The following is a 288358-nucleotide window of genomic DNA, read 5'->3' as shown; positions in this document are numbered from 1 at the left end:
TCCACACTTAACAGCTAGCTGAGCAGGGTGGGGTCACAAGGAGAGTTGCAGCTGTCAGTCATTGCATCCGAGTGGCTAAGAAGGATGTGATATACAATTACATGGGTTCAGCCTTGATTAATCTTTATTAGAACCCTGGGAATCCAAAATATAGGAATAAGCCTGTAGCCAAGTGGAAAGTTCCACATCAACAGAAATGTGTTGACTGAGGCTACTTATATTGTATACTGCAGGTCACAGAACAGAAGGCAATGCGCATTGTTCAGAGTGACAAAAAGATCAGCCCCTTTGAGCTGGCAGTGTCGAGGGCTCTAAGTGGGATTTCTGGCAAATTGTTCAAAAAGTCAAGATGAACCAACAGGGATGCAGTCTATTGCAAGTTGAGCGGAACGGTCTGCTGTGAACCCAGTTTTGAGAAGGCAGCCATCCAGGTAGAAAACATCAGGATGCCCGACCTCCTGAGATGCACTGCAGCCACAATCACTACCTTCGTGCAGACTTGAGGAGCTGTGCCAAACCAAATAAGAAAACCATTGTTGGACCCGGCCCTTTAGGCAGGTTCACCCCAAGACTTTTTGCTTTTTCCTAGCATGTTTCTATGACCTGGTGTTTGTGATTTTAGGCCTCTGCGCACATTTTCACTGTGGTACAGTGTAAAGTGCTTGAGCTCTCTTTGTATGTGTGGTGAGTGACCTACCCTCCCATAGGAATGAATGGGGAATATGTATGCCCATGGTAGTTCCTGATGTATGGGGAGTGCAGGGGCGAGTTTGATATGTACGAACTTGTGAGATTGAATGCTGTGTAATGATATATGCGGCATGACTGTGTCTAGTCTAGAAGTGCCACTTTTAGAGGTTGGCATATTTGTGTAATTTGTGTCTGGCGTGTGATTGGCAGGTGACCCTGGTCCAGGAGTGCCTGGGCCTGCTTGTGGATTGTGTCTGGTTTGAGGGTGACAGGAGCTGGAATGCCCCAGGAGGTTGTCTGAGTCAGCCCGTGGATGAAAGGCTGCATCTGCTGCCAGGGAAGTGGGAGGTGATGGCACCTGGGAGTGACTAGGGCTGTGCCTGCCTGACCACAATGCTGGCTCCACCTCCCGCTGGGCGACTGTCACCTCTGTCCCTGACACTGAAGAGTTCCCTAAAACCAGTTCTAGCTGGTTCTCACACTGCCTGCACAAAGACTTCAAAGACTTTTCTCTGTATAAGAAGGGGCTGTGTCCCCTTTCAATTTGTTCTTGTTTTTGACTTGAATCCTGCGTGCTGCTGCTTGGGCCCAGGGGAATCCCCGGGCCCTGCTCAGCCCCTGGACACCTGATGGACTTTCCCTGGGGACCCTTGCCTGTGGTCCCCTGCTGCAGACTTCTGGGAACTTTCTCTTGCTTTTGCCAAGGCTTGTCATAGCCTAAGATGCCTGGAAGGACCTGCTACATCCCCTGAAGAACTTCTGAGGACCCTTCTTGCTATAGGGGTCATTTCTAGGGGCCTGTGAGTGCTGCCAGTGCCCCCAGCGCGATGGAAGCGCTTTATTTTGTCCCAAAAGCGCTTGATAGCGCTTTTTGCTGAAATCCGAGTGTGTCGCCGTCACGCATTTTGCGTGAGGTTTGGCAGGTGCCTACCCTGCGACTTTGCCCGGTTATTTACTTATTTTACGAGTGCCCACCTCACTTCTTTATTTTATTTGAAATTAGAGGTTGCCCACCCCTCGCTACGGACCCCGTGCGATCACCGCCGCTGCCCCGGGCCGAGAGGAAGCAGCCGCCGACGTCACTGAACGGCCGCGCTGGGATTGGCCCAGCTGGCAGGGACTCCTCCCGCGTCACTGGAAAGGAGCCCCATGATTGGCTGCCGGGCTTGAAGATGTTTCCCCAGGCAACATCTTCAAGCCCGGGAAAAGAGGAGGAAGGTGGCGCGAGCTTCCGCGGGGGCTTCCATGTCGAGAGGAGAGCCCCGTGGTGATGTCCCAAAGCCCCGGGTCCCAGGAGGGGGCCCGGGTGAAGCTGTAAAGGCGGCAGAGGCCGCCAATGGCCGGGCGGGGCTCCCGGAGTCCAGAGAAGCCCCGCGCTGAGGGGAAGGTGCCGCCTCTGTGAGCCCCGCTGCCCATGACCGCCACCGGAGGAGTCGATGCAGCCGGTGAGTGTGGGAGGGCTGGAGGCTGAGAGGGAAGGTCAGAACGGCCCCGGATGGCAGCGGGCCGCTTCAACGCTGGTTAGAGCCTGAGAGGCTCAGCAAAGGCTGTATTATGTTTGGAGCCCCGAGGCTCCAGGGGCCATTTTTGATTACAAGCCCAGTGAAGCTCGAGGGCCATTTTGTGTTTAGAGCCACGGAGGCTCTAGGGGGCCATTTTGGATTTACGAGCCCAGCGAGGCTCGAGGGCCATATTAGTTAGAGGGGGCGTCGGGGCACATTGCCGGTGCCCGCCCGCTCCTGCCTGCGAGGGATCTGTTCAGAGCCTCGAGGGCCCCATGGGCCATATTGGTTTAAGAGCCTGTGTGGCTCCAACGGTTGACTATGCGCAGTTCGCTAGCAGTGGGCGCAGTTTGCTCCTGAGGGCTAGTGAGAGCCCTGCCGCAGTTCTGCTTCACAGCTGCCCAGCAATTAGTGGGCAGCTGCACCGTTTAGGTTTTGTGACTGGCGCTGCTTGGCAGCGCGCCCTGACATTCTGGACACAGGGCTCATAGTCCTTTTATTAGATGGTGGTTGGTATGTGATTTCTATGTTTTTAATAGTAATTGCCTACTGTGTGTTTTTGCGCTATTTAGTTGTGTTGGGGCACCTCTGAATGTTTTTAGGCATCATGTGTCTTCCTTTTCCCTGCGCTGCACCTCTGAATGTTTTTAGGCATCCTGTGTCTTCTTTTCCCTGTGCTGCACCTCTGAATGTTTTAGGCATCATGTGTCTTCTTGCGCTGCACCTCTGAATGTATTTTATTGCATCATGTGCTTTGTTCTGAACACCGCTGAATGTGTAGGTTTATGCATCATGTGTTTCCCTTGTCTTACACCTCTGAATGTTTTTAAGCATCATGTGTTTTCCTTTATTACTCCTCTGAATGTGTTTCATGCATCATGGGTAATGTGTTTTTGTTTATACCCCTAAATGTATTTTATTCTTAGGTGGTTGTTCTTTTTAGTACAGTTGGTCCTAGCGAGGTCCTGGTTCCTGTTATCAGTGGTTACTGGTTGTGTGCCATAGTTGCTAATTTGTGCTACTACAATTTTTATTCTTTATTATTTTTTGAATTCTAAAAGTGCTATTTCTGATTTTGACAGTGGCCCATGTGGCCTTGTCCTGTACATAATCCCTTGTGAATATTGCTCGTGCCAGTTGGCACCATGTATTTTGTGTGATTCTATCTGATGTGTTTTTACAATACAAAAGTTATTTTACAATAACCTTGTGTGGCGTTCCTTTTGTGGTGTGCCTAGTATGTTGTTGCTGTTGTGTGCTGGCGCAAATGCTTTACACATTGCCTCCGAGTTTAGCCTTACTGCTCGTGCCAAGCTACCAAGGGGGTGAGCAGGGGTTATCTTGGCGTGTGACTCCCTTGTCCTGACTAGAATGGTGGTTTCTGCCTAGCTTTGGCGTCAGCCTTAGCCAACCAGAAATAGCCAGTTCTAACAACCATAAACTGGTAATGTGTGGATCTTACCATTAAACGCAGGAACCACCTAAGAGTGTGCAGAACTGGCATGGGAGAATACATGTCATGCAAGTTGAAGGACAACATCCAGTCACTGACTTCCAGTGCTAAAAGAACCTGAGTTAGGGACACAATTTTGAACCTCCCTCGGAACCTGGAAGTACTGAGTATAGCACTCATGGCAAATTTCCTCCTCGGTCACCAGCTTCATTGCTCTCTTATGCAATAGTGCCAACTTTTCCTACTGTAGAATATGGAGTCTTCTGCCTGGTGGTAAGTTTGGGGTGGAGCCACGAAGGAGGGGGCTACTGGAATGATAGGCCACCCTCCATTTTTAAAATTCGAAGAATTCACTGGTCTAAATGTATAGTGTTCCAGGCCTGTAGAAAGGACAACATGTCATTCTATGGGCCTCCCGTTATGACAATGGCAACTAGGGTTGCTTTCGCTGTGGTGCAGGGTAAGGAGGATGAAACTCACGATGTTCTAACTTTGCCTGTCATTGGAAAATAATAAACCTGCACTTGAAGCCAGGAAACATTTTGTGCTGGCGGTAGTCTGTCTGGTGTCGCTGCAAACCTATGGAGCGAGTTGTGGCAAATTGTAGCCTGCTACCTTTTAATCTGTGTTAGGAAGAATCTGCCTGGTCTCCAAAGAGATTGCCACCATCAAAAGCAAGGTCCATTAAGGTTGCCTGCACATCTAAGAACCTCGAAAACCTCATCCATCTGTGGCACCTCAAGAACACAGGGGCACCCACTAAACGTGTAACAGTTAGCTGTGTCCATGCCTGCTTTTATGTGCCTGCAGGAACCCGGTCCATCCCTCACACCTTCATAGAGGTGCTCCCTGATGTGATGCAGGATATGCTCCATATCCCACAAACCTTGGGTACATCTACCCAGTTGATAAGCTGCATTTAGAGACTTTAAGACCAGGCTACCCGCAGAAAAAATATTTTACCACTGCTTTGAGCTTTTTAGATTCCTTGTCCGCTAGTGATGTTAGGAATGCACCTGAAACTTTCTAGGGGTAGAACAAGGGTAAGACCACAATGCTCTCTGGAGATGGGTGAACTGGAAGAAATAAGACATTTCCCTGGACCTGGTCAATATCTCCTGGCTAAGAGTTTGTTACCCACCGGAGCAGATGTAGACTTTCACCACAACGCTAACCAGGGTCCAAAAGTCCCTCATTGAATGGAAAAAGTGGCTCAGATGCTTAAACGGATGATTACTGCACCTCAAGGAAGTTATGCTTGTACTTTACCAAGAGTAGCTGTTATTCTAGCAGTTCTGCTACTTTGTGGACCAATGCACAAAAGGAAACCACCTCATGAGGTGAAGGCCCACAAGGGAACTTGATTTCAGTGTCATAGGAGGTGGCAAGACCACCTGCCTGTTGAAAAGCAAGAACATCAGCTATGTCTGAGGGCAGTAGAAGGTTGTTTTCTGCCTCCATGCCCTGTGGGAGAACCTGAGGTATGTCCAAAGGGCCAGAACTCAACACAATCAAGTTATGCAGGTTCATTACCTATTGAACTCGGGACTCCTTCCTATATTGTTGCTCCTCCAACAGGCACTGTATCTCTCTACTGGGCAGCCAGACTAATAGGTATTGGGGAAGAGGCTGATCTAGTGGATGCTATGGTGCCACAACAGGTATCGGGGAGGGGAGGTTTCTGTGGAGGCAGCACTGGCATTGGGGTTGTGTTGACTGTGGCTTCAGATGGCTATACAGGGGAGAAGGATGGCATCAGCATGGGGAAGAGTGGCACCAGTGGAACATGGGGTCCAATACTATCTGGCAATAACCCTGCGGCATGAACACAAATGGAATTACATACAATCCCATGGGGCCCCGCGGCACTCCAGAGGACATAGCTAACCGCTTAAATAGATCCATCATGCTCCTGAGGAACACTTCAGGATCTGCTCCTTCAGGTATGAACTCTGTCAGCGGAGCTGTGTGCTGAGGCTCTGTGGAAGGATAATAAAAGGACCCGGACCAGCACTGTGCTAGAAGGCTGGAATCATTATCAACTGAGGTTACTAAAAAAAATAAACCTCCACAGGAGGAGGGGGATCATTTACAGCGACCTACCGTTAGGTGATGAGTGGCACTGCTTATCCCGCTTGTTATGGTTTTTTTTTCACAACCAATTTTATTGAGCAAATGAGCAATAAAAACGTGGCACCCCAAAGGCCGGAGATCACCACAACGATATCAGTTCAATAAATCACATAGGTAGCAAATGTCCAAGCAGGTCTTAAGAATAGGCTCAGTATGAAAAACCCCCCCCAACCCACCCTACCCCCTATCCCCGACCCCCCCAACACCCAAACTCCCCCCCCCCCCATCCACACGTGTACACATACCAATAGAATAAAAGGTGCAGGTGCAGCGCGACTGGAGCGTCGCAGATTCGGGCCAACAATGTCTCTGCCATCAAATGTCCTCCTCTCGCTCCGCTGGGGGATCCAGTGACAGACCCCGGTAGTCGGCCCATCGCTTCCAAATTTTGTAGTGTTAGCGCGGGCAGCCCCTCGCCTCAAAGATCGGCCTTTCCAGGCCCATGAAGTAGTCCAGCCCAGCTTTCCACGCAGACAGGGGGGGGGGGGGGGGGCGCACCGCCTTCCAAGCCCGGGCCAGGTCCCGCTTGGGGACAACAAGCCCCAAAAGCAGCAGATGACGCTTATATATGTTCCCACCAATGCCCTCCATGACGTGCAATAATCCCAGCCGATGGGTGCGGGGAAGGTCCCAGCCCAGGACCTCGGACAGACAACTCCACACACCTCTCCAGAAACCAGACAGCCGACCACACGACCACACAGTATGTATCAGGGACCCAGGCACCGCCCGCCGCTTGTTATGTTTGCATTGTCTTTCCCTAGAAGAATTCAATGAGTGCCAGGAAGGGGAAGTTGATTTTAGCCAAAAAAGACACCAAACCTTTGATGTATAGCTTTGGGGTTTAAATATTGAAGCAGGAGATGCTCAGGCCCATGTCCTTCTCCATTGCTTTGGGGCGGATTCTGAGGCAGAGGTTGCACAATTGCATCATACTTGACCACGGCCACCATAATCAAGTGTGGGGTCAGTAATGGACACTTGTCTATCACAATGCCTGTGCAGTTTAAATCCTAACAGTTCAGGCAGTGGCATGTTGAGCACTCCACCGAATTTTGGACACTAAAATTGGGAAAGCAGGGGGCGTGGCCTAGCGGGCGAAGATGGTGGGCGCAGCTTGCTAGAGCTCCCACCGGCCCGACATTTATCAGAGTTATTTATCCTGGCTCCCGGACCCACACAACAGCACACTGGCCTGGACTTGGTGGCGGAAGGTGTGAGGTACCCTCCGGTGTGTCGGACGGAGTTCCTGTGCCACCTGGAGCTGAGAAAACTGCCGCAGCTCTTAGAGGCCTAGTCCCGGCGTGAGCAGCCGGGGCCTCAATTTTGGTGGTGCCGGTACGGGCGTCCCTGGAGCGGACCTTCGGTATTGGCCATTGGTGCCGCCTGGATCGGCTGGCTCGGCGCCGGAGCGGGGGGGTCAGAGACCTCACTACACCCCCCTGCCTCCTGAGCGGCTTTGCGAGAGACCGGGGCCTGGATTTTCGCGCTCCCCGGCCGCGAGTGGTGGGGCCCGGGGCCGGCCCGGACAGCAACCTGAGCAGCCCCGCTTGCAGTCTTGGGGCGACGCTGACGCATTGATTATGCTCCCGGCCCTGTGGCCGCCTGTAGGTCCTGCTGGAGGTGGCACCTGGATCCCGGTGGAGCTGTGGGACGGCGGCTGAGGTGTCGTGACGCAAGTTGTGAGTACCTTCGGCCCCAGTGTGTGTGAACATTAGACCCGGGGACAGGCGCGGGGCTCGAGCTGTGGCGTGTTGGGAATCCCCTTGTTGAGGAGCCTGGGAGCGGCTGACCACATCCGGTCAGGGACTTGACCCGGAGCCGAAGGGGCCTGGTGCCTGGGTCCCGGATTACATTGCTTTCCAGCTGTGAGTGGTGGGGCCTGAGCTGACCCAGACGCTCTGGAGCACTGGCTGGAGGGGTAGGAGACCCCTGGAACCCAGAGTGGACACCTGGGAAGGGACTAGTCAGCGACAGTACCGCGCACACGGAGTGGTGGGGCCGAGTGGGATTCCTGCCACCTCTCTTGATGCACTCTCGGAGCTGAGCCGTGGCCAGGGGCGCTCCGACTGTTGGTGGGGGACCACGTGGCGGACCTATTTACCCTGGGACTGAACCTTCATCGTGGGGACGTGGTCCTGCTGGATCCTGGTAGTCCTACTGCTCACTGTGAGGAGCCCTGCTGGCTGCTGGTGGGAGGCTGCCCCCTGGGTGACCCAGCCATGACCAGGGGCGGAGGAGGGAGCGGGTCCACCAAACAGGGGCCCATCGATAAATTTACCGGGCCTAGTGGAGGGCCTGGTGCCTCCGGGGGTGGCCAAAGTGCAGGACCCGATAATGCGGCATTGATGGCGGCGATTACCCAATCTGGGAACATGCTGGACGCTAAAACAGGAGCAGTGGGGGCTGATGTCACTTTGCTGCGACAGGATCTTCGCAATGCTGTGGCCCGCATCATGGAGGCAGAGACTAGGATCACAGGAGTGGAAGGCGATGTGGGGACACTGAAACAGAAGGTGGCGGCAATGGAAAGAATCCAAAAGGGCCTGGCGCTCCGGGTGGAGGATGCAGAAGGGCGGGCGCACAGAAACAACCTGCGCTTCGTGGGCTTTCCAGAGGATTGCGAAAAAGGACACATGGACCGCTTTTTGACACAATGGCTGGAGAGCTGGCTCCCCCCGGACGCCCGGTCAGGATGCTTTGTGGTAGAGCGCGCTCACAGAGCCCTGACGCAGAAGCCGCCTGCCGAAGAACGGCCTCGACCGGTCATAGCCAGAATATTGAATTTCCACGACAGGGACGTCATCCTACGGGAAGCAAGAGCCAAGGAGACACTCATGTTTGAAAGTCATAAAATCATGATTTTCCCTGACTATACTAAACTTGTGCAGCAGCAACGCCACTCCTTCATGGCAGCGAAAGCTAAGCTGCGTGGCCTGAAGATACAGTACTCCCTGCTTATCCGGCCCGTCTTCGAGTCATCTTTCAGTCGAAGACTCACTTTTTTGATACCCCGGAGGAGGTCTTCCCATGGACTGATGAGACAGAGCGCAGACGGCTATTGACGCCATGGGGGTCTCTGGGGAGCAGGCGGCCTTATTGTTAGCGGACATCGACAGGGCATTTGACTCGGTCAGCTGGACATACCCATTTGCTCTCCTGCCTCGCCTCAACCTAGGCCCGGTGTTCATCTCGTATATCAGAATGCTATACACAGATATAACTGCGCCCATGCGGGTGTCCGGGGCGATCTCTGAGAAGTTCTTCGGTTGGCCAGGGGACCCGGCAGCGGTGCCCATTGTCCCCTTATCTCTTTGCGTTGGCCATGGAGCCCCTGGCCTCTTGGGTGCGTATCGACGCGCAGCTTCGCGGCTTTGTATGGGGTAGGGGACTCTACAATAGAATTGCACTCTATGCGGATGATGTTCTCTTCTTCCTTACGGATCTTAACCGGTCCGGTCCCCGTATCTTGGAGATTATGCGCGTATTTGGTGAGGTGTCGGGGCTTTTTCTTAACCCGCGTAAGTCAACCCTCTGGGTGCTGGGCGGGGGAGCAGGTGTGTACCCCTGGGTGTCGGCCTTACAGGTGGCAGTTGGGGGATTGAAATATCTAGGAGTCTTCCTGTCCGAGTCCGCTGACATAGCATGGGAGCGCAACGTGTTGCCGATGTGGGAGAAGGTTCAGGCAGACATCAAGACGTGGTCCCGGATGCCTCTCACTATCTTTGGTAGGTCTGCGATCTTCAAAATGGTCGCACTCCCGCGCCTGTTGTACCAATTGCAGAATCACCCACATAGGATCGAGCCCCAGTGGTTTCGTCGGGTCAACTCCCAGTTGGGCCGTTCCCTGTGGGCTGGGGGCGCCGCCAGGGTGGCACTACGGGCATGTTTCTTGTCCACGTACTGTGGGGGTCTGGCCACATCGGATCTCTTGTCTTACTATTAGGCCTCCCACCTCTTGGTTCTTAACGAATGGTGGTATGGAGATAGAGGAGACCCCGCATACACCCTCGAGCGCTCGTTGATGGGAGACACCATGCTACACACACTGCTATACTCGGCCAAACAACGAGGGGGCTACCACGGGCCACACAGGTGGTCTTCATGATCTGGCGCCAAGTGCTGCGTCGCATGGGCTGGTGGGGTAGATTGACAGCGTAGACCCCACTGTGGAAGAACGGACTACTTCCCGCTTTGTCCTCGCTGACAGGGTTTGGGGGCTGGGATTCAATTGGAATCTCTTCACTTGGACACGTTCTGACCGGGGTCACTCAAGTCCTTCCAGGACCTTAGCACGGAATTCCATATGCCCTAGTCCCAATTCTTCAAGTACTTACAATTTCGCCACGCGCTTGCACCTAGTTTGGTTGGCTTGGAACAACTACCGGAGTTTAGTCCAGCAGAAGCAAAAATCTTCATGGGGGACCTTGGGGATAAAAAGGTGTCCCGAATCTATCAAATGCTAGTCACTCATTGTTCCGCTTCTTTACTCCCGTTGAAAGAAACCTGGGAAAAGGATGTTGGCCCTTTAGACGAGGATGACTGGAGGGAGGCCTTTGAGTCCCCACGTGGGGCTGCAATTGCAGTACGACTCCGATTAATTCAGTTTAAATATTTGCACAGGGCATACTATACCCGGGAGAGATTGTGGAAGGCGGGCCTGATTGCGTCCCCGGAGTGCCTGCGCTGTGGGACTGAGAGAGGAACGCTGTTGCACACGGTGTGGTCTTGTGTAGGTCTGACCCGGTTCTGGAATGGGGTTTGGAGCGGTTTGTCGGAGGTACTGGGATGGGATCTCCCCCGCACTCCCCGGCTGGGTCTTATACATGTTTTGGAGAATGTGGGTGGGAACATCTACAAGCGTCACCTTCTGCTGTTGAGCCTGGTGGTGGCTAAGCGGGACCTGGCGAGGGCTTGGAAGGGTGAACGGGCTCCTCCACTGGGGGCCTGGAAGGCAGGCCTCGACTACTTCATGGGGTTGGAGCGACCTGTCTTTGAGGCCAGAGGATGCCCCCAGAAACATTTTAAGATCTGGAAACGGTGGGCGGACTACAGGGGCCTGACTCTGGAACCTCCAGCAGCTCCGGATGATGGGTTGCCTACGGTAGAGGACCTCCAGGCCTAGGGTGGCACTCGACGATTGTTGTAATATGTTCAATTGCTGGGGCTTCTTGTGATCACATGCATCGGGTTAGGGTGGGATAAGGGGTGGGTAGTTGGGACATTGGGTAGTTGGGGTGGCTGGGGGGGGGGGAAGGAGGGGTATTTCCTTTAAATGATTCGGTTGTAAGAATGTCGAAATGTGCACAGGGCATACTATACCCGGGAGAGATTGTGGAAGGCGGGCCTGATTGCGTCCCCGGAGTGCTTGCGCTGTGGGACTGAGAGAGGAACGCTGTTGCACACGGTGTGGTCTTGTGTAGGTCTGACCCGGTTCTGGAATGGGGTTTGGAGCGGTTTGTCGGAGGTACTGGGATGGGATCTCCCCCGCACTCCCCGGCTGGGTCTTATACATGTTTTGGAGAATGTGGGTGGGAACATCTACAAGCGTCACCTTCTGCTGTTGAGCCTGGTGGTGGCTAAGCGGGACCTGGCGAGGGCTTGGAAGGGTGAACGGGCTCCTCCACTGGGGGCCTGGAAGGCAGGCCTTGACTACTTCATGGGGTTGGAGCGACCTGTCTTTGAGGCCAGATGATGCCCCCAGAAACATTTTAAGATCTGGAAACGGTGGGCGGACTACAGGGGCCTGACTCTGGAACCTCCAGCAGCTCCGGATGATGGGTTGCCTACGGTAGAGGACCTCCAGGCCTAGGGTGGCACTCGACGATTGTTGTAATATGTTCAATTGCTGGGGCTTCTTGTGATCACGTGCATCGGGTTAGGGTGGGATAAGGGGTGGGTAGTTGGGACATTGGGTAGTTGGGGTGGCTGGGGGGGGGGAAGGAGGGGTATTTCCTTTAAATGATTCGGTTGTAAGAATGTCGAAATGTGCCTTGCCATTTGACAGTACCCTCCTGATTGTGGAGAACTGTATTTATGCCTTGCCTAATCAATCAATAAAATCAGTTGTGAAAAGAAAAAAAATTCGGAAAGCAGAAAACACTGAAAGCATAAGTTCAGGGGGTGTTGAGAGGAGCTGCAAAAAGAACTAAAGACAGGGCGCCAAGGTGAGATCTTTTGTTCCGCAAATGACAGTGATATCGTTTCTGAAACAGACCACTATTTATAATTTCCCAATCAAATCTGGCATCTGAGATATTCAAGAGATGACGGGTCTACAGCTAGAAGTATGAAACAGAAATATTTGTTCCCCTCACCACTTAGGATCCCCAATGTCTGCATCGCCCTGAGCTACCTTGAGTGACGCCTTGGCCTAACTAGAGATGTGACACCCTAAGCACCCGCAGTCCCTCTCACAATTACCTTTACACACAGAGGAAGGACCACCTTCAAGGACTTCCGATGGTAGGAAGTCGTTATAGTAATGGGAGATCCCTTCAGAGGAAATCGACTGAGTCGCACCGTGGTGGAGGAGAGTGGCCTTTATGTTGGCCATATGGAAGAACAGTGCGTATTGGAATGCTGTGGAGGATCGCAAAGATAAGAGTCACAAACACATGAACTGATGTGGTCTCTACATACACTGTGGAACAAGGGATTGGTTGATCAACTTGCAATACAGAGCCTTAGTCAAAAGACAGAAGGTTTCTTTGCTCCTGCTAAGGGAAAAATGGGAATTCGACATTGAACGAACACTAAATGTTGTTATCGGATTTGTAAAGCACATGGCTGTACCAGCAATGGGCGCCCCAGCACTTGATCCACAAAATACCAGACCAAAGAAAGGGTCAGAGAGAGGATTATTCAGGGAAGAGTCAGGCCTTTAAGGCCTTCAAGGACCATGACAAGGAACAGTCTACCCACATAAGGTTTCCCGGGAATGCCCAAATCCAAAATATATTTAACATCCTACCCAAATCCTCCTTCTGATTAGTAAGAATTATCTGGGGGCATATCAGTTACGACTCAAATGTCAAGATATTTGTATGGATTTCTTACTTAAGGTGCTTTCCTTGTCCCACCCACTTCAGTCATTCTCATATGACTTGAAAAACAGCTGGGGTGGGGTTGTGAAAATCTGTCATTTATTTCCACGTGTAATAGGCATATTTTCTGCAAAATGTACTTACTACACAAATTGGGCTTGGCAATGGATCCATTTATTGGGTCATTCACTTGCATGAAAATTGTATTTGGCGTAGACCCGGAGGTACAAAACTTTATACAAAACACCTACACAATGTACTGGATAATCTGCAGGATCTTTTCTATGTGAGCCAGTTAAGTGTGTACAAAATGTACATAACAAGCTTAAGAAAAAACAGATTAAATAAAACCCCGTGATTTACACAAGATTACACAGATGGAAAAGAAAAATCCCAGGCCTTCTTGAAAACCACAGAAGACGTATGAATACCGCATAGTATTGATAGCGATACTCCGCTGCATTTTTTTAAATCTTATGTTTAACCTCCAATTCCAATATTTGGTACCCAGATGTTGAATTGTTGTTGAGTCCTTACCATGCAATATTGTCCCAATCTTTTTCGGGTCCAGTCGGGTTTCTTTATCAAAACTCATACCCCTGTTCTGGGTAGCTGTGGCACAGAGTAGTCAGGCTTAATCAAAAGGAATAAATGTATAGCATTCAGAAGTACAAAAAGAGTAAGTAAGTTACAGAACTAAATAAAAATCCAACACCAACTTAGAACAATAGGCTGTAAATTTATCTTTAAATAGACAACAAAATGAAAAAAATCTATTGAGGGAAACTGGAGGTATAATTTCTCACAGGCAAGCAAATCACTGTAGTTCACTTTAAATGGAATGCAACAAACTGTTGTAAATGACCCACTTAGGTCCAAGGAGACAGTTACAAGTTAGGTCTAAGAGTCAGGGACCTCCGTATTTTTTACTGCAGTTCAGCAAGGAAGTGTTCCTTATGCTGGGGATCCTGAAGAAATGCAGTGAAGATTATTGGCCCACCCTGGTATCCAGAAGCGTTGGCGGTCTTATCGGGCCTCAGGACCCAGTGCAGGTCCAGTCGCCCTGATCAACGGGTCTCCCGGTTAAAGAAGTCTCAGTGGTTCCTTACAGATAAGTAAACCTTTCTTTTTGGGCTGGAGGTTGGCGGTCTAGGTCACCAGCCCCCTCCATAAAGCCAGATGCAGAGCGGATCGCAGCGGGCGCACCAGCGGCGGGTCAAAGGCAAGCCTTTCCACGCCCTTCTGTCGCCAAGCGCCAGGACCCCTGCCAGTTTTGTGCCAGACCAAGTTCCAGGCTCTGAGTTAACCTACACTGACAGGGAACTATTGAATTTAAGGGGGAACTCACAACCTCGGTGCAACTCTCACGACTGGGCGAAGAGGCTCAGCTCTCAGGAAGACCCTTTCTCATGTAAATTGTGTAGGTATCAGAGCATAAGATCTGACCAAGAGCTGATTAACGCTAGCAGCTCTCTTCCATTCGGTCAACCCCACACCGCTATGAAAGCCACTACCTCTTACAAAGATATAAGACAGAATACAGGGCCAGCATGAAACAATTCCAGTCAAGATTGGAACGGTTTAATTGGCAATGGTAGATCCCAACCAAAACACGCAACTGAGATATGGGACTTGCTTACCTCGGAGAAACCGGGCCTAGGCTTTCTGACAGAAACATGGCTGAAGCCTAGCTCCACCCCTTCAATTACAATAGCACTCCCGGAGGGCTATAGGATTCAAAGACTAGACAGACAGTCTAAAGTGGGTGGCGGGATAGCCATAGTCTATATTGATAATGCTAAAGTCACCATATTTGAGCAAAGGTGTAATGACAAGATTGAAATCTTAATCTTCCGGAGAGATCTACTTCCACATTATAGCTGGAAGGGTGCTTTTGTTTATTGGCTCCCGGGTCCCCTGGCCGATTTTCCCTTCAGCTTGTAGAACTGATTGCACCTTATGTCATCTCTACAAAGAAGTTTTTCCTACTGGGAGATTTTAATGTACGTAGTGAGTGCCTGGACAATGCAGAGACGGCGTCTCTTCTAGCTGACCTCGCCGCAATAGACCTAACCAAAATCAATGATGGTCCAACGCAAGAAGCTGGGCATACACTGGACATTATGTTCTCTAAATCGTCCCACATTACATGCGAAGCCCCACGGCCACTTGGTTGGTCAGACCATGCATTCATTGATTTCCAAGTCCTGGGACCTAGAAGACAGATGACACTTGGCCCCAAACGCCTCTTTAGACAATCGCATAAAATCACCCGACGCTTTCTCAGATGTCTTTCCATCGTCATGGGACATTGAACCTGAAAACATCGAGGAGGGTCTAGCCCACTCTAATGATTTGGCTACATCTGCCATTGATCAGCTTGCCCTTTAAAAAAGTCTATCCAGTAAGCCTAGACAAGTTCAGGCGGCGAGGTTGACACCCGAGCTCCAAAATGGCAAATGCCACTGTAAAAACCTGGAAAGGCGATGGTGGTGTACCCATCACAGAGATGATAAAGAGAAATATAGGATCTCTCTCTCTCGGAGTATCTTAAAAATAGCACGGAATCCTTCATCGCCCAACAGCTAAACCAGGCAGGGAATGCCCCTGATGCTCTATTCCAGATCCTGAAATCCTTTTCTAGTCCCAAGGCTTGTTATCTGGAGGAAGCCCCAGCTCAAGCCCTCAGTGATACTATAGCAGAATATTTTATGCAGAAAAAATAATCTTATTCATAACAAGATTGTCACTGCGGACAGTTCACAGTTGGTCGACATGACCTACAACCCTCCTCCCTGCTTGAAGGGGCAATTGCTGGAGAACTTCCCCCCGACGCGTGAGGCAGTTGAATCCTTATTACACATTGTGAAGTCAGGATCGTCTCTCGATGTCATACCAACTAAAATCCCCTCCTCCCTGGCCAAACAACTTTCAGCTCACATTTGTTCCTTGCTTAATCTTTCACTGAAGGAGGGTCATATTCCACTTAAATGGAAGGTGGCACAAGTCATTCCAATTCATAAAAAACACAAAGGCCGCTATGGAAGATCTTTCTAACTTCCGACCAGTTGCCTTTCTACCACTCCTGAGCAAACTCTTGGAAAAATATATTAACAAACACCTTTCGGAACATGTTGAATCTTCAGGCAGCCTGGACGCATCGCAGTCAGGCTTTAGACCCAAGCATAGCACGGAGATGGCCCTGGTAGCTGTCATGGACAACATCAGGCTAGGATTAGATAGGGGCCAATCCACTCTCCTGGTGTTGTTAGATCTCTCAGCCGCATTCAACAAGGTCGACCAACAGATTCTGCTCAGGAGACCGGAGGAATCTGGAATTGGTGGAATGGCCATGCAATGGATGACAAGCTTCCTTTCCACCCTCTCTCTCAGACAGTCACCCTGGGACCTTTTCGATCTAAAACTAGGGAACTGACCAAGGGAGTGTCCGAGGGCTCATGTTTAAGCCCCACTCTGTTTAATTTGTATGTCGCTCCCTTTGCCAACCTCCTGAGGACCTATGGATTTATGCCAATATCATACGCGGATGACACCCACCCTCACCGCTCAGTCTACCTTCTCCGGCATGTTAGCAATTTCCCACTAGATGCGTAATAATCTTTTACAACTAAATGCCGTAAAGACGAGCTTATGCTCTTTGGAGAGGCTGCACTGTTGTGGTCACCGGAATGGTGGCCAGGGGAGCTGGGTAGCTCCCTTGCGCCTAAGACAGTAGTAAAAAATCTAGGGGTTTGCATCTAGCATGCCTTGCACAAGAAACCCATACTGTCGGCTCCTGCTTCCATGTGCTTAGTCTGCAGAGACAAGTCTTCCCTTTCCTTCCAGACGCCACACAAAAAAACTCTTATCCAGGCTCTGGTATTGAGCAGACTGGACTACTGCAATGCCTTGCTGGTCTCAGCTAATGAGTCATCGCTGGACCGTCTATAGGTAGTCCAGAATACAGCGACGCATTTGGTAGTAAATGCCCCTTACAAAACGGCCTCCGTTCCGCTTCTTCAACAGCTCAATTGGCTACCGGTGGAGAAACATATAAGGTTTGCTACATCGTCCAGAGGGCGGTGTATGGCAACGAACCAGTTTACCTCGCAGAGAAATGTAACCACTACATTCATTCTAGGGATCTCCGCTCTGGCTCCAAATCTCTTCTGGTGGTTCCTCGGGTCAAGAGGTCAAGGACTGGTGGGAAAGCTTACTCACATCTTGCTCCCCTTTATTGAAATCAGCTTCCCACCTCGCTGAGGCAATGCCCGGACCACCGTCAGTTTAGAAAGTCTCTGAAAACTGCTGTTGTAGAATCAAAACTGCGCCAGCCTTCTCCTGTGTGTCCGCAAGCACAGATACCCCTTCAGGGGTGATTCAGCGCTATACAAGCCCATAAATAAATCTAGTGTTGGGTCTAGAGCTGTGCAAGTTGTTTTTCTTCACATACTTTTGAGTCTCAAGACTGAGAAACTCCTCCTCTCGTTGATGCTGCACATGGGCATCGACTCCTTTATTTGATTTTATCCCTCAGGCAGGTGAGAAAGAGTTTAAGAAATGCGCAAGAAAAAATGATGACCATGCTAAATGTAAACTTCTCACATATGTAATGCAATGGCCATAGCAGTCTGGGGAGGAGGGAGGGTGCATGTGAATCTACAGCACCACATGCCACAAAAAGATGTTCTCAGGGTAAGTAACAATCAGTTATGCTCAGCATAGACTGTAAAGCAGTACCGCCTTAAAAGCGGTGGATAGTCTGTGGGAGTTGCAGTAGTTTTAAAAAGGGTGTGCAGCACTGCCTGATCTGCATTGGCTTGTTGGCGTGCTGAAAACAGCCACACAGTAGTGTTTGGTAAACGTGTGGGGGGGGGGGGTTAGACCATGCAGCTGCTTACAAATGTCAGCTATGGAAAAATTTCCTAAAAAGGCCAAAGTACCTCCCTTTTACTAGTGGCATGAACTCTGGGAGTAAAAGGTAACTGCCTTTTGGATTTAATGTAGGACATTTAAATCTGGGCTATCCCGGATTTTGATTAGGGTTGCCTTTATGCGGTGGAGAAAAGGCTACAAAGAGTTGCTTAGTTTTCCTGAAAGTTTTAGTTCTATGTAGAAAATGAGTGCTCTTTTTACACCTAGGTTATGAAGAGCTCTTTCCACTACAGAATTAATTAGGGGGAAAAACACAGGAAGCTCCAAGGATTGATTGAGGAGAAACTACCTTTGGTAGAAATTTAGGATTAGTATGAAAAACCAGCTTATCTTGATGCATTTGAAAGAATGGTTCCTCTAAGGTTAAAGCCTGGATCTCACTAGCACACCTAAGTGAGGTAATGGCAACTAAGATGCCACTTTCCATGAAAGAAAATGAAGGCAGCTTGAGTGAAGAGGCTCAAAAAGGGGACCCACAAGTCTGGTTAGAACAATGTTAAGGTTCCAGGAGGGTGTTGGAGGAACCAGAGGAATGACTACTTTTCAGACCTTCCATAAATGCCTTAATGACTGGGATTTTGAATTGTGAGATGCTATTTTGGATATGCAGCAATGGCAGCGTGTAAACTAATGGAAGTGCAGGCTAAAGAAGCCTTTTGTAAATGGAGTAGGTAGCAGATGTTTTGCACTGTGACTTTAATGGGATCAATTTGTTTAGGTTGCTAATAGCAAACAAAATGTTTCCATTTTGCAGCATAACATGCTCTAGTTGTGGGTTTGCGTGCTTGCTTGATAATGTTCATATATTCCTGTGGTAAGTTGCGATAGTCAAACTATCATCTCAGGAGTCAAACTGCTAAATTGAGAGTTTTAGCGTTCAGGTGTCTGATTTGTCCTGGACTCTGCGAAGGTCAGGCCTGTTGAGGAGCTTATCGTGTGGAACTACTGAAAGATCCATTAGTGTGGTGAACAAGGGCTGACGCACCCAAATGAGAGCTACCAGAATCATGGTGCGAGATTTGTCTGAGACTCTGAACCAGACACAGAATGAGAGGGAAAGGTGGAAAAGCTTGGGTAAATATCTCTGACGAACTCCTCCATAGTGCATTGCCCTTGGATAGTGGGTGTGGGTATCTTGAGGCAAAGTTTGGGAATTTCGGGGTTTTAGCGGTGGTGAAAAGAGGAAACACCCACCTTTGAAAGTAGGGAAAGAGGATTTGCGGGTGGAGTTCCAAATCGTGGGTCTGGTGCAGCATCCTGCTGAGCAGGTCTGCAAAATGGTTGGCTTGAGGCAGATACTCCGCCAAGAGATGAATGCGGTGGTGAAGAGTCCAGTTCCATATGGTCTGATACAGTTGAGAAGACCGGATCTGCTCCACGCTCCCATTTTTGCAGAGAATACATGGCTGTTATATTGTCTGGCGGACTAGGTCAACCTTGACAGGTGAGGAATGAAAGCCTTTAGTGCTAAGATCTCTGGAAGCTTCAATTAGGTGATGTGTAGGGATTTATGTTTGGCATCCCACACACCTTGCACTGTGAGGTCTTGTAGATGGGCGCCCCAACCATTCTCGGATGCATTTGTAGTGAGAGTGCGGTAAGGAACAGGGGGGGGGGGGGACAGAAAATGACGCCCCTGTAGCAGGTTGTTGATGTTCCACCATTGCACAGAACAGTGAACGCGGTGGTCTATCAACACTTGATTTCGAGGTGACCCAGTGATTGAGACCACTGGAAAACTAGAAATTCCAGTAAGGGACACATATGTAACCTGGTGGGGAACTAGGTCAATGCAAGAGGCCATCATTCCTAGCAGACACATCAGTCAGTACTGTTAGAGGTGTGTATGGCTGAAGTGTGGTTAAGTTAAGTGAAAGTTCTGAACTCAAGCGGGATTGGGATAGGCTAATCCTAACAGTGTTGAGGATTGTTCCTAAATAAGGTTGAATTTGGAGAGTTTGAAGGTGAGACGACAACGTTTATTGTAAACCCCAGTCTGTGAAGACTGTCAACTCTGTAGGTAGGTACTGGTTATGATATGTCAATTGTTAAGGTATGGGAATACGTGAATGTTTGGTCTTCCCAGATGTGCTGCAACTACTCCCAAACATTTTGTGAACACTTGAGGTGCTGTGGTCACCCCAAAGTATAACTTTGAAATGGTAATGTCTGCCTGCTATGACAAATCTGAGGTATTTGCGGTGTGCAGTGTGGATTGGTATATGGAAATATGTCTCCTTTAGATCCAGTGTTTCCATGAAGTCGCCCTGTTGGAGAAGTGGAATGTCATTCTGTAGAGTAACCATATGGATATGTTCTGATAGGACATACTGATTGAGGGATCAGAGATCCACGATTGGTCTAAGTGACCTGTCTTTTCGGGAATGAGAAAGTATGAAAATATACCCCTGATGCCTGCTGTTGAAGTGGGACAGACTCTATAGCTCCTTTGAGAAGGGCTTTGACTTCTTGTTTGAGAAGTGTCAGATGATCCTGTGAGTGAGGGGTGGTATGGTAATGAGCTCCAGACAATAGCTATGTTTGATAATGGCTTATGCGGTGATGGATTCCCAGGCTGAATAGAACGATTGTAGACTACCCCGACAGGTGTTGGGCCGTCATGGGTGGAGATGTGTTTAAGGATTGGGTAATCACAGCTTTACAGTGGTTGCTTCTGCCACTTCCCTTATTGCCTCTGCCTCTGAAAGAACCTAAAAAAAAAAAAAAAGGTCTTACTGTTGGCAGACGTCTGTGTTTTTATTGGGAGGTGTAGGTGTCTATGGCGGTAGATTTATATGGACCCCTGTAGCCTGTGCGATGAAAGGACCATCAAGGGGTTGTCATCTGTAATGTTCCCATAGCCTTTGCGGAGTTAGTATACTTTTTCATTTTATCAGGGGTAGTGTCTAATTGTGGGCCAAGAAGGTATTCTTTGTCTGAAAGCATATTTAGTATTGCCTGCTGCACCTATGGTTTGTACCCAGAGCACCTAAGCCATGCATGTAGTCCAAGTAGCACACTAGTATTGACACCCCTAGCAGCTGCATCACTCACATTTACTGCACATCGGATGGAGTTATTGGTAATGATCGGGCCTTCTGCGACAACTAGTAGTTGTACCCTTCTGTGGTGTTCTTCAGGGCAGTACTGTAAGAGTTCCTTCATCTCATCCCAACTGGCTCAGTCATAGCAGGCCACAAGAGCTTGGAAATTGGTAATATTCCAAAGATTAACTGCCTGAGCTGTGACTCTTTCCAGCGGCATCTATTCGCTTACTCTGCTTTTCAGAAGGCAGAGTGTCCCCAGTAGCGTGGCTGTTAGCTCTTTTATGATCTGTAGTAGGAACTATAGAGTCAGGGGGAACTTGATCCCCAATAACTAGTGGGTCAGAAGGAGCCACTTTGTATTTCTTGTCCACCCGCTAGATAATAACTTAGGCATGGACTAGCTCTTTAAACATATCCTCAACATGCCTCATGCCAGGTTGCATGGGTAGATACTGAGTGTCTGTGCGGAAGAGAGGGTGTCAAACAAAGTCCTTTCTAGGGACTGGGTAGCTCAACATTAAGGAAAGCAGCTGCCGTAGCAAATACTTGTTGAAAAGAAGTGGCATCTTCTGGGGGAGATGGACAGGCAGGATATAGATGTAAATGGTTAGGGGTAAGGAGATCAGCGCCATATGCATCCCAGGGGTCAGGATCCTCCCCAATCATCTGTACCTGGTGAACCTGGAGGTGAAGCATCAAGTGGGTCAGGTGGTTAGGAGGGGGCGTGTAGGACTGTTGGCTTTGTCCATCTTTTTCAACAGGGGGACAAGGCTGTCTGATGCCTTGCGGAACAACAGCTTCCTCTTTGGTAGCGGAGAAGCAAGTAGCTGTCCTGTACCTTCCTGGATCTGAATTTTACATTGTCTAATGCCCATTTTCTCAAGAATGGGCTCAATCGGACATATGAAATCCGATGAAGACAGAGGCTTTCAGATCTGTAACTTTTGGTACCAAGGCTTTCAGTGTATACCAGAATATTTTGCTGGGCCTCGAGGGAGATGTGGTTGGTTGCTGGTTCCATCCTGAAGGTCGATCTCAGTCAAAAGTGGTCAATTCAGAAGGCCTAGCTTTGGTATCAGTTTTTGGTACTGGGCCCAAGAGCTGGGCACCCAAACATTCTTTCAGATCAGACCATGGCCAGGGGTGGGGTTAAAAAACAATCCTAGAGTACCCTTCTCTGCTTGAATCCAAGATGGCTCAAGTCTTTTTCCCCTGTGTGGAGCTCTGGTCACATCCCTGGTGTGTAGCCAGTATAAGGAAAATGCTACTTACCAGTATGAATCTGTTCTTGGCATCTAGAGCTGTAGATTTGTATACTTATGCATAGATCGCCATCTGGTGTTGGGCTCGGATGTTTGCACTTTGTTTTTGTCTTGGAAGAAGTCTCTGTAGTCACGAGGTAGGAGACTCCTCTTTAGGATGATAGTGCACAGGGGCATCGACTCCATCTCCAGATTGTTTCGCCAGGGAGGGTTATGATGGAATTAGTAAGAAATAGAAAAGGATGGCCATGTGTAATGTATCCAAGTAAGAATACTGGAACAGATAAGAGGTATCCGGGGAGGTGGGTGGGCATAAAGGAATCTACAGCTCTACATGCCAAGAAGATGCATACTGGTAAGTAGCATTTTCCATTCAAAGCATATGAGCTGTAGATCGTATACTTATGCATAGACTATACAGCAGTTACCTCTTTAGCGGTGGCTACCTGTATCTGTTGCTGTGGTTGGAAAAAGGGTTCTTAGTACTGCCTGGCCAAAATTAGCTTGTTTTTTTACCTGCCCTTCTACACAATAGTGTTTTGTACATGTGTGTGGTGTAGACTAAGATGCTGGTTTGCAGAGGTCTTCTAGGGGAATGTTCCCTAAGAATGCCATGGATGCCACTAGTTTACATGTGGAGTGAGCTCTAGGGGGAATGGTTAATGTGCGTTTGGCTTTAGTGTAGCATATTTAGATGCATTTAACAATCCACCTTGCAATCCCTGTTTTTGAGATAGGATTGTCCTTATGAGGTGGGGAGAAAGCCACAAAAAGTTTAGACTTTCTAAAGGTTTTTGTTCTTTCAATGTAGTAAAGTATCACTCTTTTGAAGTCTAGCGTGTGAAGAGCTAGTTCTGCTACTGAGTCTGGTAGAGGGAAAAATAGGATTAGTTACTTACCTGTAATCCTAGTTCACTTCCAGGGGTATCCTCATCAAAGTCATAAGCATTACAATATTCCCGCCCATGCGCGGGACCCCGGAAACACTACATTATATGTGCCACACATATATATAATTATATATATATACAAATATATATATACAAATAAGCAACTGCAGCCTCATACACATCAGAGCTGAATCATGCTGCAAGTACTTCCCATCATAACATGGAAAAAACATGCATTAGAAATAGGGAAAAACAATAAAACCGGTTTTGAAACAGTTTTAATGCTCAGCAGACAGTAGAAAATCTCATAAAGGACTGAAAGCATAGCCAGCTCCCAGGCTGCATTGCAAACCACAGTCTAAAAAGACTCATAGCAACATAGAGATAAACTGGCACTGTGCCTTTAAGGCCCTCCTGACCCACAGCTTCCCATCATGCCTCAGGGGTGACAGTTGGGTCAGTTATTTGCGGAGACTGAATAAAGCCATGGCACAAAGAATGAACAATATTTCCACAAGGGAAAAATCCTTTGCCCGGGGAGGCGGTAGGGTTGCTTATGACTGATGAGGATACCCCTGGAAGAGAACTAGGATTACAGATAAGTATCTATTCCTTCTCTTCCAGGGGATCCTCATCAATAGTCATAGCATTAGAATAGAATAGCGAGCCTCACCTCATATCCCTGCGGGTAAAGGAGCAAAACAGTAATATAACCAATAAGCTTAGAAGACACTAAGCTTGAACAGATAGATGGCTATCCAAACAGATTCCTCAAGGAGGCTTGGCCTACATGAGTATCAGCCCTGGAATCTGATTCTAGGCAGTAATGCCTCGTAAAAGTATGAACCGATCTCCAGGTTGCAGCTTTGGAAATTTCTGACATTGGAACATCATGTAAGAAAGCCACTGTGGCCGCTTTCCCCTAGTGGAATGCACCCTAGGGGACAACAGTAAGGGCCTTTTCGCCAGTTGATAAGCTAAGTTAATTCAGGACACGATCCTTCTGGAAATAGATCTCTTAGCTGCTGGGAAGCCTGCTCTCATGGCGCCATAATTGACAAACAACTGATCCGTCTTTCTTATGCCCTTGGTACTCTAAGTAAAAATTAAGCACCCTTCTGAGATCCAAGGAATGCAGCGACCGCTCAGCTGGGGTCGCGGGGTTTGGGGGGGAAAAAAGATGGAATTGAAATGGACTGATTAACCACATCGCTGCTGTGGTTATTTTTGCCCTGTGCTGAAAATTGCCAATTTGCTGGTGTCATGACGAGCTCAGCTCGTCATCAGCACAGCTCAACTGTGCCTCATGACGAGCTGAGCTCGTCATGAGCATGGAAGGGGTTAATATAAAAATCAGACACAACCTTAGGGAGAAAAGACAGATGCGCCCTCAAGACCACTATTATGGTGGAAAACAGTGTAAGGCTCTTTCGTACACAGCGCTTGGATTTTGCTTACTCTGCGCGCTGATGTAATGGCTAAAAGAAAAGCAGCCTTCCAAGATAAGTGCTGCAAAGAGGCCCTGAGGATGGGCTCAAAAGGTGGGCCCATCAACTTAGATAACACCAGGTTCAACTCCCATGGAGGAGACTGGTTTCAAACAGGGGGATAAACCTTCTTCAGCCCCTGTAAGAACTCCTTGACCACCTGCATTTGGAAAAAAAGAGGGTTGGCTAGGTGACTTCCTGTACGCCGTAATGGCCGTCAAATGCACCCTGACAGAAGCGTACTTCAACCCAGATTTAGCTAAGTACAGATGATAAGGAAGAATAACATCCTCCTGCCCCTTCGTAGGATCGTAGTGATGCTCTCTACACCAAAGAAAGAACCTCTTTCACTTAAACGCATATGACGCTCATGGAGGGTCTCTTAGCCTCTTTTAAAATGTGCATGCAATCTGGAGGCAGGTTCAAATGTCCGTATTGCAAGACTTCAGAAGCCATGCTGTTCAGTTCAGCGAGGGAAGGCTGGGATGAAGAATACTCCCACCCATCTTGGTCAGTAGGTCCGGCCTGCAAGGTAGTCTCCTGTATGGAAGTACCGACAGATGAAGAAAGTCCGGGTACCACCACTGCAGTGGCCAGTTGGGAGCTATCGGAATCATCTTCATGTTGGATCTGATGAGCTTGGACACCACCTTCGGGATTCGAGGCAGAGGAGGAAAGGCGTGGGCAAATGTCCCTGACCCATCCATCAAAAGCGCACTCCCCTGGTCCATGGATGGTGGAATCTGGACGCGAAGGCGTGGCATTTTTTGTTTTCTTCGTCTGCTAACAAATATATTGCCGGGCGACCCCATCGATGGAAAAGGTCTGCCACCACCTCATCATTTAGCACCAAGTCTGGCTGATCTTCGAAGTGTCTGCTTAGTGCGCCTGCCTTGATATTTAGCTCTCCTGGAAGGTGCACTGCCACCACCGAAAGGTTCCGGGCTAGTAGCCAGTGCCAGATCGCCTGGGACTCCAGGGAGAGAGGGAGTGACCTTGTACCACCCTGTTTGTTTAGATAGAACATGGTGGTCGTGTTGTCGGTCTGGACCAGGATGGAGCTGGATTCGATGCCAGGTAGAAAAGCTTTTAGAGCAAGGTGAACTGCTTGCTGCTCCAGCATATTGATGTGTTAGGATTGTTCCTTTGCTGAATTCCGCCCTTGTATCTAAAGGCACCCCATGTGCGCCCCCCATCCTTGTAGCGATGCGTCGGTCACCACCGATTGTACCGAAGTGGCTGGTGAAAGGGAACTCCCACCAACAGATTCTGAAGCAGAGTCCACCATTTGATGGAGGATCTCCCTGCCTGGGAAAGACCGATCCGATCTTCCCAGCGACCGGTCAATTGATCCCACTGGTCCTCCAGTGTTTGCTGCAATGGGCGCATTCTCAGCCTGGCGTTGGGGATGAGAAAGATGCAGGAAGCCATGGATCCCAGCAGGGACGCCACCTGCCGGACTGTTGGATTCTGCGTCTGGAGTAGAATCCTGCACTTCTGCCGCATTGAAGAAAGTCTCTCCTCCGAAGCAAACGCTCTTCCCAAGTTTGTGTCCAGAACGGAGTCTAGGTAATGGATGGTCTGGGTGGGCTGTTGCACTGACTTTTCCATGTTGACATGGAGGCCGTGATTGTGTAACTGCTGCAGACAGACTTGGAAGTCGTTTGTTACTTGCAGAGGGGATGATCTTTTCAGAAGCCAGTCATCCAAGTATGGATAGACGAAGAGACCTTTTCTGTGCAGGAAGGCTGCCCCCACTGCCATGCACTTGGTGAAGACTCGTGGAGCTGACTTGAGCCCGAAGGGCAGGACTTTGTACTGGTAGTGTTTGTGGCCGACCACAAACCGTAGGTACTTGCAATGACGTAGTGCAATCTAAATATGGAAGTACGCATCCTGGAGGTCCACCAAACACATCCAATCTCCTACTTTTAGATGTGGACATATTTGGTGAAGGGCCAACATGCGAAACTTCTCCTTCACTATGACCTTGTTCAGAAATCGAAGGTCCAGGATAGGTCGGAACTCGTGCTCCTTATCTTTTTTGGGGACAAGAAAGTATCTGGAGTAAAACTCCTCTTCCTCTTTGAGAGGGAGGAACTTCTTCCATAGCCTGCTTTTGAAGAAGCGCTTTCACCTCCTTCCGCAGCAGCTTTAGTTGGTGAGGGCGAGATTTTTTCAGAGGTATGTCCTTTGGAAGCACACAGAAACGTAGTGTGTATCCATTGCGCAGTATATTCAGCACCAACGATCTTTTGTGATGCTACACCACTCTGCCAGATGTTGTGAAGCACTTCCTCCCACTGGAGCGGAAACGGCGTTAAAGGAAGCCACTGCTCATGACTTTCCTCCTGCCCTTGCTGTGGTAGAGGATTGTTGCTGGTGACCAACTTTACCTCTGTTGGACTTCCGTCCCTGAAACTGGGGCTTGCCCTGGTTCTTGTTTTGGGACCACTGAGGGGATTGAACCCTCTGCTGAGGCCCCTTGCGTTGGTTGGGTCTGAACCGACACTTGTACTCTTTCCTTTTCTCTAAGCCAACTGCCTTGAGTGTCCAGTTCGGTTTTCATCCTATTCATCTCCTCGTCTGCGTGCGTGCCGAAGAGAGAGGAACCAGAGAATGGAAGGTTCAAGATTCTCAGCTGCGCATCCGGTTTGAGGACTGCCAATCTCATGCAGGATGATCTCCTGGCGCATATTCCATGCGCGTAATAGTACGCTGATAGCACCTCGCAGTCCGCCGCTGTGCTAATCATCTGGTTTGCCACCAGAGATCCTTCGGTCACTATTTCGTCAAAGCCGTTTTGGCCCCCCTTTTTCAGCTTGGTCTTGAAGTGCTCCAAGGAATCCCATAACGCTCTGTCATGACAGCCTAACGCAGCCACGCTGGAAACCTTTAGGGTAGAAGCCGCAGAATTGCAGACCCTGCGACTCCATGAGTCCTGGGACCTGCTTTCTTTATCCGGTGGAACCGAAGAAGTAGCAGTGACAGCATGTGCTTTTCGTGCTGCGGCTTCTATAACCGAGTCTGCAGGGGGATCAGTCTTAACGAAGACCGGATCTGAGGCAGCTGGCTTGTATTTCTTTTGGATGTGAGCCGGCACCGCCTTAATGGTTGCTGGAGACAGGAAAGTGTCCATGACGGGGTCAAGAATCTCTGGAATCAAGGGAAGCAATGGTCGAGATTAAGTCTTCTGATGAAGTGTCTCGAAAATCACTGTTGTCGTGATTTGAGGAACAGACATCTCGATGTTGAGTTTGAGCCCCTCTGCAGAACCTCATGGTTGGTATTAATGTCATCTATTGGAGAGACCCTAGAGATAGGGCTGTCCGAGAGCATGGGGGAATAATCCCTCTTTGAGGAGGAGGTAGAGGAAGTGGATGGTGTTCTACTTCTGCGATGATCACTGTGCCTTCTTTCTCGTGATCTGACTGCGCGTTCCTCCCGCCTGGGGGAACGTGATCTATAGCGAGCATCTGCGTGGGCTCTGTCTGGGAGAGCTCTCACTGTCCACTTCTTCCACCAGTCTTTGAAGAGGTGACATGTGAACAGGACTGGCATACTCCTGCATTCGCCTCGTCGCCCCTGAATCCTGCCAGTAATGCAAGGGCAGTTGCCATCTTGGGGACAACCGAACAGCAGAAGGAGCCTCCTTTTGTCGTGAAGGAGACTTGTGGACATGGCTTCTAGCTTCCGGAGTGGCTGATCTTGAAGAAGCCTACCTGGAAGAGTGAGAAGACTAATGGTGTGAGGCGGACTCCGTAACCAGGACCACCGATCCCTCTCTGGATCTCACGGAGGCAGGTCTCGACATCTGGCGTGAGCCTCTCGCCGCCGAACAAGCACGCATTCTAGAAGTCCATCTTGGTTCCCGACTTCTCAGCGTCTGGGACAACGCTGCATGAATCTCCCGTCTGCTCGACGGCGCCAATGAGAAGCAGGTGAAGAATGCCGATGCCTCGACGTCAAACCGCGGTGTGAAGCAGACGGCGGAGGACTTCTCTCTCGACACCGGAGCAGTGTCCAATCTCGACGGCGGAGGGGTATGCGCCCTCGACGCCAAACTCCATAGAGACGGCGACAGATCTCATTCTAGACGCCGATCGCCACAGGACTCTTGGCTCTCGACGTCGATCGCTGATGGATCTGCGATGACTGAGGTGAACCTGCTCTCGACAGGGCCTTTACTCCTCGACACCGATCCTCGCCTGGTTGATGACAGCGGAGGTGTGATGCTCCTAGACGCCAATCATCGCCGGGTTGACGACGGCGGAGGGGTGGCGCTCCTCGACGCCGATCGTCGCCGGGTTGACGATGGCGAAGGGCTTTTGTCCCTCAACGCAGTCGTCGCTGGGTTGATGACGGCAGAGGATCACGAATCTTCGACGTCGACGACGTACCTGAATGACTTTCTTCTCGACGGCGAGCCCGCTGTCGAAGGTCTTTACTTGGATAAATGACCCACCGGTAGATCTTCTCAGCGCCGAGCACGACGCTGAAGTTGAAGGACAGGAGGTCTTGCTTCTAGATGGTGTTCTAGACCTCTTGGCGCCCTTCCTCAACGGAGACCTTCCTCTAGATAACTTATCTGCCAGGCCATAAAAGCGGATTCTTTCCCTGTCCTTCAGGGTTCTCCTGGACAGGGTTTGGCAGTGAGGACAGGTTTTAGGATCACGATCCTCAGGGAGACAAAGTATACAGACCTCATGCGAGTCAGTCTTGGCCTTCTTTTTACCACAAGAAGGGCAGGAGTTGAAAAGAGATGTCATTTTAAGATGTTCAAAATGCCCAAAACTGTCAAAAAAAGACAGTCCCTTACTTCAAGAGATGAAAAACGTCGAAGTAAGGTATTAAAGTTGTGAAAAGTGAAGAGAGTTTGACAAAAAGCCGGAAAGTACAACTGACCCAACTGTCACCCCTGAGGCATGATGGGAAGCTGGGGGTCAGGAGTGCCTTAAAGGCACGGTGTCAGTTTATCTCTATGTTGCTAGGAGTTAGCTTTTCAGTCTTTTTAGACTGGTTTGAAATGCAGCCTGGGAGGTGGCTATGCTTTGTCCTTTATGAGATTTTCTACTGTCTGCTGAGCATTAACCCCTTCCATGCTGGTGACGAACCCCAGCCGTCATGCACTACGGTGCTCGTGTGCTGATGACGGCTAGGGTTCGTCATGGCCCGCCCCTGTTCGTTTGTTTACCGCACGGGGGCGGAAACGGGCCAGCAGGGAAGGGGTTAAAACAGTTTCAAAACATGTTTTATTGTTGTTTTTCTCCTATTTCTAATGCATGTTTTTTCATGTTATGATGGGAAGTCCTTACAGCACGATTCAGCTCTGATGTGTATGAGGCTGCAGTTGCTTATTTGTGTGTGTGTGTGTGTGTGTGTGTGTGTGTATATATATATATATATATATATATATATATATATATAAATAATTATATGCAAAACACTTCCCAGTATTCACCGCACAGACTGATTCTGACCAGGACACGGACCACACGGCAAGATTTCCAAGTTTCAAAGTGCTTTTATTTTCCCATCCAAACAGACATATATAATTATATATATATGTGGGGCACATATATTGTAGGGTTTCCGGGGTCCTGCGCATGGGCGGGAATATTCTTACGCTTAGGACTATTGATGAGAATCCCCTGGAAGAGAACCAGGAGTTCTACAGACTGGTTTAGGTGGAAAGCAGACACTACTTTAGGTAGAAATTTTGGGTTAGTTAGTTAGGAGAAATGGTTCTTGTATGGTTAATGCCTGGAGTTCACTGACTCTTCTGAGAGAGGTGATCGCAACCAGGAAAGCTACTTTCCAGATGAGAAATTATAATTCGCATTTATGCAGAGGTTCAAATGGGGGACAGATGAGTTTGGTAAGGACCACATTTAAGTTCCATACTGAAGAGGGTGGAGCTCTAGGTGGAATGATTCTTTTAAGTCCGTCCATAAATGCTTTGATAGCTGGTACCCTAAACAAAGACAGGTGTTGTCTGTTTTAGAGATAGGCTGCTATTGCAGCAAGGTGTATTCTAATGGATGTGCATGCTAGATTACATTTTTGTAGATGCAAAGGTATCAATGTTTTGAATAGAAGCATCTAGTGGATTGATGTTATTTGTACAGTAAATTACAAATCTTTTCCATTTTGCAGCATAGCAAGCTCTAGTGGTGGGACACCTAGCCTCTTTAATGATGTTCATGCAGTCTGGCAGGAGATTGGTAAGATTTCAGGTGCCAGATCGCAAGGTTGAGTTGACTGGGATCTGGATGTCTTATTTCTCCATGGTTCTGAGAAGCTTGGGTGAGAGTCGTAGCTTTTGATGAGGAACTACTGATAGTTCGAAGAGGGCTGTGAATCATGGCTGTGGGGCCCATGTTGGAGCAATGAGGATCATTGTGAGGGAATGCTGTTCGAGCTTCTGAACCACTAGTGGAATGAGCGGAAGCGGCGAAAAACTAAGCAAATTTGCCTGACCAGTTCATCCATAGTGCATTGCCTTTGAACAATGGGTGTGGATACCTGGATGTGAAGCTTGGGAATTTTGCGTTTTGGTGAGTGGTGAACAGGTCTATTTCTGGGTGGCCCCACATTTGAAAGAATGGAAGTAGAACTTGAGGATGAAGTTCCCATTTGTGTATCTGCTGTCTCTGAAGACTGAGCAGATCTGCAATCTGATTGTGTACCACTGGGAGGTGTTCTACAAGGAGATCTATGTTTAGAGGAATGGCCCATCTCAATATGCTTTGAGCTAGGTGTGAGCTGCACAGAATGGGTTTCCCCCCAGTTTCTGTATACGATACATTGCGGTCATGTATGTACAGACCAGGACAGTTTTACCTACGAGGTGGAGTTGAAAAGATTTGAACACTAGGAAGATCGCCAACAATTCCAGGTAATTTATGTGGAATTGTTTTTGTTGAGGGATCCGCATGCCCTGAATGGTATGGGTTTGTAGAGGAGCTGCCCAGCCGGTGAGCGATGAGTGTTAGCACTATCTGTGGAACCGGGTCGAAGAATGGCCGCCCTTTGGAAAGGTTTTGTGTGTTCCACCACGGCAGAGATCGATGGGTATGATTGTCTACCAACACCAGATCTGTTAGCGGACCTTGATCCTGGTTCCACTGACGTGCCAAACACTCCAGTAAGGGACACATTTGAAGTCTTGCATAAGGGACAATGAAAATGCAGGAAGCCATCATACTGATTAGCTGCATGAACACACGAGCTGGGAGCGAGTGTTGAGGCTGAAATGTTATTAGAGCTTGTATGGTGTTTATCCTGACTAGGTTGGGGTATGCTAGAGCTTTTGAAGTGCCTATTGTAGCCCATAGATATTGTTGTATGCTGGACGGTTGGAGGTGAGATTTGGTGAGGATTACAGTGAATCCTTAGTCGTGAAGCAGTATTTTATTTGTGTGTGTTGCATACAGCTGCCGTATGACTTGGCTTTTATGAGTCAGTCGCCCAGATAAGGGAAGACCTGAATGTGCTGTCTTCGTAAGTGGACCGCAGCTACTGCGAGGCACTTGGTGAAGACTCTGGGTGCTGTAGTCTCCCCGAATGGGAGGACTTTGAATTGGTAGTGTTGACCGTCTACCACGTACCGGAGTTATTTCCTGTGAGCGGGGTGAATGGGAATGTGAAAGTAGGCATCCTTTAAATCTAGAGTGGAGAGAAAATCGTCTTGTTGAAGTCGTGGGAGCACCTGTTGGAGTGACCTTGTGGAAGTGATCAGATTGAATGTAGAAGTTTAGCGGTCTGACGTCCAATATGAGCCTGAGTGAGCAGTCCTTTTTTGGTATTAGGAAAGAGTGAGTAAACCCCTGTGCCTTGATGAGGCAAGGGGACTGGTTCTATTTATTATTTTATTTTTTATCCTCATGTTGCGGATGAAATTGTATGTGAGGCCGGGAGGCCGTGACTTCCATAATTTGTGCCTTCACTCTCATATTTATTACTGATCCGAAAACTGAGAGTTTCCCTTCGTTGGAATTTAGTCAGGCTTAGCACTCCTGCCTCCTTTGCCAAATTCAATAATTCTTTGTATACGAGGGAGAGAGCTAGCCTTCCTGGCTCCTCGACGGGAATGATTCCCGTCTGAATTATTGTCACCGCTATAATCATAGGATTTGTTATGTTTACATGGATTTATTAAGTACCTTGTATATTAAGTACAACATGGTTTTCCCAGATTTCCCAAAAATTTGATTTTTTTTAGGGCTTTCCTTTCCTATCTAATTTATGTGTTTTTATTATAGAGTTTAGCCGTTCTCCGTATGTTGGTGGTACTGGTTTAACCCACTTTAGACATATCTCCCTTCTAGCAAGTAATATTAGTACAAACAACAGATTTTCCTGTTTTCTTGCCAATTTCAACTTACTTAACTCCGCTTTGGTATAAATCCCAAAAATAATTAAAGATGTACTTACTTCTAGGTGTCTTCCTATAACCCGGCTTGTCATCTTACCCACTTCTTGCCAGAAGGAATCCAGGTGAGGGCAACCTTGGAACATGTGTAAATCTTCTGCCTTTTCAAGCCCACATTTGGGGCAGTGCTTTACACTGGATCCTTTAAATTTGGATAGCCTTTTGGGGGTCCAATATGCCCGATGTATTGTGAGTAGGTGATTTCTCTTTAGGCGAGCTGGTTTGATGGCTGACCAGCATTTTTCTGATGACCTCTGCCATAAGCCTTGAAGGTCCGTCTCTTCCATATCATTCTTCCATATTGTTTCTGGGATCAGAAAGTTCTCTTCACCTGTAGCTATTAGAGCCCAGTACAATTTTGATATTTCCTTCTTAACTGGAGTTGACTTCATCATTTCTTTCTCTAACTCTATACTGCCAGTTTTTTGGTCCGTTCGTGTACTTGCCCAACTTGTGAGTTGATAATATTTGAATTTTGACACCGTGGCGTTGGTAATTTCTGTTAAGTGCTCCCATGATTCTATTGCATTTTTTTCATCAGCTGGCCCCATTCTTTGATTCCAGCCGCTTTTATTGGTAGTGCCAAGGAGTCTTTGAGGCATTCTGGTGTCCCGGGAGAATCCCATATGGGGGCTATAGAACTATAATAGGGAATGTTTAAGGTACTTCTGATTTGATACCATAGTTTTGCTATGTTATTTAGAATCTTTAATTTTATCTTCTTAAAAAATTTCGGGTGGCCAAATTTAAATAAGAAATGGTCAGTCTTGTTACTCATTGTTTGAAGGAAATCTGGATAAAATTCATGTCTTTTTAATAGAAATCTCGAGTTTGTGAACTGAAAAGCCCTATAGTATTCTACCAGGTCCGGGCTTGCTATACCTCCTTGTTCTTCTTTCCTTCTTAGCTTGTGCCAGGCAATTCTTGACCCTTTTGATGCCCAAATGAAGCTCGCGAGTTCTCCCTGGATCTTTTTCAAAGAATCTCTTTTAAATTCCAATGGTATGGCATTGAACAGGTAAGTAAATTTAGGAAGTATTGTCATTTTTATCATATTCGTTCTTCCCAGGAAGCTTAAAGGTAGCCCGTCCCAGACTTTTAGAATTTTTTTGGTTTCAGAGGCAATTCTACTAAGATTTATCTGAGTTGTTTTTCTAGATCCTTTGTCAGCGTTATGCCCAGGTACTTTATATTTTCCTTGGAATATGGAATATTCTGATGTACGTTCCAGCTCATTGATTCTGTTTTGGATTCATTTATCAAATATCCAGATACTTTTCCAAATTCCGCAATCGTGTTGTTAATTGCAGCGGAAGAATTTTGATAGTTATCAGTAAAGATCATTAGATCGTCCGCGTATAACGCCACCTTGTTGGCCCAATCGCGGTATCTGAAAGGAGTTATTGACCCGTTGCTCCTGAGTGTATTCGCCAGTGGTTCAATGTACAAATTGAACAGCAACGGTGACAAGGGGCAACCCTGCCTCGTTCCTCTCTGTATATCAATATTATTTGTGAGAGCACCGTTGATTAAAATCTTTGCTGCTGGTTTTTAGGTTTTGCCTGGCGAAAAGATGCGCTCTGCGCATCTTTTTCGCGCAGGCGAAAACCTATTGAGATGTATACGGGAGACAGGAACGGCCTCCGTCTTTCATTGGCTAGCTCCATAAATGGAGGCTAGCCATTGGAAGACGGGCCTGTCTGTCAATGCGGGACCAGATTCGGGGGCGTTCCCGAGAATTTTTGGCTTTTGGCTACGTCACGCGACGTCAGCCAAAAGCCGGGAACGCCCCCAAATCTGTTCCGGCATTGCCGGCACCCGCCTTCCTGCTCCGGCCGTCTTCTGCGTCTCTCCTCCCCCTTTCCCGCCCCCTCCCGCTTGTTTCCTGATGCTGGTCCCTCCTAGAGCCCACTTCGCTCCAATCAGACCCCCCCTCGCTCCAATCAGACCCCCCCCTCGCTCCAATCAGACCCCCCCCCTCACCCACACAGCATTCTAAGAACCCATCCCTCCATTGGTGTGCTCGGTACTCTTTGGGTCTGCTTGGCACTACCCGGATCACTTTGCTTTCCCTGGGTTCACTTATCTGTTACCGTTCCCACTTGACCGGAGTGGGCGTCCCTAGAATTAATTAGGGGGCACTCATTGGGCCTGAGATGAAACTGGTGGTGACCCCAGTAAAGGGGGCATGGGGAGAGCTAAGCATGGGCAATGTATGCAGCTGCCCAGGGATCAGAGCACAGGTCGAAAACATGGGTCCCCTCTTGTGACATGCTACACTATCCACCTGCTCCTCCAGTGTCCCCTTCTCAATTCGATCACATCAAAGCACTACATCAGGGGTAGTAAGCTCTATATACATGTCCCCTTGCCTCCTACACCATTTCAACCTTTCAGCCATGCAGGGACCAATTTAGTACCAGGTAAGCATCACACATCTATTGAAATGGGGGTCGCAGTGTGTGGGGGGGGCTCGCAGTGTGTAGGGCTTGCAATGTGTGTGGGGGGGGGTCGCAGTGTGTGGGGGGCTCTGTGTGGGTGTGTGTGGAGGGCTCTGTGTGGGGGGGCTTTGTGTGGCTGTGTGTGTGGGGGGGTCTGTGTGGGTGTGTGGGGGGGGCTCTGTGTGTGTGTGTGTGGGGGGGGCTCTGTGTGTGTGTGTGGGGGGGGGCTCTGTGTGTGTTTGGTGGGGGGGCTCTCTGTGGGTGTTTGTGGGTGTCATTTGCGAGAGATAAAGCTAGTTGCATTGTAAATGACAATGCCATTTATTTAGGTTTTAAAAAAAAACATAAATAAAAATAATGTCAAGAGCAATGCCAACAGCTCTAACTTTAACAAAGGCAAAACCATTGCATTGTAAATGCTTGTTTGTATATCTCATAGATCAGGTGGCTGAAGCATTGCCCGAGATTGTATTTGGAGATGGCTTTATTTAAAAAGGACCAGTTAACTGTCGAATGCTTTTGCCGCGTCGTAAGTGATTATGGTAAGGGGGGTCTTTTCACAAATTGCCAAGTCTATTGTGGCAAAAAGTTCATGCGTTCTCATGAATTTGCCTACCCTTTATAAAGCCCTTTTGGTCGAGATGAATTAGATTTGGCATTACCCTCACCAGTCTCCCAGCAATAATCTGCATGAAAATTTTATAGTCGCAGTTTAGCAACGAGATAGGTCTGTAAGAGTCACTGACAGCAGGATTTTTCCCTGGTTTTAAGATGATACTAACTGTTGCGTCATTCCATGAGTCCGGGATCTTACTCTGTTCCTTGAAAATTGTATTTAAAAGCCTGGTTAATGGTGGAGCCAGGATATCACTCAAAGCAGAGTAGAGTTCATAGGGTATAGCATCAGGGCCAGCCGCCTTCCCTCTTTTCAACCTCTTTAGTGCTGCTTTCACTTCTTCAATTAATATTTCCGCATTTAGCTCTTCTTTTTCTTCCGATAATTTGGGGAGTATTAGGGGACCCAGATATAAATCAATTTGTTCTTCCAGGAGGTTTGAGTCTTCTTTATATAAAATTGAGAAGAAGTTCTCGAATTTTCATTATTATCGATTCATCTGAAGTTAAGTCACTCTGGTTGTTAAGCTGGATACTCGCAATTTTATTTCTGGTTTGTTCAGTTTTTGCTTTCCACGGCAGTAGTTTTCCGCAACCCTCTCCATACTCTTGGATTGCAAGGCTACTGGCTTCCCACTTCATCTTTACTTTGTTTTCTAAGTGGTCCTCCAGCTTTTCTCGTAATTTTCGCCTGTCTTCCTCCATTGTAGTTTTTTTTCCCGTATCAATATTCAAAGCTAAAACTAAAATACAAGTACAAGGAGTGTCCGGGAAACGCGGAAAAAATTAATAAATACAATAATAAACAATGGTAACAGTTAGAGAATTCTAAATACTATCATGGAACGTTAATGGGCTTAGAACAGTCAGTAGACGGAGAAGGATATTCGAATATCTAAAGGGAGTGGAGAATGAAGTGATTATTCTACAGGAAACACACCTCCTGAAATCAGAATGGGAACAAATAGTGAAAGGCCTTAGATGGGTAGACTCCTATGTATGTTCCAATCAAGACTGACACACGAAGGGCATTGCAATAATCTTTAAGAAGTCAGTTAATGCAAAAATTGAACATAAAATAGTGGACAGCAAAGGTAGATGGGCCCTTGTCAGGGCAAGAATACATACCATCTTCACCATAGTAGGATATTACGGGCCAAACATCGATGACCCAAATCCCCTACAAGGCTTATACGTAGAACTATTAGGATCAACAACCCCGATAATATTGGGGGGGCGATTACAATATTATTCTGGATCCTGAAGTGGACAGATCACCTCCCGGGAGACTCCCCAATTTACCAAGGATGAGAGAATGGTTAAATATCTATAAAAAATACCTGGGTTTGACAGACATGTGGAAGGAGAAAAAAAATAAGGGGTCCCCTTTCACTCACTATAACAAAAAATTGGGTCATAGATCCAGAATTAACTACTTCCTGATAAGCAAAAACTTGCATAGACAAGTTAAAAGTATAGATCACTTACCAGAGCACCTATCAGACCACTTGGCGGTACAACTCACCTTACAAACTATAATCAATAAACCTTAATCCAGGTGGACAATCGATCGTACCTTACTACTAGACCCCAAGGTACTAGAGGAGATAGGCATAACCCCAGCTAATTTTTTTGAAGACAATCGAGTAGGCACAACAGACCAAACTACTTGGGACACCTTTAAGGCAGTAATTAGAGGGAAATTAATTAGTATGAGTGCCTATAGAGCAAAACTAGCTAAACGTGAGATTGGTGATCTGGAAAATAACTAATTTATTAGGGGACTGGTTCTATTGCATGTTTTTGTAATAGAGAGAGAACCTCTTGTTTGGGAAGTGTCAGATGTTCTGAGGACATGGAACATGCTCTGGGAAGCAAATTTGGGGGGAGTAGATATGAGTTCCAGGCAATAACCATACTGGATAATTTGTCTTACCCACTTGTCTGTTGTGATTGAATTCCAGACGTCCCCCGACAAGTGTGGGATGATCAGGGGGAAGTAACTCTTTAGTGGTAGGAGAGTTACGGTTGTTGCCACGACCCCTTCCCCTACCCCTACCATGGGTGCCTCTGTAGCATCTGCGAAAGTATCCTTTGGAGGACGTTTGAGAGGGGCTTTTATAGGAAGAGGGATGTTCTGAACCAATGGTTTTGGAGCCAGCCCTGTAGAAGGAGTGGTGAAAAACGCCTCTCGAGGAAGGCAATTGTAAGGCTCCCATGACTTAGCAGTGTCAGTATCTTTTTTCATCTTTTCTAAAGATGTGTCGACTGAGGGTCCGAAAAGATGCTCTTGATCAAAGGGCTGATTAAGAATGGCAGATTGCACCTCCTGCTTGAATCCAGATATTCGCAGCAAAGCGTGCCTGGGCAACGCAATGCTGGTGTCAATGGCACGAGATGTGGTATCCGCCGCGTCGAGCGCACACTTTTGAGGTGTTTGTGATCAGTGTCCAGTCTTGTATAATGTTGTTGGCTTTTTGTTGTACTGGGCAGGAAGGTGTTGCATGAGCGGTTCAAGCTCGTCATAATGAGCACCGGTCGTACCTGGCCAATAAAGCTTGGGCATTGGCAATCCACTAATGATTTACAGCCTGTGATGCAATACATTTACCAGATGCGTCTAATAACTTGGACTCCTTATCAGGAGGAGGGGTGTCACCTGTACTCGGAGTTTGCCCTCTTTCGTGCATTAGACACCACAAGAATCCAAAGGGACGGGACCTTTAATTTAAACTGGGTCATTGGGAGCTGCCTTAAACTTACTCTATCCTGGTATTGAGAATCCTGGTTTTGACAGGGTCCTTAAAAACTTCTGGGGCATGTTTAAGCATGCCTTTTAACATTGGCAGGGTGTGCGTGAGTTTTTGAGGGTGCAAAAGATTTGAGCAAAAAATCTTCCTCTTAGGGATCAGAATGTAATTGTACCCCATGATATTGGGCAGCCCTATCAATTAGTTGCACAAACCCAATATGGTCATCTGCGGTGATGGCCTAGATGGATAAAGGTCCGGGTCATTATGTGGGTCGGGATCTGTGTTATAGTTATCCCAAGGGTCTACCTTGTGTGGGATGGTATGTGCATCATCATCATCCCCATCTGGATCTATATTCCTGCCCCCATAAGAATTATCATCTTCATCATCTAGTGTTTGAGATGAAAGAGAATGCTGTGGAGAAATTAAGAGATTTGGATCAGCTGGAGGAGGAGAAGGAGGTGGAGAGATGTTAGTACCAATCTCCTTTCGTTTCAAGGGTATTTCAGATCCTTCTGAAGTGTCCAGTTGCCTCTTTTCTTGGAGGCTTGGCAACGACTTTGCAAGTCTGTGGATCAATAAAAAGTTTTTTGTTTTGGATCTGAAAACTCAGGTACAGACTGTGGGTAAATTTTCCTTTTTCGGTGCCGAAGATTATGGCTCAGAATGTTTTTTGGACCGAGTGTCTGAGGTTTTCTGTGGGGTCTTGGACTCATTAGGTTTTGTTATAGGAGTATTGTGGCTCCGAGACTTTTTTCGGTTCAGAATATTTGTCCTTGGTATGTTTCGAGGCTGAGGGCGTCCGGGTTGAGGCGGTCTTCGGTGTAAACGAAGAAGGGCGGGACACTCAAATAGACTGTTGAGATGCAAATTCAACAATTCACTATTGATTTACTGTAAATTTGTATGATTAATATGTACTGCGATATCTGTGCAGAGTAGCAATAAGGATTAGTTACTTACCTGTAATCCTAGTTCTCTTCCAGGGGTATCCTCAAAGTCATAAGCATTAGAATATTCCCACCTATGCGCGGGACCCCAGAAACACTATATTATATGTGCCCCACATATATATATACCACCCATGTCATTCCCCTGCACCCTGGTTCCCAGCATCCATTATGCTGCATTCTGGGACATGCAGTCCTGCGCCACACCCGGGACTACTCACAGGTGCGTGGAGTTCATCACAGGGGCGGAGCTGGCTTGCACCAGCAAGCGTATTAATGAGGGACCTACTTACAGCATGAAATTTTACTCACGGGACGCTTTGGGTGCTGAGGAAGGCAGTCAATCTGCCGAAATGCATTCGCATGTATGCCAATAAACAAGCGTTTCCTACCTGTTCCTCCTGGGAATCTGTCTCCTTTTTTCGGGAAGGAGGTGTGTGCATCATATATATAAATATATATATAAATATAAGCAATTCCAGCCTAATAATAATAATAAAATAATAATGCAACATTTATAGAGCGCCTGGCTACACATAGAACAGTGTGTCCCCGCGCTAATCACTGATAAATTCAACAGAAGACCTGAGAGAACGGGATTATGAAATGGGGAAGAGGAGTGTTTTTAATTTCCTCCGGAATCCTATTTCGGATGGCTCCATCCTCATATTAAGTGGTAGAGCATTCCAGTATTTGGGGGCTAAGTGCCTAAATGAGCGTCAGCCCATTCTGGCCCTAAGAATACGAGGTGTTTTAAACAGCATCGCACCAGAAGATCTTAGATTGCGAGTAGGGCGATGTATGGCCAGGAGGTTCTTGAGGTAATCCGGACCTTTGTTCTGGGCTATGCGATGTGCGTAGCAGAGGGCTTTAAATTTAATACGCTCCCCGACGGGAAGCCAGTGGAGTTTAGCCAAGGCAGACTTTCCTGATGCTCTGCGCGGGAGGCCAAGTACTAAGCGTGCGGCAGCATTCTGCACGCATTGAAGTTGATGAAGTGCTTTTTGGCTTAGCCATAACAGCATCGCGTTGCCGTAATCAAGGTGAGGAGTCACTAAGGCGTGAACAATGGTTTTTCTGGCTACTGCAGGTAGGAGGTCTAAGACCTTACGAAGAACCTGGAGTAGGCCAAAGCATCTCCCTGTGACTTTATTAACGTGGATCTTGTACGAGAGGTCGGTGTCCAACATAACACCAAGGTTACGTACCGACTCCCTCGGAATGGGGGGGTCCCCAAGTTCACTGGGCCACCATAGCCTTGACCATGAAGATGTTGCTCTCCCGACCACCAACAACTCTGTCTTTTCGCCATTAAGGCGTAGGCAGTTGTCATTCATCCATACTGCCACTGCTGACATACAGTTCGAGAAGTTGATGGCATCTTGACTACGGTCGGGTGTGAGTTTAAACACCAACTGGGTGTCGTCAGCGTAGCTAACAATGTCCACCCCAAAAGCCTCCACCACGCGAGCCAGGGGTTCCATGTAGATGTTAAACAAGGTGGGGCTCAAACTTGAGCCCTGAGGAACCCCATGGCTTACCTTGCGTGGGGACGATCTGAAGGGAGGACAATGTAGCTGAAAGCTTCTATCGGCTAGATAAGACTTCAGCCAGGCTAGCTCTGACCCCGTCACCCCCATCTCCAACAGGCGAGACATCAGCGTGGAGTGCAGCACGGTGTCAAACGCTGCACTCAGATCTAATAAAACTAATGCTGCTGTCTCACCTTCATCCGCTATCTGCCTTATGCGCTCAGTGGAATATAGAACGGCTGACTCCGTCGAGTAGCCAGTTCTGAATCCAGATTGGGATGAGTGGAGATGGGTTTCTTCTTCTAGATGTTTCATAAGCTGTTTATTAGCAATTTTCTCCACAATCTTTGCACAGAAGGGAAGAAGGGAGATGGGGCGAAGGTTTTGCAGTTGTGAGATGGGGATGTTGGGTTTTTTCTTTAGGGGAATGACCTGGGCAGTCTTCCATGCTTCCAGTACATGACACTCTTGAAAGGACAGAGTGATCATGTGGCTAATATGGTCGATTAGCATGCTCTCCATAACACCTTTACACCGCGCCACTGGGCATGTGTCAGATGGAGATCCGGATTGTATGCTTTTGACAATACCTAGAAGTTAGTTTCTTTCTGATGTTGTAAAGCATGATAGCCGCGATTTGTGTGTGGAAACTGCTACATTAGTCCCAGGACTGGTTGGCAGGTTGTTGCTAGCTGTAAAGGTGTCATGAATTTTGTCCACCTTATCCACAAAATAATCGGCTACAAGATCGCATAACTCTAGAGTAGACGTCTTGAGCCTCAAGCCTGGATGGGGTCGTGAGTTCTCTGTAGATACCAAAAAGTTCTTTGGTGGGGTTGTCTGCTGATTCGATTCTATTTTTAAAATAGATGCCCTTTTCTGACCTTAATAGTTTGTGGTATTTTTATATCTCTATTTTATAATCTTCTTTGAGTTCAGGGGCATAATTTAGCCTCCACCTCCGCTCTAGCGTTTTACATTTGGCTTTAGCCAATCTAAGTTTTTCAGAGAACCATGAAGCTGTTTTGGATTGCCTGGTCGGGGGTTTAGACACCTATGGTGCTACTTCATCCAAAGCCTTGGCCATCCAATTCTCATAACTGTTGCAATAATAATCACCAGAGCTGAATCATGCTGTAAAGAATTTCCACCATACATGAATAACATGCGTTAGAAACATGAGAAACAAAAACAAAGTTTGTTTAGAAACTGTTTTAACGCTCAGAAAGCAGTAGAAATTCTCACAAAACACTGAAAGCATAGAAAGCTCCAAGGTTGCATTGCAAATACACAGTCTAAAAAGACACAAAAGCTAACCTGTAGCCCTATAGCAATAAACTGACTGCCTTTAACCCCTTCCAAGCTGATGACGAGCTGGGCTCGTCATGGTGTAGCCTCCTCGTACACTGATGACGAGCCCAGCTCGTCATAAAATAATGTCAAATAGCAATTCCCAGCACAGGAGGGGAATTGCCTTAGCAGCCATGGAGTTAAGGCACTCATGACCCCCAGCTTCCCATCATGCCTCAGGGGTGACAGGTCAGTTCTTTGCGGAGACTGAAAAAACCATGGAACAAAGAGGTTAACAATATCTCCAAATTAAAATAGTCCTTTGCCCAGGGAGGTGGGAGGGTTGCTTATGACTTTGATGAGGTTACCCCTGGAAGAGAACTAGGATTACAAGTAACTAACTAATCCTGCACTTCCAGGGGATCCTCATCAATAGTCATAAGCATTAGAATAGCGAGCCTCACCTCATTTCCCTGTGGGCAAATGAGAACACAGAAAAACGTGATCAGTAAGCTTAGAAAAAACCAAGCTAGGATAGAGGAAACCACTATCCGAAAAGATTCCTCAAGGAGGCCTGCCCTACTTGAGCATCAGCCATGGAATCAGATTCTGGGAGGTAGTGCCTTGTAAAAGTATGAACTGAATACCAGGTTGCAGCCTTGCAAATCTGACATAGGGACGTCATGTAAGAAAGCAACAGTGGCCGCTTTCCCCCTGGTGGAATGTGCCTTAGGAGGTAAAGACAAGGGCCTTTTCGCCAGCTGGTAAGCTAAGGTAATGCAGGACACAATCCATCTCGAAATGGATCTCTTAGCGGCTGGGAAGCCTGTTCTCATGGCGCCATAATTGACAAATAATTGATCAGTCTTCCTTATGCCCTTAGTACTTTCTAGGTAGAACTTAAGCACCCTCTTATGGTCTAAGGAATGCAGCGACCGCTCACCTGGGGTTGCTGGATTAGGGAAAAAGATGGCAGGGAAATGGACTGATTGATATGGAAATCAGACACCACCTTAGAGAGAAAAGAAGGATGCGCCCTCAAGACTACTCTGTAAGGCTCATTGGTACACAGTGCTTGGATCTCGCTTACTCTGCACGCTGATGTAATGGCTACCAGAAAAGCGGCCTTCCAGGACAAATGCTGCAAGGAAGCTCTGTGGATTGGCTCAAAAGGAGGGCCCATCAACTTTGATAATACCAGGTTCAACTCCCATGGAGAAGGGTTTCGAACAGGGGGATACACTTTTTTCAACCCCTGTAAGAAGTCCTTGACCACCTGCATGTGGAAAAAGGAGGGCTGACTAGGCGACTTCCTGTACGCCGTAATGGCAGATAAATGCACCCAGATAGAAGCATACTTTAGACCCGATCTTGCTAGGTACAGAAGGTAAGGGAGTATGACATCCTCCTGCCCCTTCGTAGAATCAAAGTGATGTTCTCTACACCACAGGAAAAACCTCTTCCACTTAAAACGCGTAAGAAGTTCTTGTGGAGGGTCTTTTTGCTTCTTTCAAAATGTGCATGCAATCAGGAGGCAGTTTTAAATGTAAGTATTGCAGGACCTCAGGAGCCATGCTGTCAAGTTCAGTGAGGGAAGGTTGGGATGAAGAATCCTCCCTCCCATCTTGGTCAGCAGGTCCGGCCTGCAAGGTAGTCTCCTGTGTGGAAGTACAGACAGATGAAGGTCTGGGTACCACCACTGCCGTGGCCAGTCTGGAGCTATCAGAATCATGGTCATGCTGTATCTGAGTATCTTGGACACCACCTTCGGGATCAGGGGCGGAGGAGGAAAGGCGTAGGCAAATGTCCCTGACCAGTCCATCAAAAGAGCATTCCCCCTTGTCCCTGGACGGTGGAATCTGGACGCGAAGGCGTGGCATTTCGGGTTTTCTTCGTCAGCGAATAAATCTATTTCTGGATGACCCCAACGATGGAAAAGGTCTGGCACCACCTGGTCGTGTAGCACCCAGTCTGGCTGATCTTCAAAGTGCCTGCTGAGTGCATCTGCCTTGACATTTAGCTCTCCTGGAAGATGCACCGCCACCACTGAGAGGTTCCGGGAGAGCAGCCAGTGCCAGATCGATTGGGACTCCAGGGAGAGAGGACACGACAGAGTACCACCCTGCTTGTTCAGGTAGAACAAGTGGTCGTAGTGTGGTCGGTCTGGACCAGGACCGAATTGGACTTGATTGCCGGCAGGAAAGCCTTTAGAGCCAGATGGACTGCTCGTAGCTCCAGCATATTGATGTGGTAGGTCTGTTCTTTTGCCGACCACCGTCCTTATATCTGAAGGCACCCCATGTGTGTCCCCCAGCCTTGTAGAGACGCGTCTGTCACCAACGATTGTACTGGTAGCGGCTGGTGAAAAGGGACTCCACCATCAGATTCCGCTGCCGAGTCCACCATGAGAGTGAGGATCTCACCGCCTGGGAGAGAGAGATATGATTCTCCCAGCAACCTGTTGACTGATCCCACTGGTCCTCTGCTGCAAAGGACGCATCCTCAGCCTGGCGTTGGGAGTGAGAAATATGCAGGATGCCATCGATCCAAGCAGGGATGCCACCTGCCGGACTGTCTGATTCTGTACCTGGAGCAGAAGCCTGCACCTCTGTCTCATGAAATACAGACTCTCCTCCGAAGGATACGCTCTTCCCACGCTTGTGTCCAGAACGGAGCAGAGGTAGTGGATGGACTTGGTGGGTTGCTGCACTGACTTCTCATGTTGACATGCAGCCCGAGGTCGTGCAGCTGTTGTATACAGAACTGGAAGTCGTGTCTCACTTGTAGTGGGGATGGACCTTACAGCAGCCAGTCATCCAAGTATGGATAGACGAAGAGACCTTTCCTGTGAAGAAAGGCTGGCACCATTGCCATGCATTTGGAGAAGACTGGCGGAGCCAACTTCAGACCAAAGGGCAGGACCTTGTATTGATAATGTTTGTGGATGACCACAAACCGCAGGTACTTACGATGACGTTTTGCAATGGAGATGTGGCAGTTCACATCTTGGAGGTCCACCGAACACATCCAATCCCCTACTTGTAGATGTGGACATATTTGGTGAAGGGACAACATGCAAAACTTCTCCTTCACTATGGCCTTGTTCAGAAGACAAAGGTCCAGGATTGGTCGAAACTTGCCCTCCTGATCCTTTTTGGGGACAAGAAAGTATCTGGAGTAAACTCCTCTTCTTCGAGAGGGCGGAACCTCCTCTATCGCTTGCTTTTGGAGAAGAGCTCTCACCTCTTTTTGAGGCAGCTTCAACTGATGAGGACAAGACTTTTTTGGCAGAATGTCCTTTGGAAGCGCACGGAAACGTAGCACATATCCATTGCGTAGTATATTCAGCACACAGCGAACTCCTGTGATAGCCCACTCTGCTAGATGTTGAGAAGCACTTCCTTCCACTGGAGTGGGCAACGGCGGAGGAAGCCACTGTTCATGACTTTCCTCCTCTCGCCGTGGTAAAAGGACTGCTGTTGGTGACCACCTCTACCTCTGTTGGACTTTCCTCCTCGAAACTGTGTCTTCCCCTGGTTCTTGCTCTGGTACCACTGTGGAATTTGAACCCTCTGTTGAGGCCCCTTGCGTTGTTTGGATTTGTAGCAGCGCTTAAATTCTCTCTTCTTCAACCCACCCGCCTTGACAGTGTCAAACTCTGTTTTCATCCTACTCATTTCTTCGTCAGCGTGCGTGCCGAAGAGAGAAGAGCCGGAGAACGTGAGGTTCAGGATTCTTTGCTGTGCATCTGGCTTCAGTCCTGTCAATCACAACCAGGACGATCTCCTGGCGCATATTCCATGGGTGTAAGAGTGCGCTGATAGCACCGCACCATCTGCCGCTGTGCTCATCATTTGGTTAGCCACCAAAGATCCCTCCATGACTATTTCAGCAAAATCCTTTTGGTCTTCCTTTGGGAGCTTGGTTTTGAAACGCCCCAAAGAGTCCTAGAGAGCTCCGTCATACCTGCCAAGCAACGCAGCCGCGCTGGAGACTTTAAGAGATCGAGCAGCAGAAGTGCAGGCCCTGCGACCCCACGAGTCCTGGGACCTGCTCTCTGTCTGGTGGGAGAGAAGAAGTGGCCGGAACAGTATGCGTCTTATTCGCTGCCGCCACAATGACAGAGTCTGCAGGAGGATCCGTCTTGACGAAGACCGGATACGAGGTAGCCGGCTTATATTTCTTCAAGAGGCGAGCCGGCACAGCTTTAATGGTTGCTGGAGTTAAAAAAGTTTCCATTACTGGGTCAAGGATCCCAGGAACCAATGGAAGCAGAGGTCGAGATGCTGTCTTCTGATGGAGTCTCGGAAATCACTGTTGTCGTGACTTGCGGGACAGACATCTCAATATTGTGCTTCTGTGCACCTCTCTACAGAACCTCATGGTAGGTGTTAATGTCATCTATGGGAGAGACCCTGGAAATCGGGCTGTCCGATAGTGTGGGGGAGTAATCCCTCCTGGAGGACCAGGAAGAGTAAGTCGAGGAAGTAGATGGTGTTCTCCTACTTATTCGGTGTGCACTACGCCTCCCTTCTCATAATCTGACTGTGCGTTCCTCACGTCTCGGAAAACGCGATCTGTAGTGCCTTCTCTTCGGAGGCCTCTCATGCCTGTGTCTATGAGAGCTCACTCTGTCCACTTCGTCCACCAGTCTATGAAGAGGAGACCTATGCACAGAACTGGCATACTCCTGCATTCGCCTTGTTGCCCCAGTGTCCTGCCAATTACTTAAGGGGAGTTGCCATCTTGGGGACAACTGAACTGCAGCAGGAGGTCTTGAAGAGGACTAGCGGACGTGGGTAGCAGGTTCCAGAGTGGCTGATCTTGCAGAAGCCCTGGAAGAATGAGAGGACGAATGGCGTGAGGCTGACTTAGTCACCAGGACCACTGATCCATCCCCAGACCTCACCGAGGACTGTCTCGACGTCGAACGTGCTCTCGATGTCGAACCTACAAGCACTCCAGACGCCGATCTAGGCTACTGTAGTCTTCGACAGACTAGTGCGAAGCAGGTGAGTGCTGTCTCTACGTCGACCGGCGAAGAGGCAGACAACGGGGGATTTCTCTCTCTTGATGCAGAGTGCCTTCTAGACGACGGCGGAGCTGTATCTACTCGACGTCGAAGGTCTGCGAGACGACGGAGGAGTTTTTCCCAGCCTCGACGCCGAACGCAGTCGAGACGACGACGGAGATCTCATCCTCAAAGGCGATCGTTGCCGAGTTGACGACGGCAGAGGGGTCCTTGTTCGACGTCGATCGCTGATGGGACTGCGATGACAGAAAAGAGCCTGCCCTAGACGCCAAACGTCTTGCTGACGCCAACGGAGGGTCTTTGCACCTCGAAGCTGACCGTCGCAGAGTTGACGGCGGAGGGGTTTTGTCCTAGACGCCGATCGTCGCCAGGTTGACGACGGCGGAGGGTCCCTGCTCCTCGACGTCGATAGTCGCCGGGTTGACGACGGCGGAGGGTCCCTGCTCCTCGACGCCGATCGTCGCCGGAGGAGTCTTGTCCCTCAACACAGATGGCTGAGGATCGAGTCGTCGACATACCTTTGACGGCAAGCCCGCTGTCGAGGGTCTTTTCTTCGATAAATGACCCACCTCAAGATCTTCTCTCAGAGCCGAGCCAGACGCTGAAGCAAAAGACGCGAGGACTCACTTCTAGATGATGTTTTAGCCTCTTGGAGTCCCTCCTTACTGGAGACCTCCCTCTAGATGACTTATCTGCCAGACCATAAAGGCAAATTCTTTCCCTGTCCTTCAAAGTTCTTCTGGACAGGTGCTGGCAGTGAGGGCAGGTCTTCGGATCATGATCTTCAGGGAGACAAAGAATACAGACTTCATGAGAGTCTGTTTTGGCCTTCTTTTTACCACAAGGGCAAGAATCAAAAAGAGATGGCATTTTAAGATGTTAAAAATGACCAAACCTGTCAAAAAAGACACTCATTTTTACAAATGAAAAACATCGATGTAAGGAATAAAAGTTGTCAAAAGTGAAAGATTTTCTTAAGAAATCAGAAAAAAAAAATGTGTTGCCAGGATCCGTCCTGAAGGAGCCGGAAAGAACAACGGACTAACTGTCACCCCTGAGGCATGATGGGAAGCTGGGGGTCATGAGTGCCTTAAAGGCACATTGTCAGTTTATTGCTATACAGCTACAGGTTAGCTTTTCAGTCTTTTTAGACTGCATTTGCAATGCAGCCTGGGAGCTTTCTATGCTTTCAGTGTTTTATGAGAATTTCTACTGCTTTCTGGGCATTAAAACAGTTTCTAAACAAACTTTGTTATTGTTTCTCATGTTTCTAATTCATTTTTATCATGTATGGTGGAAATACTCTACAGCATGATTCAGCTCTGGTGATTATGCTGCAATTGCGATATAGATATATAGTTTCCAGGGTCCCGCGCATGGGCGGAATATTCTAATGCTATGACTATTGATGAGGATCCCCTGGAAGAGAAAAATAAGAGCCCCCGGGCTCTTCCCCCCCCTCCAAAATACCAAACAAGGAGCTGGGATGTCATGGTGAAGCGGTCTGTGAAGGCAGAACAGTGATCCTTTTGGGATAACCATCAGATAGATGCCTAACAGGCTGTCATTATTACCTGCATCACTAGTTCAAAATAGTGGACCAGTTAGGCCCAGAAAAGCCACGAGATTGCAGTCACAGCGCCATTATTTAGGTCCAAACCAGATGGGGAAAAACAGACAATCCAGGGTGGAGTTTGTGCCCATGAGCACTGCATGGCAAAAGTATGCAACTGAAGTTTATCTACAGCCATACAAGCTACAAACAGATTACGAAAAACATGTATTCATTTGATACCAGCAAAGATGAAGGGAGCAGGTTTGCCATAATCAGACAATCTTGAAAAGATAGTTTGGTTAATTATCGGCCACAGATGGATTAGTTACTTACCTGTAATCCTAGTTCTCTTCCAGGGGTATCCTCAAAGTCATAAGCATTCGAATATTCCCGCCCATGCGCGGGACCCGGAAACACTATATTATATGTGATAGAGATATATATATATATATATATATATATATATATATATATATATACCCAAACCTTGCAGGGTTGCACCAATTGGAGGACGCCACTCGAGGAAAATGTTTTCACAATTTATTGGCAGCTTGCATGCAAAGAATTCAACAGGTACTCGCATCAAAGTTGTTTAACGCTGGACGCGTTTTGGGAGCCTTCTCCCTTCTGCAGCGTGTAATGGCAGGTAGTGTGAGCTAAGTTCGAACGTGCGCACCTCCATTAGTAGACCCGCCCCAGGGCGTGGTTACCAGCAAGGCATCCTGGCTCTTGTAGTGCGCCGTGACTTATATCCTCAGTGGGCAAGCTTCACAGTCCCAAATGTGCTCAGTGGATCCCATGTGGGTAGAGGCAGGGCACCTGCGGATCGATGCTCCGCTTTGTAGCTGTCAATTGAAAAAGGGCAAGCGTGTCCTGCAAACGCCTGTCCGCTCCTCAATCCCACCCCAACACTCATGTGTCAGATGGGAACCGCTGTCGTCAATCAGCGGTGGGCTTCACTCCACGACCGTGGCCAGCCGTAACATCTCCAAACCTTGCAGGGTTGCACCAATTGGAGGACGCCACTAGAGGAAAATGTTTTCACAATTTATTGGCAGCTTGCATGCAAAGAATTCAACAGGTACTCGCATCAAAGTTGTGTAACGCTGGACCACGGAAACACTATATTATATGTGCCCCATATATATATATATTATATATACATATATATATATACATATACACACATATATATACACATATATATACACACATATATATCTACATACACATATACATACAATTGCAGCCAAATAACATCAGAGCTGAAATATGCTGTGAAGAATTTCCACCATACATAAACAATAAGCATTAGAAACATGAGAAACACAAAAGATGGTTTAGAAATTGTTTTAATGCTCAGAAAGTAGCAATTCTCGTAACTCACTGAAAGCATAGAAAGCTCCCAGGCTGCATTGCAAACAGTCTAAAAAGACTGAACAGCTAACCTGTAGCAGCATAGCAATAAACTGACACCGTGCCTTTAAGGCACCCCTGACCCCCTGTATCCCATCATGCCTCAGGGGTGACAGTTAGGTCAGTTCTTTTCGGAGACTGAAAACAAACCCAGTAACAAATAGGTTAACAATATCTCCTTATTAAAGAGTATCCTTTGCCTGGGGAGGCGGGAGGGTTGCTTATGACTTTGATGAGGATACCCCTGGAAGAGAACTAGGATTACAGGTAAGTAACTAATCCTTCTCTTCCAGGGGATCCTCATCAATAGTCATAAGCATTAGAATAGAATAGCAAGCCTCTCCTCTTCCCTGCGGGCAAAGGAATGATAAGACAGAATTCTAATCACCAAGTCTGAGTAGACTATGGACTACCCAAACAGATTCCTCAAGGAGGCTTGCCCTACTTGAGTATCAGCCCTGGAATCAGATTCGAGACAGTAATGTCTCGTAAAAGTATGAACCGATTTCCAGGTTGCAGCCTTGCATATTTCTGACATTGGGATGTCATGCAAGAAAGCTACTGTAGCGGCTTTCCCTCTAGTGGGATGCGCTTTGGGAGAACCCAACAAGGGCTTGCCTACAAGCTGATAGGCCAATTTAATGCAAGAGACAATCCATCTGGCGATGGACCTCTTGGCCGCTAGAAAACCTGTCCGCATTGAACCATAGTTCACAAACAGTTGATTTGTTTTCCTAATCCCTTTAGTCCTTTCCAAATAGAACTTGAGAACTCTCTTAAGATGCAGCGCTCTTTTTTGCAGTAGAACTTTCACCTCTCTTCGGAGCAAACTTAGCTGGTGAGGGCAAGAGCTCTTTGGAGGAATGCTCTTCGGAGGAGCACGGAAACGAAGCCTGTATCCATTGCGCAGTATATTCAGCACCCACTGATCCTTTGTGATGCTGACCCACTCTGCCAGGTGTTGTGAAGCACTTCCTCCCACTGGAGTGGGTAACTGCGCCAGAGGAAGCCACTGCTCAGGCCTTTCCTCATCTTGTGGTGTTAGAGGATTGTTGATGACCTCTACCTCTGCCGGGTTTGCCTCAAAACTGGGATTTACCCTGGTTTTTACTTTGGGACCACTGAGGGGTTTGAACCCTCTGTTGAGCCCCTCTCCCCCAGTTGGTCTTGAAGCGGCGTTTGAATTCTTTTTTCTTTTCAAAACCCACCGCTTTCACTATCTAGTTCCGTCTTCATTCGGGTAATTTCTTTGTCAGCATGTTCCCCGAAGACAGCGGAACCCGAAAAGGGAAGATTAAGGATGCGATGCCGAGCATCCGGCTTCAGCCCTGTAAGGCGCAACCAGGCCGACCTCCTGGCACCTCCTGGCACAAACCCCATGTGAATAGGAATGCGCCGCAAGTACTGCACCATCCGCAGCCGTGCTTATCATCCGATTCGCCACCAGACATCCTTCTGTCACAGTCTCTTCAAAATCCTGCTGGTCTTCCTTTGGCAGTTTGGATTTGAACCTTTCCATGGAGTCCCGTAAGGCTGTCGTATCGACCCAGAAGCGCAGCCGCACTGGAAACCTTAAGAGTGGATGCAGCTGAATTGCAAACCTTGCGACCCCGGGAGTCTTGAGATTTGCTGTCCTTGTCTGGTGGGACTGAAGAGGAACCGGCAACTGCGTGCGTTTTCCTCGCCGCTGCCACAATTACAGAGTCTGCTGGAGGGTCATATTTTATAAAAACCGGGTCATAAGAGGCCAGTTTGTATTTCTTCTTGATGCGGGCTGGCACCGCTCTGATAGCCGCTGGAGTCAGGAAAACCTCTTTGACAGGATCCATAATCCCCAGGACTAAAGGCAGCAGTGGACGGGAGATAGCTTTTTTGTGTAAAGTCTCAAAAATGACTGAAATCTCAGGTTACAACGACAATGTTCAGCTTCAGTGCTCCTCTTTGCAGGACATCCAGATACGTGCCAATGTCATCCACTGGGGAGGATCTGGACGTAGGACTGTCCGTCAACGTTGGGGAGTAATCCCTCTTGGAAGATCTGGTAGAAGATGTAAATGAAGTAGACTGAGTTAGTCAACTTCTACGGTGAGCACTGTGCCTCCTCTCCCGCGATCTTTTTGAACGCTCCTTCCGTCTAGGAGAGTGAGATCTGACCCGATCTTCTGAACGAGGTCTTCTGGGAGATCGGGATCTTCTGGGAGATCTGGCTGGTGTTCTCACAGGTGATTTGCACCTGGGAGGACTACGCTTGTCCATCTCCTCTACCAGATTCTGAAGAGGAGACCTGTGTTGGGAGCTGGCATATTCTTGCATACGTTTGGTAGCCCCAGAATCTCGCCAATGGGCCAAAGACTTGTACCATCTAGGTGACAGTCTGACTTGCTCAGCCGAAGAATCCGGCCGACGCTCAGGAGATCTGCACACAGGACTTCTGGACTTTGAAGATGCAGTGGAGGAGCCAGACGACCGTGAAGAGGAATGGCGAGAAGCTGACTCAGTTACCATAATCACAGAGTTTCTTTCTGAATGCCTCGACGTCGAGCGTTCTTCTCTCGCCGCCTAACGTCTGTCTGGACGTCGAACAGCGATGTCCGGCCGTCGGAGCCCTCTCGACGTCGAACGACTATGTCCAGTCGTCGACGGAGGCTTCTCTCTCGACGTCGAACGGCGATGACCAGCCGTCGACGGAGTCTTCTGCCTCGACGTAGAGTGCCTGTGCGACGACGGCGGAGGGGTATTGGACACCCTACGCCGAGCGTCGACGAGACACTGACTGAGACTGCGTCCTCGACGCCGATCGACGAGTTACTGTCGATAGTGGAGGGGTCTTGGTCCTCGACGCCGAAGCCGCTTCTTGGACGACGGTGAAGTGACCTCCCTCGACGCCGATAGTCGCCTGGTAGACGACGGCGGAGGGTCCTTCGATCTAGACGCCGACCGTTGCCCGGTTGATGGCGGCAGTGTCACATCTCTCGACGCCGATCGTAGCCCGGTTGACGACGGCGGAGGGGATCTCGTCGACTGAATTGGATCCTTCGACGTTGTCGACGTACCTGTTCTTTTCGACGGCGAGCCCGCCATCGAGGGCTTTTTTGAAGCCAAACGATCCACCAGTGGTTCTTTCCTCAGCGCCAAGCCTGACGCTGAAGGAATGGAAGACCTGTGTTTATAAGGTGTTTTAGTCTTCCTGGAACCCTTCTTCCCCGGAGACCTTCCTCTGGATACCCTATGAGCCAGGCCATGGATGCGAATTCTCTCCCAGGCCATAGATGCGAATTCTCTCCCTGTCTTTGAGAGTTCTTCCTGACAGGTGCTCGCAGTGAGGACAGGTGCCTGGATCATGTTCTTCAGGCAGACACAGGATACAAACATCATGGTTGCCTGATTTTGCTTTGTTTAACACAAGAAGGACACTTATCAAAAAGTAAAGGCATTTTCAACTGAAAAAGCCCAGTAAACTGCCTTAAAAAGGCAGGTCCTTACTTGACAAGATGAAAAATGTCAAAGTAAGTGAAAAAGTTGTTTAAAGTGAAGTAATTTTCTGTCAGAAAACAGAAATTAGTGGAGCTGTGTAACCAGGATCCTTCCTGAAGGAGCCGGAAAGAACTGACCTGTCACCCCTGAGGCATGATGGGATACTGGGGGTCAGGGGTGCCTTAAAGGCACGGTGTCAGTTTATTGCTAGGCAGCTACAGGTTAGCTGTTCAGTCTTTTTAGACTGTTTGCAATGCAGCCTGGGAGCTTTCTATGCTTTCAGTGAGTTATGAGAATTTCTACTGCTTTCTGAGCATTAAAACAATTTCTAAACAATCTTTTAATGCTTATTATTTATGTATGGTGGAAATTCTTCACAGCATATTTCAGCTCTGATGTTATTTGGCTGCTATTGCATATATATATGTATATATATATGGGGCACATAATATAGTGTTTCCAGGGTCCCGCGTGTAGGAGAGTAGGGTCTGCAATCCTATGATCACCCAGATTTTTTTGCTTTTGTTTCACTGGTTTACGACTTTCTCTGGCTGTGGGCCTGCTAATCAGACCCACAGCCTGGCTGTTCTCTTTCTAAATTATGATATGTACCCTAGGTGCATTTACCAATTGGTACTGGGCCACCTTATCAGACCCTGTAACTCAGGGCATAGGTGCACCCAGGGCCGCCAGGGGCTGCAGCAGGTATTATGCCACCCCTGGCTGGCCTCCTAAATTTGACACAACTGGCTGCATGACAGCTGGGGCGAAGTCGTGTAATCACCATTTGCTTTAGGTGTAGTAGCTCTATATCTAACCATACAATGGACACCCGAGTTCCTATCAGTCACTCCTATGGCAGGCCTTGACAATCCTGAAGGCAGAGTGCGTGGGCTCGTGTGAACTAGGTTCTGGCCCGAGCCGAGCCCGGTTGCAGCTTGCGGATCAAAGACCCAATGGCTGTTCCATGATAACGCGTACCACATCGGTAACTTCGGTGTCGCGTTATCAAGACATGTCGAGTAAGGTGTCATACGAATCGAGATGCTACCCCCTCACCAATTCTGGCGACGAGGTTAGCATTCCGCCCTTCTAGAGGGACACGACATGTACGTAACTGTGAACCCCGGTTAAAGTTAACTAAAGCCTCAGCTCCACAAAATGGACGCTGCCACCACAGACACGAGTCTGACCTCCTGCTGCTGGGAGTCCTTCCAGCGAGGAGCGCTTGGACAAAGGGTTTCCTGTCAAGGGCGGTGTTCGCACCGTCCCAGACAGGGTTGTGTATTCTGGTTAGGTAGGGCTTTTGCGAGAAGGTGACTGCGGAGTGGCACCCCGGTGCTCACTACGCATCTGCCGGTCAGAACCAGTTCCAGGGGCGCCAGCCCTGGCCTGGGGAAAGTCCGGCAGGGGAGAGGGGTGTAACTACCCCCCTTCCTGGTCCCACCCTTAGGGCAGGACCTAGTCATGTACCCACCCCTTTCTTTAGAATAAAGGCCGGAGCGGGGACCCTTCCAAATTAGATCATCTTTGATTCAAGAACTACTTTCTACGAAAGGACATTCGAGACTCTTCTCAAGATTTCTCCCTTGTGACTAAGGAGTAGTCACCCTGCATCAGCCGGTACCATCTAAGAACTCTGCGGTTTGCTGCAAGTCCTTCCTCAAGGAATCCGACGGCCCAGCTCGACGAGAACCGGCTTCCCTGGCCCCTCTGACCTCTACCCACGTCATCAGCTCAGCTGTGATCTGTGGGTGCGACGAGACCTCGAGGGACCGGCCATCATCAAGACCTGCACGCTTTCTTAACCAGCACGACCATCGAAGTAATTCCCTGGTGAGTGCTCTGGGGTCCGAGAAGCCCCGACCCTGAGCCGCTCCAGCACCGAAGTGCAGTCTCCCAGCATCTCCACGATCTGCGTGGGGCCCTTCTGCTCGCTGCTCAACACGTTGTCCGGTCACTAGCCGCTGGCTTGTGCCCTCCTGTGACGACATCCGACAACCAACGCTGCTGGTCTGGTTGCTCCAGACTGGCCCTTGCTTCCATCTTTGAGAGAAGCACCCCGGACCCTCCTGGTCCCCTCAAGACGCCATTTTAGGCCCTCCACGTGGCCCTGAAATCTGCCAAGGCTTGTTGCCCCAATCCTGGGCCCAGCGACGCCGACAGCATCATCCTTCGTGGGACAGCTCGCACCTCCATCCGGGTCGCCGACAACGCCTCCTGGTCCGTGAGACTGCAGAGCCTAGCGTCGCTCACTCACCTAGTCGAGGTGACGGCCGACCGGTGCCCTCCTGGTGCCCTCTGACTACTGGCTAGTAGTACGAACTTGGTCCCCTCTGCTTTCAGGTATCAACGATCTCTGATCCAGGCTTGGATCTCTACGAACTATTCATCACTGGTCGCCGGCCAGCAACTCCTTTTCTTCCGGCTCCTGGCTCGTCAGCGAAGACCCCGACGCCTGTAAGACTTGTGCAGCCGCAGCCCTCGTGGCTAGGTAACTCGGCATTTCGGTGCCTGCATAGCCTCTTTACTCTAGGGTCCTGAGTCCCTCGCTTCCGACTTGCCTTATCGGGTCCGCCCGAGACCTCTAAACTTTCCGTGTCCTCGGACACTTGTTTTAACTGTGCACTTGAAGTATTTTCCTAAGAGATTTGGTTTGTGCTTAGTACCCTGTCCTCATAAAGAGTACAGGGCCGTTGTGAATCTTAATAAATATCCTGTTCATTTTCATAACACTTGTGTGGTGTCCTTTCACGGGGTGCTCAAGGGGTACATGTGTGGTAAACAGCTGGCTTAACACGCCCTCTCGAGTCTTTAGCCTTAGACTACTCGTATCCACGCTACTAGGATAGCTGGTCTATAGGTTGACTTACAACCAATCACCATAAGGGTCGTTTGGAACGATACATAGCGGTCGCTAGAATAGCGAGCGCTGCATATCGGGCCAACTTCTCACATTGGTGAGCAGCGGTTGGGATTTGAGCTTGCTGTTGTTTTACCACACGTATCCTAAGAATATCTTGTTGAAAGATCACATAAGTACTGTTAGGTACATATAACTAAAGCTTAGAATACTCTGAGTTCTACTGAACCAGCTGTTGCAGCTCCTCAAGGCTTAGCACACCTTGGCTGCAACTCTTAGCAAGGGATCAGTAGGTAAACACATAGTGTAGGTAGGTACATCACTTACACCACACTAGAAACAGTATGTCGGACAAAGGAGGAAACTCTGAGTCTCCCCTTGTGTCAGCTGGCCCTCCACAGGTCATCCCTTCAAGATATACTGTGCTGAGCTTCAAGGAGTTAAGACAGGTGTGTCACTCCAGGAAGATCAAGCAGGGGTCTAACCCCACAACTTCCTTTCTGATTGGTCTCTTGGAAACTTATGCCAGAAAAGCGGAGACCCTTCTTAGCTCTTCTAATCCAGAAGGAGACATGCCTCCCCTTGAGGGAACCAGAGACGATCCTGACCTCATCCACCTCTCAACTGAGACTGAAGATGTAGAGGATGATGAGAATGAGGATCCTCTGGGGATGAGGCAGATAAGGGACAGGTAGAAGTCGGTAGACTAAGCAGGTCCAACTTAAGCAAACATGACAGTGGTACTGGGGGACCCCTGGGGCCACTATCAGGTCAGCTTAACATTGGGAATGGACGAGCCAGATCTCTGTCAAGAGACTCTGGCAGATCCCTTCAAACCAATGGCTCTCACAACTCTTCTCAAAGAGGGATGACGTCCCCTCAGCGGAGAGTGTACGAACCTAAGGAAAGGGCAGCTAATCTAAGGATTGAAAGGGAAGAACTTGCCCTGGCCAAAGAAAGGCTTGCCTTTGCTAGAGAGCAACAGTTAAGTGGGGTAGTCCCCACTGGTGGCAGCATTGTACCTAGTAATAGGGAAAGGAGTTTTGATACAAAACACCTTGGTAAGATAGTGCCCCCCTTTAAACAAGGGGACGACATCCACAAATGGATTACTGCTTTGGAGAGGGCCTGCACTGTGCAAGGAGTTCCCCAGAGTCAGTGGGCAGCTATCTTGTGGCTCTCCTTTGAAGGTAAAGGAAGAGACAAGCTCCTCACCACAAGGGTAGAGGATGCTAATAATTACCACGTCTTGAAGAATACACTGGTTGAAGGGTTTGGCCTAACCACTGAGCAGTACAGGGTGCTGTTCAGGGATACCCAGAAAACGCAGTCTCAAGATTGGTCTGACTTTGTCGATTGTGCCACTAAGGCTTTTGAGGGCTGGTTGCTGGGCAGTAAGGTTACTGATTACCAAGGATTGTATAATTTGATGATGAGAGAACAAATTTTAAACAATTGTCAGAACCAGTTGTTGCATCAGCATCTTGTCGACTCGGATCTGACCTCTCCCCAAGAATTGGGAAAGAAGGCAGACAGGTGGGTTCGTACAAGAGTTAAACAGAACCAGGGCCAGAATCAAGGTGGTCAGAAGAAAGCAGACCAGAAGGGTAAAGATTCTAAGGGGGAACAAAATGACCAGAAGTCTTCGACAGGTCCCCAACAACCCAAAGAGGGTGGGGGTCAGGCTCCCCAAAAGAAGAAAGAAGGCAAATCTAAAAGGTGGTGCCAATACTGTAAAAGTAAAACTCGCTGGTTTAGTGAGTGCACCAAGAAAGGAGGAGGGCAGACTCCTGCCACTGCAGCCCCTAAGGCACCTGTGCCCCCTAGTACAGCCAGCAGTGGTAGTGCACCTCCCAAGGGGTTAGTAGGGTTAACCCTGGGTTCTGAGGGGTGTGACAACTTAGTTGGTACACTCACTCAGGCTGTCCTGGTCAGTACAGGGGATATGGATATGTCCCCTGACATAAGTCCCAATAGTTTGGGCAAATACAGACAGACCTTTCATAAATGGAAAAATGGCTCAGGCCTATAGGGACACTTGTGCCAGTGTCACCATGGTGACACCTAACTTTGTGGACCCTGGACAGATCATGCCAGGTACAGAATTCCTGGTGACAAATGCAAGCAATGTCACTACCAATCACAGTATGGCAATTGTAGCTTTCTCCTGGGGAGGGGTAACTGGCCAAAAGAAGGTTGTAGTTAGTTCAGACCTCCCAGTGGATTGTTTGTTGGGCAATGATTTGGAGTCATCACAATGGTCAGAAGTGGAGCACCGGACTCACATGGAAATGTTAGGTTTGCCAGCACATGTGTTCGCTGTGACCAGGTCACAGGTCAGGAAATGCCCCACTGAACAGGTGCTGGATCCTGGAACAACGGACCAGACACCTCCCAAGAAAAAGAGCGGTAGGGTTAAGGCTGCGCCTTCCCCCTTGCCCCAGGTCGTGGATCAAGTCTCAGAGGAGGCTGACCTACAGGAATTGAGGGAAACTGAGCCGAGAGAGTTCGAACTTGATCAAGTTGAATTCTTGGGTTCAGGGGGACCCTCAAGGGAAGACCTGGGGAAGGACCAGTTAGACTGCCCTTCTCTTGAACCCCTCAGACAGCAGGCTGCTGCTGAGGCTGCTGGGAACGCCACAGGTACCCACAAGGTATACTGGGAAGATGGACTCCTGTACACTGAGTCAAGAGACCCCAAGCCTGGCATGACCAGGAGGCTGGTTGTACCCTTGTCTCAGCGAGGTTTCCTACTTACCTTGGCCCACGAGATTCCCTTAGCAGGTCACTTAGGTCAGACGAAGACGTGGGACAGGCTTGTCTCACTTTCACTGGCCTCATATGAACGAAGATACCAAGGAGTTTTGCCGCTCCTGTGTCACTTGCCAAGCCAGTGGTAAGTCAGGTGGCACGACAAAGGCCCCCCTTATACCAATGCCTGTGGTGGGGGTGCCCTTTGAACGGGTGGGGATTGACATCGTCGGTCCCATGGAACCACCAACAGAGTCAGGGCACAAGTTTATACTGGTGGTAGTGGATCATGCCACCAGGTATCCTGAAGCTATTCCCCTTAGGACCACTACAGCACCTGTTGTGGCAAGAGCCCTAGTTGGAGTGTTCTCCAGAGTGGGCTTCCCTAAGGAGGTAGTCTCCGACAGAGGTGCAAACTTTATGTCGAGCTACTTAACTGCTATGTGGAAGGAATGTGGTGTCAACTACAAGTTCACTACACCCTATCATCCACAATGCAATGGGCTTGTTGAGAGATTCAACAGGACCCTAAAAGGGATGATTCATGGACTACCTGAAAAGCTTCGGCGTAGATGGGACGTCCTGATCCCCTGCCTTTTATTCGCTTACAGGGAAGTCCCACAGAAGGGGGTTGGCTACAGCCCTTTTGAACTTTTGTACGGGCATCCTGTGAGAGGACCCCTGTGTTTGGTGAAGGAAGGATGGGAGAGACCTCTCAAAAAGCCTGCAACCAACATAGTGGACTATGTGCTTGGCCTCCGCTCGCGGATGGCTGAATACATGGAGAAGGCATCCGAAAACCTTAAGGCCAGCCAAGAACTCCAAAAGCTTGGCATGACCAAAAGGCTGTCTTGACTGTTTACCAGCCCGGACAGAAGGTGTGGGTGTTGGAGCCAGTGGCCCCAGCAGCACTCAAGGACAAATGGTCCGGGCCCTACACCATCCTGGAGAAAAAGGGAGAGGTCACCTACCTGGTCGACCTGGGAACTCCCCGGAGCCCCCACAGGGTGCTTCATGTCAACAGGCTCAAGGCATATGTCGACAGGAAGGACATGAGTTTGCTCATGGCCCTAGATGAGGGACAGGAGGAGGAGAGTGACCCTCTCCCCGACCTGCTCACTCAGAATCCTGACGATGGATCGGTAGATGGTGTTGTCTTTTGTGGCAGCCTCTCCGAACATCAACAGAAAGACTGTAAACAGGTTCTTCAGTCTTTCAGACATATGTTCTCTCTAACACCCAGCCAGACCGATTGGTGCACCCATGAGGTTGACACTGGGGACAGCTTGCCCGTCAAGAGTAAAATCTACCGGCAGCCTGATCACGTTAGAGACTGCATCAAGAGTGAAGTGCAGGAGGAGCCAAGCCAGCAACCATGATGGCCGCCTGACTCCTCGGCTCCGCTGACCCGCCCGCTATCTGCCCGAAGCGCACCGGATCCTGTTGTCTATCCTGTTTAGAAGCAGGCGCTTCGGAACCGGGCTGAGCTTCCGACTTGAATGGTGTGCTCCCCGTCGGTCAGCTCGCAGTGGACCCGGAGCTCTGCCCTCGTCCTGTCCCTCCGTGGCGTGTGAGGGAACGGGTCTTTGTTCCTCGAAGCGGCTGCCCTTGGACTCTGCGACAACGAACGCCTGCAGCGGGAGGGACCGGCGGCTGGCGAGTTACTGTAGCAACAATTGTTGCAGTTTGCCGACCGGCCCTCTGCGCCTTCACGCTTGCTTTGGAGTTTGTAGCGGGCGCTACATTGTATCCTTCGCCTGACTCGGGATCGGCGCTGGACGAGTCCCCGTCCCTTGGCGCTGCGGTGGCCGCCATCTTACTGGACGCTCTGCACCTCGGCTCGCTGCTTCTGGAGAATTGCATGGGTAGCTCTCCATCGCATGGGCAGCTTCTAGCGGAAGCCGGGCAGCTGGGATCTGTTTTGCAGCGTTAACCCGTGAAAACTGCGCCCCTTCATAGCACTATCGGCTTTTATCGGGATGGGCCCCGGCGGACGCTCCAAAGGACGACAACTTGGCGACGCCCTCCGGGGACAAGACTCTGCTGCCGAGACACCCATTGTGCTTGCAGAGGTTTTCCATGCCCTACGCGACCTGCGATCATTTATTAGGGCGAGCGCCCGGGTCCTGGAGGACAGTCTGGATGCTGTGTTGCCCGGCGAGCCTTCGGACGATCGCACTGCTTGCTACCCCTCGCCAGCCCCGCTACACCCAGTGATCGGTGGTGGTGTCCTGTGTATCCTGCCGTGGGTTGCAACGCGGAACTCCCCAGATGAATCGGCTGCCGGGCCCCCCACCCTGGAGGTGCTGAGACATGTGGCATTGGATCCTACTCTTCGGCAGGGGGCTTCCTGTGGGTCGACCTGCTTTGTGCCCACCTTGGGGTCCCCCAGAGTGCCCCCCCCGCTCTGCCAGGCGATTGTTGCGTTGGCCCTGGCCAGTCGGCCTTCAGGTACTGTTGCTGGGTTTCCATCCTGACTGGATAGCTACTGACTGTTTGGCGCACCGTGGGACAGGTCTCCGTGTGGGGTTTTTGGCTTGGTGGTGGTCCCTACACTTGCGCCTCTCGTCTAAGATGGCCGCTGCCCACCCGGACTTCATTGTCGGGCTAGATCGACGGGGACAAGGATGACGTTGTCCTTATGTTTTCCATGTGGTCGGATGCTGTTATGGTTGACGGAACACTAGTATTGCTGGGTTGATGTATGCTATTACGGTGTCGGGTCGGAATCCGAGGAGGGGTGGCCATGGGTGGACACTTTGATTGTATGTTTCCTTTACCTGAGCCCTCCCCCGGTCTTTTGTGATTTCTTTTCTCTCTTTTCTTTCTTCTGCATTTCGGGTACTCTTTTTGGGGCGACAGGCACTCTGCTAGGGGGGGGTAGGCCGTAGCCTCTGCATGTGTGTAGGGTGGGTCGGGTGTTCTTATGTTTGTTTTTTGTTACTATGGGCCTTGGTTTTATTTCTCCTACTTTTATTCTTTCTCTCCTCCTTTTTAGGTTTCGCTGGGGGGCGGAGCCGTTAGGCTCCTCCTCCAGAGAAATCTGTAGTTTCTAGTATGGGTGACTTGAACACGCCCCTCTGCTTCATTGGCTAGCTCCATAAATGGAGGCTAGCCATTGGAACAGAGAGGCGTCCGTCAATGCCGGACCAGACACGGGGGCGTTCCCGAGATTCTTTGGCTTTTGCTGACGTCACGCGACGCCGGGAACGCCTCCGAATCCATCGACACGTGTTTGGTGCAGACTGAAGGTTTGTGAGCCTTCCCCGAGCAGAGCGCACTAAAATAACCTTTGTGCAGCTTCACCACCGCAACCCGGGATCAGTAAACCCCCGACGAAGGGCCCCGTACCTTGCCGGTACCAACGCGACCGAAAACGAGCCCGCTGCTCTCCGATTGGACGGGAGAGCCGAGCCCCCTCACCAAACGCCACGACGGGATTGGCCCGTGCGGCGCAGCGTCACCACTGTTGCCGTGTGGTGATTGGATTCCGGGGTTTGCAGTAATTTGGTACCCCCAGTGCTTCGTTGCACTTTATTCTTAATTGACGGGTGCCACCCCGATTATGGCGCCCTTTGCGAGTGCCCACCTCGCTTCACTGTTTACTTTTGGTCTCGAGGGTGTCCACCCCTCTTAAATGCCCGAGAATCACCGCCGCGGCCCGAGCGCCGCAAAACAGGAAGCCAGGCACTACGGTGCCTGACGCGGGGCGGGACTTCCGCATTTGGAGGGAAGTCCCGCCTGCCGCCGCGCACCGATTGGCTGCTCGCGGCCGCCGGGGAAAAATAAACAAACAGAGCGAGCCATTGACGGCCCGGTCCCGCTCTCCGTGTGGCGCTCCTTGTTAGAGCGGTTCCAGTGGCAGAGCAGAGCCCCCGTCCCCTGACATCTGAAGGCTGCTCCCGAGAGACGACGGGCTCTTCACACCGTACGCCACCACTGCTCTAGCAGAGGTATGTGCGTGGATTGTGGCCTCTGTCCGCGCCCCCCACACACTTGCCTGTCTTGTCCCCTCACCATTCCAGTGCCACCCTTCTGTGACGGAGCGTGGCCGCTGTGGCGCGTGACAGGTGTGCCCCGGCTGCTTCAGCGGGTCTGGGGTTTTGGCCAACTAGTTATTAGTTAAATATGTGGTGTGGCAAGCACTGAAGTTGTTGATCAGAAGGGACAGAGCAGGTGATCGGGTTATTCAGCAGGCGCTGGGGGGTCGATCAGAAGGACAGAGCGGGATCTGGCGGTTTGTCGTCAGGTGCTGCTGGGGTTATTGCAGTAAGGGCTGGTGATGATATTGTATCAGGTGGCGGTCAGTGCAACAGCATTTGGGTGCGCGTGGTAGGTCTGTGGCTTGGTGCTGCAAGCGCGGGTTTCCTGCAGTCGACTGCAGGTGGATACTGGCGGTGCTGATCCGTCCTGGTGCTCCTGCAGCAGGTGGTGTTATTTGTGGTGCTGCAGTCGCCGCTGTGATGAAGAGGTATAGTGGGTGCTTCCCCACGGGAACAGCAGGTGTGTGCACCTACACTTCTTTAGGGCTGGCGCCCAAGACCCGAGTATTTGCAGATGTTGCTACTTAGGGTCAGGGCTCCGAAACTTAGTCTTGGCCCTTGCACGGACAGTGCCCTGGCGGGGAAGAGATGTAGCGCCATACATTCCGATTCATTCACAGCATGGCTCGATCACACTTGTGCCACGTTCTTGGTGGCGTGAATGGCCGGAGTTGGGGGTGTCTGCAGGGGGGGTGAAAAAGAGTTGAGAGGGAATTAAGTGGGATAATCGGGTGTAAAACGGCACCTGCGGCAAGTAAAACTTATTAAAAGCAGATTCGTCTGAATCCTGAGTCCAGTGAGAGGGACTTCTCAGACCGCTTCCTGCGCCTCCCTGAAGACTGGCGCCCTGGGCCTGGGCCCAGCTCGCCCATGCCGTCGGTGGCATAGCACTAGCATTGCGGATCAGCATTGAACGCGGGCTGAGCAGTGCGGGCGCCGTAGAGTGACTGTGTAACATCACATGTGGGGCAGGTCCCTACGAGCAACGCCCAGACCCCCCTAGCAGTCACGCGTCTGTGCCTTGCACCCAGGCCTGATTAAGTCTAGCACCGGTAGCATTCGCTGCACCTCCGGATAACACCCAGTGACAATCCGGAGACAGCACCCCTCGAGCCAGCCCGTAGGATCCATGCCTGCGAGCCCACAGCGCCAAGAAACCTTTGAGAGCCGCGAGGTTCAATGTCAGAGCACCCGGACTAGGGTCCGCGGCTCCCACACCCCAATCACACCCGAGCATCCTAGAACCATAGTGTCCGCTCCGAGGTCCCTATGTGGCCCTTACAGCCATCACCAAGAACCGTAGTGGGAGCGCACTAAACCCTACTCACAGCTGCATTCTGACCACCCTCACACTTTCGTTGTATCCTCTCACCTAAACTGAGTACCCTAACCACACACCGGCGTTCAGTGCAAGTCTCGGGTCCCTCCGAGCCCCAGCAGAGCACCCTCTTTTACCAATTCTACTGCACACACATTACCACAGACTATTACTTCACATATCCTTGACCTTGGGTACCAAACCCCATCACCCAAACCCTTCATTCCTGGCTGCAGCTGACGTCACGCGTTCAATAACAGGGTAGCATGTTCTTCCCGCCCCCTTAGAGCGCCCTCACTGGTCCCCCTCCCCACCCCAAAGAAAAACACCCCTGCGGAATGTGAACCACGGCGACAGCTCTAATTACATGTAATAAATCAATGCTATTATTTTATATCCTATCATAAATAATCCGCCACCCTTTATCGGGGCAAGTGCCTTCGAAGCTCTCTCAGTGTGGGAACTATATGGAAAGCATGCTTTGTTGCCTATGTGTATGCATTATCACGCTCCGCGGAGCGGTCAATACTACTCTTGAAAATATCGCTGTTATAAGAAAAAAAATGTACATTCTCTTGATTCTACGATTCACATTCTCTGTGCAGAGCTCTGATGGTGTTCCTTTACAGGCGCGACTGCTTCTCTTCGGCGTGGCAAGGCACTTTGCACTCTGGCATTTTCCCCGTGTGAATGCCGGACTACAAGTCCCACAATGCATAGAAAATTACAGGAATGGGTGCGGTATTCGCACCTGGCCAGAGCCTCTGTGGACCGAGATCTGTGATTTATCCTGATCACGGTGGGGTCCCTTGGGGGGTGCTCTCACCGTTCCTTGGGACCGCCCCTTCCAGGAAATATTCCTCCCCTACGTTTCTGGGCCCCTTGCACCTGCTCGACAGACACATGGATGTGTCTGTGGGTCCCAGAGGGGATTGGCAGGTGTTGTTCGACACCGGGAGCTGCAGCACCCCCCTGGCCCCACCCTCATCATCCGGAAATATTATTCCGTATCCTCGCGCAAGGCTCTGCATCCGCCTCTGCATCGTGTTCACACTAGTGTTTTTTGAGCACCGCAGGCGCACGCGAACGCTTGGAAACATGCAGCAGGGCTTTAAGGTGCTGGACATGTCTGCCACATTCGGAGGCAAATGCACTTGGGCCTCTCCGCTCCGCTAGAGGCAGGCTGGACGTTGTGCCGATGTTTCCCTTTCTAGTTGTGTTTATTCGCATGCCTGATTTTTGAAGCGGGGTCAGCTGGAACGCTACAGATGAATAACATGGCGGCGGTTTCTGTCACGTTATTTAGCGGCAGAAAGGTAGCATAGCAGGTGCATCGTTCGGATACTTGAAGAAACTGATTGGTGCAGTGAACCGCTGGGGACGGTGTGGTCGCGGGCGTTTTATGGGCAGGATGGTGGATTCAGTGGGGGGTTATGGGGGATACCGTGTTTGTTTGGAGCCATGCTGTGGGTGGTTGCAGGTGGTGGTCGGGAGCATTCTGTGTGGGACGCCTGGCCCTGGAGCTTTTTGGAGATGGAATGTGTGTTTAGAGTGGGCATTGGGGATGTATAAGTAAATGTGGGCGAGTTAACAAATGAAAGGAAGAGCTCGACCAGAGCTGAACCAAGGGTCTGGCTCGGCTCTTAGATCCCGTGCACGAGCCGAGCCGAGCCCTGAAATATTATGCAAATCATGCAATAAACCACGTAAAATAAGATAACATTTGCTGGAATACCCAGCTAGACATGACTGTACTAAGGCACAAACAACAAGCGGGCATTCTTCTTAAAAGACTTAAGTCTTCCTTTATTAGACCATTATTGGAGATCTATGGGATGAAAGTTTTAGGCTCCGTCCTCTATGGTACCGAGCTGTGGGGGTTCTCAATTATTAAAATTATTAAATTATTAAAGAGCTAACATTATTGGAAAATGAATTTGAGGGAAAGCTACTCATGTTCCCCAAAGTACCCCTCTAGTTCCTCTGTTTTGGGATCTTGGTAAAATATCAGTGCAAGATTTGGCCATGCTGCGCCCAGTATTATACTGGCGCAGAATATGGACAACCGAGGAATTGTATCATTATGCTAGGGGACTCAAGGAAATTATAGAGAAAGATCGCTTTCACAAAATTAGCTGGCTGAAAGCAATTAAATCTCTTTTAGGGAGAATGAGGTTGACTGGCCTGTGGGATGACCCAACAAATGCTGTTTTCCCTTCTAAGGTAGAAATGAAGAGGATATATTGGGAGATGATCATCTCAGAGAAATGTGCAACGAGAGCCTCAACCCACCTTACAGAGCGCTTTCTTGAATTTAAGGCCTTCCCAGCACTGGAACCATATTGGGACGCAATCGAGAAACCATTAGATCGCAAGCTCTATTTTCAATTCAGGGTAGGTACCCTTCCCATTAGGTCATTTACCGCAAGGTGGGCAGGGATCAATGAGGACAAATGCCCTAAATGTAAGGATAAACAAGCATTTACAATGCAACGGTTTCGCCTTTGGAAAAGTTTGAGCTATTGGCATTGTAAATGACAATATTTGTATTTAGGTGTTGGTTTTGAAAACAGATACATAAATGGCATTGTCATTTACATTGCCAATAGCTCTAACTTTTCTAAAGGCGAAACCGTTGCATTGTAAATGCTTGTTCTCTGGGTCATTGGGTGGATTATTGTGGTGTGGGGGGTAAATGCCGACCGTAGTACTGCTTGCTTTAAAATGTCTCCTGTCCGATATTTCACGGTCAATTGCTTCGCTCATATTGTTTGCCTGATATTGATGCTGCTACTTGCCCACTTATGTCCTGGATGATCTATTTTGCCTCTGATCCTCTTTAGCTTCTTATATGGACATTTTAAAAACTTTAAAATTAAACCTCACTTCTCCTGAATCCCGGTGGCACGTATGACTCCAGTGTAACTCAGTTTTATCCTGTATTGTGCTCCATTGCTGCCGGGTCGTCGTATAGCTTGCTATTATGCTTGAGATGCTACCGAGGCCGGCCGGATGGTTGTAGGCCCGTAACTGTATGATTCTACATTGCAATAAAGGTTTTCAAAAATTTAAAAAAAAAAAAAAAGAGTGAAGTGCAGAAAATGTTGGAGATGGGAGTCATTGAACCCTCGGATAGCCCTTGGGCTAGTCCCGTAGTTCTAGTGCCGAAACCTCACACCCCGGGCGGTAAGAAAGAGATGAGGTTCTGCGTAGACTACAGGGGTCTCAATGCAGTCACTAAGACTGACGCCCACCCTATACCGAGGGCAGACGAGCTTATCGATAGATTGGCTTCGGCCAACTACCTAAGTACGTTTGACCTGACAGCTGGGTATTGGCAAATCAGGTTAGCTGAGGACGCCAAGCCTAAGACCGCATTTTCTACCCCTGGTGGGCATTATCAGTTCGTGGTGATGCCCTTTGGTCTGAAAAATGCACCTGCCACCTTCCAAAGGTTGGTGAATCAAGTCCTTACTGGGCTGGATGACTTCTGTGCAGCGTATCTAGATGATATTGCTGTCTTTAGCTCCACCTGGGAGGATTACCTGGTCCACCTGCGGAAAGCGTTAGAGGCTCTGCAAGCAGCAGGCCTCACTATCAAGGCCACCAAGTGCCAGATAGGGCAGACACAGGTTGTATACCTGGGCCACCTTGTAGGTGGAGGCCAGGTTCAGCCACTGGAGAGCTAAATACAGTCAATCAGGGACTGGGCTCCTCCAACCACCCAGACTCCGGTTCGAGCTTTCTTGGGCCTGACTGGATACTACCGAAAGTTTGTCAGGAACTATGGTTCCATTGTGACACCACTAAATGAACTGACAAGTAAGAAAATGCCAAAAAAGGTTCAGTGGACAGCGAGCTGTCAAAAAGCATTCGATGACCTAAAGCAGGCCATGTGCACGGCGCCTATCCTTAAGAGTCCAGACTACTCCAAGCCATTCATTGTCCAAACAGACGCTTCTGAGTTGGGTGTGGGAGCTGTTCTTTCTCAACTGAATTTTGATGGTCAAGACCAGCCCATTGCTTTTATAAGCAGAAGGCTGACCCCTAGAGAGAAGAATTGGTCAGCCATTGAGAGGGAGGCCTTTGCTGTGGTTTGGGCCCTGAAGAAGCTGAGGCCATACTTGTTTGGCACTCACTTCAAGATTCAGACCGACCATAAGCCCCTCTTGTGGCTAAATCAGATGAAGGGTGAAAACCCCAAACTGCTTAGGTGGTCCATTTCCCTACAGGGGATGGACTTTACAGTGGAACATAGACCTGGTACTGATCATGGCAATGCCGATGGGCTCTCCAGATATTTCCACTTAGAACAAGAAGACTCACCTGGTCAAGGTTAGCTTATTGTCCCGACGTTTGGGGGGGGGGGGTCATGTAGGAGAGTAGGGTCTGCAATCCTATGATCACCCAGATTTTTTTGCTTTTGTTTCACTGGTTTACGACTTTCTCTGGCTGTGGGCCTGCTAATCAGACCCACAGCCTGGCTGTTCTCTTTCTAAATTACGATATGTACCCTAGGTGCATTTACCAATTGGTACTGGGCCACCTTATCAGACCCTGTAACTCAGGGCATAGGTGCACCCAGGGCCGCCAGGGGCTGCAGCAGGTATTATGCCACCCCTGGCTGGCCTCCTAAATTTGACACAACTGGCTGCATGACAGCTGGGGCGAAGTCGTGTAATCACCCTTTGCTTTAGGTGTAGTAGCTCTATATCTAACCATACAATGGACACCCGAGTTCCTATCAGTCACTCCTATGGCAGGCCTTGACAATCCTGAAGGCAGTGCGTGGGCTCGTGTGAACTAGGTTCTGGCCCGAGCCGAGCCCGGTTGCAGCTTGCGGATCAAAGACCCAATGGCTGTTCCATGATAACGCGTACCACATCGGTAACTTCGGTGTCGCGTTATCAAGACATGTCGAGTAAGGTGTCATACGAATCGAGATGCTACCCCCTCACCAATTCTGGCGACGAGGTTAGCATTCCGCCCTTCTAGAGGGACACGACATGTACGTAACTGTGAACCCCGGTTAAAGTTAACTAAAGCCCCAGCTCCACAAAATGGACGCTGCCACCACAGACACGAGTCTGACCTCCTGCTGCTGGGAGTCCTTCCAGCGAGGAGCGCTTGGACAAAGGGTTTCCTGTCAAGGGCGGTGTTCGCACCGTCCCAGACAGGGTTGTGTATTCTGGGTAGGTAGGGCTTTTGCGAGAAGGTGACTGCGGAGTGGCACCCCGGTGCTCACTACGCATCTGCCGGTCAGAACCAGTTCCAGGGGCGCCAGCCCTGGCCTGGGGAAAGTCCGGCAGGGGAGAGGGGTGTAACTACCCCCCTTCCTGGTCCCACCCTTAGGGCAGGACCTAGTCATGTACCCACCCCTTTCTTTAGAATAAAGGCCGGAGCAGGGACCCTTCCAAATTAGATCTTTGAATCAAGAACTACTTTCTACGAAAGGACATTCAAGACTCTTCTCAAGATTTCTCCCTTGTGACTAAGGAGTAGTCACCCTGCATCAGCGGGTACCATCTAAGAACTCTGCGGTTTGCTGCAAGTCCTTCCTCAAGGAATCCGACGGCCCAGCTCGACGAGAACCGGCTTCCCTGGCCCCTCTGACCTCTACCCACGTCATCAGCTCAGCTGTGATCTGTGGGTGCGACGAGACCTCGAGGGACCGGCCATCATCAAAACCTGCACGCTTTCTTAACCAGCACGACCATCAAAGTAATTCCCTGGTGAGTGCTCTGGGGTCCGAGAAGCCCCGACCCTGAGCCGCTCCAGCACCGAAGTGCAGTCTCCCAGCATCTCCACGATCTGCGTGGGGCCCTTCTGCTCGCTGCTCAACACGTTGTCCGGTCACTAGCCGCTGGCTTGTGCCCTCCTGTGACGACATCCGACAACCAACGCTGCTGGTCTGGTTGCTCCAGACTGGCCCTTGCTTCCATCTTTGAGAGAAGCACCCCGGACCCTCCTGGTCCCCTCAAGACGCCATTTTAGGCCCTCCACGTGGCCCTGAAATCTGCCAAGGCTTGTTGCCCCAATCCTGGGCCCAGCGACGCCGACAGCATCATCCTTCGTGGGACAGCTCGCACCTCCATCCGGGTCGCCGACAACGCCTCCTGGTCCGTGAGACTGCAGAGCCTAGCGTCGCCCACTCACCTAGTCAAGGTGACGGCCGACCGGTGCCCTCCTGGTACCCTCTGACTACTGGCTAGTAGTACGAACTTGGTCCCCTCTGCTTTCAGGTATCAACGATCTCTGATCCAGGCTTGGCTCTCTACGAACTATTCATCACTGGTCGCCGGCCAGCAACTCCTTTTCTTCCGGCTCCTGGCTCGTCAGCGAAGACCCCGACGCCTGTAAGACTTGTGCAGCCGCAGCCCTCGTGGCTAGGTAACTCGGCATTTCGGTGCCTGCATAGCCTCTTTACTCTAGGGTCCTGAGTCCCTCGCTTCCGACTTGCCTTATCGGGTCCGCCCGAGACCTCTAAACTTTCCGTGTCCTCGGACACTTGTTTTAACTGTGCACTTGAAGTATTTTCCTAAGAGATTTGGTTTGTGCTTAGTACCCTGTCCTCATAAAGAGTACAGGGCTGTTGTGAATCTTAATAAATATCCTGTTTATTTTCATAACACTTGTGTGGTGTCCTTTCACGGGGTGTTCAAGGGGTACATGTGTGGTAAACAGCTGGCTTAACACGCCCTCTCGAGTCTTTAGCCTTAGACTGCTCGTATCCACGCTACTAGGATAGCTGGTCTATAGGTTGACTTACAACCAATCACCATAAGGGTCGTTTGGAACGATACATAGCGGTCGCTAGAATAGCGAGCGCTGCATATCGGGCCAACTTCTCACACCGCGCATGGGCGGGAATATTCTAATGCTTGACTATTGATGAGGATCCCCTGGAAGAGAACTAAAGTTTAAGTGATAGACGGACCTCAGGTTAAAGTGCTTACTTTTGAAAAACAATAGCAGTGCAGTATGGACAAGCCTAAATGGAAATCTGAGCCAAGAAACTAATACTCGAAACAACTCGGAATAAATTCCAAATCTTTATTGATGTGCAGTTATTTCATGTATGTATATATTTATACCAGCTTCATGCTTCTCGGATACTGGCAAACCAGTGGGAAGCTCAAGAAGTAGAAAGGGCAAGGGAACTGATGCATAAGGTTAGGGTGGGGAAAATATCTGAGGTCAGACTATGGCAGAGAAAGTCATTTATGTCAGTACAGAGCATGCCCTTAGAATGTCAGAACAGCATCTCACAAGATTTCACCGGAGCACCCCCTTGAGACGTCACCTAAGCACCCCTTGGGACGTTCTCAGAGCATCCTGCATGTTCCAGTTTAACAGGTGTGATCGTGGAGCCTCCCCTCTCCATTCTTCATAGTGGCAGCTTACAGGTAGGCATGTATTCAGCCTGCAGTCCCTTTCGATTGGAAGGCCTGCTTCTCCATTGCTCCATGTTTATGCATGGCCCGGCCCCCCAAAGCTGCTAGACAGTTTTCCAATCAGGTTCATAACCTTGGGGTTATTTTGGTACTTTGATATGTTTGCTGGATTCTGGGCCACATCCTGGAATGCTGCCATAACCTCTGGGTCCTGAAATGAAACAGCAAAAGTCAATAGAGGATTTCTCACTTTAGAGACCTGTTCAGGTGTTACATACCTCACCTCCTTCCCAGAATAAAAGATAATATAACTGATGAGGCCACCATATACACAAATCAACAGCACACTACAACAGACCGGATACATCAATCAAATTAACAGCATGCCAATACTATTGGTCGAGTATATAGTAATAAAGTTGTAGGTCCACAAACCTCAAGAAGCAGTTAGCTCAGAGCCACCCTTATCTGTACATACAGACCACAAGAGTCCACGCTAGACAGAGTTAGCACAAATTCATGCATACCTCACTAGGTCCCTATCTGTACCCCAAGTGTAAAAAACAGTCTCACAATGTCACCCAAAAGAACCATAGAAGTCGACAGCACTTACCTGCAGTGCTGCCATGATCTCTGGATCGCTAAAGAGCTCATTGAGTCCAGGCATGCCAGCCATCCCAGCCATCCCAGGCATTCCCCCCATTCCAGGCATTCCTCCCATTCCAGGCATTCCTCCCATTCCAGGTATTCCTCCAGGAAAACCACCTATAAATAGATGAAAAAATGAGTTTGTTTTAGACACCCAATTGAAGACATTGAGGTTGGTGACTCCAACAGTTTGGGTCTCCCACCATGCATTATCAAACAAGCTTGACAATAGCATACAAAACAAGTGCATCAACTGTAAATACCAAGCAGCACACCAGTCAAGTCCCTGTTAAGTGACAGGGATGCTGGCATGTACATCTCTCCTTTGGATGGAGAGAGAGAAATATTACTTACCTGTAACAATCTGACTGCAGCTTGCTGTGTTGCAGAACCACATGCTGTGCATGCTTCGGTCATCTAGTGTTGGTCCATGGAAGTTCCACATTATTTTTCTTCAAAGGGATTTCAGTTTTCAGGAGATATGCAATTTCGGCCCAAAATACACAAGTACACAGACTGAATTATAGATTGTGTTTAGGGTCTAAAGTGGACATAGATGTAGAGAATGGTAGTATTAAAAAGGTATGTACTGGTAGAGTGGAAAAGTATTACTTAACCAGTAAGCATCTTTTTGTAGATTCTATAGCTGTAGATTCACATCCTCTAAACTCCTGCCATCTAGTATTGTACTTTGATGTGCCCAAGTTGTTTTTCTTCAAAGAAGTCCGGAGACAAAATATGTGCTTGGATTCCTCCCTTAGGGGTGTCTAGGTCAGTAGCCAATGGGCTATTGACCTTAGACTGACAACACCTTTTGTGTGATAACCACACGTGGGGGAGTTGGCACAATCTCTAATCCGGATGGGAGAGTCCCTGCCATTTGCAAGATGGCGGGCACTGAAGAGTGGGCTTCACCTTGCCTCCCCCACCTGAGAGGTGGTGTTGGCAGAGGTAGGCACACCTTCGGGGCTCTGCTATTTTTTTCCGCCACTCTTCTCGCAGAAAAGGAGGGGAGACAGGAAGGGGGCCTGCTCTTGATAGCAGGAGAGGCTGGGGGTCACATTACAAAGGTGGTAAGGTCTTTGAAGTTCCTCTGCTACAGATGGCTCTTCCTGGCCTGGGGGAGGTGTGAACTTCAGCCCAGGAAAGGCTTGGTTTCTGGGCTCAGGGAGCGAAGGCTCCCACCCCAGGGGTCCAGAAACATGTCTTGTGGTGGCAGGCTGGTGTGTATGGTCGTTATTCAGAGGGCATCTCTAAAATGCCCTCAGAGTGCATTAGTCATTAAATCCCACACTGGCATTGGTGATGTTTAATGTGCTGTAAAGTTTGATATCAAACTTCCCTCTTTAGTAAAGCTATTATGGTGCTGTGGAGTTCAGAACGACAAACTCCAGCACCACATTACATTGTAAGTGCAGCAATGCCATTAAAAGTAGGTTTAAGAATTGGCCAAGACACTTTTAGGAAACAGGGCTCATGCACCTGTACCTCACCACTGGTATAGTGCATCCAGCTAGAGGAGTGGCTGACCTATGCCTGGGCAGTGGGTTGTAGGCGTGGCACACAGGGATGTGTGGCATGTCTACTCTTTGTTGTGCACCAAAATACGCAGCGTGCAATAGCCATGTGTGTGTAAAGGCAAGGCCTCTAAGGGTGGCACAAGTGCTGCAGCCCTTAAAGGCCTTCCCTGGCCACAGTGCCCTTGGTACCTATGGTACCTTTTACAAGTGACTGATATGTGGCCAGAGAGGTGTCAATTGGGGGTACAGGGTATAGTTTTGAGAAAGAACAGGTTCAGGGAATCTGATTTACTGTGCCCTGGGTCCCTGCCATTGTGCATCAGTAGTCTGCTACAAAGTGTCGGGGGGAGGGGGAACAGTTACAGCAACAGAAATGCAGCTTCCTACAGTGCACCCCCCCCCTTTTTTGTATATAGTACATAGCTGCTGTGTTGTCAGTATGGAAAAGAACAGCTTTACCTACTAGGTGAGTTTGAAAGGCTTTGAGCGCTAGAAACACTGCTAGATGATTTATATGGAAATGTTTGTGTTTAAGACTCCACAATCCTTGGATTGTGTGGTCCTGTAAGTGAGCCCCGCCCCCCCCCCCCCACCCACCAGTGAGCAATGAGTCTGCTGTTAGCACAGTCTGTGGATACATTTTGTGGGTTCCGCCACGGCAGAGAACGGTGGGTGCGGACGTCTACCAACACTAGATTGGTTAATCCACCCTGCGACTGGTTCCACTGACTTGCTAAGCATTCTTGTAGGGGGCGCATGTGAAGTCTTGCATGGGGTACGAGTATGATGGAAGACGCCATCTTTCCCGGAAGTTGCATGAAGACTTTGTTTGGTAATGAATGGTTGGGCTGAAACTTCGTAATAAGAGACAGAATACTATGAATTCAGACTGAATTTGGAGAGGCTAGAGCTTTTTGAGTGTTTATGGTGGCTCCCAAATACATTTGTGTGTTTGAAGGCTGCAGATGGGACTTCAGCCCATTCACAGTAAACCCTAGTTGGAACAGAAAGTGAATTGTGGCTTGTGTGTTGGAGACACTTTTGGTAAGTGCTGGCTTTTATGAGCGAGTCGTCCAGATTGGGGAAGATGTGGATATGCTATCTTCTCAGATGAGCAGAGACTACTGCCAGGCATTTTGTACACACTCTGGGAGCAGTGGCAACTCCAAATTGTAATACTTATAATTGGAAATCTTGACCCGCTATCATAAATCAGATATTTGCGATGAGCGGGGTGAGTTGGAATGTGAAAATATGCGTCCTTTAAGTCTAGGGTAGACAAAGGTCGCCTTGTTGTAAAAGTGGGAGCACTTGAAGTGTCCAAGTGGAAATGATCTGACAGCATGTAGAGGTTCAGTTCTCTGAGGTCCAAAATAGGTCTTCAAGAGCAGTCCTTTTTGGGAATTAGAAATTACAGGGAGTAAAAGCCTGATCCCGATATTGTAATGGTACCGGCTCTATGGCTCCTTTTATTAAGCGAGACTAGGCTTCCTGTTTGAGGCGGTGCAAATGTTCTGGGGACAGTTAGTGAGAACGAAGTGGAGTGTTTGGTGGTAAGCTCCAGGCAATAACCCAGGGCTTAATTTGTGCCGGTGCTTAGCACCAGCACTTCTATGACAGGGCCGGGTCTACACTCTGCATCTGCTGTACTGCGCGCACATCACATTTTTCAATAATTTAAAGTTACACTAGAGTGTCAGTCAGACTCATGCCACAGCGTTTTTTTTTGCATCGTAAAGCAATTGCATCTCCGAGGAGTCTTACTCACACTCTGATTCTCAGATTGACAATGTATATTGTTCATATATATATTATTAAACTGGGTCAGGTGTTCACTTCTGTGTTACATAATCTTGATTGATGGCGGCGCTGCATCGCACTGCGCACCACGGAGCCAGCCGCCTTAACCACTTGTTGCTGCTGGGGAGGGCCGCGGGCCGGAAGAGGACCCCGTGTTTGGGCGATTTTTGGGCTGGATTTTGGTGGATGGGGTAGGGGCTGTGCGGCAATGTGCACAGTTTCTTAAAATAAAGCCACGCCCCAGCATAACCACTGCTCAACAAGCAGCTCACTCACCAGGACCTGCAGTCATCGCAGCATTCAAGTCGGCCCCCGCCGCCTGGTTGAGCCGAGTATCAATCAGCCACACTGTGGAGTGTGTCTGGTTGCCAATTAAGCAGCAGAAGTAGCACCCGTCCCGTCCAGGCCCTAAGTAAGTTCCTAACGAGTCCGACCTTAGTTAAAAAAAACAATGCCGCCAATCATCCTCCCAATTGTCATTTTTCAATAGGGTGGGGCGGGGGCACCGGCCGCAGTACAGCCCTGCCGGTGTTAAGAAGAGGTATTACCTGTAACTGTATATGTTGACTGTTGTAAATATTGTAGAGAGAAAGCCAAGGCCCTGCCTGGCGTGTACAGCATTTAGCCGCTTTATTGTCCAAACCCTGGCATGCGCCCAGTAGAGGCGGCGGGCCACGCAGGAATTAGTTTCACAATTAAAGCACTTTTCTTTGTCTTGATTCATAACTTCTTCTCGGGCCGGCCTGTTCGTTCCCCACAAAATGCAGTTTAGTTTTAGTTTCTGGTGGTCTCTCACATGACTCAAGTCGACAACAAATGGCTGAGTCACCCACTAATATAATAATCTACAGCAACATTTTCTACATACAATTTCTTTAAAAGCTATTGGTTTCATTGACATGCAAAATAATCTACGTATAACATTTAAGATGTCACCTAATTTTTAGCAAGTACAAAACATATACCGAGTTGTCTTTATTTCTGTTTTCATTTCCTTTGATTTTCCTTATGCACATTCCATGTAAAGTCGACGTTTATATCAAATGCTTTTAGAACTATTTAGAGTGACAGGCAAAGATGTCAAAGCGAGAAGTTATGCCAGTGACATAGGTGGCCAAGCGGTCTCTCAAAATTAACTGATTTTACAGGTTCAGCTAGGCAAGTTGGCGGTGACTCACTGACAGTAAAAAACAGCCATCCAACTGCCCACTTTATGTAATGTAAATGTAATGTAATGTAATGTAACACAGGGCGGGCGAATATGCTTTTGGTTAGTCGTTGTGCAAATGTTTTACAGCATTACGATTTTGCAGTGTTGTGGAAATGTGCACCTGGGCAGTATAGATTTTTTCTGGAAATGCATACTCTGGGCTCCATACACGCAGGGATATATATTTTTTTTCTTGAAGTTGTTTTTGTTTTCACAATATGAACGATCAGATTGTTTAACACTATTCGTGCCACGATGCCTGCCAGCAGTGCTCTGTGATGCAGAACAAACTAGAGAAGTCCTGAAACAGGATGTGTGGAAGGTAAAACATTACCAAGTATCTAAGTTCCAGAGTCCCAGGGTCAGCAGGTCAGACTTCCTAAAGAGTTCTCATGCAAAAAAGGTAACGTGGCAAAGTACTGTTTCATGAAAAAGGAAAGGAACTGGGTGGGTTAACTGGGTACCGGCGCTGGACATGCTGCTCTGACCCGACATCACGTAACCCTTACCCTGCCTTGCCTGTCCTCCGACCACCTCTCTTCCTTCCAATCTATGTATGCGAGATAAGATTGCAAGTTACTCACTTTACTCACTCAGCCTCAGGCTCACAGTCAGAAAATCCAGTACTATGCTGGGCGGGTCGGGGACGGGCCGGGCCCAGGGTCTTATTAATAACACTCTGAGGAGTCTAACTGAGTCAATCCGAATTTCTGAGGACGGCCGCAGCGTCAAAAATCTTGAAAAATTATTTTTATTCTGATACTGCGTCAGTGTCGCGCTCACTCGCCCAAATGCTTGGCGGCATCCTGCTATGGGTGCCAGACAGTGTGGATTTTAGTTTTTAGCTAACACATCTCAATGCTAGGCCTTGTAAGCCAACAATGTCTTGCAACATTCTGAAAATGCAGACAAATGGCGACGTGACAACAAGGGTTTGGCCATCATGATGCTACAGTGCATTTATCTTGTTATATTCAAATGTGGGAGATGGATCACATTACTCAGACTCAGGTGGTGGCCATTAATTAGTCTGTACACCAGCCATTAATTAACTAGTCTGTACACCAGCCAGATCTTGCAGCAAGCGTCATCGCATCGCACATTCCAACTGTGGTGACAAACTACTTACGGCACAATGGCAGTCGAGTGAGTCGGACTACTGAGGGATTCAGGCTCTGACTCTGATTCTGGCTTTAAAGTTGAAACCGTTGTGCGCACCTGCAACCCATCACTCTAAAAAACCAAAAAACACTAATTGCAAGCATGCTGCTCACTGAAGCTGCTGCTGACTGAACATGACTGGATGAATGGAATATATAAGCAGCAACACTGGTGCAACAGTAATTCACTGTTCCTTTGGGTTTCTGTATGTATGACGATCCAGGAGTACAGGAGAATGCACTCCAAAGCTACGTTTCTTTGCATTTGAGCTCATAGCCTCTATTGACAACCTACAGGCAGGCCATATTCCAGTCCATGCTCACTCACTACTCACCCACACACTGCAGTTCTGGTGTCACGACTCACAAGAGAGACCTAAGGGGATAGGCAGATGCCATTAATGCAATCTAGCCTGTGCCTGAATTATTGAATAACTGAATTGAAAGCCTTGGGATGGGAAGGAAATTAATTATTATCTGTATCAGTCTACTGAACAGGTTTACTTTCCAGAATGGTGTTTCCACAAATCATAAGTTCACAGACATCCGCATCCGGGTCTTGTATTAAAAGATCAGTGCGAGGCCTATAGAGCAACAGATTGAGTTTCCTGCTTGCACTGCCTTGGAAGACCTTTAGCTCCAGTTTCTTTGATATGTATGTAGTATGTGTGTGCATGTATTATATATATATATATATATATATACACACACACACCTAATGAAAAGCGAGATGTTAAATAAACCGTTAGCCTTTTTTCCTACCTGTAAGTAGTTGCACACCTAATGAATGACCCCATAGTCTTAAAGGCTCTTTAAGCATGCGGAATGTCATGGCGTGTGCTTGTTTGTAATGTAATTGTGCCGTGCCTTAATATGTATTACATTTTATGTGCAAAAACAACTGACAGGAGTAGGTCAGCCTCGCAGTGTCCTCCATTAATTTAATTCTAAATTCAAAGCAATCTATATGGCGCATCACCTGAGCTGCAGCATTTGATTAAAACAGGCAGCCCCGTGGACTCTTTGTGCCACTGACTTTTGTGGCTCGTGCAGATTTATTTTTCCTAATAATTGTTTGCTTTAATTTATGGCAGAGGCCGACAGAGCTGCTGCAGTGAAGGGTCTCCTAAGGAAATACCTGTGGCCTAATGAAGTTTATTTATGCCTCTACCTTGTTCACTTCATTATTACTACCAGCAGCAGAAGCATGATAGTAAGAGGGGGGGTGAAGTGAACAATAACTTCAAAGAGGAAAGGGTAGGCAGCAGAGACAAAGGGAAAGAGGGGTGAACCCTGAGATCAAATACCAAGAGAGATGACACAGCAAGTTGAGGATGTGGGTGGGGCCAATAGAGTGGGTGGAGCCAGTGGAGGAAATGGGTGGAGCAGAAATAAAGTAGGTGGGGCCTCCAAAAAACATTTGAGCACCTGCACTTCATATTTTACAAATTAAGCACTGCAATAACCATGTTGGATAATTCCTAAAACCCATTTGTTAGTTATAGATTGCCAAATGGGGAGAAATTGTAGAAGACGTTCCCAGACAGGTGTTAAATGATCGGGGAAGGGTAGGTAATCACTGCTAGTTAGAGGAAGGAGAGTTACGGGGGTGTGGAACCATCTCCCCTACCCATGCCGTTTTCCTCTATATCCTCCTCTAAAGAAACCTTGTGGCGGAAGGTTGATTGCTGCCTTTACACGAGGAAACATTGATGTCTGAGGACATGATCTTAGACCAACGATAAAAGGAGAAACAAAAGGAGCCCCAGTTAGGAGACTGTAGAGCTCCCATAGACTTTGCTCCTTCAGTGTCTTTTTTCATTTTTTCTATTGCCTGATTAACTCAGACCTGAAAAGATGCTCTTTATCATACGGTGTGTTTAAAATGAAATGCTGGACTTCAGGTTTGAAACCGGAAATCCTTAACCAGACGGGTTTCCTGAGTAACACACTAGTGTTACTCTCTCGAGCTGCAGTGTCAGCAGCATCCAAGGCACTTCTAATATAGGAATTGGAAATGAGCTTTCCTTCTTGTACTAAATTGTGTGCTTTAGCTTTGTGCTACTCTGGGAGATTTGAGCAATTGCTCCATTTCATCCCAGTGCGCTCTATCACACCTGGTTAAGAGGGCCTGGGTGTGGTGATGCGCCAATGATTTGCCGCCTGGGCAACTATTCGTTTGCCAGAGGAGTCAATTTTGATTTCTTGTCCGGAGGGGGACATCCCCAGATGTTTGTGAATTAACCCATTTATGGGAATTAGAAACAACGAGTTAAGGGGTAACTGTCCCTTAATAAAGACTGGATCAGAGGTAGCAGGCTTATACTTTTGATCTATTCTGGAAGTCCGAATGAGAGCACGAACAGGGTCTTTGAAGAGGTTGTCAGTATGTCTCATCATGCTTTTGAGCATGAGGAGAGTGACTAGATCAGTGTGTACTACCAAAAGTTTCAAACAAAAAATCTTCTAGCGATTTTGTGTAGTTATATAACGTGATATTGTGCAGCTCTAGCAAGCAACTAAATATCCTACATTGTCGTCAGGAGGGAAAGACTTTGCAGGGTAAAGGATTGGGGCATTATCTGTAGGTGGATCAATAGCGTAGTCTAAGGATCTACAGGTAATTGAATATCCTCATCATGCTGTGAAGGTGGAGAATTAATTGGTGTGATAAGTAAATGTTCCAATACTTGAGAAGGTGGTGAAGGTGTAGGGGAATGTGGTGAAAGAGAAGGTTTTTTTTTCCTCTAAAGGAATCTTATTGTATGTTCTCTGACTCATGTTTGCGTTCATGAGGCAGTTTTGAAAGATTATGTCCTGTTTCAGGGTTGATGTACAGTTCCTTTTGTTTAGGATTCGATTTGGGGGGTGGTAAGTCTAGAATCTGATTCTGCAGCTTCGAAGGAGCATTTTTTGGTTTCAGCGCAGAGGATTTCGTTGCCGGACGAGAAGAACTTTCGGAGTGGAAGGTTTGGGCTCCAAAGCAGTTTTCGGCATCTAGGATTTTGGCTCTGAAGCAATCTTTGGCTTTGAGCTCCAAGGTTTCAGCTCAGTGCCGAACTTTGGCTGACTATCCCGAGCCGGAAGGCTTGACTATGGGTTTTGGTGGAGAGTCGGAAGGCAGGGCATCAAACAGTCATGGTGCCAACCTTGGTGCAGAGGTGGAACCGAAGCATTTTGCTTGGATTTCGGGGCAAAGGGGTATTTAGTACTCGCAGGACCTTGAACTTGCTGTAAGTCCTCCATCTCGGAGTCAGATTCAGGAATCGAAAAGAGCTGTTCTTCCTGCTAGTCTTCGGCCCCTTGTGCATCGAATTCTTCTTGCTGGAATCCTTCATCGAAGAGGTCGGACGTGTATGTGATGTTCTGGCTTTGCATTTTGCGACGTCAAGCCAGACGATTGCAGAGTTTTCTTGGATCGGAAGGATCTGCACGTGTCAAAGTCTTGTTTGTTGTGCTCTGGAGATCAGCACAAGTTGCACACTTTGTGTAAGTCTGTGCGTGGATTTTTTGTGAGGCACCAAGGGCAGAATTTGAATTGAGTTCGTTCCATAGACTACGAGGTGGACCAATGCGGTTAGGCCTGATTGACTTCCACGAGTTTTCTGACCAAATAGAAATTTTCTTTGACCGATGCGACAGGCGGAGAAGCATAAGTTACTTACCTGTAATCCTAGTTCTCTTCCAGGGGTATCCTCATCAAAGTCATAAGCACTGAATATTCCCGCACATGTGCGGGACCCCAGAAACAATATAAAAATATATGTAAAAAACACATTTCTCGCTCCAAATATATGCACATACATATATAATTTCTCACACCAATGCAGCCCCAAAACCAAAGCTAGACAATGTAAACACTTGTATATGCACAGCAATTAGGAAGGAAACAAAAAACACATTAGGTCAAATAGTCCTTGATCTTTGTGTTTTAATGAGTAAAAACACTCATATCCTGAAAATTGCTCATAAAAAGACATGGTCAGCCATAAGCTGCATTGAAAATTATTAACAGACTGAAAGCATTTTCAGCTAGAAAACTGGCACCGTGCCTTCAAGGCAGCCATGGCCCCAGGCTTCCCACCATGCCTCAGGGGTGACAGTTAGGTCAGTTCTTTGCATAACCTTGAAGTCAGGGCTAAACTACAAGTCAGATGTATATCTCTCATTTACCTGGGGATGCGGGTGGGTTGCTTATGACTTTGATGAGAATACCCCTGGAAGAGAACTAGGATTACAGGTAAGTAAGGGATCCAAGGGATCCTCATCAATAGTCATAAGCACTGAATAGAATAGCAAACCCATCAACCACCTGTAGGTAAATGAGAAGTACATGTTCCAACTTAAAAAGATCAACCATAACAGCCCAAAACTAGCTGTTAAACTGATTCCGCAAGGAGGCCTGGCCTACCTGGGTGTCTGTTCTCGTGTCAGAATCGAGACAGTAAAGACTGGTAAATGTATGGACGGATCTCCAGGTCGCCGCCTTACAGATCTCAGACATGGGTACATTGAGGAAAGCCGCAGTCGCAGCTCTCCCTCTGGTGGAATGCACTTTGGGAGAAAACCCCAGGGGCTTCTGCGCTAGCTGGTAAGTAAGTTTAATACATGAAACGATCCATCTTGAAATAGAACGTTTCGAGGCAGCATGACCCGTCCTGATCGATCCATAGTTAACAAAGAGATGATCAGAGTGACAAATGAACTTAGACCTATCTGGATAGAATTTTAAAACTCTTTTCAGGTCTAAAGAATGCAGAGTCCTCTCAGCTGGTTTAGAGGGATAGGGAAAGAAAGTGGGCAGAGAAATTGTCTGATTTACATGAAAATCAGACACCACTTTAGGCAGAAAATATGGATGAGTCCGTAGCACTACTATTCAAATGGAACACTGTATAGGGTTCAGAGGAACAGAGGGCTTGAATCTCGCTCACCCTGCGAGCTGACGTGATTGCCACCAAAAAAGCTGCTTTCCAGGAAAGATGTTGTAAAGTAGCTTTATGAATGGGTTCAAAAGGCAGACCCATTAGCTTCGATGCACCAGGTTCAACTCCCAGGGAGGAGAAGGACGACGCACTGGAGGGTACACTTTTTTCAACCCTTGCAGGAAGTCCTTAACAGATGGTAACTGGAAAAATAAGGTTTGAGAAGGGTACCGCCTATAAGCTGTTATAGCAGCTAGGTGCACCTTAATGGAATTCAACTTTAAACCTGCTTTAGCCAGATATTACAAATAAGGAAGAACTGCTTCTTCCTGACATTGCACAGGATTATGACCATTCTGTATACACCACATATCGAATCTCTTCAACTTGCATGCATACGAATGTCTTGTGGAGGGACGTCTTGCCTCTTTCAGGATGAACATGCAGTCCTCTGGCAACCCTAGATGGCCGTATTGTATGACCTCAGGAGCCATGCTGCCAAGCTCAGTGACGGAAGGTTGGGATGGTGGATCCTCCGGTTCATCTTGGACAAGATTCCGCCTGCATGGTAGCCTCTTGGGAGGAGTCACTGACAGGTTAGGCAGGTTCGTGTACCACCATTGCCTCGGCCAGTCTGGGGCGATGAGGATCATCGTTGTGCAGGAGTGTGTCAGCTTGCTCACCACCTTCGGAATCAACAGAAGGGGTGGAAAAGCGTACACAAATTCCCCTGACCAGTTGATCAAAAGAGCATTCCCTCTCGATCCTGGCCGGTAGAACCTGGAGGCGAAGTCTCAGCATTTGGTGTTTTGGTCGCCCGCGAACAGGTCTATGCTTGGACGACCCCAGGATTGAAAGAGCTCTTCTACTACGTCGTGGAGAACCCAGTCGTCGAAATGACGGCTTGGAGCGTCCGCCCTCACATTCTGCTCTCCTGGGAAGTAGACTGCTGTGATGGACAACTTGTGAGCCAGAAGCCAATGCCAGATCCGCTGTGCTTCCAACGACAGAGTATGTGAGCGTGTTCCCCCCCTGCTTGTTCAAGTAGTACATTGTGGTGGTGTTGTCCGTCTGTACTAGTATTGAAGCTTCTTGAATCGAGGGACGGAACGCTTTGAGAGCTAGGTGGACTGCTCAACTCAAGCATGTTGATGTGGTAGGTACTTACTTTGTGAGACCACAGACCTTGCACCTGTAGTTGACCCATGTGCCCTCCCCAGCCAAGAAGGGAAGCGTCCGTTATCAGTGTCTGTACAGTGGGAGGTTGATGGAACAGGACTCCCACCTGCATATTTTGCTTTTTGGTCCACCATGGAATGGGAGCTCGAGCTGCGTCTGAGATAGTGATGTGATCGTCCCAGCGAGCAGATTATTGGTCCCACTTGTCCTCCAGATCCTGCTGAAGAGGATGCATTCGAAGTCTGGCATTTGGGACCAGGAAGATGATTGACGCCATCGACCCTAGCAGGGAGGCAATCCTGCGCACTTTGAGCCTTGTTGCGAAGAACCAGCTGACATTTCAAAGTTATCGAAAACTGTCTCCTCCAAAGAAAACACTTTTCGTACCTCAGAGTCTAGCAGAGCTCCTAGGAAGTGAATCCTCTGGGTGGGCCGAGACTGATTTTCTGAAGTTAACATGTAGCCCTAGTCGCTGGCAGAGCTCTATGCAAGTCTGGAATTGACTTCTTACGCTGACTGGAGAAGGACCTTTCAACAGCCAATCGTCCAAGTATGGGTAAACGAAGACCCTCTTCGTCGTAGAGTGGCTGCTACCACTGCAACACACTTCGTGAACACCCGGGGAACAGACATCAAACCAAATGGCAGGACTTTGAACTGATAGTGGGAGGTCCCCACCCGGAACCGAAGAAATCTGTGACTGGGGCGTATCGGAACATGAAAGTAGGTATCTTGAAGGTCCAGCGAACCCATTCAATCTCCCCTCCTGAGATGTGGATATATTTGGTGCAGCGCCAACATGCAAAACCTTTCCTTTTTGACATGCAGATGGAGTGTTTGCAAGTCCAGAATGGGTCTGTATTCTGCCTTTTGGACCTTTTTTCGGACCAGAAAATATCGGGAGTACACTCCTTTTCCCCTTTGAGACACTGGCACTCTCTCGATGGTTGACTACGAGGAGAGTGGCGACTTCTTTTTTCAGAAGGAGCAATTGACGATTCAATGTTGCCATCGGCGGGGACTGGTGGAGGCAGAAGACTGAAACGAAGACCGTATCCATTCTTAAGTGTAGACAACTCCCATCTGTCTTTTGTGATGTTTTGCCACTCTTTTAAATGACCCGCCAGGCTTGCCCCCCCCCCCCCACCCCCCCCCCCCCACCCCCCCCCCCCCCCCCCCCCCCACTGGAGTGGTCCACGGCACTGGGGGAGGGAAAGACTCATTGCTCAGACTGGGCTTTGCCAGCATTGTTGCCCTGGCGTTAATTCCCTCCTCCTCTGGAATTACGCTTTCCTCTATATTGGGAGTTTTGCTGTCCCTGCTGGTCCTGACTCTTCTGCCAGTGAGGGGTTTGAACCCGCTGTTTTGAAGAGCCCTTGTTGTAGGAGCGGTATTTCTTTTTGAACTCTTTTTTTCTTCATAAGCCCTACCGCCGAGAGTGTCCAGCTCTGCTTTCATGCGCTGCATCTCCAAGTCAGTGTTCGCTCCAAACAACAAAGTAGGGTAAGTTCAATATGCGCGCCTGAGCTTCTGGTTTTAAAGCCGTTCGGGACAACCAGGACGATCTTCTTGCCGATATTCCATGGGCATATCCATCCGCCGCCAGGGTAGCCCCGTCCGCTGCGGCACTTCTAACCTGGTTGGAGACTTGACTGCCTTCCAGAAGGATTTCCTCAAAGTCTTTACGGTCTTCGAGAGAGTTTCTCTACAAACCGCTGTAGAGAATCCCACAGGGACCTATAGTAACACCCCAAAAGGGCTTCCACGTTGTAAACTTTGAGAAAAGATGCTGACTTACTACAGACTCCTCTCCCCCACGAGTCTTGTGTCTTGCTGTCCTTGTCCAGAGGTACAGTGGCAGAGGAGACTGCATTGGACTTCTTTGCTGCCGCGATAATTACTGAGTCCGGGGGCGGATCAGCTCTGAGAAACAGAGGGTGCTCCTCTGGAGATCTGTATTTCTTAAGGATCCTCGCCAGAGCCACTTTGATCGTTGCTGGGGTGAGGAATATCTCCATCACTGGATCTATAATCCCAGGCACCAACGGCAAAAGGGGTTTGGGTGCAGACCTGTGATGTCGGGTTTCAAAAATCACGGAGGTCTTGACCTGCTGAGTTGTTAGGGGAACTCCCAGTTTTAGAGCCCCTCTACCCAGTATGTCCTGAAAGGTAAAGATATCATCGATCGGAGAGATCCTTGATTGAGGGGAGTCTGTCAAAGTGGGCGAGTAGTCTCTATGGGAGCGTGTCGGAGAAAAAGAGGTAGGAGATCTTCGTTCTCTCCTTCTGCTCCTAGATCTTGATATACGCCTGCTGGATCGCACCCTGGAGCATGATCTTTCCTTACGGCAAACCGGGGAGCGTGATCTTTCTCTGGGCCTCACCGGAGTGCGTGACCGTTCTCTAGGCCTAGAGATCGGCTGCTGTATTCGAGACGCTGTCTCCTTGTCTGTAGCCCAGTGATGTATTGGTCTATACCATTGCAGTGAAAGTCTGAGGGCAGGCGACTTGTGTGGTGTCTCACTGGAGAGCGTGCAGGAGGTGTTACATCCTTTTGCCCATGTGGAGGTGTAGGAGAACGCCTTGATCCTTCTGCCCGATGTATAAATGATCACATCAGGACCGGAAGATGAGCCTGACGAGGAAGAACAGGCTCACAGGATAAGCCAGGGATCTTGTGGGACTGCGAGACCCACGATGCTCTGGTGTTCTCTTCCTCTTGGCAGCGTGACTGATGCTCAATGGAGAGCCCTGGTCACCTTCTGCAGCTGAAGCTGAACTTGAGGACCTCCGAGATGTAGGCCCATGACTCGAAGACGGAGCCAGCCGACTCAACGTCTGTGTGCTGCGCCACCTATGGCTGAGGCTGCGCCTAGGAATGGTGAACTTGTGGAGACTGCACTGGAGTCCCATGCCTCGACGTCGAACACCGGTGAGGTGACGTCGACGAAGGCCTTAGACGCCGAGCGCCGATCACTGGGTGCCAAAGGAGGATGCTTGGATGTGGGATGCCCCCTCGCCTGGACTGCGATGGATGTCAATACGTCGAGCGTAGATGTCCTGTCGACGACGGTGAATGCCTAGACGTCGAGAGTAGAAGGTGAGACGCCAACGGAGGGTGCCTCGACGTTTATCGCCTCGCGATGACGGAGGGTGCCTCGACGTCGAGCGTCGATGGGACGCAGACGGAGGATGCCTAGACGTCGATGATGGGACGCAGACGGAGGATGCCTCGACGTTGAACGCCGAGGACTAGCCGAGGACCGCGTCCTCCACCTTTTATGTCTCTTTGGAGACCTACCTCTCTCAGAAAGTCCATAAATTCTGATTCTTTCTCTGTCCTTCAGAGTTCTTCTTGTCAAGGACTTGCAGTGATCACAAGTTTCTGCAGAATAAGAGTCAGGGAGACAGAGGATACACACAGGATGTGTATCAGTCCTAGTCTTCTTCCCACAGGAAGGGCAGGAGTCAAAAAGCAAAGGAATTTTGACAAAAAAATTAACTTTTTTTGGGCTAAAAAGGTAGCACTATCTCTCTAAGACAAAATAACGTCGAGTGAATATAAAAATTGAAGAAAATCAAAGTATTTTTGACAGAAAGTCAAAAAAAGGTGGGAGCTGGTAAACCAGGGTCCTGACGGAAGGAGCCGGAAAGAACAACTGACCTAACTGTCACCCCTGAGGCATGATGGGAAGCCTGGGGTCATGGCTGCCTTAAAGGCAAGGTGCAAGTTTTCTATCTAAAAATGCTTTCAGTCAGTTATTACTTTTCAATGCAGCTTATGGCTGACAATGTCTTATGAGCAATTTTCAGGATTTATGAGTGTTGTTACTCATTAAAACACAAAGTTCAAGGACTATTTGACCTAATGTGTTGCATATACAAGTGTTTACATTGTCTAGCCTTGGTTTTGGGGCTGCATTGGTGTGAGAAAAATTATGTATGTATATTTGAAGCGAGATAAATGTGTTTACATATATATTTTTATATATTGGAATACGCTGGAGGGAGTCCCAGAGGGCACGGTCATAGCGTCCCAACAAAGCTGTGGCACTCGCAGCCTTCATAGAGGTCGCCGATGTACCGCACACCTTCCTTCCAGCCGAATCCATCCATCTAGACTCTGTCTGGGGGGACTGGGGATGATGGGGTGGTAGCATGCCGTTTGCGGGCCGCCGTCACGATCACAGAATCTGGAGGAGGTTCCACCCTTAGAAAAGCCGGATCAGAATCGGGAGCCCGGTACTTTTTCTGTAGTCAAGGGGGCCGCCTTAGTCACCGCCGGGGTGAGAAAAAGGTCCATGGCCGGTTCCTCCAGGCCCGGCACCAGTGGCAGTAGTGGACGAGACAGGTGTTTCTGGTGCAGTGTCTCGAAAATTATCGATGTCTTGGGCGTGGGCACCATCAAGGAGATGCCCAATTTTGCAGCGCCTCTTAACAGGACATCGTGAAAGGCCACCAGATCATCAACCGGCGACACCCTTGTGACCGGCGACCCCGACAAAGTCTGAGAGTAGTCCCTGGTCCTTGAGGACCTCGAATGAGAGCGAGACCTGTGCCTCCTATGGCGGCGTCTCGCCGCGTGGACGACCTGTTGCGTGACCGTTCCCTCCTCCTGGAGCAAACCAATCAAACACTAAAGAACGGTGATGGATTAAACCCAGATCTTTTGACTGGGTGTGAGTGTTTGATTGATTCAGATGCTCCGTCCATCACCACCCCCTTTTGTACCGCTTTTGGCCGCCATAAGTGTGGCAGGGTATGCTCAGACGGGAGTCCCTTGCTCACTTTGCCACTGGATTCAAGCAAGCCAGGCTGAAGACGGCTGGAATGCCAGAAACCGGTCCTCTGAAGCTGGGTTCCGGTCCAGGGAAGACATGGCTTGGCAGTTAGGGCTGGACTGTTCCCTGAGGCACCGGGTCAGACTGATTTGCATATAGCCATATCTGAACTGGGGTGGCAGAGCGGGCTAAAGAACGGTGATGGATTAAACCCAGATCTTTTGACTGGGTGTGAGTGTTTGATTCAGATGCTCCGTCCATTACCACCCCCTTTTGTACCACTGTAGCTAGACATTTGGTGAAGACGCGTGGAGCTGTTGTAACACCAAATGGTAGTACTTTGAACTGGTAGTGCTGTCCTTGTATGGTGAACCTGAGATACTTTCTGTGAGCAGGGTGTATTGGTATATGAAAGTATGCGTCCTTGAAGTCCAAAGTTGCTAGCAAGTCTCCCTTGCGAAGCAAAGGTAAGACTTGCTGGAGAGTGAGCATATGAAAATGCTCTGACAAAATGTACAGGTTGAGGGGCCTGAGGTCCAATATTGGTCTGAGAGACCCGTCCTTCTTTGGAATTAGGAAGTATAGGGAGTATACTCCTGTTCCCTGATGTTGTAGTGAGACTGGTTCTATGACCCCCTTTTGCAGCATACCAATGACCTCTTGCTGCAGTAGTGTTATATGTTCCTGTGACATTGGACGGTGCACTGGTGGTATGTTGGGTGGGGTTGAGGTGAGTTCTAGGCAATAGCCATGTTGGATAATTTACCTGACCCACTTGTCTGTTGTGATATTTAACCAGAGTGGTAGAAATAGTTGTAATCTTCTCCCGAACGGTGTTATATGGTCTGTGGGTAGTGTCAAGAAGTCACTGTTTGGTGTTAGTGGAGGATCTATATACATTGCCTCCACGACCCCTTGCTTTTGTGTTATTGCCCCTGTATCCACCCTTGTTGGTGTTTGTTGTACGTGGATTGCATGTTAGTTTTGTAGGTGGAGGATTCCTGTGATTTATTACTTCTGGCTCCTCTATAATTGGATCGACGAAAGGAGCCCCGGTGTTGTTGGGACTGGAGAGCTCCCATGGACTTAGCTGTGTCCGCATCCTGTTTCATTTTGTCCAGAATGGAGTCAACTGCTGGACCAAATATAAAGTCTGGGTTGATGGGCTGATTAAGAATAGTGGATTGGACTTCATTCTTAAAGCCTGATATGTGAAGCCATGCGTGGCGCCTTAGCAGTACGCTTGTATTGATGGATCTGGCAGCGGCGTCTAGGGCACATTTAATTGAGGCATTGGTGATGAGTTCTCCTTCTTGTATCAGTTCATCTGCCTGCTGTTTATAAGGGTCTGGTAAGTGTTGGAGAATTTCTTCTAAGCCGTCATAATGCGCCCGGTCATATCTGGCCAGCAAGGCCTGTGTATTGGCAATTCTCCCAAGAGTTTGCTGCTTGAGCTGCTAATCTTTTGCCTGATGCCTCAAAGATTTTTGACTCTGTCTGGAGGAGCAGCTTTTCCGGTAGTCTGGGAGCTAGCCTTCTTGCGTGCGTTGGACACCACTAGGGAGTCCAGGGGTAGCTGCCCTTTTATGTATGTAGGATCAATAGGTGCAGCCCTATATTTTTTTTCAATTCTAGGGTTAATGACCCGTGCCCTAGCAGTGTCTTTAAAAAGGTCATGTGAATGTTTTAAGACGCCCTTTAACATGGGGAGTGTTTTCACATGTCTCAGATGTTGTAAGTATATCAAAGAGAAAGTCTTCCTCAATGGCATCAGAGTGCATATCTACGTTATGGTAGGTAGCTGCTCTATCAAGTAAAGAATTAAAGGCCACAGTATCTTCAGTGGGTGATGGCTTAGTTGGGTAAACTGCTGGTTCTGTAATGGGCAGAGTCCCCTCATTATCTGGTTCTCCTCCTGCAACCCATGGCTGTAGGTTGGTGTCTCCAGTTGGGTTTTGTGGATAACCAAACCCTACATCTGCATCCTGATCTTCATCTGGGTTGTATTCAGGTGATGTTGGGGCATATGGGGTTGTAGGCATGGCTGGAGTGATTGGTTCAAAAAGGATAGGAGAGGTAGCACAGTCTCGTTTCTTTTTGAGTGGTATTCTAGGAAAGTCTGCTATTGGCAGAGGCCTTTTCTTTCTTGTGTACACAGTCACTTTGCCAGTTTCTGGGTCGATCTACAGCTTTGACTGGCCCTCTGTGGAGAGGTCTGGGTGAATAAGCTCTTCCTCCACAGTCCTTGCCTTTGTTTTGCCAGATTTTGGGTCTGTAGGCTTAACGGGTTCAACCGCTTTTGGTGGTTGGGTGGGTTTCTGATGTTTCGACACTTTCTGTTGGTTCAGCTGGCTTTAACCACCTTTTTCGGACAGAGCGGTTTGGTTGGTTCGACGGTGTCTTCGGTGCACGTTGTTTCGGCTCGGTGGCCTTTTTCGGTTCGAGGGGATTCGGCTCAACCGATTTGTTTTTGTCTACAGTAGGTTTTTTTTCTCGGTTCGAAGTCATTTTCGGAGACGTGCTCCGAGTATTGTTTTAAGTCTTGATCCGATTGTTCGTCACTACCTAGTTCTTCCTCGTCGAAGATGTTGTACGGTTCTGGCGCCGACCTCTGCATTTATTGCCTTGCTGCCTGTCGATTCCGGATAGTCTTTTCGATCGGAACTGGGCACAGGCAAGGCAAGGCAACTATCTTCCTTGTGATCCGGAGATAGGCATTTGTTGCACACGGGAAGCTTATCAGTGTGCAGGAACTTGGAGTTGCACTGCGGGCAGTATTTAAATGGACTTAGTTCCATCGACGGTCGGTCCATGTGGTGTCGAGAAGGTCTCACGGCCCGATTTGGCGACCGGAGTGCAATAGATGTTTCTGAAGTGTTTCGGTACAGAGCGCTAAACAATACCGACGGAACCGAAGGCCATTTGGCCTGTACAGAAGTTATTTGATTCCGAACTTGGAGTGTAGTAAAGTACATCCGAACCCAATGGCGGAAACAAACGTTCTGAGGAAGGAGAGGATGCCCATGAAGGAGGCACCACCCATCTCATGGTACTTCGAAGACTCTTCCAGGACAACAATGTGCAATCATCTGTACCCAACACTAGGCGGCGATCTATGCACAGATATGAATTCAGCAGCCCACATGCCTCGAACACTAAATTTTGGGGGGTTACAGGTAGGGCAAGGGAAGGGACCAATGGGTCCCTGTCCTGGGGTGAAAACACCCCTATCCTGCTCCTCTCCTGTGGGAGGGGAGCAGGAGCCTCTCTGATTAAGCCTCGTTTACTTCCCCATTGCCCATAGCAAGTCAGCAGGAGTCCAGCTCCCACAGCCGCGTGGCCTGCTTGCCAGCAGCCACCAACCGAAGGCCCCCTGCCTTTAATAGGATAACATTGGGCCTAACTAGCTCTGCACCTGGCTGCCCCTGTGCTGCTGAGGGTGCATCAACTGTACTTACCTTACTTTCTAAAAGTGGTAGCTTGGTCGATCAGTAAGGCAGTACCAGAGGACAGTGTAAAGCATTTGTTGCACACACTTAGTCAGCGAAAAGTTCACACACTCAAAGACTGAACTCCAGGATAATTGTTTATATATCAAGATATATAGTTATTTTATTTCTAGAACAAACAGGCATCAAAAAAATACTGCTCTCATTATGAGAGGCCTCAGATGAGTATTTTGCAGAAAGGCAATAAACTTTGGAAAGACAATAGGTACAGGGGTTGCAGTAGACAACATAATTTAGCATTGATCTCAATGGATTTCCTTATATAAACAGTTGATTACTTTGTAGATTACTTTGGTAATCCCAGGACTGGCTCCTAGGTTCAGGCCTGGGGTCTAAGCTGAAACCAGTTTGGCAAAAACGTTTTAGGTATTATAGTGATTTTTCAGGACTAAAAAGCGATTTTAAAAGTTCACACTTAGAAACTTTTCAACAGAAATCTGGCAATGTTATCCAATGGGAGAAAGTTCAGGTTGCAGTTGAAGTAAGATCTCGTTAATTTTGTAATCCAGTACTGGTCTCCTGGGGCCAGCACTGGGTCTCAACTCAAAATAAGTAATTAGGTTTCAGTATTTCGTATGACTTTTAGAATATTTCTAGTTTTCAAAAGTAGACAAGAAATTTCATAGATAAACAGACAATGGATTCCTTTGGAGAAAATACAAGTTACTAGTAAACCCGCTAGGGATTACTTTTGCGTTTCAGCACTGTGCTATAAGGTACAGTACTGGCTCGTCTCCTGATCACAGGTGAGTATTTCGAATTCAGATGATTTTATAGGAATATTTAAAGTTTTCGGAAGTAGTCACTTAAAAGATTTTTCGAGTCAAACCAGTCAATGTTATTCAATGGCAGGTACGCGAGTTACCGGTTTCCTGGCGAGTCTTCGACTGGTGAAGTTGTGGTTCTGGGCATAGACTCAGGGGTCCCCCAGGGTCAGGTAGGTACAGTTGGTTCACCCTCAGCGGCGCAGGGGCGGCCGGGGTCAAGAAGTAGTTCGGCCCAATTTTATCCAATGGGGACGCGGGGGGCGGGGCTCTGGTTGTTGGCTGCTGGCTAGCAGGCCACACAGCTGTGGGAGCTGGGCTTCTGGACAAAGGTGGCACAGCCAGCTGTGCTTGGGCGGCTGGGTGCAGGATGCTTTTGAGCTGTCGGGCACTCAATGTTATCCAATGGAAACGGTCAAAAGGGAACAAGGGCTGCAGGCTCGGGGGTGGAGACTCTCCAGGGACGACCAGCACATCGAGAGGTAAGTTGGGATCTTGGCGCACATGTAGGTACCCCAAAGTGAGGCACAGGGGGCTTTAGGGTGCAGGGGTGTCCTTGGGTGTCGGAAAAGCTTACCCTCAGCTGATCACATTTGGTGGGGGGGCCTGGTTCTGAGTCTGCAGGCGTTGTCTGGTTCGTCGAGGAGGGTCTTTGGGTACTGGACTTCGGGTTTCAGTCGGGGGGAGAGGAGGGGGGTTGTTGCAGCAGAGCCTCTGCTGATCGGAGTCCCACTCTTTAAGAGGGTCAAGGCAGGCAGGTACTCCGGGTGTCCCAAGGTTGCTGTCTGCAGGAGTCGCAGAGATTCAGGCAGGAGCAGGTTCCAGGATCGACGGGCTGGGGCCAAGTCAGTTGTTGTCTTCCTGTTAGCAGCGGGTCTTCTTGATCTTTCTTCTTGTGGTATCTGTATCTGAGGAAGGAAGGTTCAGGGAGTGCCTAAATACTGAGTTTAGGGGCGTTACAGGTAGGGCAAGGACAGGGGTGGGTACACCCCCTAGTCTGCTCCTCTCCTGTGGGAGGGGGGGCAGGAGCCTAGCTGGGATTGGGCAGGGCTCCCCATCTTCAAGATGGCCGGAGCATGGGGTCGTGCTTCACCTAGTCTCCCCCACCTGAGGGGTGGGGTTAGCATAGGCTGACACCCCCCCCCCTTCCTGACGTAGTTTTTCCCGCCAGAGTGGGGTCAGAACTGGTGGGGGCCAGTTCCTGGGTACAGCAAATTGTCTGGAGAAGCTCACATGCCTTTGAAGCTTCCCCCTGCCCATACTTGGGGAGGAGACCTAGCACCTCGCCCAGGATGTGCATTGTTGCAGGCCCAGGAGAGCAGGGGGGCTCTCCACCCAGGGGTCCAGCAACATGTCTGCTGTGTGGCAGCCTTTGCAGCCACTCAGCCCAGACGTGGATTGTAGGTTAGGTTTTCAGGGGACATCTCTAAGATGCCCTCTGGTGCACTTTACATTAAATCCTACACTGGCATCAGTGCGGGTTTAATGTGCTGAGAAGTTTGGTACCAAACTAGTCAGTCTTCAGTGTAGCCATTATGGTGCTGTGGAGTTCGTAATGACAATCTCCCAGCACCATATACTCTTAATGGCATCACTGCACTTAGTGTCCAGGAATGGCCCTGGGTACTTTAGCGGCACAGGGCTCATGCACCTGTGCCCACACCTCTGGCATAGGGCACCCAGCTAGAGGGGTGTTTAAAGTATGCCAGGGCAGTGGGTTCTGTGGGCATGGCACACAGGGATGTGTGCCATGTCAACTTTGTTTTAGTTCTGTTACTTAAGACACTCAGCCCGCAAAGGCAGGGTGTGGGTGTCAGAGTACATGAGGATGGCACAATAAGTGCTGCAGTCCTCAGGGGGTCTTCTCTGGTCACCATGCCTTGGGTACCATTTACTAGGGGCTGATAGGTGGCCAGGGATGCCAATTGGGTTTTAGTTTCAACACAGTTTAGGGAAGGAACACAGGCCCTGGGTACCTGCTTGGCAGGAATCCAGGGCACACTCAGTCAAAGCACATCAGCAGTTCAGAAAAAAAGTGGGGGCATACCAAGGCAAGAAAGATGGTACTTTCTCACAGTTGGTTAAATATGGTAGTTTGACCCTCTTGTTTAAACCCGGATATCCTCAGCCAGACATGTCTGCGTAAAAGGACACTGGTGTTTATCGCTCAGGAGGCTGTATCTGCGGCATATAGAGCACAGCGAATGGAGGTATTGGTTATTATATCTTCCTGTATAAGATCATGGGCTTAGGATTTATTTGTCTGGAAGGTGCTTTAGTAGGGTCTCTAGCTCTTCATAGTGCGCCCTATCGTATCTAGCTAGTAAAGCCTGTGTTTTGGCAATCCTCCATATGTTGTATGAGAGCAGAGGATGGGTTTGGGTTAATGGACAGGAAGATCTGGCGCCCAAGCGGTGCGATTCTGAGTGTGACTGTCTAGAACAGAAATTACAGTGCAAACAGGTCAGGGCAACAAACCCAGAAGCTAAACAACCCCTGCATAAGTGTGGGGCAAGCCCACACCAGACAGATAAGATCCAACTCCTGTGCACATGTTGCAGATTCAAAAGGTTCTGAGTCAGAACTCAAACATTTGCGACAATGTTCATGTGATCAATAAACAGAAACAGAGTCCAGTTTTGCGTGAAGGTAAGGTTTAGAATTCAATCCTCATCAGTACATTTAAGCAAGAACCAGCAGACACGTGTTTTGTCACACCGTGTATCTGATGTGATTCTTCAGGGCTGAATATGTCTTGTAAAGGAAGAGTGATCACAGTTACGGGGAGAATTCCAACCGGCTGCGATGGTTAAAAAGGTGGATAAAGGGTGCCGATATTGGTTCTCTGCAGGAGCGTATTGAATATGCTACTTACCAGTATGCATCTGTTCTTGGCATGTAGGGCTGCTGACATTCATATCTGTGCATAGATCGCCGCCTAGTGTTGGGTCCGGATGATTGCACATTGTTGTCCTGGAAGAGTCTTCGAAGTATCACGAGATAGGTGGCTCCTCCCCTGGACTACAGTGCGCATGGGCATCGACTCCATCCCCAGATTGTTTTTAGCCATTGTGTAGAGATGGAGTGAAATAGTGTAAATGATGTCCATGCTAATGATTGAATGCAAGAAAGTACCTGCAGCCGCTACAGGCGCCGGGGAGGAGGGCGGGCGATATGAATGTTAGCAGCCCTACATGCCAAGAACAGATGCATACTGGTAAGTAGCATTCAGTTCGAGGCATGTGGGCTGCTAAATTCATATCTGTGCATAGAATACATAGCAGTCCCTCCATTAACGGCGGCCGCCCGTGCCAGCTGCAGAAGTTTGAAAAAGAGTTTTAAGAACAGCCTGACCTACAGCTGCCTGCTGTTTGGAATGCACATCTACACAGTAGTATTTAGTAAAGGTGTGTGGTGTAATCCACGTGGCTGCTCTACAAATATCTTCCAAAGGCATATTACCTAGGAAAGCCATGGATGCCCCTAACTTGCGTGTGGAGTGGGCCCTGTGGGGGGACCGTTAAAGTGCGCTTAGCCTTGTGGTAGCAAATCTGAATACACTTAACGATCCACCTGGCTATTCCTGCCTTGGAAATGGGGTTGCCTTTGTGCTGGGCTGAGAAGGCAACAAATAGCTGTTGTGTCTTCCTAAAGCTTGTGGTCCTGTCAATGTAGTACAGTAATGCTCGTTTGACATCAAGCATGTGGAGCATTCTTTCTGCTACTGTTTCAGGGTTTTGAAAGAATGTGGGTAGTTCAATGGTTTGATTGACATGAAACTGCGACACCACCTTAGGGAGAAACTTAGGGTTAGTGCGCAGCACTACCCGGTTAGGATGAATTTGAATAAATGGCTCTTGTATTGTGAGCGCTTGTAGCTCACTAACACGCCGTAGCGACGTGATGGCAATGAGAAAAGCCACTTTCCATGTCAAGAACTGAATCTCACAGGAGTGTAGAGGCTCAAACGGTGGTCCCATTAACCTGGTGAGGACCACATTGAGGTTCCACACAGGAGCTGGTGGGGACCTGGGGGGGATGACTCGTTTCAGCCCTTCCAGGAATGCTTTGATGGCAGGCACCCTGAAAACTGAGAGGTGCTGCCTGTTGGAGATAAACCGCTATGGCGGATAAGTATCCGAATGGAAGCATACGCCAGATTACATTTGTAAAGATGCAACAAATAGCAGATGATATTAGGAATGGATGCAGCTAGCGGGTTGATATGATGTTCTGTACAGTAAATGACAAACCGCTTCCATTTTGCTGCATAGCAAGCTCTGGTTGTTGGCCTTCTCGCCTCCCGGATGATGTCCATGAATTCTGGGGGCAAATCAAGGTAGCCAAACTCTAAGACCTCAGGAGCCAGATCGCTAGGTTCAGCTGTTGCGGATCTGGGTGCTGAATGTCGCCATGGTTCTGCGTCAAGAGCTTGGGTGTGAGGCGCAGCCTTTGATGCGGTACAACGGAGAGTTCCAGAAACGTGGTGTACCATGGCTGCCGTGCCCACGTTGGAGCAACCAGGATGAGTGTCATAGAGTGTTGCAGCAGCTTCCGTGCCACCAGCGGTATGAGAGGTGCTGGGGGAAAAGCGTACGCAAATTTGCCTGACCAGCTCATCCATATCGCATTGCCCTGCGACTGTGGGAACCTGGCGGCGAAGCTTGGGCATTTTGCGTTCTCCCTTGTGGCAAACAAGTCTATCTCTGGATGACCCCACTGCTGGAAGTACGGGTGGAGTACTGATGGATGTAGCTCCCACTCGTGCATTTGGTGGCTGTACCTGCTGAGCAGATCCGCCATCTGATTATCCACGCCCGGGAGGTGTTCCGCCATGAGGAAGATGTTCCTCTGAATGGCCCACTTCCACATGCCCTGAGCCAGATGAGACAACTGTGGAGAGTGTGTGCCTCCCTGCTTTTGGATATAGTACATTGCCGTCATGTTGTCCGTCCGGATCAACACGACCTTGTTGCACAGATGTACTTTGAAGGACTTCAGTGCCTTGAAGATTGCCATCAGTTCTAAGTAGTTGATGTGCATCTTCTTCTGCTGTGTCGACCATAGCCCCTGCACTGTGTAGTGGAGTACATGCGCTCCCCAACCCTGGAGAGATGCGTCTGTTGTCAGGATAATTTGTGGCACAGGCTCCTGGAACGGTCGGCCCTTGCAAAGGTTGTGTGGAGTCCACCAATGCAGAGAGTTGTATGCCCGACCAGTCACCAACACTAGGTCTTTCAACAGCCCTTGAGCCCGAGTCCACTGGCGTGCCAAGCATTCCTGGAGCGGACGCATATGCAACCTCGCGTGCGGGACTATGAAGATGCAGGAGGCCATCATGCCTATCAACTGCATAAACACTCTCGCAGGGAGTGAGTGCTGCGGTCTGAACCTCCGTATCAGCGACTGGATGTTGATCCTCGCGGTGTTCGGCATTATTTATAGTCGCGCCCAAATACTGCCGCACATGGGCTGGCTGAAGGTGCGACTTTGGATAGTTGAGCGAAAACCCCAGGCGGGACATGTCTGCGGCGCACTGCTGTGCCGACTTGGCTTGAAAGAGCCAGTCGTCTAGGTAAGGGTAGACATGTATGTTTTGTCTCCTGAGGTGCGCCACCACCGTTGCCAGACACTTTGTGAACATTCTGGGAGCAGTGGTCACACCGAAGGGTAGGACCCTGAACTGGTAATGCTTGTTTAGAATGGTGAACCGGAGGTATTTTTTGTGGGATGGATGGAGTGGTACGTGAAAATAAGCATCCTTAAGGTCCAAGGTTGCCAGAAAGTCTCCCTGGTTTAACAGTGGAAGAACTTGCTGCAGAGTTAACATGTGGAAGTGTTCTGAAAGAATATACATGTTGAGGGGGCGTAGGTCCAGAATGGGTCTGAGTGAGCCGTCCTTCTTTGGGATTAAGAAGTACAGGGAGTAAACCCCTGTGCCTGGTTCCTCCAGTGGCACGAGCTCTATTGCGCCTTTTTGCAGCATCACAAGAACCTCTTGCTGCAATAAGTGCAAGTGCTCTGCCGACATAGGACGTTGTCTTTGGGGTATGTTGGGTGGAGTGGACGTTAACTCCAAACAATAGCCGAACTGGATAAGTTTCCTTACCCACCTGTCTGTGGTGATGGACTCCCAGACTGGCAGGAACTGCTGGAGTCTCCCCCCGATAGGTGTTGGATGGTCGGGGGGCAGTGACAGGAAGTCACTGTTTGTTGGCGGCAGAGGAACAGGAACTGTTGTTGCCTCTCCCCCTGCCCTTGGCGTGGTTTCCTCTGTAACCTCCTCTACCCTGTTTGGTGTATGAGGACTGTGCCCCACTTTTACTTAATTGCGCCTGTTGTGCCAAGTGTCCTCTGGTAACACCCCCCCCGAGTGCCTGAGCGACGAAAAGTGCTCCCTCTGTATTGCTGAGACTGAAGTGCACCCATGGATTTAGCCGTCTCAGTATCTTTTTTAATCTTCTTGAGGGTGGAGTCCACCTCAGGGCCAAACAGTCTGTCTGGATTAACGGGCTGGTTGAGGATAGTATCGGTATCTCTGGCTTGAACCCTGAGATGCGGAGCCATGCTTGACGGCATAACATCACACTAGTATTTATCGCTCTTGCTGCCGTATCCGCAACGTCGAGCGCACATCTAATTGCAGCGTTGGAGATGAGCTTGCCTTCTTGGATAAGCATCTCAGCTCCTTCTTTAAACTCATATGGAAGGTGTTGTAAAAGCTGCTCTAAGGTGTCATAGTGCGCCCTGTCGTATCTGACCAGCAGAGCTTGTGTGTTGGATATGCGCCAGATGTTTGCTGCCTGCGCTGCCACCCTTTTCCCCGATGCCTCCAGCACTTTAGACTCTTTGTCCGGGGGAGGAGCTTCACCTGTTTGTGAGTTCGTCCTTTTGCGAGCATTAGAGACCACCAAAGAGTCCAGAGGCAACTGGCCCCGTATGCAAGTTGGGTCCCCAGGTGCCGGCCTGTATTTCTTTTCTATTCTAGGGTTTACAACCTGAGCTCTCGTAGTTTCCTTGAAAATGTCTGTGGCATGCTTAAGAACACCCTTAAGCATAGGAAGTGTTTTTACGGTTCTCAGCAGCAGAGAAAGTGTCAAATAGAAAGTCAACGTCCACAGGGTCAGCATGCATTTCCACCTTATGGTTTGCAGCTGCCCTCTCAATTAAGGCATAGAACGCTGCAGAATCTTCTGTAGGAGAAGGCTTTGCGCCAAAAGCTTGTGGGTCATGGACAGCTTGTTGGTCCCCTTGATCACCTGAGGCTAACCACGAGTCCTGCTGCTCATCAGGGTCTGTGTTTTCGGGAAAAGTATACTCCTCGTCCTGATCACCTAGATCTCCATCTGAGCAAGTGGGTGAAGGCGATGGGCTCCTTGCAGGATGCAGAGGAATGCGCTCAACAAGTTCCGGCGTTTCTGGCGCTGGCCTTTTCTTTTTCAGAGGGATCACAAACGACTCCAAAGGCTGTGAAGTAATCTTCCTCTTATAGAGCGTCAATTTTCCTGTGTCGGCGTCGATATACTGTTCCGACTGCTCTTCCAATAAGGGTTGTCGACTCAAACTGCCACTCAGCTGAGTATGCCCTACCCCTTCTGAGTCCTTAGGCACCGACCGTGGTGCAAAGGCCTTTGGCACCACTTTGGGTGGTAGAGTAAAGAGGAGCGGCTTGGAGGTTTTCTTCGGTGCCGCTACCGGAGTAGGTACCGAGGGCGTCTTCGGCACCGACGTCAACTCTTTCTCCCGAATCCGTTTGAGGGAGTCAGCCACCTGCTTCGTAAAAGAAGCGGACGGTCTCGTCGACCCGACTGAGGACCTCGATCCACCCCCAGGGGGAAGACTGGAGCGTCGATGAATCCCTGTTCTTTGCTGGAGGCGCAGACGTAGTCTCGACAACTGCGCGTCCGCCACCAACCACAGCCCCATGCGTCGACGTCGATGGCTTCGGATCGGCGGACTTTCCCTTCGGCGTTGTGGCTCCAGACTTTGGCTTGGTGCCCTTTGCCGATTTGGCCTCGACGGCTGGTTTGCCTGTAGATGCGGTAGGCTTGACCGCTGACGGCTCGACGGCCGACTTCGACTCGACCACCTTAGTGGAGTGCTGGGCGACTGCCTTTGAGCTTGGCTCTTTGACCACCTTAGGCGCTTTAGCCTGTTCGACAGCCTTCTTAGGCTTCGAGGGCTCCGACATCGACACCGTCAATGGCGTCTTTGGTTTCGGCGCTGCGTCGGCCATTTTAGATTTAGTCGATCCCGAAGGTTTCACTTTCGGTTTCGATTTAGGCAATGGCGGCTCCGTAGAGGTGTCCGTAGCCGGGCCAGGAGGCGGGGCCGAGGAGCGAGGTGTAGGGTCGTGGGTAAGGCCTTGTGGCGATCCCGTGACCGGAGCATTTGTATGTTCGGGGCATAGCTCATCCTCCGAGCTATCTTCCACAGCCCCAAAAGGTTCTTCGTCGTCCCCTACCTCCTCGAAGTCTTTATAGAGGTCTTTGTCTTCTTCGTAGTCGGCCTCGACCTCCGCCGATGGAGGTGAAATCTGCAGGTGAAGTTCTTGTTCGCCTGCGTCGGGGGTGTCGAAGATGTCCACCGGTGCCGATCGCTGGGCCTGGAGGCGCGCCACGCGCCGAAGCTTGATCGTCTTCTTCGATCGAAACCTGGAACAGGCCATACAGCTGCCCTCGTCGTGGTCCGGCGATAAGCACTTGTTGCACACGGGGTGCACGTCGATGTGTGGGTACTTAGAACCACACACGGGGCAGTACTTGAAAGGACTCCGTTCCATTGTAGAATCGTCAGGGTCTTGCTGCGTCGACAGGGCCTCGATGACCGAAGAGTCACCCGACTCGACGAGCCGGAGTATACACGAGACCGAACGCGAACAATACCGACGAAGTAAGAAAAGCCTTTTGGCCTTTAAGAAGTTGTTTTATCGATTCCGAACAGGAGACGTCGAAATCACATCCGAACCCAATGGTGGAAAAAAACAATCTGGGGATGAGTCGATGCCCATGCTCACTGTAGTCCAGGGGAGGAGCCACCTATCTCGTGATACTTCGAAGACTCTTCCAGGACAACAATGTGCAATCATCCGGACCCAACACTAGGCGGCGATCTATGCAGAGATATTAATTTAGCAGCCCACATGCCTCAAACAAATCAGCATGGGGTACAAAGGACGGATGCGTCCCGAGTAGAAGCTGCGGGAATCTTCACTAAGGAGACTGTACGGTCCGTGTTGCGTGCTGCTCGAGGCGATCCAGGTAGCGGATAGGGTAGGGTCCCTTTATCCGCCTTTTTAACCATCGCAGCCTTTATCCGCCTTTTTAACCATCGCAGCCGGTTGGAATTCTCCCCGTAACTGCGATCACTCTTCCTTTACAAGACATATTCAGCCCTGAAGAATCACATCAGATACACGGTGTGACGAAACACGTGACGACTGGTTCTTGCTTAAATGTACTGATCAGGATTGAATGATTGAATTATGAATCTTAACTTCACGCAAAACTGGACTTTGATGTTGGTTTATTGTTCACATGAACATGGTCGCAAATGTTAGAGTTCCTACCTCAGAACCTTTTGACTCTGCAACGTGTGCACATAAGTTGGATTGTAATCCTCCATATGTTGGCTGCTTGTGACGTTCTTTTAGCAGATGCGTCCAATAGTTTTGACTCTTTAAGTGGTGGAGTATCACCTGATGTTTGAGAGTTTGCCCTTTTCCTGGCATTGGAAACTAGGGGATCTAATGGAAGCTGTCCTTTAACCCCTCCCCTGTTGATGACGGAACCGCTCCGTCATCAGCTATGGTTGGGCTGTGCTGATGACGAAGCGGTTCCGTCATGGCCCGGCCGCCGGGGCGCTGATTTCGCGCCTGCGCGGCGCGTTCTATTAGGCGGGCGGGGCCATGACAGAACCGCTCCGTCACGAGCGCTGCTCAACCGCGGCTGGTGACGGAGCGGTTCTGTCACCAGCATGCAGCTGCCCCACCCAGTTAGCGCTGCGGCAGAATAGCCGCCGCAGTGAAAGGGTTAATGTATGTAGGGTCAGCTGTGGCAGCCTTATACTTTCTCTATTCTAGGGTCACTACATCTTACTGGGTGTTTAAAGACTTATGGAGCCTGTTTAATTACCCCTTTTAGCATTGGTAGAATAGAGGTGGACCTTTGGGATGTTGTGAAAGTGTCCATGAGGAAGTCTTCCTCGATGGGGTCTGTATGCAAGTTTACCCTGTGGTATTGTGCAGCCCTATGTACTAGCTGGGTGAAACCTATAGTATGTTCTGGAGGGGATGGTCTAGATGGATAGACAACTTCCTGTGGTACACAAGAACATCTGGTGTGCCATTATTTTCCCATGTATCGACGTCAGTACTTACGACCCGTTGCGCTGGTGTGATGGCTTCGACATCGGACCTCGGCAGCACTGAAGGTGCATTCTTCCATCCGCTCCTGCTCTGGTACATCGATGCCTTCCTGGAAGATGTCGTCCAGTATCTATGTCTATGATAGAGCCATGCTTCTTCGAGCTAGCTGATCTCGGATTGCTTTCTTGGAGCGGAAAGGGGCACAATCCGGACAGTCTTTGGCCTCGTGTTGAGGTGAAAGGCAGATGTTACACACCTCATGCAGTTCAGCATGTGGAAACTTGGCTCCACATTGAGGACATTTTTTGAAGGGAGTCCTTTCCATGAGCCAGGTAGGCCTGATGGCGCAACTAGTCTTGCTTTGACGACTGGAACGAAGTAGAAGTTTGTGAAGATGCGCGTCGAGAGGGAAACGCGATCGAGACAATACCGAAGAATTGGGTAAGGATTGTGCGTCTAAAGTTAACTTGGTAACGATACCGAACTGGAAAGTGTGAAACACAGAGCCCGATGGCAGAAAAAAAAACAATCTGAAGATGGAGTCTATGCCCATGCACACTATTGTCCAAAGGAGGAGTCCCCTATCCTGTGACTTCCGAAGCCTTTCCAAGAGAATAAACTGCAAACATCCAGGCCCAACACCAGATGGCGATCTATGCATACTGTGTGATCTGCAGCTCATATGCCTCGAACATAATGTTATTGGTTTTGAGGTAAGTATTTGGTAGTGGGAGTCAAGGTTCTGGGGGTAGACTCAGGGGTACCTCAGAGTCAAGAATGCACTCTAGTTACACCCTCAGCAGCATTAGGGCAGCCGGGTGCTGAGGCCCAATGGGGGCCTCCGCTTGGTGGATGCTGGCAAGCAGGCCACTTGGTTGTGGGAGCAAAGCTCCTGGACTTTAGCTCATGGCAAATGGGGAAACAAAGAAGCACCAAAGGTGCACCCTCAGTGGCACTAGGGCAGCCGGGTGTGGTTTCGACATCAGACGCCTTGTTTGCAATGGGGATCCTCCAGTTTGCAAAGCCACTGCAGGCTTGGGAACAAATGTCTTCTGGGTGAGACCACCACTTCAAGAGATAAGTTGGGAAGTTAGGGTTTGGTTAGGCACAATCTGTTTAGGCACACAAGGCCGTGGGGCATCTAGTGCAGTGGTGCCTTTTGGGATCGGATCTTCTTACCAGCTCCTGGTCGCACCTTCTGGATTTAGGCTGTAGGTTTAAGGCAGGTCAGGGGTCACTGGATCTCGGATGAGTATTGTTGGGTGGGAGCTCCTTGTGGTGTTTTCCCGCTCAGGCCGTGGAGGGCGGGTGCAAAGTGGGGTGGATTTGCAGTGTCCAGCCAGAGCAGGAGGTTGCAGATGAACAAATCCGGTGTTCACGGGAGACAAAGTCTTTGTAGTTGACGGGGGGCAGGTCCTCCGGGGTTTTAGAGGTTGCAGGACACACCAGGATTTTGCAGGAGCAGGTTCGAGGGGAGAAAGGGTGGTAGGGCTGGGGCCAAGTTAGAGGGTGTCTTACTCTTGTTAGCTGCTGCACGGCTGTTTGGTCCTTATTGGGGAGGGTACACCCCCTATTATGCCACCCTTCAGTGGGAGGGGGCATGAGCCTGTCTCTGGTTGGCCAAGTCCCCCATCTTCAAGATGGCATGGACTGAGGTGAGTCACCTCGCCTCCCCCACCTGAGGGGTAGAGGTGGGCACATCTCTCTTCCTCACTTGTTTTTCCCGCTGGTTCTTCTGCTCAAAGTGAGGGTCAGAACCAGTGGGGACCAGTTGCTGAGAGCAGCAACTGGCCTGGGGAAGCTCACAAAGGCAGCAAGCCTTTGAAGCTTCCCCTTCGTGTACCCTGCCCAAGCTGGGGGAGGAGGCTTGGCACCTCGTTCCGGGATGTGCATTGTTTCAGGCACCATAGAGCAGCAGGCTCAACGCAGGGATCCAGAAACATGCATGGTGGTGGCAGCTGAAAGCAGCCACTGAGTGGTAGGTTAGTTTTCAGGGGGCCTCTCTAAGATGCCCTGTGTGCATTTTTTTATTAAATCCCACACTGGCATCAGTGTCTGTTTATTATGCTGAGAAGTTTGAAACCAAACTTCTCCGTTTTCAGTGTAGCCATTATGGTGCAGTGGAGTTCGTAAATGACAAAACTCCAAGTACCATATACTCTTAATGGCAGCTCTGCACTTACAATGTCTAAGAATGGACTTAGACACAGTAGGGATACAGGGCTCATGCACCTGTACCCTCACCACTGGTATAGTGCACTAAGCTAGAGGAGTAACTGATCTATGCCAGGGCAGTGGGTTGTAGGCATAGCACACAGGGATGTGTGCCATGTCGACTCTTCACTTTGTTCTGCTCCAAAACAATTAGCCGGCAACGGCAGAGTGCGAGTGTGAAGGTACAGTACCTCTAAGGGTGGCACAATAGGTGCTGCTGGCCTTAGAAGCTTCTCTGGTCACAGTGCCCTGGGTACCATTAACCAGGGGCTGACCTGTGGCCAGATATGCCAAGTGGATTTAGGCTTCAATGCAGTTTTAGGGAAAGAAAATAGGCCCAGGGTACCCGATTAGCAGGAGCTCAGGGCACACTCAAAGCACATCAGCAATTCAACAAAAAGTGGGGACAACCATGCAGAAAGGGGGCACTTTCTCACTATCACAAATTTTGGAATTTCCTCACAACTTCCTTAACAGAAAGTTGCAGGGAAGTGGCATCCTGGAAAAAGACCCAAATGTAGTATATCCAGAATCCTCACAACCAGCTCTGTTCAAAATCAATTTCTACAAGTAGTCTCCCATCAAGCTGTGTACCAACATTAAAATGGCTTTCTGGCACTACATATGTTCATACAAAAGTTAAACGCACCTGGGAATCCACCCCCGCCAAAGGGGTTACTACCTCCTGCCGCTCTCCGAGCCTCTTCCTCCTGCACACACACAAAAAAAATACCATTTTAATTTTATGAGTCGCTTTAGAAGCAGATCAAGACTGAGGAAAGATTTTTTTTTAAAAACAGCTGAAGCAGCAGCATTCACAAGTATCTATCGGCATCTGAAACAAATCTGTACACAAAGTATAGTACAAACAGGAAAAAAACCAGATTGGCACCATGGTCATATTGGGGAGGAGGGTAGCCAAAAAGGAGAGAAAAAAAGCAGAAACTAATAAAACAGGGAGAAAAGGAAGATGGGAAGGGGACTGAAATAATTAATGTACAAGCAGAAGGAAAGATGGAGTAGGAGGGAGAGCAATATTACAAAAGAGAATGGGGCAGGGTTTAAGACTGTAAAATGTAAGAACAAGCAAGCATTATAGAAAATAATTTAATAACGCAAAGTAGAAGCAAAGGGAGGGAACTGGATAAGGAGAAACTTTCCTCATCTAGACACCAAATTGTGCAGATTTAACCAAGCCACCCATTTTACCTCCACGCCACATAAAACACAGGATCCCAAAAAGCTTCGAGTAAGAATTCACAGCCTCAATGTCTCTACCAGTCCAGAAGACCAGAGGCAGAAATAAGCATTTTTCTGACAAATCACATGCATTTTATGTAGTCAACTGCTAGAGCATTTTGCCTAGGGCTCCCGGTTTTATGGTGTTTATTTTTTTTTTTACATTTCCATCTGTATATATGCCCATTTGCATAAGTTACTTACCTTCGGTAACAATAGATCTGTAAGAAACAGCAGTTAGTGTTAGATTCTTTACCTTAGAATACCCCCAGGCGTCAGACTGGATCCGGAAAGTTTTACGTAGCAGTACCCATGCACGTCCGTAGGCGTCGTCTGCGGCTCTGCGTTAGTCGTCGGCGTAGTAGTCGTGATCGCCGGGATGACCGAGTACTCAGAAGCCGCCCTCACGCGCTGACGTCAGTTCTGTACATAGCTTTCAGTGCCAGGAATGCAGAGCCATGATAGAAACAGACACTGGTGCCATGAAACTAGGGCCCTGAAAGGGATGTCCTTAACCCTAGATATTGGTTCGCAGAACGGGGAGGATGGGTGGGGCGGTAAGGAATCGAACACCATCAGTTTCTAACAGATATATAGTTACCGAAGGTAAGTAACTTGTGCATCTGCAAGAAACAGGCTAGTGTTAGATTCCTTACCTTAGAATAGATACCCCAGCAATATCAACACTGGTGGTGGGTCTGCGAACCAAGATCACACCAGAAAGTCCTGGAGAACGGAACGGCCGAAAAAGCAATCTTTTGGCTGTCCAGGCAGTAGTGCCGAGCAAACGTGTGCAGCGAGGCCCACGTAGGTGCCTGACAGATGTCCTACAAGGGGACTTCCCGACCCAGGGCAGTAGTAGCCGCCGTGGCCCGAGTGGAATCGGCGCGTAGCCCCACAGGAGGCTCCTTTTTCACCATTGAGTAGCAAGCCTTGATGCACAAGACTACCCACCGAGAGATGGTCCGCTTGTGCACCGCCCGTCCCTTCTTAGTGCCCACGTAACCAACAAAGATGGTAGTCTACCCGGAACTGGCGTGTGCGATCTAGATAGGAGAGCACGCGTGTGCTCTCCTATCGGTGGAGCCTCTCTTCGAGGTAGGCGGAAAGAAGGTGGGAAAGGTGATGGACTGCCCGATATGAAAGGCTGTAACCACCTTGGGCAGGAAAGTAGGACGAGTTCTCAGAACAACTTTGTCCGGATGGACAGAGGAACGAATAGTTTCTTACCTGTCTGTGTAGTTTTGCAGCTTGAAGATCTTTCTGGATTCACTATGCTGTGCATATTCCGCGGTCTTGTGGTTGGGTCCGGATTCGTAGTCTTTTATTTTTGTAGCCCAGGTGGGCGTCGGCATGCTTCCTGCGGAAGCTCCCACTCCTGGGCGCCATCTACGGATTCTTTTTTTCCGTGTTTCTTTCGTCTCCGAAGTGATGGCAATGTTCTATTTAGGTGAAACTTTTTAACCGCTTTGTACCTAAAGTCCTTTCTACTTCCCTTTTTTTTTTTTTTGACCACCTCTTCCCTCTCCAGCCTCATCTTTCTGGCGGAGGTGGGTGGGTTCGCTAGTGAATCCAGAAAGATCTTCAAGCTGCAAAACTACACCGACAGGTAAGAAACTATTCGTTTTGCAGCGTGAATCTTTCTGGATTCACTATGCTGTGCATAGATTTTGTAGCGGTTTCTCATTTCTGTGGCGGCTGGGTGGAAGATGAGCTTTGGTTTTTGAATATGTGCTGGAGCACCTTTTGTCCGACTTGTGCTTCCTTGTTCATCTGAACATCCATGCAGTAGTGCTTGGTGAACGTGTGCACTGAAGCCCATGTTGCCGCAAGGCATATGTCTTGTATGGGTGTGTTAGCCAGGAAGGCTATTGTAGCACCCTTTTTCCTAGTGGAGTGGGCACGTGCCCCCTCTGCTAGTTCTTGCCCTGCCCTTTTGTGGCAGAGTTCAATTGTTTGCGCGATCCATCGTGCAATAGTGTTTTTGGTTACTGCCTTTCCCATGTAACTGTTGGTGAATGACACAAAACTGTTTTGTCTTCCTGTGTCCCTTTGTCCTCTCAATGTAGTGCATGACCGTCCTTCTGGCGTCTAGAGTGTGTAGAGCCCGCTCTGCGCTAGTGGTTGGTTTTTGGAAAAAACTCGGTGTCTGTATGGACTGGTTCATGTGGAATTTGGACACCACCTTTGGCATGAAGTGTGGGTCGGTCCTCATCACAACCCTGTCATTGTGTATTTGTATGTAGGGTTTGTAGGAAGGTACATCCTGACTATGGTTGCCCCCAACTTTTTGCCCTGTGTTTTAGCTGGTTTTTGACATAGTCGACCTGGGATCCTGCCAATCAGGACCCCAGGCCTACTGCTCTCTTTAAAATGGATTCCATGTACCCTAGGTACATTTCCAATTGGGACTGGGCCACCTTATCAGACCCTGTAACTCAGGGCATAGGTGTACCCAGGGCCTACCAGGGGCTGAAGCATGTATTATGCCACCCCTGGCTGGCCTCCTAAATTTGACACAACTGGCTGCATGACAGCTGGGGCAAAGTCGTGTAATCACCCTTTGCTGTAGATATAGTATACCTATATCTAACCCTAAAATGGACACACAGATTCCTATCAGTCACTCCTATGGCAGGCCTTAACAATCCTGAAGGCAGAGTGCTTGGAATCGTGTGAGATGGTGCTCTGGCATGAGCTGAGCCTGTCTGCAGCTTGCGGAACCAAGTCCTAATAGCTGTTCCATGATATCGCATACCATATACTCTTAAGTGCATTATAATCCTCGCGGTTAAATGCTATCTTTGGTATTGCTTTATCAAAACATGTCGAGTAAGGTGTCATACGAATTGGAATACTAACCCCTCGCCAATTCTGGCGACGGGGTTAGCATTCAACCCTTCTAGAGGGACACGACATGTATGTAACTGTGAACCCCGGTTAAAGTTAAACGAAGCCTCAGCTCCACAAAATGGATGCTGCCACCACAGACACGAGGCTGACCCCCTGCAGCTGGGAGTCCTTCCAGCGAGGGGAGCCTGGACAAAGGGTTTCCTGTCAGGGGCGGTGCTAGCACCGTCCCAGACATGGTTTTGTGTATCCTGGGTAGGCAGGGCTTTTCAGGAAGGTGACTGCTGAGTGGCACCCCGGTGCTCACTACGCATAGGCCGGTCAGAACCAGTTCCAGGGGCACACCAGCCCCTGGCCTGGGGAAAGTCCGGCATGGCAGAGGGGTGTAACCACCCCCCCTCCTAGTCCCACCCATAGGCAGGACCTAGTCACCGGGTCAGCCCCCTTTTTTAGTATAAAGATGGGAGCGGGCCCCCTGTTCAAATTAGATCATCTTTGGAATCAAGACACGACTTTCTGCGAAAGGACATCAAGATTTCTTCTTCAAGATTCTCCCTTGTGGCTAAGGAGTAGTCACCCTGCATCCGCAGGCACCATCCTAAGAACACTGCGGTCTGCTGCAAGTCCTTCACGAATCAGACGACCCAGCTCGACGAGACCCGGCTTCCCTGGCACCTCTGACCTCTACTCCCCTCTACAGCAAAGCTGAGAACCGTGAGTGCGACGAGACCTCGAGGGACCGACGATAGCCAAGACTGCACGACTTCTTTGCAACAAGCCCACCGTGTGCTCCACTGGTGAGTGCTTAGGGGTCCGAGAAGCCCCAACCCTGAGCAGCTCCAGCACCGAAGATCAGCCCTCCAGCATCTCCACGATCTGCGTGGGGCCCTTCTGCTTTTGCGTGCTCACCGCGCTGTGTGGCTACTAGCCGGCTGGCTTGTGGCCTTCTTCACGACGCCCGACGACATCACTGCTGCTGGTCTGGTTGCTCCAGACTGGCCCTTGCTTCCTTCAAGAGAGGCACCCCGGACCCTCCTGGTCCACTCCAGACGCCATTTTGAGTCCACCGCGTGGGCTTGAATTTGCCATGGCTTTGTTGCCCAATCCTGGGTCCAGCGACGCCGACAGCTTCATCCATCGTGGGACAGCTCGCTCCTCCATCCTGGTCGCCAACAACGCCTCTTGGTCCGTGAGATCTGCGAACACAGCGTCACCCACTCACCTAGTCGAGGTGGCTACCATCCGGTGCCCTCCTGGTGCCCACTGACTACTGGCTAGTAGTCTCGAACTTGGTCCCCTCTGCTTTCAGGTGTCATCTTCCTTCGATCCAGGCTTGGATCCATCGAACTTTCTTCACTGGTCGCCTGCCAGCAACTTCTTTCTTCCAGGCTCCTGGTCCGTCTACGAGGATTCCCGACGTCTTTTGAGACCTATGCAGCTGCAGCCCCTGGGCTAGGTAACTTCGGCATTTCGGTGCCCCAGCATAGCCTCACTATCCAAGGGTCAGAATCCACTTTCGTTTTCCTCCTACCAGGTCGGGTTCGCCCGAGAACACTAACTTTGTCATTACTAGCTACCATAGACTTTGTCCCGCATCACGCGTGAGAGTGCACACTCTGCACCCGAGTCCCCTAGGCCTCCTAGAAGTAATCTGAAGATTCTATAGTCAAGTCCTAGCGATTCCTAAGCCTATTAGTACTGTACTTACCTGCTAGTAATTTCGCATTCCACTTTCAGAGTATATGGTTTTCCGTGCCCCTCGGGCATTTGTATATACTGTGCTAACTTAAGTATTTTTGTAAGAGTTTTGTTTTGTGCTTAGTACCCTGTCCTCATAAAGAGTACAGGGCTGTTGTGATTTTAATAAATACACTGTTTATTTTCATAACACTTGTGTGGTGTCCTTTCACTGGGTATTCAAGGGGTATATGTGTGGTAAACAGCTGGCTTAACACACCCTCTCGAGCCCTTTAGCCTTAGACTGCTCGTATCCATGCTACTAGGATAGCTGGTCTATAAGGTTGACTTACAACCAATCATCAATAAGGGTTGCTGGACTGATACATAGTGTTCACTAGAATAGTGAGCACTGCATATCAGGCCACCTTCTCACAGGGTTCCTGTAGCGTTAGTGCTTGAAGTTCGCTTACTCTGCGTAAGGACGTTATTGCAACCAGGAAAGCTGTTTTCATAGTTAGCATTTTTAGTGAAGCCTTGTGAAGTGGTTCAAAGGGCTCCTTCATGAGTTCCGTTAGGACTATGTTCAAGTTCCATGCCGGTGGCGGCACACCACCGGCATGGGTGGTGCGATCCTCTTCGCTCCTTCCAGGAACCTCTTCACAACCTGTGATGTGAAGAAACTCCTGCCCATCTCACCCCTTGTGTAGGCGACTATCGCTGCCAAGTGGACTCTCAAGGAGGACGAGCTGAGGTTATTTTCCAGTAAGTGCGTCAGGTATTTTACCACTGTGGAGTCATTCATTTTATTGTGAAGCCTTTCTTTCCTGCAACACATCGTGAATCTTTTCCACTTTGTCACATAGCACTTCCGTGTGCTGGGCCTTCGTGCCTCCCGAGGGACCCTGAGGGTGCTTTCTGGCAGTCCCAAATGTGCGAACTCTATGTCCTCAGGAGCCATGCCACTAGGCTCAGGCTCTCTGGCTCTGGATGCAGTACCTCTCCGTTGTGCATGGAGAGCAGGTCTTTTCTCCTGCCGAATCTGTGGGGTGCACTCTGTGTCATCTCCATGATCTGCGAGTACCATGTCTGCCTGGCCCACTGTGGCGCTACCAGTATCAGGGTCATGTTGCTCGCTCTGCACTTGCTCAGTACTCTGTGTATCAGTGGTATCGGGGGGGGAAAAGCGTAAGCAAATGTCCCGGACCAATCTATCCATAGGGCATTCCCAAGGAACCCCTCTTCGGGTTGTCTGGATGCAAAGTTTTAGCATTTTGCATTCTGGCGTGTTGCAAACCGGTCCACTGATGGCGTTCCCCACCTGTTGAACAACCACCTCGTCTCCTGTGCATTGAGCTCCCACTCATGGGATGCCGATGTCTGTCTGCTGAGCCAGTCTGCTTGAATGTTCTCCTTCCCTGGTAGGTGTATGGCTAGCAGGTCTATCCTGAGGGGGATGGCCCATCTCCATATCTCCTGCGCCAGTTTTGAAAGCGTGGTTGACTGTGTTCCACCCTGCTTGTTGATGTAGAACATCGCTGTGGTGTTGTCTGTCTGTAGTAACACCTTGTGCGTGTACAGTCTTGTTTGGAAGGCTTTCAGTGCAAGGAAGATTGTCTTCAATTCTAGGTAATTGAGGTGCTTTGTTGCATCTGTTGGTGTCCACAGTCCCCTCACTTTGAGTTCCTCCATGTGAGCGCCCCATCCCTTCAGGGATGCGTCTGTGGTGATGGTCACTGTTGGTGTTGGGGGCGTTCGAGGCTTTCCCCTTGTTATGTTCTCCATGGTCCACCAAGTCATCTCCTTCTGCACTGCATGCGTCACAACCACTAGATCCTCCCAACTGCCTGAAGCCTGTGACCATTGTTCCTGGAGCCATTCCTGGATGGGTCTCATGTGAAGTCGTACATTCGGTACCAGGTGGATGCATGATACCATCATCCCCAAGATCTTGCTCGCAGTCCTCACTGTCAGTTTGTCCCCTCCGGTAGAGGAGAGTTTCCCTCACCAGAGCCCTTGTTCTCTTCTCGCTGGGGAACACCTTGCCCTGTAAGGTGTTGATCTGTGCCCCCAGGAAGATCTTTACTCGTTCCGGCTCCATTGACGATTTCTTCCAATGGATGAGAACCCCAGGTTTATTAGCGTGCTCGTCACTGTATGTGCGTGTTGCTTGCATTTCTGGTACGAGTTTGCTTTCACTAACCAGTCGTCCAGGTAAGGGTATACGTGTATTCCCTGCCTTCGTAGGTGCGCTGTGACTGCCGCGAGGCACTTTGTGAAGACCCTCGGTGCTGATTTTAGCCCGAAGGCTAGTGTTGTGAACTGGTAGTGGCTTTCTCCGATTGTGAACCTGAGCGTATGCTTGTGCTTTACGTTCATTGGGATGTGCAGGTAGGCGTCCTTGAGGTCTATCGTGACCATGAAGTCTCTGATCTGCAATTGCGGTAGCACCTCCTGCAGGGAGGTCATTTTGAATTTTTGTGTTCTTCTGAATTTGTTCAGGAACTCCGGTCCAGAATGGGTCTCATTGTCTCGTCTACCTTCGGTACGAGGAAGTACGTTGAGTATATTCCCTTGTTTTTTCCTTGAAGGGAACCCGTTCTATGGCCTGCTTTTGTAGGAGTTATTTTGCTTCTTCCTAAAGCCGCTCTAGCTGTTCGTTTGCTAGTGGCTTTCTCTTTGGTTTCCTGCTTGTTGGCCTCCCTTCCAACTCTATGCAGTATCCGAATTGGATTATGTTGAGGATCCATTTGTCTGATGTGATTTCTCTCCATTCCTGGAGGTAGAATCTTAATCTTCCACCCACTGGTGTTAGGTGTCCAGTTAGTCTTGACCCCTTTGTACGTGCTGCCCCCTGGGATCTTTTCTGTGGGCGGGCACACGGATCTCTTTGAAGTCATTTAGAGGCGGGCTAATGGCCCACTCTTATGCTGTCCTCGTCCATTTCCTCTCCCTCGAAAGGACTAGCCTCTTGACTGGTACTGCCAGGACTGCTTCTGCTGACTCGGTTGCGTCTGCGAATCTGCCTGGTGCGGCTGTTGGAAAGCCTAATTTGATGTACCTGGCTGGTTTCCACCCCTTCCGCCGGGCCTCAGTGACTGGGTGCCCCTTTTGTTGCCTCTGAACTGCAATGCTCCCATGGATCTTGCAGTTTCATTGTCCTTCTTCAGTTGACTGAGTTTGTCATCAACTGTTGTTCTGAACAGCGTCTCGCCGTTGAACGGTGTGTTCAAGATGCTGTGTTGCACCTCTGGTTTGAAGCCCGAGATTCTGAGCCAGGCGTGTCTTCTTTCAGTGACACCCATCATCATGAGCATGCTGGAGGTGTCTGCTCCATCCAGGGCTGTCTTGAGGCAACAATTTGCCGCATTCTTACCGTCTTCCACCAGTTTCTCGGCCTTCTGTCTGGCCTCCTGGGGCAGGTCTTTCACCAGCCGTCCCAGCTCCTCCATGATCTGGTACATGTGCCTGTTTATGAGGGCATTGGAATTAGCCATGCGCCATTGGGTCGTGGCATTCCGTTCGATCCTTCTGCCCACTAGGTCCATCCTTTTGCTCTCCTTATCAGGAGGTGGTCCAGAAGTAGTGGGCACGTTAGCCCTCTTCCTTGCTGTGGCCGTGATGATGGAGTCAGCCGAGACCGTGCCCTGAATGTAGGCTGGGTCCTTTGAGGAATGCTTGTACTTCTTCTCCGTTCTGGGAGTGACTGCCTTGCATGTTGCGGGCTCCCTGAACGCTTCCATCCCCTGCGCCAAGACGCTTTCGAGCATAGGTAGATACTGGCTCCTTGTTTGCGTGGGGAGTAATGTCTCGAGAAGAAAGTCCGCTTTCTGCTTCTCTTCGTCGAGCTTGAGTTTAAAAGCTGCTGCCGCAGACCTTATCACCGAGTTGTAGGCCCCGATGTCGTCCGGCGGCGATGGCCTTGAGGGATGTGTCGACCGCCTCTTCCGGGCTTTCGGTGTCGACATCCAGGTAATCCTCCTCCTGCGGGTCAGAGGTGGCCGACTCGGCGTCCATCCTGCTGTCCTTTTCGTCCCCACAGTTGTAACTCTCGTAGGGGTTCTCGTCATCCTCCTGGTCGTCGACCATTTCGACCCCAGGGTCATGTTCCTCGACGTTTTCGTCTTCCTCCTCGACCAGTTCTAGCACGGGTGGCTTGGTCTTGTGGGGAATCATGAAGGCTCTCATCTTGGCGTCGAAATCTTTCTTCCGCTACAAGATGTTTTCCATTTCGACTTCTAGGCGCCTTCTTTTCTTCTCCATCTCGGCCGCGTGGTCCGCGCCGGGTGGTTCGGCCCCTCTCTTCGGCGCTTGGCTAGGCGGCGAGATTTTCGGTGCCGGAGACTTGGACGTCGAACTGGGTTTCGGGTTCCTGGACGGCGTCGGGGCCTTAGGATCTTTTTCCCTCGGCGTCGATCGGTCCCTTTCGGGGGCGATTTTCAACGACTTCTGCTGTTCAACAGCTCTCGGCGCTGGGGACTCCTCCTCAGAGGATCCGCTGGGCCTGTGAGTAGTCGCGGACGCCAGGTGTTTCTGCGTCGGCGCTTTCGGGGTCTTGCCCTCGTTTTTTCGAGACTCAGAGTCTCTCGTGTTCTTGGGAACGACGAGTCTCCTACCTTATCAGAAGTCTTCGTGTAATCGGTCTCTACGACCGTGTAGCTGTCGTCTTCGGCGGCAGCGTTGTCCTCTTCCTCTGAGGACATCTCCAGCTCGTACAGCGATGGCGTCGGGGCTTTCCCTTGGAGGGTGGCGTGTGCTACCCTCTGGCTCTCTCACACGAACGGTCTTCGGGGCGAAGGCGGAGCAGGCGTTGCAGTCCTCGCTTCTGTGGTCTACCGGTAGGCAAAGGTTGCATACCGGGTGTTGGTCCTTCTGCGCGTACTTGTGGTGGTAGTTACGGCAGAACTTGAACGGCGTATTGTCCATCAGAGTGTTCAGGGCCTCCCTGGCCGCGTGGACGTCGACGATCGTCGAAGTTCGATGATTTCTCCTTTGCTGGTCAGTGGTCGGCGAAGTCTTCCGTAGTCTTCTGGTGAATTTCTTCTTCAATTTCAGCCTTTTCCTTGTACTTTCTCCAAAAATGTCTGGAGCCCAACGGGAACGATCCAGACCCGACCGCGGAAAAAAGAATCTGTAGATGGCGCCCAGTAGTGGGAGCTTCTGCAGGAAGCATGCCGACGTCACTGGAAATGCACCCGAGGAGGGGTGACGCCGACGCCCACCTGGCCTACAAAAAAAACCCAGAAAAGACTACGAATCCGGACCCAGCCACAAGACTGCGGAATATGCACAGCATAGTGAATCCAGAAAGATTCACGCTGTAAAAATGAGGTTTAGAAGAGAGCCTGGAGCTCTCACTCTCCTGGCAGAGGTGATGGCAACCAGGAATGCAGTTTTAAGAGTCAGAAGACGAAGAGGACAGTTATGAAGTGGCTCAAAGGGAGCGCACATCAGATAAGTCAAGACATGGTTCAAGTCCCATTGAGGAATCACAAAAGGAACAGGAGGAAACATGTGCGTGATGCCTTTCAGGAATCTATTTACAAAAGGGAACTTGAAAAGAGAAGGCTGATTAGGAAGCCTTAAGGCGGCTGAAATTGGCCGAGAAGTAAGCTTGGATAGCGCCCAGAGCATAGCCCTCCTGGGCAAGAGAAAGAAGGAAGAGGAGAGGGGGGGGTAGAGAGTGGATCCACAGCCTTTGCTGTGCACCATGCCACAAATTTGTTCCACCTGCAGGCGTATAACGATTGTGGAGGGACGCCTGGCTGCCAAAATTAGATCAGACTTCAGGAGGCAAGTCAAATGGCCTCAACTGTCACATCTCAATCTCCACGCATGTAGGTGGAGTGGACAGGTTTGGGTAGAGGACCGTCCCCTGCTGCTGCGACAGAAGGTCCTCCTGAAAAGGCAGACAAATCAGGGGATCGACTGACATGCTGAGTAGCTGAATATACCAGTATCTTCGAGCCCAGTCCGGGGCCACAGGATGACTTGGGCCCAGTCTCGCCTGATCTTCAGCACTCTAGGCAGAAGTAGTATAGGCAGAAAGGCGTACAACAGACCACAACTCACTAGCGACGAAAAGCGTCTCCGAACAAGTGCCGCCTTTGAAATTCTAACGCGCAGAACTGACAACATTGCGCATTCTCTTCGGTGGCGAATAGATCTAACCAAGGCTCTCCCTCCTGCTGAAAGAGACCATGCACCACATCCGAGCTCAGACGCTATTCGTAAATCATCATGCACCTGCGGCTGAGTTAGTCCGCCCTGGCGTTCAGAGAACCTGCCAGGTGTTGAACCACCAGGGTGACGCCCTGGTGTTCCAGTACATGAGCTCCCCATCCCTGGAGAGATGCGTCCGTTGTCAGTATAAACTGTGGCACAGGCTCCTGGAACGGTCTGCCCCTGCAAAGGTTTTGTGGATTCCACCAATGCAGAGAGTTGTATGCGCGACCGGTCACCAACACTAGGTCTTTCAATTGTCCGTGAGCCTGATTCCACTGACGTGCTAAGCACTCCTGAAGCGGACGCATGTGTAGTCTTGCGTGCGGGACTATGAAGATGCAGGAGGCCATCATGCCCATCAACTGCATGAACACTCGTGCAGGAAGTGTTGTGGTTTGAATTTTTGTATCAGCAATTGCATGCTGTTGATCCTCACTGAATTTGGCTGTGCTTTGGCTGCCAGAGTATCTATTGTCGCACCCAGATACTGCCGTACGTGGGCGGGCTGAAGGTGGGACTTTGGATAATTCAGTGAGAACCCCAGATCGTGAAGAAGGTGAATGGTGTGGGACATGTGGGCGACACATTGCTGGGCCGACTTTGCCTGGATAAGCCAGTCGTCCAGATAAGGGTAGACATGAACCTTTTGTCTCCTTAGGTGTGCAGCCACTGTCGCCAGGCACTTGGTAAACACCCTGGGCGCTGTGGTCACTCCGAAAGGGAGGACCTTGAACTGATAATGCTGATCCTGAATGGTGAACCAGAGGTATTTTCTGTGTGACGGGTGTAGCGGTATATGGAAATATGCATCCTTCAGATCTAATGTTGCGAGGAAATCTCCCTGACCGAGTAACGGTAGAACCCGCTGTAATGTGAGCATGTGAAAGTGTTCTGAGAGAATGTACTGGTTTAGTGGCCTGAGGTCCAGTATGGGTCTGAGGGACCCGTCCTTTTTTGGGATCAAGAAGTACAGCGAGTACACCCCTGTACCTTTTTCTTCCACAGGCACAAGCTCTATGGCTGCTTTTTGCAGCATGCAGACTACCTCCTGCTTCAATAATTGCAAATGCTCTGTGGACATAGGACGGTGTCTTGGGGGAATGTTGGGTGGAGTGGATGTTACCTCAAGACAATAACCGTACTGGATAAGTTGCCTCACCCACCTGTCTGTAGTGATGGATTTCCAGACCGGCAGGAACTGTTGTAGTCTCCCCCCGACCGGTGTGGTATGGTCGGGGGGCAGTGACATGACGTCACTGTTTGTTAGTGGCGGAGGATCGGGAGCTGTTTCCACGACCTGTGCCCTTGGTGCTGTTTCTACGATAGCCACCCCTACTGTGTTTGTTGTAGGTGGTCTGCGTGCCTCCTTTACTGTATTGTGTCTGCTGGGACAGCTGGCCTCAGGAAGCTCCTCTTTTGTTGGAGCGACAAAAAGAACCACCCCTGAACTGCTGCGACTGTAGAGCCCCCATAGACTTTGCAGTCTGTGTCCTTTTTGATTTTTTCCAAGGTGGTGTCTACCTCTGGGCCAAATAAGTGAGCAGGGTTAACAGGCTGATTTAGTATGGTGGTTTGTATCTCGGGCTTGAAACCGGAGATTCTCAGCCAGGCATGTCGCCGCAACATCACACTGGTATTAATTGCCCTGGCTGCGGTGTCTGCTGTGTCCAGCGCACACGTAATAGAGGCGTTTGATATAAGTTTCCCTTCTTGTATTAGCATCTCTGCTGCCTCCTTATACTTATCTGGCAAGTGTTGTAACAGGGTTTCAAGTGTATCATAATGACCCCTGTCATATCAGGCTAAGAGTGCATGTGTGTTGGAGATGCGCCAGATATTGGCCGCTTGAGCTGCCACCCTTTTCCCTGATGCTTCTAGCACTTCAGATTCTTTGTCAGGGGGAGGAGCATCACCTGTTTGAGAGTTCGCCCTCTTCCGGGCATTGGAAACTAGAGAGTCCAACGGCAACTGTCCCTTGATATCCGTAGGGTCCACAGGTGCCGGTTGTATTTTTTGTCAATTCTGGGGTTCATCACCCTGGCCCTTGTGGTCTCCTTAAAAATGTCTCCAGCATGTTTTATGACACCCTTTAGCATTGGTAGAGTCTTGACAGTTTTCGGAGGTTGAGAAGGTGTCAAACAAAAAATACTCTTCAATAGGGTCAGCATGGAGCTGGACATCATGATTTTTTGCTGCCCTCTCAATAAGTGCATTAAACGCAGCCGTGTCTTCTGTAGGCGTGGTTTTAATAGCATAGACATGACTGTCTGGGGCAGTTTGTGGATCTCCTGGGTCAGCAGCGTCTGTCCAGGGTTCAGTGTGATCTTCTGGATCAGTGTCTATAGGATAACTGTAATCCTCATTGTCAACATCCCCTACTTCCACATCTGAGTACGGCGGTGAGATAGGAGCAGCGTCTTGTCCATGTGGTGTTATAGGTTCAAAGAGAAGAGGTGACGTAGCAGAATCCCTCTTTTACTTTAATGGAATTTTATATGACTCCAGGAGGAGCCGACTTCAGCCCTAAGGGTAGGACCGTGAATTAGAAGAGGTTTGATTGGATGCGAAACCGCAGGAACATTCGATGCTTGAGAGATTGGTATGTGGAAATAAGCATCTTGAAGATCTACGGAACACATCCAGTCCCCTTGATGCAGAAGCGGTATTATTTGATGTAATGCCAGCATTCTGAACTTCTCGCTGAATGAATTTGTTGACATCAGAGATCTAGTACAGGCCTGAACTCCTTTTTTGGACCTTTCTTTGGAACCAAAAAGTATCGGGAGTAGATCCCCTGCAGAAGTTGGTAGCATGGGACCTCCTCAATGGCATTCTTTAGGAGTAGAGCTGACACCTCCTCCCTCTAGAGATTTATACGATGGGTGACAGACTTTTGAGGGGGAATGGAAGGTGGAGGGGACTTGAACTTTCGGAGAATCATCCTATCCTCTTGAAACTGTAGGACAGGCTCCTGAATCGTGAGCGCTTGTAGTTCACCTACTCTTCTCACTGAAGTCAATGCAATGAGAAGAGCCACTTTCCAGGACAAGACCTTAATGTCCGCCCTGTGTATCAGTTCAAACGGTGGTTTCATCAATTGAGAAAGTACTATTGCAAATGCTACTTACCAGTATGCATCTGTTCTTGGCATGTAGGGCTGCTGACATTCATATCTGTGCATAGATCGCCGCCTAGTGTTGGGTCCGGATGATTGCACATTGTTGTCCTGGAAGAGTCTTCGAAGTATCACAAGATAGGTGGCTCCTCCCCTGGACTACAGTGCGCATGGGCATCGCCTCCATCCCCAGATTGTTTTTAGCCATTGTGGCCGAGATGGAGAGAATTATGTGAGTGATGACCATGCTATGAGCATATACATGGATACTGCAGCTGCTACAGGCGCCGGGGAGGAGGGTGGGCGATATGAATGTCAGCAGCCCTACATGCCAAGAACAGATGCATACTGGTAAGTAGCATTTGCAGTTCGAGGCATGTGGGCTGCTGAATTCATATCTGTGCATAGAATACACAGCAGTCCTCCTATTATTGGCGGCCGCCCGTGCCAGCTGCAGCAGTTTGGAAAAGTGTTTTGAGAACAGCCTGACCAACAGCTGCCTGCTGTTTAGAGTGCACGTCTACACAGTAATGTTTAGTAAATGTTTGTGTGGTAGACCATGTGGCTGCTCTACATATAGCCTCTAAGGGAATGTTCCCAAGGAAAACCATAGAGGCCCCCAACTTTCTGGTGGAGTGGGCTCTTGGTGGAATTGTGAGAGTGCGTTTAGCCTTTGCGTAACAGATCTGAATACATTTCACGATCCACCTAGCAATACCAGCCTTGGAAATAGCGTTACCCTTGTGGTGTGTTGCAAAGGCAACGAAAAGCTGCTTAGTCTTTCTAAAATCCTTGGTCCTGTCAATGTAATACATTAGGGCCCTTTTAACGTCAAGGGTGTGGAGCATCCGCTCCGCCAGCGACTCAGGATTTTGAAAAAACACCGGCAACTCGATTGTTTGGTTTATGTGGAATTGAGACACAACCTTGGGTAGAAATTTAGGGTTAGTGCGGAGCACCACCCTGTTAGCATGGACTTGGAAAAAAGGCTCTTGGATGGTGAGGGCCTGCAACTCACTAACCCTCCGTAGCGATGTAATTGCTACTAAGAAAGCCACTTTCCAAGTCAGAAACTCAAGCTCACAAGAGTGTAATGGCTCGAAAGGAGGACCCATCAGCCTTGTAAGAACCACATTGAGGTTCCATTCTGGAGCTGGTGGTGTTCGTGGTGGAATGACCCTTTTGAGTCCTTCCAGAAATACCTTGATAGCAGGAACCTTGAAAAGTGATAGGTGTTGCCTATTCTGGAGGTATGCGGCCATCGCAGACAGGTGAATGCGGATGGAAGAATATGCCAAATTGCATCGGTACAGATGGAACAGGTAACATGTGATGTTCTGAATGGAAGCATCCAGCGGGTTAATGCCGTGGCTTGCACAATAAATGGCAAACCGCTTCCATTTAGCCGCATAACATGCTCTAGTAGTGGGCTTTCTTGCCTCCCGAATGATGTCCATGCAATCGGGGGGAAGATTGAGGTAGCCAAACTCTAGGACTTCAGGAGCCAGATCGCCAGGTTGAGCTGTTGTGGATCTGGGTGCTGAATGTCTCCATGGCTCTGCGTCAGAAGGCTGGGTGTGAGATGAAGCCTTTGATGCGGTACCACGGAAAGTTCCAGAAACGTGGTGTACCATGGTTGGCGAGCCCACGTTGGAGCAACCAGGATGAGAGTCATCGAGTGCTGCCTGAGCTTGCGTGCCACCAGCGGTATCAGAGGTGCTGGGGGAAAAGCGTACGCAAATCTGCCTGACCAGTTCATCCACATCGCATTGCCCTGCGATTGCGGGTGTGGGAACCTGGCGGCGAAGCTTTGGCATTTTGCGTTCTCCCTTGTGGCGAACAGGTCTATCTCTGGATGACCCCACCTTTGGAAGTACGGTTGGAGTACTGATGGATGTATCTCCCACTCGTGCATTTGGTGGCTGTGCCTGCTGAGCAGGTCCGCCATCTGATTGTCTTTGCCTGGGAGATGTTCTGCCATGAGGAAAATGTTCCTCTGAATGGCCCACTTCCACATGCTCTGAGCCAGATGAGACAGCTGCGGAGAGTGTGTGCCCCCCTGTTTCTGAATGTAGTAGATGGCCGTCATGTTGTCCGTCCGGATCAACACGACCTTGTTGCACAGATGTACTTTGAATGCCTTTAAGGCCATGAAGATCGCCATCAGTTCCAATACATTGATGTGCATCTTCCTTTGCTGTAGTGTCCCTAGTCCCTGCACTGTGTAGTGGAGTACATGCGCTCCCCATCCCTGGAGAGAAGCATCAGTCGTCAGGATAATCTGTGGCACAGGCTCTTGGAACGGTCGGCCCTTGCAAAGGTTTTGTGGATTCCACCAATGCAGAGAGTTGTACGCCCGACCGCTGTCTGGTCTGTTAGTTGCCCGTGAGCCTAAGTCCACTGACGTGTGAGGCACTCCTGGAGCGGGCGCATATGTAACTTCGCGTGCGGGACAATGGAGATGCAGGATGCCATCATGCCTATCAACTGCATGAACACCCTCGCTGGAAGCAAGTGCTGAGGTCTGAATCGTTGGATCAGCGTCTGAATACTGGCGACTCTCACTGAATTTGGCTGCGCAGTGGCTGCCAGAGTGTTTATCGTCGCGCCCAGATACTGCCGTATGTGGGCGGGCTGGAGATGGGATTTTGGGTAATTCAGTGAGAATCCCAGATCGTGCAGGAGATGAATGGTGCGGGACACTTGGTCGGCGCACTGTTCCGACTTTGCCTGAATGAGCCAGTCGTCCAGATAGGGGTAGACGTGGATGTTTTGACGTCTTAGATGCGCCGCCACAGTCGCCACGCACTTTCTAAAGACCCTTGGCGCTGTGGTGACCCCGAAAGGCAGAACCCTGAACTGGTAGCGCTGGTCTTGAATGGTGAACCTGAGGTACTTCCTGTGTGAAGGATGCAGGGGAATGTGAAAGTATGCATCCTTGAGATCCAGAGTAGCCAGGAAGTCCCCCTGCCGAAGCAGAGGGAGAACCTGCTGCAACGTGAGCATATGGAAATGTTCTGACAGAATGTACCAGTTGAGGGGCCTGAGGTCCAGGATGGGCCTGAGGGATCCGTCCTTTTTGGGGATTAGAAAGTACAGAGAGTAAACCCCTGTTCCCCTTTCTTGCAGTGGAACGAGCTCTATTGCCCCTTTTTGCAGCATGACTTGGACCTCCTGCTGCAACAAGTGCAAGTGCTCGCCGGACATAGGACGGTTTCTTGGAGGTATGTTTGGTGGAGTGGAAGTGAGTTCCAGACAGTAACCATATTGGATAAGAGATTTGACCCACCTGTCCGTGGTGATGGATTTCCACGCGGGCAGGAACTGCTGGAGTCTCCCCCCGACTGGTGTTGTGTGGTCGGGGGGCAGCGACAAGGCGTCACTGTTTGTTGGTGGCGGAGGACCTGGAGCTGTTTCCACGTCCCCTGCCCTTGACGTTGTTGCCCCTGTAACCACCTCTACCCTTGTTGGTGTATGAGGTCTGGGTGTTGCTTTTATAGTATTGCGTGGATTGTGATGCCTGACCCCTTGAGGTGCCTCTGTTATTGGAGCGGCGAAAGGAACCACCCCGAAACTGCTGGGACTGTAGGGCCCCCATAGACTTAGCAGTGTCAGTGTCTTTTTTCATTTTTTCAAGGGTTGCATCCACTTCTGGCCCAAACAGGTGGTCTGGATTAACTGTTTGGTTTAAGATCATAGTCTGTATGTCTGGTTTAAAGCCTGATATCCTAAGCCATGCATGCCTACGCAGTAGCACGCTAGTGTTTATAGCTCTGGAGGCGGTATCAGCCACGTCCAGTGCGCACTTAATGGAAGCATTGGTGATAAGCTTCCCCTCCTGAATTAACATTTCAGCTCCCTCTTTGTACTGATCAGGTAAGTGCTGTAGAAGGGTTTCTAGGGTGTCATAGTGTGCCCTATCATAGCGTGCAAGTAGGGCTTGCGTGTTTGAAAGGCGCCAAATATTAGCTGCCTGTGCAGCAATACGTTTTCCTGAGGCTTCAAAGACCTTCGATTCTTTGTCCGGGGGAGGAGCATCACCCGTGGTCTGAGAGTTTGCCCGCTTGCGTGCGTTGGATACAACCAAAGAGTCCAGTGGCAAGTGTCCTTTGATGTACGTTGGATCAGTGGGCGCTGCCTTGTATTTTTTGTCAATACGAGGATTGATGACTCGCGCCCGGGTGGGCTCCCTGAAAACCTCAGGCGCGTGCTTTAGCACTCCTTTGAGCATTGGCAATGTCTTGACAGTCTTTTCAGCCACCGGGAAAGTGTCAAACAGGAAATCGACATCTACTGGGTCCGCATGGAGGTCGACATCATGATTGGCCGCAGCTCTCTCAATTAGAGCGTTGAAGGCTGCAGAGTCCTCTGTTGGAGAAGTTTTTGCAGCAAAAAGCTGCGGCTCGTGTCCTGACTGAGGGTCCTCAGGGTCGCCTCCAGCAGACCATGGCTCATTGACCTCCTCTGGATCGGAGTACGCTGGATAATTGTACTCCTCCTCCTAGTCTCCGTCACCCTCCCCAGCGTTAGAGTGGGTGAGAGTTCCAGACCTTGTGGAGATGCAGGCTCCATAGGGGCAGAAGTACCCCCAGAGTCCAACTTCTTCTTGAGTGGGATACGAAAATGTTCCAACACTGGCTCTGGGGTGATATTCCTTTTAAGGAGAGAGAGCTTGCCTGTGTTGGCGTCGATGACAACCTCTCGACGCTCCTCGTCCGCGAGTGGCTGGAGCCGAGGCTTCGGCACCACCAATGATGCTTTAGGCGTAGACACCAGCTTCAAGGGCACCCCGGCCCCATGTTTCGGAGCGAAAGCCTTCGGCGTCGTCTTTGGCGGCAGCGTGAAGTGGATCGGCGTCTGCGCCTTCGCCTGTTTTTGTGGAGGCTTCGTCGCCACATCCTTCGGTTCGGGAGCCACTGCTTTCCTTCCGAATACGTTGAAGGGACTCCGTGACCTTCTTGGTAAAGGACGGTGAGGGCTGGACCGGCTTGAGCGAGTCCTCCGAGTCCAGCCTCGGGTTGGTGATCAAAGGCACGGTCTTCGGAGCCGACACATCACCGCCCTTGGCTTTGTCGGCCGGGATGGGCGCAGCCAGAGCTTTGGGGTCGTCCGGACGCTTCTTCGAGGCCTTTTTAGGGTCATCGACCTTTTTGGCGTCGACGCGGCTCTTCAGAGCGTCGACCATCTTCGGCGCCGACGCAGCCGCGTCGGTCGTCTTCGCCTTAGGCTTCGACGCCGGGGTCTTCGGGTCGGCCATCTTGGCGTGGCTCTTGATCTCGGCGGCCATTTTGGACTTCTTCGGCGCCGAGGCCTCTGGAGCCTTCGGTCCCACCAGTGCGACTTTCACTTTCGGTTTCGATACGGATGGTGCGGACCCCGACGGCTTCACTTTCGGTTTCTGTACCGGGAGTGGCGCATCACCAATGTCCGTGGCCGGGCCCAGAGGCGGGGCCGTGGGACGTGTATTGAGGTCCTGGGTAAGGCCCGAAGGCGATCCCTCGACCTGGGCCTTATGCTGGGGTTCGGCCCCAGAGTCCATATGAGGATGCTCTTCTTCCGAGCTATCCTCCACGGTGGCAATGGCCCCGTCGTCGTCCCCTACCTCCGACGACTTCCTCGAACTCTTCATCTCCCGCGTCGTAGTTCTCATCGTCCAACGCCGGGTCAGAGTCCGAAACTTGTAGGACGTTGTCGTTTTTAACGTCTTCTTCAAAGATGTTGGCTGGAGGGGGTGCCGATAACTGGGCAGGCAGTCTCGCGGCCCGACGTAGTTTGAGAGTCTTCTTCGACCGGAACTTTGAGCAGGCAATACACCTGGCCTCGTCGTGGTCCGGCGACAAGCATCTGTTGCACACTGGGTGCACGTCGAGGTGTGAATACTTTGAGGCACACACCGGGCACCTCTTAAACGGAGTTCGTTCCATGTTGAAGTAGTCTGGAGCGTCGTGTAGGCCCGTCCGCGCCGACAGCACGCGGAAGGGCAGCAAGTGTTTCGGAGCCGATGAATAAACCAACCCGAACGATGGACAATACCGACGCGAGTCCTAAAGACCTTTTGGTCTCAAGTTATGAAAGTTAAACAACTATCGATTCCGACAGAGGGAACCGAAGCACATCCGAACCCAATGGCGGAAAAAAACAATCTGGGGATGGAGGCGATGCCCATGCGCACTGTAGTCCAGGGGAGGAGCCACCTATCTCGTGATACTTCGAAGACTCTTCCAGGACAACAATGTGCAATCATCCGGACACTAGGCGGCGATCTATGCACAGATATGAATTCAGCAGCCCACATGCCTCGAACATTTAGATTCCATAGTGGTGGTGGAGGCTTTACTGGAGGAAAGACCCTGAATATCCCCTTCATAAATTGCTTGATGATCCTTGATGCCCTCCTGTAGCGAGATAACACCGCCAAATGTACCTTGATGGAAGCATGTGCTAATCCAGACTTTGCTATTAGCAGAATGTAAGGTATAATTTGATGAGGGGCATCAGTAAGAGGGTGAATGTTATGCCTCTTACACCACAGACAAAACCTTTTCCATTTCATCCTGTAGGTTTTGTTGGTACTCTCCGCTCTGGCTTTGGACAGGATCTCCCTGTAGGAAGGTACATCCTGACTATGGTTGCCCCCAACTTTTTGCCCTGTGTTTTAGCTGGTTTTGGACATAGTCGACCTGGGACCCTGCCAATCAGGACCCCAGGCCTACTGCTCTCTCTTTAAAATGGATTCCATGTACCCTAGGTACATTTCCAATTGGTACTGGGCCACCTTATCAGACCCTGTAACTCAGGGCATAGGTGTACCCAGGGCTGCCAGGGGCTGCAGCATGTATTATGCCACCCCTGGCTGGCCTCCTAAATTTGACACAACTGGCTGCATGACAGCTGGGGCAAAGTCGTGTAATCACCCTTTGCTGTAGGTGTAGTATACCTATACCTAACCCTAAAAATGGACACACAGATTCCTATCAGTCACTCCTATGGCAGGCCTTAACAATCCTGAAGGCAGAGTGCTTGGAATCGTGTGAGATGGTGCTCTGGCATGAGCTGAGCCTGTCTGCAGCTTGCGGAACCAAGTCCTAATAGCTGTTCCATGATATCGCATACCATATACTCTTAAGTGCATTATAATCCTCCCGGTTAAATGCTAACTTTGGTATTGCTTTATCAAAACATGTCGAGTAAGGTGTCATACGAATTGGAATACTAACCCCTCGCCAATTCTGGCGACGGGGTTAGCATTCCACCCTTCTAGAGGGACACGACATGTATGTAACTGTGAACCCCGGTTAAAGTTAACTGAAGCCTCAGCTCCACAAAATGGATGCTGCCACCACAGACACAAGTCTGACCCCCTGCAGCTGGGAGTCCTTCCAGCGAGGGGAGCCTGGACAAAGGGTTTCCTGTCAGGGGCGGTGCTAGCACCGTCCCAGACATGGTTTTGTGTATCCTGGGTAGGCAGGGCTTTTCAGGAAGGTGACTGCTGAGTGGCACCCCGGTGCTCACTACGCATAGGCCAGTCAGAACCAGTTCCAGGGGCACACCAGCCCCTGGCCTGGGGAAGTCCGGCAGGGGAGAGGGGTGTAACCACCCCCCTCCTGGTCCCACCCATAGGCAGGACCTAGTCACCGGGTCAGCCCCCTTTTTTAGTATAAAGATGGGAGCGGGCCCCCTGTTAAAATTAGATCATCTTTGGAATCAAGATACCACTTTCTTCGAAAGGACTTCACGATTTCTTCTTCAAGATTCTCCCTTGTGGCTAAGGAGTAGTCACCCTGCATCAAGCGGGCACCATCCTAAAGAACACTGCGGTCTGCTGCAAGTCCTTCATCACGAACCCGACGACCCAGCTCGACGAGACCCGGCTTCCCTGGCACCTCTGACCTCTACTCACCTCTACAGCCAAGCTGAGAACCGTGAGTGCGACGAGACCTCAAGGGACCGACGATCGCCAAGACTGCACGACATCTTTACTGCAAGCCCACCGTGTCCTCCACTGGTGAGTGCTTTGGGGTCCGAGAAGCCCCGACCCTGCGCAGCTCCAGCACCCAAGATCAGCCCCCCTGCATCTCCACGATCTGCGTGGGGCCCTTCTGCTGTTTGCTGTGCACCGCGTTGTTTGGCTACTAGCCGGCTGGCTTGTGGCCCTCTGAACGACGCCCAACGACTTCACGACTGCTGGTCTGGTTGCTCCAGGCTGGCCCTTGCTTCCTTCTTCAAGAGAGGCACCCCGGACCCTCCTGGTCCACTCCAGACGCCATTTTAGGTCCACCGCGTGGGCTTGAATTTGCCAAGGCTTTGTTGCCCAATCCTGGGTCCAGCGACGCCGACAGCTTCCATCTTCGTGGGACAGCTCGATCCTCCATCCTGGTCGCCGACAACGCCTCCTGGTCCGTGAGATCTTCGAGTCAAGCGTCACCCACTCACCTTGTCGAGGTGGCTACCATCCGGTGCCCTCCTGGTGCCCACCGACTACTGGCTAGTAGTCTCGAACTTGGTCCCCTCTGCTTTCAGGTGTCATCTATCTTCAAGATCCAGGCTTGGATCCAACTGAACTTTCTTCACTGGTCACCGGCCAGCATCTTTTTCTTCCGGCTCCTGGTCCGTCTACGAGGATTCCCGACGTCTTTTCAGACCTATGCAGCTGCAGCCCCTGGGCTAGGTAACTTCGGCATTTCGGTGCCCCAGCATAGCCTCACTATCCAAGGGTCAGAATCTACTTTCGTTTTCTCCCTACCAGGTCGGGTTCGCCCGAGAACACTAACTTTCTATTTCCTAGCTACCATAGACTTTTGTCCCGCATCTCGCGTGAGAGTGCACACACTGCACCCGAGTCCCCTAGGCCTCCTAGAAGTAATCTAACGGTTCCCTAGTCAAGTCCTAGCGATTCCAAAAGCTATTAGTACTGTACTTACCTGCTAGGAATTTCGCATTCCACTTTCAGAGTATATGGTTTTCCGTGCCCCTCGGGCATTTGTATATACTGTGCTAACTTAAGTATTTTTGTAAGAGTTTTGGTTTGTGCTTAGTACCCTGTCCTCATAAAGAGTACAGGGCTGTTGTGATCTTTAAATAAATAACTGTTTATTTTCATAACACTTGTGTGGTGTCCTTTCACTTGGTATTCAAGGGGTATATGTGTGGTAAACAGCTAGCTTAACACGCCCTCTCGAGTCTTTAGCCTTAGACTGCTCGTATCCACGCTACTAGGATAGCTGGTCTATAAGGTTGACTTACAACCAATCATCAATAAGGGTTGCTGGACTGATACATAGTGTTCACTAGAATAGTGAGCACTGCATATCAGGCCACCTTCTCACATTGGTGAGCAGCGGTTGGGATTTGAGCTTGCTGTTGTTTTACCACACGTATCCTAAGAATTGAATATGCTACTTACCAGTATGCATCTGTTCTTGGCATGTAGGGCTGCTAACATTCATATCTTTGCATTAGATCGCCACCTAGTGTTGGGTCCGGATGATCGCACATTGTTGTCCTGGAAGAGTCTTCGAAGTATCCTGAGATGGGTGGCTCCTCCCCTGGACTACAGTGCGCATGGGCATCGGCTCCATCCCTAGATTGTTTTTCGCCATTGTGGCAGAGGATGGAGTGGCAAGTGTAAAGGATGTCCATGCTAATGATTGAATACAATAGTATATCTGCAGCTGCGACAGGCACCGGGGAGGAGGGTGGGCGATATGAATGTTAGCAGCCCTACATGCCAAGAACAGATGCATACTGGTAAGTAGCATATTCAGTTCGAGGCATGTGGGCTGCTAAATTCATATCTTTGCATAGAATACATAGCAGTCCCTCCATCAGCGGCGGTTGCCCGTGCCAGCTGCAGAAACCTGAAAAAGTGTCTTGAGAACAGCCTGTCCTACAGCCGCTTGCTGTTTGGAATGTACATCAACACAGTAGTGTTTTGTAAAGGTATGTGGTGTAACCCACGTGGCTGCTCTGCAAATATCCTCTAGAGGAATGTTTCCGAGGAAAGCCATGGATGCCCCCAACTTGCGTGTGGAGTGTGCCTTTGGGGGTATTGTTAAAGTGCGCTTGGCTTTATGATAACAGATTTGGATGCACTTAACAATCCATCTGGCTATTCCTGCTTTGGAAATTGGGTTGCCTTTGTGTTGTGGTGAGAAGGCAACAAAGAGTTGTTTTGTCTTCCTAAAGTGTTGTGTCCTGTCTATGTAGTACATCAATGCCCTCCGTACGTCTAAGGTATGGAGCATCCTCTCCGCCACTGTTTGTGGATTTTGGAAGAATGCGGGCAAATCGATAGTTTGGTTGAGATGAAAGTGTGACACCACCTTTGGAAGGAATTTGGGGTTAGTACGTAGTACCACCCTATTTGGATGAATCTGGATGAAAGGCTCTTGTATCGTGAGTGCTTGCAACTCACTTACGCGTCTTAGTGACGTAATGGCAATTAGGAAAGCAACTTTCCACGTTAGGAATTGCAGTTCGCACGAGTGCATTGGCTCAAACGGTGGTCCCATCAGCCTGGTGAGGACCACATTGAGGTTCCACACGGGAGCTGGCGGTGTTCTTGGGGGAATGACTCGTTTCAGGCCTTCAAGAAACGCTTTAATGGCAGGCACCCTGAAGACTGAGAGATGCTGCCTATTCTGAAGGTAAGCTGCGATGGCGGATAGATGTATCCGAATAGAAGTGTACGCTAGTTTGCACTTGTAAAGGTGTAACAGATAGCAAATGATGTTAGGGATAGACGCATCTAGCGGGTTTATGTCATTGTTTGCACAGTAAATGACAAAACGCTTCCATTTCGCGGCATAGCATGCTCTGGTTGACGGCTTCCTCGCCTCCTTGATGATGTTCATGCATTCAGGAGGTAGGTTCAGGTATCCAAACTCTAAGACTTCAGGAGCCAGATCGCTAGGTTGAGCTGTTGCGGATCTGGATGCTGAATTTCTCCATGGTTCTGCGTCAGAAGTCTGGGCGTGAGGCGCAGTCTTTGATGCGGGACCACTGAGAGCTCGAGGAACGTGGTGTACCATGCTTGGCGCGCCCACGTTGGAGCAACTAGGATGAGTGTCATGGAGTGTTGCCGTAGTTTCCTCGCCACCAGTGGTATCAGGGGTGTCGGGGGAAAAGCGTAAGCAAATTTGCCTGACCAGTTCATCCATATCGCATTGCCCTGCGATTGGGGGTGTGGGAACCTGGCGGCGAAGCTTTGGCATTTTGCGTTCTCCCTTGTGGCGAACAGGTCTATGTCTGGACGCCCCCACCTTTGGAAGTACGGCTGGAGTACCGATGGATGTATCTCCCACTCGTGCAATTGATGACTGTGTCTGCTGAGCAGATCCGCCATCTGATTGTCCTTCCCCGGGAGGTGTTCTGCCATGAGGAAGATGTTCCTCTGAATGGCCCACTTCCACATGCTCTGAGCCAGGTGAGACATCTGTGGTGAGTGGGTGCCCCCCTGTTTTTGGATGTAGTACATCGCGGTCATGTTGTCCGTCCGGACTAACACCACTTTGTTGCACAGATGTACAATGAAGGACTTGAGTGCCATGAAGATCGCCATCAGTTCTAGATAGTTGATGTGCATCTTCTGTTGCTGCGTCGTCCATAGTCCCTGCACTGTGTAAGTGAGCAGGTGTGCTCCCCATCCCTGGAGAGATGCGTCCGTTGTCAGGATAACCTGTGGCACTGGCTCCTGGAACAGTCGGCCCTTGCAAAGGTTGTGTGGAGTCCACCAATGCAGAGAGTTGTATGCCCGACTGGTAACCAACACTAGGTCTGTTAATTGTCCCTGAGCCTGTGTCCACTGATTTGCTAAGCACTCCTGGAGCGGGCGCATATGCAACCGTGCGTGAGGGACTATGAAGATGCAGGAGGCCATCATGCCTATCAACTGCATGAACACTCTTGCTGGAAGCGAGTGTCCCGGTCTGAACTTCTGTATTAAGGACTGCATGCCGTCTATCCTGACCTGGTTTGGTTGTGCCGAGGCCGTCAGGGTGTTGATTGTCGCACCCAGAAACTGCCGGACGTGTGCCGGCTGAAGGTGTGACTTCGGGTAATTCAACGAGAAACCCAGGTCGTGAAGGAGGTGAATGGTAGTCGACATGTCCGCGGCGCACTGCCGTTCCGATCTGGCTTGAACGAGCCAGTCGTCGAGGTAGGGGTAGACATGGATGTTCTGCCTCCTGAGGTGCGCTGCTACAGTCGCCAGACACTTGGTAAAGACCCTTGGGGCAGTTGTGACTCCGAAGGGTAGGACTTTGAACTGATAATGCGTGCCCTGGATAGTGAACCTGAGGTACTTTCTGTGGGACGGATGTAACGGAATGTGGAAATAAGCATCCTTGAGATCCAAGGTTGCTAAGAAGTCTCCTTTGTTTAACATAGGAAGAATCTGTTGCAGTGTGAGCATGTGGAAATGCTCTGACAGTATGTACAGATTGAGGGGACGGAGATCCAGAATTGGCCGTAGAGATCCATCCTTTTTTGGAATGAGGAAGTACAGAGAATAAACCCCTGTGCCTTCCTCCCCCACTGGCACGAGCTCGATTGCCCCTTTTTGCAGCATCACCAACACTTCCTGCTGCAATAAGTACAAGTGCTCTGCGGACATAGGCCTTTGCCTTGGTGGAATGTTGGGTGGAGTGGACTTTAACTCTAGACAATAACCGTACTGGATAAGCTGTCGCACCCACCTGTCTGTGGTGATGTTGGTCCAGACGGGCAGGAACTGTTGTATTCTCCCCCCGACAGGTGTTAAATGGTCGGGGGGCAGTGACAGAGAGTCACTGGTTGCTTGGGGCAGAGGAGCGTGAATTGTTGCCTCCTTTGCCACGTCCTTTGTTGCTGTTTCCCCTGTAGCCCCTCTTGTTTTGTTTGGGGTACGAGGACTGTGCTCCACCTCTAGGGAACTGTGACTGTTGACCCATCTGTCCTCTGGTGACTCCACGGGCACCTGAGCGACGAAAATTATTGCCCCGAAACTGCTGAGATTGTAGGGCCCCCATCGATTTAGCAGTTTCAGTGTCCTTTTTAATCTTTTCCAGGGTGGTGTCAACATCTGGACCAAACAGTCTATCCGGATTGACTGGTTGATTAAGTATGGTTGTTTGAATGTCAGGTTTGAACCCCGATATGCGGAGCCAAGCCTGTCTTCTAAGCATGACACTGGTGTTAACGGCCCTAGCGGCTGTGTCCGCGACATCAAGTGCGCACTTTATGGCCGCGTTGGAGATCAGTTGTCCCTCTTGTATAATCATTTTGGTGCCTTCTTGAAACTGCGGAGGCAGGTGTTCTACAATCTGCTCTAGTGTGTCGTAATGTGATCGATCATAACGTGCCAGTAGTGCCTGTGTATTTGCAATACGCCAGAAATTGGCAGCCTGTGCAGCCACTCTTTTGCCTCCTGCCTCTAGCACTTTGGACTCCTTATCCGGGGGAGGAGCTTCACCCGTTGTTTGGGAGTTGGCCCTCTTGCGTGCGTTTGCTACCACCAAGGAGTCAAGCGGCAACTGTCCTCGAATGTATGCAGGGTCTGCAGGCGCTGGTCTGTACTTTTTCTCAATACGTGGGTTGACCACCCTCGCCCTGGTAGGCTCTTTAAAGATGTCCGCAGCATGCTTGAGGACCCCTTTGAGCATAGGCAGTGTCTTTACATTTCTTTCCGAAACTGAAAACGTGTCGAATAGAAAGTCTTCCTCAACTGGGTCAGCATGCATGTCCACATCATGATTAGCAGCTGCCCTCTCAATTAGTGCATGAAAACCTGCAGAATCCTCCGTAGGGGATGCACGTGTACTGAAGGACTGTGGGTCTTGCCCCACATCTTGGCCTTGGTCCCCAATGCCATAATAAGAATCTGGCTGTGCATCAGGTTCATTTACTGGGAACGTGTATTGTTCATCTTCACCATAGTCCCCACTGTCAGAGTGGTCTGGAGACGGTGTTGGGCTCCTTCCCAGAGGAGGCAGAATAGGTTCCATGAGGACAGAGGCGTCCTGTGGAAACTTCTTCTTCTTTAGAGGAATGACGTAGGATTCCACCGGCTGCGAAGTGATCTTTCTTTTATAAAGGGTTAACTTCCCCGTGTCCGCGTCTATAAAACACTCCGAATCCTCTTCGGGGTCGAGCACTTGACCTGAAGATGTCCCCGCCGTAGAAGAATCCGACTTCTTTGGCGTCGATTTCGAGGAAAAGGCCTTTGGCACCACTTTTGGCGGTAGAAGGAAGAGGAGCTTGCTTGCCGGCTTGACCGGGACATCTGCCGCCTTCTGCGTCGATGGCGTTGGCGTCGACGAGGAAAAAACCTTGTCCTTAATTCTTTGTAGTGAAGCAGCCACGAGAGATGCGTCGGTGACCGATGTCTTTGGCACCGACGGGGTGGCCTTGCCTTCGGATGCGACGTTCCGTAGGTCTTTTAGAGGGATGGACGGCGCCGACCCCGAGTCCCTGGAGCGATGCGCAGATGTCCCCGTTGGAGCCGGTGCTGTGTCGGTTGCTTTAGCAGGCTTCGCCGGCGCCGGCGCGCTTGTCTTGTGCGTGCCACCCTTCTTAGAGGATCTCTCCTCTGGCGCCGATTTCGACCCTGTGGAATCGCCGTGTTTCTTCGACTTCTGCGGACCGGAGGTCGACGGAGTCGATGAGGCCGCCGGTTTACTTGTTTTTGCCGTTGCGACCGCCATCTTAGGGACGTTCGAGTCCTTCACTTTCGGTTTCGGTTTCGGGTCGGCCATTTTAGGTGCAGTCGAGACCGTTGCTTTCAGTTTCGGTTTCGAAACCCTAGGCGCAGCAAGTATGTCCGTGGCCGGGCCGACAGGCGGGGCCGTGGCTTGCGCTACAGGGTCTTGGGTAAGGCCGACAGGCGATCCCGTGACCCCCTCCTGATGTTCTTCAACTTCGGGGCATAGCTCGTCCCCTGAGCTATCTTCCTCGGCCCCATAAACCATCGCGTCGTCCCCTACCTCGTCGACGTATTCAAGGCCCTGACCCACGACTCCGTCGTCGTCATATTCCGGATCGGCCTCGACCTCCGTCTCAGGCGGGGAGATTTGAAGATGATGGCTCTGGTCCTCTTCTTCTTGGTCGCCGAAGATGTTATCTGGATCCGGGGCCGCCTGCTTGGCCACAAGGCGCACCGCGCGCCGAATCGTGAGAGTTTTCTTCGACCTGAACTTCGCACAGGCCCGGCAACTTCCTTCGTCATGGTCTGGCGAAAGGCACTTATTACATACCGGGTGTACATCTATATGTGGGTATTTGGACCCACAGAGCGGACAGAGTTTAAACGGACTCCGCTCCATGTTGGGAACTTAGTGTCGAGTCGCGATGAGAAGGCCTCGATGTCCGAAGAGTTGTAAGAAACTCCGGTGATTCCGGCTCCGAGAGACGGAAGAAACTCGAGACCGTACGCAAACAATACCGACGTGAAGAACCCAAAGCCTTTTGGCCGTAAAAAATGATGTTTATTCGGTTCCGACGGAGAGACGTCGAGACCGCATCCGAACCCAATGGCGGAAAAAAACAATCTAGGGATGGAGCCGATGCCCATGCGCACTGTAGTCCAGGGGAGGAGCCACCCATCTCAGGATACTTCGAAGACTCTTCCAGGACAACAATGTGCGATCATCCGGACCCAACACTAGGTGGCGATCTAATGCAAAGATATGAATTTAGCAGCCCACATGCCTCGAACATCTTGTTGAAAGATCACATAAGTACTGTTAGGTACATATAACTAAAGCTTAGAATACTCTGAGTTCTACTGAACCAGCTGTTGCAGCTCCTCAAGGCTTAGCACACCTTGGCTGCAACTCTAGCAAGGGATCAGTAGGTAACACATAGTGTAGGTCGGTGCATCACTTACACCACACTAGAATCAGCATGTCAGACAAAGGAGGAAACTCTGAGTATCCCCTTGTGTCAGTGGACCTTCCACAGGTCACTTCTAAATATGCTGCTCTTAGCTTCCATGAGATGAGACAAGTGTGTACTCTCAGGAAACTAAAACAGGGGTCTAACCCCACAACTTCCTTTCTGATTGGTCTCTTAGAGGCTTATGATGCCAGGAGGGCTGGTAACCCAGACCCTTCTAATCCAGATGGAAGTTTGCCCTCCTTACAGGGTCCCTTTGATATCCATCCCCTCCATGAGGCAGATGATGCTGAGGAGGAGGATGAGTTGTCTGGGGATGAGGCAGATAAGGGACAGGTAGAAGTCAGAAGACTAAGCAGGTCCAACTTAAGCAGACATGAGCTTGGTACTGGGGAACTCCTGGGCCCACTCTCAGGTCAGCTTAACATTGGGAATGGACGAGTTAGGTCTCTATCAAGAGGCTCTAACAGATCCTTTCGAACCAATGGCTCTCTCAACTCTTCTCACAGAGGAATGTGTTCCCCTAAGAGGAGAGTGTATGAAGCTGAAGAAAGGGCAATCAAACTGAGGATTGAAAGGGAAGAACTTGCCCTGGCCAAAGAGAGACTTGCCCTTGCTAGAGAGCAAGAATTATGTGGGCTACAGCCCACTGGTGGCAGCAATAAACCTAGCAATAGGGAAAGGAGTTTTGATACAAAGCACCTGAATAAGATAGTGCCCCCCTTTAAAGAAGGGGATGACATCCACAAATGGATTACTGCTTTGGAGAGAGCCTGCACTGTGCAGGGTGTTCCCCAAAGTCAGTGGGCAGCTATCTTGTGGCTCTCCTTTGATGGTAAAGGTAGAGATAAGCTCCTCACCACAAGGGTGGAGGATGCTAACAATTACCAAATCTTGAAGAATACACTGGTTGATGGGTTTGGTTTAACCACTGAACAATACAGGATGCTGTTCAGAGACACCCAGAAAACTCAGTCTCAAGATTGGACTGACTTTGTTGATTGTGCCACTAAGGCTTTTGAAGGCTGGATACTGGGTAGTAAGGTTACTGATTTTAAAGGATTGTATAATCTAATTATGAGGGAGCAAATCTTAAATAATTGTCAGAACCAGCTATTACATCAGCACCTGGTAGACTCCGAGTTGACCTCTCCACAGGAATTGGGTAAGAGGGCAGACAAATGGGTCAGAACCAGGGTTAGGCCTAAAAACCAGGGTGGTGACCAGAAAAAGGAATCAACCAAGCCTCAAGAGAAGGGTGGGGATAAATCCACAGAGAAGACTTCCCTAGGGCCCCAAAACTCCAACAAGGGTGGTGGGTCCCAGAACACTCCTTCAGAACAAAAGAAACCTTATTGCCATACCTGTAAACAGGTGGGCCATTACAAAAGTGATGCCAGTTGCCCTAAAAATGGTAATAAGGGAAACATACCCCCAGGTAATACTCCTAAACCTCCTGTTACCACTAGTGGTAATCCCCCAGGTGGTGGGAGTGCCCCCAAGAATGTGGTGGGCATTACTTTGGGCAATCAGGAGGACTATGGCCTAGCCAGGTTCCCTGACCACACTCTTGTCTGTGAGACTGGCATGGGGTTTGCCAACTTCACTACTGGACCCCACATTTTGGGAAAGTATAGACAAGAAGTTTTAGTGAATGGTCAGAAAGTTGAGGCATTCAGAGACACAGGGGCCAGCCTCACCATGGTGAGTGACCATCTGGTCCCCTCTGCTCAACTGACCCCTGGTTTTACTTATCAGGTGACAGACATTCATGGAGTGAAGAGAAGGCATCCCATGGCAGTAGTCAAGCTCAGTTGGGGTAATGTCACAGGGCCCATGAGAGTGGCAGTGACAGATAACCTACCTGTAGATTGCTTACTGGGGAATGACCTGGAACTCTCAGCATGGGCTGAGGTGGAACAAGAAACTCATTCCATAATGATAGGCCTATCCAGACAGGTTAGTGGGGCAGTAATAGCTACAGCCCCAGTCCAAGCACCATTCCTCCCTGAAAAGGTTGGAAGGGCAGTGGTAGCCACTGCCCAGGCTCAGACAGACTTTTCAGAACAGGATAGGAGGGCTGTGACAGTCACAGCCCAAACACAGACTGAGTGCCCTCCTGAAAAGGTTGGCAAGGTTGAAATGGTCTCAGCCTCTACTCAAACAGATAGTGAGGTTGTGAAGCCTGAAACAATGGATCACTCCACTCAGAGAGCATTGAGGAGGAAGAAGAGTCTTCCCCCTCCCAGACACTAGGTGAGAGCCAGCCTCCTCAGGGAACTGACTCTACCCCTGTTGAAGGAACTGCCCCAGAGGTAGTCAGGCCTAGCCTGGCAGAGCCCCTGATGGCAGTGGACCCTTCCCAGGTGGGACCCAGTCTGGAGCAGGTAACCCGCACCTCTCTACCCTGCCTCAGTCAGCCCAGGGCTGAAGAGACCAGGGAGGTCAGTGGTGGTCCCCAAAGGGCCCCCTGTCCAAAAGAACCCCTTAATCAGCAGATTAGGATCACTGAAGCTGGTAAACCTAGCCAAGTGAAAATAGAGCAGACTCCTGAGGGATCCCCCTTAAAAGTAGTTAGGGAACTCCCACAGCTGGACACTGTTGGGCACAGCCAAACATGGGGCCTAAAAACCCCAGACCTGACCTGTCCCTCCAGTAAGCCAAACAGAGGGACTCAGCCTCCAGCTTTAGGTAGCCAGAGGCTGACCCTGAGAGCTCAGTGCATCTCAGCTAAAGAAAGAAAGGCACATATGATGGATGGTGATTGGAGGAAGTTGAGCCCAAAGGTAGAGGAGCCTCACTTCAGTACTCCATCCCAGCATCAGCCTTTTACTTTCCCAAGACACACCAGAGACAGAGATTCCCTATGGTGGAGACCCTCAGATACCCTTAGGGTGAGGGGTTGCCTAGTGGACCATGACACAAGGGGAAACCAAGCCAGAGCTGGTCCTTCCTCATATGGCCACTTAGGTAATAGAGGCTTACCTGGACAAGGATAGCCTTATCTCCTTTCGTTTGGGGGGGGGGTTGTGTAGGAAGGTACATCCTGACTATGGTTGCCCCCAACTTTTTGCCCTGTGTTTTAGCTGGTTTTGGACATAGTCGACCTGGGACCCTGCCAATCAGGACCCCAGGCCTACTGCTCTCTCTTTAAAATGGATTCCATGTACCCTAGGTACATTTCCAATTGGTACTGGGCCACCTTATCAGACCCTGTAACTCAGGGCATAGGTGTACCCAGGGCTGCCAGGGGCTGCAGCATGTATTATGCCACCCCTGGCTGGCCTCCTAAATTTGACACAACTGGCTGCATGACAGCTGGGGCAAAGTCGTGTAATCACCCTTTGCTGTAGGTGTAGTATACCTATACCTAACCCTAAAAATGGACACACAGATTCCTATCAGTCACTCCTATGGCAGGCCTTAACAATCCTGAAGGCAGAGTGCTTGGAATCGTGTGAGATGGTGCTCTGGCATGAGCTGAGCCTGTCTGCAGCTTGCGGAACCAAGTCCTAATAGCTGTTCCATGATATCGCATACCATATACTCTTAAGTGCATTATAATCCTCGCGGTTAAATGCTAACTTTGGTATTGCTTTATCAAAACATGTCGAGTAAGGTGTCATACGAATTGGAATACTAACCCCTCGCCAATTCTGGCGACGGGGTTAGCATTCCACCCTTCTAGAGGGACACGACATGTATGTAACTGTGAACCCCGGTTAAAGTTAACTGAAGCCTCAGCTCCACAAAATGGATGCTGCCACCACAGACACAAGTCTGACCCCCTGCAGCTGGGAGTCCTTCCAGCGAGGGGAGCCTGGACAAAGGGTTTCCTGTCAGGGGCGGTGCTAGCACCGTCCCAGACATGGTTTTGTGTATCCTGGGTAGGCAGGGCTTTTCAGGAAGGTGACTGCTGAGTGGCACCCCGGTGCTCACTACGCATAGGCCAGTCAGAACCAGTTCCAGGGGCACACCAGCCCCTGGCCTGGGGAAGTCCGGCAGGGGAGAGGGGTGTAACCACCCCCCTCCTGGTCCCACCCATAGGCAGGACCTAGTCACCGGGTCAGCCCCCTTTTTTAGTATAAAGATGGGAGCGGGCCCCCTGTTAAAATTAGATCATCTTTGGAATCAAGATACCACTTTCTTCGAAAGGACTTCACGATTTCTTCTTCAAGATTCTCCCTTGTGGCTAAGGAGTAGTCACCCTGCATCAAGCGGGCACCATCCTAAAGAACACTGCGGTCTGCTGCAAGTCCTTCATCACGAACCCGACGACCCAGCTCGACGAGACCCGGCTTCCCTGGCACCTCTGACCTCTACTCACCTCTACAGCCAAGCTGAGAACCGTGAGTGCGACGAGACCTCAAGGGACCGACGATCGCCAAGACTGCACGACATCTTTACTGCAAGCCCACCGTGTCCTCCACTGGTGAGTGCTTTGGGGTCCGAGAAGCCCCGACCCTGCGCAGCTCCAGCACCCAAGATCAGCCCCCCTGCATCTCCACGATCTGCGTGGGGCCCTTCTGCTGTTTGCTGTGCACCGCGTTGTTTGGCTACTAGCCGGCTGGCTTGTGGCCCTCTGAACGACGCCCAACGACTTCACGACTGCTGGTCTGGTTGCTCCAGGCTGGCCCTTGCTTCCTTCTTCAAGAGAGGCACCCCGGACCCTCCTGGTCCACTCCAGACGCCATTTTAGGTCCACCGCGTGGGCTTGAATTTGCCAAGGCTTTGTTGCCCAATCCTGGGTCCAGCGACGCCGACAGCTTCCATCTTCGTGGGACAGCTCGATCCTCCATCCTGGTCGCCGACAACGCCTCCTGGTCCGTGAGATCTTCGAGTCAAGCGTCACCCACTCACCTTGTCGAGGTGGCTACCATCCGGTGCCCTCCTGGTGCCCACTGACTACTGGCTAGTAGTCTCGAACTTGGTCCCCTCTGCTTTCAGGTGTCATCTATCTTCAAGATCCAGGCTTGGATCCAACTGAACTTTCTTCACTGGTCACCGGCCAGCATCTTTTTCTTCCGGCTCCTGGTCCGTCTACGAGGATTCCCGACGTCTTTTCAGACCTATGCAGCTGCAGCCCCTGGGCTAGGTAACTTCGGCATTTCGGTGCCCCAGCATAGCCTCACTATCCAAGGGTCAGAATCTACTTTCGTTTTCTCCCTACCAGGTCGGGTTCGCCCGAGAACACTAACTTTCTATTTCCTAGCTACCATAGACTTTTGTCCCGCATCTCGCGTGAGAGTGCACACACTGCACCCGAGTCCCCTAGGCCTCCTAGAAGTAATCTAACGGTTCCCTAGTCAAGTCCTAGCGATTCCAAAAGCTATTAGTACTGTACTTACCTGCTAGGAATTTCGCATTCCACTTTCAGAGTATATGGTTTTCCGTGCCCCTCGGGCATTTGTATATACTGTGCTAACTTAAGTATTTTTGTAAGAGTTTTGGTTTGTGCTTAGTACCCTGTCCTCATAAAGAGTACAGGGCTGTTGTGATCTTTAAATAAATAACTGTTTATTTTCATAACACTTGTGTGGTGTCCTTTCACTTGGTATTCAAGGGGTATATGTGTGGTAAACAGCTAGCTTAACACGCCCTCTCGAGTCTTTAGCCTTAGACTGCTCGTATCCACGCTACTAGGATAGCTGGTCTATAAGGTTGACTTACAACCAATCATCAATAAGGGTTGCTGGACTGATACATAGTGTTCACTAGAATAGTGAGCACTGCATATCAGGCCACCTTCTCACACTCCCTACATTCATGTGAGATGTACAGATGACTAAATTCAGTGTTCAGGAGAAAGGCTGCTAATCGCAAGGATTTCGGGTACGGATCGAGCACCTGACCCTTGGACATTGTCAGAAGCGATGGAATTGGATGCAACCGAATTGGACGGTCCTCCGACAGCAGCAGCAGTTCCGTGAACCAGTGTTGTCTGGGCCACCACGGGGCTACCAGGATCAGCCTGCACGGTTCTTTCTTGATCTTCACCAGTACGCGGGGAAGAAGAGTAATTGGAGGAAAAACTTAGCAAAGACGCCAGACCATGCCATGGAAAACGCATTTCCTCAAGATCCCTTCTGGGGAAGCCAGCTTGCGAAGTACTGGCATTTCCTGTTTTCGCTTGTAGCGAAGAGGTCCACTATCTGTGTTCCCATCTTCGAAAGATGCTGTCCAGGATCCCCTGGTTCAGCTCCCATTCGTGGCAGGACGATTTGAGTCTGCTAAGAGTATCCGCCTTGACGTTTTGATCCCCCAGGAGGTGTTCTGCTGCCAATGATATTCCTTGCTGAAAAACCCATTCCCAAATCTCCTGGGCTTCCTGAGACAGGGAGAGATCTTGTTCCCCCTTGCTTGTTCACATAATGCATCGCCGTAGTGTGGTCTGTTCCTGCCAACACCGGCGAACCTCTTATCCTTGGTAGAAAAGCTAGTAATGCAAAGCGGATCACTCTGAGCTCCAGCAGATTTATGTGCAATTGCTGCTTGTGCACTTTCCAACGACCGCTGACTTGAAGGTCCTGAAGGAAAGCTCCCCATCCTTCTAAAGACGCATCCGTCGTCACCACTAGAGGAGCCGCTCTTGCCAGAAACATCAGACCTTGAGACACATTTCCTTTTGGTGTCTACCACTCTGCTGCTAGTACCATCACTGGTGTCACCAATAATGTATCGTCGAAGGATCCCTCCGAATGACGCCATTGGAGATAGATCTGCTCCTGCCATGGGCGCATCCTTAACCTGCAGCAAGGCACCAGGGGAATACAAGATGACATCATGCCCAGCAAGGATTTGTACCTGCGTACTGAAATAGACTTTCTTTTTACAAAGTCTTGGAAGAGGGACACAATCCTCAGTTCCCTTTCTTCGGAGGGGAACGCCTTGTTGCATTCCGTGTCCAATATTGCCCCCAGAAATGCGATCACTTATGCTAGGTGGAGATGTGACTTTCCCTCGTGGAGAGTCAATCCTAGTTTGGCGAATAAGTCCATGCAGGCTTGTGTTGACGCTCTGGCCTGTACCTTTGATGGTGCTTTGACTAACCAGTCGTCGAGGTAAGGAAATATTTGATGTCTTGGCTTCCTCAACACCGCCACTACTGGAGCCAGGCATGTCGTGAATACTCTTGGCGCTGACTTCAAGCCGAATGGCAGTACTCTGAATTGGTAATGTCTTCCGGCTACTAAGAACCGAAGGTACTGTCTGTGTGCAGGATGGATCGGCACGTGGAAATACACGTCTTGTAGATCCAATGTAGTCATGATCTCCTGGGTTCAATAACGGAAGGATGTGCTGCAGAAACACCATCCTGAAAGATTGCTTCTTGAGATAGGTGTTTAAGGATCTGAGATCCAGAATGGGGCGCCATTGGAGCTTGTTTTTCCGGACAAGAAAAAACCGGGAGTAAAACCCCTTGTTTTCCTGGGCTTTCGGTACCGGTTCTATTGCTCCCTTTCGGAGCATTGCCCGAATCTCCTGCCGGAGTTGATGCAGATGGTTGGCTCTCTGGTGCATCGGTGGAGTACAAGGGGGTGTTTGAAGAAATTCTAGGGTATGACCAAATTGAACTATTTTGAGGACCCATTGGTCCGTTGTTATTTTCCGCCAATTGTGAAGATAGTGAGCAATCTTTCCACCCAGGGGAGCATCTGACAGAGCCTGAAGATGGAGGTTGTCATTGCCGACTGGTGTTGTCCTTTCCCCGGCCACCCCGTACTCTTGGAGTGGATTTTGTATATCCTCCTGATTGACACGGACTGTACTGCTGAGGGTGAGGCTGCGATGAGGCCGAAGAAGAATATCTCCCCTGTTGGTATCCTCCTCTATACAAGGACTGCCCTCTGCCCCTGAAGCCATGAAAAGGGGTTTCTGTATTGCAGTGTCCCCAGAGCTTTTGCCGTATCAGTATCTTTGATACTCTGCAGAGTATCATCAATATGCTTCCCAAACAGATCTTCTGAATTGAAACGGAGGTCTAAAATCTCGTTTTGCACCTCCGGCCTAAACGCCGTTGCTCGCAGCCATCCTTGCCTGCGCAGGACCGCTGCTCCTCCCAAGGATCTAAAAGCTGTGGTCGCTATATCCATAGCGCAGTCTATGAAACCGTTTTTCCGTCTTGGAAACTCCAACGCGCAGAACTGATGACATTGCGCGTTCTCTTCTGTGGCAAATAGATCTAACCAAGGCTCTCCCCATTGCAGAAAGAGGCCTTGCGCCACGTCCGAGTTCAGACGCCATTCGTGATCCATCGAGCACCGACGGCTGAGTTCGTCCGCCCTGGCGTTCAGAGAACCTGCCAGGTGTTGAACCGTCAAGGTCACGCCCTGACGTTCCAGCCACTGCCAGAGGCGCAGAGCCTCCTGGCAAAGGGTCCACGACCCCACTCCGCCTTGTTTGTTGCAGTACCACATGGCGGTGGTGTTGTCGGTGAACACTTGCACTACACTCCCGTTGACAAAGGGGAGGAATGCCTTCAGTGCTAGACGAATCGCCCGCAGCTCCAACAGGTTGATATGGAGCCGGGACTCTGCCGGAGACCAGATGCCTCTGATCTCCGCCTCTCCCAAGTGGCCACCCCAGCCCTGGAGGGACGCGTCCGTCACGACAACGTGATCCGGTTGGGGAAGGGAGAGGGATCTGCCTCTGACCCAATCGCGGTCCGTAAGCCACCACTGCAGTTGTCTCGCAGTGCCCTCCGAGATCAAGACGTGGTCGGACAAGTTGCCCTGATGCTGGGCCCACTGAAATTTCAGGTCCCACTGCAGAGCCCGCATCCGCCACCGGGCGTGATGCACCAGAAGGATGCAGGAAGCCATCAGTCCCAGCAGCCGCAGCGTCAACCTGACCGAAACCCGGGATAGCGGCTGAAAGATGGGAATCAAAGCCTGTATATCCCGGACCCGCCGTTCGAGGATAAACCTGAAACTGCGCCGAGTCCAGAACTGCTCCGATGAAAAGGAGCTTTTGAGAGGGACACAGGTGTGATTTCGGCACATTGATGGAGAACCCCAGGTCGTGCAAGAGGTCTGCCGTCATCTGAAGGTGGTGGACGACTGTCTGGGGCGAGCCCGCCTTCAACAACCAGTCGTCTAGGTAGGGAAAGACTGAAACCCCTAACCTGCGCAGATGGGCTGCGAACACCGCCATCACCTTTGTGAACACCCGTTGGGCGCTGGTAAGGCCTAAGGGGAGCACGATAAACTGAAAGTGCTCCTGGCCTACCGTGAACCGCAGGTAACGCCGGTGGGCCGGCAGGACGGGGATGTGAAAATACGCATCCTGCAAGTCCAACGCTACCATCCAGTCTTGTGGGTCTAGAGCAGCCAAGACCTGAGCTAACGTCAACATCTTGAACTTCTCCTTCCGGAGGAAGCCGTTGACGTTCCTTAGATCCAAGATAGGACGTAGGCCCCCCTTGTCCTTCTTGGGTACCAGAAAGTAGTGGGAATAGCAACCACGCCCTACTTCTGGCCCAGGAACGCGCTCGATGGCCCCCTTGGCCAAGAGGGCCGTAACTTCCTCCTGCAGAAGTGTCAAGTGGTCCCCCGACACACAGTGGTTCTGCGGTGGCATGGCTGGAGGAGTAGTCTCGAAGGGGAGGGAGTAGCCCTTTCGGACGAGTTGCAGCACCCACCTGTCCGATGTAATTGTGCGCCAGTGAGCGTGGTGATGGCGAACCCTGCCACCCACCGGCGTCACATGGGGCCGAAAGCACGGACTAGGAGGATTTGGGGGGAGGTGTGGCCTGACCCCGCCGTTGACCCCGACCGCCTCCACGGCGGTTTCCACGGCCGCCACCGCGTTGAAAGGATTGTTGCGGTGCGTGGCTGGCAGCGCGTGTGGGGACGCCCCTTCCTTGGCCACGAAAGGGGCGAAACGAACCCGTTTGCTGGCGCTGGGTCGAAAGACCCAAGGACTTGGCCGTGACCCTGGAGTCCTTGAAGCTTTCCAGCGCGTGGTCCGCCTTGTCACCAAAGAGGCGACAGCCATCGAACGGCATGTCCATCAAGGCATTTTGGACGTCTGCCGAAAAGTTGGCGGATCTCAGCCAGGCGTGGCGACGAATCGCCACCGTCGTTGACATAGCTCTGCCCAGCGAGTCGGTCGTATCAAGACCACACCGTATGGAATATTTAGCTGCGTCTCGGCCCACAGCCTTGCCGAGCTTCGCCCGCACCTCCATGGGGCATTCTGGCAGCACTTCCGCGACCGTGTCCCACACAGAGTGGGTGTACCGGCCCAAGAGGCATGCGGTGTTGCAAGACCGCAGTCCCAGACTCAGGGACGAGAAGACCTTCTTACCATACTGGTCATACCTCTTGGATTCCCGATCGGGCGGGGCCGACGGGAATGCGGTCTGGGAGGTAGAGGCTTGGATCACCAGACTCTCGGGAGTGGGATGGGCGGACAGGAATTTGGGGTCGTCCGGACAAGGACGGTGGCGTCTGGCCACGTTCCGATCATCAGGCGAACCTGAAGCGGGCCTGGACCACGTGCCCAACAGAAAGTCTGACAAGGCTTCTTTAAACGGCAGCAGAGGCTCCTGTGGGCATGACTGCGGTTTGAAGAACTCAGTGAGGATGTTAGGCCTCACGGCCGCGACGGGGAGCTCAAGGTGTAAGGCCTTGGCAGCCCTCATCAGCACCACTGAATATGCAGCTCCCTCCACCGACTCCACAGAAGGAGGAGAGATAAAACCAGGGTTAGGAGAGTCGTCCAGACCACTGGCATCCCCCAAATCACCTGTCCAGTCCGGGTCATACTGGCACTCACGTGACAGAGGGTCCTCAGACCCCTCCCAACCTTCCCCATACTCTTCATCATCTCCATACTCTGAGTCAACGATGTAGACCGGCTCCTCGGGGTTCACAGGTCCCATCGGCGTCGATCGACGCCGGTCCGACTCCGCGTCCGGATTCGGGGAAGGAATGGGGACGGCGCCGCCCGGAGCCGGCACAGGAGAACCGGCGCCGCGCGGGGGCGGCGTCGGGGGTAACCCCGATGGAATCGGCACCGAACCAGTCGGCAGGCCAGCCGGCGTCGACCCCGAAGGCCCTTGCGGCGCCGGGGTCGGAGCCGTCGGCGGCACCGGGGCCGGAGCACCCGATGGCGTCGAGCCAGGGACACCCGACCCGCTAGGGCCCTCGGACGGCAGCACTGGGCCCGAAGGCGCCGTAGGCCCCGTCGGAGAACTGAGCGCCCTCATGGCCATGAGGAACGCCTCAATCTCCTCAGGCGTCGCACCGTGCCCAGGGACCGGAGGGTATGGGGCAGGCCGCGCCGGCGACTCTCGCGGATCCACGGAGTTGGGGGTCACCCGAACCCCCGGCCGCGTCGCGCGAGCGTCTGGGGGAGTCGGGGGTACGATGACGACGCCCCGACTTTGTGTTTCTTACCTGATGAGCCCGACGAATGGTGACTACTTCCGGAGCGCTCGGCGCGGCTCCGCGACCGCTCCCTCGAACGCTCCCTGGACCTCCGGCCGGACCGAGACCGCTCCCGACGCAGGGCCGACACCCGGAGCTCCAGCAGCTTGCGGGACCGCTCCCGTCTAGCCTTGTTAGTGAGGGCCCGGCAGTCGACGCAGGCGTCCACGTCGTGGTCGGGGCCCAGGCACCGGAGACAGAGTCGGTGATGGTCAGTGACCGACATCGTGCGGTCACACCCGTCACAATTCTTGAAACCGGGCATCCTACCAGGCACCAAAAAAGATATAGAGTTGAACAAAGTTGGTCAAAAGACCGGAGTACTGCTCTTCGGATCTGCGTTTGCTGGCGCGGAAAAAAGAAGAACTGACGTCAGCGCGCGGAGGCGGCGTCTTCTATATACTCCAGCGACGTCATTACGGCGCACGACGCCGACGACGGACGCGGAGCCGCAGGGGACGCCTGCAGACGACGCCTACCGACGCGCAGGGGTACTGCTACGCAAAAGTTTCTGGATCCAGACTGACGCCTGGGGAAATTCTAAGGTAAGGAATCTAACACTAACGTGTTTCTTTCAGATCCATAGCGCAGTCTATGACTTCGGCCGAAGTCCTCTCCCCTTCCAGGAGAATCTTCTTCGCCTCCTGCTTCACTGGTTCCGGCACCTGGTAAATGTATGGAGACAGGTCACACCACATCTGCCTGTCGTACGTTCCCAAAATAGCGAGGGCATTAGCTGCTTTCACTAGCAGATCAGACATTAAGGAAAAACGTTTTCCTACATTATCCAACCTTCTGCCCTCTCTGTCCGGAGGTGTTGTGATCGGAGCAGATGGGTTCCTGGATTTCTGTTGCGCCGCTCGAGTAATCACAGAATCCGGTTTGGGATGACCCAAAAGGCAAGCTGGAGCATCCATAAGTGCCTTATACTGTTTATCTAGTCTGGCCAGAACCGGCGTCACCGTAGCTGGCGTCTCCATGACTTTTAATCCTTCCTCCCAAATATGACTCGCAATCGGCAAGGATCGCACAGATTTGCGATACGAGTCCTTGAAGTCGTATAAAAAACATTCCGCTTTATCCTCAGTCATGGTGAGTGCAAATCTTAGTGGCTCTTTCCATCAACTTGTCAAAACCATTTATGTCCTCTGGTGGAGAATCTACTGGTTTCGGCATAGGAGTTGAAGGTTAGGGGATGAGATAGTCATTCCATTCTGCACTTGGTTCCGCAATCTCCCCATACTCATGATCGGTTCCGCAATCTCCCCATCCTCATTATCGTCAGAGGTATCGTGATGGGACGTCGGTGGTGGAGACCTAGCAGTAGGCTCCAGCAAAATCTTTCTCCTATGAACCGGTGTCCCTGGTACTGACCATGGACGCGGAATAACCTCTGGGACTTGTTGAGTGACTGGAGTCTCTGGGTATCTCCCCCTATAATCCTCCAACATGCCCTGGAGGTCCCTCAACAAAGAGGATGGCACATTTGTCATCTCCTCGCGCTGCTGTTGGCGAGATTGGTGCTGTTCTTGGGGATGTTCCTGAAAACCCCCATATTCTTCCTCGGAATCCACCTCCTGGTACTTGACCTGCAGTTGCGAATGGCTACTCGCAACCCCATACTAGTCATCTTCCTCCTCCGAATCTTCCTCTTCCAGCAGGTGAGATGGCAGCAATGGAGAGACCTTGCTCGGAGATGTAACCTCTGGTGTTATAGGCAATCTTTTCTCTGGTGTTTTTTCCCTAGTCGACGGGCTTGTCGACGAGATTCCCATCGCTGTCGTCGACCAAGTCATAGTCGTCGACGGTAAACCAGTCGACGATATCGCCGTTGACTGAAATAGTCGACGCAGTTTTCTCAACAGCTTTAACGCCATCTTTCTTAGTCTAAGACGGTGGTGTTGTCGATGACACCTTTTTCGTCGACGGTCCCGTCGACTGTGCTGAACCACTACCCTTCTCCTCAGAGGGCGTAGAAGAAGTTCGTTTGATGGTAATCTTGATTTTCTGAGGTGATTTTGGTGGCTCTGAGGCGGATTTCACTTGTTTCACCTCACAAGCAGTACCCTTCTTCCCCTTAGCTTTAACTGAAGGGGATTTTGAGGGACTGCTCCCTGAAGACCCTGGAGTAGTCTTTTTTGGGGCCTTCTCAGGTCTTTTTCCTGAGGAATGTGTCCAAGGAGATCTACTTCTCTTCTGAGATCTTAGACGCCACAGATTCCTCTTCACTCTTACTTAAGGATTTCTTTCCTGGCTTTAACCTTCTGGAGCCAGATCAGCAGCCTTCCCTCACGATCCCTCAAGGTTTTATTCGAAAAGGTACGACATACCTTACAATCTGCTGCCTTATGGTCTGGATAAATGCAGTAGATGCAATCCTTGTGAGGGTCATCTGTATAAAGCCTCTTCTTAGAGCAGGTGAACAAGCGCTAAATAATCATTTCTTCTACTTCTCAGACATGGTAGATGAAAAAGACCTAAAATCTTAGTCAAAATACTGTATAAGTAAAGAATTTGAGCAGAGCTCAAAGGAGACTCCCTAGCACAATGTGCGGTAGAAAAATCTGAGGGTCAGAAGGTTCTCTCAGGAGTGTTCTAGAGGGTGAGGAGCTCCGATTGGTTCAGGGAAAAGTTTGGGCATTTTTTACATTACAAAGGCTATAGGTTGCAAAAGGGAAATGGGCCTAGGCCTCTTCAGTTTGCTATACTTCTAAGCACTGCTTTTTAGGTCTCGCCTGTCGATGCGCATGCGCATCGAGCAAGGCGAGAGTATTGGGACTTATCCACTCTTTATCCACACTGCAAGGAATCGTGGCGATTCCTTGCAGTGCCCGTGACTTTTAAGCTCAATGCGCATGCGCAGCTCAATGCGCATGCGCATTGAGCTTAAAAGCGCGTGCACGTCCGTCTTAGTTTACCCGCTCCGCCCCCTCCCCTTCCCGCCGTGTCGCATTTCTCCTCCCCCCTCCCCTCTCTTCCCTCCGTCTTGTTTGGTTGTCCCTCCCCGCCGTGTCGCATTTCTCCTCCCCCCTCCACTGGTCCCCGCAGCCTCCTCGAGTGAAGCCCCTGCCTGCGCCAGCCCTGCCTGTGAGTACCGCGTGCCTGCAGCAGCTCTCCGAATTAGACTGCCTCCTGCAGGCGACCCCCTCCCTTACATGTTACTGCTCCATGTCTGTGACCGCATCGTTTCTCTCCGCCTGTGACTGCTCCTGCCTGCGATTGTTCGTTGACTGTAACTGGTCTCCAGTTGTGTGTGTGCGCTCTGTAACTGCTGCACACATGAGCCTGCTCCTGCGATTGTTTCTTGTCTGGGCCTCGTCCCCACCCAAGAGAGTGCCCTTAATGGGATCCTACATGTGTGTGCCTGGGCCCTACATGCGACTGCATCTTATCTGTGGTTCTTCCATGTGCCTGCTACCTTCCCGCGGTGACATCCTGCTAGAAACTGCTCCCTAGTTATGACTGCTCCCTACTTGCGAGAGTCTGCCCCCTAGCCGCTGTTTACCTGTAACGCTCCTACCCTGTTACTGCTCTGACTGCGAACCCTCCCTATGCCCCTAAGTACTCCCAGGCTATTAGTGACTGTCCCCTATCAGGCAGTGGCTGTTTCTTGTGATTGTTCCCTGAACGCCTGTTCCCTGCTTGTGCGTGCCCCCTTTGTAAGTGTTTCCTGGCTCTGACAACCCCACGGTGACTGACGCCTGCTTAGCTCGGATTGCGACTGTTCTCGTCTGAACAAACCTCCTGCATCTGTCCCTCTTCTAGAGCCTGCTGCCTGCGGGACCCTCAAGCCCGGAACCTGAGAAGCCTTCACGCTCAGAGCCTGCTGCCTGCGGGACCCTCACTCCCAGAAACTGCGTGCTGCCTGCGGAGCCCACTCCTCGCCCTGTATTTTGCACTTGCCCAAGATCACACGTGCTTATGTTGCTCTCCTGAAAATCTGTGACTGCTGAGGCCAGTGCTCTCTCCACAAAAAAACGCAACGTAAAACTGCCACTGAGCATGTGGCGCATCGGAGAGACGACAATGCACTTTTATTTAAGGACTGCCAACCCCTGCCTTTATAGTCTGTCACAAGGTGCTCACAGAGACTGACATCCCTTACTCCTCGAACCCAACACCCTCTCCCTCGCATCCGGTGCTCTCTTTTCGCATTAGTTCTCCCCACTCCAACACCTCTTGAGTTTCACATTCCTTCTCTCCAAGCCTGGACCACTCTACTATAGGCAAGCCTTCTCTTACTCCCTGATGCGTTCGCCGATGGAGTAACACTCTATTCTAGAGGCCAACACTCTCGCCTCAAGCCTCACATCCCAGCAAGAAAATGACACTCGCCCCTGAAGCCTGACACTGACGTCTCTCGCAATCTAAAATTCTATGCCTGACACCCTCCTCCTCTATTGCCCGGCAATCTCCCTTCCTGCAGTTTAACACTCTCAGCTTCTATAGTTTGACACACTCTCACTCCTCCTGTAGCCCAGCTATTTCCCCCAGAGCCTGGCACTCGACCCAGGGCCCTGCAGTCTCCGCAGAGCTTTGCTGCTGCCCACATTACCGTGTGCCCCCGATCTCTTCACTGGTCATTGTATGTGCCCGCTGGTTGCCCCCTGTGTCCGCCCACCTCCCCCTGCCCCCCGCATCTCACCCTGCACTATATCAAGCAAGCAGCAGCCATACAGGGGGCCCGAAGTGAGCTGCTGCGTCAAGTACTCCCTCTTCGCTTTCAACATCATCTTCTGGGTGAGTGTCCCGCGTGCATTGGGCGTATGGTTTATTTCTTACAATTTTATATAGCGCGGACATGGCTCGAAGGCATCAGGGCGCTTCCCAACAGTAGCGAATGCAAGGGTACAGCAAGTTCGAGCTACAATAATGACGTTCAGTCATACTGCCTCGGCAGCTGCGACCATATGTTTACTGTGTTGCCAGGTAGTTGCGTCCTTTGTGGGTGGGGGTATGAGAGTCTGTTTCTGAGGGACATTGTTTTTGTGTGCATACCCGTCATGTGACCTCTTGTCACGTGCTCCATCTTTACCTTTATAGGATTTGCAGCGAGCGGTGGGTTGCATGCCGGGACTTGCAGTTCTATGTTTAGGACGAGCATAAAAGGAGCGCCAGCATGTAAAGTGGATTATACCATCAGCACTTGGAAGTGTCTCACATGGCAATGGCCCTCCTGTGATCTGTGTGTGTTTTCATGCGTGTGCTCTGTGTGCAAAGAGGGGGGGGGGTGGGGGGGGGGGGGGGTCACCATGTGCTGTCTCTGTGGGAGCAATGTGCCTGTGGCAATAACGTGCGAAAAGCTGGGGGGGAAATGCAATAGGTCTCGCAGCATTAGAGTTAGTGCTTTTAGAATTGTTTATGGCTTTTTTTAAAAATTCTTTAGCATTGGCTACAGGAAACAAAAATGCTAAAGATTTACAAAAAAAACCATAAACAATTCTAAAAGCACTAACTCTAATGCTGCGAGACCTATTGCATTTCCAATGCTTGTTTATATACCGGAGACTCGTCTCGACGACCGGGAATGATTCAGGCATGTGAATCTATGAAAGTTCCAATACTGGAGTAACTAGGATTACAGGTAAGTAACTAATCCTGCTCTTCCAGGGGATCCTCATCAATAGTCATAAGCATTAGAATAGCGAGCCTCATCTCCCTGCCGGCAAAAGAGTAACAATACAGTAATAACATTACTAAGCCTAGAAAAAACTAAGCTTATACAGGCCGCAAGCTACCCAAATAGATTCCTCAAAGAGGCTTGTACTACTTGAGTATCAGCCCTGGAATCAGATTCTAGACAGTAATGCCTTGTAAAGGTATGAACTGATCTCCAGGTTGCAGCCTTGCAAATCTGACATAGGGACATCATGCAGGAAAGCTACTGTGGCAGCTTTCCCCCTAGTAGAGTGTGCTTTAGGTGTGTAAAAGTAAGGGCTTGCCTGCAAGCCGATAAGCCAATTTAATACAGGAGACTATCCATCTGGAGATGGATCTCTTGGCAGCTGGAAAGCCCGTCCTCAGTGGACCATAGTTGATAAACAATTGGTCCGTCTTCCTACTCTATGGTCTTCTTCAAATAAAATTTAAGGACTCTTAAGATCTAAAGAGTGCAGCGACCGCTCAGCCGGGGTCGTAGGGTTTGGAAAAAAGGAGGAAGAGAAATAGACTGATTTATAGGAAAATCAGAGACAACCTTAGGTAAAAATGATGGATGTGCCCTTAAGACTACTCTGTTGTGATGGAAAACAGTGTAGGGTTCTTTTGTACACAACGCTTGTATCTCACTTACTCTGCGCGCTGATGTAATTGCAACTAGAAAAGCAGCCTTCCACGATAGATGTTGCAAGGAAGCTCTGGATGGGTTCAAAGGGGAGGGGGGGGGGGCATTAACTTAGACAACACTACCACTGAGGAGAAGGGTTTCTAACAGGGGGGGTACACTTTCTTCAACCCCTGTAAGAAGTCCTTGACCACCTCCATCTGGAAGGAGGGCCGAGTAGGAGACTTCCTATAAGCCGTAATGGCAGAGTGGTGCACCCTGATCGAAGCATATTTAAGACCAGATCTTGCTTGTTACAGAAGGTAAGGCAGAATCACAGCCTCCTGTGCTGATGGGGGATCAAAGTGACGTTCTATGCACCAAAGAAAAAACCTCTTCCACTTAAACGCATAAGACGTTCTTGTGGAGGGTCGTTTTGCTTCCTTTAAAATGTGCATACAATCAGGTGGCAAATTTAAATGTCCGTATTGTAGGACCTCAGGAGCCATGCTGTTAAGTGCAGTGAGGGAAAGTTGGGATAAAGAATCCTCCCCCCCCCCCCCCCCCCCATCTTGGTCAGCAGGTCCGGCCTGCAGGGCTGTCTCCTGGGTGGAAGCACCGACAGCTGTAGAAGGTCATGGTACCACCACTGCCGAGGCCAGTCTGCGGCTAACAGGATCATGGGCATGCTGGATCTGATGAGTTTGGACACCACCTTCGGAATCAGGGGCAGAGGAGGAAATGCATAAGCAAATGTCCCTGACCAATCCATCAAAAAGGGTATTCCCCTTGTCCCTGGACGGTGGAATCTGGACGCGAAGGCGTGGCATTTTGAGTTTGTCGTCCGTGAACAGATCTATTTCTGGACGACCCCAGCGATGGAAGAGGTCTGCCACCACCTCGTCGTGCAGCACCCAGTCTGGCTTATCTTCGAAGTGCCTGCTGAGTTAGTCAGCCTTGATATTTAGCTCTCCTGGGAGATGCACCGCTACTACTGTGAGGTTCCGGGCGAGCAGCCAGTGCCATATGGCTTGTGCCTCCAGAGAGAGAGGACGCGACCGAGTTCCACCCTGCTGGTTCAGGTAGAACATGGTCGTCGTGTTGTCAGTTTGGCTCTGAAGTCCTTCCTTCCTGCACTCGAATCACACTCAGTCCTGATCCAGATGGACTGCTCGAAGCTCCAGCATGTTGATATGGTAGGTCTGTTCTTTTGCTGACCACTTTCCTTGAATCTGCAGATACCCCTGTGTGCTCCCCAGCCTTGGATACGTGTCTGACTATAGACTGTCGGGAGAGGTTGGTGAAAAGGCACTCCCACCAGAAGATTGCGAGGGTGAGTCCACCATTTGATGGAGGTCTTCAACTGGGAAAGATAGATCCGTCTTCCCAGAGCCCCGTCGACTGATCCCATTGATCCTCCAGAGCCTGCTGCAAAGGTCACATCCTCAGCCTGGCGTGAGGAATCAGGAAGATTCAGGACGCCATGGAACCCAGCGGAGACGCTACTTGACTCGCTGTTGTATTCTGGGACTGTAGTAGAACTCTGCACTTCTGCTGCATAGAAAATAGTCTCTCCGCCGAAGGATACGCTTTTCCCAATTTTGTATCCAGAACGGAGCCCAGGTACTGATTGGGTTGGTAGTTGTACTGACTTCTCCATGTTGACGTGGAGGCCGAGCCTGTGCAATTGTAGCAGGCAAGGGTGGAAGTCGTTATCTACCTGTTGAGGAGATGGGCCTTTTAGGAGCCAGTCATCTAGGTAGGGATAGACTAAAAGTCCTTTTTTGTGCAGGAAGGCTGCCACCACTGTCATGCAATTGGTGAAGACTCTCGGTGCTGACTTTAGCCTGAAAGGCAGGACCCTGTACTGGTAGTGTTTGCTGCCCACCAGAAACCTTAAGAACTTCCGATGTCGCATGGCAAATGGAATGTGTAAGTAGGCATCTTGCAAGTCCATCGAACACATTCAATCTCCTACTTGCAGATGCTGACATTTGGTGAAGAGCAAGCATGCGGAACTTCTCCTTGACTATGTTATTGTTCCGAACACGAAGATCCAGGATGGGTCGGAACTTGTTTTCCTGATTCTTTATGGGGACAAGAAAGTATCTGGAGTACACTCCTTTACCCCTTTGTGAGGGAGGCACCTCTTCTATAGCTCGTTTTTGGTGAAGAGCCTTCACCTCTTTTCGGAGCAGATAGAGTTGGTGCGGACAAAATTTCTTTGGGGAAATGACCTGTTGAGGGGCACGGAAACGAAGAGCATATCCATTGCGCAGTGTATTCAGCACCCACCGATCGTTCGTGATGCTGCCCCACTCTGCCAGATGTTTTGAAACACTTCCTCCCACTGGAGTGGACAACGGCGCTAGAGGAAGCCAGTGCTCATTGTTTTCCTCCTCTCGTCGAGGTAGAGGACTGCTGGTGACCTCCTCTACCCAGGTTGGCTTTACCACCCCGAAACTGGGTCTTGTTTTGGGACCACTGAGGGGTTTGAACCATCTGTGGAGCCCTTCTGCCTTTGTTGGTCTTGAAACGGCGTTTAAACTCTTTTTTTCTAAGCCGACTGCCTTGACTGTCGAGCTCTGCTTTCATCCGACTCATCTCGTCGTCTGTGTGCTGGCCAAAGGGAGATGATCCGGTAAACAGGAGGTTCAGAATGCGCTGTTGCGCTTCGGGCATGAGGCCTGTCAGGCGCAGCCACGATGAACGTCTGGCACATACCCTATGGGCATATGTATGTCCCGCCAGTATTGCTCCATCTGCAGCAGTGCTAATTATCTGGTTAGCCACTAGACTTCCTTCCGCCAGGGTCTCCTCGAAGTCTTGTTGATCCTCCTTAGGCAATTTGGATTTAAAACACTCCATTGAGTCCCATAAGGCTCTATCGTACCTGCCTAAAAGTGCAGCCGCGTTAGAAACCTTCAGCCTCGAAGCGGCAGAACTGCAGACCTTGCGGCCCCACGAGTCTTGCAACTTGCTGTCCTTATCAGGAGGAGTTGGAGGAGGGAGAGACTGAGTGGGTTTTTCGTGCCGCCGCCACGACTACTGAGTCGGCAGGCGGGTCCGCTTTCACAAAGATCGGGTCAGAGGGTGCGGCCTTATACTGCTTTTGGATGCGAGCCGGCACCGCTTTTACCGATGCTGGAGCCAGGAACACATTGACAGGATCCATGATCACTGGGACCAACGGTAGCAGTGGACGAGACCCCGACTTTTGGTGAAGAGTCTCAAAGGTGACTGTCGTGGAGACCTGTGGCACAGACCGCTCGATGTTTAATTTCAGTGCACCCCTCTGTAGGACATCATGATAGGTGTTGATATCGTCCACTGGGGAAACCCTAGAGACAGGGCTATCAACCAAAGTAGGGGCGTAATCCCGTATTGAAGAGCGGGTAGAGGAGGTAGGAGAAGTAGCTGGTGTTAAAGCTCTCCTTTCGTGAGATCTTCTGGCGGGTACCTCCCGTCTAGGGGAACGATTGCGCCTCCTCTTGTGAGACCTCCCTGAGCACTCTTCTCGTGCAGGGGAACGAGATGCAGCTAGCCTCACAGGCGATCTTTGTCTGCGCCTGGGAGGGCAGCGACTGTCCACTTCCTCGATCAGTCTTTGCAGAGGAGATCTGTGTACTGGGCTGACATATTCCTGCAGCCGTCTTGTAGCTGCTGAGTCTCGCCAACTGTGCAGAGGCATATTCCATCTGGGAGACAACTGCACACCATCAGTGGGAGGTCTGCGGGCAGGACTTCTGGATCTTGACGGGCACCTGGAAGAGCCCGAAGAGTGATGGGAGGCTGATTCAGTCACTAGGATCACAACCATCCATGATCTCATAGCTGAGTGTCCCGCTCGTTCATGGTGCCTCGAAGTCGATCTAGACCGTTCATGGTGCCTAGACGTCGAATGCTTTGAAGGCGCATGCCTCGACTCCGAGCGATGGTGACCTCTCGACATCGACTGGCGCTGCTCCGCCGTCGACTGAGTCCTTTCCTTCGACGTAGACTCTCTCTGTGGCGCCGGTGGATCAGGCAATCTCGACTTCGTATGCCTAGACGGCGAACAGCGTGAGGAATGATGGTCTCTCGACGCAGAGCGGTGTTGTGTGGCCGACGACAGAGCTTCCTCTCTTGACATTGAATGTCTACGTGACGTCGGCAGAGGGGTATTGGTCACCCTCGATGCCGAATGTAGACGAAGATCTCCTCCTCGACGCCTGGTTGTCGACAGCAGAGGACTTGGAGATCTCGACGTTGGTCACTTAGCCTGCAACGACAGAGGTGATCCAGCTCTCGACGCCGAACGTCGTGACTAAGGCGGAGGCTCCTTACCCCTCGACGCTAAACGTCGCCTGGTTGACGAAGAGGGAGGTGTAACACCCCTCTACTCCGATCGTCGCCTGGTTGACGACGGCGGAGGGGTCCTATCTCGACGCCAATAGTCGCCGAGTTGACAACGGCGGAGGGGTCCTATCTCTCGACGCCAATAGTCGCCGAGTTTACGATGGCGGAGGGTCTGGACATCTCGACGACGACATACCTGATCTTGACGGCGAGCCCGCCGAAGGTGATAAACGTTGTTTTTTCGAAGAAGGACCCACCGGTTGCTCCTTTCTCAGCGCCGAGCCAGACGCTGAAGCTGCAGGACGAGAAGACTTGCACTTTGAAGGTTCTCTGGACCTCTTCTTGGCTGGGGACCTCCCTCTAGAAGACCTATGGGCTAGGCCATAGACTCGAATACTCTCCCTGTCTTTCAAAGTTCTTGTTGACAGGGACTCACAGTGAGGGCAGGTCCTTGGGTCATGGTCTTCAGGTAGGCAAAGGATGCATACCTCATGGCTATCCGTCTTGGCCTTCTTCTTGCCACAAGAAGAGCATTTGTCAAAAAGGGAAGGCATATCAAGATGAAAATGCCAACCAAGAGAAAACCTACTTGACTATACGAAAAACGTCAAAAATGTAGAAAACAGAGAATTTTCTGTCAAACAGAAAAAGAGTGGAGCTGTGTAACCAGGATCCTTCCTGAAGGAGCCGAAAAGAACAACTGTCACCCCTGAGGCATGATGGCATACTGGGGGTCATGAGTACCTTAAAGGCACGGTGTCAGTTTTTTGTAGCATGCAGCTACAGGTTAGCTTTTCAGTCTTTTTAGACTGTGTTTGCAATGCAGCCTGGGAGCTTTCTATGCTTTCAGGATATAATAAGAATTTCTACTGCTTTTTCAGCATTAAAACAGTTTCAAAACAATCTTTGGTGTTTTTCAGGTTTCTAATGCATATGTTTCATGTATGGTGGAAATTCTTTACAGCATAATCCAGCTCTATTGTGTATTTGGCTGCTATTGTATATATACACACACACACTATATATGGGGCACATATAATAGTGTTTCCGGGTCCCGGGCATGGGCTGGAATATTCTAATGCTTATGACTATTGATGAGGATCCCCTGGAAGAGAATACAGGGCATATGGCCATGATCATCAATCCATTACATTATAGACCTCCCTCCACCCCAATTATATTGCACATGCAGACAACACTTCAACAAATCATAGAATTCTTGCCACCTTATGAGTATAGTGAAAACCAAGACACTGGGCAACAAAAGGGCTGACCAGGAAAACCGGGCCTGAAGGAACATCACTGAAGAGAGACAAATTAAAGACAAACTCAGGGAGATATAGGATGAAAATGAACAGGACACTAGAGGGGAGAAAGGTGTAGAAAATGTGAAAAGGAAGCAGAAACTGCAGGGGAAGGAAAAGGAATCAAAAGTAAGAGCAACGGAGAAAAGCAAACAAGAAAGGTTGAGAAAAGGAAGAAGAGCAACAAATGGCATACATGCAGAAAGGAAAGCTAGAAACCACCAAAGGGAGGGGGGTGGCCATCGGAAAGAGCAAAAACAGCATAGGTGCACAGCAAGCATGAAAAGAAAGAACAAAATGCATGAAAACAAAGCAGTAGTTAAAATATGAACAGGGGGGGGGGGGGGGGGTCTTTTGTTGCCATTCTTACCCTCTGTGCTCGCTCGTGCTCCTCTCGAGCTTTTTTCGCTCGCTCTTTTCTTGCATTGATCTCCTTCTCCTCCCGCTTCCGCTCATACTTCCTCCGATGTTCAGCGATCTTTAGGGCCTATGAGGGAGCGAAAATGACATTGCAGGATCTAAATGAGAGACTTAGTAAGGTACATCAAGCTGCAGTAGAAGGAAATTCCTCAAGAAATGCAACCTGTGAACAATCCCACTCAGCCAGGGACAAAAAATATGCAAATTATTGCTTAAATACTCCTGCATCACAGGGCCACCTAGCTACCCACAGCTACAAAAGGAAACCTACAGCACACAATGGAACCAGTCTTTAATCCTTTTCCCATCCCACTGATGCAGACTGCAAGGCCAAACAGAAATGCATAGCTCAAGCAAAGAAAATGGAGAAAAAAAAACACGGGACTCCCTTATATGCCTCAGAACCTGGGTTACATGAGCATTATACAAAGGAGGTTCTTAAAGAAAAAATCTTACATACACTAATCCTGGTTAACAGGAGAGGAGAACTGCCTCCTACCCCAACAGTAGTCTCCTTCACACATGCAAAAAGGTCCAACATTTGTAGGGTAAACCAATTATGATGTTTTAAAGTGGTTATGTGGTTATAAGCATGTATACAGACTAAACCACAAATAAGTAGGTGCTCATAAATAAAAACAAGTGCGTAGGGATGGTGCAGTGCTCATGAGTTTGTGAAAAAATTAAACAAACCAATCAAGATGGCTCCTATACACTTTAAGTCATTAAGCATTTTAGAATGAGAGAGCACGTCATTGGGGAGGTCCGCCTATATATCTCACAGGAATTTGAAAGCAAAACGGGGAATTAACAGCAGTTGCGCATTGGCCAATATTTCAAGCACTGCAGAGGGTTGTAACCCACTTCTTCACCAATACACATTCAAGATCTGTTCAATGAGCATACTTGACCTGCCAGACTGATTTTTAAAGTATCCTTCTTACACTGATCGAAGTTCATCTATCCCCACCGTGATAAAGACCCTACTGGAATCTCGATATTAGGGGATCGAAACGCAGCCAAAACAATTGGACTGCTATTGTTTTGATTGACATCAAATGGGAAGAATTTTACGTAGTACACTCACCTCAATTTACTTCTAAATTTACAAAAGCCATTTTTAACCTCAAGTGTTTGAGGCATCTTTGTTGCTTTGTATTTAGTTTTTTCACAAACTCATAAGCACTGCGCCTTCACTAGGCACTTGTTTTTAAAGCACCTCATATTTGCATATTGTTCTTTATACAGGGTTATACCAGCATGATCTATTTGATACATATATATCCCTAGACGACCTCGCTAAACTATGTAGACAGGTCAAGTCTGGTTCCCCAGCAGACCCCATGCGACCGTCCAAATTCTTGGAATCACTTGACTTCTTTCTCCCCCCGCTTGCCAAAATACTCAACCTTTCCTTTTCCTCAGCGGTGGTCCCCACTTGTTGGAAATCTGCTTGGGTTTCACCCATCATTAAAAAACCCGCATTGGATCCCAATAAACCAGAAAATTTCCGGCCTATTTCCCTGCTCCCCTGGACGTCAAAACTAGCTGAAGCTCACGTCAACAAAATACTATCCCACCACATGCAGCAAAACCATGTCCTGGACCCTTCCCAAAACGGCTTCAGACCAGGTCACAGCACTGAGTCGGCTCTGCTAACCACCACGGAGCACCTTCGAGGAATCCTAGACGCCGGTCAAAGTGCCGCGTTGATCCTGCTGGATCTCAGCGCGGCCTTTGACACGGTCTCACACAACATCTTGCTGAAACGACTTGAGGCCATTGGGATTGGCGATTTAGCCCTTGATTGGTTCCAGTCCTTCTTAAAGGACAGATCCTTCCAAGTCTCAGCCCCCCCATACATCTCTCAACCCCACTCCATCGGGCAAGGAGTCCCCCAGGGGTCGGCGCTTAGCCCATCCTTATTCAACCTATACGTTCAGCCTCTCGCAGTGGTAGCAAAAGAGTGGGACCTTACGCTGGTGTCGTACGCTGACGACACACAGCTGGTCATCACACTCTCTGAAGGTCCCTCACCTTCGGCAACCAAATTCAGAGATGGCCTCGCGGCAGTCGCACAGTGGATGACACTCAACTGCCTGCAGCTAAACGCCGGGAAAACGGAGGTCCTCCTCCTGGGAAAAAACCCCACCCTTTGGAACAATCATTGGTGGCCCTCTGTGCTTGGCCCCACTCCCGTGCCAAAGGAAGTTGTCAAAAACCTAGGAGTCTGGCTCGACCCCTCACTTAACTTTCAGTCCCACACAAAGAAAGTGGCAGCCACGTGTGTGGGTCTCATGAGGAGCCTCTACCCCATACTCGGATTCTTTAACTCCAAAACCCGTCAACTCATCATGCAAGCCATGATTCTTGCCCGGTTAGATTATGCCAATGTCTTGCTCTTAGGAGCAAACAAAGCTGAACTTGCAAGACTGCAGCGTATCCAGAACTCGGCCGCCAGAGCTGTGGTTGGTCTCCCACGCAGGTGCTCTGCCAGAACCACCATTCGCAATTTGCACTGGCTGCCTGTGGAATCTCGGATCCAATTTAAAACCCTGACCACGGCTTTTAAGATTCTCAAATCCGACTGCCCTGAACTCCTACGCCCACTTTTGACATCATACACGCCCCAGCGCAACTTGCGTTCTCTGGGACAACACCTCGTGATGGTCCCCCGAACTAAGCTCTGTAGACAGGGTGGACGTTCCTTCAAAGTCCTAGGAGCTAAGCTATGGAACTCACTGCCTCCACACATCCGTGCCCAAACCAATCTGATCGCTTTCCGGAAAGCACTTAAGACCCATCTCTTCTCTGTCATCTAATTCCTCTGCTGGTTCCCCCCTCCCCTTTGGTATTGGTTAGGTCAGCGCCGGGACGCTCCGTTGCTGGGGCAGCTGTTTGCGCTTAACAAATATATATATAACATTGCAAGTGAATTACCTTACAAATGCTGGATTTCTTGTGTCGGAAGGAAAATACTGTTTTGGGGAAGGCCTTTCCACTCTCCCATCCACAAAGATTAGTGTAATAAGGCTTCTCCCGTAAGAACAACAGTTTTGTCTATTAACTCTATCAAAGGTCAGCAAACACTACAAGAATCATCGCATAGAGGGACTCCCTCCAGCAGAAACCGCCAACCATAGCAACAATGGACAAGGAAGCTCAAAATAAACAATTGCAGCCAGCAAGGCTCCTCTGGCAGAGGACCATATCACGTGGTTCAGATTCAAGGAGGATTGCAACCTGCAACCTTTCAGCAGACTCCTACAGCTACCTTACTGCACAAAGCACAGTAAGTAATCCTGCTCAAGAAGATCATACAGAAGCCACAGTTAGAACGCCAGCCTTCGACCACTTCCAAACCGGAGTCCATTCAACAGTCAGGACCCTACAGCTTTATAGCAAGATGGGCACCTGCAATAATCAAGAAAAATCGAGCAGGGAAAAACCTCCATTCAGTCTCTTGCAGAGGCCTTATGCCCCAAGGGTAAACTGAGACAAGGCAACTAGTGGCTGGCAGTGTGCTGGCCACAAGGTATGCTTCCAAAGCAAGGTCATCCAAACAGTGCGGAACAGAAAGAGGACCTCTACCTACATTGGCTGAATTAACTTTGCTCTAGGACAGCTTGAGGGACCTTCCTCCCCTCGAAACACCTCTAACATATTCTCCCCCCCGCCCTCCTCCAAACCCAAATAATCTGCTCCCTTACCCGCGGCTGCACTTCCTTCAGCATGGCGCTAGCGTCCTCATCATAGTCCAGTTTGCAGGCCGTGGCCAGATCGTGGGCTGCATCTTCCCAGTGCCCCAGGAGCCTGAAAGGAAAATGCACTATAAACACCAAAGAGGTAAACCATAGCAGATGCTTATACACGGACTGGCACAAGACTGATACAAGTCAAGTGCGATAGTACTGAGAAAAGCACCCATGAGTGGGCAAGGACCTCAGTGCTAGGGATAAACTGGAAAAAAACAGGTGCTTTGAGCTTTGTTATGGAACGAGGGGGCTAGAGCAGTGCAAGCACAGATAAACACAAAACAGACAATAGCTTAGCAGAGAATTAGAACAGTAAAAGGGCACAAAGGATGACAAACGTAGGTGTTAGAATGGTGGAAAGGGAATAGATGGGAACCCTCTGGGGTGAAATAAGTTGAGATTCAAGCATTTGGGCTTTGTAGAATGGACTGTAGCTTATGAAATGGACAAACTCATTTAGCTGGCTCGCTGCTTCCTTCTCCCCAATCGTTGCATAATATTTGTTCTTTTCTACGACTCACTACCCTTCCCTGCCAGACACTGCATGGTTCGAATGGAATTCAGATTAACCAGGGTATTCCTCAAACAAGGTGCAAATTTGTATACACACACCTCAAACAATACTATCGCTTTACCAACATGGTCATCCCTTTTACCCCTAAATTGCCAGGTTGTAGAATCCCCTCCATTCTGTCCCTACCAAAGCATGGTATCCATACACTGCAAACCAAATCCATTGCATTCCTCTACATGGGCATCCCTCTACTTTGCCTGTGCTCGACCCAGGGTATCCCCCTACACCCAGAACCTGCCCAACTGGGTTCGTCCTGGTCTAGTGCTCCATAATTCATCACCCACCAAAATCTACGAGATGTTGTGCAGTTGCAGAGCAAATGTGCTGCCTTACCTATGCGCCTTCCCTCGCCACTTGTATGGCTGAGCAGAATCCGGGTTGATCTCGATGGCTCTGGTGCAGTCCCGTATCGCTGCATTGGGTTTCTGAAGTTTCACATAAACACTAACAAAATAAACGGGAGGCAGCATTTAGATCTGGTCAGAACACACCCATAAATATACAGTTATGTTGGGAAGAGTCAGTAAGTCTCACTGCACCTCAAAACCAATGGTCAGGAGATTATTATTCCGATGTAAACGACTAGCCAACCAAATGCAGCATTAAAATCAGGTTCGGACCTGTTCATGAAAAACGTCAAAGGAGACTCAATAATAATATACAACATGGTCCTACAGACCCTCCTGCATAGGAGGTTCGGAACTCCTATAGAAGTTTCCTAGGTTGCAATGCCTTTGTGTATTAGCCCTTTTTATCACCCCAAGACTTAGCCCCCTTTCCTCATGCTCCCCACACTCCCCTGATGCAAAGCACCTTAATTAACAATTCCCAACTAACCTAGCTCTCTTGGCATAGAGGATAGCTAGCCGAGGGTTGAGCTTGATGGCTTCTGTGAACAAGTCAATGGCACGCTGCAGGTCCCCTGAAAACAGACATGGAGAATTCATAACCTGTTATTGTTTTCCAACCTAACAGTCATCTGTACATGTACACAAGACATGCCTAAACAATCCAACATGGAAAATGTTTGAAGCTTCACCCCACTCCCATTTCTTGCATAGACACAACCATTACCGTAGCACAGAGGCAAATATAACCATTTTGTATGATGTGCTCCATGTTTATTGTACTACGCAAACAAAAGATGGCCGGAATGCGGAATAATTCATACATTCGCCCCCAGTCAAGAGATCGGGCTTAAATACATTGTTCTTTTGCTCACCATGCCACCCCAGTTTAGACCCAGCCATATGCAAAACAGTCTTGACCCTGCGCCTCATTGGAACAGTCCAGACCGAACTGCCGATCCAGGTCCTCCCTTGACTGGAAACAAGCATCCTGGGACCGGTTTCGGGGTATTACCCTTCATCGGCCAGGCTAGCCTGAATCCAGTGGCACAGTGAGCAAGGGACCCACGTCTGGGCATACACATCCCACAGGGTTAAAAGTTCTACGCAAACAAATTGTGTACAACTTGAAAAATATATAGGACTATACCCTAATCGAGGAAGACCTAACTATTTTGGCCTACATCAGATCGATGTTATTTATAAAATCATGCACCACTTGATGTGAGTGATCACACCATACCTTGACCCGGACCCTGATCAATATGAATTTTCTTTTGCTTTAATGCATTTCAGTATCCTTTATTCTCCACTAATCTTTTCAAATTTGATACTGTATTTATCACAACTTGCACTTATAAATAGAAGATCCCAAAATGCTTTAATATTACGGTGGTACTCCTTTATTTAATTTTAGCTCTCTTTTGGCTAAGTTGATGCAGTTACAAGAGGGACTTACGACTAATGTGTTGCCACACTTTGTGAATGGGATGATTAGCCCGACACGGTCCAGATTTCATTTTTTACTTAGTGCTTATTCAGTCCATTACATATATAAACGAGATAGAGAATATAATTACAAAAAGTTCTCTAATATGTTTATGTGCTTAATTCTCTTTTGTTGGAGTAGGTTTCTTTGGTTTATTATTTACTTGTTTGATATGGATTAACTGAGAAAGTTAGTCCCCCCCCCTCCATTTCTCAAGTTTATTTGCTGTACAGGATAAGCAATTCCTACTCCAATATGGCACCACCCTTTAGGATACTCAGTCCTTTTTCTCTTTGAGCGTACAGATAGTTTCAATATGGTGCAACTTAGACAGCATCTCACTATATGGGGACGACATACTCCTGTTTTTGGCCTCTCCAAAGGCATCCCTTATATCTATACTAGATATCTTTGCAACCTTTGCCAGATACTCAGGATACTCTATTAATTGGAGTAAATCTGTACTATACGTCCTTAATGGTCCCCAGGCTAATCGCCCTATGGGGTGCCCGGTGCAAGTTACCACAATGGGCTTTAAATATCTAGGCATCTACATTACACCGGGTCCAGTAGATTTGCTCAAAATCTCCTCCCACCCCTACTGAGGCTGAAAAGAGATAACATGCTGGATCCTCGCCTCTCGAGGACAGGATATTTGACGGCTACCTACAGATTTCGCTAACCTATAAAAAGCTGGTAAATAACTCTAGTGACCCCCTCCGATGGATAAGAGAAATGGGACAGGGATGGCATAATCTTGGATGACAAGGATTGGGTGGTGGCATTGGCCTTCCCACGAGAAATGGCTATATCAGCTACATTACGACTGGTCCAGCTTAAAATATTACACCGTATTTACATAACAGGGCCATGCCTAGTGAAAATGGGGAATGTGGTGGATGGAAACTGCAGGAGGCACTGTGGGGGTGAGGGAACATTCCTACACATACTCTGGGATTGTGTACATATCCAGCAATACTGGAGGAAAATATATGATCAGTGAGGTACTCATGGATATTCACCTAGAAGCTAAACGAGGTCTCCTAAATGTGTGGGAACCCACCAACCTTAAGACCATTACATGGGTTAAGCTGGGATTTATGGTTGCATAGCGGATTATTGCCGAGCTGTGGGGGCCGTCCAGGCACCGACCGTAGCGTCGTGGAAGAGTACATGGATAGGTGTACGTATGTACTGAGAAAAGATAGTGTATGTGGCAAGAGGATGACCCAAAAAATGGTCGCATATATGGAATGACTGGAATGTATTTCGAGGTATTTACTGCACCGACATGACGATCCACCATAGCCATTATTAAGTTACCAACTAATAATTGGGACATATGCACCTACATGACTAATTGTAATACATCAAGCGAACTTCTGACTGTGATATACCTTGAAATGCTGATTCTGGTTGGTTTAATAAAAAGAATTATAAAAAATAAAAATATAGGGCGACTTTAGAACGCCAATACGGTCCTTGCGGTACAGAGTAGGAATACCAGTCCTTCTTTCCCAGTATATTTATACTACTCTACTATGGCGCAGCCGCAGAACGACAATACAGTCCACGCAGCATGGAGTACTCTGAGCCAGTAAGATGGAGTAGTTTCTGTCCTGTAACTCCAGTTCTGTAGTAGGGGTATCAATCTAGTGAATAATCCCGCCCATGTGTGTGGACCCAGGCAATCAAAAATTCTCTCTTAAGTTGTCAAATCATGCAGAAACTGCAAAGACACTTAAGAGAGAATTTAAAGACAAATAATGCAGCCTATATCCACAGGCTACACTGTCCAGTACTTCAACTAGAAATTCCACCAAAAAAACCAAACACAACACAGCCTGCCCAGTTTCTTCCATAGAGAAACTTGCCTCTACCAGTAAAAGACTCTGGAATGATAGAGAGAAAAGCATGGACAGACAAGCCCCATAGGCTGCCATAGTGTGGCTTAAATAGGATACTGTGCCTTTAAGAGAACTTTCCAGAACTTTCTCCCAGTATCCCAGAATGCACAGCAGGTCCCTTTTACTTTCAGTTCTTTTTGACAGGCGTAGCACGCCAGACCGCCAGACCTGTAGCATTCCTTACATGAATATTTATCTCCGCCGGGGAGGAGGGCGGGCGCTTAAGACTATAACAGAGATACCCCTACTACAGAACTGGAGTTACAGGACAGAAACTACTCCTTCTGTAGTAGGGGATCTATGTGTATAGTCATGATCTAGTGAATAGAATGGCAAGCATATCCCCACACCAAAGCGGCGGTGGAGAAAAGAAATTAACACCACTATTGTGCGAACAAATTCCGCAGCGAAGCCTGCCCAACCTGAGCATCTGCCCTGGCATCAGTGTCCAGACAGTAATGCTTAGCAAAGGTATGAACCGACTTCCAAGTGGCCGCCTAGCAGATCTCTGCAATCGGAACATTACGGAGTAAAGCGGTCGTGGCAGCTTTTCCCCTGGTGGAATGAGCCCTAGGTTTACCCCCTAAGGTCTTATTAGCTTTTGGTAACACAACTGTATGCAGGACACAATCCACCTAGAGATGGACTGCTTAGAGGTAGCAAGACCAGTCCTGACCGATCCATAATGGACAAATAATTGGTCTGACCTACGAATATCTTTGGTTTTATCCAGATAAAATTTCAACGCCCTCCTAACATCCAGGGAATGTAGAGACCTTTCCGCTGGAGATGAAGGATTCTGAAAAAACGTAGGCAACGTTATTGTCTGGTTGACGTGAAAATCAGAAATAACCTTGGGAAGAAATTTAGGGTGAGTACGCATAACAACCTTAGTAGCATGAAATACAGTATAAGGTTCTTCGCAACACAACGCCTGAATTTCACTCACCCTGCGGGCCGATGTAATTGCCACGAGGAATGCCGTCTTCCAGGACAGGTGCTGCAACGAAGCCTTATGAATAGGTTCAAAAGGCTCCTTCATCAATCTGGACAGCACCACATTCAATTCCCATGAAGGCGAAGGAAGCCCGACAGGAGGGAACACTTTCAAGACTTCCAAAAAATCTTTGATCACAGGGATCTGGAAGAAGGAAGTCTGAAGGGCACTTCCTGTAGGCAGTCAATGCAGCAAGATGAACCTTAATGGAATGAACATTAAGGCCAGACTGCGCCAAATGTAGAAGGTAAGGAAGGATGACTTCTTCCTTGCACGTCGTCAGGTCATAGTTCTTGGACTAACACCAGATACAGAACCTCTTCCACTTGTAAGCATAGGAAGTCCGAGTGGAAGGTCTCTTAGACTCCTTCAGTATGTCCATGCAATCTTCGGGCAGATTTAGATGGCCATATTACACTATTTCTGGAGCCATGCAGCCAAACTCAGACGAGAGGTTGGGGTGCAACACCTGCCCCCCGAACTTCGTGATAAGGGCCGGCCTGCACGGCAGCCGAATGTGAGGAAGGAGAGACCTGTGAAGCAGGTCCGTGAACCACCACTTTCTGGGCCATTCCGGGGCGATGAGTATCATCCAAGCCCTGGATCGGGCCAGCTTGATGAGTACCGCTGGAATCAGGGGAATGGGTGGAAAAGCGTACAGAAAACTTTGACCAGTTGATCCATAACACATTCCCCAGCGTCCCCTGCTGGTAGTACCTGGAGGCAAAGTCTCGGCATTTGCTGTTTTCGGCGGTGGCGAACAGATCTACTTCTGGAGTCCCCCACCTTGCGAAGACTTCTCCTAGTACTTAGTCGTTTATGACCCATTCGTGGTTTTCCTGAATCAGTCTGCTCAGTGCGTCCGCCTGAACATTCTGCACACCTGGCAGATGGGTAGCCGTTATCGTCAGTCCTCTGGCCAAATGCCAGTGCCAGATCGCCTGCGCCTCCTGCGACAGTGCGTGATATTGAACCCCCCTGCTTGTTGAGGTAATACATTGTGGTCGTATTGTCCGTCTGTACAAGCAGAGAGTTGGTCTGAAAGGACGGAAGAAAGGCCTTCAGTGCCAAGTGCACAGCTCTGAGTTCCAGGAAATTGATGTGATACGTGGCCTCCATCGGGGACCACGTTCCTCTAATCTGTAGGTTTCCGGAGTGTGCTCTCCACCCCTGGAGAGAAGCATCCGTCACGACAGTCTGCGTGGGAATGTCCTTGTGGAAGGGAACCCCTCGGAGGAGATTCTCCGCTGAACACCACCACTTCAGTGACTGAAGAGCATGCAGAGACAGTCGTATCTTGTCGTCCCAAGAAACTTTCCTCTGATCCCACTGGTCCTCCAAGCACTCCTGCAGCGGTCTCATGTGCAGCCGTGCGTGTGGCGTCAGGAAGATACAAGAGGCCATAGATCCCAGTAGAGCAGACACCGTCCTCACTGTTGTAGATGGAGTGGTCATAAGAGCCTGAGCCTTCCGAAGGAGTGATAAAAGTCGCTCTTCCGAAGGAGACACGCTTGCTGACACCGTATTGATGGAGGCTCCCAAGTACTGTATGCATTGGACCGGAGTCGGGACAGACTTGGACATGTTGATGTGCAACCCCAGCTTGTTCAAGAGAACGCACGTCTTCTGGAAGTGTGCTCGAGCTTCCGAGAAGGATGCCTTGATCAACCAATCGTCCAGGTACGGGTAGACGAACACCTTGTTCTTCCTCAGGTGTGCTGCTACCACCGCCATGTACTTCGAGAATGTTCTTGGCGCAGACTTTATTCCGAATGGGAGTACTGTGTATTGATAGTGATTGGCGCTGACTTGGAACCGCAGGAACTTCCTGTGTTTGTCTGCAATGGGCACATGGAAGGGATGTACCATGTTACAACGCATACCATTACAACAACCTACTATTACAACGCGACCATTACAACGCATACCATTACAACGCATAGCGCTTTGAGGTGCTGGATAGTGGTAAGTATAATTTACTATTCTAACTCCAGTCCCCGTGGACACTAGGGAAGGTGTTGGATAGTAAATTATACTTATTCCCTATCCTAGAGCGCCCCCCAGCGCAATGCGTTGTAATGGTATGCGTTGTAAAAGTTGCGTTGTAATAGTAGGTAGTTGTAAAAGTTGCGTTGTAACAGGTGTATACCCATGGAAGTACGCATCCTGTAGGTCTACTGCATATAGCCAGTCTCCCTGTTGCAACTGAGGATAAATCTGATGCAACGACAGCATGCAAAACTTTTCCCTGCGAATCCATCTGTTTGCTTGTCGCAAATCCAGAATGGGCCTGAACTCGTTCTTGTCCTTCTTGCGAACCAGAAAGAACCGGGAGTACAGACCTCTTCCTCTCTGAGACAGAGGTAGGTCTTTTATCGCCCTTTTCCTTAACAGGATATCTGCCTCCGCCTGGAGCTCGCGCAGTTGAAACTGCAAGCTGACCGGTGGAATTGCTGGAGGCGGGCTGGTGAACCGAAGACTGTATCCATTGCAAACAATATTCAGCACCCACTTGTCCCGAGTAATTTTTCTCCTCTCTGCCAGAAAAACATTAATGCTTCCCCCTACCTGAGTGGGTAAAGGATCAGGGGGAAGTAAGCGCTCAGGGCCTAGACCCGGCCGGGTCTTTGGCACCTGGTGCCAACTGTTGGCCTCCTCTGCCCTTCGGTCGTTTCTGGAACGGCTTACGGAACTGTTGTTGCTGCGACTGTCCCGAAGCTTGGCCACGTCCTCTGCCCTGCCCACCGAACCGCCGCTGGAACGGGCGGTACGATTTCTTCGCTTCTTTGGGCTTCTCTAGACCCACAGCCGTGAGTGTTTCGGCCTCCGCCTTCATGCGGGCCATTTCGTCATCTGCATGTTTCCCCTAATAGGGTTTCGCCAGAGAATGGAAGGTTGGCTACCCTTTGCTGTGCGTCTGGTTTCAGTGACGCAAGGTGGAGCCAGGCGTGACGTCGCTGGTTAATCCCAAGGCAAAAGCCATGTGCCGCTAAGAGGGATGAATCTGCCGCAGCGCTGATAATTTGAGTCGCTACCAGCATCCCTTCGTTTAGCACTTCCTGGAAGTCTTCCCGCTTCTCGCGAGGCAAGTGTCCCGCTAACTGCTGGAGGGAGTCCCAGAGAGCGCGGTCGTAGCGTCCCAACAAAGCAGCGGCACTGCAGCCTTCATAGAGGTCGCCGATGTTCCACATACTTTCTTTCCAGCTGAATCCATCCATCTAGACTCTTTGTCGGGGGGACCGTGGATAACGGGGTGGGGGCATGCTGTTTGCGGGCCGCCGTCACAATCACAGAATCCGGAGGAGGTTCCACCCTTAGAAAAGCCGGGTCCGAATCGGGAGCCCGGTATTTATTCTGCAATCTCGATGAGGCCGCCTTAGTCACCGCAGGGGTGAGGAAAAGGTCCATGGCCGGTTCCTCCAGGCCCGGCACCAGAGGTAGTAGTGTACGAGACAGGTGTTTCTGGTGCAGTGTCTCGAAAATGACTAATGTCTTAGGCGTGGGCACCGTCAAGGATATGCCCAATTTGGCAGCGCCTCTCAATAGGACATCATGGAACGCCACCAGATAATCAACCGGCGACACCCTTGTGACCGGCGATCCCGACAAAGTCGGAGAGTAGTCCCTGGGGACCTCGTGTGAGAGCGAGATCTGTGCCTCCTATGGCGGCGTCTCGACCGCGTGGACGACCTGTTGCGCGATCGCTCCTTCGGGAGCGAGAGCGTGACCTCCCGGTCCGTGGGTGCTTCGCAGGTTTTCTGTGGAGGAGTCTTCCGTGGCTTATCCTGGGGACGTGGTTTAGGAGTCCCCTTAGGTCAGAGGTCTTCAATCTGTGGGGCGCGACCCCCAGGGGGGGGTCGTAGAGTCCTGGGAAGGGGGGGGTCGCAGAACAGATTCTGTCAGTTTGCCTTAGTGGCGTCAGGCTGATTGAGGGTGCTCACGGCAGGAGGCCTAATTCACACCGAGGGGTGAAAAATAGCAAGTGGTGGTAGAGGAGTGGTATAGGGGGAGGAGCGGTCTTCGGCCGAGGTGGTGTATATACCACCGAGTACACCGAGCCCGCTGACTTCTTCAGGGAGGGGACTGCGAACCATCCCCTCCAGTATGTGATCGCTGCTTCCGGCGCCCTCCACCAGACTCAGCGTGACTTCTGGCGCCAGAACTCCTTCTGCGCCACTTCGGGGAGTGAGAACGACTCCGACGCGGACCTCTTTCTCCTAGACACCAAACGCAGTTTTTTCCGGTGTCTGTCGCCTCCGCGACTCAGGCGTCGAACGTCACCTCCGCGACGTCTAACTCTCCTTCCGACATCGAACGCTGCCTCCACGACGTCGACCGTTCCATGCTCGACGACGAGCGTCGACTCCTCCTCAACGCCGTCCTCTTCCTAGAAGGCCTAGACGCAGAGGATCCCCTCGATGCCGACCGTCTTAGACGACGAACGGCGGTATCGCCTCGACGACGAGCGCCGACGCCTGTGGCTTCTCCTTCGTTGCCGGTAGCTTGACGTTCGACGCGGATGACCACGAAGACGCCGTAGAGAGTGCTTTCGACGGAGGCCTAACCAGGCTCCTCTAAGTCGACTCTTCACGCCATCTCGACCCGAAGCGCCGGGGAGAAGGGGAACACACCGTCGTCACCCCTCTCAATTTAGTAGTCGATGCAATCGACGCAGACGGAGACCGGGACCGTTGGCTGGTCTTTCTGCCTCTGGGGAGCCCCCCAGAGGCCTCAGCAGAGGCAGAGGGAGCCTTCCCAAACCCACCTGCAGCCGTCTCTCTTCCAGGCCTTGGAGCCTAATCTTCAGCCTTTCCCTCAGGGTCCTTGCTGAGAGGTTCTGGCAGATGTCACAGTCTTCAGGGACATGTGCCTCAGGGCGACAAATAATGCAGAAGTCGTGTGTATCAGTCTTGGCCTTCTTCCTTCCACATTCTGGGCATTTGTCGAAAAGAGCAGGCATTTTAGAGCCCTAAAAGCCTGACAAACACACAGGAGAGAAGGGAAACACCAAGAATATAAACTGCAAACACTTATCAAAAAAGTGAACTTCAATCCAATATAAACCCTTGAAAAAGGGGAGAGCTCAATGCCAGGGTCCTGTTAGCAGGAGCTGGAAAAAAGAACTGAAAGTAAAAGGGACCTGCTGTGCATTCTGGGATACTGGGAGAAAGTTCTGGAAAGTTCTCTTAAAGGCACAGTATCCTATTTAATCCACATAATGGCAGCCTATGGGGCTTGTCTGTCCATGCCTTCCTCTCTATCATTCCAGAGTCTTTTACTGGTAGAGGCAAGTTTCTCTATGGAAGAAACTGGGCAGGCTGTGTTGTGTGTGGTTTTGTTTGGTGGAATTTCTAGTTGAAGTACTGGACAGTGTAGCCTGTGGATATAGGCTGCATTATTGGTCTTTAAATTCTCTCTTAAGTGTCTTTGCAGTTTCTGCATGATTTGACAATTTAAGAGATTATTTTTGATTGCCAGGGTCCACGCACATGGGCAGGACTATTCACTAGATTATGACTATACACAGAGATCCCCTAATACAGAATTATAGAATCCAATGTGGGCTCACTGATGTGTATTTTTGCTAAGAATTCTTCAGAGCTGGTAAGATTTAACAAGTCTGACGTGGGCTCAGAGACTAGTGTAATTTTGTCTTGTTTGTTTTATATGTAATTCCTTGTGAGCCTCGAGATAAAGTCAATCGTTTGTGACAGTAGTAATTTTTTTAATGTACATAACATTATACAATGTATAATACGACTACACAAAGTGACTCAGACTGATCATATGATTTACGATATAGGGTAAGTGTTGATCAATTTTGCATGTGAATATGGTTGCTTAAGCAGCAGTTTTGACGCTTGATTACACGTGGTTAAATTGATGTACAATTTTTTCATTCAGTACCTTGTTTAATACCTTTGATCTTTCAGTTGTGTAATGGCTGTATTATGAGCTAATTTAAAGTATGGTGTATTCAAGAAAAGATTATAAGATATACTTAAGTGTAATTGAACGCAGAACATTAGTTTGTGAAATCTACTTAACTTTAGGGGAGCCCACAGACCATTAAATTACTCTGATCAGATGATAGACTGGAGGAGGATCGGAAAGAATGGGGCCCCCCCATGGGTAATAGGTCTCTGCATGTGTGGGGGGAGGGGGGGGGGGGGGATTGAGAGGATAGATGGGGGGGTGGGGGGGGGAGAAGGATGATGTGGGTGGATGGAGCTGAAGTCGAGGGGGGGTGAAAGTTCATGGGAAAGACATACAAAATGTATAGCCCCGTACCCTCGGAGATGTACCTGCTGATGGCGCAGTGAAAATAAGTTGTTTAGCAGCCTGGCTGGCAACCACTCAAAATGGATCAGACGTAAGGGTTAAGTTGGAAAATATACGGCAATCAAACGGCCCTGGGGTTCCTCATTGGGGTTCTGTGACTGCACTGTACTTAACGTTGGTGTGAAGTTTACCTTGTGTTCCTTTTTGCCTTGTGTTTATGCCTATAGGATGCAAACCTTTGTAGGAATAAAATGGTATACATATGTGGAGCTAAAGTGTGACAATGTAATGTTTATTAGGTTTCGTACTACACAGCATTTTGTGATAAAGAATGCACACAAAAAATACACTGATCACTTTTGGTTACAGGGAGGGTCCACTCTCCTACTCAAGACTTCTGGACGCCTTTCGCTATCAGCACATCACAACATTTGCTGCAGCGTATGGTTTGTACATGGAGAATGGTTTATATAATTGTTTTAACTAGTGATTTTGATACATCTGGATTATTGCAAGACTGCTGAAATATTTGGGAATATAATACATACAGATACCTTTTTAATTTTTATGGTGGTTTCAGGTCAAACTGACTAAGGAGGCGGTTCAATGTGTTATGTTCATCATATATTGAAATATGTCCTAATTATTGTTCTAGCCCTGATTAGTCGAATGGTGTAATAGCCTACAGAAACAAACCATGTGTTGGAAATTGAGGGGTGGAAACGAAAGAATTACTGATAAAGCACACAAGACTGAACATAAAGAAATTGACTATTAGTTGCCCTTTGAGTGCTTGAGATTTCTTTTCATCCAACCTGGATTGGTTAGAGAGACCACACTGGTATCTCCCACCTTGGGGACTGGGGATTCCTGGGAAGGCTCACAAAGTTTTTCCAGGCCCCCCAGGGGGAATTTGGGCATCTCAAGGCCTCATTTTGCAGAAGTGTCATGTTCCAAGAGTGTGCCACTTGCAGTTGCAAGAGCTGTCGGAGGGTAGCCCGCTAGAGGTCCAGGTTCTTTTGTCCCCGCTTGGCCGAGTAAGTATCTCACTTGTATACCGTTTATTGGTCATTAATTCACCAGATTCCTTCGAAGCCCTTCAGCTAAATGGGAGGGTTGGGTTGGCCAACTGGACGATAGAGAATGGATGGAATCCGGGGGACTCCATGAGAGCTGGTCATTGCTTCTCATTTATGTTTGATCCAACTGAAATTTCTGCATGCCTTATATTTTGTCCCGCAGGGACTGGTGGAGGATGGGTGCACATAAACCTGAGAAAAGTGAAGTCAACTTTCCACCTGCAGGAATGGCAATTAGACTATACAATTACACCTCCAACTCTGAGGAGGTGCACTAAAGGTCATTTCTGCCAGTTCGTGACTTACAATATTCACCCCATAATTTCCCAGCCACAGTCAGCATTACAAATAGTGAGATCAAACACCCCCCACCTCTCCCTCGAAATACTAATTAGTTTTGTAAGTGAAGCATTTGACCCTGCTTCTAGAGAAGGTCAGGCTGTGAGCAAGACACTGCAAACCGACAGAACAATAAGCAACACTCTTTTGTTTGGGGCTTGAATCAATATCTGACCCCCCAGTCTTGCAATGTTTACTAAGAAAAAAAAACACATGGCTAGGAAAGTTGCACTGGCATCTTAACAGCCCAATATTTTCTCCACTAACCTTCTCCCAGTGCATCAATTGCCTCAGACTTCTTTTCATTGGCCTGGTCCATCATTTCTTCTGTTACCTGAAATGAAGCAAAATATTAGTGGGGGCTCCTGTTTAACATGCAGCAGAAAAGAAAAGTGAAGAGGTGTGGAACAACTGAAATCTGACACAGGCCGAACTCAGTTGTACGTAGGGATAGAGGGCAGAAGCAGCTCCAATCTAAAACAATGAGATAGTTAAGAATGGGTGACATGAAAAAACGAATATCCACAACAGGTTAGCTTTGTAGCAGGTCAGCAAAATGTATAACACCAAGAATCAGCCAGACCTTGGGAAGCATGGGCCTGCAGTATCTATAATATATAGTAGGGTTAGCTCTGTTGCCAGCGCCTGTAAACGTCTATGTAACCTCCCTCCGAGTGTTTTACATCTAAATTACCTGAGAATTACCACAACTACTTGAAGCCTCTGTTTAAATCAATGTTCACAGGAATATCAGCGAGACATCAGTAAGTGCTAAATAAGCCCTCCATGTTCCCAAGAGATAGATATACAGAATATATATATATATATATATATATATATATATATATACACACACACATATACATATACATACATATTATTGCATACTCCAGAAATATCAAAACATCAGTGTTTTTACCTCTGCGCTGTCATCTCCCATCTCTTGAGAATCCTCAGTGTCTGGGTCGATCACACCCTCATTATCAATTTCTGCAGAAAATAGACCACAATGCTTGATAAATCACTTTGTTATCACAGGACATTCATACTCTACCTGAACAACCTATTGCTATGCAAGCTATTGGAAGCTTAAAGGGTAAAAACAGAGGAGGAAAGTGTTTAAGGGGGAGGAATGAGGCCAGTTTGAAAGGTGCACAATGGTTGCAGATTACACTAGGATGAGAGAAAAGTGAGCACGCACTCTGAAGACTGTATTGTGAATGCAAGCCACTTGTGAAAAAGGCAACCTTATGCTCATTGTTTCCTATGCAAGAATTTACCTTCCTCTAATCTCACCTTAGTCAAGGCGCCAGCAAGATTGCTTTTTGCACTCCAGAGGCAGAGTATGATTAAGTGATTAAGAGAGACCAGGATTTAAGCATCAACTCGCCTCATCTTTCACCAGAGTAAGCAAAAAAGTCTAAACCATAATCCTTCTGTTTCAGAAATACTGAGTGCACGCAAGTAAACCGCCTGTACAAATCCTAAAATTGTGTTAGTTTTCAGACAAGGTGAATATTTACAAATATTAGAAGCTCAATAATAACGAAAAGGTGTATGCCATGTTACAGGTTACTTCATTACCTCAGGGAGTGGCATGGCTCTGTATCATATACAACTGGCAGAACCATTTAAGAAACAGAAGTAAATAGTAATGTTCATTGGCAGTGTGACTGCTAGTCACTATCTCTGGTAGCATAGGCTGGATTGAGTCGCTAAACAATTAATTCGACTGAAAACAAGCAAGTCTACATGGGACTAGCCTCAAAAAGACCAGAGTGAAACACCTCACACATTCAGCACTCTGAGTTCTAAATCAACTAACGAGAGGAAAGCAATCGGTACCTATTTTGACTGTAGCAACAAACTTATTCAGTGAGAATGTTTGAAGTATAACAAGCATGAACAAACACTGCACAGCAACAATCCTGTGAAGTTTTGTGGTTGGATGAAGGCACCAACAACAAAGAGCAACATAGGGGCACAAAGAAGGGCGACACAGGATTAGTAGCTAAGCAGCTGTTCCACTAAAGCTTCTGAATCACATCTTCACTGGTAGTCATAATATTTCTGCATTTACTGCTGTGGGTTTGGTATGTACAGGTAAAGGGCGCTCAAACAGTGCGGGTAAAGTATGGGTGAAGATAGTGTAGGACGGTGCAGACAGTATAGAGGAAAACCCTATAACCTCTAACTAGTGTTCAGGCAAGCAATGCTAGAACACCATAGACCGTACAGACAATAACTGTGCACACGTCAAATGAACAATTATATAAACTTATTTTGCGGGACAAAAGAAGATGAAGCTGTTGATTTGAAGTAAGCTTTATCAGGTTCTCCTTATAGAGTATGGACGCCAGCCGACACGTGTTTCATCAAACAGGACGAAGCCTGTGACTCATCAGGGCTGGATTGGTGTGACGGGGTCATCAACTGTGAAGATCGAGTAGTGGAGTACGACGGAAAAATAATAATCCGTGTGCTGGGCTTCGGCAGGATAAAGTATGGCGGGAGCAGTCGGGTACAACTGTCGTCCGGATTCGTATAAGCATGGAAGCAGGGTCGCTTCTGTGGTCTGTAGCTGTTCCTTATAATATTTCTGCATGCCCAGATCCTAGGACACTTTAATTTCACATAATTCAAAAGAGTTTATCCAGTAAAAAATGCAAAAAACATCATATCCTCGGAGTTTAAAATTTATTAGAACATATTGACGTGCTCAAGCTCAAGAAATGCTGGAACACTAACTTGTAGCTTATGAAAACTATAGACAGCATGAAGAAAGCAAAAAAAGAAATCTGAATTGTAATACACACCAAAAAGGAGATATAGATCTAGATATAGATATAAAATATATATCAGTTTGTATAGTATGAGTTTAATGGGATTTAACCCATCATTTGAACAAGTCTTAGGATAAACGTTTTTTTGGGATTTATCCTGGTATTTTTAAACATGAAATGTTTTTTAACAATGATTTTATACAAACATGACTATATATTTATATATATGTACCTTGTACTGATTTCGGGTGTTAAAAAATGTATAGGAATCAATGATAGTCTTGTTTAATTGTTTACTCGAGTGGTGACCCAATCGATAGTAGCACTTTAAATATTCACTACAAACGATGATGCGCTGTCATGTGATCAAGGCTTTGTGCCGAAACGTTATGGCGACAGCTGAATAAAAAACAGCATCTGAATTACCTGGTCCGTGTCCGCTTCTGAGGGCGCCATCGTGGGAGGACGATCGCACAAGGGAGACGGAGGTCATACATATACATATACATATATACACAACCCCCTTCCCCCACCCCCTCGGCGTCCAATTGGGTCATCAAAGGGCAGCTTCCTAGACTAAAGAATGCTGCGATCTTCGTAGACTTTTCTTTTTTCGTCTGAATGATTCAAGTTCATACATTAAGGATATTACTGATTTTATTAGAATTATCCAGGAAATTGTGCGGGAAGGAAACTTCCTACACTTGACATCACAAGCTTGTACAAGTCTATATCGCCCTAGCAGCGTATCCAGGTAGTAGAATTTTTTCCTTAAAGGAAAACTATTGCAAATTTCAGGAATATAATACGATATCACAAATGATATCTGTTTCAACAACAACATTTTTCTGTTTTCAGGGCAACTGTATCGACAAAGGCAAGGGACAGCGATGGCCACATGCTTCAGTCCCAGCTATGCTAATTTATTTGTGGGCTGTTAGGGAGAAGCATGTGGTCTGGGCAGATCTCAATGATCATTGGGTCGAAAAGGTGGCCTGTAGGTAGATCGAATATGCTACTTACCAGTATGCCTCTGTTCTTGGCATGTAGGGCTGCTGACATTCATATCTGTGCAAAAATCGCCGCCTAGTGTTGGGTCCGGATGATTGCACATTGTTGTCCTGGAAGAGTCGAAGTATCACAAGATAGGTGGCTCCTCCCCTGGACTACAGTGCGCATGGGCATCCACTCCATCCTCAGATTGTTTTTTGGCCATTGTGGCCAAGATGGAGTGTAACACCGTAAGTGATGACCATGCTAAGAGTAAGTCCGAGTGCTGCAGCCGCTACAGGCGCCAGGGAGGAGGGCGGGCGATATGAATGTCAGCGGCCCTACATGCCAAGAACAGATGCATACTGGTAAGTAGCATATTCGGTTCGAGGCATGTGGGCTGCTGAATTCATATCTGTGCATAGAATATACAGCTTTCCCTCCATTAGCGGCGGCCGCCTGTGCCAGCTGCAGCAGTTTGAAAAAGTGTTTTTAGAACAGCCTGCCCTACAGCTGCCTGCTGTTTGGAGTGCACATCTACGCAGTAGTGTTTTGTAAATGTGTGTGTGGTAGACCATGTGGCTGCTCTACATATTTCTTCTAAAGGAATGTTTCCAAGGAAAGCCATGGAGGCCCCCAACTTTCGTGTGGAGTGGGCTCTCGGGGGAACCGTTAATGTGCGCTTGACCTGATGGCAAATCTGAATGCACTTAACGATCCACCTGGCTATACCCGCTTTGGAAATGGGGTTGCCTTTGTGTTGTGGCGAAAAGGCAACAAACAGTTCTGTTTTCCTAAAATCTTTTGTCCTATCTATGTAGTACATTAGATCTCTTTTGACGTCTAGTGTGTGGAGCATTCTCTCTGCCACTGACTCAGGATTCTGGAAGAACACTGGCAGCTCTATAGTTTGACTGATATGAAACTGTGAAACCACTTTAGGCAGAAACTTAGGGTTAGCGCGGAGTACCACCCTGTTGGAGTGAGTCTGTATTAATGGCTCCTGGATAGTTAGTGCCTGAAGTTCACCAACTCGTCGTAGCGATGAGATTGCTATCAAGAAAGCCACTTTCCACGTCAAGAATTGAATCTCCCATGAGTGGAGAGGCTCAAAAGGTGGACCCATCAGCCTGGTGAGGACCACGTTTAGGTTCCATACAGGCGCTGGTGGGTGTCTGGGAGGAATAACTCGTTTGAGTCCCTCCAGAAAGGCTTTGATGGCAGGCACTCTGAAAAGCGAGAGATGCTGCCTGTTCTGGAGATAAGCCGCTATTGCGGATAAATGTATACGAATGGAAGCATAGGCCAGATTGCATTTGTAAAGATGTAACAAATGATGTAGTGAGTAGATGCATCTAGCGGGTTGATGTGGTTGGCACAATAAATGACAAACCGCTTCCATTTTGCCGCATAAAATGCTCTAGTGGTGAACTTCCTTGCCTCCCTTATGATATCCATACAGTCAGGAGGCAAGTTGAGGTAGCCAAATTCTAAGACCTCAGGAGCCAGATCGCCAGGTTGAGCTGTTGGGGATCTGGATGCTGAATGTCGCCATGGCTCTGCATCAAAAGCCTGGGTGTGAGGTGCAGCCTTTGATGCTGTACCACGGAGAATTCTAGAAACGTGGTGTACTATGGTTGGCGTGCCCACGTTGGAGCGACCAGGATGAGTCGAGTGTTGCTTCAGCTTGCGTGCCACCAGTGATATTAGAGGTGCTGGGGGAAAAGCGTACGCAAATATGCCTGACCAATTCATCCATATCGCATTTCCCTGCGGCTGTGGGTGTGGGAACCTGGCGGCAAAGCTTTGGCATTTTCCTTTGTGGCGAACAGGTCTATCTCTGGATGACCCCACTGCTGGAAGTACTGTCGGAGTACTGATGGATGTATCTCCCACTCATGCATTTGGTGGCTGTACCTGCTGAGCAGGTCCGTCATCTGATTGTTCTTGCCCGGGAGGTGTTCCGCCATGAGGAAGATGTTCCTCAGAATGGCCCACTTCCACATGCTCCGAGCCAGATGAAGACAACTGTGGAGAGTGTGTACCTCCCTACTTCTGTATATAGTACATGGCCGTCATGTTGTCCGTCCGGATCAACACAACCTTGTTGCACAGATGTACCTTGAATGCTTTCATCGCCATGAAGATAGCCATCAGTTCTAGAAGGTTGATGTGCATCTTCCTCTGCTGTGCTGTCCATAGTCCCTGCACTGTGTAGTGGAGTACATGAGCTCCCCATCCCTGGAGAGATGAGTCAGTCGTCAGAATAATCTGTGGCACAGGCTACTGGAACAGTCGGCCCCTACAAAGGTTTTGTAGATTCCACCAATGCAGAGATGTGTATGCGCGACCGGTCACCAACACTAGGTCTTTCAACTGTCCGTGAGTCTGATTCCACTGACGTGCTAAGCACTCCTGAAGCGGACGCATGTGTAGTTTCGCGTGCGGGACTATGAAGATGCAGGAGGCCATCATGCCTATCAACTGCATGAACACTCGTGCTGGAAGCGAGTGTTGTGGTTTGAATTGTTGTATCAGCAATTGCATGCTGTTGATCCTCACTGAATTTGGATGTGCTTTGGCTGCCAGAGTATCTATTGTCGCGCCCAGATACTGCCGTACGTGGGCGGGATGAAGGTGGGACTTTTGATAATTCAGTGAGAACCCCAGATCGTGAAGAAGGTGAATGGTGTGGGACATGTGGGCGGCACATTGCTGGGCCGACTTTGCCTGGATATGCCAGTCGTCCAGATATGGGTAGACGTGAACGTTCTGTCTCCGTAGGTGTGCAGCCACTGTCACCAGGCACTTGGTAAAGACGCTGGGCACCGTCGTCACTCCGAAAGGGAAGACCTTGAACTGATAATGCTGATCCTGAATGGTGAACCTGAGGTATTTTCTGTGTGACGGGTGTAGCGGTATATGGAAATATGCATCCTTCAGATCTAATGTTGCGAGGAAATCTCCCTGACCGAGTAACGGTAGAACCTGCAGTAATGTGAGCATGTAAAGGTGTTCTGATAAAATGTACTGGTTTAGGGGCCTGAGGTACCCGTCCTTTATTGGGATCAAGAAGTACAGCGAGTACACCCCTGTACCTTTTTCTTCCACAGGCACGAGCTCTATGGATCCTTTTTGTAGCATGACTACCTCCTGCTGCAATAATTGCAAATGCTCTGTGGACATAGGACGGTGTCTTGGGGGAATGTTGGGTGGAGTGGATGTTACCTCAAGACAATAACCGTACTGGATAAGCTGCCTCACCCACCTGTCTGTAGTGATGGATTTTCAGACCGGCAGGAACTGTTGCAGTCTCCCCCTGACCGGTGTGGTATGGTTGGGGGGCAGTGACATGACGTCACTGTTCGTTAGTGGCGGAGGATCGGGAGCGGTTTCCACGACCTCTGCCCTTGGTGCTGTTTCTACGATAGCCACCCCTACTCAGTTTGGTGTAGGTGGTCTGCGTGCCTCTTTTACTGTATTGTGTCTGCTGGGACAGCTGGCCTCTGGAAGTTCCTCTATTGTTGGAGCGACGAAAGGAACCACCACTGAACTGCTGCGACTGTAGAGCCCCCATAGACTTTGCAGTCTGTGTCCTTTTTTATTTTTTCCAAGGTGGTGTCCACCTCTGGGCCAAATAAGTGATCAGGGTTAACAGGCTGATTTAGTATGGTGGTTTGTATCTCGGGCTTGAAACCGGAGATTCTCAGCCAGGCTTGTCGCCGTAACATCACACTTGTATTAATTGCCCTGGCTGCGGTGTCTGCTGCGTCCAGCGTACACTTAATAGATGCATTTGATATAAGTTTCCCTTCTTGTATTAGCATCTCTGCTGCCTCCTTATACTCATCTGGCAAGTGTTGTAACAGGGTTTCAAGTGTTGTAACAGGGTTTCAAGTGTATCATAATGAGCCCTGTCATATCTGGCTAAGAGTGCCTGTGTGTTGGAGATGCGCCAGATATTGGCCGCTTGAGCCACCACCCTTTTCCCTGATGCTTCTAGCACTTTAGATTCTTTGTCAGGGGGAGAAGCATCACCCGTTGTTTCAGCAGCGTCTGTCCAGGGTTCAGTGTGATCTTCAGGATCAGTGTCTACAGGATAGCTGTACTCCTCATTGTCACCCTCCCCTGCCTCCACATCTGAGTATGTGGGTGAGATAGGGGCAGTGTCTTGTCCATGTGGTGTTATAGGTTCAAAGAGCAGAGGCGACGTAGCAGAATCCCTCTTTTTCTTTAATGGAATTTTATATGACTCCATAGGCTGTTCAGGGGCGATCTTTAGCTTGAAAATAGAAAGTCTACCCGTCTCGGCGTCGATGAATTGCCTTGACTGATCTTCAGGCAGAGGCTGTCGATGCTTGGTGGCCACCTCCGCAGTTGTAGGCTTCGGCCCCACGGACATTTTCTTGGTCGCTTCGACGGCCTTAGGCACCACTTTCAGCGGCAGTGTGAACTAGATGGGTGCCGACGAATTTGAAGGTTTACTGACCGGCTTCGGGGTGGAGTAGCCTTTGGTCCGACAGTAGCCTTCTCTTTAATGCATTTCAGTGAGTCCGACACCTGCTTCGAAAAGGAGGCGGATGGCTGGGTTGACTCGACGGGTTCCTTCGAGCCACCGCCTGGTGTGGACTCGAGGCCTGTACTGCTTTTAGCCTGGTCGGGTCGACGCTTAGGATCGAGAACCTTCTGAGGTCCGAGTCCCTTATATGGGTCGACGGCCTTCGGCGCCGACTTCTTAGGGTCAACGTTCTTGACCAGTTTCTTCGGTGCCCCAGTCTTCGGCTCGACACCATTTAGTGACCTCACCGGGGTCGATAACACTTTTCTGCTTTGTCGGTGCCGATGGTTCAGAGGTCTTCGAACCGACCAAAGCAATACGCACTTTAGGTTTCGATTTAGCGTCCAGTGCTTTCGGTTGTGTAGACACCAATGCTTTCGGTTTAGATTTTGATCGGTCAACCGATGGCTCGTTAGAAAAGTCCGTAGCCGGGCCTTGAGGCGAGGCTGTAGAACCAAGTGTACGATCTTGGGTAAGGCCATGTGGCAATCCCTCGACCTGAGCCTTATCGAGTGTTTTGGTTACGGCCCCCATACCAACAGCTGGGCCTAGCTCCTCGCTCGAGCTATCTTCCACGGCCGCAAAGGCCTCATCGTCGTCTCCTACCTCGTCATTATCGAACATTTCCACATCTGCGTCGTAATTGGAGTCGATCTCCGATGCAGGATCAGACAGGTTCTCTTGAATTTCCTGCTCGATTCCCTCATCTTCCTCGGCATCGAGGATGTTCACCGGGTCAGGTGCCGTCTGCTGGGCCTCCTTCCACGCAGCGGGTCGAAGGTGAATTGTCTTCTTGGAGCAGAACCGAGAACAAGCCATACAGCTGGCTTCATCGTGATCCGGAGACAGGCACTTGTTGCACACCGGGTGGACATCGATGTGAGGATACTTGGAGTTGCAAACGGGACATCCCTTGAACGGGCTCCGTTCCACGATGGATCGTCGATAAGGCCTCTGGCGTCGACCGGGCCTTCAGTGTCGACAAGCCACGCGGCTCCTCTTGATGTCCGGCTCGGGGACAGAGCTGGAACAAATACTGGTACCGATCGCAAAGACCATATCGACGATAACTAAAGGCCTTTTGGCCAAAGAGAAAGTTTATCGATTCCGAACTTGAGTTAACAAATAGACATCCGAACCCAATGGCGGAAAAAAACAATCTGAGGATGGAGTGGATGCCCATGCGCACTGTAGTCCAGGGGAGGAGCCACCTATCTCGTGATACTTCAAAGACTCTTCCAGGACAACAACGTACAATCATCCGGACCCAACACTAGGCGGCGATCTATGCACAGATATGAATGTCAGCAGCCCACATGCCTCGAACACAAAGATTATTTATTCATCGTTTGGGAAGGATTACATGAGGAAGATTAAAGATATTGCAGTTTTGCATAACAATTTAAACTTGCAATTCAGCAGCTGTATTAGTGATACAGAAGTCCCCCCCTTTTTTTTTTTTAGACTTTAGGCATTTGTTGAAGACAATTTATTACTCACAAGACTGTACAGAAAACAGACAGAACGAAAGGCTACAAACAGATTTGAGACCAGTGGGTACTCGAAAAAAGTCATTAATGATGCGGCTAGAAAGGTGCACACAATAGACAGGCAGAAACTATTGATTCCCAAACTGAACCTCCAGCCAAACAGAGAGAGGAAGGAGGCGATTTAGTGACAACTCGATTTAGAATCGCTCTACAGAGTAAAGGAAGTCTGCCAAGTAGTGAAACATTGGGGTATCCTGAAGGCTGATCCCTTCATTGATCTACACTACCCCCCAGTGCAACACACAGAAAAGGCACGTTACTTAAAGGTCTACTAGTACATAGACACTATACGGATAAGGTAATGGAGAAACCCAAGGTTGCCGGATTTGTACCTTGCACTAGAAGCAAACGTGCAGGAGCAGCAGCAAGATCAAAGAATTTGAGGTTCTGGGTAAAAAAAACAATGAAACAGATTACAAAGATTCTTAATTGCGACTCAAGTTTTTAGGTCTATTGTTTGGTATGCCCGTGCAGCAAGAGATACATAAGAGGTATGCTGCATCGAGCGAAGAAAGGGGTGCTGGAACACACTATGGTTATAACAAAGATGAAACCTACCCACTGGACAGACATTTTGCTGTGAAGCAGATCAGTGACAGTAAACAGCTGCATTTTTTCTGTGTGGACCAAGTTCCTCAGACAGAGAGGGGGGGGGGCGCACACTGGGTATTAAAACATTTGTGGCACACACTTTTTTAGATTTAGGACTTTAGATTAAAATTTTTACCTTGTATCACTTAAGTCACTTCATGGTCAGGCATGATCACTTTGGGAGCAGTTTTGCCCAGGAAACCTAGGCCCATTCAGGGCTTAATCACAAAGTTGAATATGCAAGAAAAAATAAAAATAGGCCATACAGGTCTTTATAGGTATGCTACAGCCAAATTTAAGATTGGCTGTAATGGACATATGATTGTACCTTAGGTTCTATGTGGAGAGAAAGCTCAACAATGTGCAGGAGTACTTTCTATTCAACCTGAGTAACTTGTTGGGGCAGGGCAACATAACCGTTCGGTAAGTTTAATCACGATTACTTTCACCATCAGATTTTAATAGGATGTTTAGATGCAATCAAACTTCATTCAATTTGACAAGCAAATCATAAAAGCAAAAATAATGAATTTGATAAAATATCAAAGGAGAAATACATCATTTAAGTAGAATACACAAAATTATTAAAATGATGCTAAATACAATAAGCAGTGCAAACAAATAGGTAAAGAAACAAACTGGCAACTCAGTAAATCTAATAGTGTACGTTTCTTGCTAAACCCATTATAGACGCAAGATAATCACATTTCCATCCTGCAAGAAAAATAAAGTGCATGTGCAAAACCACCATAGATTGCGCGACACAATAATACACTGTATCAGTAGATTGTTTCGCAACATTATTACACGGGCAGGGCGAAAGGCAGTCATGCCAACCACCTTGATTAGGAAAAGCTATCAGAAGGTACAGAATGCTGAAGCGAAATCAGGTTAAATGAAATAAAATCTTTGTTGAGGCTCCAGGGTTGCATCCGTTTAGTAGAATAATGAACATTGCCCATACTAGGGCACACCAACCAGTGGTGTGCCCAATCCCCAGACGGCGTTGGAACATACTGAAACTGGACGAGTTTTTCCATCTCTTGTCGTCCGACCCACTAGATACAACTGGGTCGGCAGATCAGGGCTATGATGGCTTTTGCGACTGGGTAACTAGGGCATTAGATTCCCTCATACCTATTGTTCTGTGTAAAACGGGGGCTAGGAATTCCAGCCCATGGTACGATGATTAGTTACGGGCACTTAAGACCACATGTAGGCGTGCGGAGCGGGTCTGGCGCAAAACTTATGATAACGAGAAAAAGGTTTTGTATTTGGCCACTGTGAAACTCTACCATCGGGCAGTGTGCAGAACCCGCGCTGCCTTCTATGCCTTGCAATTTCGGACCAGCTCAAACCCCTCCAAAGCTATTTTTAAGGTGTTGAAAGATCTTACCGCCAAAAAGGTGACTGCGACCTACCAGAGCTCCGTGGAGCACTGAAAATTTGGCGGATTTCTTTTTGGAAAAGGTTAATGCCATTTATCGGGCCTTTCCGTCGGCTACTCCACCCGCCGACACACCTCTTAAGCCGCTGACATCAGAGGAGCTGCATTCTTTTCCGAGTCTAACACCTGAAAGCCTTGGTAAACTGGCTCACCAAGTGAAGTCGGGGTCCCCGGCGGATCCGCTTTGTCCGGCCTGGTTTAAAGACTTAGCAGCACATGACATCTCACCATTATGTTCTCTGATCAATACGTCGCTGACATCCAGCGTAGTGCCACTGAAGTGGAAACAGGCCATGGTTCGGCCTATTCTCAAGAAGCCTAACCTGGATGGCAGCAAGCCCGAGAATTATCGGCCAATTTCACTCCTGCCGTGGCCTGCCAAGGTGATAGAGGCGCACGTCAACGCGGTCCTCTCGGAACATCTACTTCAAGCTGATGTCCTTGACATGACGCAGAATGGATTTCGGGCAGGGCATAGCACGGAGATGGCCCTACTGTATATGGTGGAGCACTTACACCTCCGTGCTCGATGCGGGTCAAACGGCGGCGCTGGTGCTATTAGATCTGAGCGCCGCCTTTGACACCGTTTCGCACCCCATCCTTCTGCGTCGTTTAGAGGAGACTGGAGTCACCGGCCTCGCTCTCCAATGGTTCCGGTCCTTTTTAGCCAATCGGGCCTTTAGCGTGACCGTCCCGCCGTTTCAGTCCAAATACCACCTGTTGGGGCTGGGGGTTCCCCAAGGCTCCTCGCTGAGTCCTACGTTGTTTAATCTATACGTAAGGCCGCTAGCTGAGGTTGTCAGGCAATGGGGTATGACAATGGTGTCATACGCCGATGATACCCAGCTAGCGGTCACGATCAGCGGGGATGCCGATGTGGATGCCCCCAGATTCCAACAAGGACTGCGGGCGGTCGCCGGCTAGATGACGTCCAACTGTCTCCAGCTGAACGCTAGTAAGACCGAGGTCATGATTTTTGGCAAACAACCGGAACTTTGGGGAGAGAGATGGTGGCCAGTGGACTTGGGTCTTACACCCACCCCAGTTTGAGCTTAAAAACCTCAGGGTCTGGTTGGATCCTTCCCTTGCGTTTGTCTGTCATACAAAACGCACGGCGGCCTGTTTCGGCATCTTACGGGGGCTTCGTCCCGTGCTTAAGTTTTTTGATGCCTCTACTAGGCAACTCGTGGTCCAAGCCACTGTCATCTCTAGGCTGGATTACGCGAGCTCCCTATTAGTAGGCCTGAATCAGGCACAAATTGGGACACCTGCAGCGGATTCAGAATGCCGCAGCAAGAGCGGTGGTAGGGCTACCTCCCATGCCCTACTTCTAGTACCCTGCGCTTGCTGCATTGGCTCCCGGTGGCTCAGCGGATTCGGTTTAAGGTCCTCTGTGTTGCCTATAAAATACTCAAGGGGTCTCCGGCTAAGATTCTGTCTAAACTCCTGGTTCATTACATCCCAGCCCGAGCTTTAAGATCTGCTGATCTAGAACTGGCTGTTCCTCGTTTTAAGCGGAGCAGGGCCGGCGGACGTTCCTTTCAAGTCCGCGCGGCGGTGCTTTGGCATTCCCTGCCCCCGGCGATCCGCGCCCTCTGGGATCTGCTCTCCTTTCGCCGGGCGGTGAAAACCTTATTTCCCTAGTTTTAAATTTTCTGCTTTATTGTTTCCGTTGTGTTGTGCTGCTGCCTTGTCGGGCGCCAGGACGCTCCTTTGCTGGAGCATCTGTGCGCCTAATAAAAATGCATAACATAACATACTCCAGGCTCTTCGCTGATTTAATTGCTGGTTGTGCCGTGCACGGACACTATAATCTAAAGCCTTTAATAGAAATGTAGCTTCGAGACGGCATATTACAGGGGTCATTAAAGAACTCTATTACACCCAATACGCTAAATGCAAGTTTCAGATAACCAAGCCAGGAGATGATCTCAGTATTGGTGATGGGAAGACAATTCATAATAATGGATCTTGAAAAACCTAGCTCCAGTGTATACCAGATTTTCACCCATAACAAAGGGGCAAGTCCAATAGGATCCATAACGTACTCGAAGGCCCAGATCAGAGTTGCAAAAATATGTTGGTACGCTCTTCGGGACCATCAAAAGCTTTCTAATAAAGTTAATTATCCAGTAAGTGGAGCTTTGCACAATTGATAAAACCCCACACTCTAGCCCCATAAAAGGCAAATGAGAGGCATTTAGTTTTGTAGAATGTGGTAATTTCATTGACAGGCTTAGGCTCCAATCTTACTGCAAAACAAAACAGGGGCTCTAGTTGTTTGCAGTTCCCCAAGGAGCAGCAAGGAATCCCACAGTAATTGTGTGTTAAAAAGAATCCCAAGATAGGAAGAAAAAAATTACTTTATTGGATTGCACTGTACGGTAAAATATTTCAACTTTGACGACTTGGGGCCACACACAATATAGTATGGCTTTTTATGGTTCTCTTTTAAGTCCAAGAAAGACCAAGTCTATATAGGCATTTAAAGATCTCAGTTCATAGCGGTCCTTGCAAAAAGAACAAAACAGGCGATGGACCGAATGTGGATCAATGTCACACATTCATCCCAGTCAAAAGATCTGGGCCCAAATCCATCGTTTTTTTGCACTCCACACCACCCTGGGTTAGACAATGGCGATATGCAAATCAGTTCTGACCCTGTGCCCCATGGGAACAGTCCAGTCCGAACTACAAAAGCCATGTCCTTCCCAGAACGGAATCAAGCATCCGAGGACCGGACCGGTTTCGAGGTAACACTTCTCATCAGCCCGGCTAGCTTGACTCCAGTGGTGTGGAGTTCCTGGGACTCACGTCTGAGCATCCCCAGCGCACTTATGGCGGTATTGCAAACAAAACAGGTGATGGACCGAATGTGGATCAATGTCACACATTCATCCCAGTCAAAAGATCTGGGCCCAAATCCATCGTTTTTTTTCTGGGAAGGACATGGCTTTTGTAGTTCGGACTGGACTGTTCCCATGGGGCACAGGGTCAGAGCTGATTTGCATATCGCCATTGTCTAACCCAGGGTGGTGTGGAGTGCAAAAAAACGATGGATTTGGGCCCAGATCTTTGGACTGGGGTGAATGTGTGACATTGATCCACATTCTGTCCATCACCCGTTTTGTTTGCAATACCGCCATAAGTGCGCTGGGGATGCTCAGACGTGTGTCCCAGGCACTCCACACCACTGGAGTCAAGCTAGCCGGGCTGATGAGAGGTTACCTCGAAACCGGTCCGGTCCTCGGATGCTTGATTCCGTTCTGGGAAGGACATGGCTTTTGTAGTTCGGGCTGGACTGTTTCCCATGGGGCACAGGGTCAGAGCTGATTTGCATATCGCCATTGTCTAACCCAGGGTGGTGTGGAGTGCAAAAAAACGATCGATTTGGGCCCAGATCTTTGGACTGGGGTGAATGTCTGACATTGATCCACATTCTGTCCATCACCTGTTTTGCTTGCAAAAAGAACAGCATCTCGATAAATATTCGACAATCTAGACTTTTTGGGAAAAACTAGACCCATTTTCAATAGATGGGCCTCTAAGCCATTTGTATAAAAAAAGAAATAGAAAAGGGGTCACTATACAGCCCTGACGGACCACAAACGTAGAGGCAATTGAATCTGCTCTCACCATCATTGCCGGAGCGTATTTTCACCGTAGTATTACAATGTAACCTACACAGGACAATAAGGGGAGTCCTTCACCCCCATATTCCATAATCTGTCACGACTGACAGTATCAAACACACTAAATAAATCCATGAAGGCTAGATGTAAAAAGCACTGTATGGAACCTTAATGTATTTACACACGATCAGTGACCGATTCAGGCACTTTTCCGTCCTGCCCACTCCCAGTCTAAAACCATATTGTTTTAGAAAGCACCTTTGTCGAGGACCGCTCTTCTAACCGAGAGGACCCTGCCCAAGACTTTTACTGTTGCGTCTATTAGAGATATCAGCTGGTAACAAACCGGGTCCTTCCTGTCCCCTTTCTTAAAGATAGGGACCACTGTAGCGTCTCCATTAAGCAGGCAGGGAACCCGTGATAGAAGCCCTAAAGATATATATATTTTTTTCAGACTAGGCACCCAGAGTTTGGGTTTATCCTTTAACAGGTCAAGGGGAAACCCATCCAGGCCGGGCGCTTTGAGGCAGATACCATGAGTTATTGCTGCCTCCACCTCCTTAACATATACTAATTAATCAAGCAAAGTGACATACTTCTGCTCAGAATGTAAGGCTCCGTTTAAGGTGTTGAGATATAAATGTTAAATGTCGTATACTTAAAAAGCGCACAGCTGCCCCAGCAACGGGGCGTCCCAGCGCTGTATACCCCTGGGGAATCCATCCTGGCTTTCCCTGTGAGATGGTCCCTCCTGGGCATCTCCAAGTTGAAGACAAGCATCCCCGGCGCTGATGGGGCCGTTAGTAGAGATTAAGCAAGCTATTGCCCAGAGTTGCTGAGTGGGACCCATGGTTGGAGATGGCCCAAGACCCTGCCGCGTCGGGAATCAAACCCTGGTCCCGGGCCGACCTCTGCTTCCGGGTCTGCCGCCTCTAACCAGTGAGCCACACCACATATGTGAATAGTGTGACACCCAGGTGCCTCCTGGTATCAGAGAATCAAGTTTTTGGGCAGTTAATGGCTTACAAGAACTTTCTCAAGTCCTTAGAGTCCCCAGGAGCCACCAGATCAGACCACTACTGTCCTGAGATCCATCTTTCTATGGGCAATAACCGCCTTAGATTTCTTTCTCAATGCCCCGGCTAGCTCTTTATTAAGGGGAATAGTATTTAGGGCTCTTCTGAACTCTTTATGGACCTTTGTACAATAACTACTGAACCAGCTATCAGGAGGGACCAGTTTAGTAGAGCATCTGACTAATCGGGCTGATGACAGATAGCTGAACAAAGTGTCTCAAAATCTTAACAAGGGCAACAGGCATGGATCCACGTGTCAAACACCTTTACATGAGGGCAATATTGTCACTCAAGATTTTATACTCAATCCTGGGAATTTACATGTTCCCATTTCAGCCATAAACCTTTATTCGACTTCAGGTTTCGGGTCGGCAAGTCTAGTTTAAAGGAGGCCACTAAGCGATTGTGGTCACTGGCGCAATTTGGTAAGATTTTTAAAATGCTGGGGGAGACTACAATAGATGCTGCATAGAAACAAGTTGGTTTGTGCTCTCACGTCCTAATCCCACGAAAGACAGATAACACAATCATATGAAAGAATCCGGTCATGAGAAATTAAAATACCATTTAAGTCGTCCCCATAAGCAGAGTGAGAAATTAGTCATACATTCTTTATTTTCAACCCAGCAAACACTTGAACTGCTAAAATCTACAGTTAAAATCACCAGCCCAAAGAATAGATAGCGGCCATCTAGAAATGGCTCTTACTAATTTCCTCACTTAAATTATTAGCAACTTCAGAATTTCTTTGGTCAAAAATATTATAATAAAAATTGACAACTAAAAAATCCACAATATTAAGACCAGAGAGTAAAAGCAATTGATACCAGGAAGAACATATTAAATTTAACCTTCATCACATCACATTTAACTGATGCAAGCACTGCCAAGCCACCCTTTGCCCTCCCCAAAATAGTAAGGATTGCCAGAGTACGTTAGGAACAGAAACCGTTTAGATGAAAATAGTGCACATCCCAGGTCTCTTGTAACAGAATTAGATCATGACCTGACAAAACCCACCCTATCTCCATTTCCCAGCTTCGTCCGAATTCCTGCAATGTTCCAAAACAGCAACGCCAATGAGTGATCAGGGTTTCCGGTCCTCTGGGCACCAGCAGAAACCACTTCATTAGCGATTTGGTTCCCTCTAGCTTTTCTTCTTAAATCCGAGGGGTACGTCTTCCCAATACAGTGGTCCCGGATCTCCTAAATCTTTTTAGAGTTAGGTAAAGCTAGTTTGGCCTCCCTGTCAGCTGCATTATTGAACAGGTGGCTTATAGAAATATCCCAGGGGTAGTGCAGTAATGCCTGTTAGAATTAACAACCTCTCCTCACGATGCCTTAGCAGCCTTCTCACTGTTAATGGGCAACGAAAGTTCACTACCAGGCAATCTCCTCGGATAGTCAGATGCATTTTAACGAATTTCCCCAACGCTCTCATCAAGTCAAAGCCCCAGCCTTCCACAAGGTAGCTCTTAATTTCGACAATTGGACAGGTAGGGGCACCTCAACGTTGGGTCTTTTCATTTGGTACATAACTGGTAGGAAATGACTGTCTGGGCTCTGGGAAGCCGGATTTATGCATTGCTTAATCTCTACCAACATAGCCTGTTTGTAACTCCTGCGGAACTATGAGAACTTGCCCCATTCGCATCTTTTACTGGACAGTCCATCTCCGTGGAAGCACCCCCACCCCACCCCCCATGGGGTGCTGCTGCTGCAGACATATCCCTCTGCGACCTTCCTGTGCCGCCCCCCCCCCCCCCCCCCCCCCCTCGGACTTCTTTCAGCCTTGATGGACAATCTTCGTTCAGTCACAGCAATCCCGTTAGAAACGAAGTCAATGGCTCTCAAGCATTGTGTTCATGTTCGTGGGCCTATATGGTAGCAGAGTGTACGCCATAGTCATTGCCTTACGCTTGCTCATGGTGCACTACAACAATGCCCCTTAGTCGGATTGTTATATAATGAAAGGGGTGCCTCTGCACACCGTCTTTTCACCAGCAGGCTATGCAGGAGTATGAACACGGATGGGCAGTGGAGGTTAGTAGTAAAAAAAAAAGCAATAAAAAAACCTGAAAACCGAAAGGGACGCACGCCAAGAATGCAGTTCAAGAGGGCAAACTAAAGCAGTAACTGTGATGGAAATTCACTTACCCAAATCTTGATAAAGCCACCAAAGCCCCTCCACCATGTAGCTGGAACTCCAAGTTTTGTGCAGTTTAGATTTTTCCACCAAAATGCTATGTCTTACAACACCGCATTAAAGCAGTGAAGATGGTAGAGAAACCTATGACGTAACAAAACTTAAGGGGGGTCTCCTATAAAGTGCATGCAGGGGTGGAGCCCCCACGCTCTGAACCAAGTCAGAAGCCCTCAGGCCCACCCGTGCACAGTACTGGATGGGCCCCCCTGGAGCTCAGCCCTTGTGGGAAAACAAACAAATATTGGCATAGCCAATAGGTCTCGTATTTGGGATCTTATCAGTGTTTAGCCATGCAACAGTTGGTGTTGTTGCCCCAAGGATATTCTGCTGCATAACTAAATACTTATAAGGTCCAAAAAGCGAGACATATTGGCTATGCCAATGATGGTTTGTTTTTTGTTGCTGTTCTGTTTAAGTTGCCAGATCTACAATAGCTGGACATGGTTTTTGTTTAACAGTTCTTTGCATCAAATGAACTTGTGAATGTTGTTTCCATTCTGGTTGTAGGAAGCAGTCATTGCCGGTGGTGTTTGGGCTGCCCATGCGCCGAACCTTGCAGATGAGAAAAAAGCCTGGTGCAGGCGCAATTTACAAGTGTGGAGTGAGTGAGCCCAGGCAGCATGACCCACTCACAGGAGTTCATGCACTGCACCTGCATACTCAGCATGGTCTAAGGAAACTCTACCCACTCCCTCCCTCCCAGGCATCGAACACATATTTACCAAGACACTGAGAAGAGCCTGCCTGCTGCACTGACGGCTGGTGGTGTGTGCACCTGGTGAAAGCATGCACCAATAGCTGGTTGTGTGTGTGCCTGGTGGGGAAGCGTGCACAGACGGCTGGTGGTGTGTGTGCCTGGTGGAAAAGCTTGCAATGACAGCTGGTGGTGTGTGTGCCTGGAGGAAAAGCGTGCACTGACGGCTGGTGGTGTGTGTGCCTGGTGGAAAAGCGTGCACCGACGGCTGGTGGTGTGTGTGCCTGGTGGAAGCATGCACTGACAGCTCGCGGAAGTGTGCCTGTTGGAAGCGTGCACTGACGTGGTGGTGTGTATGCCTGATGGAAGTGTGCACTGGCGACTGATGGGGTGGAAGCAGGAGCATTCACAGCAATAGAAGACACAAATGAAACTGATGAAGAGGGAGGGGGAGGATGGGGGGGGGGGTGCGAGCAGAGGAGCCCGATTACAGCAACAAACACACAGATGGCAGCTGTCAGCAGAGGAGCATTCACAGCCATAGAAGACACAAATGAAACTGACGAAGAGGGAGGGGAAGGAGGGAGGGGAGAGTGCGAGCAGAGGTGCCTGATTAAAGCAATAAAAACACAGATGGCAGCTGTGCACGTGCTCGTGAACGCAAGCTGGAGGCTATCAAAAGCCTTTGGTGGCACTTTTAAAAACCACTCACTAAAGGTCTCGAAGAGACAGCATGCGCTATCTCAGGAGAGACCTAAAAAGGGAAAGGCTGCGCTATGTCCTGTACCCTTGGTGCTCGGGTCCCATCACCGCCCTGCCGTAGACCCCTACACGTCTGCACGAGTAAGCCGGGTGCACAGACAGCAGACAGGCAGGGTAGAACAGCAGCCGTGGCAAGTTAACCAACAAAGAACGCCGCAAGGCATCAAAGGTCCCAGCCGAGCCAAAGTCATGTTATACCCCCACTACCACAAAAGAGGACAATGTGATTTCCAACGCACAAGGGGGGGGGGGGGGGGGGGGGGGGGTGATCTTGTGATGAAAGGGCTGATCAGCCCAGTATCCACTGCTTTCCTGAGCAGTGCCCCATCCGTGCAATGTCAGGCAGGCACAAGCACAGCTTCAGGGTGGGGGGGGGGATTGTATTTGGATGCATTTTTTCTTAAATTGAATATTTGTTGACTATTTAATTTATAATGTGTTTTTTTTAAACATTGAGGAACAGTGTTGTCGAGTCAGTCATATGAAGAAATATAACAATATGTTGACAATTCATGCCATTATATCTCCCACCAGTGTAAAATGGCCGCCCTGCAAATGATTGTTACATTGATGTATTCCAAACTACAACGGAGGTCGTCAACTTACCAGTCATGTTTTTGAAATAACCCGTCAACTTCAGCTAAAAAGGTCCACTTCAATGATATTTAAAATTGCTTTATGTTATCACCACCACCAGAGGTCATAGGGCTATCTAATCAGCTTTTTATTACCAGGCTCTTACATACAGGCCAGGATACAAATTACCCTATTAGCAAGGTAAAACGTGTCCTTCATGGTTTGGTATTACAAACAGGCAAATAGACTGCCAATTGTCTAGGCTTCGGCTCATTCAACTAGAAGTAAAGCAACTACAGTCACTTGAATGAGAACAGTCCTATGAACTAAATAAGCAATTGCTACTTGGAGATCCATATGTACTTCCTTGTTCCGATTCAGAAGTCACACTAGACAGCAGTCAGTCAAAAAGATTTGTAAAAGCATCTTGACAATGTTAACAGATGCTCACAGCACAAATCACGGTCTGTACTATTAATTATTGGATACCGCCTGTCAATTGGGAATGACCCGGTTATTCTATTCCAGAATGTCTATTAATGATCCTACAAAGCAGAAGGAAACTAGAGATTGTAATTTAAACTTTGCATCATAAGTATCTTTGGTCACAGTGAGATCCGACAGTCTGGATGTGATATAACGAGCGCCTAACCCTACTAGGGACAATGCCCGCCACCCCCAACAGAATGCTCCCTCTCCCCCTGGGGCCCTCGTGACCCTCACTCCTTGGACCAATGGCCCGTATACCCGCCACATCCACTCGCCGTTGCAAACCCTCCGCGCTCTCCCCCTCAGGTTCTAGGAAAAAGTTTCTCCCCACAGTATCCAGTTCAGTTTCAGTCAGTGATTTAGATACCGACATACACATTGAATGCTAGTAACGGACTATCTAGTAAGGGATCATATAGGCAAACAAGGGGACGTTATTCATACCTGCCTCCGCCAGTATGTAGCCCAAGGGACAAGACACAGCGAGATACACGATTGTACAATCAGTTTACTTACCTGTAAATCCACGAGCGAGTATGTACAATCCCACCAGATGGAGTGGAATCCATATGTTGAAGAGGAGTTCTATTTGTGGATTTTATGTAACCCTTCTATGTGTGTAACAACTGACATACGATTGGTATAATGTCCCCACTTGGGACTTTAAATCTTTTTATTATGGTTTTGCATTTCAAACAAAAAAAAAGTATCTTCGGTCACATCCTAAATGACCCTCCCAAGTTCCTGTACCCCAAGTAAATATAAACTTTAAGCTTCTCCAGGTACTGATTCTGTGAGGTAAAGGCATGCTGGTATTTGAAAGCCCCTGGCTCAATATTTATTTTTTGTAATTGTTCTTTATACAAGCCATGAGCATTTCGAGTACAGTTGATATCCTGTAAAATTGCTCAATTTTCCTTTATTTCAACATTCTTTCTATGCTTCCTCCAAGCACGAAAGTTAGGGTTTATTCCGTAGTGTTACTTTGTGCAGCATTTTTCATTTAACAGGATCCTGAAACAGTCACATTGTTTTTAAAAATGTTGCCTCATATGGACAATGATGCTATCTGTATTTTATACGGCCAATTGTATACTTCGTAGTATTCATGTAAGTGAGATTAAAGTATTTAACGATACCCATTTGCAGGTGGCATGATTTAAGAACTTATGAATTAAAAAAAAAAAAAAGATGTACAGATACGCAGATTTTGGATTCTACTTTTGCACCCATCCCTCCGTAAAGGAATACCATGCACACTGATGCTCAGAGGACCATTCCTGGAAAAAAATCTACTTAGCAAGCTCAGACTTCACTACAGCAGCGCTGCAAACTCACCAACATCACTCTCCTCACTCTCTGGCTCAGTTGGCTCCTCTTGTTTAGGAGGCTCTTCAGGTTTTGCATGCTCCTGCTGAGGAGAAATAAAAGTTCCTCAAATGCAGCATACACTAATGTGCACCAATTCAATCCACAGGTTAAGTGAACTGCAGGGTGTGCATATTTAACTACTGCCCTCTGTAGCCTTGTGGTATAGGATCACCTCAAGAAGTGTGCGTAATGTCAAGCTACATGCAAATGCCACATTCTAAATGCCTGCATAAACCCCATAAACCAGACACCTATATTTCCAGCACATTTTACCAATCTAGGATCTCTTAAAAAGCTAATGAAGTATGAAGGAAATGCATACATCTGTAACAAGACCACCTATAGGAGCATGAGGGGAGCTCACCTATCATGATCAGTGACGGAGTGAACCCTAGGTAAAGACAGCCTCCAAACTTATTTACAGAAACTATGCCCTGAACTGGTGAAAGAATTACTACAAAACGGTAGGTCCAGGGAGGCAACACAATCTTTCAGAAGAACTGGCAATCCGAAAGTAAGGCAAACCCAAAACTTCCCTATGGAGCCACAAACATGTATTAAAGTTTGCCCCCTTGAGTTTGCACACTGCAGGCATTTAAGAGATCCTTTCTAAATAAAACAAAACTAGCAGATTGCCCAAAAATGCTAAATCGAATAGTACTTCCTTGTGCAGAATGCGGACCATCCAGCCCCAATCCTCTCTGCTACCTCTAACCCAATGAACTCAAAGCAATGAGCTTATGTTCAAGTTCCTTTGTCAGGTCATGAGGCCTCTTACCTTTGGTGCTTCTGTGGGGGTATGAGTAGGGGATGTTTTTGCAGACGACGGTGGCAATGTGGCTCCCAAGCTGTGGAGAAGAGACAAGCTTTTGTCACAAATTCAAAAAAACCTAGTTAAATAGGAGATACCCAGACTTAGCATATTGTGCAATGTGAGTAGCGTGGGAAAAAGAACAAACAGACAAACAGGAGGGGGGTGGATGGTCAGTCATACACTATACCACTCTCAAATAACCCAACCTAATACCACATAGAAACAGGCATTTTTCACCCCCACCATGTAATGTAATCTAGAGACTACTGTCACATAGTCTTACGACTATTAGTCAGTCACTTGTGGTACGTACCCAAATCTTACCTCGCACTATGGAATCTATATATTCCACTAGATCTTTTCAGTGTGAATGTCCATGGTTGTCTCCACAAGCTTGTCTCTTGGTATTCTCCTATACACTGCCTGTCCCCTCCTGAAGATGCCTGTTTCACAGTCCTACTAAATCGCCTTCTCTGGTCATGAGACTGTCCCATTACCCAGACCTCAAAAGACGTCAATTTACAGTACAGTCTTGTTATTGCTATCAAGAAAGCTATAACCCCAACTGGCCCTAACTTTTCCCAACATGACTAATGTGTTGCCATCATCACACTAAGCAGAACCCCACTCCTGTATGTTACCCTACTCTGACCAATGCTACCTGGACAAACTCATTTAGTGGCCCATCAAGCCATAGGATCCCCATGCACACTGCCTAGAGCCTCCATCAGTTGCTGAGATCATGTATCAAATTTTGATTCTCAATGCAAATAATAGCACATCAGGTATATAGCCCCAATGATCCTGTAGCTCACTGTGCCATAACAAGCTGCACCTCCCTGGCAAGGCTCAACAGCACAAGCTGGACTGCTCCATAGGGACGGGCTGATTAGCACATGATTGTCCCCTTTCTGCAAGGTTGCACTGAATAAAAGACTAGCGAAAAATCAAGACAACAATAATGGATAGAAGCTGAAATTGAAGACCGGCATGCCCAAAAGGATCCGCAAAAAGATGATCAGCTCAGAGCAACCTACCCTTCTCTCCAGTCTCTTCCCCTTTTGCCCACCATCTTCAGCCCCTGCAGAGTTCAACACTTTAAAGACGCCCAGGGTGGATTCCGCACTAATACGTCCATCACCCTATTATGCAACTAGTATACGCTTCCTAACGGGCCATGCTCAACTTCTCCAACTTCTTTCCTACAATGTGGGGTCTCTGTCCTACATCCTGAAGACCTCCCTCTCTTAACTACCCTGTCTGTAAACCTCCAGTTATATCTTCTATCCGCTTCATTAAATCGAACTCTGCCTCCCTCAGCCGTCCCTTCTGCATCAGTGTACCATTGCTTAGGCTTGCTCTGGCTCTCATTCCTCTTTCTCACCAACATTGTGCCAGGGCTTCAACTTTTCATTTACTTGTTCTATTTTGTAGTCCCTCTTTCCACTCCTTGAACAACTCTACCTCCCATTTTGCTTGTGACCGTTGTAGCAAAGTGTCCCTTCTTGCATGGTTGTCCCCCCCCCCTCCCCCCCACACTTTTTAGGTCTCACTGAGCCAGCGCATGCGCTGCTCTGAGAAATGTATTTTGTGGGATTTCAAAGTGCTGCTGCAGGCTTATGGTGACCTAGTGCTTGCGTTCACACGAGCGTGCACGCGCGCAGCTGCTATCGGTCTTTGATCACAACCGCAATCACTTTCACGCGCAGCCGCCATCCTTCTTTGATCACGATCACCTTTACGGGCCGCGCAGCCGCTTCACTTTCACAGCTGCACGGCCAATGTTTGTTTTTAGGACTTGTGCCCTGGAGTTATGGTTTTCTTACAGTTGACAAACCCGCGCTGCGCTGTACTACCTGGAGCAGAGGCTTTAAAATAGAATTTTTTGATCTGCCCCAAGCAGTGCCCACGCAGCGCGTGCCACTTTCCTGCCTTCCCCCACCGGAAGCCGATCCAGAGTTTTAGCACTGATGCGGAAACAGAGCATTCATTGCCTCCTGCCTTCATATCAAGTAGCAGTCAAACTGAAAACAAATAATTCCTGTCACAATTTCTGTTCATCTGTGTTTTTAAAGAAAATGTGTGAACCGCATCTCTCGGCGAGTTGTCATAGGAGAGTCGGGCTTCCTTAGCGCTGGAATGTCCGATTACAGAATACCACTTTCATGCGACGAGCCAACAGTGCGCTCAGGCCATCCAGGGCAAAGTTTCAGCTAAACCAACATATTCGTGTTAAAATGTTGCGTATTGCACAACTCTACAAGGTTGAGAACTTTGTTTCAGCTTTTGGTCTGCTGTTTGTCTCGAAACAGGCAACTGTAGCATGCTGAGCTTCAAGGTTAGATTGTGTTTTTGTCCATTTTATCTATCCATCTATTCTCCCAGATTTCCATGTACTCTCTCACCCTTTCACACATCAATTCATCCTCTCATTTATACACTGCCATTCTTTCACCCATCCATTCATCTATTCTCACCCACCCTTTCACCCACACATCCATCTCTCACCCTCTCATCTAACCACCCTCTCATCTAACCACCCTCTCATCTAACCCCCCCTCTCATCTAACCCCCCCTCTCATCTAACCCCCCCTCTCATCTAACCCCCCCTCTCATCCATTTATCCATCCTTTCACCGACTTGCTCAACCATCCTCTCACCCATTCATGATTCGATCCATCTTTCACCCACAAAAGCATCCTTCTAGCCACCCATTCATCTTTCACCCATTCAATGTTCATCCTTTCACCCATCCACCCATCTTTTCACCCACTCATCCACCCATCCTCACAAATGTATCCATGATTTAATTCACCCACTCATCCATATATCCTTTTATCAACCCATTCTTTCACCAGCTCATCCAACCATCCATCCATCCATCCTTTTTCCCCTTTTCTACTACTAGCCCATCTTTTTTCTTCTTTATAACGTTAATGTTGCCAAGTTGCAGACAGAAGAGGTGGGGGGTTCACAATGTCAATGCAATAAAGTGGGGGGTTCACAATGTCAATGCAATAAAGTGGGGGGTTCACAATGTCAATGCAATAAAGTGGGGGGTTCACGATGTCAATGCAATAGATCTATGATCTGTGGCTGGAAGGCTGGGGTGTGGCCTTTGGGGATGATGCCCACCGTTTCTTGGCGGCTGTCTTTCCAGTCTCCTCTTAACCCTGGCCCTTCTTTCACCAGAGGCTCTCGGTTTCTAACCTGGTCACTTATTTCATTTCAGCCTTTCAGTCTATCCTTGTGGCACTCCCCACCACCACTCTAGGCTGTCTCTGCGCTCTCCTGGTCACCCTGCCCCTTCCTTCACTACTCTCTCTGCTCCTTACTGGTCTACTCCATTTACTTCACCCCTTCAGTTCTCTCCTAATGGCCCGCTCCATGGGCTCTCTCCCTCTCCGAGTCACTCAGTTCCTCCTTTCACCAGAAACTCTGGGCTTCTTAATGGACTCCTCCTGCCACTGTCTTCTAGTGGCACTGCCATCCTGTACTACACTGGCTATCTCTCACCTAGTCATTCTGTCCGTCCTTTCAGCAGAGGTTGTCCTTTTCTCAACCAGTCACTCATTTCTTCTCAGTCTTTCAGTCTCTCATTGTGAGGATGGGGTGGAAGAAAGACTTCAGGGGACACCAGGGAGGAATAAAGTGATAACATTTGTGAACATACATCATTCCAGTGCAGAGAAGCAAGGTGACGGGCCGCCTTCACCAGCTGGCATCTCATCGTGCCAGTGCAACGAGGCAGGGTGACTGGCTGCCTTCAGCAAATGGCGTCTAATTGTGCCAGTGCAGAAAAGCAGGGTGGCTGGCTGCCTTTAGTTGGCATCTCACCGTGTCAGTGAAGAGAAGCAGAGTAACTGGCTGACTCCTAGATGCTGTGGACGCACATCGATTTATTATTTAAAAAAAAAAAAAAAAACTCAAAATGTAATTTACTCAAAACGTTATGTAAACTCCATGTAAACCAATGGCCATTGACTTCCCATTTAATCCAAAGATCACACATCACCTGAAGGCATGCCTTTGTGCATGAGGCCGTATGCATGTTTGAAGTCACCATCTCCCGCTTGATGGACAGGTTTCTCGCCTTGGCTGGCACCCTTTGCCTTGCTGCCTTCCATGTCTCCTTCACACACACCACATCTCTGGTCAATGCTCTTGCTTAATCCTTCTCACAGGGCATGCCGGGTGGAATTATTCTGGTCCTGCTGCTGATACATGGAATGTGGCTGGCCGCTAGATGTTGGTAACATCGCAGCTTGTGTGCTGCATGGGCAAACACTTATAAGATCTCAAAGGCGAGACCTATTGGCTATGCCAATGCTTGTTGCCTGATGTTGACTGTTTAACTAAGTGGCTCTGGGTTCCTGCCAACTAGGTACCCAGGCCCATGTGCTTTCCCTTAAACTGTACTATTGCAAGCCCAATTGGCACTCTCTGGCCACATGCAAGTCCCATGTAAAGGTACCATGAGTACCAAGGGCACTGTGACCAAGGAAGGCCTCTAAGGACTGCAGCACATATTGTGCCACCCTTAAAGGCCCATATCCTTAAAGGCCCATATCTTAACACGCAAATACACTGCCTTTGCAGGCTGCACGTTTGGGTGCAGAGAAAAGTGAAGGGTCAACATGGCACACATCCCTGTGTGCCATGACTACAACCCACTGCCTATGGTATAGGTAAACCATCCCTCTAGCAGGATGGACTATGCCACCTGGTGAGGGTACAGGTACATGAGCCCTGCACCCCTACAGTGTCTAAGTCCATTCTTAGATATTGTAAGTGCAGCAAAGCCATAAAAGAGTATACAGTCTGGGAGTTTGTCATTATGAACTCCGCAGCACCATAATGGCTTTGATGAAACCTGGTAAGTTTGTCATCAACCTTACCAGCACATTAAACCCACACTGATGCCAGTGTAGGTCTTAATGCCACATGCACTCAGAGGGAATCTTAGCGATGCCCCCTGAAAAACAACCCAACTCCAGTGTCCCAGCTGACTGGCTGTTCGCCAGCAGCCACCCTTAAACAGGTTACTTGGCCCCTGGGTCGAAAGTGTCCCGATCTCAGGGTCATGAAACAAAGCACAACCTGGGGAGAGGTGCCAAGCCTCCTTCCCCAGGATGGGCAGGGTCCACGAAGGGGAAGTTTTAAAGGCTTGCCGCCTATGTGAGCTGACCCAGCCATTTGCTGCTCCCAGCAAATGGACCCCACCACCGGTTCTAATCCCACTTAGGGGGGAAATGAGCTGGAAAACCAAGATAGGAGAGGTGCGCCCACCTTTGCCAACCCCGCCCCTCAGGGGAAGTAACGCGAAGCACAACTCTCAGTACCCACCATCTTGAAGATGGGGGGACCCAGCCAACCAGAGTGAGGCTTATGCCTCCCCCAGAAGGTGACATAACCGGGGTGTGCCCATCCCAAAGAAGGTACCCATTGGTACCAATTTGTACTTGCCTTAAATTCCCCTAAATGTAGTATTTAGGGGCAACCCCGAACCTTGCTTCCTCAGACAAGAAGAAGGACCTAAGAGCTGTGCTGAAGGGAGAAGGCAGCCATCAACTGACTTGTCCCCAGCCCTACTGTCCTGTCCCGACCTAGACCTGCTCCAACAGAATCCCGATGTGTCCTGCAGCCAGCAGCCCCCCAGTGGACCGGTACTGCCTTCCCTCACAAGACTGTCTCCTGTGAGCATCGGATTTGTTCACCAACAAACTCTGGCTCCAGTCAAATCTGCAAGTCTGCATCAGACGCCCACGGCCCAAGTTAAAGTGTACCAACGCCATGAGGTGGTCTCGCCAGAGATCCTGAACTGGGATCTGGTGATCCCCGACCTACTTCAAGTCCCCTGACGATGCCTGCAGCCCCTATGTGGAGGATACCCTGACCGCAGCTGGCAAGGAAAACCAGACACCAAAAGACACACCTGCACCAGATGCCTTGGGTGACCCAAACGACGGTGCCCCGGCATCCCAACTCACCTCTCCAACTGGTGGTCGCCTCCAAAAGACCTTCGTGCAGAGTCTGCAGTGTTTGTTCTAACTGGAGCTTTCCCATTGAAATCAACAGGGCTCCAACATTGATCCAGCAGCCTGCACCTGGCCGCCCCAGTGCGGCAGTGGGTGCACCTTGGGTGCTGTCTTGGATCCCCTTTGCCCAGAGCTAAACCCTAGGAGCTTTGCTCCCACATCCAAGTGGTGTGCTCTTAAGCAGCCATCAACCAGGGGGCCCCCTATCCCACACTGGATAACAAGGGGCCTCTGCACCTGGCCGCCGTACAGCCGCTGAGGGTGTTCTGTGAGTGCATCCTTGATCCTGGTGCTTACCCCAGAAACCCAAGTACTTAACTTAATTTCCTCCCATATGATTGCATTGACTGCTTTTCTGAGAAAAACATTAGAAGTGTGGAGTTAAAAATTGTTTGAGGACTTAAGAAACTATTTACAAAAACAAAAGTTACCTTTTATTTAGAAAATGTCCCAGTGTGATATCTAGGCATATCACACCGAGTAGAAAAAGTAATCTAAAAAGTAATCAAAGTAATTGCAAAGTAACTGAAAAGTAATTTCAACTGTTTCTGAACATTTGACCTACCTGTAATTGCACACAACTGCATTCTACCAGAGACATGATTTTTACTTACCTGCACCAAGTCTGACTTGGTTATTAAACTAAAATATATCAAATAAGTATTTTTATGCAAAAAAATTGGTCAGAGTGCAGTCTGAGTGTGTGAAAGGATTTCTTGCCTGAGTGTGTACAATAAATGCTTAACACTACCCTCTGGTAAAGCCTTACTACTCACAGGCATTACCACAAATAGAGTGTAAGGTATCTCCTTTTACCTCTGTAAACCTTCGTTGATCCACTGGAGTTTGTGCACACTGTACCTTACCTTAATATAGTATATACCAGCTTCCTACAGTGGCCAATCGCACATGATACACCTTTTTGCTGACAACATGCTTTTGACCCTAACGAGCCCTGAAGCATCTCAGATTATACAACATTTCTGAGCAGTATCCAGATTTCTGGTTAATTTCACATGGGTGGACAGAATGGGAATTCAGATAAGCCAACCAGCTATAAATAGAACGGAGGCTTCGTCATCATTTAAAAGAATGTGGAGGCATAAAATACCTCTATATTAGAAGAACAAGGGGCAACCCTGAGACTAGGGTAGCCAAGTGATTAAGGAAACAATGGTCTCTTGAAGAAAGGGGGGGGGGGGTGTAAACCGCTACAGATTCAGAATATATTAACCATCAACAGATTGGTTCTATTTCAAACACAGTTGTATTCAATTGTTGAACAAAAAGTAACTGTTAATGGACTTAAGATTCACCTGTGAATTGAGCAACGCAGTCCCCCCATTTTTGGATCTATGGATCAAAGTTGAGGATGGCCACATTAGTCTCATTATATAGGTAGCCGACAGATGAGTTCACTACTCAAGTTGTCATCCACGGAGTCTCAGAGTCAATCTGACCTTTAAGTAGTTCCTCCGCATAAGGTAGAACTGCACCAGGAGATCAGATTATTTTTATTGAATCCTACTCCATCAAAAAAATGAATCGAGTGGGGTTGTCCCAGGTGCCTCGTCAGACAGGCAAGGAAAAGTGCTTAGTATAATGCCAGAGACTCCCTCCTAGATCCGCACTAAAAAGATGACCGGTTGCATCTGCACATTCAACCCAGCAAGCAATTACCTCAAAAAGATTGCTTAAGAGTGGTAAGAGGCGGAGGACCACCTCACCTCCAAGGAGGAACCAATGTTTTATTTTAAAAGGAGGAAAAAAACTTCAGATGCCTTGGTATGGGGCTGCCCGGGCTTCAACCCCAACCCAATCTCAGTTAATTACCAAGGGGGTCTGACACCACTCTTAGGCCACTCAAAGTGTGGCAGTTGTGTGGCATGTAAATACTGCTTGAATACCAAGTTGTTTGTACATTTGAATTTCACCTTGACTGCTTTCACCAGCTGCAATATGAACAACATAATTTATGTGGTATGGTGTCCATGTAACCGATTTTACAATGGTGAAACACCACAACAGATCAAATGCCGGATCTTACAACATCGTAGAGGGATTAAGTGTGGAGTCATTGGTGCGCTGTTGGTGGAACATTTCCAGCTTGCGAAGCATACATTGGAAGACTTAAGCTGGCAAGTAGTAGAACATGTCCCTGTGGAGGTGACATTGCCAATAGGGAGGACAGTGGCAGTGTCTCCCCGAACCGCTTGACGCCAGCTAGCTGTCACCAGGTCATCTAAATCGGAATAAGCATTTTATGTTTTTGAATCCTGGAATCTGAGGTTTTAATAATTACGCTACCTGAATAATTTTAAAACGCATTAGTATCGCCGTATATTTTAAAGACCATTTCACACGCTGATTGGTGTAACAGGGGTGATAGAAACTCACTCGCACACAAGGAAGTCTGTGCTTGATGGTATAGCCTGCCCGCCCCGGTCCGACTCGGCAATTAGTGCCGTAGAGCGGAGGGCGGACAGGTAAGAGCCAGACATTCACTCCACTTCCGCTAGGACGAACCGGTAGCGGTCTAGTCTCCCACAAGGAGGGGCTACTTAGCCCTCTCGTCGCCCTGAGCGCACCGGGGAGAGCCTGAGGACGAACCGGAGACAAGCCAGAGAGAAGCCAGTCTGCGCCCATCCGCGACTGGACGGGACAGGACCAGGGGCCATAGGCTCTGTCTCAAAGGACTCAGACGCAATTACGAGTCATAGTTTTCGGTACTCCTCCCAGGCGCTTAAAGATCTGCAGCCAGAACCTCTGGTAGGTTGTGTTGTGCGCTCTTCCCTATGCCCTGAAGCTCCATTTGCATGTCTACATTGTTGCTTTCAGGCTAATCTGGATATTGGTGGTATTGTTATGTTATAACCAATTTATAAAGCGCACTTTGACCAAGGTTTCATGGCGCTGTTTTGAGCAGTTGTGAGTTAACTGTTCTGACATGACTTCAAAAGGGACGGTTACTTATGTGCCTGTATGAACAGCCATGTCTTAAGCTGCTTTCTGAACCGAAGTAGATCAGGGCAAGAACGGATCTCCCATGGGAGTGAGTTCCATAGTTGTGGTGCCAAATATCCAAATCGAGACCCACCGTGTCGTTTGCGTTTGAATTTTGTGCTCGCCAACAAGTTTTGATGTTTGGAACGGAGATCACGGGTTGGAACATACCTCAGTATCAGATTGTTGAAAAAAATTGGACTATAACAATTTAAAGATTTAAATGTGAGGCAGGCAGTTTTGAATGTGGCCCGCTGAAGCAGTGGGAGCCAATGGAGTTTTTTTATCAGAGCTCTAGCCAATTGCCACTTGGGCTGCTGATAGATCAATCTGGCTGCCTGGTTCTGTACAAGCTGGAGCCTCTTGATCTGATAGGAGGGGAGGCCTAGGTAGATTGAGTTCGCATAGTCTAGATGGGATAAGACTAGGCCAATCACAACTTGTATCAGTGCTGCCTGGGAGAGTAAGTGGTGTATCTTTTGGATCTTCCGCAGTTGAAAAAAACATTTAGAGACAACTGAGCCCACTTGAGTGTTTAGGGACAGATCTTTATCAATGGTCACCCCTAGGCTTTTTACGGAAGAGGAGGGTTTAGGGAACGTCCCTAGTTCTGCTGGCCAATAGTGAGGGCCCCAGGAGATGAGACTATCTCCTATCAGCAGTACCTCGGTCTTTCCGGGGTTCAATTTTAGATGGTTATAATCCATCCAGTTGCGGATGAACACCATGGTGTCCTGAAAGTTGGAGATGGATTCAGTGGAGTGGTCTATAGTAAAGGAAAGCTGCAGATCGTCTGCGTAGTTGAAGGTCGTTACTTTCCTCTGTTTTAAGGCTTTAATTAGGGGGAGTAAATAGATGTTAAACAAATGTGGGGACAGGGAGGAGCCCTGGGGAACCCCACATGTGATATTCAGCCCTGGCGCTGTAAAATTTGCCAGGCGAACAGCCTGTGTACGGTCCTCCAGGAAGGAGGTGATCCAACTTAGGGCCCTGCCCTGGATGCCTGCGCGCTCGACACGGTCTAACAAGATCTTATGGTCCACCGTGTCGAACGCGGCAGACAGATCCAGGAGGACTAGAGCCTGGGGGGTGCCGATGTCAGCCTCCCTGCGGAGCTCGTCCAGGACTGCCAAGATGACCATCTCAGTCGAATGCCCTGGGCGAAAGCCAGCTTGATGAGGGTCTAGATGTTCGGTCTGTTCTATAAAGGCAGACAAGGATTTTGCAACATGTCCCTCCAAAACCTTAGCTAAGTAAGGAAGCAAGGAGATGGGGCGATAGTTAGATGGCTCTGATAAGTCAGCGCCGACCTTTTTTATCAGGGGGACCACAGTGGCATCCTTAAATGATTGGGACACAGCCTTGAGTGAGTGAAGAATTTAAAAGGGACAGAGCAGGTTGAGGAATAATGGAAAAAACTTCTCTCATAATATGTGGGGGGCAGCAATCCCGGGGGGATCCAGATTTGACCTTGGACATCAAGGAGGTGAGTAAATCTGCATCGATTGTAGGGAAACTGTCCATAGTATGAGTATTCCTGACAGAGTCAGGAGGAATCACAGCTGACACTGAACACGTGATGCTATCTTGGATAGCTGTGATTTTTTCTAGGAAGAATGTGTTAAGTTTATCACATAGTTCCTGAGTGGGAGTTGGTTTAGGTGAGACTCTATCAGGGTTGGAAAGTTCATCCACAATTGAGAAGATCTCTCTCGATTTGTTGGTGGACGTTAAGATTTTGGAGGAGAAATATTCAATCTTGGCTACCTTAATGGCTTTGTTATAATTTGCTTGTTCTTGTTTATAAAGGAGCTTATCCTCAGGGTCGTAGCGGGCTCTCCATTTCCTCTCTTTCTGACGAAGTAGTAGTTTCATATCCTTTAATTCGGGGGAGAACCATTTATGGGCTTCTGCTTTCCGGTTAATTTTGATCTTTTTAGGAGGGGCAAAGTGATCGCTTGCTGTTTTTAGCCAGTCATTGATCTGTATGTCAAAGAGATCCACATTCTGGGCTGGACTAGGAGTAGATCCAGCCAAGAAGGTAGTGAAATCAGACAAGTCTACAGATTTCCAGCATCTAGCAGTTCCACCCTCGACCAAGGGGGATTTAGTTCTCATTGCCAGGGTAAGGTCAAACGTGACCAGAAAATGGTCAGACCATATACATGGGAGTACCTTCATATCAGAGATTATGGGATTTGTTGTCCAGACTTGGTCCAATGTGTGGCCCTTATTGTGTGTTGGCTTGAGGATATGTTGTGTGAGAATAAAGTTTGTCAGAAGGTTAGTAAATTCCAGGGAGTGAGGTCCACCGGTTTGGTCCCCAAACCAGTAGTTGAAATCGCCAATCAGCAAGATATTGGAGTACTTGGTTGCTAGGTTTGCTATCTGTTCGCTCAAAGACATGGGAAAGAGCGGCATAGGCTAAGGAGGTCTATAAACAACTACACATATCAGAGATGTGTGATCTGAGTCAAGTTTAATCACTAGGTTGTCTACACAAGCTAAGTTGAGGGGGTCGATAGATCTAAAGTCATGTTTACGATGAATGATGGCGGCCACTCCTCCTCCGGCTTTGCCTGAAGGCCGGTCAGTGTGTAGTATATAATAGTCGGTCGGGAGTGCTGCTAGTATATCAGGGGCAGAATCAGGGGTTATCCATGTTTCGGTCAGAAACAGGATATCAGGTAAATCAGAGGAGAGTAAGGTGAAGATTTCCAGTTGGTGTTTGACTAGGGAGTGTGTGTTTAAATAGAGCACCCTAAAAGTTGTGTAATTGGGGGCAGTGGTTACCTTGTGGGTCCTTTGAATACCTTGTATTTCCGGGTAGGTGTCACGTTGTTGCAGGAGTCCTAGACTATCAAGACGGTTCCTGGTGATTTTGTCTAGCCGATGGTGTACTCCATGTAGGTTGCATACATCTATAGCGGTGTATTTCAATAGGAGGTACAGAGTGCCGTGCCCCTTGCCCCGTACTGGCGCGGACGGGCGCAGACGGGCTTGCCTTAGGCGCGCCTTTGGCGCGCTGCCGGCGTGCCCACTGCGCCCGTCCGCTGCGCTCCCTGATTGGGGGGGCCATATTATACTGGTGGATGCGTGAGGGGCCGAGCACTAGACCGCTCGCCCCGATTCCCTACCAAGATGGCGGTCGCCAGGAAGACGAGGCAGATCCACTCAGCGTTTATTCGGCTGCTGTGGGTTAGGGCATGGGCTAGGTGCGTAGCAAACAATTCCCAGCAATTGTCCTTCTAAAATACAATTTTTAGTGCAAAACAGTAAAATAATGGTGCAGTTTAAAAATGCGGCGTAAATTCAGTCACACCCCCACCCCCCCCCCACCCCCTCTTGCCTCTTGGGGTCGATCCCTGCGCTATAGAAGAACATAAATAAATAAATGCCATAGTGCTCAGAGTACTACACTCTATTGATAAAATGGACTCTTATCACACATGGGCTCAACGCAGTGGAAGACTGAAGGCAAGCAGCCTTTCAGTAGTTTTCTTTGCCAGATCATCATGTTGTGTATCTACATTCCCACATTCTGACTGCAACCTTGTTGTTCAACATGTAGCACACTGTGTGCAAGGTACACGTTTCTTCGATGTTTCTCTTTCAATAAGGTTATCATCATTATGAGTTCCAACACAACTCTGCTGGACCCACAGGCTCTCTGTAAACATGCAATGGATAAAATTAATTTACCTTTATTTTTATTCACACATTATTTCCATCAAGGTGTCCTTTGTATGAGTCACATCTATTGACTAAACCTGTGCATCACTATTACAGTTAGGTGCCATGATTAGATCTACACACATCCAGGTTTGACCCACGGGTTCCAACCATGGACTTCTAGTAGAATTGGACTAAGTTTCAAGCAGAATTACTGTAGACACTTTCCCACAAGTAGATGGATTCCTCGACTTCTTATTATCCGTTGTAGTTCGCTAGTCACTCGAACTAATGCAAGATTTAATTTGTCTTTTATACTAACTTTCCCTGTCTATATACACTTTTCAAAATCACAACAGACAAGTGTGCCGGTGTTTGTTAAACCTGTTGTACAGTAAGTCTTGTGTTCCTACTTCTCCACTTCTTGAGCATTTAGTCAATTGCTTTCCTTTTGCATTTCAGCCACAATCTTCTCTTTTTAGTTATTGTTTGGGGGAAGTTATGTTGCTTTATTTCCAGATCAAGTCCCTCAGATAAAATTTTAGCTTAGTAGCGGACTTTTTTCAAAATCATTGTTTTTCTTTCCGCTTGTTAGTAACATGATTTATGCCTCGAGCTTGCCCTTTTGATTGATTACCATTCTTGGCTGTTTGAGTTATTTGTGCCAAGTTGGGGTAAATGTTAATTTATAATCCACCCCCCCTTACAAGTTAACTCATACGGAGTGAGACAGCGACACTGATTCATCGGATTCATCTATTGTATTTGTCTCATTGAAGTTATATACCTAGGTCACATTGCATCGATAATCTACGGTGGTGTTTTTAATCACCCCGTCTGTCATAGTGACTTTCAAGAAGTCGCTTACCTCCAATCCATGTTGCACAAACTCATCAATTGGACTCCCCCCCCCCCCCCCCCCCAAACTACGTTCACATCTTGTGAGTGCAACTCCCATTTCCATGTTGCCCTGATTTTCCAAAAACACACCACTCTCCAACTACACACCACACCTGCTTATGACGGTACAAGAGGTGTTTTATTTATTCTTGATTCCTTTTTAGCTCGCGGCTGTCGAAAGCAGCGCATGCACTGCTCTCGGCATTCGAGAGCTTCTTTGAATCAATACAGATTCTGAAGCTCAGAGGCGAAGTTGAAGCCCCGTCCATCTTTTTGATTGGCCATCGACATCTTTAATGCAAAACACTGGCTTTTGATTGTAAAGGAGGCTTCTTTGTTGCCGCCTTGTCTTCTTTTGGCCACGCCCAAAGGGATTTGACCTTTTACCCGCAGCATGACTCTCCCCATCATTTGTTCCGACACACTTTTTTTGACTCACTCTGCTTTGGCAAAGTCAGCTGCGTGCTTACTTTCGCATCGCGCTTTAACTTTAAGTGAAAGCGCGATGCGAAATTAAACACGCGGCTGCTGTTCATATTCTAGCTCTTCAGCGGCTTTAGAAGATAAACGAGCTGCATGTCATCGACCTTAAGTCTGACCTCAAGCGTCGTGACCGCGTGCGATGGTGCTGATCCTCAATGGCAACCTTGTATCTCGCTCCACCAGCTGCCATGTTGTGTGCCTCCACTTTATAGACGAAGGCGGTGCCCGCTGCCTAATCATGGGCTAAGATACTGGTATCTTGTCTAATCTGGCTGTGGACCTAAAAAGGTTTTTGGATGGGAGAGGCTCAGGTACAATGCGTAAGGGGGTTGGGGGAAAAGGGGTGCTCGTGGAAGGAGGCTGAGCCGGTGGGATTCTCCAGTAAGGATGGGAGAGCGAGGGGAAGTCCCTTCTCAGCTGAGAGCATTGTGGAATTCGGTGCTGGCACTGCTTCAGTGGGTGTGAATGGAGTCCATTCAGGCTGAAGAACAGAAGCTGAAAGCTGTACACAAAAGCCACTGGGCAGCCTGTAGGGCTCTGCAGCCCGGGGGCTCGCCCGTCGGGAAGGGGAGGGCAGACGCACTGCAGTGGGAACAAGATTCCCATGCGCTCTTATTGTTTGCATGTCCGGGTGAGCTGATGTCACCATATCACCAGAGAGTGGAGGATGAGTAGCCCTGTAGCCCTCCACGGCACCACCCTGGCAGGGATTAACCTGAAGTACTCAAAGACACAATATGTGCATCACATCGCTTTTGTGTATCTGCCAAATCCAGTATCTCTCTCTCGCCTCCTACCCTCTCTGACCAGTCTAATTTTGCTCTAGATTCAACCTGCACTTGAAGGGCTTGGAATTTCCCCTTACAAGAAAGATCTTTCTGTACGTCGAGAGTTTGTGCTCATTCAGAACACAGCATACCGGTTTTCTCAGAGTTTTCTTCGTGTACTTCCGTCTTCGAAAGTTGTGATCTCCCACATCCCGGCATTAAACCTTTTGGATCATGCTGGTTTTTGCAGAACTGCATGTTCTGCTTATCCGTCTTGCACAATTGAGACATTGTTTAGTGAATGAACGAAGGAGACATGGAGTATCTTCTTAATGGGACACTGTTATGTGCTTTCGACTGGAGCTTTGCCGACTTGCTTTTGACATTTTGGTAGGTGTATTTTACACCCCACTTTCATAGGGAAGCTTATCTGTAAACGGCCTGCTGCAGCAGCAGTTTAATAAATACCTCTACTGGAATCGCCAGCACATAACGAACCGAACATGATTAAAAAGCGCGTTTCAATTACACAATAGGCGTATATTGCATCGACAGCCTTAGCTCCCCACCATTTCCCCAGTACGTGCCTCATTTAAAACAACTGGCGCGCAGAGGTGTTATTCTGGGGGCACCTTACCGGCACTGCTTCACTGGTAACATCTTTGTAAAATAGCAACACAAACATGTAGGTGTTTAAGACTTATAGTGTTAGGATGTGGCACGTTATGCACACAAGGAGGGCCGGCGAACAACTACACGTGAGCACACACTCACAGCTATAGCATACCCCTGCGGACCTGTCTGAATGAACCGACCCTTCCTATCAAGTGCATGCACCCCAGATCCATATACACCGGAGAAGCGTTTGTGCATTAACCCAGCCTACCACACATGGGCAGTGGGTGTGGCTGAATTCTGGGTGCGGCTGAATTCAGGCCTGTGCGGAGCAGCTTCTTAGCATTGGGGACTGGAATGGTGAACTTAAATTAGGACAGCATTTTTTTACGGCAATTTGTGCATATGGCATTTTGGCAAATGCTTTTGAATATGTATTATTTCAGTCTGTTTTGCAGACATGGATCCCGTAATGTGTGAACCCACAGCTTTGAGCACACGTGTGCAGTGCACATCGCATGCACTCACCACAGAACAGCTGTGGTGAGCCACAGTACAGAACGTCCGTCTCCTACAAGATGGCTGGTCTGTACTGGGCACATCAGCCGGGCTGAGTACATTCCCGCAAGCACGACTCACGAGCTTAAGTGGCACACTGCATGCCTTGGACAAATTCACACAGCAACCGTGCACCCGTCTGGGCGAAACAAGAAGGTCTGTACCTAGACACCGGTGAAACCTTCCCATGAAAAACAAAGCTCGGTTAGGCTGAAAACACGCTTAAGACGATCTGCCTCCCGCCCCTCACCGAGGGCGCTGCAATGTGTATTTGGGAGTTTCACTTTCTTCGGCTCTTTTCGGACTTTAAAGCACTTCCCAGACAAGTCGCTGGAAGTGACAGACGAGCCAAAACATAGCGCTTCTAGCGGCTCACACCCCACCCATGAATCCTGCCTGAGGTACCCATCAGACCGCTCATGCACTAAACCGGGGGGGTGGGGGGGGGGGGGAGAGAATGCACGAGTAATCCCGCCCCCTCACATGAATCCACTGAACTCTGAGACAGTAATTTGTTAACGAGTGCCAAGGATGCTCGCGTTGGGGTCAGCGCGTGTGCTCAGATGGGCTCTGTATGGGTCGGGGTGTTTTAGCTTTAGCCCCTTCTCCCTGGAGCTGATCGTGAGGGGCGCCCTCTGCAGTCTGAGTGCGGCCTCACACTGCATCTGCCAGTTAGTGCCAAAGCAGTCCAAGCGCACCCACTCACCGGCGCGCAAGATCCACTCTCTCGCAGGCCGGGGACAGGCACACAAAGCCCAGACAAGTCCCTGATTCATGCAGTGCCTGCGTATTAGGCGCCCGCGTCAGGCAGTCGATAGGGAAAACGAGGGCCACAAAAACTGAAAACTGATTGTGCTGCGCATTGATCGGAGGGGTGCAGGTCTTTATTGCGCTATCAATCTTCATGTGTGCCAGGGGGCAAGACCGGCACAGCCCGGGGGTCCTGCTCTCCCTGAGCTCATCACCACGCACGCATGCCTGGTGGCATTAGCAAGTTATGAGGAGGCGAAATAAGTTATTTCCAATCAGGCTCTGACATTCAATTACAGAGGACTGGCAGCTGCGTGGGCCCAGGACCCGCCTGACAATTCACACTCCATTCCCAGTCGCATCACTTTATTAGCATCATGCATTGTATCCACTTGCCCATTCTTCCTTCCATGTCTTCCCACCCATCTCCATCCTGCTCCCCATGCCTTCTCCATTCTGCTCCCCATGCCTTCTCCACTCGCCCTTCTATTCTTCTTCCAGTCCACCCACTCTTCTCTCCATCCAGTCTCCCTAGTCTTTCCCTTCATGCGCTCATGCCCCATGTCTTGCCTACTTCCAAGCTCCATTATGCCATTCTCTTGCAGTGGTTCCGAACAGCTTTTGTACGTATGCACTCAGTGGTTGCATACTTTGTTGTTGGGGCTAAATAGGGAATATTGTGCATCAAGGCAAGAGTTTTATGTTCACGCTTAATTTCTCTACATTTGGGTGCTTAATTTGAGCTGGTGGGTGCCCGCGGGACCCACCAGCAAGCATTTTGGGGACTAGCACTTTATGCCTTCCACAAAGTTTGATCCAGAGCAAAAGAGAGACAAGCTTTGGCATAGCCAATAGATCTCGCCTTTGGGACCTTCCAATTAGCAAAGCAAATGTCTTTCACTTAAAGGCGAGACCTACTGCATTTTCAATGCTCGTTTCTAGAGGAACCTTTCCTAGTGGGTCATATGCGTCGCACTAAGCAGGATTCAATGAGAGACCGCATATGTTTTGATATGGTTCCTCACGCTTTGGATGAGTCCGTGAGCTCTTCGACTCTAGAACAAATGCTTATGTGCAGAGACTCCACCGTCCACAGGACATAACCAATATTTTTCCCATCAAAGATTTGATTTGATACTTTGCCACACCTGATTAGACCGATGTGAAAGACCTCTTCTGCAATATACTTATTGACTTTCTCCGTGTACATATCATCAAATGGGTAGGGTTAATTGTCCCTCCCAGCATTTTTCCCATCAAAGATTTGATTTAATACTTTGCCACGCCTGATTAGACCGATGTGAAAGACCTCTTCGGCAATATACTTATTGACTTTCTCTGTGTGCATATCATCAAATGGGTAGGGTTAATTGTCCCTCCCAGCAGCCTATTGCATTAATGTTTTGATTAAAAAAAAAAAAGACAAGACTTTTAAAACCTACTGACAAGTGGTTTTTTAGGTCTCGCCTTTTCCATTCCGAAGGAATGGGAAATGGCGAGAATTCAAGTGCTCAAAATACTCGTGAAACCAGGGGTTTTTTCGTGCGGTTTTCCCGGTCTGATTTCAAACTCCGTTTAGCGACTTTGACCTCTGTGAATGAGAACGGAGCTCACTCCGGCAGCCGCCTGCACCGATTCCTACCTACCACAAGGGCGCGTCTTGCATACATTCCCTCACGCTCGATTTAGTGTGCCGCTCGCAGCTGTGTGAGAGACAGTGACTCTGCTTTGGAACCTTCCCGTCCGCCTGCTGAAGTGTGAGGAGGGGCGAACTTTACTCCAAGGTGATTGAAAGGCTGCTGCAACAGGGGCTGGGACTGCGAGACCCAGGGTTCTGCGCAGGATCATCGTAGCGCATCTGGAGTCTCTTCCCACCCCTGCTCCTCCCTGATTGCCTGGCCTGCCCTTAAAACAGCTCGCGGCCCCCGCTTCGCGGGAGCCGCTCGCAGCTGTGTGAGAGACTGTGACTCTGCTTTGGAACCTTCCCGTCCGCCTGCTGAAGTGTGAGGAGAGGCGAACTTTACTCCAAGGTGATTGAAAGGCTGCTGCAACAGGGGCTGGGACTGCGAGACCCAGGGTTCCGCGCAGGATCATCGTAGCGCACCTGGAGTCTCTTCCCGCCCCCTGCTCCTCCTACAAAAACGTACCACTGACGCACAGCGGGACGCGTGTGCGGGACGCCGGACGAAGCCCGGACAGTCTTAGACAGTCCGAGACAGGCTGAGACTGGACTGGACACGCCACTCTGCCCCTGCCGAACCTGCTTTGCATGGTTGCAGTAAGACTATATATCCCTGATTACAATTCACATCCTGGTTATACTTGCATTGTATTTTGTGTGCCCTCTCTTTTTTACCGATTGATAAAGTGTGGGTATTAATATCAGTATAAACGAGAATGCCAAAAAAGAATCCAGTAGCGGGGGGTAATACTATGGACAATTATATGGTACAAGTAGTGTCAAAGATTAATAATGAAAGGAGACAATGCTTAGGCCTTAGTCAATCCCCTAATCTATCCCCCTTAAATCCATCACCAGACTCACCATGGATAGATATACCTTCTCAGGTTGAGGGAAGTGTAATCTTAGATTCTGATACACATGATAATGGTACCATAAACCAGAGTGTTCACATAACACAAGGACAAGACACAGCTCTGGATAATGACTGATTCCCAGATAGCTGATACTGAACAAGATCTAACTGTGCAGGAGAGTTAACAGAGAAATAAAGATGCTGACCCCCCTGCTCAAGTCCCTGTTACTCGTGGTTTTAGAAAGTGTAGAAAACCACAAATACATCGTGGTGGAGCTCACTCTAGGAGGAAGAGGGCTGCGTCACCTGTAAGAAGCAAGGAAAAAAGTAGGGGGAAAGGATAAGATGCTGAGAAGATAAATGTGGACGAAGAGCTATTATCCAGGATAGCAGAATTAATTGATATCAAATTTAAAGCCTTAATTAAACCAGTAGTAACTAAACTGGACAAGTTATCTGCAGATGTAAAGAAATTAGGTGCAGATCAGAAAAAGTTAGTAGAAGAGGTGTTAAATATATCAGCAACAGTCACAAATTTGGCTTCACCTGTAAAAAAGGCCTTTGGACTTGAAATAGAGGGAGGCATAAACTCCAATACTACACATGCTAATCTATTGGATCAGACCCCAAATACCGAGCCTAATCATTTATTGCCAAGAGAGGTTCAGCCCCTAAACCCTCCTGAAATGTCCGTACCAAGTGTAGAAGATACACTACACTTTATAGAAGATGCGGCACCTTTAGTGCTGGTACTGGCAAATGCCCCCCCACTAGCAACAGACCAATCAGAATCCCCCACGGCATTAACAAGTAAGGCCCTGCATTGGTTATCTGGCAACATGCAGTTGGCCCCATGGGGGAAACAACAGCTAGCTGGAGACATTAAGTCAGCCAGAAGGGTTTCGTGGATAGGGCAAAACCCCAAAAAATTTAAAGGCGACTGTATAATTATACATTTTGTAAATTCAGCTGTCTTACCAAACATTCTACCAAACATCCTACGGCCGCAGCGCAAGAGAGGTACCATCATTCCTCTCACCCCAGAATTTTTTGGCAAAAAACAACGGAGTATGACATACCCTAAGCCAAGTCATACCCATAATAGGCCAATATGGCCAGAAACAACTAACGGCTGGGGTTTTGGTGCACCAACTAAGAACTGGGGTTACAGTTTGGACAGATGGGAACGTCCAATACGGACACACCAACAAGATCATCAATACCCTAGCCACTTCAATAATCGATTCAACATCCCCATTTCCAACAGGTATGATGTCTTTTTTGATGAGGGTGGGCTGGAAGGGGTGGAATGACTACCTAACACACTTCTAAACCCTGTCCAAAATGATCGCCTGCCAGAAGACGTAGGGTTAGGAAATGACCTCCAAGTACTAGAATTGCAAGGTAGTAATGTCGTGATGTTGGGAGTTGCAAATCAGTTAACTGTTATAAATAGTTCACATAGTGATATAAATTCAGTCCCCTTTCCAGTTTATACTACAGCCTATTCTGTGAAAGAACGGGTATGTTGCAGCACAGGTCTAATACCCATTAGCTCAGAAGTATGTGAGAAAGTTGACACAATACAATGTGAACTTCAAAAATGTAAGGAGAGGTTATTATCGTGGAATATAGCTGGACTCCATGACAAATTGAGTGATAAAGGTTGGTTGTCATTTGTCAAAGAATACCCGATAATATGTCTCCAAGAAACTTGGGTAGTGGGAAAAAATGTACATATCGAAGGCTACCAGAGTTTTATAATTCCTGCAGTTCCATCAGCTAGTGGAAGAGCAAAAGGGGGTTTGGCAATTTTTGTTAACTTGTCACTTGTTTGCCATAAAGTTGAACATCATTCTGGTAACAAATATTCAAGTTTTAGAGCTCAAGAGGGGTAAAACAAAACTTGTATTGATCAACTTTTACAACGCTATGAATCAGTCCGGAGATTGTAATATTGAGTCTTTGCGTGAATTCCTAAGGACAAATGTTGGTTCTCTGCCTCGCCAAAAGTTAATAGTGGGTGACTTTAACACACATTTATGTGGGAACCCTAGTTTGAGAACTGTTGGTCAAATGGGTTGCAATAGTATGGAAGGAATTCATTTTGATCACTAGAGGAGGGGAACAGAACTAAATGACCTACTGAATGAAAATAATCTCTTTATAGCAATGTCGTTAGTATCGGAGCTAACTGTTTGCCCAACCCCCCCACATTTAAAGGTCACGCAACAGGGACATACATAGATCACATTTTACTATCGGCAGATTTTGTTAATATTGTTGAGGATTTCTCGATTCAACTGAGCATTTATAGTGACCATAACCCTTTATGCATCAAAATGGGTGAGAATACATTTGAAAAACGCAATTCTCGTGAGGATCGAGGTCTTATAAAATGTATCAACGGTAAGCGACGCTTAAAATGGTCAATGGTGGATTGTGAACAGTTTTACTCCTCTATTAATAATATGTGTAACTATGAACTGTCAGTATGTACATCCCCTGTATCAGCGCCATCTCAAATCTTAGCATCTTTCAAGGAGATTGCTAAAAAGGTGGAGTCAATTTTAACGGTACCTACCAAAGGGAAAGTCAATCCAAATAGTAACCCAAAATGGTTTGACAGTGATTGTTCGAAGGCTAGTCGTGAGCTTAAGAAAGCCCTAAAAATAAAACCTCGAGACCTAATGCTTATTAGGGATTCGCGGGCTAGGTATAAGAAGTCACTTGCTAATCGCAAGCGAGCGGTAAAAAAAAGTCTATGGGAGTCTTTGTTAGACCCTGAGACATTGAAAAACAGCTCGAAGTTCTGGGAGATTATTAATAAGCCTATATTTGACCACTCTAGTATTTCCAATGTGGGCACTAACATCCCAGAGGAAGAATGGATAAATCACTTCAGCTCTATTTTTAAAAGTAATGAGTCGCAGGCAGAATGCAGCTTAACTGAAAGTAGAGAAAATGTATTGCTCTTCTCAATTGATGAGGTAATAAAGGGAATAGAAGGGCTATCAAACAACAAGGCCCCAGGAACGGATGGTCTTCCTCCTGACCTTTTCAAATCTCGTATAGTACTCTGGGCACCGGTCCTTACAGCAGTACTTAATGCGGCCGTGTTATGTGGATGCCCAAAATCATGGGGGGTATCTACCATTGTGCCCGTATTTAAGAAAGGAGACCGTAAAAGCCTTCTTTGCTACAGACCAATATCATTAATCAACTCCGTGGTTAAAGTTGTGGGAGGAGTAATTTTGAATAGATTGGTCAGGTGGTCAGAGGAAAACAAAATAATATCTCCAATCCAATATGGATTTAGGCCTGGACATTCCACGATCACTCAATGTTTAAATTTATATCTTATCATTGGGAAGTATACTAAGGCCAGACAAGGAACGATCCACATGGCGTTCATGGATCTTTCCTCTGCTTTCGATTGTGTGAGTCGGGGGAAGCTTTGGGGCGCCATGGCAAAAATGGGTGTGGACCAGAATTTAGTTAACCTGCTAGAAGATATGCATTCTGACACTAAAGCGAATGTCAGATACACACAAGATCTAAATGTGACAAAAGACTTTGGAGTGTATCGGGGTGTCCGACAAGGATGCATTCTGGCCCCGTTCCTTTTTAACCTCTACATAAACTATTTGGAAGAGCACCTTTTAAGTACTAATACAGACTACCCGTACATTGGCCGAAAGGGACTGCCGGTTCTGCTATATGCGGATGACGCAGTCCTTTTATCTAGGACTGCCAATGGACTTCAAATTTTATTAGACTCTTTCTTTTCTTTCATGAAATCCAGAGATTTAAGTATTAATAATTCTAAATCCTACATAATGAAGGTTGGCCAAGGAAATAAAAAACCAAATCGCTTAAATGTAAATGGAGTACAAATCCCTGCAACAAACACATTCTCTTACCTTGGGGTCCTTTTTGATAGTCAATTAAATTGGGAACCCGTGATTCAAAAAAAGAAGGGAGAGGTCATCAGGGCAAATGCGGCTATACTGGACTTTTCCAAGAAAATGGGAAATAGTCCAGTTGCTGCACTACTCCAACTTTACCAGGCCAAAAGTGTTACTACAGCATGCTACGGTAGTGAAATATGGGGATATGCTCCTCTGGAAGCCCTAGAGATAGTTGAAAATAACTTCTTAAAACAATTACTAAGGGTTCCCAGGGGTACGGCAAACTTGTCTGTGCATGAGGAATTGGGGGTTCCCTTCGTATGTGACAAAATTGCAGTGAATCCCTTATTATGTTGGATGAATTGCTGGCTAAATGACAACATACCACTTACCCAGCTCATATTAAAAGAAGCACTTATATGGGATAACAGGATGAAGGTTCCCTGGTTAAAGTACTTGTACAAGTGCTTTACTGATTTAGGACGTCCTGAACTTTTCTTATTCCCTGACTCCATCACTAAATTGGATGTTATCGCGGTCAAGAAGGCTTTTATTGATTCTAGATACCAGGATAGGGAGTCATGTGAATTAAAAAAAGATAGTGTATGAAATCATGTACTAATTAAAAGCACATTGCTTATGGAACCGTACCCAACATGGCAAACATCTAGTTATGACCGTTTTTTATTGACAAGGTTCAGGTTCAACCTGTTTCATTTACTGTTGGCTGTTCCTAGGGGTTCTCATCGTGGGCAAGTGTTGCCGGCTTGCGGCTGCGACGATAAGTCTCCGCAAGACCTGGCACACTTTTTGTTCTTTTGTCCCTATTATGTTATACCGAGGAAGCTATATTTAAAACCCTGCTTGAAAAAATTTAATTTTCTACAATTTCGCCCTGCACTACATTTCCTTCAGCTGCTAAGAAGTGAATACACCTTGTATACATGTAGTTTTTTAAAACTGGCTATGAAATTTAGAAACCGTATGGAAGGATAAAAGTATTGGTACATGAATTGCTATCTCCTTTTCCTTTTAAGGTCTTTTTTTTTTTTAAACATACTGAACGTTCAATGTAGATCTGTCTTTTGTATGACTCTATTTTTACTCTATTTCTTCTTTTAACCCCTTCCATGCTGGTGACGAACCCCAGGCGTCATGCACTACAGTGCTCGTGTGCTGATGACAGCTGGGGTTCGTCATGGCCCGCCCGTGTTCGGCCGGCGGCCGCACACGGGAAAAATCGCGGCCGCACGGAAGGGGTTAATGAATAATTGTGTTAATAAATGTATAATGTAAATGCTTTTATGGTTGTCAACAAGAACAACCGAATAAAGTTTTCTTGAATCTTGAATCGTGCGGTTTTCTTTGAGTTCACGTGAATCATGTGACCAAACAAGCACGCGCATCAGCCTCCCTCCCTCCTAATTGCATTTTTTCACGGCCGCCACCACATCAAAGGGATTCACCCAGCGTGTGCTCTGCGGCTTCTCCTCCCCTAATTATTCATGGCTGGCCGGTGGCCAGCCGTACTTTCAGTTTCCCGGCCGCTCTCGTTATGTCTGGGTGTCTACAGCACGGCTACCAATTCCCTCTGCTCTTCACTACTTTCCCTCCCTTCTCTATCCTTGCCCCCTCACTACTCGCTTTGCCTCCACTCTTCCATTACCCAGGTTTCTTTACTTTGTTTCTATGTAGCACGTTAAATTTAGTTTCTGTATACACTCTCTCACTCCCTCCATTTCAGCTTTGCCACTGCACTCAAGTTGCAACAAACACTAACCCCTTTCCAACACCACACTTTTTTCCTTAGAGCCGATATCATTTTTTGACCAGTTCCGTTTGTATGTCTCATGCTTCTTGTAACAGGCCGTGTTTGGTTGAGATCTGCTTGTCCTTGTTGTTCTGTCCGGCGATAGTTTGTGTCATCTTTGAGCACGCAGCCTTCGGCTGTGGAACGCAGAATTGCATCGAAAAACATTCCTGCAGAGCTGGCAGCCCCCGGACCAGGGCTTCTGCCTTTCTTCACCACTGGCTCATGTTATGAGCAGGGATTCCCGTGGTACTACCGCCACTTTACATTCCTCCCCCCCCCCCCCCATCTGGTCACATGTATGCATCACCCTTGCCCCCTTTAGCTCACGCTTTCCCTCTTTTCTGCCCTTCCTTCTCGGAGCTGCCGTCCTTTGCTTGTGAATAATTGAGGACCAGGCTTATTTCAGTTACTTTGGTGTATGCAGTTTCATGACGCACCAGTGTATTTACATGTAGACCATGCATGCACGCTCTGGACAGGCCCAGCCGCCTGGAGCATTGTCGCATCCCTTGTGCACACTCCCTGTGACGACAACATTATTAGAGGAGGGACCGCATCCTCCTTTCCAGGCGTAGCCTGGTCCGCCATCTTGGATGTGATGTTCTGGAACACTGACTTTCTGGTCATGGTCAGGAGTATGTGGCTCTTCTAGTTTCCCAGTGCTGCACGAACTCCTTACTTCCTGTTGATTGTGAGATCCTCACTCTGTTGTGTACTCTTAAGTTCACACGGGGAAGAGCCACAAATTCTACGTCATTCAACCCAACCTGCCCAGGTGACATCCGTATCCCAAAGGCTTGCTGGGAGTGAATAGGAATGAAATCATTGCCCTTTGTGGAGCTCCTCTCGATGCCGTATGGCTCGGAGAAGGGCCCAAGGTAGGGATGATGCTGGACATGCCTTTAAGGGAGGGGTTGATCCAGTCCACCACACTTCCTTTGACACCCGTGTCCTTTAATCTGCCCACTAACATTTGATGGTGTCCAATGTTGAATACCTCTGAGAGGTCCAAGCAAATGCTTGCTGCAACTCCTTTATGCACTCTAGTTTTCAGGCCACCCCAAATGGAGGTACGCGGCCCATGCCATCTCATGCCACTTCAGTGCCATGGAACTCAGTGACGTCATGATTCGGAGCCTCTTGCCTCAAGCCTCTTGATATCATGCCAGAACTAAGTGACCTAGGACGGCTCATAGATATCAAAGATGTCTGTGTGGTCCTCAGTGACACGATGGGGCTCAAAGACCTCATAATGTAGGGGTGGGGGACAGTCAAATGACAACATTAAGCACAATGATCTCACAACGTACAGCATAGGGCCTTAATGTATTCTGCTTTGTGACATCCACGTACAATTCAGTGACACAGTAGGGTGTACTGACACCACTGTATAGTCCAAATGACACCGCAATACAGGCCTCTGTGTTGTCACAGCAGGGTTCAGCTGAACAACGGGGCTTGGTCACACCACACTGAACACGTCAGTGGTATTAAAACCTACATCTCAGTTACATCTCATTAGGATTCAGTGACCTGGCAGGAATCTGTGACATCACAGCAGAATTCAGTGGCCGTAGAGGTAGTCTGACTCAACAGGACTGGGTAACGTCACAAGATTGAGCTTCTTTACAGGACAAAATAGCTGAGTGATGTCACAGTTGAGGACTCTGTGGTGCCCTAGCAGGATTAAGTGATGTAGGGTTCAAACACCACAACATTGGGCTCTGTGACATCATAGCAGAATTCTTTGACAGCTCAGCGCAGATGTCACAAAATAGGTCAGTGACACTAGCAGAATTCTCTGACCAATCAGGGCTCAGTAGTATTTCTTTGGAATTCCTTGACAAAGGCAGGCACGATGACATCACAACATGAAGCTCAGTGGCATCATATCCGTGTTACCAAATAGTGTGCACCAGTCTCGAGTTTTGTTGATTTATAATATATGGTTTATGAGCCGTAGATGAAAAATATTCTAGGAGTATGAACGTTCCTAATAACAATTCTGCAGCACAGGTTGTTCTGTGCAGTAATAGAACATATGTCTATAAAAAGTAATGCAGTGTTTTGTGAAGTTTGCCTCTTCACCTCAGTCTTGTGAAAATCCTTTCCATCCGAGTTCGAGTCCTCCTATCTGAAATGCAGATCTCATTCTCCATGCCATTCCCACTTGTTTCTTTTTGGCTACTTTCTGAACGGGGAAATATATATATATATATATATATATATATATATATATATATATATATATGAAGAAAGCAGACTCCCAACTGCTATGATCGCAGTACTTGGCGAGCGCAGACCTCCAACAACTCCTCAATCAGCAATCAAGTAATAGATGAGCCAGACACCAACGTTGTTAGTTGTTGCAGTGCATTTTTAATTTGCAGTGGAAAGTGCAGAGCAAGTGCCCTCCATGACGCGTTTCGCCCCGCGGACGGGGCTTGGTCACATATATATATATTTGACCCAGGTACTAAAAAAATATATAGAGTTCTCTCTCTCCGTCCCCACACGTTTTCCATTGACGGTTGGCTGCTTCTCTTAAAGACGTGGGGGAGGGCAGACTGAATTCGTTAAGCAAAGAAAACAAGCACTGGCGTTGCCAATAGGTTTCGCATTTGGAAAGTTGGAGCTATTGGTTTTGTAAATTACATTTTATATATAGTTATTGACAATGCCAATAACTATATATAAATATAAAATGTCAGTTACAAAACCAATAGCTCCAACTTTCCTACTGCGAGACCTATTGGCAACGCCAATGCTTGTCCTCCATAGGCGTTTCCCAATCTGCATCCGGATGATAACCCTGCCTAATTGACCACATAGGGTCAAAACATTGACACTATGTTAGTGTACTGTTTTTATTTGGTTCTGGAGCATTTTCACTGTGTCAGAGTGTGGATCAACCACCCTTGCATGTTCAATCACTCACTATTTAGGAACATAGTCTGTATAGCATTATGGCACTTCATACCCACTTGCCTCACTAGCACCATTTGGGAGCACTAACTTATTTCTAATAGTCTTGAATATGAAAGCCCAATGATTTTCTTTTTGTTGAATAGCTGAATAAAATTGTGTTTGTAATAGAACCAATATGTTAATGGTCAACTAACATTTTCCAAGGAAGTTGAGGTTTACATATCTCCTTCAAGGAACCATTGTTTTCTATGTCGAATAAAATACCAGGGCATCCATGAAACTCAGTCTCTGCATGGCCTAATTATCCAGATCTGAAAGAAATTAAAAGCAACATGCATAAACAAACTCCCTATTGATATTATGGATAGGTAGCTGTATGGCTGGCTGGCCAGAAAACACACATGGGCCTAATACTACCCGCGAGCATCTGTAACAATATCTAGGACAACTACAAAATGCCTGCAACATACTTGGCAAAAATCGCATGCCTTAAATCCTATGAAGGGCAATGCACATTGGAGTGAATTATAGGGCATGGGCGCCCAGATATTGAAAAGTACATGCAGCTTAACTAAGGGTAGTCTTTGAATGGTACCTCTGGGAAACAATGAAACCCTAGCAAAAGAATTATGGGGTCGGAGGGAGGTGTGAGGCACAGATAGTTCCTACTTGGGTGGTGGGCTCTTGCTCCACAAAACAAAGCCGCTGGAACCAGGGATCTTACTTCATTAGAAAAACTTCCAACTAAAACCACACAAGGATTGGTATTGTCCGTATATGTAACACTAATATTCATCCCCGAGTGGCCCCAGGTGCAATAATGGGGTGTGACCATCGGGAAATAACAAGGAATTGGAGGGCCTGTGGGCAGATATTCCAAAGACAACCTACCGTGTTCAGGTTAGGCAAACAAGGTGCAAAATTATGAATAACTTGTATGTGACCCCATGTAAAGTAATGCACATGTCCAAAATTACAAAAGCTAAACATTATTCAAGTCTAACCAGGAGCCTAAAACTCCCACCTAATGTAATCACCTCTATGATCAGTTTCTCAGAGTCCATTGTAGGACATGTGGAGTATTTGCTTTAAGGTTTAACTGGTGTTTTTTCTCCAGGATGGCGCCTATGCCGAGACAGTACACTAGTAGTCACGTACTTATGTTTGACATCACGTTATCCTTCCTCGTAAAACTAGTGTGGTTTGACAGCAAAATGCCTGTTAAACATTATTCTGACGTCAAACTAATCGTGGATCTGTCAAAATCGGCATGTCTGCTTATGTTTATAACAGGGCAACAGTGCAAAATCACTGCACAATGAAAACACCTTTGTGCACTCATTGTTCCAGGGTTACAATGACAAACTGATACCCACGTTTGTAGAATTATGGGTCACATGTATCAAGCTTAAATCAGTCGTAAATTGGGCCAATTCACAGAATCGGCCTGTTTGCAACAGGAAAAAGGCCTTTTCGATGCATCAAAGGCTTTGAGTTTGCAAATTAGGTAATGGCGATTTATTGTGATAACCTATGCATTTAGGAAACGCTTATTACCTTCAACTTGAAGTGGATGGTAATTTGCGCATGCTTTGAAAAATGCACAAAAGTGCATTTTTTAAAGTGGTGTGCCACGCACATGCCCTTAGGGCATTTGTGTGCTGCACATGTGCATACTTACCTTTTATTGGGGGGTGCATTAGGGGGGGCTTAGGCCCCCCAGGCACCATTGGAATTGCATTCGCTATTTGCGATTACATGCATAAGGAACTGCAATTCCTCAAAAATTCGCTATTTCAGGAATCACGATTCCTTATGTTGATGCAAGTGGCCTATGTATATTATGATCCATACAACGTTGACCGTTTCTCTAACAGCCCCATTTTGTGTCGGCTTGAGCTGCTGTGGGCTCCACTGGGCAGTGTCTGGAGTCTTAACTCCAGAATCAGAGTTTTTCACAGGTCTTTAAAGAGTCCATTTACATACCTTTGTAAACTGGTTAACAAGGCTTCGTTTTTTTAGTTCTCACGCCTCACACAGTGCGAGACATTTAGTACCTGAAAAACGGGGTTTCAGCACTGGCCTAGGAATCGCACACGCTTGTGGTTTTCCTTTTGTGCTATGCGATTGACGTTTGCGGGCGTCTTTTTATAAAAGACTGATGCAATTGGGAAAAGGCGGGTGCATTGCTCCCCCATGGCCTATTGGTGTCTATTACGCACTTGGTGCGCGTAATAGACGCCAATAGGCCATGTGGTTTCAATTATCGTTCCCAGATACGGGCGTGATAATTGAAACTACGGATCGCTGTGGCGTGCGCACCACTCGCTGGCTTCTGCATTTTTGGATCCATTTTACAGAGAAGCAACTAAATGAAAAAAGGCAAGAGAGGTGGGCTGCTTGTTAGTAATAAGTCTCTCTTGTCGTGATCCTAACATACAATTACTATTAGTGCCCATAAGTGTTCACAACTGGTTTTCTGGATGTGGTGAGCAGGGGGAGAAATGCGAAGCCTTCTTGATGGTCCGTTCTGTGAGCATGTGCTGTGGGAGGGGCCACGTGTAGTCACGGAAGGCGGGTGTTTGCACGATCCATCCAGAGCAGCTGCAACGTGTTGTACGCGCTGCAAGCTCCTCTCAGCCTGAGCCGATGGCTCTTCTCCACTTGGGCAACTATCACTTTTAACGAGTGCCTCTTGATGCAGTCATCTAATCAAAGGTTTTAAAATTAAATGCTTCCGCGTACAAAAGAAATAAAGATTCTTCCAGAGTCTGCCTCGGTCGGAGCTGCAGGGGGGGGCGATGCTGCAGCAGGTGAGCAAGGGAGAGCTGGCTGGTGGGGGTGTAGAAGCTGAGTCTGCTGTTCAGGTAGACTGGTCCTGCATTGTGGAGTGCTTTGTGTGCGTGGGTGAGGAGCTTGAAGGTGATCCTCTTGTCGACAGGGAGCCAGTGTAGGTCTCTTATGTGGTGGGTGATGTGGCTGTGGCGGGGGGGGGACGTTGACGATCAGTCGGGAGGAGGAGTTTTCGATGAGTTATAGTAGACGTAGGTGTTTGGCTGGGATTCCTGCGTAGAGTGCGTTGCTGTAGTTCAGTCTGCTACTGACGAGGGCCTGTGTCACCGTTCTTGTTTCGGTCGTGATCCACTTTTAGATCCTGCGGAGCATACGTAGGGTGTTGAAGCAGGAGGAGACGGCTTTGACCTCTTTAGACATGGAGAGGGAGGAGTCGAGGATGAATCCTAGGTTGCGTGCATGGTCTGTGGGTGTTGGTGCTGTTCCCAGTGTGGTTGGCCGTCAGGAGTAGTCCAGAGCTGAGGGGGTGGGTCAGAGGATGAGTACCTCAGTCTTGTCCGAGTTCAGCTTCAGACAGCTGATCCTCATCCAGTCGGCGACGGCCTTCATTCCCTACTGGAGGTTGGTTTTGGTGGTGTCCGGGTCCTTGGTGAGGGAGAGGATGAGCTGGGTGTCGTCAGCGTAGGAGATGATATTAAGGTCGTGTTGGCGGGCCACTTGTGCGAGAGGGGCCATGTAGACGTTGAACAGCATCGGGCTGAGGGATGAGCCCTGGGGGACACCGCAGATTAGGTCGGTGGCCTCGGATCGGAAGGGCGGGAGGCGGACGCTCTGAGTTCTGCCGGAGAGGAAGGAGGTGGTCCAGTCAAGGGCCTTCTCTTGGATTCTGGCTTCTAGGAGGCGTGTCTTTAGAGTGCGATGGCAGACCGTGTCGAAGGCGGCTGACAGGTCCAGGAGGATGAGGGCTGATGTTTCGTTGTCTAGTTGGCGCCTGATGTCATCTGTGGCGGCAATGAGGGCTGCCTCGGTGCTGTGGTTTTGTCTTAACCCGGACTGGGACGGGTCCAAAATGTCTTCCAGGTGTCAGGCCAGTTGCATGTTGACGATTTTCCTCGATGACCTTCGCCGGGAACGGGAGCAGGGAGATGGGCCAGAAGTTCTTGAGGTCCGCGTTGGGCTTCTTGAGGGCGTTGATTTCGGCGCGTTTCCTGTTTTTCGGGAATGTCGCTGTTTCGAAGGAGATGTCTATGACCTTCCGTAGTTTGGGTGCAATGGCAGCGTCTGCTTTGTTGAATTTGTGGTGTGGGCACGGGTCTGACGCAGATCCCGAGTGGATGGCGTTCATGACCTTGCGTGTCTCGTAGTAGTTGACGTTGGACCAGGAGGTCAGCCGGTTGTCGCAGGTGGTGTTCACAGGGGAGGTGGGGTCTGGCGTAGTCGGGGCAGTCATGGTGTTGAAGCTGTCATGGATGTCAGCGATCTTGCTGTGTAAGAAAATGGCCAGCGAGTTGCACAGTTCTTGTGAGGGCGGTATGTTGTTGGCGCTGGGGTTAGAGAGTTCCTTTACGATGCTGAAAAGCTCTTTGCTGTCGTGTGCGTTGTTATCCAGGAGGTCTTTGAAGGAGGAGCTCTTGGCTAATCTGATGAGGTGGTGATGTCTGCGGGTGGCGTCCTTGTGGGCTGTGTGGTTGTCCGGTGTGCGTTCGTGGAGCCATATCTTCTGCAGTTTCTGGCATGCGCGTTTGAAGGTCTGGAGCTAGTCGGTGAACCAGGTGGCTCACTTGCTGGCGTGGCTGTTGGAGGGTTTCTTGAGCGGGGCGAGGGTGTTGGCGCAGTCGATCCACTGTCTGAAGTTGCGGGCTGTGGCATCTGGGTAGGTGGATTTTGGGAGAGGGTGGTGATCAGCTGGTCTTCAGTGACTTTGCTCCAGCAGCAGCAAGGTAGCTGTTGGGTGCGGTGGTGCGTGGTTGGTTTATTGAAGGTGAAATGGATGCAGCGGTGGTCGGTCCAGTGGAGTTCGGTGGTGTGGCCGAAGGAGACGTGGGTGCCTGTGGAGAAGACTGGGTCCAGCCTGTGGTCAGCCGCGTGCGTGGGTGCGGTGACTAGTTGTCATTCAGGGTGGCACAGTTGGCGTTGTTGTTCTTGAGGTGGAAATTCAGGTCCCCGAGGAGGATGTAGTGCGTGGAGGAGAGTGTGTGGGTGCTGGCGAGGTCGACGGTTGAGTTGCTGAATTGAGCTCGGGGTTCTGTAGATGAGTTCCTCTGAAGGTGGTGTTGGGGGTCGGTGTGGATCCGGAAGTGCAGGTGTTCGGTGGTGTTGAGCATGTCGTCTGCGTTGGTGGCGACCTTGAGGGTGGACTTGTGGGCGATGGCTATTCCTCCTCCGATTCCGTTGGCGCGATCCCCGAGGGTGACCTTGTAGCCGTCCGGGATGGCGATGTAGGGCGCCGAGGAGTCTTTCCACCAGGTCTCGGTCAGGAAGGCCACGTCTGGGGCGGAGGTGTCGAGCAGATCCCAGAGCTCGACGGCGTGTGCTTGCGGAGCGGGTGTTGAGGAGTATGCAGCAGAGGTGGTTGGGTCCAGTCCTTAGAAGTTTGGTGGCTCTGTCGCAGGTGAAGCTGCAGGTGTGGCAGGAGAAAAGTATTTGAGTCCGTTTCGGGGCGGCTTGGAAGCAGGTGTGGTTTCGGCCGGTGTTGAGTGCGTAGAGGGTGCTGGCGTCGCAGCGGAGTCTGGTGTTGTGACGTTCACGAGGTAAAGGGGTTCTGGCGCTGGGCGTGGTCAAGGCGCAGACGGGCTTTCCTTTGGCGCGTCCACTGCACAGCCTCCATAAGAGGGGGATAGGGAGGGAGGAGCAGCTGGGAGCAGGGTGACCAATGGGGAGCAGGGCCGCAGCAGCAGGAAACGGCAGGAAAACAGGCGGGCAGCAGAGAGCAGGTACGAGGCAGCTAGCGGCCGTGTGGTGGCGTGGGGAGCGACCTGTCTCGGAGTAGGGTCAGAGATCATAATACAGTTCAAGCTTTTAAGGTAAATTAACTTGGATGCTAGTGGAAAATAATGCTACTGAAGCTTTCTTGCTGGAGGCTTATTGCTAAAAAAATATTTAAATGGTTGTAAATATGAACTAAGCTTTTCATTTCTTTTTCTGCGTTTAATATCTGGGCAGCCAGCAGTGTTGGTTGGTTTTATTGGTTGTCTCTATGGCCTAGTTCGCAATCACATATTTTGTTTACCAACTACATACTCCCATTTTTCTGTCATCTGTGTGTGCATTTTGTGGCATAGTTAGGTCTCATTACTATAAGATTTTAGCTATTAGTGTTGCATTATTATTCGCAACTTCAAAAGCTATAACTAACTGATGCATGAGATTGCATTGCAAATGCTTGTTTCTGGTTCTAGTACCCCCAGGTTTCTCAAATTTTTTATTTTACAGTTTTATATAGGGCGAATTTGACCCGCTATCAAACGCTTTACATAGCACCAGTTACATTACATGAAGGCATTCATTTTTTTGTTAGGCGCGGTGGAATTAAGTGATTTGCCTAGAATCACGGGATTGTTCAGAGTCATTGCTGAGACTCAAACCTGGTTCCCCAGATTCGAGGTCGACCGCCCTAGCCGTTAGGCCAACACCTCTCCTTATAATGAATTTAATTTTTACTGCCATAGTGGGAGAATGCATTTTATGAAAAGGAATATACGGTAGGGTTGCCAAAAGAAAAATACCACTCATTTGTTGTTTAAGGAGTCTGCAACAGCCTTGTCTTAAATGGTCATTGGATAGGGTTATAAACAAAATATGTATTCATTTGAAATTAAAGCCTTTGTTCACTTTAATAGTCAGTCATGGATCATTCAGGCAGCCCTAGAACACAATTAAAAATGCTTTTTTTTATGTTTGCTGTTCTAAGTATGCACAGATAAGTGCTGAAAACAGGCTTTAGGTGACAGCTTATTTTGGTACAGGGGACGGATGTTGAAGCACAGCTCCTAAACCGGCCCACTGAGAAAACGCCTGGTGCCCGCTACAGTCAGTCTGGCCCTGACACCTAATATCATAATAGCAATAGTTTAACTTATATCTGAAACCCTAAGCCAGCCCTCCGTAACATGCGGATTGACTTCAAGTGTCTGTGAATTCACCCTGCATTCAAAACAGCTCAATCTTCATCCTCACCAGGCACTTACACCATTCACCCAGCAACCACACGGCACTTATGCCACTCACTGAACTCACACCCCTCTCCCTCCACCTACCCTGCAGTCACATGAACACACTTCTCACTCTGCAATCACTCTGCACTTGCACTGTTCACCCTGTACCTCACACTGCAGTCACATGAGCACACTACTCACCCTACACTCATGTAAAACTTTACCCTCACTGCTCACTCTGCAATCTCACTTAAACAAGCCCATCACTAACCATTCATTCATTCGTCCCACTCTGCACTTCCATCCGCACCTAAATTCATATGGTCACCTCACTCACAATGCAGTCACTCCTCTCACCCTACTGTAACACTGTTGCATTGCAAACGGTGCACTCACATGGGCACTCATGTCACCCACACAGTGCAGAGGGTTAATGTGGCTGCTACAAAGAATTTGTACTGTGCAGCTCACAGGAGAGAGTAAACTATGTGTAGCCCTATATAAAAAAAATGAAATGATAGTCAGAATGGCGCTATAGAGATATGAGGTGCATTATTGGAGAGTGGTTCTGAGGAAATGGGTGAGAGGTGCCAAAAAGACTGTTGCACTGTGCACAACCAGCCCTGGCTGGGAGTCGTAGTCCCCCCTGATGTTCAAGTCTTGACGGGCTGAAACACGTCATGGCTGTAGAGGTCTAAGGGAAATAAAGATTTTATCTTGCTGCACCAAGTTGTGGTCCGTGCTCCCTTGTATCGAGGAAGTCGTACTTGCTGATGGAGTATGTGCTGAATGAAAAAAAAAAAATATATATATATATATATATATCACATACATACACACACACACTCTTAAGGACAACCATTATAGAGAATAGTCATCCTTCACAAAGAAATTATGGAGAAATATTTTAACAAATAATACATCGGTTGCTACCCCAGCCCACCATGCCCCCTAAATTTGGATCTACCTATGTCCCATTCATTTTAATCAGTCTTCCTCGGGCTGTCAGCCTCTCCGGCATCATAACGGAAAAGGAAACCTGAAACATATTGAAAGAAGTCTTGTAAGGAGCAGTGGTTTCATTAAAAATATATTCGAGATAGTCTCTTACTATTGAGAGACGTGAAGTCGTCCCCTTGTGTTCCGAGAGTGGGAAGGAACGACAAGGCCCAACAGTCTGAGGTTTGATTGGCACTTGGATTTGCGACAGAGCTGCCAATATTCTCGCCCATGTGGACTTCAAAAATAATAGACCGTTTAGGAGTGTGGGAAGAGAGAACGGGGGGAAAAAAAGAGATGGAACTTTGCAAAGAGGGAGCGGCGAGCCAAGAGAAAATAAGTTAGTTCAGACTGAAACTCCGATTGTTAAGGTTACATTTTGCTAATTTGGTTTTCACCCTCCTTTCCGTAAGTTTTAACCAAACCTTGGCCAGTATTCCTCCCGCTGACGGAATTCGCGTGCAATATGCGCATTATCACCCACACGTTGCTCTTTAAAAGTTGGTCGGTAATCGTAGTTTCAAAGCTCATCTCTCGCCAACTCTGTAGTCCCCACTCCCCTTTATGCGCCGCTCTTCACCGGCGCTGACCCTCAATCAATTTCCTAAAGCGGCCTGTGCACCCACTAAACGAGTCTCCCCGAAATCCCTCACCTTTCAATCCACTGCTTGAAGAAGTTGAGTTCGGGCCTCTTTAGCACATCCGGGTCTTGCTGGCAGAGGGTGACAAAGGCCCGCAGCTCGCTGAGCTTCCGGGCGTCCATGGCGGTCGGCGTGCGCCTGGCGGGGGACTGCAGTCACAAGGAGCAGCACGCGCTCACGCAAGAAAGCGACGTGAGGCCAACTCGCGCTTACACCCGGAAAGCCCGATGAAACAGCGAAGAACACTGCGCAAGTCCAACCGGAACCGGAAGAGAGACAACGAGTCTCGCACCACTAGGAACCTTCCAGATCAAGGCGGACAGCCTGGCAAAGTCGGATCCCGCCCATAGGCGGATTATGCACATGACGGTTTAAACTGCCAAATTGCACTGAACCACCGCCCCCTTGGTAGCGTGGTCACGCACAGCGCCACTGAATCAGCACCTAGTAGGTGGCACGGAGAGCGTGGCTAACGGTCATTGAGTCCACGCCCCATTGTCAAAATAAGCACGCCTACCAGCAAATTGGGTCTCGGCTTCTGTCAGGGCCAGGGTGTCATATTACCCACAAAGTCATGACGCGCTATCCTCTTATTAAACCCCTAAAGCCGCCTGGAATGGGGTCGAAAAATCGCAGAAAATCTACTGAACTGTGACTGGCTAGCAGCATTTAATGTCTTAACTGCTGGAGGCAATGCTAAACGTTTTTTTGGCTATTAGCGGTAGTTCGTGCTTAAACCTTTTCTATATAAGGTTTGTGGATTGACCTGGAAGGGACTGAAAAAGTTGACAAAATATAGCAAAAATGTGTGTTTTTGAAGAAAAACAGGAAAAAACTGTTCAGAATAAAGGATCTGTTTACCCCCTAAAAATGGCATCAACAAATGGTTTGTTTGCTGTGATAAAGTCATTACCTTCCCAGCTTTCAGGAACATGCAGAGCCGAATTAGAAAACCTAATTGTATACCACAGTTTTGGCATTTTACAAAGCGGTAGCTCATTTTTTAGGGCTCGCCTGCTGTGCGCATGCGCATAGCTGGCGAAGCTCTATAGGGGCTTAAATAAGCTTTACCTAGACTGGCGATTGACTGGCGATTTGATGCTGTGCCCGTGGCTTTTAGGTCAATGCGCAAGCGCATTGACCTAAAATGCACGTGCACATCATCAAATCGCCAGTCAATCGCCAGCAGCACTCCTCCCCTGCTGCTTCACACCCTCATGCCGCTCTCCCAGCTCCGCCCCCTCCCTTGCCGGCCGTGTCGCATTTCTCATCCCCCCTCCCCACAGCAATGCCCTCAGCCGGCCGTACTTTCACTTTGACGGCCGCTGGCCGTCTCTCGTGTTTCTCCTTGTTTCGCTCTGTCCCTCATAGATATTACGCGGCTAGGAGGGGAAGGGGTCGTGTATAGCTTTCTGCTTTAGGATTAGTTGTGGCTGGCAGCGGCCACTTAAAGCAATCCTTCCTCATCCTCGCTTGTAATCAAAATAATGCATGCATGTGCGCATACTTAGAGGGGCTCGGAGTCAGTAATTGTCGTCCATTGATGTTTTTAACTGTCAATCTCACCACATCATACAATATGGGGCAGTGAGTCACCGTACTTGAGCAAATCGGCTCGTATTCTCTTATAGCATTTTGTCTCCTCACGTCATCTGCCTCAAGTGTGCTTCACTGCCAGTGCTGCAGGGACAATATCGTTTTCTTCAATTTTTAAATATTTTTGGGGGGTTTAAACGATCTTTTCGGGTTACAATAAGTACCTTTTTTATCTGTGCCAATAAGTATCCTGTTTTCCTCTGCAAATTAAAACTAGAAAGGAGTTATCTTTTCCGAGTACAGTGTCTGCTAGGAAGCACCCGTGGTGTTATGCTAAACTCCTATGCAGAGCTTGCTTTTATTTTTAAATTAACATGTTTATTGCCAGCATATAGTTAACATTTGTTTCTGGTAGTGTATGCTTGCAATACAAAAAAAATGACATGGCACCAGCTTCCCCTCTGCCAGTGCTTTCTTTTTATATGTATATATTTTGGATGTCTTTTCTCTGACGGGCTCAACATCGAAGTCCACAACACCAGTTCTATCCCATGCAGTTACCTCGTAATGCTTTTTTAGGTCTCGCCCACAGACCTAATGTGGACAGTCCCAATATGTACACTGTTTTTTACTCAGGGGCGCCGTAGTATTATGGGTCTTATATCGTCCACAAAAAGTACCGGCCAAGCACAAGTTGAGACCTGTTGGTTGGCTTTGCTTGTTTTATGTAGCTCTTCTGCCTGGAGCTGTGATAGCCGACGTTGCCAGGGCACAGATTAGTGGCAGTGGGCGGCTGACTGTCCTGCGAAGCATGTTGTGACTGTAGGTGTCACGGGTCACGGAGAGGCAGCATAAACCGCTAGACTGTCACCTGCCTTGGCTTCTCGAGCGGTCCTGTCTGCGCGTTAATGTAGCCATTTTCATACCCCCTTGCGAAACCTACCTACTGTTCTTGGTCCGCCAGGTTCCTTGAAGCTGGATGTTTAGAGAGCGATATGTCGCTTTTGTTTTTGGCAGTTTGCAGTTCGGCTGACTAGAAAAATTGCTTTTTTCTGTGTGTTCCAGAGTTCATTTGTATGCTTTACTTAATTTTTTTTAAACTTGATTAACCCCTTCACTAATTAGACTTTTTCTTCCTTACGTGTACCCGAGTTTTGAACTCCTTCTCAGTGATCGTGTCCTGTGAAGTCTTTGTGTGGCTCTACCTCATTAAAACCAATGAATGCTTTGGAGCACGGCTGCACATTTAGGGCCGAGGTTTATTGTTCATCTCCTCCCCGCCCCCTCCCCTGGAGGGTTTGAATGCGCTTTGTTTGTGTTGAGGAAGGTCACGTGAGCACTCTCTGCAACAGCCCACCCCCAAAAGGCACGTGCTCATCTCCCAGCTGGCTGCTGCTTTGACACAGGCCGACACTTCCTGCCGTGCGTTCCTTGCCCCCACCCCGAAAGAATTTGAGATGGCATGTTTGACCTCCGACCTTGCTTATCCATCCCAGTCCTCTTCTGTTCTTAATTTCAGCTTCTATACCCCTGCACACCAACTGTTTGAAAACCACATAGGGTATACTTATACTGGGTTAGACTTTGGCACGTCAGTAATGGGGTTATGTGGTCAGCGGAATCTTTATGGGGGTGGAAATAGGGGAAGAGGGTGTTATGCCAGGCACCCTTTGAGGCCTTATTGCCTCCTTGTGCTTTCACCAACACATCCACCATCACCTCCACATCCACCATGACATCCACCACCACATCCACCACCACCACATCCACCACCACCACATCCACCACCACCACACCCACCACCACCACACCCACCACCACTACATCCACCACCACATCCACTACAACCACCACCCCATCCACCAATACCACCACCACCGCCGCATCCACCACATCCACCACCACCACATCCACCGCATCCACCACCACATCCACCACCACATCCACCATCACCACCACCACCACATCCACCATCACATCCACCATCAAATCCACCACCCCATCCACCATGACATCCACTGCCACATCCACCACCACATCCACCACATCCACCACCACCGCATCCACCACCACATCTACCACCACCACATCCACCGCATCCACCACCACATCCACCACTTCCACCACCACCACATCCACCACCACCACATCCACCACTGCATCCACCACCACCACATCCACCACCACATCCACCACCTCATCCACCACCTCATCCACCACCTCATCCACCACCGCATCCACCACCACCGCATCCACCACCACCACCACACTCACCACCACTACATCCACCACCACATCCACTACAACCACCACCCCATCCACCACCGCATCCACCACCACCGCATCCACCACCACATCCACCATCAACACCACATCCACCATCACATCCACCACCACCACCACCACATCCACCACCACCACCACATCCACCAACACATCCACCATCACCTCCACATCCACCATGACATCCACCGCCACAGCCACCACCACATCCACCACCACCGCATCCACCACCACCGCATCCACCACCACCGCATCCACCACCACCACATCCACTACAACCACCACCCCATCCACCACTACCACCACCACCGCATCCACCACATCCACCACCACCACATCCAACACCACATCCACCATCACCACCACATCCACCATCACATCCACCATCAAATCCACCATCACATCCACCATCAAATCCACCATCACATCCACCATCACATCCACCACCACCAAATCCACCACCACATCCACCGCATCCACCACCACATCCACCACCACATCCACCACCGCATTCACCACCACTGCATCCACCACCACCTCATCCACTACCTCATCCACCACCTCATCCACCACCTCATCCACCACCTCATCCACCAACGCATCCACCACAACCACCACAACCACCACATCCACAACCACCACATCCACCACCACCACATCCACCACAACACCACCACATCCACCATCACCACCACATCCACCATCACATCCACCACCACATCCACCATCACATCCACCACCACATCCACCATCACATCCATCACCATCACATCCACCATGACATCCACCACCACATCCACCACCACATACACCACTTTCACCGCATCCACCACCACATCCACCACCACATACACAACTTCCACCGCATCCACCACCACATCCACCACCACCACCACATCCACCACCACAACCACATCCACCACCACCACCACATCCACCACCACATCCACCACCACCACCACCACATCCATCACCGCATCCACCACCACCTCATCCACCACCTCATCCACCACCGCATCCACCACCACCACATCCACCACCACCACATCCACCACCGCATCCACCACCGCATCCACCACACCCACCACCATCACTTCCACCACCACATCCACCACCACTTTCACCACATCCACAACCACCACATCCACCACCACCACATCCACCACATCAACACCACATCGACCACCTCCACCACATCCACCACCACCACCACCTCCACCACATCCACCACCACCCCACATCCACCCCCACATCCACCACCATCACCACCACATCCACCACCACCACCACATCCACTACCACATCCACCACCACCACCACATCCACCACCACCATATCCCCCAGATCCACCACCACCACATCTACATGTGTGTGGCTCTGTGTGTGTAGGTGCAAATGCAATGTTCTTGAATTATCGTCACAATAAAATACACTGAACATAATCTTCACAAAAGTTATTTACAAACGTTTAAGCTATTGCCATTATAAATTACAATAACTTTTATTTAAGTATTAATTATTTACAAAATTAAAAGCCATTGTTATTTGTAATATCAATACATCTAAGTCACGTAAATACAACACACATTGCATTACAAATGCTATAGGTGTCACATTTGCAAAAGTTAAAACATTGACATTGCAACTGACATTGCTATTAATTTTGCTACTTTCAAAACCAACACATAAATAAAAAAAAGTGTCATTTACAATACCAATAGCTCAAACTTTCCTAATGCGAGACCTATTGCATTTCCAATGCTTGTTCTATTTTTGTGCTCTCAACCTACTTCCAATGTGTGGTGGAAACGATGTGAAACCCATGGGTAATACAACATTTTCTAGCTATCGCGACAAGAATTTTAGATTCTATTAAGGACACAGAGTCGAGGATTATGCTTTCTCATTTCTTTACTGCACAAACAGCAGCCAATGAAAGTAAAACTACAATGGTAAAAAACAGCATTTCCCATGAGGCTTTGAACCACGCCTCCAATATCACAACCAATCACAGTAGTAACAAGCATATAAAGCAGAGGTCTTCAAACTTTTTGATGCCGAGACCCCCTTGTAAAACCATTTTTGGGGTAAGGACCCCCTTCCGACAAAAGTTTCTAGAAACAGGTACTCCTCATCATCATCTTTTGATAACCATAAATGCGCCTGTTAGACCTCATCCCATCCATCCATCATTCATCTGCCCACACTTTCACACATCCTTCCATCCATCCATCCTTCATCCATCCACCCTTTCATCTTTCCATCCATCCACCCACCCTTCATCCATCCATCCACCCATCATTCATCCACCCACCTTTTCACACATCCATCCATCATTCATCCATGCAACCTTTTATCCATCCATACATCCATCCACCCTTTCATCCTCCCATCCATACATCCATCCTTCATCCATCCACCCTTTCATCCATAAATCCATCCACCCACCCTTCATCCATCCATCCACCCATCATTCATCCCCCCACCTTTTCACACATCCATCCATGCATCATTCATCCATGCAACCTTTTATCCATTCATACATCCATACTTCATCCGTTCACCCTTTCATCCTTCCATCCATTCATCCTTCCATCCATCCACCCTTTCATCAATCCATCCATCCATCCTTCATCTGTCCACCCTTTCATCCTTACATCCATAAATCTATCCTTCATCCATCTATCCTTCACCCATCCACCCTTTCATCCTTACATCCATACTTCCATTCCTCATCCATCCACCCTTTCATCCTTCCATCCATACATCCATCCTTTACCCATCCACCCTTCCATCCACCCACCCATCATTCATCCACCCACCTTTTCACACATCCATCCATCATTCATCCATCCATGCAACCTTTTATCCATCCATACATCCATCCACCCTTTCATCCTCCCATCCATACATCTATCCATCCATCATCCATCCACCCTTTCATCCATCCATCCACCCATCATGCATTCCCCACTTTTTCACACATCCATCCATGCATCATTCATCCATGCAATCTTTTATCCATCTATACAACCTTTTATCCATCCATACATCCATCCTTCATCCATCCACCCTTTCATCCTTCCATCCATCCTTTAACCGTCCACCCTTTCATCCATCCATCCACCCATCATTCATCCCCCCACCTTTTCACACATCCATCATTCATCCATGCAACCTTTTATCCATCCATACATCCATCCACCCTTCCATCCATCCATCCTTCATCAGTCCACCCTTTCATCCTTCCATCCATCTACCCTTTCATCCATTCATCCACCCTTTCATCCATTCATCCACCCTTTCATCCATTCATCCTTCATCGTTCCACTCTTTCATCCTTACATCCATACATCTATCCTTCATCCATCTATCCTTCACCCATCCACCCTTTCATCCTTCCATCCATACATCCATCCTTCATCCATCCACCCTTTCATCCATCCATTCACCCATCATTCATCCACCCATCTTTTCACATATCCATCCATCCATCATTCATCCATGCAACCTTTTATCCATCCATACATCCATCCAGCCTTTCATCCTCCCATCCATACATCTATCCATCCATCATCCATCCACCCTTTCATCCATCCATCCACCCATCATTCATCCCCCACCTTTTCACACATCCATCCATGCATCATTCATCCATGCAACCTTTTATCCATCTATACAACCTTTTATCCATCCATCCTTCATCCATCCACCCTTTCATCCTTCCATCCATCCTTTATCCGTCCACCCTTTCATTTATCCATCCACCCATCATTCATCCCCCACCTTTTCACACATCCATCATTCATCCATGCAACCTTTTATCCATCCATACATCCATCCACCCTTCCATCGATCCATCCTTCATCAGTCCACCCTTTCATCCTTCCATCCATCTACCCTTTCATCCATTCATCCACCCTTTCATCCATTCATCCACCCTTTCATCCATTCATCCTTCATCGTTCCACTCTTTCATCCATACATCTATCCTTCATCCATCTATCATTCACCCTTCCACCCTTTCATCCTTCCATCCATACATCCATCCTTCATCCATCCACCCTTTCATCCATCCATTCACCCATCATTCATCCACCCATCTTTTCACATATCCATCCATCCATCATTCATCCATGCAACCTTTTATCCATCCATACATCCTTCATCCATCTACCCTTACATCCTTCATCCATCTACCCTTTCATCCTTCCATCCATCCTTTTATCCATCCATCCTTTCATCCACCCATCCACCTTTTTCATCCATCCATTCATCATTCATCCACCCACCTTTTTCACACATCCATCTATCCTTCATCCTTACATCCATCCATCCACCCATCATTCATCCACCCACCTTCTCTGTGCCTCTCTCATGGGGGGGGGGTCAGTATCTCTCTGCGTCTTCTTCCTTCTTTCCCGATCATGGGAGGGCATCTCTGTCCCTCTCTGCCGGGGGCGGCGGAAGTGTCACTGGACCCACAGCTCCAGGCGCGCAATATCCATTGACCTGAAAGGGCTACACTACAGCCTGCTCCCCCAGCCCCCCCGCCCCACTTCCCCTCCTCCCCCAGTTTGAAACGGCTTCAGGGACACAGACACACAGCCACACCCGAGTACTTGACAGGTCTTTAAAAGACCTTTTACTTGTTAATGAGGCTTTGAGGTTTTTCACACCTCGGTGTGAATTAGGCCTCCACCGAGCACCCTCGATCAGCCCAAGCCAGGAACTGAACGCTGACAGAATTTGCGACCCCCTTCCAAGGACTCCACGACCCCCCAGGGGGTCGCGCCCCACAGATTGAAGACCTCTGATATAAAGTATAGAGACACTAATCTGGCCTCCTCTTTCTTTGCGCGAACAGTCTTGTCATAATAAACCAAGTCTTGAACTCTCAACGGAGAGAAAACAGTTCCTTTAGGAATTCTCAATGGAGAACAATCCATAACCACGAAGAAATCATCCTCCGCCAGGAAGGGACTGCAGCACAATCCAAAGAAGGCATTCAACTCTTGTTGGAATCATTTCCTGAAACAGAAAAAGAAGTTTGAGAAAAGGAGCCCACCAACTACATTTCTCATAGGGTGGGTACAAAGTTGTTAAGCAACATCATTTCAAACAACTTTACAGTTACATAACTGTCCCAACGGGTGGGATAATCCTCGCCTCCGTGTCCTTAATGGAATCTAAAATTCTTGTCGCGATAGCTAGAAAATTTTGTATTCTATGGCAGGACCGGAGGCTTCTGATTATGCTGGTTCAAAGCTCATCAATCACAGCATCAGAAAAATGAGGAATAGGTTTATAATAAAACACTTTAAACATGGAATCAGAAGACCAATCAGCCGCTTTTAGGATGTCCTCTAAGCGGGAACCTAATAAATAGGCCTTAGAAGCCATCGCACCTCTAGCTGAATGAGCACCATACACAGAGATATCGATGCCAGCCTCTGACATAATCCATCGAACCCATCTGGCTAAAGTAGCCGCAGCGACTGGTTTGAAGGGTTTCTGAACAGAGATTAGCAACTGGCCTAAAGGATCCGCCCTGTGTGCAATAGTACGCTCTTCATAGCATTTGAGACACTGCAACACACATAATTTGCTGTTATGAGGAAAGGCGGGATACTCCACTGAGTGTGACATGGTCTTAGTTCGTCGTGTAATAACAAAGGAGACACCTTGTGGAGAAAACATCCTACCGGCTAAGTCTAAAGCTCTAACATCTGAAACTCTGCGACATGAAATGAGACACAGTAACATGGTAAGCTTGGTAGAGAGCTGTTTTAAGGATAAATCACCATTATCGGGCCAGGTTTCCAACAGATTAAGAACTTTTGTAACATCTCAAAGTGTGGAATACCTGGGCCGAGGAGGGTTGGCCACACAAACACCTTTAAGTAACTTACAAACCAAGGGATGCATCCCCACAGGCTTATCATCGATGTGGTTGTGACCAGCAGAAATAGCAGACCTGCAATTATTAACCGACCTGTAAGCCAGGCCTGAAGCTGCACATTCAGACAGAAAATTCAGCACATCAGTCACATTTGATCCCACGGGATCCACCTGTTTTGGAAGGCACCAACCCACCCACTTCTTCCAAGATGCAGAGTATTGTTTCCGGGTGTAAGGAGCCCACGCCTGTGCATAAAGCTGAAAGCTTCTCGTGAAAGGCCTGCAAGGCATTCATGTCTCCGGAGAGCGTCCACACCATCAAGGTCAACTGATTCTGCAGGACTAAGGGATGGCAAGATCCCACTGGGTCCTGCAAAAGGGTCGGGAAAACTGGGAGCCGGAAGGGAAGGTCCACAGATAACTCCAACAGTGTGGGAAACCACGACTGAGTCGACCAGAACGGAGTCACCAACACTATTGTCGCCCTCTGCCGGCGCACAAAGGCCGCCACTCTCGGGATCAGAGCAAACGGGGGGAAGGCATAATTCCTCCGTTGCCCCCAATGGTGTAGGAACACGTCCGTTCCCATCGCCATCAGATCCGGTCTCCAACTGTAAAACAGGGCAAGATGAGCATTGAGGCGAGAGGCAAACAAGTCTATCTGACAGGGGCCTCGCATAGTCATGATCTGAGCAAACAGCGATGGGTGAAGCCTCCAATCGCTGAAGTCTCGAAGAAACCGGGAATTCCAATCCGCCACCTGATTGAATTTCCCCGGAAGGTATTCTGCCACCACAGAGATCTTGCGATCCAGGCAAAAGTGCCAAAATTCCTTCGCAATGTGGACCAGCATGCGGGACTTCGTCCCCCCTAACCGGTTGATGTATCTCACCGCTGAGACATTGTCCATTCGAAGGAGTATACAACAATTGCTTTTCAGCTGTGAGACAGACCTGATGGCAAAGGACCCTGCCAAGTGCCAACAACTCTAGACAGTTTATGTGTAGTGTGAGTTCGTCCGCTGACCACCGTTCTCCTGTGGTAAAATCTCCACAGCGAGCGCCCCAGCCCCACTGACTGGCGTCCGATTCGACTACCACATCTGGGGCTGCGCCGAAGTTGGCTCGGCCATTCCAGGCTGACATGTGTTCCAGCCACCACTGAAGTTCCTCTCGGGCCTCGCGGGAAAGAGGAATCAGATGATCGTAATGAAAATTCCTCTGTAAGTAAAAGATTTTCAGTCTCTGTAGGGCCCTGTAATGTACGGGGCCCGGGAAAATGGCTTGGATTGACGAAGCCAGAAGGCCCACAATCTCGCCAGCACACGCAAGGAAATCTTCTCCTTGGTCAAAGTGGATTTTATTTCCCTCTTGATGGACCTGATCTTGTGAAGAGGAAGGAGAAGTTGAGCTGAAACAGAGTCTATCAGAAAACCTAGGAATTCCATCTGCTGGTTCGGTATCATCACCGATTTCTTGGTATTGATAACGAACCCCAGACTCTGCAGCAGGGACGTCGTCCACTCTAAGTGGGTGAGAAGAAGGGACCGATCTTGGGCTAGGATGAGCATGTCATCTAGGTAAACAATGAGACGCACTCCCATCTCTCGGAGGCGAGAGATCAGAGGTTTGAGAAGCTTGGTGAATACCCAAGGGGCTGAGGACAGACCAAAGGGAAGCACCCTGTAACAATACCACTGCCCTTTCCAAGGGAACTGCAAGTACTTTTGATGAGAGGGGCAGATGGGGACTGTCAGATAGGCATCCTTTAAATCTAGACGGACCATCCAGTCTTTTTCCAACAGAAGATCTTGTAAAAGATGGATACCCTCCATCTTGAAGTGGCGATAAGTGACGTAGGGATTTAAGTCTCTTAAATTTAATACTAGGCGTTGGCCGTCTCCTTTCTTCTGTACAAGGAAGACGTTGCTGCAGAAGCCTTCTGGAATGAAGGGTCCTACAGCAATAGCCCTTTTGGCTAACAATTCTTCCAGCTCTGAGTCGATAAAACTCTGTTCTAGACGGGAAAAAAGGAGAGGCTGAGGGGGGAAGGTCTGAAGGGGACATTCTAATATCTCTATTTGGTAGCCCTGGAAGGTCTGTAGAACCCAAGCATCTGAAGTGAGACTCGTCCAATTCATCACAAAGTGACGCAACCTGCCCCTAAAGGAGCGAAGAGGAACATGGGACTTACCAGAGGACTGATTGTCGAAGTTCTTGTAACCTCTGTGGACACCTTGATTATAGCGGCCTCTGAAGCCGCGGGATCTTGACGGGTGAAAACCGGCCTGGTCCGGCTCTTGGGTGTATCCTCTGCCACGTCTAGGTGCGTATCCCCTTTGAGGACTGGTATTCGAATAGCGGCCGGTCGAGCATCCTCTGCCACGTCCGGCCCTATTAGAGACCTGGTGCAACACCCTCTTCAAGGAGGCTTGAGATTTATCAAGGGACGCGAAGGTATCAACAAATTTCGCAATATCTTTCACAAAGTTGTCTCCAAACAACTCTCCTTCCGCCAAAGGACCCGGTTCTGAAGAAGCCAACTCTACCAACTGAGGGTCAATCCGGAGCAGGACTGATTTCCGTCTTTCAGAAGCTAAAGCGCAGTTGGCGTTCCCCAGCATGCAGATGGCACATTGCGCCCAGCCCGCTAGGACCTTAGGGTGAATGGCATCCCCTGTCTCTTGAGCTTGGAGGGCCAGTTCCAGGATCTTGGCCAACGGCCCTGAAAGGTCAAGGACCTTATCTTGGCACGCTCTGAGCACGCGATCAATCCCTTTCTTGGGGTCTTTTTTATATTTCTTGAGGAAAGTGGTCATGGAAGTGTCAATGTCGGGGGTGACGGCCACCTTGTGGGCCAAATCAGGACGGGGGCACTCGGACTTAAGGCGTGCTCTCACCTCTTTGTCAAAACCTTTACGGAGGTGCGTTTCCAGGTATTCCGCCACAGCAGGGGGGGGGACCCAATCAGAGGACCTAGGATGTACAATGTCCGATGGGTCAAAGGAGAAGGGAGAAGGGTTGACAGGAGGAGAGGCATGCTTACGTTTCTTGAGGCGCTTGCGAGGAGCAGCATCCGAGGAATCCGTATCAGTATCAGTATCAGTAGTGGTATCATTTGGGGGGGGGGGGTAGGGGACGGGACGGTAAGGCCTTGTCACCAGCAGAAGACTCTTTGGATTTATAAAGCGTATCATAGGACTGGGTGTGGGGCCAGGCCGGGTCAATAGCCACCTTCTTAGGGAGGGAGGGGGGGGCGGGAGTGGTCTTGGTTAGGAAGAGGAAGAGGCTTACCAGGGACTAACAACTCCAATTTCTTGGCTAAAGGAAGCAGGGCAGAGGAAAAGGCTTTATCAAGTTTAGCGCCCAGTTTTTTGTCAATAATGTCCTCCATGGACTCCTCTTCATAATACTCCTCATTGCCCTGGTAGTCACACGCAGTACCCTCCTCTTCGCAGTACTCCGTATCTGCCATATTCCCAAGGAATTGTCGAATTCCACTCTAAATCCCCAGAGGGAAGCACAATTGCCAGCCCAGGCGAGGGCGTCGACCAGGGGAAGTGCCAGGCGCAGGAGCCGGAAATACCAAGCAAGAATCAGGCGTATAAAGTCCAATTCTAGGACTAATGGAGGGAAATGACCCTTATCTAACTTAGAGAAGGGTTTCCAAAAATTGCCCCACTTCCTCAGTCACAGGGAAGAAAGGGGTTAATGTCCGATACCTCCGATGTAAATTGGGAGTGAAAACGCAGCATTTTTATTGTCAAAAATGGCCCCTCGGCCCCTCGGCTCCTGGCCAAACTGCGTGATTCCCCAATTCAGCCGGGGGCAGAGTGTCTCATCGGCACTAGTCTCAGGCTGCGCGCGTACACTGACGCGCGCGAGTCCCCGAAGACGCACGCAGGGCCTCCGCCGGGCTCCAACGTGCGTCTCCTTCCCCGAGGGGGGGCCAAGTCCCTCTCAATCGCGATCGCTATGAACAGCGGCCTCCACCGCAAGCAGCAACCGGGTCAGAAAGGGGAACCTACGGGCGCAACACGCGCCTCAGAGCAAGCTAACGGGACAGGGAGGGGGCTAGAGAAGCTCCGCTCCGAGGTTGGGAGGGAAAGAGCATCGACAAGGGCGTAAATGAAGGAGTCACAACAGCGCGCTAAGCATCAGAGACACAGTACAATTAATACGATACACCATACAAGTAGAAGCAAAAAAAAAAAGAACACGCCAGTGGCGATATCTGCAACATGAGGCCTGTCATGCAATCGAACAAGCAAATAAAGTAGAGAGCACTTATCTGGGCTGCGGAGCAGCAAAGAAAGAGGAGGCCAGAATAGTGCCTCTATACTTTATATGCTTGTTACTACTGTGATTGGTTGTGATATTGGAGGCGGAACATGATCTGGGGGCGGAGTGCCACCCCCGTCCCTGTCATTAGGCAAGGCACGAACAGGCAGATTGACGCATTAAAGGAAAACATTTCAGTTTGCAGATATGATCCAGTACCCGGAAAAAACGATCTAATGATATTGGCATCACTACGGTTAAGATCTGCTACTGATATCTTGCTATGCTATGTAGGGATGAAGGAACGTCTAGATAGGATATATGAGTTTGTTCAGACAGGGAAAGACCCTGACAGTATCAAGGATGCCATGGAGAAACAGAAAGTTGACATTCAAGCACAAATACTACGATTTTTCATAAATTGTTTAATAAGAGAACGAGACAGGCCTGGAACAGATCAAAGTGAATTAGATGCACTAAACAAGTGGGGTCAAAATATAGCCGAAGGAAAACATGACAAGGGGACTTGCATAGCCAGTATGTACAAGAAAATTAGAAAGGCAGTGATAACGGCACATCAGAAAGGGAATGACAAAGCTTCCTCCGAGGAGGAAGAAGAGCTTGAAGAACAAGATCAGGAACAGAAACGTATGAAAGACACTAAGATGAAAATGTTAGTAGCTCAGACGGTCCCAGCCGACGGTCAGAGAAAAGGTGGGACCCAGACAAGTCACACTACAGCTCCCGTTAAAGGAACATGTAATTATTGTAAACAGCCAGGTCATTATGTACATGAATGCCCAGTCCTGAAACATAACATTTCAACAGGTAAAACTAAAGAAAGACCGCATCCGCCTAGACAAGATCAGGTCCAGCAACAGACCCCACAAAATGTACAGCCAATGCAGAATACACAGCCTATGCATGCTCCATCTCATACAGCACAGACAGTAGCAGGACCACAGCCCATTGCCGCGACTCAGCAAGTTTCACAACAGATGTACCAGTATGCCCAATCTGCATATCCAGATTACCCCCGATATACATGAAACAGCCTAGAGAGGGAAGGTGGTTTGCCTCTTATTGAAATTCCTGTAGATCAAGAAGGTCCTTATGTACACAGTCACGTATTGGGAAAAGACAGAAAGTTTTTAATTGACACAGGGGCAAGCCGCACTACAATCAGTCATAATGAAGTCCCAGGGAACCCCTCTCAGGCTCACAGAATGTTTCCCTTGGTTTTTCAGGACAGCCTATTGTAAATGAAGTATCGGAACCAGTACCCTTGGCTGTGGGTCCATTATCACGAGTTACAGATTTGCTACTTACGAACTCATGCCCAGAAAACTTGCTAGGAATTAAAACTCTGAAAGCTCTAGGAGCTATAATATGCTGTTCCCCGGAGGGAGTTAGACTCTTTCTACGGGATTTCAAGGGTCATTATGTTTTACGAGAATTTGATGTCAGATTGAAAAATGTACCAGATCACCTATGGGCAAAAGGCCCAGCTGACGTAGGTTGTATGCATATCACACCATATCGTGTTACACTCAAGCCAGGAGTTGTTCTACCCAGAATCAGACAATACAAGTTACCACCCGATGCTGTAGTGGCTTTACTGAAAATCATTGAAGAGCTTATTGCCCAGGGAGTGGTCGTAGAGACCGACTCCAATATCTGTAATTCACCCATCATTCCAATTCTTAAACGTACAGACCCCAATGCACCGCCAGTATATCGGCTGGTGATTGATCTTCGAGAATTGAACAAATGCATTGTACCACAGTATCCTGTGGTCCCCGATATCTCTTCCCTATTGACTGCTATTGATTCAGAAGCAACGTTCTTTACTGTAATTGATCTCAAGAACGCTTTCTTCAGTGTACCCATTGATCCGGAGAGCCAATATCTCTTCGGATTCAGTTTAAATGGACGAAGTTTCAAATTTTCCCGCGCACCTCAAGGATTCACAGAAAGCCCCAGCATCTATAGTCAAGCACTGAAAAGACAACTAGATTGTATTCAAATGCCAGTTAACACCGCTTTACTGCAATACGTCGATGATCTACTGATCACCGCACGAAGTGAGCCCGAATGTGAACAAGCATCATTGACAGTTTTACATTTTCTGGCAGACAAGGGACACAAGGTGTCTCCTTCGAAGCTACAATTCTGTGTTCAGCAAGTTGTATACTTGGGTCACTTGCTGTCCAAAGTGGGGAAACAGCTCACTCCCGATCGCATTCAGTTAATTGTAAACATGCCACGACTCCAGACACAGAAGGAAGTGCGGGCCTTCATAGGCCTCACCTCGTACTGCAGACAATGGATTCCTCAATATGCATTTCTAGCTAAACCACTCATCCAGTTAACGACGCAGGAGGCAGCAACTTCGACTGCCCTCCCTTGGACTCAGGAACATACACAAGCCTTTGAGGAATTAAAGAAAGCATTATGCCAAGCACCAGTTTTAGCGACACCATGTTACAGCAAACCGTTTACACTTTTTGTTACAGAACGTGACGGTACAGCATTGTCTGTCCTCACTCAAGATCAAGCAGGTTCACATAAGCCTTGTGCTTATTTTTCAAGTACATTGGATTCAGTAGCCCAGGCACTCCCTGCGTGCTTAAAGTCAGTAGCAGCAACAGCGTTAGCAATAAGACAGAGCGATTCAATTGTTTTAGGCCATCAGATAACAGTACAAGTTCCACACTCTGTAGAGGTTCTTTTAAACAGAACTCAGACTCAACACTTGACTATAGCACGACTGACAGGTTACGAATTGACACTATTCCAGCCACACATAGAAATCAGACGCTGCAGTATCTTGAACCCAGCAACACTGTTACCTACCATTATGACAGATCCAGCTCCGCATGATTGCATAGAGATCATTAATGCAGTAACAAAGCCCCGACGAGATTTAACAGATGTTCCATTGACAAATCCTGACCTGACACTTTATGTGGATGGTTCATGTATGAGAACAAGTACAGGAGAATTAGTGGCCGCATATGCCGTGACCACTGAAACTGAAGTTAAAGAAACACATCGTATTGATACACTGTCTGCTCAAGCGGCAGAGCTCATCGCTCTGACCCGAGCCTGTATTCTAGCCAAGAACAGAAATGTCAACATATACACTGATTCCCGTTATGCGTTCGGAGTTGTACACGACTTCGGCATGTTATGGCAAGAACGAGGTTTCCTGACCTCTCATGGTGCCAAGATTCAACATGGCCCTCTCATTCAAGCACTGTTAGAAGCAATACATCTGCCTTCAGGCATATCCGTCATGAAGTGTAAAGCACATACTAAAGTCACAGATTCTGTTTCCCAGGGTAACGACCTGGCAGACCAGACAGCAAAACATACAGCACTGACTCACACTCAGACAACTGATATAACAAAGACAACAGAACCGACAAACTGTATGACAGTCAGGGATCCCACACTAGATGTTATCGACATTCAGACACATGCTACTCCAGAAGAAATAAAGAAATGGATTGAACAAGGAGGGATCCAAACAGATCAAGGTTGGGTGACGAAGGGAAAATCTACATGGTTTCTCCCTGACTCTATGGTTCAAGTCATGATAAATACAGCACATAGCCCAGCACACCTAGGTGAGAAAGCGATGTTAGACAGTTTACAAAATCTTTGGAACAATAAACACTTACGAGCAGCAGCAAAACAGAAAGTGCGTACTTGCATGATCTGTTGTCAGTTCAATCCAGGTAAAAGCGTCCCTGTAGAGCAAGGTGGATTTCATCCTCCCGATCACCCTTTTGAAGTCCTCCAGATGGATTATATCCAGATGGACCGTTGTCGAGGATTTAAATATGTTCTCGTAGTTGTCTGTGCTCTGTCCCGCTGGACCGAAGCATACCCAGTCCCAGATTACACTGCTCCGACCACTGCCAAGCAGCTGGTTCGTGAATTCTTCCCACGATACGGCTTGCCTCGTGTCGTGTACTCAGATAACGGTCAGCCATTCTCATCTGCATTAATGAAAGAAGTTTCTTTATTATTGGGATACCAGTGGAAATTCCATTGTGTCCGACATCCCGAAGCCGCAGGCCTTGTAGAAAGACATAACCAGACACTAAAGATCCGCCTTGCCAAAATATGTCAGGAGAAAGGGGTCGACTGGATAGTCGCCCTACCAGTGGCACTATTCTACATGAGAATGGTTGCCCATTCGAGATCAGGACTATCCCCGTACGAGGTGGTCTTTGGCAGACCACCGAATATGTGGGGGACGCCCATTCCGAAAAAGATGACTGATGTTGATTGTAATATGTTGACAGATTACCTTGCCTCCTTGATGTCTGCACTCCAATCATGTCGTTCACAGGTTGCCGCAGCCTTCCCTGACAACACTGATGTAAAGCCACACGACGTCCGTCCTGGGGACATCGTACTAGTGCGAAATTTTGATAGAAAGAGTCCGTTGGAGCCCCGCTGGAAATCGCTGAAGACCGTCCTTCTCACCACGAGGACGGCCGTGAAGATCGAAGGAAGAAAGGGGTGGGTTCATACGAGTCATGTGAAAAAATTCTTTGGACTGAAACCTGATCGAGACTCGTCCACCCCCACCAAAGACTGTGTCGAGCCAAAAGACTTTACAGAATCTGAACGAGAAAAAAACTCCCCGAGAAGAATACCGTATGAAACTCCGATCTAGCAAGTCAGACAGTTTAATTGTTTAAGTCCTCCCCTAGGTGAATCGGTTAAATAGTTTCTGACATGTATCCCCTAGATCGAGATAGAGAGAGAGAGAGAGAAGCCAAGAAACGTACATACTGTAAATCACTCCGTAGTCACTGTATAGTGACACTATTAATCATGTTTATTCTGAGTATTTTAATTATTGTTGCTAGCATCCTTTTACCTATCTATTGTCCTATTTTTAAGCGTGAACAATCTGTTTACAATATATCTGCTGAACACACTTTTAGTGAGTTACCTCCACATGAACTTTCCTACAGACTTGCGCTGTGCAACAACACTTTTATTAGTATGCTACACCATTCTCATCAAACTAACAATGCTACAGATTGCTGGATATGTGGCCGACTCCCTCCCTACCAGAATTACAAGGGAGCTCTGCCCCTCTTTCCGTACCCGTTCACTCACAATGGCTCCTGCGGTGCATGGTTTAAAATAATTAATTCCTTAGATCCTGATATTGCTGTTTTCGATGGGGGCTGGGTTTGGGGAAACCTGAACTTGGTCCTACTCGACGTCTGTTACCCTGATAAGGAGGGACTCCCCACTAGAATAGGAACTGATCTAGAAAATGAAGTATATGGATTAGGTAATTATACAATTAGCCTCATGATTCTTACTGTTGAATCCGAAGACGCGCCTGTTCTACCCATTATGTCAGTATTGCCAGTCACTGGCGAATTATGTATCAAGAAGAAAGGTTCAGTACGCTTAGGTCATAGTAAATGCACTACTGTGGTCGAATTCAGTGATCAAGGTAAATCGTCCTTTAAAGCTATTAGTCATTCTTACTTTGTTTGTGGTCATACCGCATACATACGTCTACCGCCAGATTGGGATGGTACCTGTTACATTGCATTCCTTCTGCCACCTGTTTTCCTAGCTCCCCCTGATTACCATAGAAATACCAATCTAGTAAAGAATAGACCCAGAAGAGATATCCCACTTGTCGACTACACAGAAACGGCATGGGAACAGTACACCGATTTTAATAAAGGATTCTTTTTCTTTTTGGGACCTGTTCAGAATAGTAAATTAATACGCAGATTAACTAGAACACTTGAAGCAGTAGTAAATGAAACTGCCTCCGCCTTAGGTAACTTAACAGAAGAACAGTCCGCCATGCGGGTTGTTGTCCTTCAGAACCGTCTTGTTATTGACGTCATCTTGGCAGATAGAGGCGGAGCTTGTAAGGTCATCGGGTCAAGTTGCTGTGTTTTCATACCACAAAACGCACCATCTGTATATCAAGCTATTACACGTCTCCATAAAATCGCAAATCAGATACATCAGAATCCAGGCACCTGGACTTGGTCCGGTTGGTTCTGGACAACGTTAACAGCTTGGGGATGGAAGATCCTATCCTTCCTAGGCATTGGCCTAGTCCTAGTATTCAGTTGCTGCCTGTGCCTGCAGTGTGGGCCAGCGATTTGTGGACTATGTGCCACCTCTTGTATTGAACATTCCAGTTTTCTCTCAAAACGTAAACGAAAGAAAGAAGAACAAATGATGTTACAAGAACAAACTGATCGATTCATGAGGATCGATATATCATGAAGGGTCCGTAGGGAACAAGGAGGGAATGAGGAAATATAAATTTTTGGTCATGTTATGTTCCCTAGCGCGTACCCCACCGACTCCATGTACCAACTTAAAGTGCATGTAACTTCCCTCCCGTGTCAGCTATGAAGACGCAAATACATTTGCGTCCAACGTTAACTTGTCCTCTTTCAGATCCACCCTGAATGGATTATATAGTCCGTTCCTAAGTATGCTATGCCACCGTCTTTTTGTAGTGTACTCCACATGTTTTTTCTGCTCTGGCAGAGTAGGCCCTGAATTTCTGCCATCGAGCCTCTTTTCTGGCTTCTGACTCTGACAGCCTCTGCCCAGGCTACCTCTGTACCCGTGAACTCTGACTTACTTCCAGCGCGGCCCCTCGCGCTCAGCTCAGCCTGCTTTCTGCCAAGACTGACTATAACCTTCGAGTTATCTGTTCCGCTCCTCGAAAATGCATTCCTGCCTACTAGCTTCAGTAAACATCCTCCCCAGCTGCAGAGCCAAAGGTCCGACCCGTCTCAATGCAAGTAATTCATAGCCTCTGTTACCATGCTTCCATGGAAGGCCCCGTGCCCCCACGCTTCTCATGCAGACACTTAGGCGCTTATACACGCATCCACAGTTAGCATAGAATAGCTTCTGCCCTAGAGACCTTTCCGCCCAGATAGTATGGTTCCTAAATATCAGATATCAGATATGATAGAAGTACAAGTTGATCTGACATGCCAGACTTCTGTCTCTTTCCGTCAGTGTAAATGTCAAGTCCCCTGCACCCCTCTAATCACACGTCATGCAGCTGCGCGCGCATCCAAGCTTCCGATTTCTGCTGACATTGCAACAATTCTGTTAGCACCACCCCTTGGTGCCAACCACTTGCGTCACCTATCAGTGACGTTTCTAGCACACACCTCCAGTTCACGCCTAGTTCACGCCTCTTGATTACGTACTAGTACCACGTGTATACTGTTATCTTGTCTTCTCTCAGCTGTTACGCCTCTTGCACTGTTGCTTATGATGTGAATCAAGTATATAAGCTATGTATTGTCAATAAAATGTAGCGCGCTCTATCCCTTCTGACACCCCTGTGGTGGTCAGAATCCGATATCCTGGTCATGACCATTCCTTTATGAGGAATAAAACCCTTAGAAACTCTAACACCACGGACTCTGGTTTTTTCATTCCGATCTGAGTTATTATTGATCAAGTACTTACCTGCATAGAAATTAAGAGAGTAAATTAATTATTTACGTCAGGACGGCCTTCCTCTTCTTCGGATGAGTCCTGGGGACTGGATGGGGTTGATGAGGGCAAAGGCGTTGTTCTGCTTCCTGGTTCCCCTCTCCCGAGGTGGTCTCCCCGGAGGCTCATAGGAGGATAAAGAGAAGAAAGGAGCCGTCAGAATGCTTGTCAAATGCTGGTTGGATTTGTTATGTCCCTCACCACACCTCAGTGCTCTACGTTTGGGGAGGTGCCCTGTCTGGTAATAGGTCAGAACCAAAGCCAAGGAAAACCGAGATAAGAGTAATAGGGAGTAAATAAGAGGGAGTTGAGAAATCCTTAAGTGGTAGAAAGAGGAAATAAAAGGTGCAAACGGATATCGAACTCAGGAATATCTTCACAGAAGGTTTACAAATGGTCATGCATACTCCTGTTCACGCTTAGTCCCCCGTATTCCCACCCCTTCTTCCTCCCCTCTCCCTGCAACCCCGAGCCATAAACACTCACCGGCTCCGCCGTAACTCTCCTGAGTTATGGCCGCTCCCCAGCCTCCTCCGGACACCACCAGTCCTCGCACCAGCTTTCTTCGCCGTCCTCGAGGTTTCCTGATGTCCTGGTGTCCCGCAAGTCGGGTCCCGCGTCTTCTCTCTCGGGTCCCGCGTCTTCACTCTTCGGGTCCCGCGTCTTCACTCTCGGGTCCCGCGTCTTCAATCTCGGGTCCTGTTCGTCTTCACGCCAGCGTTCTTCCTCTTCTCTCTCGATTCCCGACTCAATCTCCCCTCCTTTCATTGGTTCATCGCTTCTTCTTCCGGTTTGCGGAGGCGGTACTTCCGGGGCAATGTTCTGGTCGCGTCCCTGCGAAGATAAAGTAAAGGAGTCTGGATGCCGTGGTTCACGGGTACTGCCGGTAAGTGGCTCTTTCCTTAAGGTCCCTTCCTCACATCCCCTTTCCCTTGCTGTCCTTCTTCTAGGGTTTGGCGGATTTTGTGGATACCTAGATAGATAGTCAGCGTTCCCTTGCTCTTTCCCTTTTCTGTGTCAGGTGTGAAATCTATAAGGTTGTAAAGATAGAAACCACCTCAGTACCCTCTCATTGTGTCCCTTATACCTAGGTAACCATTCTAACAGGGCATGGTCGGTGAAAAGGGTGAATTCTCTTCCTTCCAAATAATACCGTAAGGTCTCTATTGCCCACTTGATGGTGAGGGCCTCCTTTTCAATAGTTGCATAGTTTTTCTCTCGAGGGAAGAGCTTACAGCTGTTATACAAAATAGGTTTCTCTCCCTGTGGTGTCTCTTGTGATAAGACTGCTACTAGCCCCTGGTCGGATATGTCTGTTTGCAAAACAAAGGGTCAAGAGTAATCCGGACTAACCAGGACAGAATCTGAGGTCAAGGATTTGTTTAAGGACTCAAATGAGTGCCTCACTGCAATAGGTGGGGATTGTAGTATTTGTCCCGTTTCACAATTCTTCTGTAACAGATCAGTCAATGGAGCTGAAATCTGGGAAAACTTAGGGATACACCTTCTATAATAGCCTAATACGCCCAGGAACGCTCTCAAATCTTTTTTGGTTTTAGGAAATGGTATAAGGGAAATGGCAGTTAGTTTGAACGTCTGTGTGTAATGGTATCCAGGCAGGTTCCGCAGGAGCGTCAGGAATCCGAAGACAATTCCACAGCCTTCCCCTACGGCCTTCCGACTCTATCAAACACTAGAGTATCGAGAGGCTCGCCAGGGGAAAACAGGGAGACAAAACAAGGAAAGGTTGGGAAGAAACAAAAGAAGACTTGACTGTAATCTTCTGTGTGATTGGACAACCTGCTGTGCGGAATTCAGGAGGACATCGGGCTGAAAGAAATATATATTATTATCTAACAACAGCTTCTACTATACATAAGCCTTTATGTTCTCTATATCAATATAACATACCACCAATGTTTTGTCTGATGTTCAGGACTGGTGTACAGGATGTGGAGAAATTCGTCTTGAGCTAAAACTAGAGTAATGGAACAAGATTGAGTGATAACTCTCTTCCAACAATGAACATATACTGTAAGTTCCTAGGCAAAACTCTCTCACTTGTTTTGATGCACAAGACTGTCCATCGTAAGTGGTACTCAACAGTACACTTGACAAGCATTCAATGCCAACACCAGCACAGGGCAATGGATCTCTACAGAACAAAACACATGAATGAGAACCAATAATCATCAAATGCTTTGAATAAACAAATAGGCAGCGCACAGCGCTGTTACCGTGATTCTTTGACGAGTCTGTGATATCTTGCACCTCAAATTGAATCCACGCAAGTATCCCCAAGTACAAAAGATAGCTAGCCCAGATGATGGATGATGAAGGGCCAGCTGTAATGCAGTCAAGTAAGTAATGGAAGGGATGAATAAAGTGGACTTGCCTAATGGCAGAGGACAACCCCAGCCTACAGGCGTACGTTGTGCAAAAATAACCTAAATACCTAAATAGAGAGAAACCCTCAGGCCACCCGGCCGGACGGCGGAGACCAAGCCCGGCCGTCGGGCGGAGTAGCAACGAGGAGGCAAACGAAGACCAGAAGCACTTGCTTGGCCAGACAGCGGAGACTAAGCCCGGCCGTCGGGTGAAGCAGCAAACAAATAGGTAAATGAGGGCAGGGAAGCGTAGCCCGGCCGGACGGCGGAGACCAAGCCCGGCCGTCGGGCGAAGCAACAAACGGAAGTGGGAGCAGAGCAAAAGTGCCCGGCCGGACGACGGAGACCAAGCCCGGCCGTCGGGCGGAGCATAGAAAGGGGAGAAGAGTTAGCGAGCTCCAACAGTAAGGAAAGTAGGAGCCTCGTAAACACTTCCAGAACACGAAGGACAGACACTTCCTTCTGAGAGCACACAAAGCGAAAGAGGACAAGAACCGGAAGTCAGGCACAAGGAACAGGACGGAACTGGAACACGGAGCTAGACGCAAGAACGTAAAGCGTCGCTCCCAGGGCTCATTTCTGATTTATAGTGGCTTGGTCTTAAAGGGAAAGTACATGTACTTCTCGGGGCGTAATTCTTGGGGCATGACAGTATACTCCCCCCACAATTCCCTTCCCCTGCTTTGGGTTTGTCTGGATGCTTCAGATGGAATAAACGTATCAAACGAGGTGCATGTACATTTGACACAGGTTCCCATGTCCGCTCCTCTATTCCATAACCCTTCCAATGGATCAAATACTGAAGGTTCCTTCCTACAGTACGGGAATCTAGAATTGCCTCCACCTCATACTCCTCCGAGTCCTGAAGGATCACAAGAGCAGGTCTTTGGGGTAATCGGGTACCCGGTTCAACCGGCTTCAACAGCGAAACATGGAACACGGGGTGGATCTTGAATGAAGGGGGAAGTTCCAGTTTCATGGCCACAGGATTGATCATCTTCACCACCTTATAAGGGCCAATGTACTTGGGGTTGAACTTGCGTGGACCTCCCAGAGCTATGTATTTAGTGGAGAGCCACACTGCATCACCTGGCGTGTAAATGGGTTCTAACCTCCTGTGTAAGTTTGCCCCTTCTGTGTACCTCACCTTTGCCATCTCGAGACAGTCTAATGCATCCTTCTGTACTTTATGTAGTCTTTCCAATCTGTCAGAGGCAGCAGGAGTGGAACAATCAATAGGGGACCCTGAAGGCAACAATTTTGGGGGATACCCATAGGAACAAAAGAAGGGGGTGGTGTTGGTAGATGAGTGTGGACTGTTGTTGTACGAGATCTCAGCCAGCCATACAAACTCATCCCAATCCTTCAGGGAGTGCAAAAACTGATTACGTATGTATTGCTCAAAACACTGATTAACCCTTTCTGTTTGTCCATCTGTCTGGGGGTGATGGCTTGAGGATTGTAGCGATTGTGGTGCCCGGGGGTCGAGGGAAGGTTGTACTATCCAAATCCCGAAGATGGTATGCGTGTGGAGATGTGTGTAGGAGGGTGAACTACATTGTCCAGCATTCCCAGGGGCAAGCAGGAAGAGTCATGAGACCCAAAGGCATATTAGCACCTCCCATCCTCACGGACGGTGCTTGTCAATTTCGATCCTAGAGAGAGAAGTCGGAGTGGCGGATGTGTTCCCCGCCGGATTCCAGCGAGAAGCAAGAAGAATTCCTGAGTTTGAGAAGCCGTGATGTAAACCAGCGTTGGATCTTTCAGCGCTCCCCGGATAAGTACTTGTGAAACGAAAGCGGGCTCGCTTTCGTTTATCGTTTGGCTGCTCTTGATCATCCCTAGATAGTTAGTGTAGGGCGCTCTTGAAACGTAGCGCGTGTACATTACCTTGTATTGTGCAATATTCCTCCTGAGACCCGCTGCGCTATTTTTTCCTTTACGTTTCCTACAGAGAGGGTTTCTGGGAGACGTAGTCCCGGAACTGTTTTGCTTTATTTTTGGTGCATCGGACAATCGCTACCACAAGAGACAGAGACGTTGTGTCCTTTGATGTCCCGAGTTTGGTTCACTGTGCTTAACTTGAGGCTGAACACTAAGAGCGGTTTGTGACGTCTAACAACCGTTACCTTATCTATCCTTTGTTGAAACCTGCATACCACAGTCCTGAACTCTGAACGAAATCGTCATAGACTTTGCAGGCTTGCTGTGGTGCCTTTTCTTTACGGCCTGGGTTTTGTGTGATTCTGGTGAGTGAAGCGCCTACCTGGTGATTCTGATACTGTTTGGGGCACATGAAGAGTAGAGTTGATGGTGTTTCTTACTCTTCCCAAATTAGGTGGGTCCTCTCCTGCTGTCCTACGCATCTTGGTTACCAGACTCCTGAGGGATCCCAAGGAATCATCGCTACCCATTTATTATTTTATCCACTTCCCCTTTCCCGGCTAGGTACGTGGGCACACAGTGTGTTTCGCTTCCACTGTGGGTTCCGTGGCTGGCGGGGGGAGGAGAGCTTAGCATCAGAAGTCGTTTCTGCCGGACACCTTGAGCAAAGGTTAGTGGCGTGTGTGAGCCTGCGCTGCTGCCAATCCCTGACAGATTGACAAGCCCAAGTTGACACACCGGCCCGAACGATGAATGTTGAGGCAGTCTTGAACTCTCTGGTGGAAGGCATGGCCGCCTTGCAACAGGAAGTAGCCACTTCCAGAGCTGAAAACCAAACCCTGTATAAAGAAGTGGGTACCTTAAGAAGGGAAGTCGCAGGACTTGTACAGAAAGGAACAGGAGGGAGTCCTTATATCAAACCCGCTACATTACCTCCCCCTGGTGCAAAAAAACCTATGGAAGTGGAAGGGGGTGGGTTTTCTGTTCCCCCCCAACTAGCTACCTCCAGTGCTTCCTCGGCTGAGACCGCACATACCGTTCATGTGGTGCAGACTGTAGGTGTTCCTTTAGCTGCCCCTGAACGCTTTTATGGAGACCCCCGCAAGTTTGAAACATTCCTGAACCAATGTAGGTTACATTTTTTATGTAAGCCAGGGGTATTTCAAGATGATTCGGCAAAGACAGCTTTTATGATGTCTTACATGGGGGGTAATGCTGCTAGTTGGAACATCCCCTTGCTGGAGAAGAACGACTCAGTGCTGCACGATTTTTCTGCTTTTTGTGTTGAGTTGCGCAAACTTTTTGACCGCAAATCCCATATGTTGACCCTGGATAGGGAACTACTTACCATCCGTCAAGGTTCTCAGGACTTGTTGACTTATATCACCTCATTCAACAGGTTGGTGGTGGAAACCGATTGGCCCCCTGCAAAACGCATCTCATTATTTTATCAGGGCCTTCGCGGTGAATTAAAGGACGTCCTTGCACAAGTGGTGCAGTTACCCGACACCTGTGAAGAATTCATCGATTTGACTGTCCAGTTGGATCACAGGCTCCTAGAGAGAAGAGGGGACAGATCACGAGGAGACAATCGCCCTTTCTACCCTCGCTTTCGGAGTCCGATAGAAGAACGTTCCAAACCTTCCGAAGGTCCTGAACCCATGCAGATCGGTGGTATCCGTGGACCGCTGACACAGGAAGAAAAAGAAAAAAGACGTCGCCTGAAGCAATGTCTCTATTGCGGAAAAGGGGGTCACTTCATAAAGGACTGTAGAGCCAGGAATACAGTTCCAGCCCGAAACCCTGTCCCAAGGATACAAGCTTTAGTACAGTCCGATCAACCGTCGGAAAACTGAAGAACCCAAACCAGGAAGAGGTCTCTGTCTTGGGTTGTCTGCCGCAAATGATCTCCCCATGTCTTGCAAACACATTGCATCCTGCAGTGGCGCATATGAACCTTCAAATCATCCTCTGGGTCACCCCACAGAAATCGTTGAATTTGGATGCCTTAGTAGATTCCGGAGCCACCGGAAATTATATTGACCAGGAATTCGCTCTGAAGAATGGAATCGCCTGTGAGAAAAAAGAGAAACCAGAGTTGGTGAAAGCCGTGGACGGAACTGTTTTATCGTCGGGTCCAGTGGCCTACCACACCTGTCCCATGCTGATGCAAGTCGGAGACAATCATCAGGAATATATCCAGTTTGATCTCATTGATGCCCCCCAGTTTCGGCTCATCTTGGGAATGCCATGGTTAACGCTACATGATCCAAAGGTCTGTTGAGCATCACGCACTATCACCTTGTCATCCGACTACTGTCAGGAACATTGCACTCAGGTCTCTTCGGTTCCCTGTACTACTGAGCTCTCGTCTTCTTTTTGTTTGGCGGCTGCATGTCCTCTTGAACAATACTGTTGTGCCACGATACTTCCCTCGGAGTATCGGTCGTTCTCCCCTGTGTTTGACAAACAACAGGCTACCCATTTACCGCCACACAGGGTATACGACTGCAGAATCGACCTCATACCAGGAGCAGATATTCCGTGTAGTAGGGTCTATGCCATGACGGAGAAGGAGACAGAATATCTTAAGACATACATTGAGGAAAATTTAGCATCGGGATTCATCAGGCATTCGTCATCTCCTGCCTCATCGCCTATGTTTTTTATTCCTAAGAAGGATTGCGCCGAATTGAGGCCCTGTATCGACTACCGAGCCATTAACCGTGTGACCATCAAAAACCGGTACCCTCTCCCCTTGATACCAGTGCTCATGGACCAACTCAAAGGAGCCAGATACTTTACCAAACTCGATCTGCGTGGAGCCTATCATCTGGTGCGTGTCAAAAAAGGGGATGAGTGGAAGACAGCGTTTCGAACGAAGCTGGGCCTGTTTGAATACAGGGTAATGCCCTTCGGGCTGTGCAATGCCCCTGCCGCATTTCAGTTTTTCATGGACGAGGTTCTGCGGGGCTGTCTAGAAACCTATTGCATAGTCTACATCGACGACATCCTGGTGTATTCCTCCACTCTTTCAGAACATGTCACACATGTGAAGTCTGTACTAGACCGATTACAACGTAACTCTCTCTATGCCAAGTTGGAGAAATGCTTGTTCCATGTCCAGGAAGTGTCCTTCCTTGGGTACATCATCAACGAGAAGGGCTTTCAAATGGACTCGAGGAAAGTAGAGGCGATCATCAATTGGACTACACCCAAAACAGTGAAAGCTGTACAAAGCTTTCTCGGTTTCGCCAACTACTATCGTAGATTTATCAAGGACTTCTCCAAGATCATACATCCGATTTCCTGTTTGTTACGTAAGAATACACCTTTTGTGTGGAGTAAAGATGCAGATGCGTCTTTTCGATACCTGAAAAAGCAGTTTACTCAGGCGCCCATTCTTCGTCATCCTGACTCGCAACTACCATTTATACTGGAAACCGACGCATCTCAAAATGCTGTGGGGGGAGTGCTTTCCCAAAGACACCCTAGTACGGGCCAGGTACACCCCGTTGCCTTCTTCTCAAAAAAGCTCACGCCCTGTGAGGTAAACTATGCCATAACAGACAAAGAACTTTTAGCTATAAAAAGGGCATGTGAGGAATGGCGGCATTATCTACAAGGCGCAGTACATACAGTTGAGATCTATACTGATCACCAGAATTTGTTATTTTTGAAAACAGCTAAGGCCCTCACTCCCCGACAGTTACGATGGTCTCTGTTTTTCTCTGACTATAACTTTGTGATCAAATATAAACCCGGACCCCAAAATGGGAAGGCGGATGCTCTGTCACGTTTGGAGGACGGCGAACAGAAGAAGACCGAAGACGTCGAATCACCTTTGATCCTTCAGGAATCAACCGCCAGCGTGGGTTCTATAGCTCTCTTGTCGTCAAACAACTTTCTTGAAGACGTGAAAATAGCCCTTGCAGATATGAACGTGCTTGACTGGATACAAGAGGATCCGGAGCATCGCACGGAAAAGGATGATCTCGCCTACCAGGATACTGCACTGTTTATCCCCACCGATGCCCTAAGACAACGGGTACTGGCCTGGTCTCATGATTCGGTTCTGGGGGGACACATGGGGATGTACAAGACTATTGCTATTGTGGAGCGTTCCTTCTGGTGGCCCCAGCTACGAGAGGAAGTCCGGTCTTATGTGAGGAATTGTGCCATCTGTACCCAAGGAAAGGCTGTGCATGCTCGACCGGTGGGACTACTGAGACCCTTGCCCATACCTCCCCAGCCTTGGCACACTCTCTCTATGGATTTTATCGTTGAGATGCCTCCTTGTGATGGAATGACTGTGATATTAGTAGTCGTCGATCACTTGACGAAGATGGGCCATTTCATACCCCTGGAGGAGGTCCCCACGTCTACGGAATTGGCAAAAGTGTTTCTTCAACATATAGTCAGGGCCCACGGACTTCCTTGTGTGTTGATCACCGACCGGGGTTCTCAGTTCACTTCTCGATTCTGGAAGGCGTTGTGTACCACCTTGAACATTGACGCCCGTCTATCCTCCAGCTACCACCCTCAGACGGATGGAAAGACGGAGCGCCTGAACCAGACCCTGGAGCAATATCTTCGTTGTTTCTCTCTGCGGAATGATTTGGACTGGACTGTGCTACTTTGGATGGCAGAATTCGCATACAACAATGCCGTGCACTCAACACTGGGTTGTTCGCCTTTTTTTTGTCTCCATGGGTACCATCCTAACATCCTTCCCTTTGAGTGGCCTGTCCGTTCCCCTGTTCCTAGCATCCACGAACACCATGCCCACCTAAGAGCGGTGTTGTTGGATGCACAAAACAACCTGGCCGATGCCCAGTCCGCGCAGAAACGCTTCGCTGATAGGAAGAGGAGGGTCGAGCCGGCATATGGGGTAGGGGACAGGGTGTGGCTCTCCACCAAGAATCTCCACATTAAAGGGAACAATAAACTGACACCCAAATTCGTGGGCCCCTACAGTATAGTTGAAGTGATCAACCCTGTTGCTGTGAAGCTCCAGCTCCCGGTGGGTTGGAAGATACATCTGGTGTTCCATGTCTCCCTTCTGGTTCCTTGCCCTCCCGGTATGAGAGTTCCGGTTGCTCCACTCCCGATTGATGTGGATGGTCAGGAGGAATTTGAGGTGCAGTCCATTCTAGATTCCCGTATGGTGAGGGGCAGAATCCAGTATTTGGTGGAGTGGAAAGGTTACGGCCCTGAGGACCGATCCTGGGAACCTCTGGGGAATCTGAACTGTCCAGAGCTTGTTGACCGTTTCCATGCCCTACACCCGGGTAAGCCTGGTCGACCGCCGAGTCGGCAGTCCTCGAGAGGGGGTTCTGTAGCGATTGTGGTGCCCGGGGGTCGAGGGAAGGTTGTACTATCCAAATCCCGAAGATGGTATGCGTGTGGAGATGTGTGTAGGAGGGTGAACTACATTGTCCAGCATTCCCAGGGGCAAGCAGGAAGAGTCATGAGACCCAAAGGCATATTAGCACCTACCATCCTCACGGACGGTGCTTGTCAATTTCGATCCTAGAGAGAGAAGTCGGAGTGGCGGATGTGTTCCCCGCCGGATTCCAGCGAGAAGCAAGAAGAATTCCTGAGTTTGAGAAGCCGTGATGTAAACCAGCGTTGGATCTTTCAGCGCTCCCCGGATAAGTACTTGTGAAACGAAAGCGGGCTCGCTTTCGTTTATCGTTTGGCTGCTCTTGATCATCCCTAGATAGTTAGTGTAGGGCGCTCTTGAAACGTAGCGCGTGTACATTACCTTGTATTGTGCAATATTCCTCCTGAGACCCGCTGCGCTATTTTTTCCTTTACGTTTCCTACAGAGAGGGTTTCTGGGAGACGTAGTCCCGGAACTGTTTTGCTTTATTTTTGGTGCATCGGACAATCGCTACCACAAGAGACAGAGACGTTGTGTCCTTTGATGTCCCGAGTTTGGTTCACTGTGCTTAACTTGAGGCTGAACACTAAGAGTAAATTTGGCCCCTGTGAGAAAGTTTGTGAGTACCCATGCTCTAGTGTTTGATAGAGTCGGAAGGCCGTAGGGGAAGGCTGTGGAATTGTCTTCGGATTCCTGACGCTCCTGCGTAACCTGCCTGGATACCATTACAGAACGTAAAGCCCACGTGGTTTGTTCTGCCCGAGCGTCATGGAGCTGGAAGCCGTTTCCCTATCTGATGTAGCTAATATGCTAGGGAACTTACAGGTTGAAACCCAGGCGTTGATAACTAGACTAGACACATTACAACGACAACAAACAGCTGGGGCCACGGGGGGAGGTTCTTCAATAGTTCAGGTTACCACACCTCCTTCCATACCACTAGCACCCCCTGAAAGATATACAGGAGACGCAGCACGGTGTGCTGCGTTTCTTAGTCAGTGTCAGCTTCATTTTTCCTGTAAAGCTAACTGTTTTCCATCTGAGCAGGCAAAGGTGGCCTTTGTGATTTCCTATCTCAGTGGGGTGGCTGCGGATTGGGCCATACCGTTGGTTGACCGAGATGATCCACTGTTACATAGCTACACAGCTTTCAGGAGGGAGTTCCGTAAATTATTCGACAGACATGTCTACACCCATTCGTCAGATACGGAATTGTTGAGTCTGAAACAAGGTAACCAAGATCTTGTAGCCTACATTACCTCCTTTCGTAGGTTAGTAGTAGAATCCAACTGGCCTGAAGAAAAACGCAGTACCATGTTTTATAAGGGCTTAAGAGAAGACTTAAAGGATGCTCTCTCACAAATAGTGGATTTACCTACTTCCTGTACTGATTTGATTGACTTGGTGATAAAGATAGATCATCGCATCCAGGAAAGAAAGAAAGAGAGGGGTAAACATGAAGCAACATATTTGCCTCTTAGAGAGAGGAAGAGTGTAGCAGAAAAACCCAGTGAAGAGAGTGAGCCTATGCAGATAGGCATAGTGAGGGGACCCCTTACGCCAGAGGAAAGACAGAGAAGACGAACACTTAGACTCTGTTTGTATTGTGGGAAGGCAGGTCAATTTTTGAAAGATTGTCCTGTTAAACCCGCAAACCCTAGGTATTCGGGAAACTAGGAAGCCTGGAATCCTGTGAGACAAGGATTCCAGGTAGGTCTGGATTGACAGTCTCTTCCTCAGATTACAAACGCTCTCCCACAAATCATCTCTATGTGTCAGCATTTTTGTCTCACAGAGAACTTGGATTACATGTGTTAGTAATGGTGGATTCCGGTGCATCAGGGAACTATATGGATGAGGAGTGGGCTAAAGAGAACATGATACCCTATACTAAGAACGAGATAGCCAGTCATGTTACCACTATAGATGGCAGCTCACTTGTATAAGTTCCTGTAACACATCATACCTCATTCCTACACATGATTATAGAATCAGAACATCATGAAGAAATAAGGTTTGATCTTATCTGTTCCCCGCAATTCCCGGTGCTCCTGGGTATTCCTTGGTTGAGATCCCAAAATCCTGATATAAACTGGGAAACCTCTATGATAACATTTCCCCAAGATACAGGGGCACAAGCGGTAGGAGCCTCAGTGAACAAGGTACCCTCCAAACTCACTAATAATGAGGGTGATCCGGAACTTCCATCTTGCTATCACGACTTGCAGACAGTCTTTGATGTCAGAGAAGCCGACATTCTCCCTCCTCATAGGGTTTATGACTGTCAAATTGACCTAGAAACAGGGGCCAGAATTCCATGTAGTAGGGTGTACGCTCTCACAGAAAAAGAGAACGTGTATTTACGAGTATATTTGGATACCATGCTTGAAAATGGCTTCATCAGACCTTCCCGTTCCCCAGCCTCGTCATCTCTCTTTTTCATCCCCAAGAGAGAAGGGGGTCTTAGTTGTTGTATTGACTACAGGAAACTGAACGACGTCACGATAAAGAATAGATATCCACTACCTCTGATCGCCTCTCTCCTTGACCGAATCCGCAATGCCCAATTCTTCACCAAGCTAGACTTACGTGGCGCATACCATCTTGTGAGGGTCAAGGAGGGGGATGAATGGAAGACCGCTTTTTGTACCAAATTCGGTCTTTTTGAGTATCTCGTGATGCCCTTTGGGCTTTGCAATGCTCCTGCAGCATTTCAGTTTTTTATAAATGAAGTGTTGAAGGATATGCTGGACGTATATGTCATTGCTTACATAGATGATCTTTTGATTTTTTCTCCATCTATGGTGGAACATGTACAGCATGTACGCAATGTACTAGAACGGTTACTGGAAAATTGCTTGTATTGCAAGTTAGAGAAATGCACCTTCCACACACAAGAAGTTCCTTTTTGGGGGTATGTCATTTCTCCTTGGGGTCTTCGTATGGATTCCACCAAGGTGGAAGCAGTATTGGCATGGCCAGCTCCTCGTACAGTGAAAGAAATTCAAAGTTTTTTAGGTCTGGCTAATTTCTACAGACGGTTTATTCAAGACTTTTCTACCCTTGTGGTGCCTATCATAGCTTTGTTGAAGAAAGGAGTTCCTTTTGTGTGGTCCCCAGAGGCTGAGACTTCTTTCCGTCTTCTGAAGAAGGCCTTCACCTGTGCCCCTGTCCTGCGACATCCTGATCCAACCTTTCCCTTTGTGGTGGAGGTGGATGCTTCGCAGGTGGCAGTGGGAGGAGTACTATCCCAAATTGATACGAAAACGGGCGAGTGCCATCCTGTGGCCTATTATTCACATAAGTTCACCCCTGCTGAATACAGCTATGCAGTGGGAGATAAGGAACTTCTAGCCATTAAAAAAGCATTCGAAGAATGGAGACAGTATTTGCTAGGGGCCAGATATCCGGCGGTGGTATATACGGATAACCGCAACCTGCAATACATTAAATCCGCCAAGGCCCTTTCTATGAGACAATTGCGATGGTCACAATTCTTCAGCGAGTATGATTTCACCGTCCAATACAGACCAGGAAGAAGAAATGGCCAGGCAGATGCTCTATCCCGTTTAGGGTTTGATTCCCCCACAGAGGTTGTAGAGCTACCTTACATCATTCCCAGACCTAGTATCATAGGAGGAATGTCAACTGAAGAGGATTTCCTAGCTCAAGTACAGAGCAGTCAGGCCGCAGTGGATGTAACGTCCTTGGTGGGATCCCGAGAAGTGTCTGTAAGGGGAGGATTGGTTTGTGTCCAGGGGGGAGTGGTTCTACTCTCTAAGGAGTTGCAGGAACAGGCTATGCAATGGTATCACTCTCATCCTGTAGCAGGCCATCCAGGGATAAAGAAAACTACCAAGGCTTTGAGAGATCGGTTTTGGTAGCCTGAAATGCTCAAAGACATAGAATCCTATGTAAAGACTTGTCACGTTTGCGCTCAGACTAAGGTATCACGTCTTAATCCCGTGGGTCTACTCATGCCGTTAGCATCTCCTCCTGGTCCGTGGCATACTGTGTCTCTCGATTTCATAGTGGAGTTGCCTCTCACTAAGATGAAGAACAACACCTTGTTAGTAGTGGTTGATCTGTTCACAAAAATGGCTCATTTTGTACCACTACCGGGGTTGCCCACAGCAAGTGAATTGGCTTCTGTATTTATGCAACAAATAATATGACTCCATGGGTTCCCTTCCATCCTGCTTTCCGACAGGGGTGCCCAGTTTGTGTCATGTTTCTGGAAATGTTTGTGTTCTTTGCTCCAGATCGAGGTTAGATTATCCTTGTCAGGGATTGGCAGCAGCGCAGGCTCACACACGCCACTAACCTTTGCTCAAGGTGTCCGGCAGAAACGACTTCTGATGCTAAGCTCTCCTCCCCCCGCCAGCCACGGAACCCACAGTGGAAGCGAAACACACTGTGTGCCCACGTACCTAGCCGGGAAAGGGGAAGTGGATAAAATAATAAATGGGTAGCGATGATTCCTTGGGATCCCTCAGGAGTCTGGTAACCAAGATGCGTAGGACAGCAGGAGAGGACCCACCTAATTTGGGAAGAGTAAGAAACACCATCAACTCTACTCTTCATGTGCCCCAAACAGTATCAGAATCACCAGGTAGGCGCTTCACTCACCAGAATCACACAAAACCCAGGCCGTAAAGAAAAGGCACCACAGCAAGCCTGCAAAGTCTATGACGATTTCGTTCAGAGTTCAGGACTGTGGTATGCAGGTTTCAACAAAGGATAGATAAGGTAACGGTTGTTAGACGTCACAAACCGCTCTTAGTGTTCAGCCTCAAGTTAAGCACAGTGAACCAAACTCGGGACATCAAAGGACACAACGTCTCTGTCTCTTGTGGTAGCGATTGTCCGATGCACCAAAAATAAAGCAAAACAGTTCCGGGACTACGTCTCCCAGAAACCCTCTCTGTAGGAAACGTAAAGGAAAAAATAGCGCAGCGGGTCTCAGGAGGAATATTGCACAATACAAGGTAATGTACACGCGCTACGTTTCAAGAGCGCCCTACACTAACTATCTAGGGATGATCAAGAGCAGCCAAACGATAAACGAAAGCGAGCCCGCTTTCGTTTCACAAGTACTTATCCGGGGAGCGCTGAAAGATCCAACGCTGGTTTACATCACGGCTTCTCAAACTCAGGAATTCTTCTTGCTTCTCGCTGGAATCCGGCGGGGAACACATCCGCCACTCCGACTTCTCTCTCTAGGATCGAAATTGACAAGCACCGTCCGTGAGGATGGGAGGTGCTAATATGCCTTTGGGTCTCATGACTCTTCCTGCTTGCCCCTGGGAATGCTGGACAATGTAGTTCACCCTCCTACACACATCTCCACACGCATACCATCTTCGGGATTTGGATAGTACAACCTTCCCTCGACCCCCGGGCACCACAATCGCTACAGAACCCCCTCTCGAGGACTGCCGACTCGGCGGTCGACCAGGCTTACCGGGGTGTAGGGCATGGAAACGGTCAACAAGCTCTGGACAGTGCAGATTCCCCAGAGGTTCCCAGGATCGGTCCTCAGGGCCGTAACCTTTCCACTCCACCAAATACTGGATTCTGCCCCTCACCATACGGGAATCTAGAATGGACTGCACCTCAAATTCCTCCTGACCATCCACATCAATCGGGAGTGGAGCAACCGGAACTCTCATACCGGGAGGGCAAGGAACCAGAAGGGAGACATGGAACACCGGATGTATCTTCCAACCCACCGGGAGCTGGAGCTTCACAGCAACAGGGTTGATCACTTCAACTATACTGTAGGGGCCCACGAATTTGGGTGTCAGTTTATTGTTCCCTTTAATGTGGAGATTCTTGGTGGAGAGCCACACCCTGTCCCCTACCCCATATGCCGGCTCAACCCTCCTCTTCCTATCAGCGAAGCGTTTCTGCGCGGACTGGGCATCGGCCAGGTTGTTTCGTGCATCCAACAACACCGCTCTTAGGTGGGCGTGGTGTTCGTGGATGCTAGGAACAGGGGAACGGACAGGCCACTCAAAGGGAAGGATGTTAGGATGGTACCCATGGAGACAAAAAAAAGGCGAACAACCCAGTGTTGAGTGCACGGCATGGTTGTATGCGAATTCTGCCATCCAAAGTAGCACAGTCCAGTCCAAATCATTCCGCAGAGAGAAACAACGAAGATATTGCTCCAGGGTCTGGTTCAGGCGCTCCGTCTTTCCATCCGTCTGAGGGTGGTAGCTGGAGGATAGACGGGCGTCAATGTTCAAGGTGGTACACAACGCCTTCCAGAATCGAGAAGTGAACTGAGAACCCCGGTCGGTGATCAACACACAAGGAAGTCCGTGGGCCCTGACTATATGTTGAAGAAACACTTTTGCCAATTCCGTAGACGTGGGGACCTCCTCCAGGGGTATGAAATGGCCCATCTTCGTCAAGTGATCGACGACTACTAATATCACAGTCCTTTCATCACAAGGAGGCATCTCAACGATAAAATCCATAGAGAGAGTGTGCCAAGGCTGGGGAGGTATGGGCAAGGGTCTCAGTAGTCCCACCGGTCGAGCATGCACAGCCTTTCCTTGCGTACAGATGGCACAATTCCTCACATAAGACCGGACTTCCTCTCGTAGCTGGGGCCACCAGAAGGAACGCTCCACAATAGCAATAGTCTTGTACATCCCCATGTGTCCCCCCAGAACCGAATCATGAGACCAGGCCAGTACCCGTTGTCTTAGGGCATCGGTGGGGATAAACAGTGCAGTATCCTGGTAGGCGAGATCATCCTTTTCCGTGCGATGCTCCGGATCCTCTTGTATCCAGTCAAGCACGTTCATATCTGCAAGGGCTATTTTCACGTCTTCAAGAAAGTTGTTTGACGACAAGAGAGCTATAGAACCCACGCTGGCGGTTGATTCCTGAAGGATCAAAGGTGATTCGACGTCTTCGGTCTTCTTCTGTTCGCCGTCCTCCAAACGTGACAGAGCATCCGCCTTCCCATTTTGGGGTCCGGGTTTATATTTGATCACAAAGTTATAGTCAGAGAAAAACAGAGACCATCGTAACTGTCGGGGAGTGAGGGCCTTAGCTGTTTTCAAAAATAACAAATTCCGGTGATCAGTATAGATTTCAACTGTATGTACTGCGCCTTGTAGATAATGCCGCCATTCCTCACATGCCCTTTTTATAGCTAAAAGTTCTTTGTCTGTTATGGCATAGTTTACCTCACAGGGCGTGAGCTTTTTTGAGAAGAAGGCAACGGGGTGTACCTGGCCCGTACTAGGGTGTCTTTGGGAAAGCACTCCCCCCACAGCATTTTGAGATGCGTCGGTTTCCAGTATAAATGGTAGTTGCGAGTCAGGATGACGAAGAATGGGCGCCTGAGTAAACTGCTTTTTCAGGTATCGAAAAGACGCATCCGCATCTTTACTCCACACAAAAGGTGTATTCTTACGTAACAAACAGGAAATCGGATGTATGATCTTGGAGAAGTCCTTGATAAATCTACGATAGTAGTTGGCGAAACCGAGAAAGCTTTGTACAGCTTTCACTGTTTTGGGTGTAGTCCAATTGATGATCGCCTCTACTTTCCTCGAGTCCATTTGAAAGTCCTTCTCGTTGATGATGTACCCAAGGAAGGACACTTCCTGGACATGGAACAAGCATTTCTCCAACTTGGCATAGAGAGAGTTACGTTGTAATCGGTCTAGTACAGACTTCACATGTGTGACATGTTCTGAAAGAGTGGAGGAATACACCAGGATGTCGTCGATGTAGACTATGCAATAGGTTTCTAGACAGCCCCGCAGAACCTCGTCCATGAAAAACTGAAATGCGGCGGGGGCATTGCACAGCCCGAAGGGCATTACCCTGTATTCAAACAGGCCCAGCTTCGTTCGAAACGCTGTCTTCCACTCATCCCCTTTTTTGACACGCACCAGATGATAGGCTCCACGCAGATCGAGTTTGGTAAAGTATCTGGCTCCTTTGAGTTGGTCCATGAGCACTGGTATCAAGGGGAGAGGGTACCGGTTTTTGATGGTCACACGGTTAATGGCTCGGTAGTCGATACAGGGCCTCAATTCGGCGCAATCCTTCTTAGGAATAAAAAACATAGGCGATGAGGCAGGAGATGACGAATGCCTGATGAATCCCGATGCTAAATTTTCCTCAATGTATGTCTTCAGATATTCTGTCTCCTTCTCCGTCATGGCATAGACCCTACTACACGGAATATCTGCTCCTGGTATGAGGTCGATTCTGCAGTCGTATACCCTGTGTGGCGGTACATGGGTAGCCTGTTGTTTGTCAAACACAGGGGAGAACGACCGATACTCCGAGGGAAGTATCGTGGCACAACAGTATTGTTCAAGAGGACATGCAGCCGCCAAACAAAGAGAAGACGAGAGCTCAGTAGTACAGGGAACCGAAGAGACCTGAGTGCAATGTTCCTGACAGTAGTCGGATGACAAGGTGATAGTGCGTGCTGCCCAACAGACCTTTGGATCATGTAGCGTTAACCATGGCATTCCCAAGATGAGCCGAAACTGGGGGGCATCAATGAGATCAAACTGGATATATTCCTGATGATTGTCTCCGACTTGCATCAGCATGGGACAGGTGTGGTAGGCCACTGGACCCGACGATAAAACAGTTCCGTCCACGGCTTTCACCAACTCTGGTTTCTCTTTTTTCTCACAGGCGATTCCATTCTTCAGAGCGAATTCCTGGTCAATATAATTTCCGGTGGCTCCGGAATCTACTAGGGCATCCAAATTCAACGATTTCTGTGGGGTGACCCAGAGGATGATTTGAAGGTTCATATGCGCCACTGCAGGATGCAATGTGTTTGCAAGACATGGGGAGATCATTTGCGGCAGACAACCCAAGACAGAGACCTCTTCCTGGTTTGGGTTCTTCAGTTTTCCGACGGTTGATCGGACTGTACTAAAGCTTGTATCCTTGGGACAGGGTTTCGGGCTGGAACTGTATTCCTGGCTCTACAGTCCTTTATGAAGTGACCCCCTTTTCCGCAATAGAGACATTGCTTCAGGCGACGTCTTTTTTCTTTTTCTTCCTGTGTCAGCGGTCCACGGATACCACCGATCTGCATGGGTTCAGGACCTTCGGAAGGTTTGGAACGTTCTTCTATCGGACTCCGAAAGCGAGGGTAGAAAGGGCGATTGTCTCCTCGTGATCTGTCCCCTCTTCTCTCTAGGAGCCTGTGATCCAACTGGACAGTCAAATCGATGAATTCTTCACAGGTGTCGGGTAACTGCACCACTTGTGCAAGGACGTCCTTTAATTCACCGCGAAGGCCCTGATAAAATAATGAGATGCGTTTTGCAGGGGGCCAATCGGTTTCCACCACCAACCTGTTGAATGAGGTGATATAAGTCAACAAGTCCTGAGAACCTTGACGGATGGTAAGTAGTTCCCTATCCAGGGTCAACATATGGGATTTGCGGTCAAAAAGTTTGCGCAACTCAACACAAAAAGCAGAAAAATCGTGCAGCACTGGGTCGTTCTTCTCCAGCAAGGGGATGTTCCAACTAGCAGCATTACCCCCCATGTAAGACATCATAAAAGCTGTCTTTGCCGAATCATCTTGAAATACCCCTGGCTTACATAAAAAATGTAACCTACATTGGTTCAGGAATGTTTCAAACTTGCGGGGGTCTCCATAAAAGCGTTCAGGGGCAGCTAAAGGAACACCTACAGTCTGCACCACATGAACGATATGTGCGGCCTCAGCCGAGGAAGCACTGGAGGTAGCTAGTTGGGGGGGAACAGAAAACCCACCCCCTTCCACTTCCATAGGTTTTTTTGCACCAGGGGGAGGTAATGTAGCGGGTTTGATATAAGGACTCCCTCCTGTTCCTTTCTGTACTAGTCCTGCAACTTCCCTTCTTAAGGTACCCACTTCTTTATACAGGGTTTGGTTTTCAGCTCTGGAAGTGGCTACTTCCTGTTGCAAGGCGGCCATGCCTTCCACCAGAGAGTTCAAGACTGCCTCAACATTCATCGTTCGGGCCGGTGTGTCAACTTGGGCTTGTCAATCTGTCAGGGATTGGCAGCAGCGCAGGCTCACACACGCCACTAACCTTTGCTCAAGGTGTCCGGCAGAAACGACTTCTGATGCTAAGCTCTCCTCCCCCCGCCAGCCACGGAACCCACAGTGGAAGCGAAACACACTGTGTGCCCACGTACCTAGCCGGGAAAGGGGAAGTGGATAAAATAATAAATGGGTAGCGATGATTCCTTGGGATCCCTCAGGAGTCTGGTAACCAAGATGCGTAGGACAGCAGGAGAGGACCCACCTAATTTGGGAAGAGTAAGAAACACCATCAACTCTACTCTTCATGTGCCCCAAACAGTATCAGAATCACCAGGTAGGCGCTTCACTCACCAGAATCACACAAAACCCAGGCCGTAAAGAAAAGGCACCACAGCAAGCCTGCAAAGTCTATGACGATTTCGTTCAGAGTTCAGGACTGTGGTATGCAGGTTTCAACAAAGGATAGATAAGGTAACGGTTGTTAGACGTCACAAACCGCTCTTAGTGTTCAGCCTCAAGTTAAGCACAGTGAACCAAACTCGGGACATCAAAGGACACAACGTCTCTGTCTCTTGTGGTAGCGATTGTCCGATGCACCAAAAATAAAGCAAAACAGTTCCGGGACTACGTCTCCCAGAAACCCTCTCTGTAGGAAACGTAAAGGAAAAAATAGCGCAGCGGGTCTCAGGAGGAATATTGCACAATACAAGGTAATGTACACGCGCTACGTTTCAAGAGCGCCCTACACTAACTATCTAGGGATGATCAAGAGCAGCCAAACGATAAACGAAAGCGAGCCCGCTTTCGTTTCACAAGTACTTATCCGGGGAGCGCTGAAAGATCCAACGCTGGTTTACATCACGGCTTCTCAAACTCAGGAATTCTTCTTGCTTCTCGCTGGAATCCGGCGGGGAACACATCCGCCACTCCGACTTCTCTCTCTAGGATCGAAATTGACAAGCACCGTCCGTGAGGATGGGAGGTGCTAATATGCCTTTGGGTCTCATGACTCTTCCTGCTTGCCCCTGGGAATGCTGGACAATGTAGTTCACCCTCCTACACACATCTCCACACGCATACCATCTTCGGGATTTGGATAGTACAACCTTCCCTCGACCCCCGGGCACCACAATCGCTACAGAACCCCCTCTCGAGGACTGCCGACTCGGCGGTCGACCAGGCTTACCCGGGTGTAGGGCATGGAAACGGTCAACAAGCTCTGGACAGTGCAGATTCCCCAGAGGTTCCCAGGATCGGTCCTCAGGGCCGTAACCTTTCCACTCCACCAAATACTGGATTCTGCCCCTCACCATACGGGAATCTAGAATGGACTGCACCTCAAATTCCTCCTGACCATCCACATCAATCGGGAGTGGAGCAACCGGAACTCTCATACCGGGAGGGCAAGGAACCAGAAGGGAGACATGGAACACCGGATGTATCTTCCAACCCACCGGGAGCTGGAGCTTCACAGCAACAGGGTTGATCACTTGTCTGCTGTTCAGACTAATTGCCGGGATAGAACAGAAAGAGAAAACAACTGCAGGTTCTGTGCGAAAATATAATGTAGTGCAAAAGCAAACATGGTTATGTAGTAATGTGTGCGAAGTTAAAGCAGCCTGTGTCGCGCACAGTAAGGCTCACATAGGGAAAACTACAATGGGCCCTATGAAGAACACATGACAGTATGTGAGCGAGGCTGGCTTTAGCAATGGTGGCACCCAGTGCGAAGATGTTTATTGGTGCCCCCCCCATCTGTGGCCACCTCCACCACGGATTCCCTCACCACCACCTTTTAACAGTGCCCCTCAAGTCTCTAAAAGCAATCTCTTTCATATACATTTATTTAGTTATATAGCGTTACTTATACCAGTTTAGATTGTCAGAGCACATTGCATAACACACTCATTTCACAGAGACAATCAATCATATGTGTGTAAATTTGTGTAAAAGAAAAGTTACATAAGCCAGAGGACGACAAAGGTGTAGGAGTGACATGTCACCCATACTGGTAGGCAGTATAATTTAAGAGTGCTTGGTCTGGAGATGCACAAACTCAGAATTGAAAACAGAACATCATATTTGGGGGTTCTCCTTACTAATAAGAATCAATTTCTACCCAAATCAACCCTTTTTGCAATATTAATCTGTGCTCTATTCTATACTTTGCAGTGTGCACGCAGTTCTTTCTTGACAGTAAATAGTTCACTGTTCTATTTTAGGATTTTAACTTATAAACTGCAAGTGACAAAGGGATGTTTTTCAGAACAGCAGTAACCCACTGAGCTATTTAAATTATATGCGCTTTGTGATCTGCATGGTACACATTAATTGCAGCAGGCATATTAATCCTCTGTGCTGTTTTATGATCAGTCAAATCCTCAACTAGACAAACCTCTGATCTCTCTCCAGGAAGAACATGAATCACCGGAGGTATCTTGACATTTTTTTATTGTTGCCTGGAAATTGCTGGAGCCAAGGAACGCGACAGCAAGTGTTTTTAAAACCAACATAAATTTGCAGACTTGGTGCCCCTAAAGCCAGCACCCAGTGCGGTGGCACCGGTCACACCGCCCTAGAGTTGGTCCTGTATGTGAGATCCATTTATTTTTTTTTAAATAATTTTTTATTGTCAAAAAGAAGTACAGTCATACAGTCTAACAAAACAGATAAAAAAGAACAAAGCATAATAAAAAGCAAACGCAAAACAACCAAAAGCCAAAAGTGGTGGGAGCTCTCCTGAGCCATTTCAAATCCATATATCCATATAGAAATCAACAAACTTTAACCAGATGTTTTACACCTCTTCTAAACAGCCCCATATGGACTTATATTTTCTCAATGCTTGAATACCCCTTACTTTGGCCAGCGCTTTTTCCCTTTTTCCAGTTTCTTTAAGGATCAGCCACCATTCCATCCCTGTAGGAGGTTTAAGAGATATCCAGGCTCTAGCTATCGCCAGCCGAGCAGCAACCAGCATAATTGTCAGCGTAGGTCTATTCCAACCACAATCATCCTTGTACCCTAGCATCTTCTCAGTTATTGAAAGAGTGAGGTCCTTGCCCAGTCTATAATTATTTACCGCTAATATCTTATACCAGAATAGCTTTAAGACAGAACACAGAGCAAACATATGAACAATGCCCGCCGCATGTAGCACACATTTTGGGCAGTTCTGTTGTGTCCCTCCATGAGTCCCTCCCCATACAGCCCAACCTTGAGACCATCTGGCAATCCTTTCTGGTGTATTGTAAAGCAAGCAGAGTGTCTGAAATTGCTGCAGCCATAGGTTCACGAATGTACGGATCGAGCAAAAGTGTCCAGAGCTATCTTCATGTTCTCAATAGTAATATTTCCCCCCAAAATCTCACTCTACTTGACCGCCAATTTCTCGCATCCCTCTGCCCTATTTTGACATAGAATTGGATACGCCTTACTGATGGTGGCCTGTTGGTTCTGAGTATACATACACTCCTACATATCCGACCCGGTAACCCTCCGGACGTCTAAGCTTCTAACAAAGTAATCTCTGACCTGTAGATATTTAAAGAACAGACGTTGCAGAATATCAAATATCGCCCGGATATTCTCAAATGTCCTAAAACCATTACAATCATATAGTTCTCCCAGGGAGTGCACCCCATACCTAGCCCACTGATAGGCCGTACTATCCTGAAAAATTCCAGGCAGCATTGGATTGCCCCACAGAGCGAGTCTACTATGTACGGAAGATAGAGAAAATCTAAATTTAATGCCCTGCCATATATGTACACAATCTCTAATAGTCTTAAACCGTACACGTTTAAAATAGTTGGGGTCATTAATTTGATACAAGAACATCTGGCTCTCACCCTCAAGAACCAACCAATGCCAAAAATCAGTTTGCTCATGGTTCAAAAGGCTGCGTAAGCGACCAACAAAGGCAGCCCAGAAATAGAGTTTAAAATTCAAGAAGGTCTGGGGAGGAGCCAAGCCGGCGACCAAGATGGCCGCGAAGAGACTCGGCTCCGCCGACCTCCGTTCCTTGTATCCACATCTTGCAATCTATCCTGAACCCAAACCTCACTCCCTGTTTTGGGAATACGAGCGACGCCCGTACAATCTTCTCAGGATCGCCTCCGTGGTCCAGAGGCTGAGCTGCTCCGTCCGGAGTTCAGGGCCAGGTCTGGCGTGGAGCCGGGACCTCGCATGACGGTGAGGCCGCCCACTAGTGCAGCAACATCGGGGGCCGTGGAAGGGGATGGGTCGGTCTGGCCCGAGTTTGTAAATTGATGCCCCGGGGTTGTTGCTGTGCCCCGCCGCCTCGGCCAGGACGGTCACATCACATTGAGTGGAGCACCGGCGCGCGTGATGCTCCGGGGACAGATTGCGGAGCTGCAGGGCGCTGCGGTTGCCCCGGGACACATACGGCAGGAAACCTTGATGCTAAATTCCCCGTCCCTGATCGTCTATGGGACATTCATGTGATTAACCCTGGAGTGACTGGTGAACTCGTCCTGAGGGTTGCAATGGTGTTTAGGAGCCTAAGGAATGCCGGTTCCGGACACTGGCCCTGCATCGCCCCGGGGTCTTCCGAACTACTGGTGGTTTGAAAACTGTTAAAGAGCCGCCAGGTAAAGACCGGTGGAGGATGCGGAGCACATTGATGACCTGATGAAGAGAGGACCCACCTGGGCTGACCGGAGGGAGCCCCATTTGTTCATCGTGCACTACCAGTGCTTGCACCGGGGAGTCTTTACTGAATGTCCACTGGTGTCCCGCTTTGGAGAGGAAGAGGGAGCACCAAAGACGGATCGTGAACCCATATTTGTGGCGCGCTATCTGGTTCACCAAGAAAACACAGGGGATATCACTAGCTGGGCAAAAATTAGGTATGACGCGGCTCCGGAAAAGGTGAATCAGTTATAGGATGTGCGACGGAGGACGGAGATGGTGCGCAGTGGAGTAATCGGTCCATGTCAGAGTCCTTTTTATGCTGCAACTGGCCTGAACACTTTGAGATAGAAGTGTACCCCTCGCATTCCTGTTTACTGCCGGGAGGCTGTGAAGTTTGGTGGAGGTGCTTCGGACCGGGTGATCGGACATGGCCTAGTGGAGGCTTGAGAGAGGCGTGATCGCATGTGGCCCACTGGAGAACATCAGAGAAATCGGAGTAAATAGTGACCCTGACCTCGGATGTGAGCTCACTCTGATCTGGTCTAGTGAAAAGAGGGTGACACAATGGCGGCACAGCCGGAGTCGGACAAGCCCCTATCGCGGTCCTCCAAGGGATTCAGGACTATCCAATCAAACAGACTGGATCGCTATACCTTGCCTAAGGGGTCCCCAGTGGAATCGAAGAAGACACCGTTGGAGGGTGGAGAAGTCATATCTGCCCCCATTGAACCAACATTAACCGATCTTATGGCAGCTATCAACGGGGTGCAAGCTTCACTAGGCCAGAAGATGGAAGCCCTAGATAACAAACTGGACACTGTTACAATCGAGATGGGGCTGATGCGGACGGACCTCGCTAAGACCAATGAAAATGTCAAATCACTTGAGCTTAAGACTAACAGCCTAATTGACAATGTGAGCCCGTTACAGCAAGAGGTGCGGGACCTCAAGGCCTCGAGAGTCCTCACGGATCACAAGCTGGAAGATTATGAAGGAAGGGTCAGGCGTAATAACATCCGCATTCTTGGGGTACCCAAGAAATCAGAAGGCCAAGCACCGGATCTATTTGTTGAAGCTCTTGTCCTCGACCACCTCAAGCCTAAAGGCCTTAGCAACTTATTCACGGTTGAACATGCACATCGTGTCCCGGGAGGTAGGCCAAGGCCGGGAGCGCCCCCTCGTCCAATGATTGCAAGGGTTTTGAATTTTCGGGACAAGGATGTGATTTTACAAGCAGCACGTAATAGACCCCCCTTGAAGTATGAAAATGCGACCCTCTCCTTTTTTCCAGACTTTACCCAGATGGTCCAAAAACAGCATCAGAACTTCCTATCGATGAAAAAGAAACTGAGAGACAAGGAATTAAAATCTGTTTCCAGCCCGTCTTCGGGTAGAACTCAATGGGAAGGCCTGGTTCTTTGATAACCCTGAGGTGGCGTCAGATTGGTTGGACAGTGTGATTGCGGCTGAGATGGAGGGCCAAGATCGGGGCAAGACGGAAGAACAATAATGAAGTGTAAATGGTGTCCATGGGCTTCAATAGTACTATGTTGTGGTCAGGAGGCAGAATGGGTACGTAACGTTTTCTCTTGATTTGCTGCGTCAGTAAAAGTGTCGCCATATATTGACCTGAAATGGGGTAGCGGCGATGGGGCAGGGAACGGGGTGGGGTGCGGCGGGCTTAGTTTGGGCCCTCCCTCTATTTTCTACCTCTAGTTAGTTGTAGATTAGTATTGGGGTGAAAGGGGGCGACATGCACACTGCTAGTTGGGGATGCGCGTAAGCGGCATGCAGGGGTGCAGGGTGAAGGGAGGAGAGTTGGGGGGATTTTCGTACTATTGTGTGTCACATTATTGGCAACTTGTTTCAATTTTCTTATGTTTTGCATTGTCGATGGAATCAGTATATTGTATTTGATTAGCATGCAGCAGGCAGTAGAGTGCCCTTTCCTTTTTCCATATGACGATGGGGGTAGTGAACTGAAGGTTTTAAGTTGGAATGTGAAATGGTTGGGGGACAAAATTAAACGTAGTGTGGTTCTTCAGTATCTCAGGTGCCAGGCGCCGGATGTGGTCTTGTTCCAAGAAACACATTTAGTTGGAAATTCATGTAGGGCGATGCATAGAATGGGGTACAAGTTGGTAGCCCATGCAGGGTTCACGTCTGGGTCCAGGGGGGTGGGTATCCTGATTCGGAAGGCGCTCCCCTTAGTGATAGACTCCACGTGGGCGGATGACAGGGGAAGATATGTTGGGATCACGGGTCGATGGGAGGGGCATGCTCTTACCCTCTTGTCGGCCTATGTCCCCCTGGGTATGCAGTCCACCTCATTCTTTGATCTGGGAAAGCTATTACTCGAACTGCCGGTGGGGCTCTTGATCCTGTGTGGTGATTTCAATAGGTAGTTTCTGGTGTCTTAGATAGACATCCCCCACGGGACACTGGGCGCACCCAGAGGTGGTTGCCCGACTTTCTAGATGCAATGGGATTGGTGGACGACTGGAGATTGCTCCACCCAGACCAGAAGCAATATACATTTCACTCAGGTGTGCACGGTAGCCTCTCCCGTCTGGACAACTGTCTGGTCCCGGTGGCTCAAGCATCTTATATCATTGAAGGGGTTCATCTTGCTAGGGGTATCTCTGACCACTCCCCACTTTGGCTCTGGTTTTGTTTCGCTTCGAGATCGGCAGGTAGGATTGCCCCTATTAACCCCTGGTATATGCGGAATCCCAAAATCTGTAAGGACCTCATTAAGGCTTTAGACGATTATTTTATAGAGAGTGAAGGTTCGGTGCCCTCTTAGGTAACTCTTTGGGAAGCATTTAAAACAGTCATAAGGGGTCAAGCTTTATCATTGATAGCTGGAACAAAAAAGGAAAGGAATAAAGAGATTGTTGAGACGGAGACTGAGATTGGTCGGATGGAGGAGGAACTGGAGTGGGAGGTAACACAGACTAACTTGCATATTCTGAGCCTTAAACAACATGACTATAAATCTCTGGTCACTGATAGGGCTAGAGCTCTCAGCAGGGAGCAGCAGGGTAGGCTTTACGACCTCGGTGATAAGGCAAGGAAACTTATTGCTTGGTTGGACAAAAGAGATGGTGCCGGGCGTGTCGTCCCAGAACTTGTTACAGATGAGGGAGAGTTACTTACCGACCCCCAGAGTATTGTCGAAAGCTTTGCATCGTTATGTTGAAAATCTTCTTCCCCCGTTGCGGAGGCTTAGGAGTGACTCCGCTTAGGAGTGACTCCGCTCATTGGCATAGGCTTCCAATGTCTCTGTTGGGCCGAGAAGCCCTCTTCAAGATGATGTCCCTGCCTCGTTTCCTTTATGCCCTTCAGAATACCTTGGTTGTAGTGTCCGCTAGTTATTTCCATGAGGTGGAGGGGCTACAGCGTAGCCTGTTATGGGAGAGGAGGCCACATATTGCTCTAGCCAAGCTGACGCTCCCATGGTATGACAGAGGTATTGCCCTCCCAGATATCAAGTGTTATTATTGGGCTTCCCAGTTGGCTGCAATTAACCATGGAACGTATGGACCCGTAGCCAATCTCGGATACGCTATGGACAAGTGGCTCCTCTCAGGGGGTAGTTACAATAGGGCACTGTACTCTAAGCCAATGAAACTGGGATTGACAGGACCAACTAAACATGCAGTGAGGATCTGGTATGATGCTACAAGTTCTTTGGGGTGGAGGGATAAGCTAACGCTAGCTACCCCACTTTTTGATTCGGAACGATTGGGTAAGCTGTGGAACACAAAGGGGTTCGATAAGTGGGAGCTGATAGGGATTTCAACTATTAAGGACATGTGGGGGAATGGGCGGATTAAAACATTTGAAGAAATGCAGGTCGAGTTTGCGCTTTCAGGCTCTGAATATTTCCGCTATGCGCAAATTCGACATTCATTACAGGCGGCCCTGCCTGTGGAGGTAGACCTACCGGAGGCATCCCCCCTTGAGGATAGAATCTTAGATGGTCATCTTAAAAAAAAAACAATCTCCCTGATCTACAAGAAACTGATTAATAATAGGGTGGATTTGCTTAGGGAGTTGAGGGATAAGTGGACGCGAGACGGAATAGAATTGGATGATGAGGACTGGCAGTCAGCTGTGTCCTCCCCAAAACTGGTTGCTATTCCTGCAAGATTGCGGCTTGTACAGTTGAAGGTACTACACAGGATCTATGTCACCGGCCCCCGCCTTGTACAGATGAGTAATTGGATGTTGGACTGTGTAGCCGTAAGTGTGGTCTTGTGGGTACATTCCTTTATATCATCTGGGAGTGTCGATACATAGTCAAGTACTGGGGTGAGATTCATAACACTATTCACGAGGTCACGGGTTTCTCCTTATTACCGGAGGCGCGAAGATGCCTTCTCAATATCTGGGAACCTACTGATCTTAACTCTGCACAGACACAGTGGACCACACTGGTCTTCATGATAGCGAAAAGAAATATGCCCAGCGATGGGGTTCC

The 288358-nt window shown here is 48.8% G+C and overlaps 1 protein-coding gene across 2 annotated transcripts; it reads right to left on the bottom strand.

Moving 5' to 3' along the window:
* Nucleotides 1–71951: 71951 nt before the first annotated feature.
* On the bottom strand, nt 71952–238423 carry ST13 (ST13 Hsp70 interacting protein). 2 transcript variants are annotated; one of them, XM_086958365.1, is made up of 12 exons: nt 237997–238423; nt 201387–201456; nt 200576–200651; nt 178803–178873; nt 178151–178217; nt 166281–166365; nt 165777–165887; nt 164825–164927; nt 161065–161181; nt 107032–107092; nt 72920–73071; nt 71952–72517 (listed from the first exon to the last, which is right to left on the bottom strand). In XM_086958365.1, exons 1-12 carry the CDS (start codon nt 238104–238106, stop codon nt 72383–72385), a joined length of 1158 nt encoding a protein of 385 aa, XP_086814491.1. In that variant the 5' UTR covers nt 238107–238423; the 3' UTR covers nt 71952–72382. The 2 variants fall into 2 exon arrangements, with proteins under 2 accessions (XP_086814491.1, XP_086814501.1); XM_086958375.1 differs by having other exon boundaries at nt 200576–200648; nt 237997–238257.
* Nucleotides 238424–288358: the final 49935 nt, after the last annotated feature.

The sequence above is a fragment of the Lissotriton vulgaris genome, chromosome 1_1 (assembly GCF_964263255.1).
Source record: "Lissotriton vulgaris chromosome 1_1, aLisVul1.2, whole genome shotgun sequence".
NCBI classification, from domain to species: Eukaryota; Metazoa; Chordata; class Amphibia; order Caudata; family Salamandridae; genus Lissotriton; species Lissotriton vulgaris.
This window is presented reverse-complemented; position numbering and strand designations above follow the sequence as displayed.

What these genes read in the sequence shown, in the direction of transcription:
- ST13 (XM_086958365.1), bottom strand. Translation starts at nt 238,106, where the DNA reads ATGGACGCCCGGAAGCTCAGCGAGCTGCGGGCCTTTGTCACCCTCTGC. An exon ending in TGGGAGATGACAGCGCAGAG is followed by an intron (nt 178,218 to 178,802) that starts GTAAAAACACTG and finishes GCTTCATTTCAG; the next exon opens with GTAACAGAAGAAATGATGGA. An exon ending in TGGCGGGGGTGGATTCCCAG is followed by an intron (nt 73,072 to 107,031) that starts GTGCGTTTAACT and finishes ATCTATTTATAG; the next exon opens with GTGGTTTTCCTGGAGGAATA.